At 42.3% G+C, this 288,358-nt stretch overlaps 1 protein-coding gene across 2 annotated transcripts; it reads left to right on the plus strand.

Moving 5' to 3' along the window:
• The first annotated feature begins 11,830 nt into the window (after positions 1 to 11,830).
• OLFM3 (olfactomedin 3) lies at positions 11,831 to 203,760 on the plus strand. Of its 2 annotated transcripts, none has more exons than XM_075833371.1 (6): positions 11,831 to 12,533; positions 160,960 to 161,106; positions 177,896 to 178,051; positions 180,818 to 181,037; positions 190,557 to 190,663; positions 191,932 to 203,760. In XM_075833371.1, the coding sequence occupies exons 1-6, from the start codon at positions 12,474 to 12,476 to the stop codon at positions 192,607 to 192,609; spliced, it is 1,368 nt and encodes a 455-aa protein (XP_075689486.1). In that variant the 5' UTR covers positions 11,831 to 12,473; the 3' UTR covers positions 192,610 to 203,760. The 2 variants fall into 2 exon arrangements, with proteins under 2 accessions (XP_075689486.1, XP_075689485.1); XM_075833370.1 differs by lacking the exon at positions 11,831 to 12,533 and adding an exon at positions 100,057 to 100,222.
• Positions 203,761 to 288,358: the final 84,598 nt, after the last annotated feature.

Consider the following 288,358-nt stretch of genomic DNA (forward strand, 5'->3'; position numbering starts at 1 on the left):
TTAAAATAACACTCAGCATTTAGTTCACAAATAAAATGTGCTACTTTTGAGAACAGTACTCTCACTTTTCTAAGACAAGACATAAAATAAAATCCACAACCTAGATAGATACCATAGGCAATCCTCTGTATTTCATGTGCACTGATTACATATTTCCAATTTTGGTCATTTAACCCTGGCCTATGTAACAGATTGATGCATATGTGTAATATAGAACGTAACAAACAGAGAAAGCGGAAACTTACATTTTAAAAATGTAGAAGTAGAATTCTTTCACATTGGATTCCCTCAAGCAAAAATAAAGAGTGCATTCAAACTGTATTATAATAACAGCAGTAAGCGAAAAATTACACATTTAGCGGGGAATTTGCCTATTGTTTGACTGTTGCATACGCCAGTCTTAAACGCAAACAAGCTAAAGTAAGATGCAGCAAATTTATTAAGTGGCACACACCTATTAATAAATTTGTTGCCTCTTAGGATGTCCATGCGCCGCTGAGCGAAATCTACGACAGCCAGGAGCTAACGTAGATTGTCGTTGTCATTTACACCAGTTTCTGGCATAAATTATAGTATGTACGTCAGGCTGCGGGTGACACTGCCTCATTCCGCTAAGCTCCGCCCACTTTTTAGAAAAGTATCAATAGTGACGGAAACAGCCCAAAAGGCGCAATTTTTACAATTCTTCTATGCCAGAAACTGGCGTAGAAAAGTTGCTAAATTTCCCCTAATTTTCCAAATGAACAATAATCTTAAATAATTCACAAGGAGCAACCAGCCAGCGGTCGTCTGAAGCCGCAATATTTACCAGCTGCCATTTAGCCTCAATCATGGAAACATAGAAGTATGCGCCATACACCCCACGATAATAGCGCCCTTTAATATTATGGCCACACCTCCAAAGCCACCTCAAGAAAATCTTATATCCTGAGTCTCAGTGCTGAGAGCTAGTAACGCTAATGACATTGCTGAATTGTCCCAAAAAGTAGCACTCGCAGCAGACTAACACAACACTAGGGCCACATAATACAGCAGCATGTTGTGTTCATGAGAAGTGTAGACCAAAGAGTAATGCTAGCGCCAGGGGCGTAGCTAAAGGCTCATGGGCCCGGGTGCAAGAATTCAGCTTGGGCCCCCCTACCCCTCCCCAACACCACCATCATCAGACCCCTGAACGCGCCTATGCCCAGACGCCTTGCCCAACAGCCCCCATAGTATAATGCCCCCACACAGTATAATGCTCCCATAGCTGCCCCCACACAGTATAATGCCCCATAATGTATAATGCCCCCCATAACAGCCCCATACCGTATAATGCTCCCCATATCAGCCCCCCATACAGTATAACCCCCCCCCCCCCCCACTATATCAGCTTCCCATACAGTATAATGCCCCCATATGTGCATGATATAAAAATAGCATAATTACTTACCTATCCCCGTTCCCATGTCGGGTGGAGGGTCCTTCGCCTCCTCCGGTCTGTGCTATGAGAGACTCAGCGCAGGCAGGCGCGATGATGTCGCTACATCCCGCCTGCCTGCGTCGAGCCGCTCAGGGCACAGTGAATGCTGGATCAAGGAGATGTCCGCTCCTTGCTCCAGCATTGATTGGAACCGGGACCTCGATAAGTGACTCACGAACCCCCAGGGGGACGCGACCCACAGTGTAGGGATGTCATGATACCAAAATTTGGACTTCGATACCGATACTTCGTTTACTTTGCCAACAGTAATAAAAAAATTAAAAAAAGTTATTCCGTTTTCTAATGTGAGGCGCGAGGTGTGATGAATTTTGAATGTGCCTCACATTAATAGTAATTAACCCCATCATGTTTCTCAGTCATAATGGGTTAATATGTAAGGTACATGATGGGGTTAATTACTATTAATGTGAGGCACATGGAGGTTAAATTCATCATCGCACCTCGTGCCTCACAATTAGGCCCCATGCACACGACCGTAAATAACCTCTATTTTTGCAGACCGCAATCGCGGTCCGCAAAAATGGACCCATTCACTTTCATTGAGCGTGGACACATTTCCGTAGCGCTACGGATGGGTGTCCGTGCCGTAGAAATGTTCCGAAAATTATGGAACATGTCCGTTCTTTTGCATTTTGCGGGCCGTGCTCCCATACTTTGTATGGAAGCACGGCCCGAAAATGCGGGTGGCAGTCGGCGGCCGGCCGTGCCCGCAATCGCGGGCCGTGATTGCGGGCACGGTCGTGTGAATGGGGCATAAGTGATAGAAAGCTATTTTTATTTTATTTTTTTACAGAGTACACATCATAAATGATGCAAAAAAATTGTTGTGCAGGTTATTACGGCCGCGCCTATACCGATTATGTGTATGTTTTTATGTATTGAGACTTATTTTAATGTTTAATGTTTATTGTAAAAAAGGTGTATGTGTATTTTTTTTATTTAGCATTACTTTGTTTTTACTTCATTTTTAAACTTCAATGTACTGGCCTATAGCTATATGCCAGTTCATTAGCCTGTGTATGTATAGTACACAGGCAGTTGTTAGGACATACCTCATTATGCCCTAAAAACAGGAAATATGGTAGGACAGCCCTGGGGTCCTTCAATGGACCCTGGGCTGTCTGCCCATATATGGTATGTCCCTCGATCGCGTCACAGGGAATTCCCTGTGATGCGATCCAGGGGCATCCCCCCTCCTCACTTTCCCCTGAATGCTGCAGTCAGCTGTGATCGCAGCATTCAGGGGAATAACGGCGGAGATGAGCGGTTTCTCTGATCTCCGCCGTTATAGAGCGGGGCTGCGGCTGTGTAATACAGTCATTGCCCCCGCTCCTGACAGTAAGTGCGCGCGCGGTCAGCATGAGGTGATGCTGCCGGCGCTGCACTAATGAGCGGCGGCGCAGGCACCGAACACAGAACATGGGGGTGTTTTGTAGCGCGCGCGCCATGTTCTGTCTTCAGTGCCGCAGATCATTAGTGCAGCGCTGGTCGCATCGCATCATCCTGACGGCGCGCACATATCAGGACACAGGAGCGGGGCAGTGACTGTATTACACAGCCGCAGCCCGGCTCTCATAGTCATGTGTACTATACTGTATTGTGTTGTATTGTGCAGTTTGCGGTGGAGGAGGGGGGGGCTGTGATTTAACGCCCCCCCCCTCTCCACCGCAAACAACACAATACAACACAATACATTACAAGGCATCACAACACAATACATTACAACACAATACATTACACTGCAGCTCACCTGGAGTCCTCCGCACCGACTCTTCTGCTCTGTCTGGAAGAGTGTCACATGACAACACGGTCACATGGTACACGAAGTGTACCATGTGACAGTAACCACAAAGTGCCGGCTTCACGGCACAGAAGATTTAGTTAGGAAACATGCTGTATGGCAACGGGGGCCCGTGGGCCCCCCTGGCTTAGGGGTCTGGTCGCAACTGCGACCCCTATAGCTACGCCAGTGGCTAGCGCAATAACAACATCAACACAAAGTTTTCGTTCACAGAACGCTCATTTCCGATAATTGCCTTGTCTAAACAGGGCAAAGATCAGCAGATGAACGAGCAACATCGGCTAATTGCATCATTTTAAATGCCGAAACTATTATCGTTGTCGGCAGCACCTCTCCCTTTGATGCCGACATGATGTATGGGGACGAGCGATTGGAGTAATAAGTGCTCGTCCCCATACTAGCTCCTTGGGAAAGGAGCAAACGAGCGCCGCTCAACGAGCTGTCTCTGTGATTGGCACTCGTTTACATGGCACATGATGGGCCGTGTAAAAGTACCTTAACTTCACTTACTTACAGGGACTTGCTGACAGCCAATCAGCAGCCACCGCCACTTATATGTACAGTAAGTATTACGCACAGGTGAAGTTGGGCAGGCAGCAGATGTTTTGTGTTCCAGTTCATTGTCAGGAATTCAGGACTCTCTTGCTAAATCATGGACAATCATTTAATTAAAATAGGATTGGGTAGTTGACTCCTATGTGGCAACCCTGGTAGTATATCTAGTACTAGGAGAGAAAAATACATGGTTCACGCATCCGATTCTTATAGTGATCTTTTGCAGCTAAGCAAAAATATACAAGAATTAACAGACTGTTCGTAGTTGATCAAACTGTCTAAGTCCACTTGGCCAGTAGATTGTGATGACTGGCGGGAGTTCACTTTAATTTTAGGCCGCAGTGTATCAGTGCTGCTTCATCATGTTCTCGAGTAGGTCAGGCACACACCTGCTGAATCTTAAAAGGGACTGGAGGTGGAAGCACCTGGAAGGTAGAGGTGGCATGTCACGCCACTGGAGGACCAGCAGAGGTAAGAGCGGGAGAGGACAACACCTGTGGCTATCATTACTATAGGAGGCTTCTGTGGCGGTCTCTATTATGGTGGGCATCTGTGGCTGTCACTGTTATGGGGGAGCTTCTGTTGCTAGTGCAGGCAGTCTAAGGGAGGGTATTTGGGGCTGGTACACTAAGAGCATTAGTGCTATGCTCTCAGGAACATTGAGGAGGACTATAATAAAGTAACACAGAAAATTTTTGGAGCACACCCTGCGCCGACAAAATGTTCAGCATGCACTGCTTGTTCCTCCCCTTTGCAAAAAAAAGGTATGTTGGTTGTCTATGCAAATTTGCAAAGAAAGAATTCAAGAAACATATTCAATAGAGAAAGTGCTGCCCTGCCTCTTCTGACTATTCCGTCCACCTGAGGCTTCCTCAGACTTAGGCCAGATTCACATGAGCGTGTGCGTTTTGCGCCCGCAAAAAAATGGGGCGTTTTGTGCGCGCAAAAGGTCCGAAAAAGGTCTGTGTGTCATCAGAATATGATGCGTAGCTGCGTGATTTTCGCCATCATGATGACACTCTGTTTTTATGTTTGTAAACAGAAAAGCACGTGGTGCTATTCTATTTTCATTCATAGTTTTGACTACTGTAGCGCGTCCGTGTGCTGTGCGCGGTTTTCACGCACCCATTGACTTCAATGGGTGCGTGATGCGTGAAAAATGGGCAAATATAGGACATGTCGTAAGTTTTACGCAGTGGACATACGCTGCGTGAAAATCACGGACTGTCTGAACGGCCCCATTGACTAACATAGGTCCGTGTGACGCGCGTGGCACGGACGTATTATACCTTCGTCTGAATAAGCCCTTAGTTACACGAGCATAGTTCACGTCCGTGATACGCGCGTGAAAATCACGCACGTCGCACGGACCTATGCTAGTCAATGGGGCCATTCAGACATTCCGTGTTTTTGCGTGAAACTCACAGCATGTCCTATACTTTAGCATTTTTCGCGCATCACGCACCCATTGAAGTCGATGGGTACGTGAAAACCGGAAAACGCACACGTTCGTGTGAATTTTGCCTTATTACAATATGCTGCTCATAAAGTGGGCAGCATATTATACTGATAGATGCTTTCTAAGACAAGAAAAAACACTGGATTAGGGCCTGTTCACATTAGCATCAGGCCATTCATGGGTTCCATTCGACCTTTCCGTCGGAGGGACCGATGAATGGAAAGCCAAACGGGAAACCATTTGTATTACCATTGATTTCAATGATTGTGCTTCTGTTGCAATTGGCTTCCATTTGTTTCCGTTCCATAAGTTTTCCATTGTTTTGCGGAAAAACTACGCTATTGTTTACGCTAAAGAAACGGAAACCTTACGGAATGGCAACAAACAGAAAATAATTGAAATCAATGGTAATGCAAACGGAAGCTATGGTTTTTGTTTCGCTTTCCGTTCATCGGTTCCTCTGAGGGAAAGGTCGAACGAAACCCATGAACGGAAGACCGACGCTGATGTGAACACTGCCTTACTAAGGAATATTGTTATTCAGATGTAACTTTGGGACTTATTTCTCAACAACCGTGTTACTGCATCTTATTCCTTTCTTTTACCATAATCCTGATCTCTAGCGTTACTTATAATTATTTTTGCATGGAGAGCAGGATTGTCAAATGTCAGTGGTAGCTTATTACATCAGCCCATTTTGTACGCACTATTTTCTAGCATGGAAATGCTGCCTTAGGGAAGGAGAAGTTAATGAAGTCAGAGTCCTTGCGATAAATTCTGCATTCTGATTTGGTCTTTTATTCCTTCTTAGCTTGGGATTCCACAGGACGTCTTGATCATGTTTTAGACTGAAGTTTTGTAGCAATTTTCATGTGCTTCCTAATTTCTGTGAAAGATGCATTGTAAAAAAAACATGCGTTTTACTGCAAATCGACATGCAGTTATTACAGTTGTAGCTGTCATGCCCATGGCCGCAGGCCGTCAGACTCACTCACCTCCTGACGGCCGCAGCCATGGATCTGCGAGCGCTGGCCCCAGCCTCCTCCTCAGGAGACGCTAGCGCTCACTTCTGCTTACCTCAGCCGGGTCCCGCTCTTAAAGGGCCAGCGCGCGCACCTGAGTTGAAGTCAAAATTAGCCCATGAGCACCCTGGACTATAAGAGGGGCCCAGCACCTTCCTGCCTTGCCTGAGCGTTGTTGTCCTACCTTAAGTTTGTGTAAGCAAATGGTCTCCTAGTGTTTTCCAGTTCCCAGTGTTTCCCGTTCCTTCTGCCTGTAACCTGTATCCCGTGCTATCCTGGTCAATTGCCGTGCTGAGCTGTAGTCGTGTTGTGCTGAGTGCCACGCCTGTCCTGCTACATCACGCCTGGTGCCTGCCTGCTGCCTGCGTGCTGCTTAGTCGCAGACGAACCTGTCCTGCTACTGTTTGAGCTTCCACAGGTACACTATACGAACTATAGACTGTGACCTGTGTCCTGTTGGCCAGCTGACATACTCTCAAGGTGGTACGGCCCAGTGGGTCCACGTACCCAACGTGACCGTAGCACATTAAAACTATGTGCTTCACCTGTAATAGCCAATTTCTGTGACGTCAGTCCTTTTTGACCTTAATGTGTTGATGTGCAGCATTTACATACAGAACCAAAAATGACGTTTTTCATGAGTTGCCATTCTAGAATCCCTAGAAATGTTTCTAAAATGGGGGGAAAAGTATATACAAGTTGATAAACTAAGCAACCATATTAAAATAACATATAAACCTCCAACATTAGGTATAATATAAAATCTGTCAATATATAATTACTCCTCTCTTTACTGTTATGCACCTTTTACTGCCATTTTAACTCTTTATGCAGTTACAGTTGAGTCCTCCTTGAGATGTTCCCAATGTTACTGACCCTATATTATAATTCAAAGAGGCACTAAGACCCTGTCCACACCACTTTTTTACATCCCACTGAAAAGTAGTGTTTTTTTCTATTTAATCCTCTAAGGACCAGGACAATTTTAGCCCAAAGCACAGAACAATTATTTATTTATTTTTCTTTGCATTCCGGCGCTCATGACTTTTTTATTTGACATAGTTTGACTGGTTTGAGACTTTGAGTTTTGCAGGACGAGTTGCTCTTTATGTTAGTGTCATTTTTTTGGTACATTTACATTATCGTTTCATTTATATAAATTTTTATTTTGACAAAAATGCAGTAAAATAGCAGTTCCGCTGCAGTTTTTATAATTTTTTATTTACAGCATACACCAATCAACATAAATGATGCTATAAATTTGTTATGCAGGTTGTTTCGGTTGTCACAATACCAAATATGTGTATGTTATTCTATGTTTTGGGACTCATATCTAATAAAGTTTAATTATTGTAAAAAAAATGTGCATTTATGTGTATTTTATTTACTGAATTTTTTTAATTTAACATTGCTTTTTTTAAATTGATTTTACTTTTGTTAGTCCCATAGCGGGATTTTTTAGTTTGATTTTTATTTTTTAGCTTTAATATACTGGCATATATCTATATGCCAGTACATTAACCTGTGTACTGATAGCACACATGCAGTTATTGAGGCATATCCAAATATGTCCTCACAGCAGGAAACATGGTCAGAAAGCCCTGGGGTCCTTCAATGGACCCTGAGCTATCTGTCCATAGAAGGTATGTCCCTTGATTGCGTCACAGGGATTTCCTGTGACACGATCAAAAGGGGGTCCCCCTTCTCATTTTCCTCTGAATGCCGCGATCAGCTTTGATAGTGGCATTCAAGTGGTTAACGGCGAGGATTAAAGTTTTATTTTTAAAAAACTGCAAATTTCATCAGTAATGGTTACATAGCTGCTTTTCACATTTATTTCCCATGTGCATATAAAATGGCTAAGGCTTTTTTCACATCTGCGTTGGTGTCCTTTTCTGATGTTCCGTCAGAGGTTTCTGTCAGAATGGGACCCTGAGCAGAGACAAACTGACACCGACGGAAAGCAGAGGTTTCCGTTTCCATCACCATTGATTTCGGACCCGTCGTTTTGCCAGAAGCAATAGAGAAGCAATAGCATAGTCGACTATGCTATTGCTTCCGGCAAAACGACGGGTCCGATGCACAACAGACACAAACGGAAACCATGGGCACCGGATCCGTCACCATTGAAAGCAATGGTAATAGAAACGGAAACCTCTGGTTTCCGTTGGAGTCAGTTTGTCTCTGCTTAGGGTCCCGTTCTGATGGAAACCTCCGACTAAATGTCAGAACGGGACCCCAACGCAGATGTGAACGAAGCCTAAACAAGATATTTCGGAGAAGATAAGATAATCCACTTGCAACAGAAAGGGCAAACAATAGGTTGTAAAAATTGAGTTTCTAAAACTGAAGTTCAAAAAATTATTAAAAGATACATTAAAGATTAAATGCGTCACCCTTATATGAACAACTTTATGAAATAAAAAAAAGCAAGCTTCACTCTTGATGCCTCAAGTAAAAAAATAAAAATAAAAAATAAAAATAAATATATATATACTCCTTAATGGTTTGTTCCATCCTTCCACTGTGAGGAGACGACTCAGTGCCGTGGGTCTAAAATAATGTGTAGCTGTCAAGGAACCATTATTGAGAAATTAAAATAGGCCAAAATAAGAACATTTATGCACCAAAGCGATGAAACACTCTGAACCATGTCTACAACCATCAACCATAGTGGAGGATCCATGCAAATTTGGGACTATATAATGACATCAGAAGTTGGTGATTTATTGTCATATAAAATGTAGTGTTTGAGGTTTTTATGTTATTTTCTGTAAAATATATATTTTTACCCCCTCACTATTTCCCAGGATAAGCTCAGCCTTAAAGCTTCATTGTTCTGATGCATCCAAGTTTTGTGTGAATGTGGAACATGTATTGTGAAACGGGACCAACTCACTCTTAGGTGACTGCAGTTTAACGTGAATAGTGGTACAGATCTAGATGCCAACATCCCATACACATCATCAACAGCTGTTTTGACTGGGGTAAGCTGAAAATGGCAGCATATTTCTAATGCAGTAATTGCTGCAGGAAAAATGGGGCATTGAAATAAATAGGCAACAATATAGTACATGGCTCTGCTGATTTCAATTCTGTGTGAAGTTACTGCTACTAGGTGTCTTCCTTCCTACAAACTGCTATCCACTCCCTGTTGTCAAGCAAATTTCATCCCTAGTTACAGAGTAGAGGAGATGGACTACAGGAAGTGGGGGAGTGTCTCTTCACTGCCTGTCCATATAAATTTATGGAGAGGGAAGGGGGAGCAGGAGGAGGGAGCTTAATGAGAGAAAGACACAGACACGCTGCCCCTACAAATCTATGGACTGGGGAACGGGGAGCAGCAGGAGGTGAGAGCAGGAGCAGAGTAAGAGACACAGATGCTGCTGCCCATAAAAGTCTATCAAGAGTGGAGGGGGATCTGGGAATGAAGCTGAGAAAGAGACACAGACACCCTGCCCACAGAAGTCTATAGTGAGGGAAGATAGAGGATGGACCAGAGTGAGAAAGAGAGACAGCAAAAGGGGGAAAGATGGATCCAGCGTGGATGCGTTTAAAATGGAACGTTCCATTTTAAACGCATCCACGCTGGATCCATCTTTCCCCCTTTTGCTGCTATACACCATCGTGAATCGACACGAGGATCCGTGCGGGGTTATTCTAATGAACTAGCAATACAAGGTGAGCTGGAGGCTTTCTACATTTCTTTGAGAAAGAGAGAAGCAGAGATACTCACAGAGAAGCTGCTGCAGCATCTAGGAAGTGCTTCGTCTCACTCCAGTGCTGTATTCTCAGCTACACTACTCACTGTATTCTCAGCTACACTACTCATTACTGCTGTTTAAGTACCTCCATGCTGTTGCAGCTTTTTATATATATATATATATATATATATATATATATATATATATATATATATATATAAAATATGTTGGGTTTTTATGACAGCAGTTAGGCTCCACCCACTAGCTGAGAGAAAACTGGGAATTAGAGCTCAAGCTTGCATAGGGGAAAACGGCTAAACAATGCAGCCTACAAGGCATATAATGGCCAGCAATAGAGTTATTCCCCATGTACAGGCATGTGACAGCTTATTCTGAAAAGTCACCTGAAAAGTTAGGTAAGCTTTAACCAAATTCAAACAAAGGCATGGCTGGACGCATCTGTATTAACAAAGCAAAAATTATTAGCAACCAGATTGTTAACAATAGTCCTAATATCTGTGATCAGACTATAGTTTAGATCATTTACCTAGTCAGAGTTATTGACACAGTAGTGAATGTTATATTCCAACACTTTACTACAGCAACTCTTCATGCATTTCATTTACGGCTGGATGGTTAATCATGATATGACAACAATTATGGGGTTAATAAAGACATATCACTCTGATAACTTTGGAGCTGTCAGGTGGCCATAACCTTCTCTGCTAATACAATGAATACTCAAAGATTGGAACCACCCTTGAGTAAGAGTGTTTCAGTGTTTGGACATTATGTTCAGTCAGTAATGAGTTATCCTGTTCTACTAAGGTAACAGATAATAGGACATGGCCACCATTATAACCCCCATTGTGCAGAATAACAATCATTGTTCCCCCTTTCCAACTACTTTGGAAGTGCAATTCTTTTCAAGAACCAGCCTGCTTAGGATGAACAGTGTTACAGATTCCTGCCATTAGGAGTACTACAGTGCAAAGAATTGTAGAAGGATATATAAAAGTAAATAATAATAATAAGTAGATACTATGATTGTTTACATGAATATTGTTCTTATTATTAGCAATGCTTACCTTATAGCTGCTCTCTGTATAGGGCTCTTGAAGTAGCTATTTAAATAGATATCATGAAAAGGTATTATCTTTGTTTTATATGCTTTAATAAATAAGGCACATATATGTGTTCTACATTTTTAATATATACATTATTAAAATTCAGATATTTGGTGAAGGATGACTACATATGGGCATATTTTAGGATGACCATATTTTACATCTATGAATAAAGAATAAAGGTACTACAGAATATACTAATAAACCGTTCCTGGAGCCACAATATCAGCTTTAATGGGGGAGGGTCACATTTGAATTCAGTTTGAATTCAGTTTGACACATGTAATAGATAGATAGATAGATAGATAGATAGATAGATAGATAGATAGATAGATAGATAGATAGATAGATAGATAGATAGATAGATAGATAGATAGATAGATAGATAGATAGATAGATAGATAGATAGATAGATAGATAGATAGATAGATACTATATAGATGACAATTGTATAATACATGTTCTCTTTTTCTGTGTGACATACAATCTCTTGACTAGCTGAACGCTTTCTTGCAGACATTATCACATGAGGATATAATGTAACAGGTTGTAGGTTTGTGTGATCGGTGTCTCTCCTTGGGGTGTCTTCTCACAGTCACATCTCTCATTGTTTTCAGCCTGTCCTTCCTTCCCACCTCCCTTTGACTGCACAATCACCAAAAGAAACTGTGCAGTCCCCCACCCACCGCATCTAAACCGCAACTGCTTTTGCCATTAACCCCTTTCTGCCCAGCCTGCTCATACATTTTAACTCTGGCACGACTGAACTGACCAAGCGGTGATCTGCAGTGGGTAATGTGACACCCAGGAGACCCCCTCCCTCCCAGTGAGCTCTGTTAAGTACCTTAGTGTAATATAGTGGCTGAGACAATCCCTAGCACAAGGCAAACAGCCAACGGGAGCAGCTCGTCTCTGCAGATTGTCAGTGCACTGGATCCAGTGGCGAGGTGGGCATCGAGCTGTGGACTTTAGCTCAGGGTGGGACATAAGGACAAGCAGTCCAGAGAGTGTAACATGGCTCTCGTAAGATGAAGAGGGCATAAGCTTTGTGCCATTACCTTACTCTTATTCTGGGGCACCTACTTGAAGATACACCCCAAAATCAATGTAAGCAGGGCCCCCCAGAGCTTTTGTGATGTCACATCCGTTGCCCAGGTCTGAGCACCTCTTGTAGAAGCCCTCCTCCTCCTTCTCCATCCCCTCACCCGCTTCTCGCCTTCTGCTGGGCTTCAAACTTTGGCTGCTGGATCAGCACCAGGGACAGCGCAGGATGTTCAGCAGCGATCAGTGCTGATGTGCTGGCCAGACAGGCGAGCAGCATCATGCAGACTCCTCCAAGCCTCCTCATCGTCACCCTCCTGGCTCTGCTGGAGCCTTCTCAGGTACAGTACACTAAGCTGGGTTCATGCTGGCAGGTGCCCCCAGACTGGATTGTGCATGCTATGTGACTAATGCCATCTCTGATTTTGGGAAGGTTTCCATGTTACACAGATCATCGCATGTACTGGTGTGACAGGCAGCAGGCACGGTGTGGATCTGGCTTCAGTTTGGGGCAGAGGTGTGCTACTATTAAAGGGACTGTGATCAGTCATCGTGGATCTGGTCACTGCAGAGAAAGCCAGGGAGGGAGTCAAATGTAGGAGACTAGAAGAACTTTATTTATGAGGCTTTGCATTGTAGGAAAACCAGACTGTACAACCCAAATAACTTCCCACTGAAAGCAATAGATAGCTGAGAAAAACTGCTCCTGACAGCAGCATTACCATGCTCTAATCTGTTTACTGCTCCAGGCTGGAGGCTGGCCAGACCTTGCTGAATTTCACACCAAAGCAGAATGCCAACTAATCCTTGCCCTCAGCCTCTTTAGACAAACCTCAGATATTGGTGTGCTGGTAGCTATAGCTGGCATGTTATTGGGTTCACAGGGGCAGGATGCAAACCACTGGGGGGATGCTGAAAGGTAGAAATATGCGCAGTTCTTGCTTGTGATGTGCAAGTCTAATTACATCTTAATGAAGTGTAATGGGCTTGGCATTTGGAGTCAAGGATTCTCTCCTTAACGTCTAAGTAAACGCATAGTGGTCCAGGGAATGTATCAGCGATGTGTGGCAGTTTATTTGATGGAAAATAGTTGGTAACCAAAGTGATGCAGCATTTGGGTAAACAGCTAATTCCTGCCCCTGGTGCATGTGAAATCCAATTAGACTCCAGCACCATTTTTTAGATAAATACATGAATATCCTGTCCTAGCACACATAGTCCCTAGTGTATTGTCTCACAGACAGTGTGATGTATGGATAGGGTTGTTTAATGTGGCTGTGTGTCTAAATTTCCATGATTATTGTGAATGCAAATGTCTATGTGCAACTGGATGTCCATATTTTTTTATACATTCATATTTATATTTCTGTTATGTTAGTAAATGCATTGAGCAAAAGATAATAAAATAATATATTTGAATGGCTAATGAGACAATTGTTAGCACAAAAATGTGTCCAATTCACATGTCTGTCTTATTACTTTTAGCAAAGTTGGTTTATTTGATTTGCATATCAATAATATAAGTATTCTGTGGGTAGGGGAAGTGCATTCAGAGTAGCCTTCTGTATCTGTCTGCTTGTATAGTAATATTAAATGTTTATGAAAAATTGACACTGCCAGCAGGAGTCATGGACCAGCATAGTTTGGAGTGCTGCTGCCATTCTGGTTTTCCTTAGTTCTGTGACAGGTAGAAGGATTAGAGTTAAATAGACCACTAGCAAAAGGAGTTGAGTTTGACAGACGATTTATGTGTGTAATGAACAATTAAAGGAGACAACTTTTATCTCAGGATTTTATCTAATCTCTGTTATTACATTTCCCTTCATTTTCCCATCCCTTGGTTGAACTTGATGGACATGTGTCTTTTTTCAGCAGTACTATCTATGTAACTATGTAACTATGTAACTATATTGTCACTACAGTTAACAGGATCATACACATAACTTTGACAGCACAATATTTATTATCTATGATGTTTTAAACAATAAAATATTAGCAAACAGTAGCAGGGCTGTGTTTGTCATATGGCAGAACTCATTGTGATATCAAAATATGGTATACGTGTTTTACATAGGACTGCAGGTTGTGGCTGCTGAAACAAACAATGTAGCCCCAAAGAGGTAAATTACAAAATTCAGCTGTTCCCCATCAGTCATGTACTTCCAAAATCTATTTGTAAAAGACTATGCTATGAAATGGTTACAAGGAAGAGATTATATAAATGACTTACAGCTCAGTGCCATTCTGTGACCTGTGACAATGTGGATCCCATTGTATTGGCAAATAATAGTCTATATATAAATAGCAATCAATAGAACGGACTTAGTAAGTTCTAGTCATTCCAGCCAGTCATTAAAAATGGTCTAACGTGAAAATAATTTTATTTTCATAAAATCCCCCAAAATAATATAAACTTTAAAAACCAAACACAATTTGAAATAGTTTGCTCGTGAGCATTTCCTTCATCATGTTGCCAGAGGGTTCAGAAGGAGGATGCAGTTTGCTTCGTACTACAATAATCTTTATTCATATAGTGCCAAAATATTCTGCAGCACTTGGGGAAGTAACAAACAAGTAAAATAACAAATAATCAAGACTAATGAACAAACAATGAGACAAAAGGAGAGAGGTCCCTTCCCACAAGAGCTTACAATCTAATGTAACTGCTATTTTTTTTTTTTGGGCTACACATACATATTTATCACCTTGTGATCCATGACATATGCTTCCACTATGTTCACCTTTAGATCACCTTGAACACTGATATAGGGCGCCTATAAATGTAGAAAAATGTTGGTAATGTTCTCCATGGGCAATACCCTTTGCTTTTACATAGCACTGTTTACTATAGATGTTCACAAGACGTGCCTAAAAAAACATTATGGAAAACAGAGATGTAGGTATTATTATTAATGTCCAAGTTCTGATCTGTAAGGCTGGGTTCACACGACCTATTTTCAGACGTAAACGAGGCGTAGTATGCCTCGTTTTACGTCTGAAAATAGGGCTACAATACGTCGGCAAACATCTGCCCATTCATTTGAATGGGTTTGCCGACGAACTGTGCAGACGACCTGTCATTTACGCGTCGTCGTTTGACAGCTGTCAAACGACGACGCGTAAAAATACAGCCTCGTCAAAAGAAGTGCAGGACACTTATATACATTATATGCAGGACACTTCTTTCAGACGTAATTTGAGCCGTTCTTCATTGAACTCAATGAAGAGCAGCTCAAAATTTACGGCTGTCAGAGAAGCCTCGCAAAATGCGAGGAGGAGCAATTACGACTGAAACGAGGCAGCTGTTTTCTCTTGAAAACAGTCTGTCTTTTCACACGTAAATGCCTGCTATCATGTGCACATACCCTAAAATATATTGTCCCACAGTTTCGTGGCAGTGTCAGCTCTAATTGTAGAGTTTTGTGTCTACAACTAATTTATACCAATACTTAAAGTGAATTATCATGCCCCCAATTTGTCTTCAGGCCTGAGCCATCTGTTTGTTAACCTAGTTTTGCTTTTATAGGTTAATTGTGCCCTGCATGCTTATTCTAGTCTATCAAGCCTTTACAATCGACCTCCAGTATGTACTTTAACAAAGGATATCCATTTGCATCTGCACATAAATGAAACCTTCATATTGTAAAACTACATAAAATGTATTTCTCGCATGTAGTAATGATGGTATGTATTAAAAAAGCAGACAATGGTGAAGTGGTAGGGGCTTTAGAAGATGCAATCGCACCCAGGCCCTGTGCCTTGGGTGGTCTAAAGGCCCCTTTACTACATAATAGAACAGCCATACTATAAATGGGAAGTTCACACTAACATTAGACCCCGATATTTATATAGTACAGTAAGAAGTCATGCATTTGATGTTGGAGGGGTCCAATTATGAGGTGTAACCCCAATGTGGACTCCAATGCAAAATCGCAAACAGGGCCCCCAACCTATCACATGTCATCTACAATATTGATGTTTTCTTATGTGACAGAAAAGTCTTTGGGCCCCCTCAGACACCTCCTATAGCTACGCCCAGCTAGTTACCTATTCTGCATCTGGTTCCAGAAGCTTTGAGCGATACCTTGGTGAGCAAAAAAATATATGTGAGATTCATTTCCCTAATCTTATTTGGCAATCCTGAGCTTGGATGACCAGAGTGATGATAGTAGAAATCAGCTCCGGTGTCTTGTAGGAGATGATGAGTCTGGTTGTTAATGGTATTGTCTCTCTGTTGTATTAAAGAAATATTCTCCCTACAAATGTAAAATAATGATTGCAGTAAATATAAGTCATAGAATTGTTCTCTCCTGTTGTTGTTTAACAGCCTATTTGTCCATTATTTCCATTCATTTCTGAGAAATGTGGGTGAAAATCAACATGGCCACCATAAGGGTCGCCACTCTCATGGGTGAAAACCAACATGGCCACCACAAGTGGGTGAAAACCAACATGGCCACCACAAGGGTTGCCACATTCAGACTCCTAAACGCCATACCTGCCCTATTATTCACCAAAATAGGGGAAAGGGGATCTATGACTGTATTATGTCAAATATACAACTTCAAGTCTGGGATTCCTGGATGAACACCCATTTGGTTGCCATATCACTTATAAGACAGTTTTTCCAGAAAAAGATAAAAATTTGGTAATACACAGATAAAACATGCCTGTAGGGTTAGATCCCCTCTTTTGAGATTTTCAGGGTTGGACCTATTGGAGCTTGGGGGCCCCCATGAGTTTCCAGCGTGACTGTGCCTATCTGAGCTCTTCTCATCTGCCGCACATTCTGTTTGATATAATTCTATTCATTACAGGCCAAGCATTTTTAATCCACTTATGAACACCCATTTGGTTGCCATATCACTTATAAGACAGTTTTTCCAGAAAAAGATAAAAATTTGAAATAAAAGAATATATTTTTTGGTAACAAAACGATATTTCTAATAATAAATTATTTGATATTACGATACAAAAAATATGATGCCTTTTGACTGGGTGAGGTTGGAGTTAACATGCATATTTAAAATAGATTTCTAAACAATATATGGCACCCCCCTTTGGCAGATGAATGTGTAGGAATAATTTGTAATAGTTTGTCAAGAATAATTTGTCAGTGTGTTCCCAGGTATGTAGAATTTGATGTTATCTCTGCCTTCAGCAAGATGTGTGTACAGAAACCAGCATGGTGTTCTCCCCTGGTAGAGACAGATGTACCTAGTGTCTAAATTATTATAAATTGTATGTTTTTTGCGGTTGCACTATACCCCCTGCAGAAGACAAAGCTACTAATTAGGTTTAATGGAGCCTTTATACAAGATATTTGTGTATTAGTAGCAACGACATGTGGGAATTGTACTTCTTAAGTAGTCAAATATAAGACGTTTGATGAACCATGAAATGGAGAGTAAGACCAAACCGATCTATCTATATAAATATAGAGATGTATAAAATGTAGCATTGATATAATACAGAATACAAATATTCTGTGATGAAAATACACAGATAAAACATGCCTGTAGGGTTAGATCCCCTCTTTTGAGATTTTCAGGGTTGGACCTATTGGAGCTTGGGGGCCCCCATGAGTTTCCAGCGTGACTGTGCCTATCTGAGCTCTTCTCATCTGCCGCACATTCTGTTTGATATACTTCTATTCATTACAGGCCAAGCATTTTTAATCCACTTATTCCATTATCCTGTATCATGTCTGCTGTGAATTTACAGCACTTTCTGTAAATAAGGTCTAATGTGACATTTTACCACATACCCTTCAACATTTACTAGCAAGCCCTTATATTACAAGCAAGTTCTTGTTTTGGCTGTGGAAATGAAAGACTGCAAAACTCTGCATTAAGGTTGGCAAATCATCGAGCAGATTCCCAGTTGTGCTGGTAGGGAATGTAAAATGAATGGGTATGTGACATGATTATATTGATTCAGTCCTGAATGGTTGATAGCAGGTCAGGTTACCTGCCGAGAGCCAATTACATAGTCTATTCCAATGGCTGTGTGACAAGTAGGAGATCAGTGCATTGATGTGGCCTGTGTTGGTAATGTTGATTGTTTGTTGTTTTTCGATCTCAATTCTGCAATTGCAAAATAGATTGCATTGCGGGGAATTATCAAAATTACTGAAAAGCAAAAGTAGTTCAGTAGCCTATCTCAACCAATGAGATTCAAGTTCTCAGTTTTTTTAGATGCCTTTTGGAGAATGAAAGTTTCTAAGGGCAACTGCACCACTTTTCCCCTTCACTAGTTCTGATAAATCTTTACGAATGTTTGGGCATTTCTCTAAGTGCCTGAATATGCATTATCCACATATGCCAATCAAAGATACTGTATAGTCTGCCAGGCTCCACCTGTGCCCACATCTACCCTACTGATTTTCAGAGAAAAAACTTACCTCTTATTCCCGAGTAACTAACCTCTTAATCTTGAGTAAGGAAGAACTGTTCATGTGTCCCCAATATGCGCATAGCACACAAAGGAGAAGGTGGGAATAAGGTGCTCTGGCATTGTCACCTGACTCTTGGTGATCTTATATATATATTTTCGAAAGTTTTTCATTGGTTTAAAATCAGGGGATTGCACTGACAGGCTCCGCCCCTATTGATGACGTGGCAGCCCATAATTGGCTGCAACGTACATCATTCCTCGCTGAATTGCCTAACACAGCAGCAATGCATTTGAAAGTAAAAGAAGTTCATACGTACCGTTGTCTTCATGACGCGTCCCTCTTGACATCCAGTTCGACCTCCCTGGATGACGCGACAGTCCATGTGACCGCTGCAGCCTGTGATTGGCCTGTGATTGGCTGCAGCGGTCACATGGGATGAAACGTCATCCCGGGAGGCTAGACTGGAGGAAGAAGCAGGTAAGTTAACTTTTAATACTCTCCAATTATTATGCGGGTCGTGCTCCCATATAAAATATGGGAGCACGGTCCGTAAAAAGCAAAAACAGGACATGTCCTATCTTTTGCGGAGCCTTTCTATGGCACGGACACCTTCCTGTAAATATACAGGAAGGTGTCCATGGGCAAAAAAAGTGAATGGGTCCGTAATTACGGACGAATTCTACGGTCGTTTGCATGGGACCTTACAACACATAATTGGGTATTTAAATAGTGAGCTTTTACTCTATCTATACCGTAAGTCAACCTCCCGAGCAACGCCAGGTATAAAAGCTAGTAGAGAAAATGAAAAAAAAAAAAATATTAGAGTCTGAAGCATCTGCTTGGAAACGGGTCGGCTTTTTTTTTTTTTACCAAAATTAATCTTTAAATACATCTGATTGAATTACATTTTACCGACTCCTATACATCTGCAATCAGTGGCGTAGCTAAAAGGATCACAGTGGTCGCAATTGTGACTGGGCCCCAAAGCAAGGGGGGCCCGCGGCCCCCCGCACCATAGCAATAAAAAGTTACTATAATAACTGGGGCCGCGGGCCCCTGTTACTATAGTAACTACAGTACTTACCTTCCTGTTTCCGGAGCGCAGTGGAGGTCCTGACCTCACAGCGCTGTGCGCAGCGCATGACGTCACAACACTATGCGCCATTCACAACATCCTGATCCTGGATAGAGTCAGGGCAGGACCTCCGCTGCGGCTGAAGAGGATGGTAAGTTTAATATCCCTGTCTGTGAAGCTGATTGGCGGGGTCCGACTCCCGGGACCCCGCCAATCAGCTGTTTTGAAGGGGCCGCAGCGCTCGTACGAGAGCTGCTTTCCCTTCATTCCGGTCACTTGCTCACTCTGTGAATCCGTGTCAGCGATTCACAGTGTGACCAAGTGAGGGAAATTTTTCTGTTTGTGGTATTTTATAGGTTCGGTTGTTGGACTACGTCGGATACGAGGACTACTTCGATGACAGCTTTTTTTTATTAATAAAATGGTTAATGAGGGTTGTGTGGGTTTTTGTTTATTTCAATAAAATATTTTTCTATGTCTTTGTGTTTTCTTTTTAAAACTATATTACTACCGCCTTAGTCCTCAGTAATGGCCACCGTCTGATTGACAGCGTCCATTACTAAGGCGGGGCTTAGTGTTAGCCGGTGCAGAGGCTAACACTAACCCCCATTATTACCCCGGTACCCACCACCACTAGGGGTGCTGTGAAGACCCGGGTACGATCCAGTACCTGACCATCTGTAGTGATGGTCAAGCAATGGGGCAGCCGCAGGCTGGTATTATCAGGCTGGGACAGGCCAGAAACAGCGGCCCTTCCCACCCTGGTAATGCTAGGCAGCTGCTTCTTTATTGTATCTGGCTGGTTACGAAAAATGTGGGGGACCCCACGTCATTTTTTTAAAAAATAATAATAATTGGAAAGAACGATGTGGGGTCTCCCCCCCCCAATTTTCATAGCCAGCCAGATACAACACAGCAGCAGCCTAGCATTGCCAGGGTGGGATGGGCCACTGTTTTTGGCCTTCCCACACCCTAATAATACCAGTCTGCGGCTGCCCCGGTGCCCGACCATCACCACAGATGGTCAGGTACTGGTTCATACCCGGCTCTTCCCAGTACCCCTGGTGGCAATGGGTACCGAGCTAATAATGGGGGTTAGTGTTAGCCTCTGCACCTGCTAACACTAAGCCCCGCCTTAGTAATGGAGGTTGTCAATCAGCCAGCGGCCATTACTAAGGCAGTAATAATAAAGTTTAAAAATATACAAGGACGTAGAAAAAATATTTTATTTAAATAAAAAAACACACAACCCTCATTATCCATTTTATTGAGAATATAAAAAACGCTGTCATTAAAGTAGTCCTCGAATCAGACGTAGTGCAACGATCGAACCTGTAAAATAACACAAACACACAAAAATAATTAGTAACACATAAAAAGCAAAACAATTATTATTCTTACATTTCCTGGGTCAGGCGCTGGAACCGCAATGTCAGTGAGCTGAGCCCTATATCTAATCCTATCATGTGTGATACTGTCTGCTGAGCCACTGTATCTAATCCTATCCATAGTTTATAGAGTCATAGTGCTATAGATATGCTGTCTCCTCTACACACACACATACACATATACACACACACATATACACACACAATTTTTTTGGGGGTGTATATGTATTGGGGCTATTTCCCCTGACATTTTAAGTCCTTAGTGACGCCCCCTGGCTGCTAGTGCTGCATTGTTGTGTCGCTTAGGAGACCCAGCTGAAAGCTGCGGGCCGTCGGCCATGAGAAGTTTGCAGGGGGGGGGGGCCCAATAAGAACTTTTGCATCGGGCCCATTTGCCTTTAGCTACGCCCCTGTCTGCAATGTCTTAGTATCACCTAATCTTTACTGTAGTTCTAGCATTCTATTCCTGAACAGGGAGATCAGAATGAACAGTCCTATAGACTGCAGTTATCTTTCATCTCTTTCCCCAAGAAATATTTATGATCTGGGGTTCTCACATTGGAGAGCTACTCTATCTCTTCCTAAGCCTGCTTCTGATATAAAGTGAACAAATATATTTCATTCCCTGACTAAGGCCTTGTTCACACCAGCATTATGGCTTCCATTTACATTGGACTTATGACAGGTGTGTTGGATTTATTTTCTAACGGACAAAGACGAATCCTGATAAATTTTGTGTTCCAGTATTTTTTTACAGCAACAAAAGCACTGTAGACTTCGTTATTCTTGGCATAAAATATGCTGGAAATACTGATGGAAAAGGGAAAATACAAGAGTGAACAGAGGCTAACACAAGAATTGCTCTGCAGATTCATCCCATTTTAACTACTTAACCCTGCAGAGTCACTATTCTGCGAGGCAAGGAAATAAAATCACCTTGTTCCATAATAATGCCATCAAGATGACTACGGCAGAAAGCACAGATCACCCCCAAGCAGGGGCGTAACTAGGAGAGACTGGGCCCCATAGCAAACTTTTGACTGGGGCCCCCCCTCCCCTGGGTGTCACACAACCCCCCCCCCCCTTGTAGATAGTGCCTTTTTTACAGCCCCCCCTCTAGATAACGCCATACAGCCCCCTCTGTAGATAGCGCCAAACAGCCCCCTCTGTAGATAGCGCCAAACAGCCCCCTCTGTAGATAGTGCCATACAGCCCCCTCTGTAGATAGTGCCATACAGCCCCCTCTGTAGATAGCGCCATACAGTCCGCGCTGTAGATAACGCTATACAGCCCCCTCTGTAGATATCTACAGAGGGGGCTGTATGGCGTTATCTACAGGGGGGACTGTATGGCGCTATCAACAGAGGGGGCTGTATGGCGTTATCTACAGGGGGGACTGTATGGCGCTATCTACAGAGGGGTCTGTATAGCGCTATCTACAGAGGGGTCCTGTATGGCGCTATCTACAGGGGGGACTGTATGGCGCTATCTACAGGGGGGACTGTATGGCACTATCTACAGAGGGGGACTGTATGGCGCTATCTAAAGGGGGGACTGTATGGCGCTATCTACAGGGGGGACTGTATGGCGCTATCTACAGAGGGGGCTGTATGGCGTTATCTACAGGGGGGCTGTATGGCGTTATCTACAGGGGGCTGTATGGTGTTATCTACAGGGGGGACTTTATGGCGTTATCTACAGTGGGGTCTGTATGGCGTTATCTACAGGGGGTCTGTATGGCGTTCCCTACAGGGGGGGTCTGTAGGGAAAGCCATACAGCCCCCCCCTGTAGGGAACGCCATACAGACCCCCCTTTAGGGAACGCTATACAGCCCCCCCTGTAGGGAACGCCTTACAGCCCCCCCTGTAGGGAACGCTATACAGCCCCCCCCTGTAGGGAACGCCATACAGCCCCAATCACTCAAAAAAATGCGACCTACAGTGTGAAAAGACAAAAGACATGTATCCCCTATCCACAGGATAGGGGATACATGTGTGATCGCTGGCATTGATAGGGAGAGCGGGGGACCGAAAGTCCCCCGAAGTTCTCCATCACTCACCTCTGACTTCCGGTGTCTGCGCAGCTCAAGTGTGACCGGCGCTCCATTCATTTCTACGGAGCTGCCGACACAGACCCTGGAAGTCCGAGGTTTGTGATGGAGAACTTCAGGGGACTTTCGGTCCCCCGTTCTCACTATCAATGCCAGCGATCACACACGTATCCCCTATCCTGTGGATAGGGGATACATGTCTTATGTTTAATGGCAGAGCGGGGAGATACTCCCTGCTCTGCCGTAGTGTTCCGTGGCATCGCGCTTTAGCAGCCATAGCGGCAGCTAGCGGAGCCTCCGGCCAAGGTGGGGGCCCGTGCCGGCAGGTGACACGGGCCCCCTCATGCCGCGGCCCCGTAGCAGCCGCTACGGCTGCTATAGCAGTAGTTACGCCCCTGTGTTAGGGGGAGTTCACACTGAGTTTTTTTTTCGCGAAAAACGTCAAAGTGCCTCCCATTGAAATCCATGAAATTTTTCCTGCGAGCAGTAAAAACCGCATGCGGGAAAAAGAAGCGCAATGCCCTTTCTTCGGGCGTTTCTGTCTCTGACTTCCCATTGACAACAATGGCAGGCAGAAAATGCGTTTTTTGCTGCGTTTCCCTGCCCACGGCCCGATGGCCGAAAAACGCCACAAAAAAACGCAATGAAAAACGCGGGAAGTGTTCTACCGGCAGGTCAAAATATGCCTCAAAATTCCGGAAGGAATTATGAGGCAGATTTTTCTACATAAAAACTTCTCCCTTCTGACATGAACTTTTTAACTTCATCTACCTGTCCTCTGCAGTCTGCACGTCCTCCACCCGTCCTGTGTCTGTCCTCCGCTCATCCTATGAGTTCTCCGGCAGTCCTGACTGTACTGTCCAGCCGCCCGAAGTCTTACGTCGCACCGCCCCCTGTCCTCTCCCCTGCCTGAGCGCTCCTCCTACCACCAGCATCGCCGTCCTGTCCTATTCATCTGTGCCAGATTGGCAGTGCAGTGTAGCGGCTATCACCGGGCCCGGGCCCCCGCCCCCTCCCTCCCGATTGGTAGTGCAGTGTAGCGGCTATCACCGGGCCCCCGCCCCCTCCCTCCCCTCATGCCTAGTGTTGAGATGCTACTAGGCATGAGGGGGCCCGTGCCGCCAGGCCTGGCACATAAAATGTAATGTGCCTGTCAGGGAGACACGGGCCCCCCCATGCCGCGGGCCCCGTAGCAGCTGCTACGGCTGCTACTGTGGTAGTTACGCCACTGCCCCCAAGTTCCACAATGATCTACATGCTAGAAACCCATTGTTTGTAGCTGACATTCACAGGGGTAAAAACATATTGTACTCAAGAATAAAATGCACTTACGTATTTGATCAAGCTCTGACCTTTTAATATTATTAGCAAACTAATGGCTACCACCTCATTTTATATCTGTTGTATATGTACAGTAAAGAATATGGACAAAAGTATTGGGACACCTACACATTACACCTACAGGAGCTTTTATGACATCCCAGTTTAAATTCATATGCATTAATATGGAGTACCCCGCCCCCTTTGTACCCAGAATAATTTGCACTCTTCTGGGAAGACTTTCTTTAAGATTATGGACTGTGTCTGTGGGAATTTTTTTCCATTCATCCAGAAGAGAATTTGTGAGGTCAGACACTGATGTTGGATGAGAGAGCCTGGCTCGCAATCTCCGTTCTAGTTCATCCTGAAGGTGTTTGATGGGGTTGAGGTCAGGTCTCTGTCTGTGACAGTCAAGTTCTACCACACTAAACTCACCCAACCATGTCTTTATGGACCTGGCTTTCTGCACTGGGGCATATTCACGCTGGAACAGAAAAGGGCAGAACCCCAAAATGTTCCCACAATGTTGGAAGCCTATAATGTCCAAAATGTCTTAGTATATTAAAGCATTACGATTTTCCTTCACTGGAACTAAGGGGCAAAGGCCAAACCCTGAAAAACAACCCCAGAGCATTATCCCTCCTCCACCAAACTATACAGTTGGCACAATGCAGTCAGGCTGGTAATGTTCTACTAGCATACGCCAAACCCAGACTCGTTCATCAGACTGCCAGATAGAGAAGCGTGATCCGTCACTCCACAGAACACGTTTCCACTGCTCCAGAGTCCAGTGGCGGCTTTACACCACTCCATCCAATGCTTGACATTGTGCTCGACCATGGACAGCTATGCCATAAAGCTCTGGGAACACAGTTTTTGTGCTAATGGAAACCCTGAATTAAAACTAACAATAATGGGGGCACATGGAACTACATTGTTATTAACCTATTTCCGTTTTATTTTACAATACCGTAGTCGACTACGGTATTGATTCCATCTAAAGGGAAGCTCCGACGTAAAGGGTCCAGTTCCAAAGCCCTTTGTAAACTGCTGATTATGCCAGGGGAATTAGCCATCAGCTGCCTCTAAATGGAAAGTGTAGTATTATATGTCGCCATACAAATTATTGTAATTCATGGAAGGACGGGGTCCATCAGAGGGAGAGCTTCTGCTTGTTAGAGGGTCTCTATGCTGTGGCTCATAAAGGACTTCTTAGAAGGATCCCACCTACTCTGATGTCCATATGCTCCAATAAGTCATAGGTTTTGTTTAGATGAGACAACTCCTTTATGGAAAACACTACTTCTTGCCCCTAAGGGGCATTTCAGAGACTGCAATTGCTCCCATTAGTTCGGCTTAGAAAGGGCATAAAGGCGAGTTATCCATAGAACAGGTTCCCTTTAAAACACGCCATAACATAGTGAAGTCTGATATTCCACTTGGTATCCAGTTTTGTTCTCGCTCTTTTTAAATTGCTTCTATATGTTTATTTTAATTGTTTTGCGCAACTGCATCAGAAACAACACAAATCCTCGTTCTGTACAGAGAATTGAGGTTTTTAAAGAAACCAAGATCTGGTAATAATGCAGCTTCCAAGGTACGCCATGCTGATCTTATGGATATTTATGCGTCAGCTTGTGAAGTTTTAAGTGTCTTCACTTCATATAACTGCTCATTCAGCCTGCGTTCAGAGCGCTGTCTGTCAGTATCGCAGTAATATTAGTCTCACGCCTCCTGATTACTTGTCTTCTTTGCATTCGGTAGCAGTAATAAATCCAAAATATGATCACAATAAAATCCCTGTTATTTCCTGTTCATACACAGGTCTAGAATAATGATGAGTTTTTTTCCTCTCTCTGAGGCGCAGACTTTAATAATTACCATCTACTTAAAAGTTCTGCATTGATGACTAACTTTTTATTTATATATTTTTCTGAAATTAAAATAATGGCTTTTTCGGCAAATCTGCAAGGTGATAGATATAGCCGGAGATTTATGTCTCTGGGAGCAGAGCAAGAAGCAAGGAAACAGAATGCTGTAGGAATTATACCTGATAGGTATTGATGTAGACTCTCTAGACAATGCAAAGGTTAACACACACACACACATTTCAATTGGGACGGATCTGGTGCAAATGGTTTCCGTCTGTCACTGTTGTTTAAGGGTTCCGTAATTGAAATCAATGGTCATGCAAATGGAAACCTATGGTTGCCATTTGTTGATTGCGTTCATGGATTCACCTGAAGGAAAGCTAAGACGGAACCCATGAATGGAGTACCGACGCAGATGTTAATGAAGCGCTACCAAGTAAAACCGAATCAGCCCAGTATAAGGCCCCATGCCCATGACATGTATAAGGCCCCATGACACAACCGTAGATTTCATCCATCTGTAAATACTGTCCGTAAATACGGATCCATAGTCATCCGTAAATCATCCGCATATACGGAACGGTGTCCGTAAATACAGTCCATAATTCATCCGTAATTCGTATTTACTGATGCAAAAAGAAGTAGAAAACCACAAATGATATGCAACATCTGAAAACATGGCGTCTCCCTGCAACTCCCCCGTAATTACGGAAGGCTACGAGTGCACACTTGTAGTTGTCCGTAATTGCGGAAGCGCCCATAGACTTCAAAATACGCAAAGGTGTCCGTAGCCCATAGAAATTAATAGTCTACGGGCGTGTGCATGGGGTCTTACACAAATCTGAAACCGTAATATATTATTTCATTTTTATCATTGAGTTTCTTTTTTTTTAATATACACATAAAATAATTGGTCACTGACAATTTTCTAATTTGTGTGGCCAACTGAAAGGGGGATTCTAGAAAGTAACAGCCATATCCAATCCATATCTGGGAGAGGGGACAACCCGAACCAATCACCAGTATAAAGGAGCCCCTACATTAAAATACCTAACATATCCCCGTCTATATCTGTGTGGGTATATTGAGGACTATAGTTCAGTCCCATTGAGGGGAATTTGGCTGAGCTGCAGTACCAGACAAAGTCCCATAGACCAGAGCAGTGTTGTATCTGATAATACAGGGAAAGTGTAAAGGATCTGCCAGGCACAGCTTCTGTGTCAACACCCATAGGTAATCAGTCTGCACCTGCTTCTATGTCTGTGAGACTGACTCCATCTTCCACCACTCAGGATGGCAGGCTTAGGAGTGAGAGAGCCTATCACAGCCTGGCCAGACGGAGCTAGCTCCCGCCCTCTGTCTATTTATACCTGCCTTTCCTGTTCCTCCTTGCTTGTGATTCTTCTCGTTTGGTTTCCTGGCCCTGCTGCAGCTTTCTGAACTATTTGACCCTGCTTCATATTGACCCTGGCTTACTGACTACTCTCCTGCTCTGCGTTTGGTACCTCGTGCACTCCTGGTTTGACTCGGCTTGTTCACTAATCTCCTGCTCTGCGTTTGGTACCTCGTACACTCCTGGTTTGACTTGGCTCGTTCACCACTCTTGTTGCTCACGGTGTTTCCGTGGGCAACTGCTCCATTTCCCTTAGCTTCTGTGTACCCTTGTCTGTTTGTCTGTCGTGCACTTATTGAGCATAGGGACCGTCGCCCAGTTGTACCCCATCGCCTAGAGCGGGTCGTTGCAAGGAGGCAGGGACTGAGTGGCGGCTATATTAGGGCTCACTTGTCTGTTTTCCTACCCCCATCATTACAGAAAGGGTCTCTTTCTGCTGATGATGGAGGTCCCATGGATCAGACCCCAATGCTCCCAAATGTATTGCCTATCCTATGGTTAGCTCATCAAAGTTATGTCATGTTATTTCCTGGAAAATCCCTTCAAGAAAGTTATGTGGTTTACCTGCAGTCCTATGCAAAACCACAAATAACTTAACCTAATATTGCAATCATTTTTGCCAAATGACAAATGCAGCTTTGCTACATCTACATATATGTTGAATTCATAAATAGAGATAAAATAGAAAAGTCACCGCAATGTAACTATTTCATGAATAATGTAGACATTGCATAGTAATTCTCAGTGTATACTCATGTTTTATGTTTCAGCCAGGTCACTCATTTTAATATGTGAGAAACAATGCTGCACTCTACAGGCAGGTGTCAGTGGTGAGCCATGAAATTTCCCATTCTGATTAGCTTCTGACTTTTAAGAGATCTCAGAGATTTTGGTATAAATATGCAGTTACTCACATAGCTCTGACTTTTCTGATAGATGTTTTCCGCAATGCTGTAACACTGGGTAGAAATTTATATGTATTTATCATGTATATATCTAGTTGTGTACACATTGCGGCGAGAGTCCTGCTTACAATATTGACAATTAACAATTGACAATATTCACCATTGTCAATTGTTCACTGACATAAAGATATATATTTTCATCACTAAATGTTATGGCATATTGCTAGATTTTGGCAGTAGTCTGACCTCTGGGACTGAAACTGAAAATTGAGCTGCCGCTAGTTTAGGGAAAAACTGTGTCCAGCCACAGTTTTTTTTTTGCACATTGGCGCTCAAGGTCACAGCACTGCTCCATTGCGGTAAAAAACGGTGAAGGGGCCACATTGCTAAACTAGCGCTAATGCCATTCATTGTCAGGACCCGTGCGGTTCCCGGCAGTTGGACTTCCACCTATCAGAAAATGATGGCATATCCCAGTGGGAAACCCTTTTAAACAAACCTATTAACAGTGAGAGCTACTTACATAGGATTTGTTTTCATAAGATATATCCACTTCGAAGTCCTTTATTTTTAAGTCTTGTTCATATAGTGCAGTCCTGGTGCAGTTTTTATGCAGCTTTTAGGCAAACATTTTCCCCTCTTAAGGCTATGTTCACACGGGGTATTTTGTCGAGTTTTTTGACGTGGAAACCGCGTCGCAAAACTCGGCAAAAACGGCCCGAGAACGCCTCCCATTGATTTCAATGGGAGGCGTCGGCGTCTTTTTCCCGCGAGCAGTAAAACTGCCTCGCGGGAAAAAGAAGCGACATGCCCTATCTTCGGGCGCTTCCGCCTCTGACCTCCCATTGACTTCAATGGGAGGCAGGAGAAAGCGTATTTCTCGCTGTTTTATGCCTGCGGCGCACAATGGCCGCGGGCGAAAAACGGCGCGATAATCGCCGCGAAAATCGGCGTGCAGGGAGAGGAATATCTGCCTCAAACTTCCAAACGGAATTTTGAGGCAGATATTCCTCCCCCAAAATACTCCGTGTGAACATAGCCTAATCGAAAGGCCATCTGTGTGATCCCAGTGGTAGGCATTGCAATGGATTTTAGACTAACGCTACTCAGCATTGACAATTTGGAGAAAGCGATAGTCTAAGACACTCCCCAAAGACTCTTCTCAATGTAAACTGGGGCATTGTAATAATAGTGACACTTTACTGCTGATCTGTCAAGTCTCCTTTGCTGCTGAGATTAACTGCTGCCAGAATTCATAGAGTGAGCCTGTGAGTCCTACCTCCCCAGAGGTGTAGCTAGATTCTCCTGCTCGAAGGGCAAAGATTCAGATTGGTCCCCCCCACAAATACTTTCACGACATTTCCTTCCCTCTCAACATGTTTGCTTTCTCTACCATCTTTTTTTTTAAATGTAACTTGAGCATAAAACCATTTGTACATTTTACAAGCAATATAATTACATAACTGAGTTACCATAACAATACATTAAAAGAAAATAAATAAAGAGGTCACACACAGCCCCCTGTACAGTGGCATAACTACCGCTGTAGCAGCCGTAGCGGCTGCTACGGGGCCCACAGCATGAGGGTGCCCGTGCCGCCCGCCGGCACAGCCCCACCATGGCTGGAGGCTCCGCTAGCAGCCGCTATGGCTGCTACAGCGCGACGCCACTGAAGGGGTTGTTCCTACAAAAGACATGCATCCCCTATCCACAGGATAGGAGATACATGTGGGATCGCTGGGACGCCCAGCGATAAAGAGAACAGGGGACCGAAAGTCCCCCGAAGTTCTCCATGACAAACCTCGGACTTCCGGGGTCTGTCTGCAGCTCTATAGAAATGAATTGTGCACCGGTCGCGCCTGTGCGCATGCGTGACCAGCGCTCCTTTCATTTTTATTGAACTGCGAAGACCCCGGAAGTCTGAGGTTCGTCATGGAGAACTTCGGGGGACTTTCGGTCCCTTGTTCTCTTTATCGCTGCCAGCGATCACACATGTATCCCCTATCCTGTGGATAGGGGATACATCGCTTTTGTAGGACAAACTATAGGACGTTTTTTTTGGAGGGGGGGCGGGGTTAAGGGTTGTATGGCGTTATCTACAGGGGGGGCTGTATGGCGTTATCTACAGGGGTGCAGTATTGCGTTATCTAGAGGGGGGTCTGTATGGCGTTATCTGCAGTGGGGCTGTATGGCGTTATCTACAGGGGGGGCTGTATGGCGTTATCAACAGGGGAGGCTATATGGCGTTATCTACAGGAGGCTGTATGGCAGTATCTACAGGGGGCTGTATGGCGTTATCTACAGGGGGCTGTGATGGCGCTATCTACAGGGGGGCAGTATGGTGCTATCTATAGGGGGCGCTGTGTGGCGGAATCTACAGGGAGGCACTATCTACAAGGGGGGGGTTGTGTGACACCCAGGGGAGGGGGGCCCCAGTCAAAAGTTTGCTATGGGGCCCAGTCTTTCCTAGTTACGCCCCTGCCCCCTTAGATAGCAGCACACACAGCCCCCTTGTAGATAGCGCCACACACAGCCCCCCTTGTAGATAATGCCACACACAGCCCCCAAGTAGATGATACCACACACAGCCCCCTTGTAGATATTGCACACAACCACCCTTTTAGATGGATCCACACAACCCCCTTTTAGATGGTGCCACACAGCCCCCCTGTAAATAGTGACCCCCTGTAGATAGCACCACACACAGCCCCCCCTTGAAGACAGTGCCATACACAGTCCCCCCTTGTAGATGGTGTCACACAGCCCCCCATGTAGATGGTGCCACACAGATGGTGCCACACCTGCAGATGAGGCCACCCAGCCCCCTGTAGATGATGCCACATAGCCCCCCCCCCTTATATATCGTGCCGCACAGCCCTCCCTTGTACATGGTGCCACACAGCCCCCATTGCAGATGGTGCCATACAGCCCCATCTTGCAGATGATGCCACACAGCCCAACTGTAGATGGTGCCACTCACAGCCCCCTTGTAGATATTGCACAAAACTCCCGTTTAGATGTCACACAGCCCCCCTTTTAGATGGTGCCACACAGCATCCCTGTAGATAGTGCCGAACACAGCCCCCTCTTGTAGATAGCTCCATACACAGTCCTCTCTTGTAGATAGCGCCTTACACAGCCCCCCTTGTAGATGGTGCCACATAGCCCCCCTCCTTGTAGATGGTGCCACATAGCCCCTCCCTTGTAGATGGTGCCACATAGCGCCCCTTATAGATGGTGCCACACAGCCCCCCTTATAGATAGTGTCACACATCCCCCTTGTAGTTACTGCCACACAGCCCCCCTTGTAGATGATGGCACACAGACCCCCCCCCCCCCTTGTAGATATCTCCACACGCAGCCCCCTCTTGTAGATAGCTCCCCACGCTTTCCCCTCTTGTAGATAGCACCTTACACAGCCCCCCTTGTAGATGATGCCACACAGCCAACCGCCCTTGTAGATGGTACCACACAGCCCCCCCTTGTAGATGATGCCACACAGCCCCCCTTATAGATAGTGCCACACAGCCCCCTTGTAGATGATGCCACACAGTCCCTCATGCAAATGGTGCCACACAGCCCCCCTGTAGATGGTGCCACACAGCTCCCTCTGTAGATGGTGCTACACAGCCATCCACACAGGACGGGATCGCCACAGAGCAGCCGTATCAAAACAGCTGATCGTTGCTGCAGCCGCCCGGCATACAGGGTGCCTGTCAGCAGCGATCAGCAGTTTTGATATGGCTGCTCTGTGGCACCACCCTTCTCTACATCATAGTTGCGACCTGGGCACATGCCCCACCTGCCCCCCCCCAGCTATGCCCCTGCACCTCCCCCACCCACACAGAGTGCTTGACAGCTTTACCGTATACAAACTAACCCAAGCAGGGACAGATTTACCTATAGGCACAGTAGGAGTGCGCCCCTAGGTGGACCTAGGGACAAGGGTGTCTGCCAAAAATAAAATGTATATATTAATACATTGAACAATGTGAATTCATATGTAAAATATGCATATTTACATGTTCATTAGGCACTCAAAATGCTGTAGGAATGGGAAGAGGACACCTAGGGTGGGTCAATGGGAGGGCCCTAGATGGTGCTAGAAATTTTGAGAAGAGCACCGCAATGTTCTGTTTTATTTTTTTAAGAACAGGAAAACATTTCAAAGCCATACATGACTTACAGAGGATCTGTTACCAGTTAATTAATTCCCTAACTCCTAACTAATCTAATAGGCGCTATGATGCTGATAACTACAGTGTGATTTGTTTTAAAAATGTTTAATATTTTAAAAGTTATGTTCATTTTTACAGATATTCTAATTTGGCTCTAATAGCCAAATAGGAGTTTACATTTTATTTTCTCTCTGGGTGGTGTAAAGACAACTGTATGACGCTGTCCAATCAGCGTCATACAGGTCTCCTCTTCACAGCCCAGCGTGATCTCAGCTTCAATTGCGAGATCACGCCGTGTTGTTACTTCCGGCCGCATGTCCTTCACCACAGCAACTCAGCGGTACTCTAAGAAGACGGGCCCTACATCGACTCCCCACAGCAGCAGTCTGCAGAACTTTTATTTCCGTGAAAAAAAAAGGAAACCTAGCGAACAGAGACAAGTGGAAAGCAACTGAAACAAAAACATTACCATTGACCAATGGTAATTCTAACGGAACCGTTGCTTTCCGTTTAATCTTTGGATCCTCTCTTCGTCTGACGGAAGAGAGATAAACGTAAACTAGTGGAAAAATCATAATTATATGAATGCTGTAAATGAGAGTTCCGAACCTCAGCACTGTAGGATTATCACTATATTCTGTTCTTATAAGTCAAAAAAGCGGAATATTCTCCTTAGTAATAATGGGGCTAGTATGTTTTTAGACCCAGCATCGTAGTTCCCTGAATAGTTCCACTTATAGTTTTGGACATGGAAAAATTGTTGCATAAACGACCCCCTTAATTTAACAATTAATAAAGTCTGTCAACGCGATTGATGAAACCATTCTTTGTTGGTAGGTATTTGCAAAAAGTGCACCTCTTACATGGGTGAGGGCCCATTATCCTAGTTGTTAAACACTTCTCTTATTCTCGTTTTGATCATGCTAAATAACTATGTACAAAAATGTCTATTAGGTTTTTTCCTCTTTGGAAAGTAACATCTGGGTTCACTCCTAAAACTTCTCTCAAATCTGGATCCGCTTGTTGGATTGGCCAATATTTAAGTAAGATGTGGGCATGTCTGACATATTCATGGCAGAAATCTGAGTTTCAGCAAAAGTTTCAGAAAGATCCATTTGTAACAATTAGTCCCAGTATTGCGCTTTGTTCTCCTGGGCCCTGTAGTTCCACATTGTATGGATATCCATTGTATGGATATCCAGACACTGGCTCTCAGGTATTTCCAGGTGTCCAAACAGATTACCCTTGAAAATAAGGATGGAATATAGTTCACCAATGCAAGTTGGCTTCACAGCACACAATATATTTATACTCACAAAGTATAAGGCAGATAAAAGCATATAAAAAAAATTCAACCAGCATGTGGCATGCCAAGTTTGTAGCCCGACCCAGGGTTTCGCCCTTATTTTCAATGGTAATCTGTTTGGATACCTGGAAATAGCTAAGAGCCAGCGTCTGGATATCCATGCACTCTGGAACTACTGGGCCGAGGAGAGCGAAGCGCAATACTGGGACTAATTGTCTATCGCTTACGTGCTGGGGTAGTGGTATTTGAAGAAACTGGGACTGTAGCAAAGTACTGTTTGAGCAGTGATTTTGTGTATTTACTGTATTATTTTGGGTGGTGTGGATCTCACCTGTTACCTGCTCTGGTTCAGCTTATTTTGAGAAGAATGTAGAGGAATAATTACTCTTAATGATACATTTAGCCAATTTATTTATACGACAATGGTGATACAATATTTCAAGAATACTTACCTGATTCAGTTGATTCTGCGCTAAATTATTAAATCACCAAGTATAATAACAATAAGGCAACTGTACAATTTTCCAATACATCTAGATCAAATGGTAATACAATGATACAAACATTGACAAACATTGATGCACAATGATAATCAAAGTGGTGATACAATATTTCGTTTCAGTGAGCCCTGAGTGAAAACGCATGAGTAATAGATATTAGTTACACTAAGTAGAATACAATTTCACGAGCATCTGCAGGGAGGCACGGATCTGGAAATGATCTTAAAGCACTGGAGCATGCTCGGCATTACCTTTTAAGAGATGTGACTTCTAATTGCAGGAGCACTCGTGAAATGGATAGACTTTGTGAATACAAGTACATGGGCATGCTCAGAAGGTGATTGTATTAGGTTGGCCCTTTGCATGACTTACTTGATTGGTGGACCATCTAATTAATCAATCAATCAATCAATCAATCAATCACGGATTCATAATGGATTCAATTTATATTTATTTTTATTCAATGATCCTCCGTAAAGGAGCTGGCAATATTAAAAGTTTCTTGGGAACTAATGAAATGAAAGGGGTATGATTGACTTATTGATATTCAAGGGAATTTTGAATTTTTACGCACATATTTGTTTTTTTATTGTATGTTTTTATGATTGTATGATTTATGATTTTATTGTATGTGATTTTGTAGTGTTATGTATTTTTTTTATTGAAGCATAAAGATTGATGCAATGTATGGAGTGTACATATAATGTCTTGTATGATGTCATAATAATATAACGGTATAAAAGGGCCCTAGTGACATCATAGGTCATGGATTCCAAATGGAAATTTCTATTTATAAAATGCTCATTTTAGATTCATGTTTTTGAGAATAATAAACCCTATTAGCGTTCCCAACACTGCATGTAGACGTTATTGCACTATGTCCATTTTTAGGTTTTTTGCTAAACAGTAAAGACACCTATACGGGAGGATCTGCGTGGACTTAGGCCAAATGCACACGATGCATATTATAGGCGGATTTGTCACGCATACTATCATACGGCAAATCTGCAGTGTAATAGAGTACCAGCAAAGTAAGTGAGATACCAAGTAATCTCATCTACATGTTGCATAATTTTTCCACATGTAAAGTGACCCGCAGTGCATATTTTAAAATCCGCAGCATGTCAATTTATCTGGCGTTTCCACCTGCGAATTGTATCTGACAAGTTTTTTTAAAAAAACGCACCAAAATCCACACCAATTTTTGCATCTAAATGTCCATGGTAATACAATGCTTGTTGCTACGATCGCTCGTCCCCATACTAGCACCTTCTGAAAGGGGCAAACGAGCGCCGATCAACAAGCTGTCCCATTGATTGGCGCTCGTTTACACGGTCCACGTCGGGCCAGGTAAAAGTACCCTAACTCAATTTGCCTTTTTGTGTTAAATTTACACACCAACATACTTAGAAGTAGCAGAACTGGTTGACACAATGATATCGCTATTCATTATATACTGTACTGTATTTTATTTAATATATATGTGTTGACTGACCTGTACTTAGATACATTTAAGTAGCAGTCACTTACTATATATTCATGTAAACTATCACCTAAAAGCAATGGAATATATTCAGCCTTCGTCCATTTCATTCAGATGTTAGACACGGTTAAGATATAGTGACTTGATCACTACATTATGTTGATTGTTTCAGCATGTACTATGCAGATTTTCTTGGTGAATCAGATACAGTATGGCCTTGTACATTGTACATGCAAATGAGACCTAAACTATATTCTCACTTTTGAAAACTGTTCTACAATTTATACATTATCTACAGAAAACGTTAAAGGCTATGTACACCTTTGGTGGGTTTTTTGTTTTTTTTTAATAACCAGGTCAGTCCGTGTGTTTGGTCTAACTTTTCAATTAGTCTTTATTAAATGTTTTTTACTTTTTTAGATACAGCTGCTCTGTATCCTTTATTAAATTACTAAGCAAATCTGTCCGTTTTTTTTTGTTGGAAAATATTTTATAGTGCTGATGTCTGGTATAGTATAGGACCTAAGAGTTTAACTGTCAATCATACTGCAGCTCCACCCAAATTCAGCTGCTCAGCATTGTAAACAATTTGAGTAAAACCTTGGTATACAGGTTGAAGGGTCCGTGAAAAAATAGGACATGTCATCTATGGGGGATCTGTGCCAACGCACTCCGCACGGGTAAACCTCGGACGTGAAAAACTTCAGTTTTTCACGTCAGAGGTTGGCTATGTTCGTGTGAATGTAGCCCTACAGTTTGTGTCAGTATGTTTTATATTATTCCTCTGTATGTACGATAAAATGTCTTTTGAATAATACATTTACTTCCCAGCATTTATAATCACATTTTCTAATGAATCTGTGAAATCTCTTACTTCCCTTTTAAGGATCATACAATTTTACCAATATTCTTATCACCTTCACCAAATGAGTTTAAAGTCCCCGAGACCTGATCTACAATTCATAGCTGTCTTTCCTCCACATCTATTCCTGTCACTAAACATTTGCACAAGCTGTCACATGAGTGACAGCAAACATGTGAGAGAGCATTGTGGGGAGGAGACAAACAGCTTAATTGTTTCGGGACTGTGAGAAGACATGTGCGGTGGAAGGTTTGGCTGTGTTACATCCATCACTCACATTCTCCCTATGTGGATGATAAACAGATGCTGCCTATTCCCACCTGTAGATGACTAATATTACCTCCACTTACTTATCGCATGACTTACCATAGACAATAATGACAGCTTCTCTTTCCCAAGCCAGAGAACGTGGACAACACCAGCATCCTCTCTAAAGAGATCTGTTCATTGACAAAGTGCATCATTTAGTACTGGCAGCTGAGCTAAATGTAGGAAACTCATCCATCAAAGCCTTGATAGTTGACACAGATCAAATATGGGGAGAATTGCAACAAAATGACACAGAAGTGAAAGAGTAGCGCAGTTTAATCAATCATTTTATCTTTCCTAACATCTTGCTTCTTATAACTCACCTCTATAATTCTTTGTCTAACTGTGACCCTGATGTACTATAGTTATCCATTTAGATATGCCAGCAGACCGACTTAACCCAGAGAAACTAAAGGTACAAGCATAACTTAATATAAGCCTTAGGCTGGGTTCACACGAGCATGTTACGTCCGTAATGGACAGAACGTATTTCGGCCAGAAGTCCCGGACCGAACACACTGCAGGGAGCCGGGCTCCTAGAATCATAGTTATGTACGATGCTAGGAGTCCCTGCCTCGCTGCGGGACAACTGTCCCGTACTGTAATCATGTTTTCAGTACGGGACAGTAGTTCCATGGAGAGGCAGGGACTCCTAGCGTCGTACATAACTATGATGCTAGGAGCCCGGCTACCTGCAGTGTGTTCGGTCCGGGACTTGCAGCCGAAATACGTTCCGTCCATTACGGACGTAACATGCTCGTGTGAACCCAGCCTTAGGCTGCGTGCAGAGGTTGCGGAATTTGAATACGGAAATCCGCATCAAGACTGCAGATAAGCAAGTAATTCCGCAGGTAAAATCCGCACTTAATAGGTGCAGATTTTACATTTTGATGCAGAGTTCTGAGATGGAAACGCAAGATAAATGAACATGCTGAGGTATTTAAAATTCGCACTGCAGGTAAATTTATGTGTGGAAAAACTCTGCAAGATGTAGATGGAATTACTTGGAATCTCATTTGCTTTCCTGGTACTGTATTAGGCCGGGTTCCCACGTAGCGTAAATTCTGCAGAATTCTGTGCAGAAATTCCGCAGCATTTACAACAGCAGCAAAGATGGATGGGACTTAAAAAATCTCATGCCCACTCTGCAGAAAAAAAACGGGTTGCGGGTTTTCCCCATTGAATTTAATGGAGACTCAAAACACTCAACAGAAAGCCAAGTGTTGCGACTTTTGTTCCGTAAACGCAGCGATTTCGCCGCAAAAATCGAAAAAAAAAAAGTCATACTTACCCAGATTTCCCTTCTTCTTCTTCCAGTCCGGCCGCCTGGGATGACGTTTCAGCCAATCACAGGCTGCAGCAGTCAGATGGGCTGTAGCGTCATCCAGGGAAGGCGGACTGGATAGCAAAGGAGGGACGCGTTACCATGACAACGGCCTAGGTAAGTGTGGACGTTTTTTTTTTCTTTATTTTTGTGCTGCTTACTGCAGCGGAAAATTCCGACGCAAAAAATGCACCACAATGTTGGGCGGTTTTTTGGATGGAATGTCCAAGTCGGATGCGCTGCACAGTTTTTACACTTGTGCATATCCGACCCGTGGGAACCCGGCCTAATGCTGCGGATTTGCCGCAAGAAAATCCACATGGCAGGTCCGCACGTAATATGTATCGTGAGCATGTGGTTTAAAAGTGAATGTTCTCCCTTGAGCACCATTTTGTTTGGTGTTTTAACCAAAATAGGTCCTAAATTTTACTCATTATTTTTTTAATATATACTGCTGCTGCGAACTCTTTTACTAATACAGATGTTAGAGTTAAAGACGTATTCCAGATTCAGCAAATAAATGTTATTCTTTGTATAATGAAAATGTATACATTTTTTCAATATCTATTGTGGAGTTATTCCTTGCAGTTTTCATAAAGATTTACCTCATGGGGAAAATAATCTGTCCATGGTCATGTGATGGACACACAGGTGTGAGGCCCCCATTACATCTGCCAATTATCGGGCAAACGAGCCTTCACAGAATGCTTGTTCCCGATAATTGATCTGTGTAAACTGGGCAACAATCAGCTGATGAGCAAGCGAACGTTTTAATTGCCTTAAATTTTATCATTGTCGGCAGCACATCTCCCTATGTAAATAACCTACATATCTATGTAAGCAGGGAGAGATGCTGCCGACATGATAGAAATGTATGGGGACGAGCGATCGTAGTAATGAACGCTGGTCCCCATACTAGCTCCTAGTGAAAGGGGCAAACTAGCGACGATCAACTAGCTGTCTCGTTGATCGGCACTTGTGTCGGGCCATGTAAAAGTACCCTAAGGCACGTTACTAGACAGAGCTCTGCTACCTCTACTATTACTGTTACCAGTCCTGCACCCGTACCTCAGCAGGAGAGACCGTATGATAATTTAACAAACATGATCTGATTAGGCCTCTTTCTTTTAAGGTACCGTCTTTTAAAATTTTCTCAGTTCCTTCTTTTCGGCAAAAAGCGTTTCCTGCTTCTTCTTGTCATCTGTGGTTACAATATTGTTGCCGTCAAATTGCGCTTATTGCCGCAATATTTTAAAAATCACAACGTTATCATGGCAAAAAATGTGATTTGACCGTAACATGTCATGATTTTGCAGCAGCTCTACTCTTTGACTAATAGAGGAGGGTCCCACGTTGATGACATCCATATGGGGTTGCAAGCAAAACTGCTTTTTACAACACTTTACCGTAAAAAGCAACTAATCAATAACTTACAAATACTTTAATTATCTTACGCTGGTTTTCAGGTACACAACATTTCTCCCTCCATTCCTTAAACTAGAGTTAGTATGCTGCAGTTTTCCTGTTACCAGAGTACAGTGCATTGTGGTAAATCAGATGATAAATCTCATGTCTAAAGAGGTGATAAACTGCTGACTGTTTCCATGAGCAACCATCAGAACTTTGTAAGTTTCTATGTGGATGGATAAATAAAACACTTTTATGTTTTTTTCTTAATTTTTCATTGTACTCAACACTGTATCTCAACTCATTCAAGTAAACAGGGCTGGGCTGAGCTGCAGTACTAGGCACAGCCACTTGTGCATGGAAGTTGCTGTGTTGGGTACTGCAGAAAAGGGGCCGCCAGTATATAGAATGTGGGTATTGAGAGCATGACCTATTTTATTCATATGTAGGATTAGGATTTATCAGGTATAATTTTCTCACAGTTTGCTGCATCATTTTTTCCTCATATATGAATTAGAGCTCATGCAGACGGCCATATTATGAATCTGTAATATGGCTTCCATAGAGGTGCATGTGCCCTCTCTTGTACCTTCATATGCCTCCAATTTTATATAGAGGCTTTTTTCTCTCAGATTCCGCACATATGGAAATTTTCTGACCCAGAAAATGTCTTTGATGGAGACTGTACATTGATTTTGTAAGGCTCCGTGTCAGTGTGCGTCGTAAGTCCTAAAGTTCTGCAATGACATATTTCTAAAATACTACTAATAGCTATTTATATTTCATATTCCTAATTTAATAGGATTACATTGATAACATTTCTAATTGTTTTATATGACTAAAGGGCCGACACCGGCCGACAATAGGCCAGTGCAGCAAGTGCCGATCAATGAGACATCGTTGATCGGCGCTCGTCTGCGCCTGTCACACGGAGCTATGGATGGGGACGAGCGGTCGTTACTCCGATTGCTCGTCCCCATACGTTATTAACATGTCGGCAGCGTGTCTCCCTGTTTACACAGGGAGATGTGCTGCCGACAATGATAATATTTAACTTTTTAAAAATGATACGATCAGCAGATGATCGAACGTTTGGTCGTTCATTTGCTGATCGTTCCCCTGTTTACACAGGGCAATTATTGGCAACGAGCGTTATGTGAACGCTTGTCTGCCCGATAATGTCCCAGTGAGATTCATTGTTCTGATTAATCTGAATAGATCTAGATCTGATAAATCTTATCTGAATACAAATAAATACATATTTATGTGCGATAAACACCAATGTTAAATTATGTCATTTTTTAATTCTACAATCTCAGTAATAAGTCCTCTACCGCACCATCCCTGACTTAGTATTCAGCCAGTATGTTTATCTGATTCAATTACATTCTGTTACAAAACTTAATTAGGTTTTCAGATATCATTTTGTAATTAAGTGCTGTGGGACTCTTCATAGAAGCTAGTAACATCGCATTAACCCTATGGAATAGAAGTCAGCACAGGTACTAATTTATTGTATAGATAGTGTCTGTCTGATTCAACTAACTATTTTTCTCTTTGCTGTAAAACCTAAAAACCTACTTGATCCTTAGTGTGCTTTTTTTTCAGATTCTGATTAATTACATCTTACCGTCTACTATGTCCCCACTACCTCTAGGCGAATTAATGGAAACATATAAAAGAAATGTTCCACTCAATGAGAAATTACCAGTTCTAAAAATAATAAATCTCATCTTGTTGTCAAAAAAAAAATTATCTCTCAAAGTATTCATTCCCGATTTTGTTGCATTACAACATCAAATTAAATGGACTTTTGTGGTGTTTATACGATTTGATTTACACAACATGCCTATCACTTTGAAGGTGCAAAATATATTTTTTGGACACAAACAATAATTTGACAAAAAAACTATTTAAAATGTGCATTAGTATTCACCCCTGAAAGTCAATACTTTGTGGAGCCTCCTTTACTGCAATTACAGATGTAAGTCTCTTGGGGTATGTCTCTATTAGCTTAGTGAATCTAGACACTGGGATTTTTGCCCATTTTTCCAGGGACAACTCCATCAAGTTAGATGGGTTGTGTTGGTGTACAGCAGTCTGAGGGTATGTGCACATGAGAAGTGCCTTTTACGTCTGAAAAGACAGACTGTTTTCAGGACAAAACAGCTGCCTCGTTTCAGACGTAAAAGCTCCTCGCATTATGCGAGGCGTCTGTGACGCTCGTAAATCTTGAGCTGTTCTTCATTGACTTCAATGAAGAACGGCTCAAATTACGTTGCAAAGAAGTGCCCTGCACTTCTTTGCCGAGGCAGTCAATTTACGTGTCGTCGTTTGACAGCTGTCAAACGACGACGCGTAAATTACAGGTCGTCTGCACAGTACGTCGGCAAACCCATTCAAATGAATGGGCAGATGTTTGCCAACGTACTTTAGCCCTATTTTCAGACGTAGAACGAGGCATAATATGCCTTGTTTATGTCTGAAAATAGGTCGTGTGAACCCAGCCTTACAGTGATTCCACAGATTGTAAATTGGATTGAGGTCCGGGCTTTGACTAGGCCATTCCAAGACATGTAAATGTTTCTCATAAACCACTCCAGTTTAGCTTTAGTAGTATGTTTAGGGTCATTGTGCTGCTGGAAGGTGAATCTCCGTCCTAATCTCAAATCTCTGGCAGAGTTCCCCGGAATTTACTGCCATCTATCTTTCCTTCAATCCTGATCAGTTTTCCAGTCCCTGCCAATAAAAACCATACTCACATCATGATGCTTCCACCACCTTGCTTCACTGTGGCAATAGTATTCTTTGGATGATGGGAAGTCTTAGGTTGCGGCACACATAGCGTTTCCCATAATGATCAAAAAGTTCAATTTTAGTCTCATCTGACCAGAGAACCTTCTTTCTTGTGTTTGGGGAGTCTGCCACATGCTGTTTTGCAAACTCAAAACAGGTTTTCTGATGTTTTTCTTCAAGCGATGGCTTTTTTCTGGTCACTCTTTCATAAAATCCCACTCTGTGGAGTGTATGGCTTATAGTGGTCCTATGAGAGAGATACTTCCATCTCCTCTGTGGATCTTTGGAGCTCCTTCAGTGTTATTGTTGATGTCTTTGTTGAATCTCTGATTAATGCCCTCCTTGTCCGCACTGTTAGTTTTGGTGGGCGGCTTTCTCATGTCAGGTTTGCAGTTGTGCCATATGCTTTCCATTTTATTATAATGGATTTATTGGGATCCGCCAGAATAATCAAACTTTGGGACATTTTTTTTAAAACCCAACCCTAATCGAGACTTCTGCACTACTTTGTCTCTGACCTGCTTAGAGAGCTCATTGGTCTTCATGCTGCTTGCTTAGTGATGTTGCAGACTCGGGGGCCTTTCAAAACAGGTGTATTTATAGTGACATCATGTAACAGATCATGTGACACTTTGTTTGGTGTCTCAGTGATTAGCACTGGCTTTCTATACACTGTGCCCAAAATCCACTGACAGAACTGAAAAAAACACTAAGGTGGACAGAGCCTAATACTGCAGCTTAAAGGGGTATTACCATTTTATAATGCTATGGTACAGCTTAACTAGCCCTGTAACTACTTCATGGCAGTTGAAAATGCCAATGATAAGGAAGTGATGGCAAAAGTCATATCAATAGAACATGGCATAACAACACTGATTGGTAGGGGTACAGCCACTGGGCTCACAACCGATCCTGAGTATAGCCAACACATCCATGAAAATTACAGAAAGTGCAGAGTGAATGCATAATATGTTATAAAACTTGTTTGTGGGGAAAACCCTTTTAATAACAGCCTCCAAATGCTGTTTGGGATTTGCATGATCATGGGTGCAGCACACAAAGCACTACTATTACTTTAAGAATGCTATTTGAATTACTGCAATACTAAAAATTCCCTTATGGTTGCTTTACCCCCCAATTGGGTGCTGCCAGCACTTCCTAAAATAAAATACCACATCTTCCACACCCTGTGTCGAGAGATGGGCACATTATAGATGGGTCATAATATCTATAGGGAAAACAGCATTGGTGGCCACTGGATCAATTGTTAACAGGAGATGGCAGCAGGACATAGCCTTGAGGGAGCTGCAATGTTACAAAGTAAGAACATTACATATCTTACCTCATAAATTGCCATTGTTTTCCAGGCAGTTAGCTTTGACCGAAGAACCTCTTTAAACTGTTGCGCAATGAACCTTCATTTATATCATAAATTAATTATAGTGAAAGGACATAAAAGTCATTCTCATTGTATATGTCTCACTTGCACTTTCCATTTTATAATACTGGTATCCTGGCACAGAAACCACAGGCTGGCTTTAGTGTCAGTGAATGTACAGACAGATCTTTAGGTTATATTCTCAAGAGAAACAGATGTAAAGTGACATCATTACAATTCATTTTTCTGAGAAAAAAAAAAACTTTGTAATTACCATCCAGATATATTTCCACTTACAGGGCTCATTGAAATTTTATATTTGGAGTTTGTCGGTGGAAAATTTTGCCCATTCATTCACAATAGCATTTGTGAGGTCAGACACTGATGTTGGATGAGAGGGTCTGGCTCACAATCTCCGTTCTAGTTCATCCTAAAGGTGTTTGATGGGGTTGAGTTCAGGTCTCTGTGTCGGACAGTCAAGTTTTTCCACACTAAACTCACCCAACCATGTCTTTATGGACCTTGCTTTCTGCACTGGGGCATATTCACGCTGGAACAGAAAAGGACCTTGCCAAAACTGTTCCCACAAAGTTGGAAGCCTATAATTGTCCACAATGTTTTGGTATGCTGAAAAATTAAGATTTCTCTTCACTGGAACTGAGGGAGCTAGGACAACCCCTGAAAAACAACCCCATCAAATTATCCCCTCCATAATTCTTATCCTGAATTATTCATAGATATTTAAAAATGTTTACAAGGCAAGGTCAATGCAGTAGTGAAGACAGAGATATCTAAAATGCTGAAACATGTATTTGTATATGTATAAGGCCTCATGCACACTTCCGTGTGCCGTTGAACGGCCGCTAATGACGGTTCTATGAATCACGGACTGCGCACGGATGGCTTCCGTGTGCAGTCTGTTGGTTCACGGACCAAATCAATGCAAAGGCCGAGACTGTTCCGTCAAAAACAGGCAGGAGTAGGACGTGCCCTATTTTTTATGGAATGGCCACACGGTTCCGTTAAAACAGCGAAAGTGTGCATGGCCCCATTGAAATGAATGTGTCAGGGTGCTATCAGTTAAAACAACGGATAGCACCCTGACGGAAATAACTGAAGTGGGCATGAGGCTTAAATGGATAAATTCCCAGCATACAGCTCTTCTCTAAGTTTCCAAGTGTCTACAGTAAGCTTGTACGATTCATCTGTTTCATTCAAAAGGGGGGAAGAGTATCTTCCCACCCTCCAAACTACTTACATTTTCCATTAGGAAAGCCAAATAAAAATATTCCTGGCTGTTGGTAAATTAATTTAATGGATTTGGTTAAGTGCAAGGATAAGCAGCGATTCATTTACAGTAAATATTTTACTGTTTTAGGACAGAATGAGGAGCCATGTGCAGGAATGTCTGAGAACATACACATTATAAAGTGTGGTTATCAATAATAGGAAAACACAGCGCCTTAATGGTCATGTAACTGTGGTTATTTGTCACAGGAAACCTACACACCTACACACAGGCATCTGTCTGCCTGACACGGGAGTACTCTAGAAGGCTTAGGGACCTATCATTGTAAATTGTAAATTATATAATTTGCAAACAGGAAAAGATGTAATAATAAGATTAACCTGTTCAATTCTATCATGCAAACGTTTCAGTAGGTCAATTTAGCGGCAAAATTAATTGTAACTCTACCTCTTCCCAAAAAAAATGTATACAAAATTAAATTGCTTCCGTATAGGCAGGTTGTCATATTAAACTTAAATATCCTATCTATAATGGAATCAGTGGCAGATTCTGGGGTGAACAGATATTTGTGTTCCCTGCATTTTAGCCACTTTAACACGGAAGTATTTTGCTCTGAATTTGTCTTTATTATAAGTCAAATCTAGGAGTAGACTCTACACAGAGAAAAAGTATAATTGACATATTTTCACCTTTCCTGTTTTATGGACCACTCCTGGTTTGGGTTTACAAACACTAACCAAAATACTGCCGTGGCAAATTGGTTAATGCCACTTTCATGCTGAAGTATTTCGGTCAGTATTTTGCATCAGTATTTGTAAGTCAAAACAAGCAGCAAAACCTACACAAAGAAAAAGTTAATGTGACGATTTGCACCTCTTGAGTGTTTTTGACCCACTCCTGGTTTTGGCTTCCAAATACTGATGCAAAATACTGACCAAGTACTGCCATGTGAAAGAGACCTAATACATAGTTGACAACATTTGACATTTTTTTCCAGGGACACTTAGGCATCTTTCGTGGGTGTGTCTTATGGGTGTGTGGCTTATCTGGTGAGTGGGCGTGGCTTTCCAGAACTTCTGCATATAAATACACAAACAAAAATGTCTGCACTAGTTCTGCACTAGTTTGGCTGACAACCACTATGGTGGCCGGTATGTCTCTGGTTATCTGGCTGTTTACAGGCAGGTGATGTCTCACTTTATCACTGGGGCCTAGAGCCAGGCAATATGTGCTGACCACTACTGGTAGCGTAAAAACCAGTGTAGATAATGCCACGCTCAGTGCCCCTTGTAGATATTGCCACACACTCCTTCCTGTAGATAATGCCACACTGCCCCCTGTAGATAGTGCCACAGTGCCCTCTGTAGATAATACCACAGTGCCCTCTGTAGATAGTGCCACACAGCCCCCCTATAGATAGTGCACCACAGCCCCTTGTAGCTAAAGCCACACAGCCCCCCTGTAGATAGAACCACACAGCCCCCTGTAGATTATGTCACACAGCCCCTATAGATAGAGCCACACCGCCCCCCTGTAGATGATGCCACACAGCCCCCGGTAGATGATGCCACACAGCCCTCCTGTAGATGCCATGCTTTGGCCGGGGATTCCTCTGCTGGAGGAGACCCTGAAGTCACTGTCCATAGACAGTGACATCAGGGGATCCTCCTGGATCCTACTAGCACTCTGCCTGGAACTCCAGCTCTGCTCCTGACATCACTGTCTATATATCGACAGTGATGTCAGAGGAACCCCAGAGCTGGAGTTCCAGAGCAGAGCGCTAGTATAAGCTCTGCTCCGGAAATCTGGGGAAGCCCCTGACATCATTGTCCATATATGGACAGTGATATCAGGGGCTTGCCAAGAGCCGGAGTCCCGGGCAGAGTGCTAGTAGCGCTCTTCCTAGGACTCCAGCTCTACTTCTGACATCACTGTCCATGTCAACAGGGTGGGGTGTGTGGGACGCTATCTACTGAGGGGGGTGCATTATCTACAGGGGGCTGTGTGACGGCATGAAGGTGCACTGGCGCGCTCCTCCTTCCGACTGCTCTCTCCTCTCCCCCGTGGGAGCTATAATGCCCCGCAGGTCGTAGATGACACGTGTTTGAGACGCCTAGTGCCACATACTAAACACTGTAGATAGCGCCAAACCCCCCCATCCCCTTCTAGGAAGGGAATCTCCAGTCAGAGCGTTGCAGTCGCTCTGGTCGGGGATTCCGCTGCAGGAGGTGCCCCTGATGTCACTTCCCTTATACAGTGAAGGAAATAAGTGTTTGATCCCTTGCTGATTTTGTAAGTTTGCCCACTGTCAAAGACATGAACAGTCTAGAATTTTGAGGCTAGGTTAATTTTACCGGTGAGAGATATATTATATTTTTAAAAAAACAGAAAATCACATTGTCAAAATTATATATATTTATTTGCATTTTGCACAGAGAAATAAGTATTTGATCCCTTTGGCAAACAAGACTTAATACTTGGTGGCAAAACCCTTGTTGGCAAGCACAGCAGTCAGACGTTTTTTGTAGTTGATGATGAGGTTTGCACACATGTTAGATGGAATTTTGGCCCACTCCTCTTTGCAGATCATCTGTAAATCATTACGATTTCGAGGCTGTCGCTTGGCAACTCGGATCTTCAGCTCCCTCCATAATTTTTCGAAGGGATTAAGGTCTGGAGACTGGCTAGGCCACTCCATGACCTTAATGTGCTTCTTTTTTAGCCACTCCTTTGTTGCCTTGGCTGTATGTTTCGGGTCATTGTCGTGCTGGAAGACCCAGCCACGAGCCATTTTTAATGTCCTGGTGGAGGGAAGGAGGTTGTCACTTAGGATTTGACGGTACATGGCTCCATCAATTCTCCCATTGATGTGGTGAAGTAGTCCTGTGCCCTTAGCAGAGAAACACCCCCAAAACATAATGTTTCCACCTCCATGCTTGACAGTGGAGACGGTGTTCTTTGGGTCATAGGCAGCATTTCTCTTCCTCCAAACACGGCGAGTTGAGTTAATGCCAAAGAGCTCAATTTTTGTCTCATCTGACCACAGCACCTTCTCACAATCACTCTCAGAATCATCCAGATGTTCATTTGCAAACTTCAGACGGGCCTGTACATGTGCCTTCTTGAGCAGGGGGACCTTGTGGGCACTGCAGGATTTTACGGCGTAATGTGTTACCAATGGTTTTCTTGGTGACTGTGGTCCCAGCTGCCTTGAGATCATTAACAAGTTCCCCCCCGTGTAGTTTTCGGCTGAGCTCTCACCTTCCTCAGGATCAAGGATGCCCCACAAGGTGAGATTTTGCATGGAGCCCCAGATCGATGTCGATTGACAGTCATTTTGTATGTCTTCCATTTTCTTACTATTGCACCAACAGTTGTCTCCTTCTCACCCAGCGTCTTACTTATGGATTTGTAGCCCATTCCAGCCTTGTGCAGGTCTATGATCTTGTCCCTGACATCCTTAGAAAGCTCTTTGGTCTTGCCCATGTTGTAGAGGTTAGAGTCAGACTGATTAATTGAGTCTGTGGACAGGAGTCTTTTATACAGGTGACCATTTAAGACAGCTGTCTTTAATGCAGGCACCAAGTTGATTTGGAGCATGTAACTAGTCTGGAGGAGGCTGAACTCTTAATGGTTGGTAAGGGATCAAATACTTATTTCTCAGTGCACAATGCAAATAAATATATATAATTTTGACTATGTGATTTTCTTTTTTTTTTTTTATATAATCTATCTCTCACTGGTAAAATTAACCTAGCCTCAAAATTCTAGACTGTTCATGTCTTTGACAGTGGGCAAACTTACAAAATCAGCAAGGGATCAAATACTTATTTCCTTCACTGTATGGACAGTGAAGTCAGGGGCTCCGTCTATAGGCGGAATCCCTGGCCAGGCCATCAGCAATACTTTGGCCGGGATTGCGGCACTCCAGGAGGAGCCCCTGACATCACTGTCCATATATGGACAGTGACATCATCAGTGGCTCCCTCTATGAGCAGAATCCGAGGCCAGAGCATCGGTAATGCTCTGGCCGGGGATTCCGCTGCAGGAGTTGACCTGCCCTGATTGAATGTAGCAGTTGCCGGGACAAGTCCCGGGAGAGTAATTTGCCAGGACTGTCTCTGTAAATTCGGGACAGTCCCGGCAAATTCGGGACTGTTGGCAAGTATGCTAGTAGTGACTTGATAGAGGCACCAGAGAGGTTAGAACCTATGCTATATAGGAGGCAGCCATGTAGTCAGTTACTGAGGAAAGACAGATATGCGACAGGTAAGGTGAAAAGGTAACAAAGATGCCAGAATCTGTATACTAGAGCAGACAAAAGACATTAGAAAAGTGAACAGGTACAGTGTCAGGATAGCTAAAATCTGAGGGCAGCACCTGCACTTTGTAAAGGCATCAAGCAGCAGGCAGGCTGGTGCAGTGGATTGGCAGGATTTGACATTAATTAAAATACTATATTATTGGATTAGCACAGACTATGAAAACTCTGTCATTTACCTTTATTGATGCCATTTGTTGTAAAAACTACTGGCCTCGATGTACAACAGCCATGAGGTGGAGTAATTGTGTCCACTATGTCCACGGTTCCCTCTCTGGAAATTTTAGAATTACGGTAAAAATGTAAAACCCATCAGGCAGGTACAACTTCTATTTGGCTTCTTAACCTCAAGTGAATGTTGTTTTACCTAATTTCTATCCAGAGAGCACAACTAAGGCTTCATTCACATTTCCATTAGGGGCCTCCGTCGCAGATTACCGGAGATTACCAGAGACAATAGCGCAGCAGGCTGCACTTTTGTGTCTGGTAAAATCACGGACACCCCGACGAAAAGCCGATTGAACCTATTAGGCCTGTGTTTGTCTGTGATATACGGAGCGCATGTCGGCCGCATTTTCCGGACCAAACACAGGTCAGGGAGCCAGGCTCCTAGAATCATAGTTATGTATGACACTAGGTGTCCCTGCCTCCCCGCGGGAATACTGTCTCAGTAATACATGTACCAGTAGGGGACAGTATTCCCGCAGGGAGAAAGGGACACCGAGAGTCAAACATAAATATGATGCTAGGAGCCCGGCACCGTGAACTGTGTTCGGTCTGGGAAATGCGGCCGACATGCGGTCCGTGTATCACGGACCGAACACGGCCGTGTGAATAAGGCCTTGAAGACAATGGGTTTCGTTATTCCCTTGTTCTGTTCCTGTGACTGAGCAGAACAACGGAATAGCACAACATAGGTGTGAACCCAGCCTTAGAGGCAACACGGACTATATTGTAAGTTGTGGCAAATGTATTATGTAGTGTATGTCTTTTTAATACATTTTGTGAAGTAAGTATCTTTAAATGGACATTAACTTTTCAAACAACTTATGCTAATCTAATAGTATACCTGATATGTATCAAATTTGTAGTTTACTTACTGTTAACATTTTCTTGTTTTATCCATGCAAATTTTGTGTGAAATTACTGCCACTAGGTGTCAAGCAAAATCTGTCACTGGTTGCAGAGCAGAGGAGACGGACTACAGAAAGTTGGGGTGTGTCTGCAGTGTAGCTGTGTATGAATCCAGCCAAACGCCAGGATCACACACAGTTTTCATGGCGTTTTCAGTGAAGTTTTTAGCTGTTTTTTAGCGAAAGTCAGAAGTGGATCCAAAAGGAAGAAAATGTATAAATAAAAGACTGGTTCAGCACTTTTGTGTCCTTTCCAGTGTTTGACTCAAAATACAGAGCCAAAAACAGCATCAAAACTGTGTGTGATCCTGCCCTAATAGTTGTTACCTTTCTGACAGTTCCATTATTAGACAACTTCTTTTCATGATGTTTAGTATTTACATCCTTGGAAACTTTTTCGAAATTCTCTTCTAAACGCATCCAAAAAATAATCCATCAGAAGTAAATATAAAATTGTAAAATTAATTGCCTTTTTTAAGCCTTTGCAGATTTGTTTCAAGCTTAGCTGACAGAATAATAATGGCACTTCTCAATGCACCTGGAACTTTGCATTTATTAAATTTAGTAATGCCATATATTGATGTCTGTCTAGTTATTACTAATTTCATGAATCTTGTCATTAGACATGATAGAGATACATAAATAAATATTATTGCTTAATAATGTAAAAACGCGTTGAAAGCCTTTTGGAGACAGCTTAATTGTGTTTCTGACAGAAACAACAGTAACAGTAAATCATATTTGATGTATAATTGACATTTCTACATTTATGGCTTGGTAGAATTTATACTTATTTGGAGCGGTAAAAAACTATAATATAAAAAAAAATCTAAAAAACAATCTATTTATAAGCTGTGCTGATTTTTGGCATATTCTCATTATTAACGAGTAAAATTATAATGATGTGAATAAGGACACACTATTAAAATGCTACATATTTTATTAAAAAATGGCCTTACTGTATAATAAAAGAAGATTTTTCTCTCATTGTGTCCTCAATTGCAACAAATGTAAATCCTATTAGATAAGTTTACCCCTAGGATGAAAATGGACAGAGACGTGGATGTTTTTTTCCTTAGGGCAGGAACACACAGGGAAGATACGCTGCGTATAAGTACACAGTGTATCCATCCTGACTCTGTAGTCCACGTTACCGCTGATTGGCTGCAGCAATCACATGGGATGAAACGTTATCCCAAGCGGCCAGACTGTATTGAGAACAGAGGATTGTATCGCTATGACAACGACCGGAGGTACACTACCGTTCAAAAGTTTGGTGTCACCCAGACAATTTTGTGTTTCCCATGATAACTCACACTTATATTTATCAAATTAGTTGCAAAATGACTAGAAAATATAGTCAAGGCATTGACAAGGTTAGAAATAATGATTTTTATTTGAAATAATAATTTTCTCCTTCAAACTTTGCTTTCGTCAAAGAGTGCTCCATTTCCAGCAATTACAGCATTGCAGACCTTTGGCATTATAGCTGTTAATTTGCTGAGGTAATCGGGAGAAATTTCACCCCATGCTTCCAGAAGGCCCTCCCACAAGTTGGATTGGCTTGATGGGCACTTCTTGCGTACCATACGGTCAAGCTGCTCCCACAACAGCTCTATGGGGTTGAGATCTGGTGACTGCGCTGGCCACTCCATTACTGATAGAATACCAGCTGCCTGCTTCTTCCCTAAATAGTTCTTGCATAATTTGGAGGTGTGCTTTGGGTCATTGTCCTGTTGTAGGATGAAATTGGCTCCAATCAAGCGCTGTCCCCAGGGTATGGCATGGCGTTGCAAAATGGAGTGATAGCCTTCCTTATTCAAAATCCCTTTTACCTTGTACAAATCTCCCACTTTACCAGCACCAAAGCAATCCCAGACCATCACATTACCTCCACCATGCTTGACAGATGGCGTCAGGCACTCTTCCAGCATCTTTTCAGTTGTTCTGCGTCTCACAAATGTTCTTCTGTGTGATCCAAACACCTCAAACTTTGATTCGTCTGTCCATAACACTTTTTTCCAATCTTCCTCTGTCCAATGTCTGTGTGCTTTTGCCCATATTAATCTTTTCCTTTTATTAGCCAGTCTCAGATATGGCTTTTTCTTTGCCACTCTGCCCTGAAGGCCAGCATCCCGGAGTCGCCTCTTCACTGTAGACGTTGACACTGGCGTTTTGCGGGTACTATTTAATGAAGCTGCCAGTTGAGGACCTGTGAGGCGTCTATTTCTCAAACTAGAGACTCTAATGTACTTGTCTTGTTGCTCAGTTGTGCAGCGGGGCCTCCCACTTCTCTTTCTACTCTGGTTAGAGCCTGTGTGTGCTGTCCTCTGAAGGGAGTAGTACACACCGTTGTAGGAAATCTTTAGTTTCTTGACAATTTCTCGCATGGAATAGCCTTCATTTCTAAGAACAAGAACAGACTGTTGAGTTTCACATGAAAGCTCTCTTTTTCTAGCCATTTTGAGAGTTTAATCGAACCCACAAATGTAATGCTCCAGATTCTTAACTAGCTCAAAGGAAGGTCCGTTTTATAGCTTCTCTAAACAGCAAAACTGTTTACAGCGGTGCTAACATAATTGCACAAGGGTTTTCAAGTGTTTTCTAATCATCCATTAGCCTTCTAACACAGTTAGCAAACACAATGTACCATTAGAACACTGGAGTGATGGTTGCTGGAAATGGGCCTCTATACACCTATGTAGATATTGCATTAAAAACCAGACGTTTGCAGCTAGAATAGTCATTTAGCACATTAACAATGTATAGAGTGTATTTCTGATTAATTTAATGTTAACTTCATTGAAAAAAACTGTGCTTTTCTTTAAAAAATAAGGAAATTTCTAAGTGACCCTAAACTTTTGAACGGTAGTTGTAAGTATAAACTTTTTTTCATTAATTTTAAATTAAAAAAGTTTTTTTTTTCTCATTTCCGATTTATGCGATGGAATTGTGCCACTTCCGCTGCAAAAGTCACATCACAGAGCTCTTTTTTGCAGGTTTTACCTCCCCATTGAATTCAACAGTCCACAACAAAGGAACAGGGATTCCCCAGCATAAATTGCGAAGAAAAAGCACCGCAGGTAAATTTACGGAAGGTTTCTCTGCAACTTTTCCTACTGTGTGTGGTTGAGATTTGCTCATATCTCATCTGCACTGCTTATGCTACAGATTTTTCTCAATGAAATTGTTGCGGAAAATCCACAGTGTATACTCAGTGTGCGTTCCTACCCTTATTGTAAAGTGCCTTCCCCTTGTGTGCTGCATAGAAGGACAGGGATATGACTATGGAATCTACATACACAATAATGACATAGAGTACATAGTAATTGAAGAGGCAGAAAAGAAAAAGAAAGTGTGTGTACAGTATGCTTGATTGCCGGTAGGTAGTAGATTATATTTCCCGTCTCAATTTAAAGTACTAAGAGCAGTGCTAGAGCACAAACTGATGAATTACTTAGTTTATGGGCGAAATTTGCTTTGAGCAGGTACTAGGTAGAAATCCTACAAACTATAGATATTTTATTTTTATTTTTTTAACAAAGCTGTTTTGATTTGATTTTGTTTATCAATGCTTGAAGAAAAACAAAAAGAGAGACGGCGCTCCTCTAATATAGATCACAAACTCGGACTAAGAGAGACTCAGTATTTCTTGGAAACATATGGTACGCTACCAAAAAGACAAATTACATTTTTATAGGAAGGTTTAACTTTCATTCTAAACTATAATATTTTTACACATAACGCCAACTTATACAAACAAAAAAGAGGTACAGCAATGGGGACAACGGTAGCGCCCTGCTACACAAATCTGTTTATGGGATACTTCGAGTCCCAGAACATAGAGAATAATCATATGTATACAAACAATTTATTACTACTTTAAAAAGTTTATTACTACAGATACATTAATGATCTATTCTTTATATGGGCTGGTACTTATGAAGAAGCTGACTACTTTGTAAATATTTTAAACAATAACACATGGGGAATACAATTTATCCCCAATATATCAAAGGAAAACATTATATTTTTGGATCTTGAAATTTGTCATACACTTAACAAATTCATCAGAAAAACACACTTTAAAGATGTGGACAAAAATAGCTTTTTGAATTTCAATAGTGCTCACTATAAAAGGTGGACTACCAATATCCCACATAGTCAATATAGAAGAATTAGAAAAAACTGCTCATCAACAGAACTCTATATAGATCAGTCAAAAATTTTAAAAGAGAGATTCAAAGAAAAGGGTTATCCATCAATTCTCATCAAACATGCATATCAAAAAAATCTAGCCATCCCACAAGAAATATGTCTTAAAGAAAAAGTGAAAGAAAAAGAACAGGCAAAATTTAACACAGAAACGCCACTCAGAGATTATTCTAGCAATTTTTTAACAACATACAATTGCGATCATAATGTCAACCAAAGTTCCCTAAATAAACACTGGGGTATTTTCCAAAGTGATTCAATTTTGAACAAGATTATCCCACCAAAACCAGGGATCACTTTTCGTTGTGGGAGAACAATAAAGAATATATTAGCACCCAGTAGACTAAGGGTTAAAACCACTGCCTCAACTTCTTATCCGTTTGTAAAACCATTCGGGATCTTCAGATGTGGCAAAAAAAAAAACTGCCTATGCTGTCAAAGTATCAATGCCGGAAAAAAAGAACTTATGTCCAATGTAACCAAAGAAATATTACAAATTAACTCCTTCATGAACTGCGATACTGATCATGTAATATAGATGATCGAGTGTGAATGCGGACTTCTATATATAGGGAGCACAACCCAGACACTAAGAAGTAGGCTTAATGGTCATCGGTTTATTGCCCAGAAAGGGTTTCTTAAACATAGTTTATCAAGACAGCTGTTACAATATCATCAATCTAATTTAAAAAATATTAAAATCTCTACAGTTGAACAGATAGAAGCAAAAACACATAACAAAATATCGATATTGAATAAACGCGAATCCTTTTGGATTTTTAAATTCGAATCCATGAGCCCAAATGGACTCAATGAGAATATAGACTGTTTGACAACAATAAGTAAAATTTGAATCCGCCGAAACAATAAGAATAAACATCGAATATAGATAGAGGAAAAACAATCAAAGAAAAAGAAAAAAATAGTGTTTATTGAGAATTTTACAGCAATACAGAAGTTTTATTTTAAGGAAAATAAATAAACTTTAGACTATTCAACAACCTCTAAACAGGTTGTTATGAACTAAATTTATTAATAAAAGTAAAAAGAGAAAAAAATAAGAAAAAAATTAAGAATAGACTAGTCACAATACCATTTATGTCCTCTTTTCTCCATTACGTTTCTTGATGATAAAGGGGTCCTCGGTGCCCTAGGATAAGTCAGTAAAAGAAATGACTGATTCAATCAAATAATGATAGAATTGGTTAAAACTACACCAGACTACACATGGGGAAAATAAATTAACATGAAATAGGTTCATGGAAAAAGCTGACATAAGCATCAGCATACTGCGCTTTCAAGGGTTCAGAAATATAAGTTAAAACGAACAAATACACATTTTTTTTATATATACACTACCGTTCAAAAGTTTGGGGTCACCCAGACAATTTTGTGTTTTCAATGAAAACTCACACTTATATTTATCCAATGAGTTGCAAAATGACTAGAAAATATAGTCAAGACATTGACAAGGTTAGAAATAATGATTTTTATTTGAAATAATAAATTTCTCCTTCAAACTTTGCTTTCGTCAAAGAATGCTCCATTTGCAGAAATTACAGCATTGCAGACCTTTGGCATTCTAGCTGTTAATTTTCTGAGGTAATCGGGAGAAATTTCACCACATGCTTCCAGAAGCCCCTCCCACAAGTTGGATTGGCTTGATGGGCACTTCTTGCTTACCATACGGTCAAGCTGCTCCCACAACAGCTCTATGGGGTTGAGATCTGGTGACTGCGCTGGCCACTCCATTACAGATAGAATACCAGCTGTCCACAGGGTATGGCATGGCGTTGCAAAATTGAGTGATAGCCTTCCTTATTCAAAATCCCTTTTACCTTGTACAAATCTCCCACTTTACCAGCACCAAAGCAACCCCAGACCATCACATTACCTCCACCATGCTTGACAGATGGCGTCAGGCACTCTTCCAGCATCTTTTCAGTTGTTCTGCGTCTCACAAATGTTCTTCTGTGTGATCCAAACACCTCAAACTTCGATTCGTCTGTCCATAATACTTTTTTCCAATATTCCTCTGTCCAATGTCTGTGTGCTTTTGCCCATATTAATCTTTTCCTTTTATTAGCCAGTCTCAGATATGGATTTTCTTTGCCACTCTGCCCTGAAGGCCAGCATCCTGGAGTCGTCTCTTCACTGTAGACGTTGACACTGGAGTTTTGCGGGTACTATTTAATGAAGCTGCCAGTTGAGGACCTGTGAGGCGTATATTTCTCAAACTAGAGATTCTAATGTACTTGTCTTGTTGCTCAGTTGTGCAGCGGGGCCTCCCACTTCTCTTTCTACTCTGGTTACAGCCTGTGTGTGCTGTCCTCTGAAGGGAGTAGTACACACCGTTGTAGGAAATCTTCAGTTTCTTGGCAATTTCTCGCATGGAATAGCCTTCATTTCTAAGAACAAGAATAGACTGTCGAGTTTCACATGAAAGCTCCCTTTTTCTAGCCATTTTGAGAGTTTAATCGAACCCACAAATGTAATGCTCCAGATTCTCAACTAGCTCAAAGGAAGGTCCGTTTTATAGCTCCTCTAAACAGCAAAACTGTTTACAGCGGTGCTAACATAATTGCACATGGGTTTTCAAGTGTTTTCTAATCATCCATTAGCCTTCTAACACAGTTAGCAAACACAATGTACCATTAGAACACTGGAGTGATGGTTGCTGAAAATGGGCCTCTATACACCTATGTAGATATTGCATTAAAAACCAGACGTTTGCAGCTAGAATTGTAAAGGATCTGCCAGGCACTACGTCTGGGTATACTCCCAGGATTAATCAGTCGACACCTGAGGCCAGACCTCTGAGACTGACACCTGCTCCCACCAATCAGGGTGGCAGGCTCAGGAGTCGGAGAGCCTATCGCGGCCTGGTCAGTCAGAGTTAGCTCCGCCCCCTGTCCATTTATACCTGCCGTTTTCTCTTCCTCCTTGCTTGTTATTCTTCTTGGATTCCTGGCCCCACTGCTGCCTTGCTCCAGCCTGCTTCTGCCGTGCTTCTGCCTTGCTTCAGTTCCGTTTATCCTGCGTTGCTCTGCCCCTGGCTTGCTTCTGCTCCGTGCTCCCGTTTGTATACTCCACTACTTCCTGATCCTGACTGGCTCATTCACCGCTCCGTTTCCTCGCGGCGTTCCGTGGGCTACTGTATTCCCTTGCGTGTTCCCTGTTTGTACTCCCTTGCACTTAGACAGCGTAGGGACCGCCGCCAAGTTTTACCCCGTCGCCTAGGGCGGGTCGTTGCAAGTAGGCAGGGACAGGGCGGTGGGTAGATTAGGGCTCACTTGTTCCCTTCACCTCCTTCCTGCCATTACAAGAATAGTCATTTAGCACATTAACAATGTATAGAGTGTATTTCTGATTAATTTAATGTTATCTTCATTGAAAAAAACTGTGCTTTTCTTGCAAAAATATGGAAATTTCTAAGTGACCCTAAACTTTTGAACGGTAGTGTATATATCGCTGGTGAGAACAAAAAAAATCCCTGCATTGAATGAAATAATGCTTTCAATAATAACATAATTGTCCAAAATGTCCAAAATTTATATGCCTGACGAAGACCTCAGCACGAGGTTGAAACGTGTTGCAGCAGTAATTTTTTATTGTTTTATATCATGTTGTCCAATAAAGTGTTTTAAAATATATCCGATGGGTCCGTGGTAATCACCGCACCAGCTACACAAGAGTGCCAGACACGAGGAGTATTTTTGTCCAGTTTCCCAAATTTGTTTATCAATGATATTCTGTCTTATAAAGAGCAACCTATTGAGTAATCCTATTGCTAATCCTACTAAGTCACTAGTTAAACTTAAGACTAGCCATACAATAGATTCTGCTTATGAAATCATGCTTATAATTATGAATTACATAAGTGCCCTTACTGCATCTTATGTGAGTAAACCATATCTACTAGCTTTACTCATGCTGAATCCTACAAACTCCAGCGTTTCCATCAGATTTGTATTTAGAATCATTGGACATAATAGGAATTGTTTAACTCTTTTTATACACAAGACTGTAACTATAATAAGAGGACATCCACTGCGTATGGAGAAAAGAAGGAAAAAAGGTTTCAATCTCAACATAGAAGGGGTTCTTTACTGTAACAGCAGTGAGACTATGGAACGCTCTGCCAGATAATGTTGTCATGGTTACAGTAATTCATTTAAAGTTATTATATTTCAATCCCTGATTATCCCTGAGCATCAGTTTGTGCTCTAGCGCTGCTTTTAGTACTTTAAATTGAGAAGGGAAATTCCATGGCACCCATTAAATTCAGTGAATTTCCATTGATTTCAGTGTACACCTGTTTAGCAGAGATCTATATTAGGAGTTGCTCTTGGGTATAGCTAAAAGAGGAGAGTTTACGTCATAGTATATCAGAATGCCTTTAAAAAGCATTGGAAATGGAGTCTGTTTTTAGCCATACTCCTTTAGTCGAATGTCTGGAAGTTACAGGTACAAAAACAGGAGATGTGGCATCAAAGGCTTAGCTAGGCTATCACCTGGGGCAAAGATTCAGTTTGGCACCCCCTCCCCATCTGAAACGTAACTCCTTACACTAATACTCCTCCCCCATTTTAGGAGCTGGGGTGCAGAGCTGTGGCCATAAGCACTGCTGTGCAGCAAAAAACTTTGACAGGGCCACAATGCTAAAGGCTTGATTCTGTCCCCACTTAGTAATAATGCCTCCTAGTGCCCTACACTCTTTATAATGCCCCCACTAAGTAATTATGCCTCTTTGTTTCCTAGTGTCTCCCACTCAGTATTAAGGCCTCTTAGTGCTAGTCACTCAGTAATAATTCCCACTAGTACCCCCTTTTTAGTAATAATGCTCTTTAATACCCCCACTCAGTAAAAATGCCCCATAGTGCCCCCACTCATTAATAAGGCGATTTTGTGCCACCACTCTGTAATAATGCCTCCTAGTGCCCCCACTCAGTAATAATGCCCATTAGTGCCCCACACTTAGTATTAAGGCCTCCTAATGCCCCCAGTCAGTAATAATACCTCCCAGTGCCTCCCTCAGTAATAATGCTCCCTAGTACCCCCACTAAGTAATTATGCCTCTTTGTTTCCTAGTGCCCCTCACTCAGTATTAATGCTTCCTAGTTCTCCCTACTTAGTAATAGCCTCTCAGTGCCCCAACACAGTAATAATCCCCCTTGTACATCCACCCGGTAATTATGTGCCTTAGAGCCCGCACTAAGTAATAACACCGCCTAGTGCCCCCCCCACTCAGTAATAATTCCCACTAGTGCCCCCACTCAGTAATGGTGCCTCCTAGTGCCACCAGTCAATATTAATGCCTCCTAGTGCCTTCACTCAGTAATAATGACCTAGTACCCACACTCAGTAATAATGCCTACTACTGTCGCCCACTCAGTTTTAATGTCCCCTATTGCCCCCATTTAGCACTAATACTTCCTAGTATCCCCCTCTTCAATAATGTTTCCTAGTTCCCCCACTCAGTCATAATGCTTCCTAGTGCCCCACACTTCATAATAATGTCCTCTAGTAATAATGCCCCTTGTACCCCCACTCAGTAATATCCCTCCCTAGTACTCCCACTTTATGCCTGCGCAGCAGTCACATTCCGGTGTCTCATAGATGGCAGGCCTAAAGTGGCCTGTAACCTATCAGCATTGGGGCTGGGAATACCCATTCAACTATAGCTGCGTCCCGAGGGAACACAAATATCTGAAGAATTATTAATACTGAGATGAATTATGCTGTTGCAAGCAATTCTTCAGTCACACATTCTTGTCTTAAAAACATCTTTAAATTCTGGTATTCGCAATATTGCTCTCCAGCTTTATCCCTTAACACAAGAAAATGTAATTGTTTGATTGTACTTCTTTTTACTTTAGTTATAATATGTTAAAAGTGATTCACTTGCATTTCTACCTAGTGTACATATTCAGAAAATGGTAAATATATTCATAAAGCCAACAGTATAATCCTATATCTGAATGCAAGACCCGACTTCACATAAACAAACTCAACTTTTCAATCATTTACCATTTCCATTAACATCTGTAAAACAGATTATCTCCTGGTTTGATAGGCAGAATCTTTGTAAATCTGTGATTCTCTCACTGATATATGTATTGGGAGAACTAAATAGGTCTCTGCAAGATCCTTAGAAAATGCTTTGAAGGTATTAAAGGCTCAGCATCAAAAGAATATTGCAGTCTTTCAAACAAATGAGGTTGTTTATCAAATGATATTGGAAGGAAAACAACAATTTCCTCTGAGTTGCGTAAAAAATAAAGAGTACTTATGAGTTCTGCGCACAGACATGCAAATGAGAACATTCCCATTCCAATCATATTAGCATTCTGTTATTTGCATTCATAGTGATACCTTACTCCTTCTGTTTAAAGCAGGCATACAATTAAATGAAAGAAAATACACAATTTATGGAGTATTGTTATGCATATTCCCTATACATACAGTTAGGTTAACACAAAAAGGAGTACCGTAAGAATGTATTGAGAGAAGTGGCTATTCAATGCAATTTCTTAAATTCTACCATGTTTCAAACTTTGTATTTCTCAGCAATATATTACAAAATTGTTCAGAATAATTGGCCTCAGATAAAGGAGACAAACTGAGGCAATAATGTACAATAATTTATTGGTGGCCATTGATATATAGAGTATTCTGTTCCTGATGAACAGTTGTGCATGTATTGCCAGTCCCTGATGGTGAGTAGACTCCTTTTCATTCAATGCCCTTATTTCTGGAGATCCAGTGGCCATGAGATCCCTGGTGGTCTAATAATTGCTGTCCTAGTATTTAGCTCCTCCATCGTACACCTGGCTGAGACTAGTAATGTCACTTAATTCATATAGTGGCATGACTTTACCTGTGTGACACTTAGTTGATGACCATGAAGTTATAAAGGGATTGTTTCACCACAACTCAACCTCTTTCATTTGGGAGCCACCATGGTGATCAGCTGATCACTGTGAGACCACCTCCTGATACCCAAGCAAACAGATGATTTTGTTAGGGGCAGCCGCAGTCAGCCAGATTTGTAGTATTTTCGAGTGGCTCTCTGTTCAGGCTCATAATGGGGGGGTTTGAATAGAAGCCACCCCTCTATGTTGTCAATATGACCTTATAGACATAAAATGATGGCCTTTGTTTAATATCGATAGAAAAACTGAATAATCGTTAGCCATAGTGTATGGCTGATATTGAGCCACTAAAGACCAAATAAGACAAATCCCTTTCAAGAAATAGGGAGATAGATGGCATAGACACAAAACTAGTTTTGCCCAAAAATATCCGCTGTGTAGGAGAATCAGGGATCATATTGGTAACATTGTCTGTAAAACAGAGAAACCCATCTCCAAACATATCTGGAAAGTACATGAGCGGGTACCGATGCTATCAAATGTCAGGGCATTGAAGTCGTTCATAGACCCGTAAGAGGTGGAGACTGGGATAGAAGGATACTGCAGGAAGAGGCGGAGGGGCTCTACGACCTACACTAGTGGTCTTAATGAATAGATCTCATTTGCTAGTTTTATTTGAGGGTTGTACAATCTGTTTCTGCGCCATCTGTGTCTCTATTTCTTTTTATAGGCACTGTACCTAGCAATGAAAGCTTACAGGAAAATGGAGTGCCCACATAATGCCAGGCTTTTGTTGGTTGTGGAATTTTACTGCAGTGGCTAGGTGTAGTGTTCATGAATGGAATTCATTGCGTTATTGACCAATGCAGTTTTGAGGTAGTTTTAAATACGCCAAATTTGTTTTTATTCTGTAGGATGTACTTTTTTCCTTTTTTTTTTTAAACCTTTCATACTTGCGTCTGCAAGGCCAATAAGCAGTTTTACTATGTAGCAACTTATATGAATATAATAAAGCAATTCATAGGATATGATAATGCAAGAAATAGAGGAACAATGGCAATTATTTTAATTATGATAGAGAGTTAATGTATTCTGTTCAATATAGAATTGCCGTACCAGTGTAAAGTAGGGGTTAATTTGCTACTTCTTTGTAATAATTCATTTAAATTGACAAGCTCCCAGACGTGTGCTCCGCAGTGTTGAACAGGTGGCTTGATGCTCATTTTATGGAGCCTTTCATGCATAGACAATAGACACTCAGAGCACTGGGACAGCCAGAGCAACTGACAAAGAGCCCTACAGGACTGGAGATGTGAGATTGAGCTGGCACAGCTCCAGAGCAGTATGGATCCTGCCAGGAATTGGACAGTCAGGCATAAAACTGGGATGCCATACCCTAATGACCATATTGGATGTATGTTTTTTGGGATCATTTAGAAAAAAGTTTAGATCATTAACTACTACATATAAAAGAAGCAATATTGTATATGTTATATATGCCACTATAGGAAAGACATTTTTTTTTTTGTATGCAAGAGGTTCAATTCCGTCCTGTCCCTTGATAACTACTCACGTCCTTAATCCTATATTGTTTAATTTTAATACATCATCAAAGCAAGACCCAGTCAACACGTTTTCCAGATTTATGTCTTTGTAAACTATCAAGTGTGAATGTAAAGTTCACTTCACCTTCCAACTTCACATAATTCCAATTTTGCACGGGAGCCTTATGGCATTCCTTGGTCTGCCCTTTAAGCCCTAGTCCAGCCCAGTAGGCAAGGGGGCCACTGTCACCTTAAAGAGGCTCTGTCACCAGATTTTGCAGCCCCTATCTCCTATTGCAGCAGATAGGCGCTGCAATGTAGATTACAGTAACGTTTTTATTTTTAAAAACGAGCATTTTTGGCCAAGTTATGACCATTTTTGTAGTTATGCAAATGAGGCTTGCAAAAGTCCAAGTGGGTGTGTTTAAAAGTAAAAGTCCAAGTGGGCGTGTATTAGGTGCGTACATCGGGGCGTTTTTAATACTTTTACTAGCTGGGCGCTCTGATGAGAAGTATCATCCGCTTCTCTTCAGAACGCCCAGCTTCTGGCAGTGCAGACACAGCGTGTTCTCGAGAGATCACGCTGTGACGTCACTCACAGGTCCTGCATCGTGTCAGACGAGCGAGGACACCGGCACCAGAGGCTTCAGTTGATTCTGCAGCAGCATCGGCGTTAGCAGGTAAGTCGATGTAGCTACTTACCTGCAAATGCTGATGCTGCTGCAGAATCAACTGTAGCCTCTGGTGCCGGTGTCCTCGCTCGTCTGACACGATGCAGGACCTGTGAGTGACGTCACAGCGTGATCTCTCGAGAACACGCTGTGTCTGCACTGCCAGAAGCTGGGCGTTCTGAAGAGAAGCGGATGATACTTCTCATCAGAGCGCCCAGCTAGTAAAAGTAGTAAAAACGCCCCGATGTACGCACCTAATACACGCCCACTTGGACTTTTACTTTTAAACACACCCACTTGGACTTTTGCAAGCCTCATTTGCATAACTACAAAAATGGTCATAACTTGGCCAAAAATGCTCGTTTTTTAAAAATAAAAACGTTACTGTAATCTACATTGCAGCGCCTATCTGCTGCAATAGCAGATAGGGGCTGCAAAATCTGGTGACAGAGCCTCTTTAAATCAACCCTCTTCTGTCTGCTAGATTACATGTAAATGGTTTACCATAGGTGTTTAATTAGTGCTCAGACCGGCAAGGAGTTTGTTTTGTTTATATGCTACAAGTCCTGTATGCTGGATAAACACTTTATTTATGGACTGCAATAAAAGACAAATTTGGACTTTTGGAACCCCCAGCATTCGTACGAGGGCTGCTTACCCTTCATTTCACTGTGAATCGTCGACACACATTTAGCAGCAATTCACACTTATTGCAGCCTTTTCTCCCATTCACTTTAATGAGAGAAAAGGCTGCAAACCTGTGAATCGCCGCTAAATGCGTGTCGACGATTCACAGTGAGCAAGAAGAAATGAAGGGAAGGCAGCGCTTGTATGAGCACTGCGACCCCTTCAAAACAGCTGGGGGGTCGGGGTCCCAAAAGTTGGACCCCGACCCATCAGCTATTGATGGCCTATCCTGGGGATAGGCCATACATTTTTAGGGGATGGAAAACCCCTTTAACATTCTGATTGCCAACTGCAACCCCCCACATGCACAGATCCCAACAAATCAATCCCGATATATAATATATATATATATATATATATATATATATATATATACATACAGTATGTATGTATATAGATAGATCGATAAATAGATAGATAGATAGATAGATAAAGTTTTGATGAGAAACTCAACTTTCCTGGAGTCCTCATCTCACTTATCTTAACCAGCCAGGAGAGAAATATATTCCTTCCAGTACTCTCTCAGTTACAGACCTACAACATATATATATTTTTTTTAAAAAAATTTCTACGAAAATATGTAATTAGATATTGAAAAAAAATTCTCATATCCACACTCATATTACACCACTGCATTATTATTCTGACAGAAGTTGTGAAATATTCTGGCCAGAGACATGAGATAAATGGAATCTGAAACAACCAATTTGTTCTGACTGTTATCATGTGCAGGTCATTTTCTATCATGCAAAATATCACATAGCTGAAAATCAGTAAAAAAAATATTTCCATTTTGTTGTATTTTCTTGACCTGCAGTTGGCCATAAGTTTATTGTGTGATTGGCCTATCAACAGCCAATCAGAAGCTATAAAAGTGATTTTATAGTGTGATTTTTTTCTCGCTCTTCTTTTTACCTCCAGCAACGTTGACTGTACATAAATGTAGTTGATGTTTGTACCTTTATCGGGCAAAAGTACAGTCAGATGATTGATCAGTCGCAGCATCTATTTGCTGGGTAAAATCTCATGACTTTGTCCAGCTATAAGCACCTATAGTTATACGTTTTGCATAAATCAGTAGTTAACGTGAATGTATGAAACCTTATAAAATATTTCATTAAGGGAAAGTGCTCAACTCCTAGTAGGCTGTATTTTCCTTTTTCCAGCCTCCGGACTGTCTTTAAATGTTCAGCAACCTTCTTAATCATTAAAATACCCGTCTAGCACAATGCAGTTAATAGGAGACTGGAAAATGAAGAATAAGGGGGATTCAGCTGCAGTATCTCTGCCTCAGTGTGTCTGTAAAGGTGCATGCTGTAAGGGGTGGTGGGACATTAGAGAAATCTGATTGGCTTAGAGCACAGCTCTTACGGCACACCAAGTAGAGCCCGCCCACTCAGCAAGTATGGCGAGAGAATATAAACCTTTAAGAGTCGCAAACGATGTGAGGTTGACACATGGCTGCACTACTTTAAAGGGAATCTGTCAGCAGTTTTTACCCCTGCTATATAGAGAATGGGGAGAGCAGTGTAAACATATCTGTGATGATGGTCTTGCAGGTTGCATGACTGAGAAATTTACATTTTAATGCCCTCTCCGGCGCTGCGATCGCAAGTGCCATGGAGGCGTAGAGTCCGGGCTCTCGTCATTGAATGCTCCAAAGCAGCCCCCTCCTCTGATCTGGGTGACGACTTTAGCCTCCATTTAGGACACTGTCAGAGCCGCCACCAGAGCAGAGGGGGCACTTGCTATCACAGGTGTCGGGGACATTAATACAAAGATTTATTAACCTGCGTGATCTTCATCGCAGGTATGGTTATGCTTCCCTCCCTGTCCTCTATATGGCGCTGTCAGCAATTTTGAGGGTTCAAAACTTCTGACAGATTCCCTTTGACATGAATATGGTGCATATTATATATATATCTATATATATCTATATATATAGATATATATACTTATTAGTAACCATAGTTGCACTTTAAAGCTCTGTTCACACCATGTTTAACGTGTACATTTTTTTTGTATACTGTAAAAAACAAAAATGCAAATGCACACTTTGTTAATCATACTTTGGTGTTTTTATTTATCTTTAAAGGGGTTTTCCATCCACTAAAAATTGATGGTCTATCCTCAGCCTCTATGACCCCAACTGATCAGCTGTTTTGAAGGAGCCGCAGCGCTCGTGCAAGTGTTGCTTCCCCTTCATTTCTTCATACTGTGAGTCGTTCGACACGCATTTAACGGCGATTCACAGGTATCTCAGCCTTTTCTCCCATTGAATTGAATGGGAGAAAAGTCTACAATACCTGTGAATCGCCATTAAATGCGTGTCGATGACTCACAGTGAGCAAGAAGAAATGAAGGGGAAGCAACTCTTGTACGAGCGCTGCGGAACCTTCAAAACAGCTCATTGGCGGGGGTCCCGAAAGTCAGACCCGACCCATCAGCTATTGATGGCTTATCCTGAGGATAGGCTATCAATTTTTAGTGGCTGGAAAACCCCTATAACATATGCATATCTCTCTTTACATTGATCCAAAACAGTAATGTTCAAACTGAAATATATTAATATGTATGCTATTATTTGAATATTTGCACATTAACTTCCATTGTATATTTTTTTTTTTTTAAAACGACTAAAAAATAAAGTTCACCAGATGTAAACCAGAAAAATACATGTCTACCCTATTTAAATAATAAGTTGTTACCATAGAAACCTATAAGAATGCCACAGTATACAGTACATTACTATACATCTTTTTGGAGAAAGAAGGTAAATCTAAAATGTAAACCAATAAAGTAGCGTGAACATAGCCTACAGTGTCATAATCACCTTCAAAAAGCTATTTGATAAATATGGAGCAAGTCACCTACTGTATGACAGCTTAAAGCTGCGACACATTGATAAATCTGGTTCACATTCTGTCAATATTACAATATGGGAACATCACCTTCAAATTCAACTAATGACAGTAAGGACATTTGTTATTGGAATTTTCATAGAATTTGGAATAATCTGAATATTAGATCATTGACTATTTAATAGTTGTAATTTCCTGTCTTCAAAATGTAATTTTGCTGCTGCACAATACAGAATGGCTATGCTCAATATCACCTCTAGTTTCTGTTCTCAGGAATAAATCACGCCGTACCTTTTATACCACTAAGAAGTTGTATACATTTATCACAAATTACATTAGTTCTTTTAGTTTTAGTTCTGATACTTGGCACCGGTTTACGTAATAAATATTTTCGTAACGATGAATAGTTGGCTTTGTTTGTTTTTTCTGCGATATGCAATAGAAAACGACATCCCAAATATTTCACGTGTATTCCATGGGATAAATTAAATCACCAAAATAACATTGTGCAAAAAATTATTTTATAAAGACAATTCCAGTACAACTTGCTCCAGATCGAATCACTTTTTGCAGAGGTACCTCTTGTCTCATGGGCTCACCTCCTTTAACTTGCTCACTACTCACATGACCTTGTACAGGGACATAACTTGACGCTCCACCGGCCACAATGCAAAACCTATAAGACCACTTATCATGTGCTATTTATAATACTGATGTCTTTTTTTATGTGGCAGGGAAACCTTTGGACACCTCGGGCACCAGGGCTCAGGTGGCAATGGTACCTCTATAGACAGTAATAGTGATCAGTCCCAAATGTATGTTACATCACACACTACAGGGTTTCACATTGCCTCTGGAAGTGACATCAGCACAAGAACTGTGTGTCGGGAGTTTCATGAAATGGGTTTCTATAGCCAAGCAGCTGCACACAAACAAATTGCCAAGATCACCATGCACAATGCCAAGCAGCTGCTGGAGTGGTGTAAAGCATATTACCACTGGAGTCCGGAGCAGTGGAAAAGTGTTCTCTGGAGTGATGAATCATGTTTCACTATCTGGATGTCTGTTGCTCAGCTCTGGGTTTGCTAGATGCCAGGTGAAAGCTACCTATCTTAATGCATAGTGCCTACTGTAAAATTTGGTGAAGGAGAGATGATGGTCTGGGGCTGTTTTTCAGAGATAGGACTAGGCCTCTTATTTTCAGTGAAGGGTAATGTTATTGCTACAGAATACAAAGACATTTTGGATAATTGTATTCTTTCAACATTGTGGCAACAGTTTGGGGAAGGCTCTTTCCTGTCTCAGCATTACTGTGCCCCAGGGCAAAAAAGATGAGGCAAGAAATAATTAAAGGGACAGAGGATCTATAGCTGCATCACAATGTTTATCACAATGTGGATTGGGAGTATAACACAGAAGTGAATGTAAGGCTATGTTCGCACAGAGTATTTTGACGAGTTTTTTGACGTGGAAACCGCGTCACAAAACTCGTCAAAAACGGCCCGAAAATGCCTCCCATTGATTTCAATGGGAGGCGTCGGCATCTTTTTCCCGCAAGCAGTAAAACTGCCTCGTGGGAAAAAGAAGCTACATGCCCTATCTTCGAGCGTTTCCGCCTCTGACCTCCCATTGACTTCAATGGGAGGCAGAGAAAGCGTATTTCACGGTGTTTTATGCCCGCGGCGCTCAATGGCCGCGGGCGAAAAACGCAGCGAAAAACTACGCGAAAATCGGCGTGCAGGGAGAGGAAAATCTGCCTCAAACTTCCAAACGGAATTTTGAGGCAGATATTCCTCCTGCAAAATACTCTGTGTGAACATAGCCTAGGCCTTATACCATTTGTGGACCTCCACCCTCAATATTTTTTTCCTTATCCAAATGCTTCCTCTCCTAATCCTTAACATTACGAAAAATACAAATATACAAAAGCTTTTAAAAGCAATTAATATGAAGAGGAAATTTAGTGATTTAATTGTTTTACACAAGAACAAGCACAGTTAGCACTTGCATAGTACAATGGTAAAGTACATAGTAAGAAAAGGGCAGTGGGTCATTGCATTACGTAAACTCAAAATTAGAAGCTACGGCTGCTCTGCATTACTTTGTAAGTTTTAGTAATGTTGTACATTTTCACGACTAAAAACATCATTATTATTTTTTTATAATCTTGGTAAAAGATATTGTTTAGTGCATTTCGGTGAATAGAGCAGAAACTCAGCTCACTCAGCACCAATGTTTTGTGGCTCACAGGTGCACGTATATACTCCATAGATATCCAAGAAAGAGCGGATTCGAAATATCATTAAAATGTTACAATATTCACTTTCTAAACTTGTATATTGTACATCCTGCACATTGTTTTCTACACTCAGTACATAAAATCGCATATACAGATGTAGCCGTCTTTACCTTGCATTTTAACACATTACATAAACCATGGCTAGATCCTTTATCTTGATTTTTTCAATTACTTTTCAATGGCTTTTGTTGTGTGATATCACGCTGCAGCAAGTGATCAGAATCAAGATAAAGATGGCTACATCCGTACAACGTGATCACTGTCTCAGTTAGGGTACTTCTTAATATGATGGTCTCTGCCCCCCTTTCATGTCCCAAAATACTTTTGTGGGTTTAATATAAACGCATTATTTGCATCAATAGGCCCCACATTTGTAGAAACTCTGACAATGCAACTATGTATTTTTCTGTTTCTGAGACAAAAATAAACATGGTGTCCAAACTCGGTGCCCTGCTACGAGATGACACACAACATCACTTTTGACAAATATCCCTAAGGGTTTCCATATGGTATGGGTAAGTTCTTAATCACAATATTTTTATAATCTCTGTACTGAGTTACACATATTGGTCTATAAGGGTTTTTCGTGGGTGCACGTCCAATTTCCCCTGGAAGAAACCTTATTCACATTTAACATTTCTTCCTGTGTTTGGTTATTTATAATGGTTAATGGGTGAATACACTACTGTTGACAGTACAGATTTATGTAATGGGTTACAATAATGGTCTGAGCACTGATTTTAAATGTAAAGGAGCAGGTTTAATTGGCTATATAAGTATAGGCAATAAAATCTGTGTTGTGATTATTCCTTCAGTCTTTCATTAATTTATGGATGAGGCAAATTCTCTCTAATCCACTAATATATTTTTCATAATCCTTTGAATCCCTGTATAACTGTAAATTGTAATATTTTAAGCACAGACTTAATATTCTGCTAATAAATCTATATAGAAATCCAGTTTTCTTCACTGGCATAGAGTGGGTTAATATGGGTCATTGTGCACAGAATTTCAGGCCTTGTGATAATGTTTTTTTTATTGGGAAGCTACCTCATTACGTCTAGAGTACTCAGAGCAGTGCAGTAAAACGCTCATTAAGGTCCAGTCTACAGACACATTATCCGAGGAACATCGCTCAGACAATAAACACAAATGGACCATTGCCGCTAATGCACAGCACAAATGTGGATTTGCTCTGCCTTCACTACCAAATGCAACATGGGGAGCGAGAATTGTTTAGAGAATTGTATTGTCAGACAAGTGTGTGTCATTCTGTGGAACATGTTCCAAATGATTTTGAAAAAATAATCTCTCTTAGTAGAAGGCGCTCCTGCGCTAGTGATTGGACCAAATTCCCAGTCGAGACAGAATATCACAATGAGTAGAAATGTATTTCTTTAAAAAGGACATGTGTAGTAAAACAACATATGTCACAAAGTTGGTCACAGAAGCTACGCGTTTCGACCTCGAACTAAGGTCTTCATCAAGCTTGTAGTTCGAGGTCGAAACGCGTAGCTTCTGTGACCACCTTTGTGACATATGTTGTTTCACTACACATGTCCTTTTTAAAGAAAGAAATTTCTACTCATTGTGATATTCTGTCTCGACTGGGAATTTGGTCCAATCACTAGCGCAGGAGCGCCTTCTACTAAGAGAGATTATTTATTCAAAATCATTTGGAACCTCTTCTCCACATCAACTCCCGCTGATTCTCCAGCCGCTGGTATCCACTCTGAGGGCCAGCAGACTGCCTATATATGGAGCATCAAAGCTCCATACGCTTGATGATCGAGTTGTGCCGACCACCTAGCACAACTCCAAAAGGTGAGTGTATTCCACACATACACACTAGTGCTATCACTAACCACCTTGTTTCTGCGGCATTACCCCAGAGGAGCGCTCTGTCTCTCTCTTTTTTTTTTCCCCCATATCATTGTCACATTCTGTGGAACATAAACTAGAGAGTCATTTACAGTAGAGCCACACGCACCTTTGAACAGTATGCCCTATGGCAGTTCTTCCTGTTTCCATATATCACTATGCATCTCCGCTCCTGTTCTGGGGGTGGATAGGAGCAATACAGGAGGTTTTTCTGAGACAAACATCATTGTCTTGTGCACATGATCATAGTATACACATATTCATAAATTTGTCTTAGTGTGGTCAACATTGAAAATACACTTGTAACATGCACAAACATGCCAACACCAGCCATATTTAGACTAAAAGAGTAGTTATTGAATATTTGTACTGTCACGTCTCATTTTATGTGAAGATTAAAAATTCAGATATTATGCCTCCAAATGTGCTTTGCAGTAAATCATATTTTTGATCATACTACTAATCAGAACCATGCACAACAGTCCTAACTATAATAAGAGCAGAAAGCATACATGATCTTTACACTGAGGAAGAACTTAATTTCCTTGGTAGTCTAGTCTAGTGAAGGGGAAATGTCCCTGGTTGTCTAGCACCATACAGGAGCACAGGGAGTCCATGGGGTTCCTTAGTTTGGAGCCACAGGGGATACTGTGTGCCACTACAGCATCCTGCACATGGACCTGCCATGTGCTTGAGGCCTACGATGCACATTTAGAAATGCTGGACTAAATTGCCAGATTAAAATAATTTTACTTGACTGTTGCTTCTATAACATATGTGTTACAAAGTGCATAGCTTTACAGTCCTCGCTCTATTAGATCTGTATAACTGCATAGTTGTACACCATTAGCGCATCACATTATAACCTGCATACTTTGTGACCTTCACTTGTAGGTTACTTACTGTACTTGCATTTCAATGTACTACATGTAAACTAGAGCAAGGTCCTTGATTCTTTGAGGGTAAAGACTGACGCTGGTTTATCGATTGAATCAAAATCTTCATTTTGGGACCTAAAGCCGCTAATCCCTTTCCTCATGGGGAGATTAGAATCTCTCTATTCCTTGCTGCTCTGTGGGTGACAGATTTCCATTTACAGATTCAGTTTATTGGAGTCACTTGTTTGAAGTTGAATTCTCGCTGTTTTCAAGGACAAAATGAACAAGATTACGAGGGTTTGGCTACTGAGTCAAGGAATGTTACTATTCTATTAAATATAGTTGGCCGTCTTGAAAACTCCTTTACCTACGTGAGATATATTTATCGATTTGTCTTTTTCCTTTCAAATACCAGTATTGGTCTGTCATTCCTCTATTTTGCATTTAACTTTATATTATTCATCAGTTTCGTCTATGATTACAAGATGGGTTGGCTCAGGGAAGTTCTAAGTTATATGGTAATCGAACAGAATCTATAGAAAAATAAAAATTCTATTGATATAAAAAAGCCAATGAGATTTGCTAACTGGAGTTTTGGGGCAAATTCTTTTATGAAATAGTTCTGGTTCATCAGGATTCTGGGGACATCTGGGTAGAATGTGCCCCAAGCACACATTTTGGACTTCTTAAAAAGATCTTACATTTGCTACCATCTTTGTAGGACGTTTCTCAATCTTTCCAAGATGGTTTGGTATATCTTGTAGTTGTGAGAAGTAGTACAATACTGTAACCATTGCAACATTTCTACATATATCTTCAACTCCTTGCATTGTTATACGTAGGAGTAACAGCAGAATAGAATTTCTATCACCATTCACCTACCCAAAAGGTCTCATTCACAAATAGCAGTATTTGCAGCATTTTTTTTTTTTTCAAGACGCATTTCTAGACGTAGGTTAGTGAATTTGTTGATTCTTTTTTTTATTTGAAGAAAAATAAAAAATTGGAAATGCCCTAGAAAATGTCAATAGGCCTAAGGTACTTCAAATGGGAAATTTGTCTTGCATAATCTGTATGTAAGCTCTGAGGACACATCTGAATGTCTAAGGCCATGACCAGACGTGGCGGAATTGCTCTGGAATTTCGCTGCAGACAGTCCGCTGTGGAAATCCGCAGCGTACACGTTTCTCCATTGCTTTCCACAGCTTTTTAGTGAGGTTCGTTTACACGTTGCGGAAAACTCCGCTGCGGACCATAGGCTGCGGTGCGGAATTTGTTGTCCGCAGCATACACTGGTTGTTGCGGACGTGTAGCGGACTTGTTGCGGACTCATTGCGGAATTTCTCCATTGACTTCAATGGAGAGTCAAAATTCCGCAATGAAGTCCGCAGATGTTATGTGTGTTGCGTAGCGTATTTGTTTTACGAACATGACATTTCTTCATTCTGGCTGGACCTATGTATTTCTAGGTCTACAGCCAGACTGAGGCCCCATGCACACTAACGTAAAAACGCCCGTAAGCACGGGCCGTTATTATGGCACGGGCAGGCCCATAGAAGTCAATGGGGCTCCCGTAATTATGGGTGACTACGTGTGTGCACCCGTAATTACGGGAGCGTTGCTAGGCGACGTCAGTAAATAGTCACTGTCCAGGGTGCTGAAAGAGCTAAACGATCGGCAGTAACTGTTTCAGCACCCTGGACAGTGACTTCCGATCACAATATACATCAACCTGTAAAAAAATTAGAAGTTCATACTTACCGAGAACTCCCTGCTTCTTCCTCCAGTTCGGCCTCCCGGGATGACGTTTCAGTCCAAGTGATGGTTGCAGCCAATCACAGGCTGCAGCGGTCACATGGACTGCCGCGTCATCCAGGGAGGTCGGGCTGGATGTTGAAAGAGGGGCGCATCGCCAAGACAACGGCCGGGTAAGTAAGAATTTATTTTACATTTACTAGGGAAAGGGCTGTCCCTTCTCTCTTTCCTGCACTGATAGAGAGAAGGGAAGTACTCTTCACGTGAATACGCAACGGCTAGTTCGCATCAATTTAATGCCCATTTTAGGCAGAGCCGCAACAGAATCTGCAATGCAGATTATGTGCGGCATTGATGCGGACAGTGGCGGAAGAAATACGCCACGTCTGGTCATGCCCTTAAAGTAATTTTTATGGAAAAATCAGTTTTTGTTCCAAACCATGTGGACTCTCAAGGGTGGACTTTAAGGAATTATACTGTATATGGAGTATGGGTAGCATGGAGTATTTTTTCATAAGATTACATTGATATTGGAGGAACTAATTTGTAGGCCGTAGTTATATGGTCACTTTTTTTTCTTAAGTTGGTGGTTATGGTTTCTCAGTAGTTACAATGACTTTTGTTGGAGCATGACTATAATGCAGTGGTATTGTGCCACCTGATGTAAGACTGTAAGGGCTTGTCCACACATAACGGAATTGCTGCAGAAAATTTCTGCAGCAATTCCGCAGAAAGTAGCAGTAATTCTGCTGCAGAAAAACTGCACCATTTCCTGCGTTTTTACTGCAGAAAATGGTGCAGAATTTGCTGCGTTTTGCTTAATGCTGGGAGATGGTGATGTCTCCTCTGAAAAACGCAGCAATTCGGTCCACTTTCCGCAGCAGGAATTGACATGCTGCGGTGCGAAAAATATGCGCAGCAGGTGATTTTCTGCAATGAAAGTTTACGCAGCGCGTGTATGAGATTTGTTAAATTTCACTCACTTTGCTGCTACTGTAGTCTGCTGCGTATTTTCCGTCCACAATTCCGGACGGAAAATACACAGCAATTCCACTACATGTGGACAAGCCTTAACGGAATGATATCATGCCACTCCTGATGCAGGGAAAAATTATGCAACTGGAGTTCCTGTGTAGCCCAGGTCGTATTGTCTTCCAATTACGCTAGTAAGGACAGAGCTGCTTGTAGCAGAAGAAGATTCATAATGTGGAAAACCCAATGAAATAAAAAAGGAAGCCACAGATTGAAACCTGCTTCTGGATCCATCAACAGCACAGGAAGTAATATGTGGATGCTTTCGAGTATAGACAACTTCTGTCTTTATTTTTTCTACATGAAATCCCGCTACGCAGAGTGCCAGAGACAGAATAGATATGATGCCCTTCATCTCCTGTGTTCTTTTTCCTATAATGTGTGAAATATTAAATGAATATCCTCAGCAGCATTATGTACAATTTTCAATAAATCAGTCATTTTCCTATGAAAATATTACCTTTGCTGCTTAGTTTGGCAGTTAAGAAGTTAAATTGGCTCAGCTTCACTGACACATAGTAGAGTCACTCTCTCATTGTGATGTGCTGGGAGTTAATTCGTATTCCGCACCTGCCACAGCTCCATCCAGGGGTGGCAGGGCATTGTGAATTGGCACCCAGGGCCACCGGATATTGTTAAGGCACATAATGCAGTGATAATGGATTATGCCACACTTAGGAGTGATGAACATCATGCTGAAGAAAGCTGTTTAGAAGGAGCTGAATTTCTGGCAGCTATAAAATGAATCAGCTCTTTGACCTGAAGGTCCTTCTTGCAAGTCCTTCATCAAGCAGTCAGAGCAATGTCCTACTGGCAATGCCATTATGGATGTACGCAGGACCACCTGTTACCACTCACTTTACTACACATGCTTGTCTTTCGCTATGACCAGTCACATTGCAGAATGTCGCCTCTGCCGTTTTGAGGGGATTTAGGATGTAGTCACACGCAGCAGATTTTGTTGCACAAGTTTTTTGCAAAACAGTTCCATTCATTTGAATTGAACTTGCAGAAATCCATGTACCTGCTGCAGATGAATGGAACTGATTGTCAGTTTAACAAAATTTCTGCAACAAAATCTGCCGCTTGTGACTGCAATTAAAACTATGCAGCATTTAAAAAATAAAAATACATTTAAACTACATTATGCGCTAGATTAAAGTTTTTATGATTAGTATTTCCTATTCATTTAAATGGGGAAAAGTGCATGTAAAAATCATGTATGTTTTTTCATTGGAGTAAGGCTGAGTTTACACGGGAAGGATATGCTGCGTAAAAGCACGCAGCGTATCCGCCCTGTGTGCTGCAGGGGATTCCGGACAAAAAAACGCACCAAGCTGTGGTCCAGTTTTTCGCCCGGATCTTCCACTGCGGAAAACTCCAGCACTTAGCCGGCCTGCTAGCAGGCTGGCCTCCTTGGATGATGTTTCATCCCTGGAGACTGCTGCAGCCTGTGATTGGCTGCAGCGGCGGGCACATGAGATGAAGCATCATGCAAGGAGGCTGATGTCATCCAGGCCGGCCTCCTGGGATCAGATTTCATCCCATTTGCCTGCCACTACACCCTGTGATTGGCTGCAGCAGTCACATGGGTTGAAAATTCATCTTAGTAGGCCGGCCTGGAGGAAGAAACACAGACTCCTGGGTAAGTATAAGATTTGTTTTGTTTTCTGAGTTGCGTTTTTGCGGTGGAATCGCTGCAAACCTGCCACAAAAAACACAACTGCTATTTGTTGCGCGTTTGAATTCAGTGAGGAAAACCCGCAACAAATAAGTAGCGTTTACGCAAATACAATTAACAAGCTGTGGAATAAAATTCTGCACTGCAGCTCAGTTTCAGAGCGTGTTTTGTGCTCAGTATTTACAGAGCATGTGGATGTTTTATCTCATCCACTTTGCTGCTACTGTATTTACTGGGGATTTTCCGCAACAAATTCCGTTGCAGAAAATCTGCCGTATTTACGCAAGTGTGAACTGACCCTAAGGAAAATGCAATTTCTATAGAAACTGGAAAAAATTCACAACTGTGACAAGAAAAACATGTACAAAATGGAGGTCATATGCTTTTTAGTGTAAATATGGTATATTTGCTTGCACTATTTCAAACTACACTGTCTGCGATTACGATTACGGCAATACCAAATTTATATTTTATTTTTTAAGTTTTACTACTTTTACAAGGAAGAAACGAATTGTTAAAAATACAATTTGTGTTTTGTCTCCAGATTCTGAGAGCCATAACTTTTTTATTTTTCCGTCGATTATGCGGCATGAGGGCTTATTTTTTTTGCGAAGCTGTAGTCTCCTATTGGTATCTTTTGTGCTACGTGAGACTTTTTAATCACTTTTTATGAATTTTTTTGTAGGATATGAAGTGAACAAAAAACAGCGATTGTGGCGTTTTAACTTCTTATTTTTTACGACGTTGACCGTGTGGGTTAACATTTTTTATATTGTAATACTTCGGACTTTTACGGATGCAGCGATATTTTGTTTATTTTTTTTATTTTTTACATTACTTTAGAGGAAAAATGTGATGTTTTTTTTAACTTTTAATATCTTTTTTTGACACTACTAAACGAAAGTAAAAACGTTATTAAACTTGTTAGATGGCTGGTACAATACACCGCAATACTAATGTATTGCAGTATAATGTAATTTTTACAGGCCCATGTTAAGCCCTGCCAATGAGATGAAGAAAGGCAGTACTGGGGGCGTTCATTAGGCCCCAGGACTGCCATGACAACCGTCCGCACCTCATGATCGTGTCGCAGGGGGATTGATAAGCTGTCGGAGGGGGGCGCCCCCTTGTTCTAACGTCTTAGATGCTGCGATCGTGATTGTAGCATTTAAGGGGCTAAATGTGATCGGCATTCCTGGTCATTAGTCCCGAGTATTAGCTGTAATACACAGCTGACGCCTGCAGTACACGCAGTGGGCTCCGCCCACTACATACATAACACCCCTGCATCGCAACATGCTATTACGCCGTGGAGCGGAACCAGTTTACTAATTCTGAAAAATGACCAGCTATCTCAAAATGAAGAGTTGCAAGACTAGTTAAAGGCTATGTAAGGGTAAGGCCACACGGTGCGGTCACGGTGCGTTTATCTTGCGTTTTTAACCCGTTAGTGACCGCCAATACGCCTTTTAACGGCGGCCACTAATGGGCTTTATTCTGATGCATATGCCTTTTACGGCACTGCATCAGGATAAAGTAAACAGAGCAGGGAGCGTCAAATCTCCCTGCTCTCAGCTGCCAGAGGCAGCTGAGAGCTGGGGGCGTCCCTGCTCTGCCGTGTGAGATCGATATAACTATTTAGTAAATAATTGTACTAGCCACTGAATACAAATTCTGGTTTTCTTAAACCTCTACCTCATGCCGTTCCTCTGTTATTCCTCCTAGAAAATTATGAATAAATTAATAACTGGGTGTTACCAATTGGGGGAGTATCCCCACACAGTGCTGACAGAGTGAGACTGTGTAGGGACACATTCCTTTGACAAGGGAAATGGTAACACACAGTTGTCAATTTAATCATAATTTCTAAGAGGAATAACAGATGAACGGCACAAAACAGAGTTCTAAGAAAATATGTCCCAGAATTGTTATTTCATGGGGAATACAAGTATTTAATAAAATAGGCGTGTCAGGAAAGCTGACAGGTCCCATTTAAGGTCGCTATAGCCTTCAGAAAACAGTCGTACTTAATGTTATGTCTAAGGAGGGAGACTGTATACGAAAACTGGGGTAGGAAAAATAGATAATTGGCCCCCCAAAAAATCTCATATTACCGTTCCTTTAGACATTCATATTGGCAATTTTACTCTTACCGCATATGTTGTCTATTTCAAGATATGTGTAATGTGATATAGCCACAAGTAGTAATGATGCACGGTATTCTTGTGAGAATACACAAACTATGCTTTTCTAAGAAGCCTGAAACGGTCCAGACCTTTTTTAGTATCGAATTGTTAAATTGTTCCTCTTTGTGTCATTTTTTTTGTGCAAGTGTGACAAGCAGGTGAAATGCCATTAGCTATCCTGCAAATCTTAACTCTTCAGACTGCCCCACTGAGAATTTCTCTGCTCCACACTTCATTTGTGCCATACAGTATCTATGACCTAAGGCACCACTATATTCACTGCACACAAGGGTACACCTCCTGCTCTCTTATGGGCCATGGGAAATTCTCGGCATAGAAAATGGTCCTATTTTCTTCTGGTTTCCATTTAGCAACATACTAAACTTGGATGAATGTTACCATGTACTGAAATATACAACTCTTGTTCTGAAGTGATAAATGTTGCATTATGAAATAGAACCAGCTATGCATTAAAGGAACAAACGTTCAACCCCAAAGAATCAAAATCTATATACCTTGATAATTATTTATGGTAATTTACTGTTTATTTGTTTACCCCTTGATGATCGACTATACACTTTTTTCCGTCAGTCATTATTTTACACTGCCGCCCTTTAAAAGCGCTGTAGAATTAATCATGAACAAGCATGCATTTCTGCCCTGGAGTGGGTGCGCAGCTATCTAATGACGGCTTAGTTCCCGCTGTAACAGCCAGGATCAGATGAACCTCCGATCCTGTTTAAACCTTTGATCGCCACAGTCGAAAGTCACCGTGGCATGATCAAAGAGGTCTACTTCATTTGATCGAGTCACTAGGTTCCCAGTGATTGGGCACTAGGAAACCCCGATACTATCAACCCCGGGGACCTAGAGACAGCCTGTGTCATAATGACACAGAGAATAATGTATTAGAATACAGAAGTATGCTAATACATTATAAGTTCTAAAATAAAGAAGGAAAAAATTTATAAAAATAATAGTAATTAAAAAAAAATTAAAATAATTTTAAAAAAGTGTCTGCAAAACAAATACAATACCGTGAATGATATAAAAAAGTATACAAAAAAGAAAAAAAAATTATGTTCCCATTCCCCCCAAAATTATATAAGTTACACACTAATGTACTGTATATATATACTTTAAAACAGTGCCTCCAGCATAAAACAAGGTCTCATGCAACCCCGTCAATGAAAACATTTTTAAGTTATTATTTTGTTTTTTTGGACCAATTTATTGCAATGACACAAATATGTTACAATAAAAAACACATAATACAAGTATTGTGCATATGTAGACAAGGGATCAAGGATAATGTCTAAACTGGTTAACCCCTTGAAGTCAAAGCAATTTTTAGTTTTTTGCTCCCGCCTTCTATAAGCCATCACTTTTTTATATTTCCATCAGTAGAGTGGTGAGAAGGCTTGCTTTTTGCAAGAGGAGTTGTAGTTTCTATTGGCACAATTTAAAGTACCATATAATGTACTGGGAAACTGAAAAAGTTATATGTGGGGTGGAGTAAAAACTGTGATTTCTCTATTTTCTTTAGGGTTTAGTTTTTACGTCTTTCACCATGCGGTAAAAATTATAAATTAACTTTATTCTGCTAGTCAATACGATTACGGCGATACCAAATGTAATGTTTTACTTCTTTTACAAGTAAAAACTTCTTGTTAGAACAAAATAAATTGTGTTGCCATATTCTGAAAGCCAAAACTTTTTTATTTTTTCACCGATTGAGCGGTTTGAGGACTTATTTTTTGTGGGACAAGCTGTGGTTTTTATTGGTACAATTTTTTTGGGTACTTACGACTTTTTGATCACTATTTTACTAAGTTGACAAAAAAAACAGCGATTCTGGTGTTTTATATTTATTCTTTTTACGGCATTCACCTTGCGAGTTAAATAATGGTATATTGTAATAGTTTGGACTTTTACGGACGCAGCTATACCAATTTTGTTTATTTTTTACTTTACTTTAGAAAAATGGGAAAAGGGGGTTTTCTGAACTTTTAATATATTTTTTTTCACTACTGAAAACTTTATTTAACTTTTTTTACACTTCTTATTAGTCCCCCTTGGGGACTTGAACCAGCAATCATCAACTTGTACAAACAAAGTTCTACAGAAATACGCAACAAAACCCGCGGCAAAACATAAAAACCGCACCGAAAAATGCAGCAAAAAACGCACCTTTAGGTGTATTTTTTTCCTGCAAATCTTTTAGCAGTTTCCTGCGATTTTCCTCAGCAAAATACGCAACGTGTGCATGTAGCCTTAGAGCGGCCATTTTTATATATTTTTTATTTATTTTTTTATTTAAATTTTATTGAATTACACAATATTATACTTCATATCATGATACTTTGCCAAAAAGGAAGGGAAGGAAAGGAAAAAAAAAAGTTAAAAAAAGGGGGGAGGGAGGTAAAATATAAACATGGACTGGAATACATGTAGCTAACAACATTGTTGAGCAAAGTTTCACAGAATACATCCTCAAACAAATTTACGGAAGACTTTCCAAGGGTGCCAAACTTTAAGGAAGGTTTTTCGTGTTTGAATGTTCACACAGAGTTTTTTGCAGGCAGGAATTTTGAGGCAGATTTTGACCTGCCTGCACTTTTTTGCTGCGTTTTTTGCTACGGTTTCTGCAGCGTTTTTTGGGCGCGGCCATTGAGTGCCTCGGGCAAAAAAATGCAGCGAAAAACGCTTTTTCTCCCTCCTATTGATTTCAATGGAAGGTTGGAGACGGAACCGCGGGATAAAAGAGCATGTTGCTTTTTTTTCCCGCAAGCGTTTTCGTTCTGCTTCGGGGAAAAAACGCCTCTGCCTCCCATTGAAATCAATAGGAGACAATTTCAGCTGCTTTTGGGCTCGGTTTCCGATGCGGTTTCCGCATCAAAAACAGCCCCAAATAACTCTGTGTGAACTAGTCCTTATAGTTTTTTTGGAGAAAACAAATTAATGAATGTCAAAATGTGATTGGTAGAGATTCAGCCCCAGGACCACCACATATCAGAAAAACAAAGAGACCGTAACAGACTATTGAGTGCTGCGGCCCTTTCAATGTTTATCTGGGCAAAGCGGCATGTCTGTAAGGGTAGGGCCATACGGAGCGGCCCTGACATGGTCGCAACACGTTTTACAACCGCAGCGGCACCATGTTCGGTGCGGCTATCACCTGTTAGTGGCCGCATGACAACGCTGGTAAATCGTCCCTTTATCTGCAAAATCGTGCGGCCATGAATTAATACGCCCTTTATAGCCACATGATTTTGCAAATTACAACAACTTAACCCTATTCATTCTCTATGGCAGCGCCGGAAAGAGCCAAACACTGCACTCGGCTATCTCCGGCGCTCCCATAGAGAATGAATGGAGCGGCAGTGCGCATGCGCATGTAACAGAAATACCCCTTAACGAGGTATTTGACAGCCACTCTTACATAGTGCCAGTATGGTTGTTGGCCGCGTTGCAACCGTGTCAGAGCCACTCCGTGTGGCCGTACCCTACTTGTGGTTGTTCCTGGTACGGCAGACCCATTCAAGTGTTTCTGATTGATCAAAGTCCTATGGATCAGGCCCTCACTGTTCACACATTAATGGCCTGTTCTAAAGCCTTCCACACACGAGCGTGTTTGGTCCGTGATATACGGTCCGTATGTCGGCTGCATTTCCCGGGCTGAACAAACCGCAGGGAGCCGGGCTCCTAGCATCATAGTTATCGATGACGCTAGGTGTCCCTGCCTCACTGTGGGACAACTGTCCCGTACTGTAATCATGTTTTCAGTACGGGACGGTAGTTCCGAGGAGAGGCAGTGACACCTAGCGTCATAGATAACTATGATGCTGGGAGCCCGGCTCCCAGCAGTGTGTTCGGTCCGGGAAATGTGGCCGACGTACGGACCGCATATCACATGAGGATCCTAAGGATGGGATAATTTTCCAGACATGTCTGTTTTTGTAAATACTTGTACTCCCATGATTCTGGACTCTGGAGCATCATTTTTAAGAACTCTGTGTTGTACCGTTCTTCTGGTATTCCTCCTGAAAATGTATTAACACATTTACAACTGGGTCTTACCATTGCCCTTGCCAATTGGGGATCTCTCTAGACACTATGACACTGTCAAATCATTACTGACAGAGTGTATAGCAACACACCCTATTAATAAGAGGCTTAATAACGCCAGTTTTCAATTTATTCAGACATTTCTAGGAGGAATAACTGAGGAATGCTACAATTCAGAATTTCTAAGATAAGGTGCTCTAGCAGTGTTATTTCATGGGGAGCACAAGTATTTTGTAGAACCGAAATGTCAGTAGAGCTATCCTATCTTTAGAACAGGACGTAATTCCTAAAAAAATACCATAAGGTAGGGTTCCCACAGGACGGATACCCTGCGTAAAAACCACATTATGGTGTCTTTTTTTTGGACTGAATTTCCGCTGCAGAAAGCAGCGGTATAAACGCTCATACTTACGTAAGCCGTTCTTATGGCGACGCGTCCTTCCTGTGCAGTCCGGTCCGGCCTCCTTGGATGACGCTGCAGCCCATGTGACCGCTGCAGCCTGTGATTGGCTGCAGCGGCGGTCACATGGGATGAAACGTCATCCCAGGAGGCCGGCCCTCTGATGTCACCCAGGCCGGCCTCCTGGGATGAGGTATCCTCCCATGTGACCGCCGCTCCAGCCTGTGATTGACTGCAACGTGTACAAGCGATGCAACGTCATCCCAGGAGGCCGGACTGCAGGAAGAAGGAGAGAGTTCTGTATAAGTATAATTTTTTTTCTGTAATTGCGACTTTTGCAGCATAATCGCTGCGAATATGCCGCAAAAGTCGCAACACTTGGCTTTCTGTTGCAGGTTTTGCATCCCAATTTTATTCAATGGGGGAAACCAGCAACCGAAAATCAACAAAAACGCAGCATAAATTGACATGCTGCGGAATTCAATACCGCACCGCAGGTCACTTTATTAATGTTTACTCTGCGTTTTCTTTCGAAGCGTGAGCATGAGATTTTCTAAATCTCATCCATTTGCTGCTACTGTAAGGGTATGTTCACACACACTATTTACGGACGTAATTCGGGCTTTTTTGCCCCGAATTACGTCCCAAAAATGCGTCTTGAAAGCGTTGACAAACATCTGCCCATTGAAAGCAATGGGCTGACGTTTGTCTGTTCACACAAAGCGTATATTTATGCGCCGCTGTCAAATGACAGCGCATAAATAGACGCCCGCGTCAAAGAAGTGACCTGTCACTTCTTGAGGCGTAATTGGAGCCGTTATTCATTGACTTCAATGAAAAGCAGCGCCAATTAAGTCCGTAATGGACGCGGCGTACAAGCGCCTGCACATTTCGTTACGGCTGAAATGACGGGGCTGTTTTCTCCTGAAAACATCCCCGTAAATTCAGCCGTTACGGACGCTGTCATGCGAACATACCCTAAATGCTGCGGAATTTCCGCACAGAATTTTATTGCGGAAATTCCGGAGGGTTTACGCTACGTGGGAACCCTGCCTAAAGTGTTTATCACTACAGAACATTTTTTCCAATAAAACAGGGGATGATGCAATCATATTTTGTGCAGTGTTGGAAAATATCCACATTAATTGTTTAGTTATCATTAGAAACTTTTGTTGAATAAGATAAAAGATTTGTACAAGCTGAAATTTTCTAGTTCATGGCATCATTTTTTTTCATTTGATTGAACTCACAAATGAAAGTATAGCATGAAAAGATAATTTGTGCCACTTGTAATTTGCCAGTCTATCGGTATAAAAAGTGCGAGCGCTTCCTCTTATTATTCACCCTGAGTGGGATGCGTACAGTACTGTGAAATTTATTCCTCTTGCTTCAGGCCCTCTGGCAAAAGTCAGAGCCAATAAGACTCTTGGATTTATAACTTTCTGTGTTTCTTTTGCTAAATCAATAAGCTGCTGTGTAACTTGCTGAGAATCTCATATCTTTTGCCACGAGGCGGGGGCTCTGTGGAAGGTAATTTCATGGCGATAGGCCTGCTGGGTGCAGCCAGCGGTTCTGCTTATACTTATAAAGTTGATTACTGCTCCAAATAGCTAACTAACTAGTTTACCTGATCATCATGAGTACGAGTACCTTAGGGGAATATAGAAAGTTTTAGCAACTTCTCAGGTTAATGGAAACAACAGGCACAAGTGAAATAAATCTTATAGAAGTAGCAAAGAAATAAAATAAATCAATTACTTAATTTACTGGCCGGATCTTATTTTCTAAAATGATCAGACTTCCTCTTATATTCAGGAAGCATTCTATTAAATATACTCATCCTTCTACAAAACAGAGCACTCAAACATTACCTGAGTCACGTGACTGCACAAGCCAGCCTCAGCTTTAGTTTTTTACAATCATAATACTGAGCAGGTGCCACAGGGTAGACGTAGTTCTCCCCATAACTAGCCCAGTGGGTGCGGACATTAGCTATGAGTTCACAACTTTTTTGGACTGTGAACTTCTGGATGGTTGGTATTGGTAACCCTGGATTCCACCTTGTTGTATAAATCAATTTTTCTAGTATATTAAAGGGTACCTGTGTACAGTTTTGAGGCCTCAAAACTGCTGACAGAGCAATATAGGGCAGGGGGAGGACATTTTAAACATATCTTTTTTTCACAGTCAGTCAAGTTGCATCACCGAGAAATCAGCGTTTGTTTCCCCCGGGCGTGGCGGTTACAAGTACCAATCTTTGCTCTGAGCGACGGCTGTGGTGGCCAATCTGGGGACCACTAGTTTCGGCACTTTGAGCAGAGAGGCAGGGCTTGTAGCATGCAGTGCATTATCGTTTGCCTATCAAGTCCCGCCTTAATGACACCTGCGTTCGGCGCGGCCGGGGGAATTAAACATTGATTTTTTTTTGGTCATGCAATTTATTTCCAGTACCGAGACAAAAGGTCTGTTTAAAATGTCCCCTTTCTTTGCTTTGTCAGCAGTTTTGAGGTCTCAAAACTACTGACAGGTTCCCTTTTAAGTGTATTTCTGTTGTTTTGTTAATTGAACAAGTCAATGCAACGGTCTCACACCAATACCTGAATATAAAAACTGCAAGTGTGAGATTTCCTTTAATAGTCTTGGGAGGAGTGACTTAAAGTTGATTGTTTGAAATACAGGGGTTTATTTTGATTGCCCTTGTGGACTTTTTGTTCCCCTAAGGCCTTATTCACACGAACGTGTTAAACATCCGTGTGATGGCTGTTGAAACAACAGCCGTCACATGGACCTATATAATTCAATGTGGCATTCACACGGCCGTTGTTTCATGGACCGTGTGAAGGGTCCGTGAGAAAATAGGACATGTCTTATTTTTTCATGCTTCATAGATCCCTCCATAGACTCTAGTCTATGGGGGATGTGTGATATCGCGTCCCGCAGCGCAGAGCATGATGTACCTCTGACATGAAAAACTGACATTTTTCACGTCCGAGATGCGCAACGCCCGTGTGGATCTAGACTTATTTAAAGACAATTAACAATTACCTCACAGGAGTCATTTCTCTTTTCTCTAGATTAACAATGTAAGAAAAAGGTTAAAATTGAAACATTTGTGTTTTTTCTCAATAATATCATGTCACTATAGTGGGTTATGACTGTGCTTTGTGCATGTGAGTTGAAGTTAGCGTTCCAGCACATCTCTTCCCCTCTCCAGCCGCAGCTTCAATGGGTCTTGCTTCAGACTGGCAGGGATGCCAAGTGCTGCAAGCGCGGAGAGCGCGACTTCCCTGCCAATCAAAATGAAGCTTCGACTATTTAAAGCATACCTGTGCATTCAGGTGACATTTCAGAATAAGCTGTCCTATGTGTGTACATGAGGAATAACACTACTTCTTGACATTATATGACTTGCTTTTTATTTAGCAGTTTCCCCTCTACAGTCTCTATCTCTAATTCTCAGTTTTCCCCAAGATAGTGTGTGGAACCTAACTGCTATCATTTCTTCCATATACTGTACAAATAGAGAAGAGTACATCCTGCTCCCCTATCTTTATGTATCACACATCTAGAAACAGCAGTAGTAGCATAGAGAAAGTCATACAGCAGTAATGAGCTGTGTAGCTGTGAATCCAGCACTGGGGGAGATACAACACTTACCAGGAAGCTGCTGCAGTGTCTCTGTGTCTCTTTTTCTCATTCTGCTCCATCCTCCCCCTTCCCTCTCTATACGGATTTAGCAGTAAATTCAAAGTTGGTAAACAGTTAGGAGGGAGGAGGGGAGTCGGATAAAGAGAATTAAGCATTTTTCTCTAATAAGATATATTTGAAAGTTTTTTTATATTTGCTTATACTATTAATTTATGCAAAGTTGTTGAAATGGCAGTGCTTATTTAAACTTACTGCACACTGGCCTCAGTGCCAGTTATAGGTGTATTGTCCCTAGTTTGGCTGTGTGTTCCTATTACTTTGTATTTTAACTGAGATTTGACCCAGATTGTTTGATTCGCTTTATGCCGCACTCCCTATTGGACCGCATACCCAGCTCTGCTTGAAAATTCTCACTGAATCACGGTTTTATCTGTCTAGCCTCCTGAATTATCGTCAATCCCGTTTGGTCTACTTCCCCACAGTCACACCTGTGGCATATGTGGACCCACTAGGACGCTCCGCCGTAGCGGAGTAGCAACTTGCCAAACCACAGTTAATAACAGTCTCTGGGATAAGAGTACCTGGGAAGATGGTCTGGCAGATACTTGGAGAAGCAACTAAGGGACCATTTGCTTAGACTAACATGGGAATATGACAACAACGCTCAGGCAATTAGTGGAAGGGCAGAACCCTTTATATAGTCCAGGATGCAAGGGAATAGGCTAGGGAACACTTTGTTGGAGCGGGCTGGCCCTTTAAAGGGAACCTGTCACCAGCATTTTACTGATTAAACCAGCAATACCAGGGGGTAGTGGGTGAAATATCATTTCTATTTAACCTAAAATTGTCTTCTTAGTCGGCTCTGTAGCTTTAGTATTCAGTTTTTGAGTGTTCCCACACCGTATGCAAATGATCATAAAAGAGTCATATCTTTGTTTGAAAAGAGTCAAATCTTTGTTTGAAAAGAGTCATATCTTCATTCCTCAAGTCTTTCCGAGTTTACCCCACCTCTATACTTTTGATTGACAGCTCCTCGCCTTCCCCCAGCACACAAAATCCCGCACTTGTGCATTGATGTCCTCTTCTGGGGTGAGCGTAGAACGGGACACCAAATTATTACGATAAAAGGCGCAACATGTTTACAGACCGTTATTTACAGTCGGAGGAGGAGTTTAGGAGAGGGGATAACGGCAATGAAATTTTGATAGCAGCGGCCAGTAAGGGATAAGTAAAGTTCAATAGGTGAAATGCTGGTGACGGGTTCCCATTAAGGACGGGGACGAGCGCGTGTGCACCCTAGAGGCAGGAGAGCGTTGGTGTCTTCTGGGAGGGAGATGCTGACAAGCCTTCAGTGTCCCGTGGTCGTGGCTGCCGATAATTACAGCGTGCTGGTGGTCAGTGACCGTGGACACAACACCCACATAGAGGGGAGATAAAGAGAGAGATTCAACCACAAGCCTGTGTATTTTTTTTAAAGTAAAATTGTATGTTTAAATATAATGTTATATACTTTTTTGCAATTAAAGGGATACGATGGTCAAGAGTCCTTTAGAACATTTTGTTAATTAAATTGGTATCTAGAAAATTGTCACCTCATGGATAGAAGCATTAACAAAATAAATGACCAGCAGACAGCAATGAATTAACAAGTAAGTTAATTTCAGTAATAATAAAATATTATCTCTCTTTTAACAGCACTTCAAAGCTGGAATCAGCGACACAAAAAAAAAAACCTGGAATGTCTAAAATGTAACTTTTATTAAAGTACATAAAAATTGAACACTTCTAACCTAAAACATGATGATCCAAAGAAAACGTGTTTGATTTTTATAGAACTTCTATAAAGGTTAAGATTTATACGCCCATATATTTTACTTTGCCTTGATATGGATTCTCCCTGACATCATATCAAACTATGGTATTTTCATATCTAAATGTGATTTAACATTTACCAAATACATAACCACCTACCCATATTAAGTCATATTAACCACCTACCCATATTAAGTCCTAATGTGAGCTGATCAGATCCATGGCCATCATAACTGTCTTATGAATATTATATATATACATATATATATATATATATATATATATATATATATATATATAATTCCCCTGATGTCCATATATACTTCCTGGCCTCAGTGACCACAATATAATGTATAGCTTCATCCCAAATACCCTTCTTTAGAATGTTTTTATACTGTAAAAATAAAAACAAAGTAGGTACTAGAAAATAGGTACAATAGAATGTCAATGAGTAGTCTTTGTTTACATTCAAAAAGCATGAATTGTTGGAAGCAGTACAAAGGAGCAAATGTAAGGATCTGGCCAACTTTTACAAGGGCCCAATAGAGATTGCTAGACGACTCGGTCAGAGTATCTCCAAAATAACAAGTCTTATGAAGTGCTTCCAGTATGCAGTGGATAGTACCTACAAAAAGTGGTCCAAGGAAGGTCAACTGGTGAACAGGCAACAGGGTCATGGGCGCCCATTAATGCACATGGCGAGTAAAGGCTAACCCGTCAAGTCCAATCCCGCAAAAGAACTGCTGTAGCAAAAATTGCTGAAAAAGTTCATGCTGGCTATGATTGAAAGATGTCAGAACACACAGTGCATCACCTATGCTGACCAATGGAAGAAGGTGTTTAGGTCTGATAAATCACTTTTTTATTTTTTACATCAGGTAGATGGCTGGGTGTGTGTGCCTCGCTTACATTGGGAAGAGATGACAAGCCAATTGAGGAAATGTAATTCTCTGGGCAATATTCTAGGAAACCTTTGGCACAATCCTCCAGACCAGGGGCGTAACTAGGAAAGACTGGGCCCCATAGCAAACTTTTGACTGAGGCCCCCCTCCCCTGGGTATCACACAACCCCCCCTTGTAGATACTGCCTCCCTATAGATTCCACCACACAGCGCCCCCTATAGATAGCACCATACAGCCCCCTGTAGATAACATCATACAGCCCCTCTGTAGATAACATCATACAGCACCCTTGTAGATAAAGCCATACAGCCCTCCCCCTGTAGATAACGCCATACAGCTCTCCCCATGTAGATAACACCATACAGCCCTCCCCTGTAGATAACACCATACAGCCCTCCCCCTGTAGATAACGTCATACAGCCGCCCTGTAGATAACGCCATACAGCCCTCCCCCTGTAGATAATGGCAGACAGCCCCCCTGTAGATAACACCATACAGCCGCCCCAGTAGATAACGCCATACAGCCCTCCCCTGTAGATAACGCCATACCGCCCTCCCCCTGTAGATAACGCCATATAGCCCTCCCCCTGTAGATAAAGCCAGACGGCCCCCCTGTAGATAACACCATACAGCCCCCCTGTAGATAACGCCATACAGCCCTCCCCTGTAGATTATGCCATACAGCCCTCCCCCTGTAGATAACGCCATACACCCCTCCCCCTGTAGATAACGCCATACAGCCCTCCCCCTGTAGATAACGTCATACAGCCCCAAAACCACCCCTTGAGATAACGCCATACAGCCCTAAACCCCCCCTGTAGGTAACGCCATGCAGCCCCCCCCCAAAAAAAAAAACGGCCTATAGTTTGTGCTACAAAAGACATGCATCCCCTATCCACAGGATAGGGGATACATGTGTGATCGCTAGCAGCGATAAGGAGAACGGGGGACCGAAAGTCCTCGAAGTTCTTCCATGACAAACCTCGGTCTTCCGGGGTCTGCGCAGTTCAATAAAAGTGAAAGGAGCGCTGGTCACACATGCGCACAAGCGCGACCGGTGCACAATTCATTTCTATGGAGCTGCCGACAGACCCCGGAAGTCCAAGGTCTGTCATGGAGAACTTCGAGGGACTTTCGGTCCCCTGTTCTCCTTATCGCTGGGCGTCTCAGCGATCCAACATGTATCCCCTATCCTGTGGATAGGGCATGCATGTCTTTTGTAGGAACAACCCCTTCAGTGGCATCGCTCTGTAGCAGCCATACCGGGCAGCTGCTAGCGGAGCCTCCGGCCATGGGAGGGGGAGGGGGGGCCGTGCCGGCGGGTGGCACGGGATCCTCATGCTGCGGGCCCCGTAGCAGCCGCTACGGCTGCTACAGCGGTAGTTACGCCACTGCTCCAGACTAAGTACAACACTTCTTGGCAACAGGATTCCCTAATGATAGTGGCCTCTTTCATCAGGATAATGCGACCTGCCACACTGCAAAAATTGTTCAGGAATGGTTTGAGTAACATGACAAAGAGTTCAAGGTGTTGACTTGGCCTTTAAATTACCCATATCTCAATTTGATAATGCATCTATTGTATGTGGTGGAAAAACAAGTTTAATCCATGGAGGTCGGAGATACCACAGTAGACATTAAGGGTTCTTGTGGAGTTCTGGCCCTCCAGTGGGCAAATCCGACGCTGCTTCTCTCACTCTCTAGCAATCTGATGTAGCTGCCCACTTATTTCTGTGGACGGGCGGGCAGCTAACCAGCAGTGGTAGCGCTGAAGGCATGGGCCCCTTTGGGGACTACACCCCTGCCTGCTGTTCAGTATAAAATACATTGCAACATTTCCTAAATTACTTGATGAATGTAAGTTAGAAACCGGAAACTAGGGGTAAAAGGCAGATATCATGACTGTAGGGACACTTTGAAGCTTTAGTACAGATAAGATAATGAGCTCCTCAGTGAATCACTAACTCATATTTTTGCTTGATATAATTATATTTTTGTGTAATAATGACTGTGGATAGATGTATGCTTGTGAGATTTACAGTCTTAGGTTCTTTTACACGGGCCTATGATTGGGAGAACAAGTGCACTTTCGAAACATCTTTTTTTTCCAAATCACTGGCCCATGCGATCAGCCGACAAACGAGCAAACACTATTTTGTCTGCTGATTGGATCTTAAGGCTACCTAAAAAAATGGGCATTTGTTGGCAGCACATCTCTCAGTGTGAGCAGGGGATGTACTACCGACAGGATGCAAACTGTATGGGAACAAGCGATCGTATTAACAATCGTTCATCCCCATACTCATAATCATTGCTCATATGGAGCAAAACAGTACTGAGTTACTTGACACCAATCCAGGAATGCACAGTGATTCAATGGAAAGCTGTGTCATCCTATACAGAAGCAGCTAACTCCTCATAGCTAGGCTGCCATAGCTAGGTGAAAAAGTAATGGAACGGTACATAGGTCAGACACTTTGACAATTTTATTGATTTCCTAGAGTGGGTTCAGTGAAGATGCGGACAAAAGGTATCTTACATTTCCATATATAACCCATCTGACATATATATACGGCGGAAGGCAGGGATGGAAAGTATAGTGTGGGCTCACGGGCTGAGCCCACACCATAACTTGCTTGTGTCGACTGTAGGAAACAGCGGACACCCCACTGCAATGAGCGGGATCCCGCTCGTTTAACCCCTTAGATGCCGCAGTTAATAGCGGCCACGGCATCTAAGCCTTCTCTGACATCCCATCAGCCCACCGGGGAGGAGATTGGGGGATGCCTACGGTTGTCATGGCAGCCCGGGGGCCTAAAAGGTCCTAAGATCTGCCACCTTTGTGGTCTAATTCGGGGCCGACCATTCGGCACCCCACCCCATCATATAAAATAAGCCTCATAAAAGAGTATAATGCCCCCACAGTATAATGCTCTTTATAGTGCTCCCACACAGTATAATACCCTCTTTAGTGCCGCCACACAGTATAATGTCCCCTAAGTGTCCAAACACAGTATAATGCCCTCCACACAGTATAGTATAATGCCCCTTTAGTGCCCCTCACACAGTATAAGGCCCCTTTAGTGTCCCCCATACAGTATAATGCCCCCACCTCCCCCTTGTAGATAGTGTCATACAGCCCCCACCTCCCCCTTATAGATAGTGCCATCCAGCCCCCCACCACGCCATTGTAGACAGTGCCATCCAGTCACCCACCTCCTCCTTGTAGACAGTACCATACAGCCCCCCCACCTCCCCCTTGTAGACAGTGCTATACAGCCCCCCACTTCCCGCTTGTAGACAGTGCCATACAGCCCCCCACCTCCCCCTTGTAGCCAGTGCCATACAGCCCCCCACTTCCCCGTTGTAGACAGTGCCATACAGCCATCCACCACCCCCTTGTAGACAGGGCCCCCCAAAAAATTAAGCAAAAAAATTATACTCACCTAGGCCCAGTTCCACCGATGAACGGAGCGGCTACACAACGACGACGGGATCCTTGCATAGGCCGGCGTGTTCCAGTGACGTCACCTGCACAGGGATCCTGTCCGTGCGCCTGATAGGCTGCAGGCTGAACGGCTTGTAGCCTAGTAAATGGCAGAGCAGGGAGCTACCTCTCTGCTCTGCCATAGTATTCAATAATATCTGCATCCTAAGAATATTAGGATGCTAGCGGCGCCACCGGGCATGGGGGGGACCATGCCAGCGGGCGGCATGCGCCACCTCATGCCGCGGGCCCGCTGTTACGGTGGTATTTACGCCACTGGCGAGAGCAGACAAGGAGTGCCCGGGCGGAGAGGTAGCTGCAGATTCGCCGGGCCAGAAACACAAGCAGGGGAAGAGAGCCAGCGCAGCGCCCCCTTCCATCTGCTGGAGTGATGCGCCCTGTGTGATGGCACACGTCGCACACCCCAATGGCCGGCCCTGCTCTTATTAAGCCCAGTTAAGGAGCCTGTAAAAATCACGATATACTATCATATATCATGCAAGCAATCCAACGATGGCTGGTTCAGATCCCCTAGGGGGACTAATATAAAAATCTAAATACAGTTAAATAACGATATATATGTATATACATATGTTTATTTATATATATATATATATATATATATATATATATATATACATATATATATATATATATATATATATATATATATATATATATATATATATATATATATATATATATATATATAGGGAAAAAAACAACCATTTCCCCCCCAAAAGCTATGTGAATTTTTTTTTTAACATAACTGGTATCACCACATTCATAAAAGTTCGAACTATTACAGAATAACATTATTTAAGCTGCACAGCTTCACGGTCACTTCATCTCCCACAAAGTCTCAAAAAGTCTTATTTAACCCAAAATGGAACCAATAAAAACTACAGCTTGCCCTGCAAAAAAACGAGCCGGTAATCGACGGAAAAATAAAAACGTTATGGCTCTCAGAATATGGCGACACAAAATTTAATTTTAACAATCAGTTTTTTTCTTGTAAAAGTAATAAAGCATAAAAAGTCTATATAAATTTGGTATCACTGTAAACATATTGACCTGCAGAATGAAGTTCACGTGTAAATTTTAATGCACGGTGGACGCTTTAAAAACTAAATGCAAACAAAAATGCAGGAATCATTGTTTTTTTTCCCATTCCACCCAACAATTTTTTTTTACACCTTTCCAGTAAATTATATGGTACAATAAATGGTGTCATTAAAAACTGCAACTTATCCAACAAAAAACAAGCCTTTATACGGCTATACCAATTGAAAAATAAAATAGTTTTGGCTTTTTGAAGTTGTGGAGGAAAAAGCGAAAAGGAAAATCCGACAAACGGCTGCATAGGGGAGGGTATAAAGAACACCGGTAGTACTAATCTAATGGTTAATTGCTAGTAGATTCATGTTAACTGTACCCTGAACAATGCAGGGAAGACACAAATCATGTATTTTCTGCAATCCTGAGTCCTACCTTAAAAATAAAAGTTTATGGATGATTGTAAAGTTAAAATAACTGTAAAGGATCTGCCAGACACAACTTCTGTGTCGACGCCCATAGGTAATCAGTCTGAACCTGCTTCTATGTCTGTGAGACTGACTCCATCTTCCACCACCCAGGATGGCAGGCTTAGGAGTGGGAGAGCCTATCACAGCCTGGCCAGACGGAGCTAGCTCCTGCCCTCTGTCTATTTATACCTGCCTTTCCTGTTCCTCCTTTGCTTGTGATTCTTCTCTGTTTGTTTCCTGGCCCTGCTGCAGCTTCTTGAACTACTGATCCTCTGCTTGTGATTGACCTTGGCTTTTCTGACCACTCTTCTGCTCTGCGTTTTTGTACCTCATTCATCTCCTGGTTTGACTCGGCTCGTTCACCTCGCTTGTTGCTCACGGTGTTCCCGTGGGCAACTTCCCAATTTCCCTGGCTTCTTTGTACCCTTGTCTGTTTGTCTGTCGTGCACCTATTGAGTGTAGGGACCGTCGCCCAGTTGTACCCCGTCGCCTAGGGCGGGTCGTTGCAAGTAGGCAGGGACTGAGTGGCGGGTAGATTAGGGCTCACTCGTCGGTTTCCCTACCCCGACATTACATAATCACAAGCCCATATACCTGGTCTACCCTGGTCCCTGACACTACTATGGACCCCCTTGAGACCCTGGCTCAGCAAATGCAGGGCCTCTCCTTACAGGTCCAGGCCCTGGCTCAGAGGGACTACCAGCCTGATGCTACCCTGGTAGTGCCCCTCACCTCTTGAACCCCACCTCAAGTTGCCTGACCGGTTCTCAGGGGACCGGAAGTCTTTTTTCTCCTTTCAGGAGAGTTGTAGGCTCTATTTTCGCTTAAAGCCCCACTCCTCTGGTTCTGAGAGCCAGCGGGTGGGTATAATTATGTCCCGGCTCCAGGACGGGCCCCAAGAATGGGCCTTCTTGGCTCCTGACGCCCCTGAACTTTCCTCCGTTGATCTTTTCTTTTCTGCTCTCGGGCTCATTTATGACGAGACTGACAAGACTGCCTTTGCCGAGAGTCAGCTGGTGACCTTACGTCAGGGTAAGAGACCTGTTGAGGAGTATTGCTCTGAATTTAGGAAATGGTGCGTTGCTTCTCGGTGCAATGACCCTGCCTTAAGGTGCCAGTTTAGATTGGGTCTGTCGAACGCCCTGAAAGACCTGCTAGTTAGCTAACCCTCTTCTGACTCCCTAGATCAGGTTATGGCTTTAGCGGTACGACTTGACCGACGTCTACGGGGAACGACGACTTGAACATGTTTGTGTTTTCTTCTCTGACTCCCCCATGATGCCTCCCGAGGTTCCGTTGCTTCGTTCTTCCACGGAAGACTCGGAGGTACCTATGCAACTCGGGGCCTCCGTGTCCCCCAAACAGCGTAGTGAGTTCCGCAGGAAGAATGGTCTCTGCTTCTACTGTGGGGATGACAAGCATCAAGTGATCCACTGTCCTAGGTGCTGATCTCCTCCACTGGCCTCCTGGGTCTGTCCAGGCTTTTGAGGTCCTTAAGAAGTGCTTTAACTCGGCCCCAGTGCTGGTTCAGCCCAACCAAATGGAGCCATTTATCGTGGAGGTTGACGCGTCCGAGGTGGGAGTGGGGGCTGTCTTGTCCCAGGGTACCAGGTCCCTCATCCATCTCCGCCCCTGTGCCTACTTCTCCAGGAAGTTTTTGCCCACTGAGAGTAACTATGATATTGGCAACCGCGAACTCTTAGCCATTAAATGGGCATTTGAAGAGTGGCGCCACTTCCTGGAGGGGGCTAGGCACCAGGTTACGGTCCTTACTGATCACAAGAATCTGTTTTCCTAGAATCTGCCCGGAGGCTAAACCCGAGACAAGCTCGATGGGCGTTATTTTTTACCAGATTCAACTTTTTGGTCACCTATAGGGCTGGGTCTAAAAATATTAAGGCTGATGCACTGTTGCGTAGCTTCATGGCCAGGCCTCCTTCGGAGGAAAATCCTGTTTCTGTTTTGCCTCCAGGTATAATCATTTCCTCTATTGATTCTGATTTAGTCTCTGAAATTGCGGCTGATCAAGGTTCAGCTCCCGGGAACTTTCCTGAGAACAAGCTGTTTGTTCCCCTGCAATTCCGGCTAAGGGTACTTAGGGAAAATCATGACTCCGCACTATCTGGCCATCCAGGCATCCTGGGTACAAAGCACCTCATTGCCAGAAACTATTGGTGGCCTGGGTTGCTCAAAGACGTTAAGGCCTACGTCGCCGCTTGTGAAGTTTGTGCTAGGTCCAAGACTCCCAGGTCCCGACCAGCCGGCTTACTATGTTCTTTGCCCGTTCCCCAGAGACCTTGGACCCATATCTCCATGGATTTCATCACCGATTTGCCTCCATCTCAAGGCAAGTCGGTGGTGGGGGTTGTAGTAGACCACTTCAGTAAGATGTGCCACTTTGTGCCCCTCAAGAAACTACCCAATGCTAAGACGTTAGCTACCTTGTTTGTCAAACACATCCTGCGTCTCCATGGGGTCCCTGTCAATATTATTTCTGACAGAGGGGTACAATTTGTTTCATTGTTTTGGAGAGCCTTCTGTAAAAAGTTGGAAATTGATCTGTCCTTCTCCTCTGCCTTCCATCCTGAAACTAATGGCCAAACTGAGAGGACTAATCAGTCTCTAGAACAATATTTAAGGTGTTTTATCTCGACCTGTCAATATGATTGGGTCTCATTCATTCCCCTCGCCGAATTTTCCCTTAATAACCGGGTCAGTAACTCGTCAGGGATTCTGTAATTTTGGGTTTAATCCACGGTACTCCTCCGTTTCAAATGGTAGTTCCAACAATCCCGAGGTAGATGCCGTTCATCGGGAACTGTGCACAGTCTGGGCCCAGGTTCAGAAGAACCTAGAGGAGTCCCAGAGCATACAAAAAACTCAGGCAGATAGAAGACGTTCTGCTAACCCCTGGTGGTGGGGGATCTGGTGTGGCTAACATCAAAGAATTTGCGCCTTAAAGTCCCGTCCCAGAAGTTTGCTCGCCGGTTTATAGGGCCATACAAGGTCATTGAAGTCCTTAACCCTGTCTCCTTCCGACTGGAGTTGCCCCCGTCTTTTCGAGTACACGACGTGTTTCATGCCTCCCTCCTTAAACGCTGCTCCCTGTCCTTGGCTCCCTCGAGGAAACCTCCGGTCCCTGTTCTCACCCCTGAGGGGGTAGAATTCGAGGTGGCCAAGATTGTGGACAGCAGGATGGTCCAAGCCTTCCTCCAGTACCTGGTCCATTGGAGGGGATACGGGCCTGAGGAGAGGACTTGGGTACCTGCCCGGGATGTTCACGCTGGGGTATTGCTCAGGAGGTTCCACCTTCGTTTCCCCAATAAACCAGGTCCACCTAGAAAGGGTCCGGTGGCCCCTCATAAAAGGGGGGGGTACTGTAAAGGATCTGCCAGACACAACTTCTGTGTCGACGTCCATAGGTAATCAGTCTGCACCTGCTTCTATGTCTGTGAGACTGACTCCATCTTCCACCACCCAGGATGGCAGGCTTAGGAGTGGGAGAGCCTATCACAGCCTGGCCAGACGGAGCTAGCTCCCGCCCTCTGTCTATTTATACCTGCCTTTCCTGTTCCTCCTTTGCTTGTGATTCTTCTCTGTTTGTTTCCTGGCCCTGCTGCAGCTTCTTGAACTACTGATCCTCTGCTTGTGATTGACCTTGGCTTTTCTGACCAATCTTCTGCTCTGCGTTTTTGTACCTCGCTCATCTCCTGTTTTGACTCGGCTCGTTCACCTCGCTTGTTGCTCATGGTGTTCCCGTGGGCAACTTCCCCATTTCCATGGCTTCTTTGTACCCTTGTCTGTTTGTCTGTCGTGCACCTATTGAGTGTAGGGACCGTCGCCCAGTTGTACCCCGTCGCCTAGGGCGGGTCGTTGCAAGTAGGCAGGGACTGAGTGGCGGGTAGATTAGGGCTCACTTTTCTGTTTCCCTACCCCGACATTACAATAACCCCTTCCACTAATGAATAAGTCACTTTTATACTTCCCACTTTTGACCCTAGTACAAAGTTCTAGTAATGATTTAACCTCCAGGTGCCCCTTGTGCGCAACAGTATCCGAAGCTGCCAACAGCTGCAGAGCCACATGCAGGAGGGCCGAGAGCCACGTACGGCTCATCAGCCACTGGTTGGGTGCACTCTAGTGTAATTTACCTTTATATCCATTTTAAACATTTCGGACAGGAACCAATGAGCAGATGTGACTTTAAGCTGGGGGATGAGCACATTAATTACAAAATGACGAATATCCATTTTATTGTCAATTTTTACTTTTAGACAAAATAGCCATATACAGTATAATGGAGAGCATTATAAAATTCAATTGTGGTGTTAATCTGAAACCTATTACATTAAAGTACAAAAGGAAAAACCATGGGAACTTAATTTTCACTTCTGCCCATTTTCTACTATAGACAGCTTACTAATAAAAAAATATTGGTTTCTACTCTCAATTTATTCTGCAACAAAAAAAATAAAATAATAATTATTGGACAGAATCTCTTATTTCAAACAATTTAAAATACTTCTGATCATGAAGGAGTCAAGCACCACATTTCTTAATTAGATTACAACCATAATATTTAAATTACATTTAAATTGAATGTGTTATTATTTAACATCGGGCGTAAAAATCAGAGTGCTGCGAGGATGCACCAGAAGTATTCCAGGATGAAGAAATCTTTTTGACAAATTGCAGTAGGAATGTGTGTGAGCTTCCTAGGAGAGTGCAGAATCCCAGGCAGACTCGCCTGTTGGACGCTGTTTGTGGATCTCTGCAGTTACTCCTCCCTCTTCTTTCTATCTCTGGTGCTGATCAGTCACTATGAAAACTCATTAGCCTCCCCAGGATGGACTCTCCGCTTCTAACACTTGGTGCTCTGCTCAGCACTATGGCAATGATCTCTAACTGGATGTCCCAGACCCTCCCCTCCCTGGCTGGGCTAAATACAACACGAATTCCCACCAGCAACTCCCTGGTAAGTGCTCGCACAGCATGGCTGTCCCATCCCACACCTGAAATCCTATTCCCCTGTAATATCCTTAACTGTATAATTATTAACCCTATAACTGCTTGAACAGATCTGCTTTAAATTGCCCAACAGGAGAGTGTTGGTTATCAGCAGCAACATAACATTTCAGATGCGACTTACTTTTCAATATGTATTTTGTACATCAAAAAAAAAAATTCAACTTCAGCGAAATCAGCAAAAACCCAGAGACCCAGGGAGGGGTAATAGAGAGTGCATGTTGATTAAAATTACTAAATCACTATTCCCCAATGTAAGTGGAATTTACTTTACCAAATATCATGGGGACCTTTGATTCTAGCGGTAATCCACCTGGACCATCTTCTTCAATATACCTTGTGTACTTTTTACACCCCAGTGATTTTCCTTTTTACTATTCTATTGTGCGTGTTGTGACATAGCAAAATCATAGTGTTTGACATTCTTTGCAGGGATCTGTCATCATGTACAGGGAGGGGGTTAATTCACGCATATGATTGCCAAATTAAAGATGGAGCAGCGGCTCCAATTTCTCAATGTGAGATTTTAAAGTAGCTTCATTAAGTATTTAACGATGGATATTTCAGCGGCGGATATATTTCTGCTGTTGGGAGTGCAGTAAGAATATTTTCAAATCTCTCTAGAGTCTACTGTGAAATCCACAAGATATTGTTATTTTATGTAATTGGGCATACTAGAAGTAGGTATTAGATCATTTGGTCCAGGTAACCGCCTACTACAGACCCTAAAACAGAAACATAAGTCACCATTTCTCAATTTCAACAGGACTTCTCTCCCTGTTATACTGTATTTTGACTTCCAATGCAACTTGCAGATGAAGAGTTGGAGACATTTAACTTTATGTCAGTGAAAACACCTGAGGTCGGAGGACAGGTATCCTATTAGTCTTAGTTTTCCCAAGACATCACAGCTTTGTACCTGCAGGCTTCTTTTGCTCAGACTTAATGCTTTTCTATAGTTGCGGTTCTTACTGTATTTGGATTAAAATAAATGAGATCCAACACCATCAAAAGTATAACCAACCTCAAGAAAAAAATAATAATCTAGGTGTCATTGGCTGGCAATGGAAATCTTGTACTATGAATAAAATAATTTATTGTTACTCAATCTCGATGGCTGAGCTTAGGTAAGGTCATTTTTACAAAAACAAAGTCTTCTCATGGAAATTATTTTGCTGTTCTAGCTGTAGTTCTGTATTGTAGCTCAGCAACATTTATATTGTCAAAGGACCTGCTTTTACATTGTTTGTGATTTGAGAGTAATCAGAATTGTTAAATTATATTAAATCATCACTTTTATCTGTTTCAGAAGTTTATTACTTGAAAAAGTAGGTGACTGTAGTGTAATATATGATTGTACGGATGTAGCAGGGTTAAACTTGTTATTTAATATCATATTGTGAAAACCGTTTGCAAAGAATACCACTTTCTGGTTATCATCTACTTGTAAAATGACCTTACTGGTTAATTTAATCTAGTGCAATAACTTTATTGTCACTTTTAAGACAAATTTATTAAGTTGAAGACATGTCTCATGCACACGACGGTGTGCGCCGGCCGCGTTTTGTCAGTGATCCGTTGAAAGATAGGATATGTTCAAGTCAATGGGTCCGTGCAGACTATCGGGTGCCACTCGGATGCCGTTAAAAACAGCCCGAGTGGTACATCGGTCGTGTGCAACTGGCATGTCTTTTAAAACTACATAAGTGGCCCATGATGAAAATTCTAATAGTGTTTCTCATCGTATCCATGGTCCGACTGGCCCACCAGAGGACAGAGGATATTCTAGTGTGCTTAAAGGCTATAAACACCTTTGAGGGCATATTTTTTTAAATAAATAGATTAGTTAGTGTGTTTAGTGTAACTTAGTAATTAGTCTTTATTAAAACATAATTTTATTTTTGGAGATACAGCTGTTCTGTATTCTATATATAGAACAGCTGTATCTCTAATTTTAGAGCCTGTTCACATCAGCATTGGTTTCTGATGGACCTTTCCGTCGGAGGAACCCCTCAACTGAAAGGCAAACGGAAACCATAGGTTCCGTTTGCATTACCATTGATTTCAATGGTAATGCTTCCGTTGCTTATGGTTTCCGTTTGTCACCGTTGTGTAAGGTTTCCGTTTTTTTTTACAGAATCAATAGTGCTGTCGACTGCGCTATTGATTCTGTAAAAAAAAACAGAACCCTTTCACAACAGTGACAAACGGAAAGCTCGACGGAAAGCTCCGATAGAACCCTTCCACGGAAACCAACACTGATGTGAACACAGCCTTACACTGAATCCGTCAGCCCCGTGGTTTTATATTTTTATTCTATGGTTTCTATACTGAAAATGGAACAGACATATATAATGTGAAGCAATATTTTCCATACAGTGCTGGGTTAAATGTTGGATTCATAGTAATTGCTTTGAAATACAGATGAGGAAGCACTGAGTTTGTCATTTGGCACAACTCATTGTGATATCTCAATATTTCATATGTAGCTTTGCATAGGACTGCAGTTAAATCTACTATCTTAACTAATCACGTTATCATATTTTATAATAGAGACAGTTAAATAAACTATTTAACTCTGCTACATCTGTTAATCAATATATATTTTACATATATTTTAAGTATTACATTTCATTCTTGGTTACTTAGTTACCAGGAAACTTCTGACATCTTCTCTCCGTTAGTAAGATAATGGAATTGTCAGGTCCAGGGTTAGTGTGATCTTGAAATTCTTGCTCTTTCTTTGTAAATTTGACTCTTGCATAGTTAAAACTTTTGTATTTGCTTTTATCTCATGCGGCTGCTTCCGTCTGCTTCTACAAGTCCAAATGCGCTTAGCTCTGGATGGAGAGGCGTTTGGTAAAGGAAACACTTAGAGGTTTATAGACAAGCTCTTTTCACTTGAGGCTCCAGGGAAAGTTCTTGGAAATTGCTGAAGTAAGATATAGATATTGCTATAGGAAATTCTAATTGATATAACTCATCAGTGCCATGGTGAAAACAAAGCACTAAAGAAACAGATTTTGATTTTTGATAAAAACATTGTCTTAAGGTCTGTTTATTGGCTTACTGCAGACATGATGCTGCTTTGAAATGCTTTGGAATACTTCTAAATTCACACCAAGAATTCTCTGATTTAATTACTGGTGACCGGAGATTGGAGTTGTCAAACTAATGGATTCTTGGAGGTTTAGTTGACTGAGGCGATGCACACCATAAGCGAGCATTAAGTCACTAGCCTGAGCCACACTTTTTACAGATAAAGGTTTAGCATAAATTATGTACACAGAGGATACATCCAACATACCTTTTGTACGATACATTCTATACATTTTTGGAAGGGGTCTACTACAAATATTAAAGATTCTCTGTCACCAGATTATAAATTCCCTATATTGTACATGATGTGATTAGCTCTTTAATGTAGATTACAGCAGTGTTTTTTATTTAGAAAAATGATAATTTTTTACGGAGTTATGACCTATATTAGCTTTATGCTAATGAGTTTCTCACTGGGCGTGTTTTACTTTTTTACTAAGTGGGCGTTGTGGAGAGAAGTGTATGACGCTGACCAATCAGTGACCAATCTGCGTCATATACTTCTCTCCATTCATTTACTCTGCACATAGCCATATAGATATAATCGCTATGTGCAGCCACATACACAAACACTAACATTACTGCAGTGTCCTGACTACGAATATACGTTACCTCCAGCCAGGACGTGATGTGTATTCAGAATCCTGACCACTTCTCTGTACGTCTCTGTGGTTTACAGCATAGCATGCGTAGTCTCGCGAGATTACGCTGTAAGCTGTCATTTACAGCGAGATCTCGCTGTGCTGTGCTGTAAATCACAGAGAAGTGCAGGGAAGTGGTCAGGATTCTGAATACACATCACGTCCTGGCTGGAGGTAATGTCTATTCATTGTCAGGACACTGCAGTAATGTTATAGTGTGTTTATGTGACTGCACATAGCGATATAGCTATATCGCTATCTGCAGTGTAAATGAATGGAAAGAAGTGTATGATTCTAATTGGTCACTGATTGGTCAGCATCATACACTCCTCTGTACGACGCCCACTTGGCCAAAAAGTAAAACACGGCCAGTTGTCCATTGAGAAACTCATTAGCATAAAGCTAATATAGGTCATAACTCCGTCAAAAATGATCGTTTTTCTAAATAAAAAAACACTGCTGTAATCTACATTACAGTGCCGATCACATCATGTACAATATAGGCCACTTATAATGTGGTGACAGAGCCTCTTTAACTATAGATGTTGAATAGGTATTTATCATAGAGTTAAAAAAAATCACAGAAAATGAAGAGGAACCTAATAAATTCACTCATAAAATATGCGATCTGGTGTGGACTTTCAAGACAGATTCCACACCTAAAATCTGCAACAAAGTACAGTATTGGAACACCTATACATTACACCTACAGGAGCTTTTATTACATCCCATTCTAAATCCATAGCCATTAATATGGAGTTGGTCCCCCCCCCCCTTTGCAGCTAAAACAGCTTCCACTCTTATGGGAAGGCTTTCTACAAGATTTTGGACTGTGTCTGTGGGAATTCTTGCTCATTCAACCAGAAGAACATTTGTGAGGTCAGACAGTGATGTTGGAGGAGGGCCTGGCTTGCAATCTCCATTCTAACTCATCCCAAAGTTGTTCAATGGCGTTGAGGTCAGGGCTCTGTGCGGGACAGTCAAGTTCTTCCCCACAAAACTTGCCCAACCATGCCTTTATGGACCTTGCATTGTGCACTGGGGCACAGTCATGCTGGAACAGAAAAGGTACGAAGCCCAAACTGTTCAAGGTCCGAAGCCCAAAGTTGGATGCATACAATTGTTTAAAATGTCTTGGTATGCTAAAGTATTAAGATTTCCATTCACTGGAACTAAGGGGCATAGGGCAACCCCTGAAAAACAACCCCAGAGCATTATCCCTCCACCACCAAACTTTACAGTTGGCACAATGCAGTCAGGCAGCTAACATTCTCCTGGCATACGCTAAACCCAGACTCATCCTTCAGACTGGCAGAAAGAGAAGCATGATCCATCACCCCATAAAACACGTTTCCACTGCTCCAGAGTCCAGTGGCGGCGTGCTTTACACCACTCCATCCGACGCTTGGCATTGTACTTGGTGATATAAGGCTTGTATGCAGCTGCTCTGCCATGGAAACCCATGCCATGAAGCTCCCGGGGCCCAGTTTTTGTCACAGTTTTTGATATATTAATGCCAGAGGTGGTTTGAAGCTCTGCAGTTATTGAGTCAGCAGAGCGTTGGCAACTTTCATGCACTATGCGCCTCAGCACCCGACGACCCTGCTCTGTAACTTTATGTGGTCTGCCACTTCATGGCTGTGTTGCTTTGGTTCCTAAACGCTTCCACTTTGCAGTAATATCACTCACAGTTGATCGTGGAATATCTAGGAGTGAAGAATTTTCACGCACTGACTTGTTACAGCGGTGGCATCCTATTTCAGTACCACGCTCGAATTCAGTGACCTCTTTAGAATGACCCATTGTTTTACAATTGTTTGTAAAGACAGACTGCATGACTAGGTTTTATACATCTGTGGCAGTGGGACTGAGTGAAACACATGAATTCAATGATTAAGAGGTGGGTCCGAACATTTTTGTCCATATAGTGAACCTGTGAATGGGGTTTACAGAAATGTAGTCATCATGTCATAACAAGATACGCAGTACTGCATGCTTCTACAAATACAGTAAACTATAAAATCGATTTTCATAGACTTACGTATGAGCAAAGTTTCCCTGTAATCATTTTTAAATGCTTTCAGTGATGTATTTCCTGCCTCGAGAAGGCATTCATTGAAGAAACACTTCAGACTGTACAACCAGGGGAATTATACCAGACATTGTGCATTAGTAAGTAACCACATCTGTTGACACAAGTGAACTGTCTGTGGCACAAGCACGTAAAGAATATTAGATTTCCAAACTTGATGAATAGAGTTTAGTGAATCACACATTTTTTCCGAACCATTAAGAAAGTTGTGAATTATAGTACATTTTAATTTAGATAAGAGCGTATTCTGGGAAAATAAAGGAGATAATTAGAATCTTTCATCATATAGTATCCATTTGCTTGATTTTAATAGTATCAACAAGTTCCTTAGGGACAAAAGCATTAACACCTGACATCATACTAAATACTGTATTGAGTTCATCAATGTAGTAGAGCTGACTTTGTCATCTGTTAATATAATGTGTTATTTCTGGTTTTCCATAAAAACTACATTTAAACCTACCTAGTTAGAGTACTGGGAAAAAAACCTCAAACAAAATCTCATGTGTTTTCCCTTGACATGTAATTGGTTGCCCCCCTTTTATCAGCAATAATAGTGCAACCAAGCACTTCCTATAATTTGATCATTGTTGGGAATTCTGTGTTTTTTTCTCTTTACAAGACTGATTTAAAGATACTTATTATTACAAAAAAAGCTGTAGATGTGTATTCTATGTGGAATAGCCGTAGTGAGTCTAACCTCTCCTTCTCTCTCCATCATTACTATAAATATTACTCTCCATAACTCCATAACTATGCTCAGTGAGCGAGCTCATCTTGGTGTGGAGCTGGACAGATGGGCTGTGTAATTTGACCAATTTGACCAACCATCTCCATCTTCCATATTGCTCCCTCTCCCCTCTCGCAGCATAACTCCCAACCACAGGGGTGCTATAGGTGACCAGTTGATTCTTTCCCTGGGTATAGCAGGGATCAGACCTTTACATCCGCATCATACTCATTATTGGAGATTCTCCTTCAAATGTTTCCAGTAAGGTGCGTACTTTATGGTTCATTCAATACAGGCAAGTTCTACAGATCTTAAGACAGCAAAGCATGCCTAAACCACCACAATATCACCACCGTGATTTTTATTTTTTTTTTGCTTTCCGTTAATGTTATTGTTGAATAGTAGTGATTTCTATTTTGCTTCTGCACCATACTGTAAGTCCTATTGTTCGCCAGTCTTTATTCTATTGTGGAAACATGAACGCTGACATTAGCTGCGGCAACAGAGGCTTGCAGTACTTTGTTCTCGGAGATCATTTATAAGTTTCCGTTCATTGTGAAATAGTATTGTCAATGAAACCTTGCGGTGGCTTCACTGTCATCATAAGGTTCAGTATATAGTGAGGTTTAGATTTGACATAGACGTGAAATCTAAAGTGTTTGGCCCGATTCACTAAAATTATGGACCCATTCACTTCTATCGACCACGGACACTTTCCCATATATTTGCTGGAATGTGTCCGGGCCATAGAAGTGTACCGCAAAAGATAGGTCTGTTCTTTTGCTTTTTACGGGCCGCACTCCCATACTTTTATATGTATGGGAGCACAACCCGCAAATGCGTGTGGCTGTCCACGGCCGTTGGCAGCTGGCCGTACTTATGGCCACTGCCGTGTGCATGGGGCCTTAAGCTGAGAAGGTTGCTGCTCAACATGATATAAACAGCTGTGTAATGTAATGTAATGTGGGGATTTTCTTTTCAGCATGGGTGATATGGATGTTGAAAAAATAGACAACCTCTACTTATATGAAAGCTACCATTGCAATCTGCTGACCACCATGCTGTTGACTGGACAAAGGGTCCAGGCGGCCCAAATATGTATTCAAATAGATGGGGAATCATGTAATAAAAAATGTCATCAGAATTTTCAGCAGCTCTTACTTCTGGCTAATATAAAGGAGTTAGGGCGGATTTACACGAACGTGTAATACGTCCGTGCAACGAGCGTGTTTTACACGCGTGTCGCACGGACCTATGCTAGTCTATGGGGCCGTGCAGACTGTCAGTGATTTTTGCGCAGCGTGAGTCCGCTGTGTAAAACTCATGACAGGTCCTATATTTCTGCGTTTTTCAATGGGTGCGTGAAAATCACGCGCATCACACGGAAGCACTTCCGTGGGACGCGCCTGATTCGCGCAACAGCAGTCAAAAGTATGTTTGCAAACAGAAAAGCACCACATGCTTTTTTGTTTACAAACATCCAAACAGAGTGTCATAATGATGGCGGCTGCGCGAAAATCACGCAGCCGCGCATCCTATGTGATGACTCACGGAGCTGTTAAGTGCCTTTTGCGCACGCAAAACGCCATGTATTTTGCGTGCGCAAAAACGCACACGATCGTGTAAATCCGCCCTTATGGCTAGAAGACCCCCCTCAATGGCATTACTCAAACTTTATTGATTGTGAGCAGAATGATATTTCCCCCTATATATTCACCAGAAGGCTTCTTCTGTGCTGTGGTAGTGATATACACTTCCCTTTTTCAGAGGTTTATCTAAACGTCGACGCCTCGCTGCCTGTCCTATCTAATGAATCCTCAAGGTTTTTTTGCACTGACACAATTTTGTTGTTGACTATACAGACTGGTCTTTCATTGGTGGTGTAAAGTATGAATCTTGATGAGACAATCCCTTTCTATCTTCAGAAAGTCCTGAACATCCATCATTATTGCCAGGGGAAGTTCATACTCATACTGGCCATTTAAATGAATGACCAACCATATAATACAGATAAAAACCCTTTTTCAATAGCGTAAAATTTGTCATTATACCAATTCAATACAATCTCGCACCATCCAGTAAAAAAAAGAATGCGTTAAACACACACAGTTTTTTAACATAGGTGAGGAATGGCCGACGGATGGCATTCGTCAGATGGATCTGTCATAGCTATCCAGTAAAAAAGCGTATACATTAAACGTATCCTTTTTTTTAAGTATGGGAGTTTATGAATGAAGGATGGCATCCCTCGGAGGTATCTGTCAGGGTATACCATTTATTTTTTACATGTTTTTTTATCATCTCACGCCATACATCTGGGGATATGTCAGATTTAGTGATAAGTTGAGGACACATCTGTACTTTGGGGAACCAAGTCTGCCAGAGTAAGAGCCACTGTTTGTTAGCTGCAATCCATTCTGGTTAAAAGGAGGTTCCCAAATGGGTTACCCCCTCTTTGAAGTCCTTATAGTGGTCCTGGTGAGACAACCACTTTAACTTCTAAACATACATACCATAGTTATCTTCAAATCGGGAAGTAAAATGAATAAGATAAAAAGGGTTGTTTGGGGCCACAACAGATGATCGGTGCGGGGTCCGGATGTCGGACCCCCGTCGATCATATGTAAATAACCTATCCTGTATTTTTGTTACCATTGTATTAATGTCTAACATGGGTAAAGTCAGGCCTCTCATGCATAATATAAAGTAATACGATAAGCCTTATGACATCCTCAGTCTTATATTTTTTCTGTGGGCATCTAATTATTATATCTGAAAAAGCTGTACACACATTCATTGTCATTTTTAGTAGCCTCAGTACATTTGTGTAGGTTCTGATAATCTGCACAAAATGCTTTTGGCTTCTATTATACTTTGCCTTGATTATTTCTGTATATAGAAGTATTTTTCTAAATGATCCCTAAGGCCCTTATGCACAGAACCGTTGTTTTATGTCCCTGTGCATTCAATGGATTTCACCTGGACCCATTAATTTCTAATGGCCCTATGCACACGACCGTGGTTTCCACTGAACCGTGGGCGGGTCGTGGGACAGAGCCACTAAACTAACAGCAGGTCCTATTCCTCTCCATGTTTGCGACTTGGTCTCACCCATTCAAGTCAAATCTATGGAACATATGGAACGGATGTGTAGGACACCGTGATGACACACAGACCGCAAAAAACGGACATCGGATCCCCAGCCAGTAGGTTAACTGAAAGTCCAGAAACGGAGTAGAGGTAATCAGACAAGCCACGGTCAAAACCAGTCGGGAGCGGATAATCAGGATCGGTAGGCAGAGGGAATCACAAATGCAGGAGCAGTCAGGAGCTTGATCAGAACCAGGAAACAGGAAGATTCACAAGCAAAGACGGTGGGAAGAGCCAGGTATAAATATAAGCCCACAGCAGATTGGCAGAAAGACAGAGAAGAGAGAAAGGCTCAAAGCAAAAGAAGAACCGCCAAGAAGATAGACAGGTTGTCATAGCAACCTTAAAGAGGCTCTGTCACCACATTATAAGTGACCTATCTCCTACATAATGTGATCGGTGCTGTAATGTAGATAACAACACTGTTTTTTATTTTGAGAAACTATCATTTTTGAGGAAGTTATGAGCAATTTTAGATTTAAGCTAATTACTTTCTTGATGCACAACTGGGCGTTTTTTAATTTTTGACCATGATCTATCGAAATCATGCTGTGCTGTCACATACACCCACATTAACTTTACTGAAGTGTCTTGACGGTGAATAGACATCACCTCCAGCCAAGACGCGATGTCTATTCACAGTAACGACACTTCGGTAAAGTTTGTGTGGGACTTAATCGCTGCACAGCGTGATCTCGCGTGGTCACGCTACTGCTGTCATTCATAGAGTGATCTCGCAAGATCAAGCTGTGCAGCGATTAAGTCCCACACAAACTTTACCGAAGTGTCGGGACTGTGAATACACATCGCGTCCTGGCTGGAGTAAAGTTAATGTGGGTGTATGAGACAGCACAGCATGATCTCGCTAGATTACGCTGTGCTGAGTATAAATGGAGAGAAGTGTATGATGCTGACTGGTCAGTGTCCTATACTCCTCTTCTCTCAATGCCCACTTGGTCAAAAGTTAAAAAAACGCCCAGTTGGGCATTAAGAAAGTAATTAGCATAAATCTAAAATTGTTCATAACTTCCTCAAGAATGATAGTTTTTCAAAATGAAAAACAGTGTTGTTATCTACATTACAGCGCAGATCACGTTATGTAGGAGATAGGGCACTTATAATGTGGTGACAGAGCCTTTTTATGGGAACAGGTGACTTAGTGTACTTAGCACATTTTCTATAGATTTATTGATATAGACCAAAAGTGAAGTCATGGAGGGCTTCCAAAAGACGTGCTGTGCTTTTAGGAAAGTGGCAGCTAAAAGACAGAATTGACGATCATCATGACATAGTGTAGCTTCCAGAATACAGATTATTACTTATCTGTGTTATAAACTCTGAAGGTAAAGTAAGTCATTGATGATTATAGAGCAGCTTTAATTTGCCAGCTGCCTCATAATCTAACCAGTGTCCTCCATAAAGTGTAGATCTATAAAATAAGCAGGATTCAGACAGTAGACTTCACATCTTTTGAAGTTGTATTTACTGGGTATTCTTTTATACACTTTAGAGCTGGATCAGGATTGGTGGACATCCTGTGTACAAGATTTTCTAGGAGCCTCCACCCCAGTAGCAGTGTAATATTATATGTGGATAACCTACGCTGAACATAAACATTACTGATACCAAAAGGTATTCGCGACCATCTAATGTGTGAAAGAATCGTCCCATTGTTCCCTGGTGTCTTCTGTTGGGATAAATAAGGTACCGCACGTTGGATTTATACATGCCTAGAATTTGTTCAACTAGGCGTAAAACACAGTCAGTGGTGTTTGGCAGCCGCTTATACTCCTCTTCTTTTGGCAATAATCATTTAGGCTCAGCTGCTGGATCTCTTGTAGTTGGCAGTATAGGCAGGAGAATAGAGCTCCAACCCTTTTATATTGTTGAAGGTACACTTTAAATCTTTTAAAACTTTCATGTCCTGCTGCTAGAAGTGTCTGGGAAGGACTAAAGAAAACTGAGAAGTAGAGGCTCCTAGGTGGTGAATGCCTCTGGGCAATTGCCCCTTTTACCCTCCCTATAATCTAGCCATGATGCACTTTGTTAAATATTGAAACCTACAAATCATGCTGCCGGGCAAAGCAAAAGCAATACTCTTTAGGTAGAATGCATATGATTTGTTATGTTTCTTTGATAAATAGCCTATTTCTGTTTGCTCAGTGGGTATAACTTGCAGACTGTTTTTTCTCTATGAGGGATAGGCGCAGACAGATGTCTGTGAGCAAACTTATCTAAGCAGGCAAGGAACTGATTATTTATCATCGCCTTCTTAGAGTCTAATGCAGAATACTAAGTAGATCTTGATAAATGTGTTACTCCATAGGCAGATGTTACATTACAAAAGACTGATAACCCTTATCATTTAGTGTTGTTTAAAGATTACAGTTAACAGAGAAGACTAGGTTGCCCTCACATTTCTTCACCACTAAACCTCCATGTCTATTCACATCATTCAATTTAACATGTTCCTGCACCACGATGTAATAGCACGTTGTGGCGCGGGGAGTGATGTTTGGAGTGGGTTCACCAGATGAGCCCGCTCTCTACACAGCGGGTGTCAGCTATATATTATAGCTGAAAACCAGGAATAACGGCAAGAGCAACGATTGTGCTGTTCCTGGCCATTTAACCCCTTTAATGCTGCGATCAATCACGATCGCAGTATCTAAGACGTTAGAAAGATGGGGCGCCCCCTCTGACAGCTCACCACCCCCCGTGATGCGATCAGGGGGTGCTGATCGTTGTCATGGTAGCCCAGGGGCCTAATGAAGGCCTCCAGGACTGCCTTTGTTCATCTCCTGTAAACATGACAATATACTGCAATACATTAGTACTGCAGTGTATTGTACCAGCAAAGAGCTGTGTCCATACATACTGACAGTCTCGAACCATCGCTGACAGTATCACACTGTTTAGGGACACATCCTCCTGACAAGGGGATTTGTAACACCCATTTCTTTATTAGTCTTGGAATAGACAAAGACTTTTTGTGGAATACAAGGATTTCCTATGATAGACATTACAGAAGAGGTGTTTACAGTGACTCACAGATGATGTCTTCTCAGATTCTAGTCACTCTTCTTCTTTTTCTTCTCCATCTGGTCCAGACCTCATGACGACTTCTCCCGGCCACGGCCCGCAGAATTTGCCGATCGGATGTCTTCAGCTCCTCACTTTCCAACATTTTCACACATATAAATGAAGAAAAAATTCTCATGGTACCACACACTATGCCACTAAATATAATAGCACCATTCACTGCTTACATGAATATAACACTACCATACACTGTGCCCCTGAATATAATAGTACCATATGCTGTGCCCCTGAATACAATTGTGTCAAACACTGTAAAGTAAAGCAACAGACACACACACACACACACAGTGTCCCCTGTCTAAAATGCCACTCACAATGCTTTCTGTAGACAGCAGCGTTTACCATGACTCATGCAGTGAGACACATCCCCTTGTAGATAGTGGCACACCTCTCTGTAGATAGTGGCACACACCGCTCTGTAGATAGCGCCACACACACCCGTATATATAGTGACACACAGCCCCTTGTAGATAGTGCCACACACCCCCCTGGATATAATGCCACACACCACCTGTAGATAGTGTCACAACCCCCCTGTAGATTGTGCCACCCCCATGTAGATAGTGCCTCATAACCCCCTGTAGATACTGCAAAAAACACCCCTGTAGATAGTGCCACACACCCCCTTGTAGATAGTGCTATACAGCCCCTTGTAGATAGTGCACACATCTCCCTGTATATAACGCCACACACCCCCTGTAGATAGTGCCACAGTACCCCCTGTAAATAGTGCCACATCCCTTCTGTAGATAGCACCACACACCCCTGTAGATTGCGGCACACTCACTTGACCTCGTTCCCGCGCAGTCCTCTGTTTTAGCGATGCAGACCTGGTCTGACCAAGCCTCATCCAGCAGAGCGACGCAGGTGGCGCAATTACGTCATCGCGCCGCGTGCATCACCAAACGAGGTAGGGAACCAATGGTTCTTTTGCCCCACCAGCACTCTGCAAAGGACGCAGATACAATTGAGTCCTATGTAAGGGCCTTCTGGCCCTTGTCACAGGTGGCTTTATGCCTGTACACATAGCAGTTCTTTCATGTTTTTTGCTGCGATTCGCGGAAAAAAATGTGACAGAACTGCAATGGGGTTTTATTATTTATGCGGCCATGGGCCCCACGGGAGCCTCAGGCCCAGTCCGGCCTCCCTAAATGGACCTATGGGGATCCGCTGTTGCTCTATATACATGACATATTTTTGACATGCTGAGGAGATTCAACACCCTTGTATGCTCTCTGCTTCTCGTCTTCTAATCTTTCTCCTGTGAATCTTCTTGTCTGCCTCCTCCATGACTTTCCTCTTTTATCTTGCCTGATGATTTTGTCTGTTGTTTTTATTTTTGTCACAACGTTGTCAACTTTGGCATGTTGCACATCTAAATGAAAAAATAAAAGCACTATAAATATGACATGAAATTCTTTTTTCACTTTAGTACCCATAAAACTTTTCCGTTTGTGTCTTAAACTACTGCTTGTTCAAGTTTCCTCTAGAATGTATGAGCGTGAGAGGAGAAGAAATTTGGGATCTTCTTTATTTAAATTTCAAGAAGGGCAAGAAGGGATTTACAGTACAGGGTGGGCCATTTATATGGATACACCTAAATAAAATGGGAATGGTTGGTGATATTAACTTCCTATATAACCGAAAAACACAGCATGGATCTGGACAGCCCAAGAGAAGTAAAATGCAGCCGTCAGCAAACATATAATCAAGTGTGAGCTAGATCCTGGGGCGTGTACCCACAAAGCATCCAAAGCATATATATAACCTAAAGAAAAAGATGCCGATAGACTAGAAATATGAGAAAGTAGAAAAATACTTTATTGAAGATAACACATAGGTATACAATGGTTTAAAAAGAATCCATTGAAATCAATGGAGGCAGCTCGCTTTGAGCATTTTTTGCGGAGGTATTTGCCCGCAGCGTTTGCATTCGATTTAACCAGTAAAAAAGCGTGGACAAATAAATCCGCAAAAAAAACATGAGAACAAAAATAGCGCAAAAAACAATGGCAATTCAAAATCTGCCTCTTTTTCTGCCGGACAAAAAAAACAACACTGTTTGAGCTACCCCTAAAGGTATGTGCACACGATGAGAGGCTTTTACGTCTGAAAAGACAGACTGTTTTCTGGAGAAAACAGCTGCCTCGTTTCAGACGTAAAAGCTCCTCCTCGCATTATGCGAGGTGTCTGTGACGCTCGTAAATCTTGAGCTGCTCTTCATTGACTTCAATGAAGAACGGCTCAAATTATGTTGCAAAGAAGTGTCCTGCACTTCTTTGCCGAGGCAGTCAATTTACGCGTCGTCGTTTGACAGCTGTCAAACGACGACGCATAAATGACAGGTCGTCTGCACAATACGTCGGCAAACCCATTCAAATGAATGGGCAGATGTTTGCCGACGTATTGTAGCCCTATTTTCAGACGTAAAACGAGGCATAACACACCTCGTTTACGTCTGAAAATAGGTCGTGTAAACCCAGCCTAAGGGCTAAATGTGGCATAAATACTTCAGATTTTCCGCAACGTATTTAGTTGCGCAAAATCCGCAGCATAATACAGTAGCAGAAGGGTGGAGGAGATTTCAAGAAATGTCATCCACACGCTGCGTACGTGATATGCGGAATTGCCGCACACAAGTTGACCTGCAGTGCGGTTTTTTTAAGCCTCAGCATGTCAATTGTGGTTGCAAAATCGCCTGTATTTTTTTGCGCGTTTTCCCAATTGAATTCAATAGGGATCTAAAACCCACAACACACGGTCAAGTGTTGCGAATTTTGTGGTGGAATCACAGCGATTACTCCGCAAAAATCGCAACTTAGAGAGAAAAAAAACCTCATACGTACCTCTGACGTTCTGCAGGCCGGCCTCCTGGGATGACATTTCATCACATATGACCGCTGCAGCCAATCACAGGCTGTACCGGTGGTCACATGGGATGAAACGTCATTCCAGGATGCTGGCTTGGATGACATCAGAGAGCCGGCCTCCTGGGATGAAACGTTAATGCTACAGGTTTCCACAGTGGACTTTTGGTGCGGTTTTTCGCCCGGAATTCCCTGCGGCTACCGGGGTGGATATGCTGTGTACCTTTACGCAGTATATGCCCTATGTGAACATACCCGAAATGTTAAAATATACAAATAATATTTATACAAAATAAGAGAAATAAAACAAAGTTCTGTTTCGTGAGCAGAGTTCCCACATGCAGAGGGTTTCAAGCGCTGCATAATGTAAAACTATGATAATGCGTGAGACAGGCATCTTGAGATTGTGTACAGTCCTGCAGACTCCAGTAAACAGATGCTTTACAGATGCTTCTTGTGAAAGTGATTAGAATATGTTTAAAAGAGAACATTTTGCATGGACTCCATCTTGTATGGTAGGCGTCCATTTTGGATCGTTGGAATCCATCTTTTGGCCTGAAGGAGCCATCTTGAGATTAATAAGTAAAAAGTAATATGTCAGCAGATGTCTTGAAGCAATTCTATGTTGTGTTCTTGAATTGAATGTTTTATTACTCTTGTAAGGAGCAGATCAAATAGCCTTGGCCGAATGAACAATGACATTGTTTACCATGAGGGAAGGGGATTCAGCCCTCTGTTTAAATGATTTAAACTTATCTGCAGTCTCCATTCTCTAGTGAGATAAGAAGTAGACACAATAACTTGTGTCTCTGAAATGTGTGTCCTTCCCATGGCACAAGGTTCAGGCAACCTGGGGCTTGGAGGGTGAAGAATTATTATAATGCATTGAAATATTCTCATTGGCTGAATCAGAGTCATTATCATATTGTAGATGATTGGCTGAAACCAAAGCCTACACCTTTCCTGTCATTATACTTATATACTTGTTTGGATCAATAAAGATCAAAGAAGGATTTTGAGCATACAAGCATGGTCTCTTGTGTCATCTTTTCTCTCAGATATATATATCTATCACCTATGATTTGGAAACTGGATAAATCACTGGAGGGCGGGTATCGGTTGACATACCCATTACAAATTTCAGTCTAATATATTTTGGCCCATGATTGCGTTAACACTTCTCCACAGCGATTTCCTTTATTCTTTACAAACGCTAAAGTTTCAATGTGCAGGCAGTGGGACACATGCATTGCAAGGGCTTATCCAGGGGCATAGCTGTAGGTGGGGCAGAAGTAGCAGTCCTGAGGGGGCCCAAAGGCATGTCTGCCACATAAGAAGACACTATTATTATAAATTTTACATGGTATTTGGGAGACCCTGTCTTAGATTTTCCACTGGGGCCCAGGAGCTTCAGGTTACTCCTCTGGACCTGGCTCTCATTTAGCAAGCCATCTCTACTTTTCAAAAGGGGAACATATCCACAAAATGTTGGTTTACTAATACGTATAAGATATGGTAAATTAAAGGAGGGTGTAGGCTGTTTTCTAATCAGCTCATTCCTTTCTGATGACTGTGTAGACGTAGCAGATTTGTTGTGGAATCTCTGACAGAAATAATCTGCAGCATCTGAACTGACCCTTGTGGTAAGGCCACACGGAGTGGCCCTGACACAGTCGCGACGCGGCCAACAACTGCGCTGGCTGTCAAATACCTTGATAAGGGGTATTCCGGCTACAACAAGTTACCTCCTATCCGTAGGGTAAGGGCTAACTTGCTGATTGGTAGATGTCGACAGCCCGGACCCCCACCGTATACGAGAACAGGGAGCCAGAAGTTGCCTGAACCCCAAGTTTGAACCGAGCGGCAGGTCGCTCATGCGCACTGCCACTCCATTCATTCTCTATGGGAGCGCCGGAGATAGCCAAGTGCACTGTTCGTTTTTTTTCCGGCGCTGCCATAGAGAATGAACGGTGCGGCAGTGCGCATGAGCGACCTGCCGCTCGGTTCAAACTTGGTGTTCGGGCAACTTCGGGCTCCCCGTTCTCATAAACGGTGGGGGTCCGAGCTATCGGACACCCACTGATCAGCACGTTACACCTTACCCTACGGATAGGCGGTAACTTGTAACCTGCAAAATGGTGCGGCCATAAAGGGTGTATTAATTCATGGCCACACGATTTTGCAGATAAAGGGACGTTTTACACGCATTAACGTGCGGCCACTAACAGGCTATTTGACAGCCGCTCCGAACATGGTGCCGGCGCGGTTGTTGGCCGTGTTGCGACCGTGTCAGGGCCGCTCCGTGTGGCCTTACCCTAACAAGTAATGCAGTGGAAATAATGACTCCTCTCAGCTATTCAGCTGAGAGTGGGACATGCTAATTATAATTAGTAGACACTACCTTACTGCTCAGTTGTTTAATAATAAAAAATTTTGATTACAAAAGTTTTATATCAAAATATTGTTTTCAGAAGCACTGTACCTTTATGCCTTATGTTTAGCGTGTATGGTGAGAAAGCTCCACACGTAAGCTTTAAGTGTGTCCATAGAGCTTAATTAGTCTGACCGGGGCCAAAAGAGTGTCCATTTTGCCTCCATTGTGCTGGTAAACGTCAGGATATCTTTTTATTTTAAGGATCGAGTAGCGTAGTATTCTACGCTTTTCCATCCCTCTGGATCTTGAAAACAAAGTATACCTAACAGTAAAGTTTTTTTTTAACATGAAGGCTTATGGTTGATGGATGCTACTGTATGGCATCTGTCAGAAACCTCCATTAAACTAATGAATCAGGAAATCTAGTATCTGCGGACTCAGGACGCAGATATAGTAGAACACAATATTGAAACAGGGGACCGTCAGCTCCCTGCTTCAGCATTAATTCAGAGCGGAGAAGCAGAGGGAGCGCTGTGCCCGGGGAAGCCCTTGACTTTACTGTCTATATATGGACAGTGACGTCAGTGGCTACTGATTGAGCGAAATCCCTGTTGCCGATGATCTGGCCAGGGATTCCCCTCCTAGAGGAAACCACTGAGTTCACTGTCCATATGTGGACATTGACATCAGGGTTTCCTCCTGGAGTGGAATCCCTGACTAGAGTTGGCAATGGGGATTCCGCTAAATCAGTAGCCACTGATGTCACTGTCCATATATGGACAGTGACATCAGGGCTTCCCTCTAGGAGTGGAATCCCCGGCCTATGCTCTGGCTGGGGATACCTCTCCTAGAGGGAGTCTCAATGGCGCTATCGACGGGGGGTTGAGGGGTGGTAGCGCTATCTACAGGGGGTGGCGTTATCTGCAAGGGGTTGTGGCACAACATGGACACTGTGGCACTATATAGGGGCACTATCTACAAGGACACTGTGGCACTATCTACAAGGGCACTGCCACTTTATGTGTAGACACTGGCACTAGGGGCAGCTTTGGAGGCATTATAATGTAGAAGGGCTGCTAGGGGGAATTATACTGTATGAGGCAGCTATGGGGGAATTATGCTGCATGGGGCATTAAGCTGTATGGGGCATCTATGGGGGAATTATGCTGTATGGGGGCATTATACTGTATGGGGGCATCTGTGTGGACATTATACTGTATGGAGGCACCTGTGTGGGCATTATACTGTATGAGGGCATTATACTGTATGAGGCAGCTCTCCGGTATTATGCTGCATGGGGCAGCTATGGGGCATTATGCTGTATGGGGGCATCTGTGTAGGCATTATACTGTATGGGGGATCTATATTGGCTTTATACTGTATGGGTGCATCTATGGGGGCATTACACTGTATGGTGGCAGCTAGAGGGCATTATACTGTGTGGTAGGCACTATGGGAGCATGATACTGTGTGGGCTGAGAAGAAAAAATATTTTTCCACGCTACGCTTGCCACATCAGTTGTCCCTCTTTGTGGTACTTGAAAGTTGGGAGGTATGCCTATGTGGCCTGGCCCTATGTTTGGCACTCTGTACAAGGGGGGCTGTGTGGCACTCTGTACAAGGGGGGGCTGTGTGGCACACTGTACAAGGGGGGCTGTGTGGCACACTGTACAAGGGGGGTTGTGTGGCACTCTGTACAAGGGGGGTTGTGTGGCGCTCTGTACAAGGGGGGGTTGTGTGGTGCTCTGTACAAGGGGGGCTATGTGGCGCTCTGTACAAGGGGGGCTGTGTGGCGCTTTGTACAAGGGTGGGCTGTGTGGCGCTATCTACAAGAGGGAGCTGTGTGTGTTAGGCTATCTACAGGGGGCTGTGTGTGTTGGGCTCAACAGGGGGCTCAACTGGGGCATTATTACTGTGTGGGGGCACGGTTACTGATGGGGCACTTTTATTGTGTCGAGCAATGAGGGATCATTATTACATAGCGTACACCTCTGTGACTCCCATCAGAGCAGGTTAGTCTCTAACACCATTTAGGCTACATTCACACGACAGTGGAAAAAAAATGTTCATTAAAAACTGATCAACTGTCAGTTTTTCACGGCCGTTTTGCAACAGTGTGTCTCTAAATTTTCATCCGTTTCCAGTCCGTCTGTCCGTTTTTAATGGCCGTTTGACATCCATTTTGCATCAGTTTTTCATGGCAGTTAAAAAAATCTGATGAATTTCATTGGTCAGGCTTTTTTTGTCCCAACCCCCTGAAAAGACCCAAGAGAAGGTCACATGTTCACCTAGACACTATTTACAGCCTCCCTGTATATGATGCCACACACCTCCCTGTATATGATGCCACACTCCACCCTGTATATGATGCCACACACCTCCCTGTTTTATGATGCCACACACCTCCCTGTATATGATGCCACACACCTCCCTGTATATGCCACACAGCTCCCTGTATATGATGCCACAGACCTCCCTGTATATGATGCCACACACCCCCCTGTATATGATGCCACACAGCCTCCCTGTATATGATGCCACATAACTCCCTGTATATGATGCGACACACCTCCCTATATATGATGCCACACACCTCCCTGTATATGCCACACTCCTCCCTGTATATGATTCCACACACCACCCTGTATATGATGCCGCACACCGCCCTGTAGATGATGCCACACACCTCCCTGTATATGATGCCACACACCTCCCTGTATATGATGCCAAACTCCTCCCTGTATATGATTCCACACACCACCCTGTATATGATTCCACACACCACCCTGTATATGATGCCACACACCTCCCTCTATATGATGCCATACACCTCCCTGTATATGATGCCACACAGCCTCCCTGTAGATGATGCCACACAGCCTCCCTGTAGATGATGCCACACCTCCCTGTATATGATGCCACACACCTCCCTGTATATGATGCCACACAGCCTCCCTGTAGATGATGCCACACACCTCCATGTATATGATGCCACACACCTCCCTGTATATGATACCACACAGCCTCCCTGTATATGATGCCACACAACTCCCTGTATATGATGCCACACACCTCCCTGTGTATGATGCCACACACCTCTCTTTATATGATGCCACACAGCCTCCCTGTATATGATGCCACACAGCCTCCCTATAGATGATGCCACACAGCCTCCCTGTATATGATGCCATACACCTCCCTGTATATGATGCCACACAGCCTCCCTGTAGATGATGCCACACAGCCTCCCTGTAGATGATGCCACACCTCCCTGTATATGATGCCACACACCTCCCTGTATATGATGCCACACAGCCTCCCTGTAGATGATGCCACACACCTCCATGTATATGATGCCACACACCTCCCTGTGTATGATGCCACACACCTCTCTTTATATGATGCCACACAGCCTCCCTGTATATGATGCCACACAGCCTCCCTGTATATGATGCCACACAGCCTCCCTATAGATGATGCCACACAGCCTCCCTGTATATGATGCCACACACCTCCTTCTGTGTGTGTGGTATATGATGCCAAACTGCCTCCCTGTAGATGATGCCACACAGCCTCCCTGTAGATGATGCCACACACCTCCCTGTATATGATGCCACACACCTCCCTGTATATGATGCCACACAGCCTCCCTGTAGATGATGCCACACACCTCCATGTATATGATGCCACACACCTCCCTGTATATGATACCACACAGCCTCCCTGTATATGATGCCACACAACTCCCTGTATATGATGCCACACACCTCCCTGTGTATGATGCCACACACCTCTCTTTATATGATGCCACACAGCCTCCCTGTATATGATGCCACACAGCCTCCCTATAGATGATGCCACACAACCTCCCTGTATATGATGCCACACACCTCCCTGTGTATGATGCCACACACCTCTCTTTATATGATGCCACACAGCCTCCCTGTATATGATGCCACACAGCCTCCCTGTATATGATGCCACACAGCCTCCCTATAGATGATGCCACACAGCCTCCCTGTATATGATGCCACACACCTCCTTCTGTGTGTGTGGTATATGATGCCAAACTGCCTCCCTGTAGATGATGCCACACAGCCTCCCTGTAGATGATGCCACACACCTCCCTGTATATGATGCCACACACCTCCTTGTATATGATGCCACACACCTCCCTGTATATGATGCCACACAGCCTCCCTGTAGATGATGCCACACACCTCCATGTATATGATGCTACACACCTTGTGTATGATGCCACACACCTCCCTTTATATGACGCCACACAGCCTCCATGTATATGATGCCACACTGCCTCCCTGTATATGATGCCACACAGCCTCCCTGTGTATGCCACAGCCTCCCTGTATATGCCACACAGCCTCCCTGTATATGATGCCACACAGACCCCCTGTATATGATGCCACACAGCCTCACTGTAGATGCAACACAACCCCCCTGTAGATGCCACACAGCCCCCCTGTAGATGCCACACAGCCCCCCTGTAGATGCCACACAGCTCCCTGTAGATGCCACACAGTCCACCTGTATATGATGCCACACAGCCATCCTGTATATGATGCCACACAGCCCCGATGGAATATGATGCCACACAGCCCGACATGAATGCCCTACATACTCACCGATGCAGCGCTGTCTTCTTGAGGTAAGGTCCCTCGTCTTCACGGGATCTGCGGCGACGCGATGACACATACTCACCGATGCAGAGCTTATTCACGGGCTGTTAAAAAAACTGTGTGAATACACCCATAGAACATCATTGTTCTGAAAACGGCCGTGTGACGCGGCCGCTTATCACTGTCGTGTGAGTATATCTGGCAAGAGTTGTCAATCATCGATCATCTAGTAACTCAGTAATAAAACAGAAGTAACCCTCTCCCATCACTGATCTCCCACCAGATCATGTCTAGAAAATATGTGAGCCGCCTCTCGTTGGCCTGTTGAATGTCAAAATGTTAATTAATAGTGCAGATATATAGTAGAAGTTTGTTTTCTGTCATTTAAACATGGAACATTTTGGATGCCATGGGTGTACTGTGGCTATCATTATTGGGGCACTTTTGCTACTATGGTAGCTCTGTGGCTATTATGGGGACATTGTAAATAAGGCAATGTCTTTACAAGGGAATTACTGTGGTTGTGAATGAGGCACTTTGGCTGTGAAGGTGGCACCTTGACTAACATTATGGGGGCATGGACAGAGTATGTAAGGCCATATTTTTAGAAATGCATAGGGCAGAAATAGTATATAATTTAAAAAAATATATAAAAACATATTTTAAAATACAAATAAGTAATAAATACCGTATTTTTCAGACTATAAGACGCACCTGACCATAAGATGCACCCAGGTTTTAGACAACAGAAAATATTGAAAGCCACATTTTTTTTATATTTTTGCGGGACGAGCTGTAGTTTTATTGGCATAATTTTTTGGTACATACGATTTTTTTGATCACTTTTTTTAAAATTTCATATTTTAAGCACTAAGGTGACCAAAAAACTATTTTGATGTTTTACATTTTTAAACTCACCGTGCAAGTTAAATAATGGTACATTGTAATAGAACTGACTTTTACCAACACAGCGATACCAAATTATTTTATTTTTTACATTGTGCTTGTGGAAAAATGGGAAAAGGTTTTACTTTTTAACTTTTAATATTTTATTTTTTTACACTCCTGAAAATGTATCTAACATTTTTTTTTTTTTACGCATTTTATTAGTTCCCCTAGAGGACTTGAACCAGCAGCCACTTGGCTACATGTGGAGTTACTGAAACGGCGTAAGTACGCTGTTTCCCTAACTCCCATAGTAGTGAATGACAGTTACGGAAGCAGCGTTGCATGCGAGCTACGCTGTTTCTGTAACTACTGTTCAGTTCTATGGGAGTTACGGAAACAGCGTAGCTCCGCGATTTACGCTGTTTCAGTAACTCCACATGTAATCAAGTGGCCATGAAAGCACAGAAAGCTAGAACGGGGTTTAGGGGGCCCAGAGGTGGGTTCTGTATCTATCTGACATATCCTGTGGATATGTCATAAATGTCCTTCATAGAAAAACCCCTAGCGATAAGGAGAACAGGGGACCGAAAGTCACCCAAAGCGCTACATGAGAAGCCTGGACTTCCGGGTTCTGTGTCCGTCTTATCTGTTCCGCAGCTCCATAGAGATCAATGGAGAGCCACTCGCGCATGCGCAGAAGAATTCGATTGATATTCATGAAGCTGCCGGACACAGAACGCGGAGTCACAGCTTCTCATGCAGCGCTCTTGGTAACTTTCAGTCCCCGTTCTCCTTATCGATCATACATGTATCCCCTATCCTGTGGATAGGGGACACATGTGTTTTATGGCAGAAGCCCTTTAAACTGCCAGGAACAGCGAAATTGGTGTTCCTGGCCGTTAGAGCAGCGTGTCAGAAGCTGACACCTGCAGTGTATGGAGCGGGCTCAGTGCGTGAGCCCACTCCATACATCATCCCCCTCCAGCTCCATGATGTGCCGGCACGCCATGGGTCGGGAAGGGGTTAAGTAATGAAGCGGTCATGGCGCCCGGCGATGCCGGGTCCCTTGACTGCGGTCTATAAGACACAGGGACTTTTTAGCAAGATTTATTCTTGCTAAAAACTGCGTCTTATATTCCAAAAAATATGGGTAAGTTGTTTTTAAAAAAAATCCCATTTAAGTAGTAGACAAGTGAAGAAAGAAAGGGCGACACTCACCCAGATCGACTTTTTCTTCTCTTTATTGCTCAAAAGAAAAGAACCGGTTATAAGCAGTGAGTATCTGTACCCTGTCTTTTATGTTGAGCAATAAGTAGAAAAAAAGTTGATCTGGATGAGTGCCGCTCTTTCTTTTTTCACTTGTGTATTTTGGATCGACTTATATCTCTGATCTGAGTGCCCCCTTAAATATACAGTAATCGCGGAACCTATTTTGGGTACTGAAGCAGTAATTGTTTCAAAAGAAAGACTGTTAACCCGAGCAGTGCCAACCCACACCTGTTAGGGATCTGCCAGGTACTTCATCTAGCTATACTCCTGGGATTAATCAATCCACACCTGAGGCCAGACCTGTTCGACTGACACCATCTCCCACCAACCAGGGTGGCAGGCTCAGGAGTGGGAGAGCCTATCGCGGCCTGGTCTCTCGGAGTTAGCTCCGCCCCCTGCCCTTTATTACCTGCCCTGTGCTCTCCCTCAGTGCTTGTAATTCTTTTGGATTCCTGGCCCCACTGCTGCTTGCTCCAGCCTGCTTCTGCCGTGCTTCTGCCTTGCTGCAGTTCTGCTTGACCTGCTTTGCTTGCCCTGGCTTGCTTCTGTCTCCGTGCCCGCTCGGGTGTACTCACTTCGTCCTGGTCCTGACTGTTCGTTCGCCGCCCCGTTTCCTCGTGGCGTTCCGTGGCTACTGCCCCTTCCCTTGCGTGTTCCCTGTTTGTCTTCCAGTGCACTTAGCCAGCGTAGGGACCGCCGCCCAGTTGTACCTCGTCGCCTAGGGCGGGTCGTTGCAAGTAGGCAGGGACAGGGCGGTGGGTAGATTAGGGCTCACTTTCCCTTCACCTCCTTCCTGCTATTACAACACCTCTTCTTATTGTAACCATTTAATTAATATTTAGAATTTGAACACCTATTAAATTAGAATGGATGTTGGGGGACATCCTGGTGCAATGTTAGTTATTTTGAACATTATATCAAAGATATATTTAAAAAAAATTACCTCTAAAATTGCTTTGCTAAGAGCTCAATTAAAGGTAAACGAATTAGTATGTTCAGAATATTACTAATATAAGTGGTTTATATAGTTAAATTAAATTGTAAAGATCAGATATATAACTAAGCAAAGTTGTTATTATTGGGACCACTGACACTTCACAATCTATCCTAAATTCCAGAACATTAAAGAAACCTGCTTCATCCAAAAACTGCAGAGTAATAATTGCTTTCGTAGTAATAAGACCAAAGTACCTGAACTAGATATACATTCCTTTTATTCTCAGAATTTTATATTTATTCAATCCAATTACTTCTTTAAAAAAAATCAATATGCAGATGGACTGAGAAGAACCTTTGGCTGGGCTCCAACGGAGTGTAAACGCTACAACATTTCTGCAATGGAATCCTGTGCCGAAATTCCGCAGCATTTACAGTAGCAGCAAAGTGGATGAGTTTTAGAAAATCTCATGCACACACTGCAGAAAAAAACCGCAGCGTAAACGTTAATAAATTAACCTCCGGTGCGGAATTTAATTTTGCAGCATGTCAATTTATGCTACGTTTTAGTTGATTTTCTGTTGCGGGTTTTCCCCATTGAATTCAATGGGGATGCAAATCCTGCAACAGAAAGCCATGTTTTGCGACTTTTGTGGCGTATTCGCAGAGATTACGCAACAAAAATTGCAACTACGGAAAAAGAAAAAAAACATACTCACCCAGAAGACTGTGTTTCTTCATCCAGTCCGGCCTACTGGCATGATGTTGCATCCCATGTGACCGCTGCAGCCAATCACTGGCTGCAGCGGTCACATGGGCTGCAGTGTCATCCAGGCAGGCCGGACCAGACATAACAATGGCCATGGTAACGGAATGTACTGCTGGTTCCAGGTCGGACACACTGTGTGATTTTTACGCAGTGTGTCCGACCCCTGGGAACCTGGCCTTAGGGCCTGTTCACATCAACGTTCACTTTCCGTTGCGGGGTTCACCTAACGGAAACCTCAGACGGAACCCCGGACGGAAAGCGAACACAGATGTGAACAGGCCCTTATAGACCTTTTTTTCTGTAGGGCCCCTCATATACCCCCTTGTTGGAGGGAGAGAGAAACTAAAGTTTAGACTGTTTCATTTCAATAAACAATAAGAAAATCTACATGAATTACATAAAGTGCCTAAGGACAATATGAACAGTAATGTGAGATAATAAGAATAAATCTTTTTTTCTAATGTAAAATAAGGAGAATTATCATGTTAACAGTTTGAGTCTGCAACTAGAGTACAAGAAAATATCTAGCCCCTCCCATATATACACCTCCATACTGGTATTTATGTATGTAAGTAAGTATATGTGTGTGTATACGTCTTCATGTATGAGCTATATATATAGTAGCCGTTTAACTAACGCGTGCTAAAAATGGCTAAACTGTGTCTGGTCCTAAAGGCTCAAAATAGCCTGGTCCGGAACCGGTTAATATACAGTTGCCAAACAAATAGAAACACAATTGCGAGGGGCAATTTTTCAATTGTAGTCTAGAGTTTTCCTTTAATGAGAAAACCATGTATTTTTTCGTTTTATAAACAAACAGGAATTATAAATATCTCAGCATGGAAACATATGAAGGGTTAACTTGTTTCTCAAAATTGCACTTTTTAAATATGATATTATCAACTACTCCAATTTAATTTCGAATGCTCCCTGAAGCTTATATTTTCCTTTAACGTTATTACCTTCTTTCTCGTTGAAAGCGGGAACTTGTGAAAAAAAAATGTGGCACCAGACTGAAAGATTTGTTACGACATAAGTGACAACTTCTGCAATTTGCTTCTGGCAACTGGCCATGAAAAAGAATGTTCAGGATGTAGAGAATTCTAGGAGGGATTGTAGAAATGTAACAAAGCCTCATTCTAGAAACACTGGGCATTGCTGCTATTAAGCTCCAGTTGTTCTGTGATCTTTACAAAGACAGAAAATAATATTTTCCAATGATTTAACCCGTTAGTGACTACCCAATAGTGTTTTTACGGTGGCCACTAACGGGCTTTATTCCGATGCATAGGCCTTTTTACGGCGCCGCATCGGAATAAATAAACAGAGCAGGGAGCCGTTAAATCTCCCTGCTCTCGGCTACCAGAGGGCTGGGGGCATTCCTGCTCTAACAGGTGAGATCGATATCAGTATCTATTTCACCCGTTTAACCCCTCAGATGCGGCGCTCAATAGCGAGCGCCGCAACTGAGTTGTTTTGGAGAGAGGGAGGGAGCTCCCTCTCATCCCATCGACATCCGGCGATAAGATCACCGAGTGTCTGTGTCTTCTATGGCAGCCGGGTGGCCTGAGGCATGGCCTAGAAAATACCTGTCCGTTTCACACGGACAGGCATAATACACTGCAATACAGAAGTATTGCAGTGTATTATAAATGCGATCGGACGATCGCATAGTGAAGTGAAGTCCCCTAGTGGGACTAGTAAAAAAGTAAAAACAAAGTTTAATAAAAAGTGAAAAAAAAATTGATTTATTATTAAAAAAGAAAATAAAGTAAAAAAGTTACACATATTTGGTATCGCCGCATTCCTAAAGACCCCTATTATAAAGTTATTACATTATTTAACCCACGTCGTAAAAAAAAATAAAAATCAAAATCAATGAAAAAATTGCTGTTTTCTTTGAATCCTGCCTTAAAATAAAATTTGATAAAAAGTGATAAAAAAGTTGCATCTACTCCAAAATGGTACCAATAAAAAATGCAAGTCGACCTGCGAAAAAAAAAAGCCCTCATATAACTGCATCGGCAAAAAAATGAAAAGTTAGGGCTCTTCAAATATGGAGAGACAAAAACAAATAATTTTGAAAAAAATGTGTTTTTACTGTGTAAGGCCGGATTTACACGAGCGTGTGCGTTTTCCGCGCGCAAAAAACGCAGCCTTTTGAGCGCGCAAAAGTTACTTAACAGCTCCGTGTGTCAGCCCCGTATGATGCGTGGCTGCGTGATTTTCGCGCAGCCGCCATCATTATGACACTCTGTATGTTTGTAAACAGAAAAGCACGTCCTTTTCTGTTTTCATTCATACTTTTAACTGCTGTTGCGCGAATCACGCACGTCACACGGAAGTGCTTCCGTGTGCTGCGTGTGATTTTCACGCACACATTGACTTCAATGCCCATTGACACACGCTGCGTGAAACTCACGGACAGTCTGCACGGCCTCATAGACTAACATAGGTCCGTGGGAGGCGCGTGAAAACCACGCGCGTTGCACGGACGTATATCACGTTCGTCTAAATAAGCCCTAACAGTAGTAAAACATAAAAAATCAATCTAAATTTGGTATCGTTGCAATCGCAACAACTCACTGAATAACATTATTGTTATTTATACCACACGGTAAACGGCATAAATTTAGGACGCAAAAAAGTGTGGCAAAATTGCAGGTTTTTTTTCTATTCCCCCAAAAAAGTTAATAAAAGTTAATCAATAAATTCTATATACGCCTAAATGATGCTATTAAAAATTACAACTTGTCCCGCAAAAAACAAGACCTTATACAGCTATGTCGATGCAAAAATAAAAAAGTTATAGCTCTATGAATGAGACGATAGATAAATGTAAAAAATAGCTTGGTCGTTAAAGTCTAAAATAGGCTGGTCATTAAGGTGTTAAAGTAAGACTGCACACTCACAAATGACATCCGGATTAGTGGGGAGGCAATCGGGGCACTTGCGATGCCACAAAAATAAAATAAAAACATACGGTACTCCCTGCCGGCAGGTGAGATGACGTAGCTGTCCCATGTGATCGCTGCAGCCAATCACAGGTTGCCGCGGTCACAAGGGAAAAAACTATGTCATGATGTAGCTCTCCCATCTGATCATTGCAGTCAATCACAGGCTGCAGCTGTCACATGGGACAGCTACGTCATCTCACCTGCCGGCACAGATGTATCGGGAGACCAGGGGAGGTGGTGAGTGTGATTTTTAATCTCTTCTTTCCTCTTTTTCCGGCTGTCATTTTGAAAATTTGACAGCAAAAGTTTCGGATTTTGGCGACTCCAAAACTTTTGGAAAATTCTGATCGAATTTGATTTGTGCTGAATCAGTTCGCTCATCTCTAGTGACTGTGTTACTCATTAAACACGTTCTTATATAAGCAATAAGCATTATGGTATGACTGGAAACATTAACATTTGTATCTACGACAATTAACATTGTCAGTGAATGAAAACAGTTAAAAAGTTATAGCGTTATTTTTGCAGATTTAGCAGCTGAGCGTGTCATTTAGCACAGGACAGCGCTATGTTATAATGCCTTGTTATTTATTATTATAGGACTGCAGGTAAACTTACTGGCTTATTTTAACTCAATGAGATAAAACAGTGCATACAATAGCCTTGTAAATAAATTCAGCTCTGCTACATGTAAATAGAAAGTAACAAACAGGTTATGTGTATGACCAATACTGCGATACTTACTTATTACTTATTACTTCCTACATCTCTTCTTTACTATTTTGAGTCTGAGGGTGGATTCACACGTGGACATTTTTCAATTTTCCGAATTATATATTTGAGAAAGGTTTTATACTATGATCCCCTATAACTTCATGAGGTTTCCCAGGAAATGATGGGTCCTCTTTAATAATAGTTTAAAGTATATTCTGAAGATTTCTCACATATAGTTGACCTACGGATCTATTTGAGCCAGTTCATTGTATGAAACATGATCAAATACAGTAATGATGATGTTCTTAGCTTGCCAGTGTATTCTAGCAAGTTCATAATCTGATCCTATGGGAGGTAATCATGTGTGGTTCTCCTGTCAAAATAAAGTAGGACGGAGGAAATATTCACCAGTTGTAGAAAAGGTCAAGTTCTCTAACAAAAATAACAGGAAAAAATCTCTAAAGTAGTGGAAATCTTGGACTTTATTATATACCCTGTAGTTTGTAGAAAATTCTAATTATATATAAAAGTATCTTGTTTTGTTTTTTTTATCCATTATCCTGTATTTTTTTTTTTACTGATCCTTTCCTCAGCTTAAAGTGTATCTGGAACCAACATATTCTGCCCTATTTAAGGGTCACATATTATAGTGACAGGTCTGCTGGTCTATTATATTGTGCCATTTGGCTAATAACACCAAAGAAAGTTATGAGTCCACTGTCTTTTTGCGGAGAGTCCTGCTGTGTATCTGCCTGTATGGTAAAGGGGGAAGGTGGAGGCAAGGGGAGCCCTCTCCCTGTCTTATGTTCGATTTGCTATGGGTCTTTAAAAATATTGAACATTGTGAGTTTACATGTGATGATTTCTCGACATTGTGATTAAATTGTAATTGTAGTCACATGTATAGAAGCGGGCAACTAAAGTCTAGATGGGTTGTTTAATTGTCAGATCATCGAGCAACTGTAGACAAAGCATTTGCGAATCTTCCGGATCCTAACATTTTTAGCATACCTGAAGATCTGCGATTGTGATTTTTGCCTATCAAATATGATGATATAAGTATTTATGCATTGAGATAACCATAAGCAATGATCGACATTAGTCAAATTATACAAATTATCAAAGCATGTAATGGCAACGGTAGGTGCTATTAACCAATTGGCACAATATTTTTTTTGCACTGTTTGGTCTAGTAACCCAGTTGACCTGGCATTATAATATGATGCCCACAAAAAGGGCAGCATGTTATTGTGACTGCTCCGCTCTAATAATGACTATTTACTGCTATGTATAACGTTTTTTATTTGGATACATATTGTTAGGTTATAAAAATTTCAAGCAAAGAAAGATACTTGACAAATTTTTCCCTGTCAGAGATATGAACCCAATATCTTCGGCATACTTTCTTATTTGCAAGCTAATTTTTCATGAGTCTGAAAAGCAGAGAATTGAGGGTAGACTAAAATAGTATCTGTAATTTTGTAAGAGGATCACAGCATGTTTCTCAGTGTCTGTCGGTTAGTGAGGATGCCATATAGCCGCTCCTCTCTTTGAAGCATTATAAGCCTGTCAGTAGCCTCAGGGAGACTTGTGTTCTGACATATGCAGAAAACCACAAGAAAAGACGATTCCCAGATGAATCCTCTCATAACATATGCTAAAATGAATTACAAGTTCATAGCGTTTATTACCAAAATGATTAGAGTTAGGAAGGAAATAAAACCAAGTGAGGTTTACCACTATCATTTATTCATATTGTGCCAAGACCGTACATATTTATAGCTTTCCGTGGATGTTTATGTCTGTCATTTTTTACTTTTTAGATCTTGTTTGTAAATATTCTGCTTGTTTATATTGTTGCTCCATTGTAAAAAATGATATGTACAGTGAAGGAAATAAGTATTTGATCCCTTGCTGATTTTGTAAGTTTGCCCACTGTCAAAGACATGAACAGTCTAGAATTTTTAGACTAGGTTAATTTTACCAGTGAGAGATAGATTATATTTAAAAAAAATACAGAAAATCACATAGTCAAAATTATATATATTTATTTGCATTGTGCACAGAGAAATAAGTATTTGATCCCCTACCAACCATTAAACCATTAAGTTTAGTTCAGCCTCCTCCAGACCAGTTACACGCTCCAAATCAACTTGGTGCCTGCATTAAAGACAGCTGTCTTACATGGTCACCTGTATAAAAGACTCCTGTCCACAGACTCAATTAATCAGTCTGACTCTAACCTCTACAACATGGGCAAGACCAAAGAGATTTCTAAGGATGTCAGGGACAAGATCATAGACCTGCACAAGGCTTGAATGGGCTACAAAACCATAAGTAAGATGCTGGGTGAGAAGGAAACAACTGTTGGTGCAATAGTAAGAAAATGGAAGACATACAAAATGACTGTCAATCGACATCAATCTGGGGCTCCATGCAAAATCTCACCTCGTGGGGTATCCTTGATCCTGAGGAAGGTGAGAGCTCAGCCGAAAACTACACGGGGGGAACTTGTTAATGATCTCAAGGCAGCTGGGACCACAGTCACCAAGAAAACCATTGGTAACACATTACGCCGTAATGGATTAAAATCCTGCAGTGCCCGCAAGGTCCACCTGCTCAAGAAGGCACATGTACAGGCCCGTATGAAGTTTGCAAATGAACATCTGGATGATTCTGAGAGTGATTGGGAGAAGGTGCTGTGGTCAGATGAGACTAAAATTTAGCTCTTTGGCATTAACTCAACTCGCCGTGTTTGGAGGAAGAGAAATGCTGCCTATGACCCAAAGAACACCGTCCCCACTGTCAAGCACAGAGGTGGAAACATTATGTTTTGCGGGTGTTTCTCTGCTACGGGCACAGGGCTACTTCACCGCATCAATGGGAGAATGGATGGAGCAATGTACTGTCAAATCCTGAGTGACAACCTCCTTCCCTCCACCAGGACATTAAAAATGGCTCGTGGCTGGGTCTTCCAGCACGACAATGACCCGAAACATACAGCCAAGGCAACAAAGGAGTGGCTCAAAAAGAAGCACATTAAGGTCATGGAGTGGCCTAGCCAGTCTCCAGACCTTAATCCCATCAAAAACTTATGGAGGGAGCTGAAGATCCGAGTTGCCAAGCGACAGCCTCGAAATATTAATGATTTACAGATGATCTGCAAAGAGGAGTGGGTCAAAATTCCATCTAACATGTGTGCAAACCTCATCATCAACTACAAAAAACATCTGACTGCTGTGCTTGCCAACAAGGGTTTTGCCACCAAGTATTAAGTCTTGTTTGCCAAAGGGATCAAATACTTATTTCTCTGTGCACAATGCAAATAAATATATATAATTTTGACTATGTGATTTTCTTTTTTTTTTTTTTTTATATAATCTATCTCTCACTGGTAAAATTAACCTAGCCTAAAAATTCTAGACTGTTCATGTCTTTGACAGTGGGCAAACTTACAAAATCAGCAAGGGATCAAATACTTATTTCCTTCACTGTATGTAATTATCTGTCCCCAAATAGTATATCATCATTTACTTTCAAAGAACAGAATGTAGAGTGAATGGCCTAATTCTGACATTTAGAAGAGCTTGATGTCAAGGAACAACGTTTACTACATTATCTCAGAAATTACCCAAAATAAAATGTTATTGCAGAAATAGGTGGTTGGAGAAATAGGATGACAATTGCAGGAATATGGGAAAAAGGTAAAATGGACCTTTCACTAGCAGCATACATGTTACTCTAGTGATTAGCACTTATAGAACTGTAATATTAATGTTATTGTATACATCAGCAGCAGCCATTTTGTTTCAACCCCGCACATGTTCACGTGTAATGTTGAGGATGTGGAGTGTAATGGATGCCAGGAGTGTTGTGTCTGCGTGTGCTCTGTGTATATACATTACTGTATAATACAGTACAGCATAGATATACAGGTTATCACAGAAAACACACACAGGTGCATCAATTAACCTATATTTTATGTATATATATATATATATATATATATATATATATATATATATATATATATATCATATAGTACTGTGCAAAAGATTTGGGCAGTTGTCAAACAAATGCTGCAAAGTAATTTTTAAAAACAGAAGTGTTACTGGTTTTTATCGATTACCAAATACAAAGTGAATGAAGAGAAGATAAATCTAAATCAAATCAATATTTGGTGTAACCACCCTTTGCCTTCAAAAGCTGCAACCATTCTTCCAGGTATACTTGCACATCATGATAGATATTTTAGGATTATAGTCAGGTGTATAATTAACTAAATTACACCAAACTGGTGATAATTATCATCCTTTTCATATGTAGGTTGATACACAGTCATTAACTGTAACAGAAACAGCTGTGTAGAAGGCTTAAAACTGGGGGAGCAACAGTTAAACTCTGCAAGAAAGATGAGGTTGTGGAAGATAGTTTCATGTAACAGGTCCACCATGGCAAGACTGATCACAGCAATAAGACACAAGCAGGGGTGTAACTAGGAAAGACTGGGCCCCATAGCAAACTTTTGACTGCCCCCCCTCCCCTGGGTGCCACACACAGTCCCCCCTTGTAGATAGTTCCCCCTTAGATTGTGCCATACAGCCCCCTGTAGATTCTGCCATACAACCCCCTGTAGACTGTGCCATACAGCCCCCTGTAAACAGTACTATACAGCTCCCCCTGTAGACAGTGTCACACACCACTTGTAGATAGTGCCCCCCACCTCCCCCTTGTAGATAGTGCCATACAACCCCCTGTAGATAGTGCCCCCCACCTCCCCCTTGTAGATAGTGCCATACAGCCCGTCTGTAGATAGGGCCATATAGCACCCCCTGTAGATAGCGCCATACAGCTCCCCTGTAGATAGCACCCCCCACCTTCCGCTTGTTGCTAGCGCCCCCACCTCCCTCTTGTAGATAGTGCCATACAGCCCCCCTATAGATAACGCCATACAGCCCCTTCTGTAGATAGTTCCTTACAGCCCCACTGTAGATATTGCCATACAGTCTCCCCTCCCTGTAGATAACGCCCCCAAACAAATAAAACAAAAAAATTATACTCACCTAGGCTCCGTTCCCACCACCAGCAGAGCTGCTCCAAAGCAGCAACTCCGACGGGATCCTTGCGTAGGCTGGCATGATCCAGTGATGTCATCATGCCGGCTTGCGCAGGGATCCCGTCCCTGCGCCTGATAGGCTGCACGCCAAACATGGCCTGTAACCTAGTAAATGGCAGAGCAGGGAGATACATCCTAAGGACGCAGATACTATTGAATGTGGCGTCAATACTGCTGTAGCAGCCATAGTGGCTGCTAGTGGCGCCACCGGGCATGGTGCTGATTGGCTCCAAATTTATTCTGCAGCAGGACAATTACCCCAAACATACAGCCAATGTCATTAAGAACTATCTTCCGCGTAAAGAAGAACAAGAAGCCCTGGAAGTGATGATATGGCCCCCACAGAACCCTGATCTCAACATCATCGAGTCTGTCTGGAACTACATGAAGAGACAGAAGAATTTGAGGAAGCCTTCATCTTCAGAAGATCTGTGGTTAGTTCTTCTTCAAAAAAATGTGCAAGTGTACCTAGGAGAATTGATGCTGTTTTAAAGGCAAAGGGTGGTCACACGAAATATTGATGTGATTTAGATTTCTCTTCTGTTTGGTCACTTTGTATTTTGTTAATTGATAAAAAAAAAAACTATTAACACTTCTATTTTGAAAGCATTCTTAGTTTGCTGCATTTTTCCCCAACTGCCCAAAACTTTTTTCACAGTACTGTATATAAATATATAAAAATAGAATCCAGCAGCACAGGCTTAAATGAAAGGGGGTGCAAGCCTTAGGCTGGGTTCACACGACCTATTTTCAGGCGTAAACGAGACGTATTATGCCTCGTTTTACGCCTGAAAATAGGGCTACAATACGTCGGCAAACATCTGCCCATTCATTTGAATGGGTTTGCCGACGTATTGTGCAGACGACCTGTAATTTACGCGTCGTCGTTTGACAGCTGGCAAACGACGACGCGTAAATGGACTGCCTTGGCAAAGAAGTGCAGGGCACTTCTTTGCCACGTAATTTGAGCTGTTCTTCATTGAACTCAATGAAGCACAGCTCAAGATTTACGAGGGTCTCAGACAGCTCGCAAAATGCGAGGAGGAGCATTTACGTGTGAAACGAGGCAGCTGTTAACAGTCTCTCTTTTCACACATATATGCCTCTCATCGTGTGAACATACCCTTAGGGAACTGACCACTGTCCCTTTAGACAAAAAGCAGTAAATAGGCAGTACTCACAAAGGCTTACAAAAAAGAAAAAAGAGGGTGCTTTACTGACCCTAAAAGAGCGACGTTTCGGCTCACACAACCTGAGCCTTTTTCAAGTCATATATATATATATATATATATATATATATATTTCGTTGCAAGAAAAAGTCAGGGAACCCCTTAGAATTACCTGGAATTCACATACGAGTCTTCTTATTGTGAATTCTAACAATTACTTGTATATTGTATGTACTGTGGCTCTTATGCATATTGTAATTCGCATATTGCCTCTCTGTAAAACCTCAATAAAATGTTATTTTATAGAATTACCTGGATTTCTGCATTGATTACTAATCAAATGTGTACTGATTGTTATCTAAGTCCCAATTATAGACAAACACAATCTGACTGAACTAATAACACACACAATTGTACTGTTCATGTATTTTATCGAGCACGTTGAGTACATTGAATACATACACAGTGCAAGAAGAAAAGTAAGTGAACCCTTGCATTTAATAACCTGTAGATCACCAGCAGCAATCACCTAAAACAAACATCTCCTGTAATAACATTTGCACAACGTTGAGGAAGAACTTTGGACCAGTCCTCCCTGCAAATGTGTTTCAGTTTATCAATATTTCTGGGATATCTTGCGTACACAGCCCTCTTCATGTCATGCCACAGTATCTTAATAAGATTAAGGTCGGGACTCTGACTTGGCCATTCCATAACACAAATCTTCTTTTTTAACCATTCTTTAGTTGATTTACTTGTGTGCTTTGGGTCATTGCCTTGTTACGTCATCCAACGTCTCTTCACCTTGGGGTCATGGACTGTTGCTCTTACATTTTCTTGTAAAATGTTTTTATACACCTTTGAATTAATCGTTCCCTCAATGATCACAAGGCATCCGGGCACTGAGGCAGCAAAGCAGCTCCAAAGCATAATGCCCCCCCCCCCGGGTCGTTTTAAATCATTGATGGGCCCAGTGCAAAGATGTCATGAGTGGGCCTCCGCATTCCAGCAAGAGGTGAAATAATGCCCTTATAGTGCACCACCCACAATATAATGCCCCTATAGTTCCCCCTCACAGTATAATACCCCATAGTGCAACCCACAGTTTAATGCCCCCTAGTGCCCCCCACAGTATAATACCCCCTTAGTGCTCCTACACAGCATAATGCTCTACATAATGCCCCCCGCAGACTGTATATAATGCCCCATAGTGCCTCCCAGACACAGCATATGATGCCCCAATACTGCCTCCTAAAAATAATAAATTAAATACACCTTTTCCAATACGAATGGAGAGGATTCCTCTTAAGGTCTCCTATGGTCTGTTCTGTGTGTGACTCGGTACAGATAGACACGACGAGGACATTACAGCGCACCTTTCTGTATCAAGCCACTCACGGCAGGCATCACAGAGTAAATGTTGGAGCAGGTAGCTGATGGCTCCCTGTTCCATCATTGTATTCCCAGCGCCACCCACGCCCCATCGAGAATGGCATTGACGATAGCTTCCTGCTTCACCAGCGCTCAAAAGTTCTGTGATACTCAATCATTTCATTATTATTGTAGCACAGTACTAAATTCCCACTCTACAGGTGTCAGGAGTCATCTGCTGTCAAATAATGCAATATCCAGCTGTGCTGATCCCAGACTGCAAATGGGATTGTGAGTTAAAGATGTTATGTCATAAATCATTTTCATGCAAAAGTCCAGAAAAGCTGTTAACAGCTATTCTAAAGTAATTTTTCGTGATTTTTTTTTTTTCTTCCCTGTGTCACCCTTGGTTCTGCCGCTGATCTGTGCTGTTTAAGGTGGACTTTGAGCAGAATCAGTCTCCTTCCTCTTCTGGCAGCTGACAATATACTGTAGTCCCTTCTTACCCTGCACATAGATAACATGGGATCTAAAGTACTGTAGTGAAGATATTTGCTTTGGGACATTTATAGAATGCAATCTTTTAGAAGCCATTGAAAATACAATAAAATAAAACAATAAAGACTGAGCGGGCTTATGCAGGGTTCATATCTGCTGTCAGAATGCAGAGCTTTACAGTTCTGACAAGCTGAGAAGAAGGAGTCGCCTCAGCTTTACTGCCATGTTACTGCAGAGGCTCTGCTCCTTTCCTGACAAGCAGGGCAGAAAGCTATTTCTATTGTCATAACTCTTCACTGGATCGTTTTTTTTAACAACATGTAAATGGCAAACATTGTTATTTTTTTTTATCTATACAATGAATATTATAATTAAAGGTGGAACCACAATTTTGCCCAGATATATGACAGCAGAAATTCTGTGCACAGTAATAAGGTCAACTGTCTATTACATATGTATGTTTTTCCAGCAAGAAATTATTGCATAGTTAAAGAGCAGGCAAGTATTTATATTTATACATAAATACAATTGACTATTCATGCATGTTTATATGTGGACTCCTCAAACACCCAATTTAAAAGCCTTATTAAGACTTCCACCGGAAGTCGCAATGGGGAATGCAAAGTGACAATTATTTTAGATACCACAAAAAGATGTCCATAAAGGTGGTTCATTTATCGCTTGAGTCTAGAAACTGGCAGAGACTCACAGTGCAATTAAAGTGGCAAGACATGGCATATTGCTAGGATATGACATCACTTACTGATCTTTAGGCCCTGGCTGCTGGGACCCTGAACAGCAACCAACACTCTTGGCTACCTGCTGCACAGGAAACTGCAACACAGCCCCATTAACTTGAATGAGGCTGTGTAGTGGTTCCTGTACAACGAATGGCCGGGACTGTGCTGCTGTCCAAGAGAAAAACCAAAGGACCTCAGTCTTGGAGGTAAAACCTCAACCGACTATAATGTTATGGCATATCCTAGCGATATATACCATAATATTATATAGGAATACTCTTTTACGCAATTGCCGAGCAGGTCTATTGAACACTTTTCAGGCCTTACTTACAAATGGTACAGATCATGCAGCATTGTATTTGTGCAGTAAGTTCATATCTGTTCATGAGTTCTTGCAATAAAAAAAACCACATTTTGAATTAGAGTGTGTAGAATATTTAGAGGTAATATTTTTTCTCTTCATATAGCTGTAGGACATATTCCAAGATTACCTGTTTTGTTGCCTTACAACCTGTAAAATGGATTTTTGGGGAGTTTGTACTGTACTATTTGATTTATATAACATGCCTACGACTTGAAGGTGCTAACTGTGACACAAACAATAATTAAGACAAAAGAAACATAGAACTTTAATGTGCATAAGTATTCACCCCCTGAAAGTAAATATTTTGTGGCACCTCATTTTGCTGAAATTACAGATGCAAGTCTCTAAGGGTATGTTTCTATTTGCTTAGCAAAGCTAGCCATTGGATTTTTGCCCATTCTTCCAGGAAAACTCCTCCAACTCCTTCAAGTTAGATGTGTTGTGTTTTGCACAGCAGTCTTCTACTGCCACAGATTCTCAATTGGATAGAGGTCTGGGCTTTGACTCGGTGATTTCAAGGCACTGTAGCTGCTTATTTAGGCATTAAATGTAATCGATAAGTCTAGTAGCAGTGATAAATTACCTCTAAACAGATAGATGATATGGATCACTAGCAAACCTTGCTTTTCTACTGTTATATTAATATCAAACAAATGTTGAGAATGTAAATTTTTAGATGAAGATATAGCTTTGAATATTAACCCCTTAGTGACCAGCCCATTTTAGGCCCTAATGACCAAGCTATTTTATTCGTTTTTCTATAGTCGCATTCAAAGAGCTATAACCTTTTTATTTTTTCGTCTACATAGCTGTATGAGGACTTGTTTTTTGTGGGATTAGTTGTGCTTTTTAATAGCACCATTTTTGGGTACATATAATTTTTATATTAACTTTTATTAACCTTTTTGGGGGGGATTATAAAAAAAACCTGAAATTCCGCCATTGTTCTATGCGTTTTTAAATTGACGCCGTTCACTGTGCGACGTAAATAACATGTTATCTTTATTCTATGGGTCGGTACGATTACGGCGATACCACATATGTAAAGGTTTTTTTATGTTTTACGACTTTTGCACAATAAAAACACTTTTGAACTAAAATTACTTGTTTTTGCATCGTCGCTTTCCAAGAGCTGTAATTTTTTTCTTTTTCGATCAATGTAGTGATTTTTTGGGCTTTTTTTCTGCGGGACAAGACGTAGTTTTGAATGGTACTGTTTTGGGGTGCATGGGACTTATTGATTCATTTTTATTATTACTTTTTTGGGGGACAATGGAAAAAAATTGCAATTTCGCCATGGTTTTTTGCGTTTTTTTTTTACGGTGCTCACTTTGCGGTTTAAATTACATATTAACTTTATTAATGGAGTCATTACGGTCGTGGCGATACCACATATGTGTACTTTTTTTTTTTTTTACACTTTTACTAAATAAAACCACTTTTTATGGAAAAAAATGGTTTTATTTATTTTTTTACTGTACTTTTTATTAATAATCTTTATTTCACTTTGATGACTTATTTTAGTAGACCAGAGCATTATTGCCTGTCAGTGTAAATCTGACAGGCAATCTCTTAGGACGTGCCTCCGGCGCGTCCTAACAGGCATATGTCCAGGGCAGACCTGGGGGCTTTTATCAAGCCCCCGGCTGCCATGACACCCCATCGGAGACCCGCGATTGCATTCGCGGGCCGCCGATGGGTGACAGAGGGAGCTCCCTCCCTTTGTAAACAAAGTTAAATGCCGCGGTCGCTATTGACGGCGGCATTTAACGGGTTAAACGGCCGCGATCGAAGTAAACTTCGATCGCGGGCGTTGGAGCAGGAGCTCAGCTGTCATCAGACAGCAGAGCCCCGGCTCCTGCCTGCACGGGAGACCCGTGCAGGACTTAGACTAGGCTGACGTGAAAAGGCGTCAGCCTAGCCTAAAGCCCATTAGTGACCGACGTAAAAAGGCGTATTAGTGGTCACTAAGGGGTCAACTGGTTGCTATATTCGTCCTGAGCGGTGGGTGCTCAGTACATTAGGATGAGTATTGTCGTCCTGTGCGACAGCCAGTGTATGTGTGGCATGATGAGCTGCAGCCCCTCTCTAACGGCGTAGAGAAAAGAAATGGCGGAATCCCTGTGGCCATACCTGGTATCAGAGGCGTAGCTAGGTTGTCCAGCACCCGGGGCAATGATTCAGTTTGGCGCCCCCCCCCCCAACCTCTTTCCCGACATCTCCTTTCCCCTTGCCGTGTTTGTTTTCTCTACCAATCGACGTGTCATTGCTTTTTATGTAACACATTTGTACACCTTACAAGCAATATGGTTCTATACACAACACCAGAACCAAGCTCAGTACATAAATACAACACCAGCACAAATACAGCTCAATTTAGTGCAACCCCTGCTGTATGGGTGTGTACGGCATAAAACTACCGCTCCCAGTATGGCCCGAACAATGGTAAGGATATGCTGGGAGTTGCTGTTTCACAAAAATAAATCCTATCATTATCATCTCGCTGCAGATCATACAGTGACTACAGTACTGATTAGAGGCAGAATAAACATTTACATTAAGTGACTTACCGGTGACGTCTCAGATTCTAGTTCTTTTTCTCCATCCGGTCCAGACCTCTATGATGAATTCTCCCGGTCACAGCCCATTTCTGCAGTTTGCCGCTCGCATGTCTTCAGCTTCTCACTTTACCAACATTTCTGCACCTATAAATAAATATAAAGTTATCATTATACCACACACTACACCCCTAAATATAATAGTGCCATACACTGCACCTCTAATTATAATAGCACCATACACCGTGTCCCACACACACACACACCATGCCCCCTATAGATAGTGCCTGCCATAGAGCCCCCTGTAGATAGTGCCCCCATATAGCCCACCCCTGTATATAGTGTCCCACAAATAACTCCCCCTATAGTGCTCTACAGATAGCCCACCCCTGTATATAGCCCCCTGTAGATATAGCCCAGACATGTATATAGTGCTCCACGTATAGCCCAACCCTGTATATAGCCCCCTGTAGATATAGCCCAACCCTGTATATAGTGCTCTACAGATATCCCACCCCTGTATATAGCCCCCTGTAGATATAGCCCACCCCTGTATATAGTGTTCCACATATAGCCCACCCCTGTATATAGCCCCCCTGTACATATAGTCCACCCCTGTATATAGTGCTCCACTAGATAGTCCACCCCTGTATATAGTGCTCCACAGATAGCCCACCTATGTATATAGCCCCCCTGTACATATAGTCCACCCCTGTATATAGTGCTCCACTAGATAGTCCGTCCCTTGGTTGAACTGGATGGACACGTGTCTTTTTTCAGCCGTACTAACTATGTAACTATGTATATAGTGCTCCACAGATAGCCCACCCCTGTATATACTATATAGAGGGGTGGGCTATCTGTGGAGCACTATATACAGGGGTTGACTATATGTACAAGGGGGCTATATACAGGGGTGGGCTTTCTGTGGAGCACTATAGGGGGAGATATTTGTGGGATACTATATACAGGGGTGGGCTATATCTACAGGGGGACTATATCTACAGGGGGACTATATCTACAGGGGTGGGCTATATACAGGGGTGGGCTATATACAGGGGTGAAGAAAAAGTGTCCCCCCGTAGATAAAGTCGTCCCCCCTGTAGATACAGCCGCACACTTTTATTACAATTAAAAAAAACAAACAAAAAACAATTCAAACTCACCTTATTCCTGCTCCCACGCCGTCCGGCAGCCATGGAGACCTGCTCTCTTCTGCGCAGGTCTCCTGGGGGTTGAATGCAGTGTCTATGAAAGGCGCTGATTGGCTGGGCAGGATGACTTTCCCTGTCAGTCGGTCAGCGCCTTTCATCGACGGAAGCGACACTGGTACAAAAGGTACCAGTTGCTTAATTCGTGGAAAGGTGCTGAATGGCCGGGCACGGAACTTGCCCGGTCATTCATTGCGTCTAATTATACCTGTGTCATTGCGACACAGGTACAATTATAGTGCAGGAGGAGGTGGTGCTGGCGCCCCCCTCTAAGCTCCCCCCCCCCCCTAGCTACACCCCTGCCTGGTATAGGTAGACAGCCCAGGTTCCACGGAAGGACCCCAGATCTGTCTGACCATATTTCCTGTTGTTAGGACATACTTAGGTATGCCCTAACAACTGACACTGTACAATCAATACACAGGCTAATGTACTGGCATATAGATATATTCCAGTACATTAAAGTTAAATAATTAAAATCAAAATGAAAAATCCCTCAATGGGATTTAAAAAAAAGTAATGTTAAATAAAAAAAAAATAGTAAAAAAAACCACATAAAAATAAAATTTTTTTTTACAATAAATAAACTTTTCAAAATATATGTCCCAAAACATAAAAATAATATACACATATCAGCGACTGCCAAGGACCCTGAGGAGAAGATAGAGGCAGCTTTCACTGCTTCTATCTTCTCAGATCTATTGTACACGGTGCTCAATGAGCGCTGTATATAGAATAGAGGCTGCAGCAGTGGTCCTGGTGATCATGTGACTGGTCACATGATCACTGGGATGCCATTAGTGGCAGGCTGCTGCTGGGTCTAACATGACCCAGCACAGCCCTATCAGTGACAAGAGTCACTATAAGAGGGCTGATTTCCCATGTAACTGGGGCTGTTGCAATGCACTATACAATCCCAGTGCCCAGTCTGACCAATAAAGTCGGTCTCCGGTCATTTAACCCCTTAGATCTTGCAGTCAATAGCGACCGTGGCATTATAAGGTGTTTGACAGATGCTCTCACGGGGGTCCAATGCTTTACTATGGAAGTCAGTGGCCTAACAAAGGCCCTTAGGTCTATCTTAAGCATCTGCCTATTAGGCCATGCCAGAGGCATGCTTTGAAATACTATATCAAACTATTTCTAATGTAAGTCCTCTAAGGGGACAAAAAAAAGTAGAATTATTTTCTATAAAGTTTTCTTAAGAAAAAAAAGCCCACCCTCTAAAAATTTTTAAAAGACCCACTTTTTTCATTATTACGGTTTCCAAAATAGTTCACAACATAAAAAAATACATATGTGGCATTGCCAATTGCAACAACCCATATAATAATAATAGTAATAAGAATAATAATAATAATAATATAATAATATGCGCTAGTGTGTGTGTGTGTGTGGGGGGGGGGGGGGGTGACACAATAAACAATGCCAGAATTGCTGCTTTTGAAAAAAAAAAAAAAAGATTATAAAAATGAATCAATAAATTATACCTAACCCAATATAGTGCCAGTAAAAACCTCAACTCTTCCCTCAAAAATAAGCCCTCATATAAAGGTTGATCAAAAAAATTCAAAGTTATGAATCTCGCAATGCAGCAACCTAAAAATTACTAAAACATGCAAAAACCAATACTTATTTGGTATCGAATTTAGCTAACTTGCTACCTGCTACTTATACACCTTGTTAAACAGCGTGATGAAAAAAAAACACAAAAAAGAAAATGGCGGTATTTCAGATATTTTTGCATTCCACCATTCCAAAGAAGAAATTAGAAAAGCTAAACAATAATTTATATGTACCCCAAAATGGTGCCATTGAAAAATACAATTCGTCCAGCAAAAACAAGCTACAAAAAAAAAAACATACAGCTACATCAATAGAAATATAGGCGTTATGGCTCTTGAGATGCGACAATGAAAAAACAAAAAATATTGCTTGGTCCTTAAATGGCCACTAACTTATCAAACAACTTACCCTAATCTAATAGTATACCTGATATAGATCAACTTTGTAATTTACTTACTGTTAAAATTTTGACGTTTTATCCATGCAAATTTTGGGTCAAGTTACTGCCACTAGGAGTCTCCTATCTTGTTATCTGCTGTCCACCCTTGTTGCCAAGCAAAATCCATCTCTAGTTACAGAACAAAAGAGACAAACTGGAGGAAATGGGTGTGTGTCTCTTCACAGCCTGCCCATAGAAGTATATGGAGAAGGAAGTAGCGTAGCTCAGCTGTTTCCGTAACTCCCGACCACCTAAGCCAGGAAGTGGCTGGGAGGCAGTGGGAGCCGAGTAAGCTAGAACGGGGTTTAGATGGTCCTGTTCTAGAGATAGGTGTAGGTCACAGAGGTGGGACCCGCATCTATCGGACATTTATGGCATATCCTGTTGATATGTCAAAAATGTCCAAGATGGGAAGACCCCTTTAGTATTGCACATGTTTTGGACCTTAAAGCATACCTAACTTTTCAGGTGACTTTTCAGAATAAGTTGTGATATGTGTGTAATGGAGGAATAACACTCGTTCTGGTGATTATATGACTGGTATTCTTCACTTTTTAGCAATTTTGCCCTCTGCAAGCTTTCTTTCTAATTCTCAGTTGTCCCTGAACTAGTGGGTGGAGAATAATGGCAGAAGCAGCAGCATCATGGAGGAGATTGTACAGCAGTTATCATCAGAGAGTCAAGGCTACGGTTATAAATGGAGGCCGTAATGAAAAAATGTACATGGCCTTTAAAAGCTATAATGTGCTAGTTGTATCTATTGAGCTAATATGTATAACTGTTTATACACAAATTCATTATGAAACTGCACATAGAACCTCTATGTATTTTGTTCAGTTTCGCACACTCCTATTTAGTGTACAGATTTAAATTCTGAAGACAAAAGTAGCTGGAAGGATCACAGCGAACTTGTTGAATGAAGGTTTATGGTGTTGTTTTTCTAAGGTCAGTAAAGCCTTTTAGGCACAACAACATGACTTTACCTTGTGTCAGAATTCAGCCAACTCTTTCAAAATAATATTTCATCCACTCAGATGCAATCGCTGCCTATAAATGTGAAGACTGTTAAAAACATTAAAATGTAACATCTGCAATGTATCACTACTGCCATCACAATATGCTCAAGCTACAAGTAAAACACTAAACGGCTGAATTTTGAAGCTAGACTGTGGCATAGACAGTGGCATTAACGAATGGAAAAAAATGTGTTTTCCCTTCGTTTCCCATTTTTATCTGTCATGCCCCTTTTGTCATGCACAAATCAAGGCACAAACATGAAAGCACAATTCAAAATCAGGTTCTGCAAAATATTTTTCCAGAAGCAATAGAAAAAAAACCTTAAAGTGTATATTTATCATTGATAAAAAAAATGTTTTTTTTAAAGAGGTAGGGACATTTTGTGCTCATTGACTTCTTGTATAGTGATCAGATCTCAGCTTTCTGATATAATGGTTTAAATCTCCTGCATAGACATGGAATAAAATTATTCATTCTGTTTGCCTGTAACCACCACTAGAGGGAGCTTAGGAGTTAACTCTATACAATCCATTCAGTGAGTTCAGTAATAAAACAGTATGCAAAAAACTCTCAAGCTACCATAATGGCGACTGCAGGCAAAATTTAATTTCATAACTCTTGTCTTTGAAGTGGGTTTACAGCGCTATACCACGAAAAAGTGCCATCATCGACAAATATATATTTAGAAATAAATCACCATGAAATGTTGGACCAAAAATGACTTGGTTTCAAGAGGTGGACTTTCTCTTTAAAGTATGTGTATCAACCTAAATATAATCTGTGGAAAGTTACATGATTTTGACTATCTAATTTTTTGTTAGATGGACAAAGAAGGGTGAAAGATCTTTTCACTATCTTTTATTTACACAACAAGAGCAAATAGAAAGTTTTTTTATCAGGACTGTGGGAATAAAATGTATTAATCAATGTGTAGGATGTTTAAGAAATTTACCTCACCTCGCTCCAATAATCTACTATAAAATGAGCTGCTTCCACTTCTCTGGGCTTAACATTCAAGAAAGTGGAGCTTGTTGGGATGCTTAAAGAGGCTCTGTCACCAGATTTTGCAACCCCTATATGCTATTGCAGCAAATAGGCGCTGCAATGTAGATTACAGTAACGTTTTTGTTTTTTTTTAAACGAGCATTTTTGGCCAAGTTATGTTTATTTTTGTATTTATGCAAATGAGGCTTGCAAAAGTACAACTGGGCGTGTTTAAAGTAAAAGTCCAACTGGGCGTGTATTATGTGCGTACATCGGGGCGTTTTTACTACTTTTACTAGCTCGGCGTTCTGACGAGAAGTATCATCCACTTCTCTTCAGAACGCCCAGCTTCTGGCAGTGCAGACACACAGCGTGTTCTCGAGAGATCACGCTGTGACGTCACTCACTTCCTGCCCCAGGTCCTGCATCGTGTCGGCCACATCGGCACCAGAGGCTACAGTTGATTCTGCAGCAGCATCAGCGTTTGCAGGTAAGTAGCTACATCGACTTACCTGCAAACGCCGATGCTGCTGCAGAATCAACTGTAGCCTCTGGTGCCGATGTGTCCTCGCTCGTCCGACACGATGCAGGACCTGGGGCAGGAAGTGAGTGACGTCACAGCGTGATCTCTCGAGAACACGCTGTGTGTCTGCACTGCCAGAATCTGGGCGTTCTGAAGAGAAGTGGATGATACTTCTATACACAACGCCCAGCTAGTAAAAGTAGTAAAAACGCCCCGATGTACGCACATAATACACGCCCAGTTGGACTTTTACTTTAAACACGCCCAGTTGTACTTTTGCAAGCCTCATTTGCATAAATAGAAAAATAAACATAACTTGGCCAAAAATGCTCGTTTAAAAAAAAAAAAAAACGTTACTGTAATCTACATTGCAGCGCCTATTTGCTGCAATAGCATATAGGGGTTGCAAAATCTGGTGACAGAGCCTCTTTAAGCATCCCAACCAGCTCCACTTTCTTGAATGTTAAGCCCAGAGAAGTGGAAGCAGCTCATTTTATAGTAGATTATTGGAGCGAGGTGAGGTAAATTTCTTAAACATCCTACACATTGATTAATACATTTTATTCCCACAGTCCTTATAAAAAAACTTTCTATTTGCTCTTGTTGTGTAAATAAAAGATAGTGAAAAGATCTTTCACCCTTCTTTGTCCATCTAACAAAAAATTAGATAGTCAAAATCATGTAACTTTCCACAGATTATATTTAGGTTGATACACATACTTTAAAGAGAAAGTCCACCTCTTGAAACCAAGTCATTTTTGGTCCAACATTTCATGGTGATTTATTTCTAAATATATATTTGTCGATGATGGCACTTTTTCGTGGTATAGCGCTGTAAACCCACTTCAAAGACAAGAGTTATGAAATTAAATTTTGCCTGCAGTCGCCATTATGGTAGCTTGAGACAAGCTCGATGGGCGTTATTTTTTACCAGATTCAACTTTTTGGTTACCTATAGGGCTGGGTCTAAAAATATTAAGGCTGATGCACTGTCGCGTAGCTTCATGGCCAGCCCTCCTTCGGAGGAAGATCCTGCTTGTATTTTGCCTCCAGGTATAATCATTTCCTCTATTGATTCTGATTTAGTCTCTGAAATTGCGGCTGATCAAGGTTCAGCTCCCGGGAACCTTCCTCAGAACAAGCTGTTTGTTCCCCTGCAATTCCGGCTAAGGGTACTTAGGGAAAATCATGACTCCGCACTATCTGGTCATCTAGGCATCCTGGGTACCAAGCACCTCATTGCCAGAAACTATTGGTGGCCTGGGTTGCTTAAAGACGTTAAGGCCTACGTCGCCGCTTGTAAGGTTTGTGCTAGGTCCAAGACTCCCAGGTCCCAACCAGCGGGCTTACTACATTCTTTGCCCATTCCCCAGAGACCTTGGACCCATATCTCCATGGATTTTATCACCGATTTGCCTCCATCTCAAGGCAAGTCGGTGGTGTGGGTTGTAGTAGACCGCTTCAGTAAGATGTGCCACTTTGTGCCCCTCAAAAAACTACCCAATGCTAAGACGTTAGCTACCTTGTTTGTCAAACACATCCTGCGTCTCCATGGGGTCCCTGTCAATATTGTTTCTGATAGAGGGGTACAATTTGTTTCATTGTTTTGGAGAGCCTTCTGTAAAAAGTTGGAGATTGATCTGTCCTTCTCCTCTGCCTTCCATCCTGAAACTAATGGCCAAACTGAGAGGACTAATCAGTCTCTAGAACAATATTTAAGGTGTTTTATCTCTGACTGTCAATATGATTGGGTATCATTCATTCCCCTCGCCGAATTTTCCCTTAATAACCGGGTCAGTAACTCGTCAGGGGTCTCCCCCTTTTTCTGTAATTTTGGGTTTAATCCACGGTTCTCCTCCGTTTCACCTGGTAGTTCCAACAATCCCGAGGTAGAGGTCGTTCATCGGGAACTGTGCACAGTCTGGGCCCAGGTTCAGAAGAACCTAGAGGCGTCCCAGAGCATATAAAAATCTCAGGCAGATAGAAGACATTCTGCTAACCCCTTGTTTATGGTCGGGGATCTGGTGTGGCTATCGTCTAAGAACTTGCGCCTTAAGGTCCCGTCCAAGAAGTTTGCTCCCCGGTTTATAGGGCCGTACAAGGTCATTGAAGTCCTCAATCCTGTCTCCTTCCGACTGGAGTTGCCCCCATCTTTTCGAGTACACGACGTGTTTCATGCCTCCCTCCTTAAACGCTGCTCCCCGTCCTTGGCTCCCTCGAGGAAACCTCCTGTCCCCGTTCTCACCCCTGAGGGGGTGGAATTCGAGGTGGCCAAGATTGTGGACAGCAAGATGGTCCAAGGCTCCCTCCAGTACCTGGTCCATTGGAGAGGATACGGGCCTGAGGAGAGGACTTGGGTACCTGCCCGGTATGTTCACGTTGGGGTATTGGTCAGGAGGTTCCACCTTCGTTTCCCCAATAAACCAGGTCCACCTAGAAAGGGTCCGGTGGCCCCTCATAAAAGGGGGGGTACTGTAAAGGATCTGCCAGGCACAGCTTCTGTGTCAACGCCCATAGGTAATCAGTCTGCACCTGCTTCTATGTCTGTGAGACTGACTCCATCTTCCACCACTCAGGATGGCAGGCTTAGGAGTGGGAGAGCCTATCACATCCTGGCCAGATGGAGCTAGCTCCCGCCCTCTGTCTATTTATACCTGCCTTTCCTGTTCCTCCTTGCTTGTGATTCTTCTCGTTTGGTTTCCTGGCCCTGCTGCAGCTTCTGAACTATTTGACCCTGCTTCATACTGACCCTGGCTTACTGACTACTCTCCTGCTCTGCGTTTGGTACCTCGTACACTCTTGGTTTGACTCGGCTTGTTCACTACTCTCCTGCTCTGCGTTTTGTACCTCGTACACTCCTGGTTTGACTCGGTTCGTTCACCATTCTTGTTGCTCACGGTGTTGCCGTGGGCAACTGCCCTATTTCCCTTAGCTTCTGTGTACCCTTGTCTGTTTGTCTGTCTTGCACTTACTGAGCGTAGGGACCGTCGCCCAGTTTTCCCCCAGTCGCCTAGGGCGGGTCGTTGCAAGTAGGCAGGGACTGAGTGGCGGGTAGATTAGGGCTCACTTGTCTGTTTCCCTACCCCCATCATAACAGTCTGATTTGCAATTTTTCTAATCTGTTAGCTCAATTCCACCCTTGACTATCAGCATGGAGATATATGTTTTCAATGTGAGCCGTCTTTAGTATTATCGCTGTGTACGGCTAACAACGGAAAGCTCCGTGCTGATAGTCAAGGTTGGAAGGGATCTCACAGATAAGGAAAGCAGGAGGAAAGGGAACGATTGCAAACTGGACATAAAGCTACTGTGTATTAGCTGTAACAGAGAAGGGGCTGGTTTATCTAATGAACTGAGCCAGGCAGTCAGTCCCTTCATCACATTACCAACACAATGAGAGGTGGGGAGCTCCCTGCATTCTGAGGCTGTGTTGGCACGTCATAGCTAAGGGAAGAAGCTCCACTTCCGGGACCACATCACAGGGGAGGGAAATCTGGACATCCTTGCAGGTTCGAAAGTGAAAGTATATAAGTAAGTGTCTCCATTTTACACTTCCTAACCAATCACAAACATTTTCTGTCATATTTAAGGTTCAGGAAGAGTGATGTAACATGCCACCCAGGTCCCAATCCTGCGGCTGACGCTACGCAAAGAAATCAGAGGAAAGTCATGGCATTTTGTTTTCATGGTAAACCACAGCTCTGGACAGACTGCCAAGCAGAGGGAATGTCATAAAGGGTCACGTCAGTCTGTGGCTGACATTGCCCTCTCCTTAAAGATGGGCCTCCAGACGCACAGACCTACAAGACCATGATGAGAAGTATGAAATTCCAGAATAATTTTGTAGCATGAATATTGTGAAAAGGCTCCCACGAATTCTCCTCAAACCCAAAACTTTTCCACGCAATCAGATTTTGCAGAATTTTCTCCACCTCACTTTTTGGTTAACAAGGACAAAGGGTCTGGGAGTGGAGGACTCCTTGGCAAAATCAAAACATGAAGTGATTTTAACAGTGACGTGTGAAAAACTGGATTGCTGGACAAGAAGGATGTCAGTTAAAGCTTGAAAGCTACCAGATTGATTTTTTTTGATGATATTGCAAGGTCCAATGTATTTCTGTGCCAGTTTCTTGGATACAGAGAAAAATGAAGGTAAAGTCTGGATATCTACTCCTTTTCGGCTATGTGAAATTTAGGAGAATAGTGTCTATTTTAAACTGCAGAAAATATGTGATGTTCCTGGGCCTATTTGAGGAATTGCTGGAGACCAATCATGTCATATTTAAAAAAATTTGCTTTTCTTGGACACAGATCTCTTATGGTAGGTTGATAATTACAGTGGGATGGAAACAGTAATTGTAAAAAGAATGGAGTTTGGTTGATGGATGAGTAAAACATAAAACGATAAGAAAATACTGCCAAGGGAAAAACTGGCAGACACTTGTCGGACGAAATGGAAGAAAAGCATCAGCGATATCGTTCCAGGGTTTTTGTTTTTTTCTTTCCGTCTGTTCATTGGTTTGTGGTTGAAATTTGGTGGACAAGGAAAGTTTGATTAGAGCTTGGCAAAAAACTCTGTGATCCAGGATGATCTTGTCAGAAACACAAGTAAGTTCACAATTGCCCTAATAAAGATCTGAGAAGTTTGAACAGCTGATGGGAGATCCTTCAGAGGAGTGAAAGGAGTCGCTTTAGTGAACTGGTCAACAACCACAAAAATCACAGAGTGTTCTTGAACAGCTGGCAGATTCGTGCTGAAATCCATAGAAATTGAGCTTCATGGTTTCAAAGGAACTGGTAGAGTTTGGAGAAGCCCAACCGCTCTGTTATGGGAAGACTTGTTTTGGGCATAGACTGAAAAGGACCTTATGAATGATCTATAGTCAATGACTAAAGAAGGCCACCAAAGGTTCTGTGGACTAGTTTGGTTATCTCATTAATTACCCCATGGCCAGTTATGCATTTGACCGACTATAGATCGTTTCATATTTAAAGGAACAAAGATTTGGTTTTGGAAGAAAAGAAGACTATCCTTCATTATCTTGATTGCCTATCTCCATGGTGGACTGTGAGGAAGTGAACCTTAAGAAGGGTTATTTGATCGGGAAAGGTAGCAAGGAAGTTCTTCTCCTGCAAGGTTGGAACATCAGCATGAGAGACTGTGCCAGCAGAGTGTAAATGGGATAAGGCATTAGCCTTGCCATCAAAGACGGTACATCATATGCAATGAGAATTTTGAAAACAAGAGAGCCCACTGGGCCAGCCGAGGTTTTAACCGTTTAGCAGTTCTTAGGTATTCTAAATTCTTGTGCTGCGTGTAGATTATAAAAGGGTTAACTGCTCCTTCCAACATATACCACCTTTCTTCCAATGCCAGTTCAATAGCTAATAATTTCCGATAAGAGACATCATAATTTCACTCAGCTGGAAGAAGTTTTTACTAGAAGCAGACAATAGGATGGGTAAGGCATTCTGGTCCCACTCTCTGGGAATAAATGGCTCCCAAAGCTAGTTCACAGACATTAACTTCGACAATTAATGGGAGACATGGATCTGGGTGGATGAGCACTGGAGCAGAAGTAAACCTGTGTTTGAGATCTTTAAATGCTTCTTAAGTAGGTTGGGACCGAAAAAATTAGACTTTGGAGCTGGTCATAGTGGTCAGTAGCTGAACACTAGCGGAGAAATTGGGAATAAACTTTGTTTAGAAGTTAGCGATACCACAACATTTTTAAACTTCCTTTTGACTGGATGAAATTGGCCATTGCTGCACGCTGCCTCCTTCACTGGATCCATCTACATCACCTGAGTGTAAAGAATGAAACCAAGGAACTCCACTGTGTCTTTATGAAACTCACATTTTTCAGGCTTAGCGAATAGGCCATGAATCTGTAGCCAGTTAAGAACTTTCTTCATATGTATCCGTGGTTCATCTAACATGAGTATGTGGTCTAGATAAATAATAAGGAAAATGTCGAGAGAATCTTGGAAAATCTAATTAACAAAATTCTGAAAAATATCAGGTGCATTACAGAGCTCAAAAAACATTTCCAGGTATTCTAAATGTTTATAAGCACCGCTCTGGAAGTTTAGAGAAAATCCTGGCGGATCTTAGTCTTTGAAGGTGTTTGAGAACTAGTGGAAGGGGATAGCAATGCTTGATAATTGTCACTAACCTGGCAGGGAGGCTAGGATTCAGAATTTCCAGCTTCTAGTAGCGGTTAAATGCAATGACGCGCAGATACTAACAGAATTCCCGTTTTTTTGTTTGTACTTTTCTGCGGGGAAGCTGCAGATCATGTCCCTTAAAAGAAGCGGCCTTGAACCATACAGATGTTACCACGGATGCAGTACACGATCAGGATACAGTAGCATGGTCCGGAATCGCCGAAGTCAGGGTCACAGGCACATATACAGAGGTCGGAGATACAAGCAGAAGTTGTTACACAGGAAGTCAGATAAGGTATTGTACAAGGCTGGAGCTAGGTAGAAATTACGTGATACTCTGGCACGTGTTGGTGCTCAGAGAGAGACTTATATGGGCTGTCCTATAGTTAGGCATCATGTGACATCAGGGGGAGTTTACCAGAATTGTAGGTAATGAATGCCATGTACTAGCCACTAGAGGGAGTTCCAGATTGTATTTTGCATTCCAGCCACCAGAGGGAGCACAAGGATGTATCCTCGCATTCCAGCCACAAGAGTGAGCTCCTGCCCCGTTGCTGAAACCGTCTGCCTAGGTAACCATGGACCGAGCATTGTTTTGTTCAATAATAATATTATTGAGCTCTCGATAGTCGCTACATGGTCGAAGTGAATGGTTGTTTTTTTCGGCAAAGAAAATCCTGTCTCCACAGGCGAAGTGAAAATCCAGATGAATCTTTTATCCAGATTCTCTTGTAAATATTTCCTAAAGGACTTTAATTCTGGTTCGGACAAGGGTAAAACTCAGCCAGAAGGAATCTTAGCCTTTGGGGAAAGATCAATTGGGCAATCATAGATCCAATTAGTCAGCCTTTTTTTCACAGAATACATCCAGGAATATATAGTACTCGCTTTCTGGATCAAACTGGGAGGAAATCACTGGGGAAGTAAACGTCTCATAAGGGTTTTGAACAGAGGTATAAATGGTCTCAGGAGGCAGATAGAAGAAGCGGCAATAGGAAAAGGGAAAGTAAATTGCTTTGCGGAACCAATTGATGACAGGGTTATAAGAAAATAAAATTGATACAATGAAATGAGTAGCAGGGGAGCATGGAGTGGTACTTCAGACAGAAGTAGAAGTAAGTTTACCTACACAAGGTAGCCTAGTAGAATATGTGCTCGGGAAGTGTCCGGTTGTTCACAATACAGATAGAGATGTGATTTCCGTTGCCCATGACGCTCCTCACTAGTCAAGTCAGGTTGAGTTAGACCAATCTACATTGGTTTAGGTTCAGTAGAAGTACGGACCTCAGGGGCTCTTGAGGAGGATGTTGAAGGGACAAACCATGTGGCCCGGGATTGGTTTCAAACGTTGTTGATGTGGCTCACTTAATTAGCGGTCGATCGGAACAAATGAATCAGACCTTCCAGGGACATTCATGCAAGCTAGTTCATCCTTGAGCTGGTTGCTTAGCCCCAGACTAAACTGGAACATGAGTGCAGTTTCCATAATGTAGTCTTCCACTGGCTTTGGACCCTGACATAGGGAGCTGTTGCTAGACTCGACCCCGTTCTGTGGGGTCATCATAGATCATAGCCATAGCATCCAGAGAAGCATTGAGATCCAAGAGTAAAGGACTATCCTGTTTAAGAAGTTTTTATGCCGGGAGAGAGATTCGCCGTCCAGCAAAGCAGCAATGGTGCCCAATTTAACATGGTTGCTCTGATAGAGGCTTTAGCGGAAAGGGCAAGCGGCAGCTGTAAATAAAATGTTGTAAGCACCTTCTGTCGCCTTAAAGTACCACTGGCTGGGGTTAAAGAGATGGTTTAGTGGCAGAGACCTCAGAATGCTGCAATCCCTGGACTTCTATTCATGGCTCCACATATTAGCTTTCCAATTTTTTTAAGCATAGCAGACATTGGAGCTGCCTGCTGTGTGAGTGCTTTACAACACAATATTAGGCAGGTTTTAATGTTATAGGTAAACTGTATATAATTAGATAAATTAAAAAATAAGTTCTCCTTAATATAGTAATAAAAGCTCTGGGCTGAGAGGACTTCAGCTGGGCACTCCACAGACAGCAGTGAGCAGTAAAAGTCTCATGAGATTTCAATAATCTGTCTCTTTCTTTGTGTACCTCTGTGACCAAGAGATTTACAGGATGTGCTCAAAGATGTAACACGTTTTAGGGCACTATTCTGTTCTGAATTCTGGAATTTAGGAAAGATGATGCAGGGACTTATCTATGTGTCCATGTTAATGAAGGAAAGGAACCACACAGAGCAAGAGATATATAGCAGGAGGTATACGTAGATCAATGCAACCCTTGTAACTCTGCTTCCGCAAGTCCATATCATGGGGACCAAATTATGCCACAATACAAATTTTATAGCACAGACATATACAACTTATGAACAATATGATACATTTATTAATTCATATCTATTGATCAGTTAATTTAGGGCTATTTAGGTTGTGTTACAAGTAAACATATTTCTGTACTTTTATTTTTGGTTAAGACTAAATAACAACATAGAAGTGTAGACCAATGAATGATTCATCTTAAGGATGTTTACATTAAAATAGCCATCCTGAGGGAGACGGCCAGGAATGATTGAATCCCTGAGGCCTCTTTTGGTTGACAGTTAGGCATTGGTTCCATTCATGTTGACTTCGAATATGGCTTGAGACTAAAAAAATGTGGCTTACTTTGTCATTGTGCTACTATTATACCACAAATAAACTACTTTGTTCTGTTTTATTGTTTTTTTATTTTATTTTATTTTTTCGTACTATGCAGATTATATCTTCGGCTTTTTGTCTTACACTTATTCTGTATTGTTCGGTTCGTATTTTGTAGGAGCTGCTTTAAACAGGGGCGTAGCTAGGGGGGGCAAGCGGGGCATGTGCCCCGGGCGCAGATCAGAGGGGGGCGCCAGCGCCCCCTCCTCCTGCACTATAATTGTACCTGTGTCGCAAGGACACAGGTACAATTAGAAGCAATGAATGACCAGGCACGTTCCGTGCCCGGCCATTCAGCGCCTCTCCACGAATGAAGCGACTGGTACCTTTTGTACCAGTGACGCTTCCGTCGATGAAAGGCGCTGACTGACTGGCAGGGAAAGTCATCCTGCCCAGCCAATCAGCGCCTTTCATAGACGCCGCGTTCAACCCCCTGGAGACCTGCGCAGAAGAGAGCAGGTCTCCATGGCTGCCGGACGGCGTGGGAGCGGGAATAAGGTGAGTTTGAAATTTATTTATTTTTTAATTGTAATAGACGTGTGGCTGTATCTACGGGGGGTGTCTATCTACAGGGGGACTATATCTACAGGGCTGGGCTATATACAGGGGGACTATATTTACAGGGCTGGGCTATATACAGGGGGACTATATCTGCTGGGCTATATACAGGGGGACTATATCTACAGGGGGGCTATATACAGGGGGACTATATATACAGGGGGACTATATCTGCTGGGCTATATACAGGGGGACTATATCTACAGGGAGGCTATATACAGGGGGACTATATCTGCTGGGCTATATACAGGGGGACTATATCTGCTGGGCTATATACAGGGGGACTATATCTACAGGGGGGCTATATACAGGGGGACTATATCTACAGGGGGGCTATATACAGGGGGACTATATCTACAGGGGGACTATATCTACAGGGGGGCTATATACTGGAGTGGGCTGTCTATAGAGCACCATATACAGGGGTGGGCTATATAGTATATAGCCCCCCGTAGATGTAGCCCACCCCTGTATATGGTGCTCCATAGATAGCCCACCCCAGTATATAGTCACCCTGTAGATATATTCCCCCTGTATATAGCCCCCCTATGTATAGCCCACCCCTGTAGATATAGCCCCCCTGTGTATAGCCCACCCCTGTAGATATAGCCCCCCTGTGTATAGCCCAGCCCTGTAGATATGGTCCCCCTGTAGATATGGTCCCCCTGTAGATATGGTCCCCCTGTAGATATAGCCCACCACTGTAGATATAGCCCACCCCTGTATATAGTATCCCACAAATAGCTCCCCCTATAATGCTCCACAGAAAGCCCACCCCTGTATATAGCCCCCTTGTACATATAGTCCACCCCTGTATATAGTGCTCCAGAGATAGCCCACCCTTGTATATAGTATATACAGGGGTGGGCTATCTGTGGAGCACTATATACAGGGGTGGACTATCTAGTGAAGCACTATATACAGGGTGTACTATATGTACAAGGGGGGGCTATATACAGGGGTGGGCTATCTGTGAAAAACTATATGTGGAGCACTATATACAGGGGTGGGCTATATCTACAGGGGGGCTACATACATGGTTGGGCTATCTGTAGAGCTCTATATACAGGGGTGGGCTATATCTACAGGGGGCTATATACAGGGGTGGGCTATCTGTAGAGCACTATAGGGGGAGTTATTTGTGGGACACTATATACAGGGGTGGTCTATATGGGGGCACTATCTACAGGGGCTCTATGGCAGGCACTATCTACAGGGGGCTCTATGGCAGGCACTATCTACAGGGGGCACAGTGTGTGTGTGTGTGTGTGTGTGTGTGTGTGTGTGTGTGTGTATATGTGTGGGACATGGTGTATGGTGCTATTATAATTAGAGGTGCAGTGTATGGCGCTATTATATTTAGGGGCGTAGTGTGTGGTATAATGATAACTTTATATTTATTTATAGGTGCAGAAATGTTGGAAAAGTGAGAAGCTGAAGACATGTGAGCGGCAAACTGCAGAAATGGACCGGGAGAATTCATCATAGAGGTCTGGACCAAATGGAGAAAAATAATTAGAATCTGAGACGTCACCGGTGAGTCACTTAATGTAAATGTTCACTCTGCCTCTAATCAGCACTGTAGTCACTGTATGATCTGCAGCGAGATGATGGGTGGTATGATTATGATAGGATTTATTTTTTGTGAAACGGCATCTCCCAGCATATCCTTACCATTGTTCGGGCCATGCTGGGAGCTGTAGTTTTACGCCGTACACACCTATACAACAGGGGTTGCACTAAATTGAGCTGTATTTGTTCTGGGGCTGTATATATGGACTGAGCTTGGTTCTGGTGTTGTGTATAGAACCATATTGCTTGTGAAATGTACAAATAATTTTATGCTCGCGTTACATAAAAAGAAATGACACGTCGATTGGTAGAGAAAACAAACACGGCGAGGGGTAAGGAGATGTCGGGAAAGAGGTTGGGGGGGGCGCCAAACTGAATCTTTGCCCCGGGTGCTGGAGAACCTAGCTACGCCTCTGCTTTAAAGGACCTTTTCAATTCAATAAAAAGAAGATTTGATTTAAAAAAAAATAGCCATTCTGAATAATTAGTGTCACATACAAAGCAATAAGGAAGATGTAAAACTCCAAAAGATAATGGTGCTTTAGCAGGTCTTAGGAAAGGTATGTTAGATGGCTGCTGTGGACTTCTCCACTCTACTCATCCTAGACCTAGATCGTTTTGCTTTCTCTAAAGTAGGAAAAAGCTTTCAATCTTTTCTACCTTAATGGTATTGTGTGATTAAAATTTACTGCGTCTTTCACAACATTCTTAGTCTTTTTCATGCTTAAATGTCTTATTAACTCTTGGTGCATCTTACTGAGTAACCTCATACTCCTTGTCCATAACTTGCTGAAGATACACTTGACTTCTTGTAACAGTATGTTTATGGTCATAACTTGGCCAAAAATGCTCGTTTTAAAAAAAAAAAAAACGTTACTCTTATCTACATTGCAGCGCCGATCTGCTGCACTACAAGATAGGGGTTGCAAAATCTGGTGACAGAGCCTCTTTAAACTCCTAAGTACTCAGTATGTTTTCCATAGACTTTTAATAACTGCAGCGAGCTCGCAGCTCATTATTAATCTGGTGCTGACTCTAAAAAACACAATTGATAACCAGATGCTTTAATCAGCTACTGATTTTCATTAACCTCTTGCAGAACATTTTCTTTTTTTCTCAATGTCAAGCTCATTAAAACTGTTTATGACTTATTCCTTGTATCAGTCAATTAGATGGGTCAGATATTAAAATAATGTCACAGTCTTCCTCTTTATAAGTCTATTTTGAAAAGTCATGGTGATACATTGTATTTTTTTAATTTAGAAACACAACCTTGTACCTTATGACTATATTTACATTGGATTTGAGTTACTTTAAATATTAGGGAATTGCATAACTAGCAATTCCATGATGTATCATGGTTAGAATCCCTCTATTTATAAGCAGGAACAATCCCGAAGGGTTACATGTAAGTATAAGGAGCCATGAAGGATGTGTCAGCAAAATGTAGATGCTGTTTAAGTAGCATGTATTCTGTTTATGCAATACTGACAGATGCTGTTGTGATATCCATCAGCAATACATTGAAAGTAAATCTAAATATTGCTGCCAACTCGAAACTTAACCTTAGTCCCACCATAAAAAACATGATAATAGCCTAAAAAGTAAAAATAAAAACTTTAAAACCAATGACTTGGTCCGCAAGGAATCAAAGCATTATTATATGTAGTAAATCTTTATACCTTTTTGATTAGTAGTACACTTTCAATTACACAATTAGATCTAGAGTATTTTTGCTCAGGAAACATATAAACGATATCTAACACAGGAAAACTTAAAAATTAAACATATAGTAGAGTGTTCCTTTATTTATGTAAATTTTTACTTTCTCCTTAGTGCACTAAATATCGTTATGTATTATTTAACTTTATAACTTTCTTCTATTGCAGACACAAATAAGTCCCCGAGAAGGATGGCAGGTTTACAGCTCAGCTCAAGACCCTGACGGCCGCTGCATCTGTACAGTGGTGGCTCCAGAGCAAAACCTTTGTTCCAGAGATGCCAAAAGCAAACAGCTACGGCAACTTTTAGAAAAGGTCAGTGAGTACCATACTGTTGGTTACTAGAGAACATTGTGCATTGCATTTCATAGTCATATTCGTAAAATTAAGTGCAGTACATTATTCAGTGGTGAGCAATGACGTATGAGGCAGTTTCTTGTTGTTTGTTTATATGTATATATATATATATATATATATATATATATATATATATATATATATATATTTATAAGCATTGTGAGAAACTAGACATGGACCGCACAATCCACAATATATACATTGATCTGAGGCATAATTTATAAACATGAACATGAGGTTCTTTGTTAACATTTTCATCAAACTGTATAAGCCCACTTGCCACTTCACGGCGACCTCTTTAAAGTGGGTCCCTACTCTAACGGTTGCAGCACCGCATGAGGGCCACCGACACCGCAGCACCGCTCCTGCAGAGGGAGCAACCCATGGGCCCAAAAGCACCCATGCTATCATACCGTGCCAAGCCTCCTTGGCTCTGGGCCACGTCCTCCCACAAGTGCAGCACTACAGCAAAAGACGCCACCCCACAGCACCACAACATGCGAACAGATGGAATGAGCTCAACTTACCATGTGCCCCCAGTGGCCAACTGAGGTCACAAGCAAGAGCAGAAACACTTATGAGGTCATTCCTGAATTAAAAGCTTGTTTTTTTCAAAAGCGTGGAGTGCTGGTGCCAAGTAAAAAAAAATTCATCTTGATTGCTTTGTTTCAAATCCAATGTAGTGGTGGGGAGAGGCTAAATTATGAAAATTTGTTTCACTGTCCAAATAATTTTTGGGGTTGTGGTAGAAACCCCACAAATACGTAAATATAATGTATCACTTGTTATATGTACAATACTTCCTACAGACCATATATAATTTTGATATACCAACAGAGAATATATCTTGTTGACGTTTATCCCAGGATTGAATGGGAGTCCATCATGTGACATTCACAATCATGGCACAATGTCATTGGGTTGATCCAAACTTATGCTTCAATGTACCAAGTCCTAGTAATGATATGACATCCCTGGTGCCTCTACTAGTGGAGAATCTGCAGTTGCCAACAGCTGGGGAGCAACAAATGGCTCCAAAGCCACTTGTTGGGGAACACTTTTGTAGGGATGTCATATGCAGTATAGTCCTCATAAGTTACGTGTCTCATGGTTGGAACAATATTTGTTACATTTTCCTGTTTTTTTTTTTTACTAAGCCACAAAACCAATGTTGATGTACTATAACATTGTACTATAGTAGGGTATGTTCAGCAGGCTTTCTATTGAGTTTTTATCCCAGAAGAAAGAAGTTTCCAATATTTGCTCATACACATTGCTCTGTAGATAAAAGACAATAGAATAGAGCATATTACCTGCTGACAGGAAGCATTAAAAGCATCTTTATACCAACACACTGGCCACATAGAGAACAAAGAAAATAGATACTGTACAAAGAGAAAAGAGGGAGGGGGAGATAATACAAGATAAAACAGGGATTTTTGTATGGATTACACTGGTGAATGAGCCACATTGTTGCAGGAGTATTGATGATGAGCTGCCACTGTGGAATAAGGATTGTTATAGATTTTTTTTTATTACATAGCTTATGTAAGGCATCCAATTCTACAAGACATGAATATAATGCTACCATAAAGCACTACTGCAAGGGCTGTGGAGAAAATCTATCAATATTTCAAACCATCAGGCTGGCAGGCCTCTCATATTCCATCCCTTCCGACACCACCGATATAGAAAATAGTCCAGTGTCTGTGCTTACTGCAGACAGTCTCTTTTCGCCGAAAAAAAAATTGGTGTAATGGAGCAATCGTAGGAGCATGTAACTTCTCATATGCCAGGATGGTACAGTCTGAAGTACAGGGCTGGAAAGCAGAATGTCACCTCTGAATATTTATAAAATGTGCCTGTATTTTAATCTTACACAGACACAAACACCAAGACGTTCTGTATGTCTGCTCTGCTTACACTGCTTATAGACAACACACAGCATAATATTATTCCCTTAAGGACACGGTTAACAGATGCCCTCTGAACACAGCCTATTTTAAAATGTTTGCCTCAACGTATTCCGAAAGCCATAACTTTTTAATTATTTAATTGACTTTGCTCAGGGACGTCTTGTTTTTTGTTTTTTAAGATGTTTTATGCCACGTTCACACATGGCAGAAGTTTTCTGCTGCAAATGTTGGTGCAGATTCGGGGCAATTACGCAACAAATCTGCACCAACATTTGACAGGTAATTCAGACGTTGCAGATATCACAGCGGACTTGCCACAGATTTCAGTGTTTGCATTGCAAAGGCTGAAATCCGCAGTGAAATTCCGCTTTTTCTCCACAACATAATGAGCGTGCTGCGGAGGGAAAATTCTGCACCGCAGCCTAAATTCCGCACAGTTATTTTCTACAACGTCTGAACTAAGTTTCCTAAAAATGTATAGAAACAAATGTAAAAACCGTCTGGTGCAGAATTCCACTGTGGTCTGTCCGCAGCGGAATTCAACAGCAATTCCGCCACGTCTGAACGTGGCCTTATGGTATATTTTTGCAGTACATCTAACATACCATTTACTTTGTATGGATTTTCTTTTTCAAGCAGAATGCAAACAAAAATTTTTTTTTAATGTTTTTTCTCTAACCCTTTAACGATTAAGTTAAGGGGAAGTATGGAGCGGGCTCACGGGCTAATCGTGCTCCTTACTCAGCGGGTGATGGCTGTGTAATACAGTCGACACCTCACTTTGATTCTGCCCGTTTAACACCTTAAATGCAGTGGTCAATCGCGACCGCTGCATTTAAATTGTTAGAATCAGGGGGACCAGTGACGTAACTATCGCTATAGCAGCCGTAGTGGCTGCTACGGGGCCCGCAGCATGAGGGGGCCCGTGCCACCCGCCGGCACGGCCCCCACCCTACCATGGCCAGAGGCTCCGCTAGCAGCTGCTATGGCTGCTACAGAGCGACGCCACTGAAGGGGTTGTTCCTACAAAAGACATGCATCCCCTATCCACAGGATAGGGTAATCATGTGGGATCGCTGGGACGCCCAGCAATAAGGAGAACGAGGGACCGAAAGTCCCCCGAAGTTCTCCATGACAAACCTCGGACTTCCGGGGTCTGTCTGCAGCTCCATAGAAATTACTTGTGCACCGGTCGCGCTTGTGCGCATGCGTGACCAGCGCTCCTTTCATTTTTATTGAACTGCGCTGACGCCGGAATTCTGAGGTTTGTCATGGAGAACTTCGGGGGATTTTCGGTCCCCCATTCTCCTTATCGCTGCCAGCGATCACACATGTATCCCCTGTCCTGTGGATAGGAGATACATCTCTTTTGTAGGACAAACTATAGGCCGTTTTTTTTGGGGGGTGGGGGCTATATGGCGTTATCTATAGGGGGGGTTCTGTATGGTGTTATCTACAGGGGGGGTCTGTATGGCATTATCTACAGGGGGGACTCTGTATGGCGTTATCTACAGGGGGGACTCTGTATGGCGTTATCTACAGGGGGGACTCTGTATTGCGTTATCTACAGGGGGGTCTGTATAGCGTTATCTACAGGGGGGTCTGTATGGCGTTATCTACAGGGGGTGTCTGTATGGCGTTATCTAAAGGGGGGCTGTAAGGCGTTATCTACAGGGGGGATTTGGGCTGTAAGACGTTATCTACAGGGGGCTGTATGGCGTTATCTACAGGGGGGCTGTATGGCGTTATCTAAGGGGGGCTGTGGGCTGTAAGACGTTATCTACAGGGGGCTGTATGGCGTTATCTACAGGGGGGCTGTATGGCGTTATCTACAGGGGGGCTGTATGGTGTTATCTAAAGGGGGCTGTATGGCGTTATCTACAGGGAGATTTGGGGCTGTAAGGCGTTATCTACAGGGGGCTGTGTATGGCGCTATCTACAGGGGGCTGTGTATGGTGCTATCTATAGGGGGGCGTTGTGTGGTGGAATCTATAGGGAGGCACTATCTACAAGGGGGGGTTTTGTGATACCCAGTGGAGGGGGGCCCCAGGCAAAAGTTTGCTATGAGGCCCAGTCTTTCCTAGTTACGCCCCTGAGGGGGATGCCACCTCTAACACACAATCGCCCCCCCACGACACGATCGGGGGGTTGCTGTTGGTTGTCATGGCAGCCTAGGGGCCTAATGAAGACCCCCAGGTCTGCCATCTTTGTACTCCTTTGTACTCCTCAGAATATGGCGACACAAAACACAAAAATAAATATTTTTTTTAGCAAATATTTTGATCTTTCAAAGTGGTAAAACATAAAACAAAACATATAAATTTAATATCGCCGTAATCGTATCAACCTGTAGAATAAGTAGAATATGTAGGGTTTTTTCCAGCTTCCCAGTACATTGTGCAGTGCAATAAATGGTGCAATGAAAAACTACAATATGTCCCGCACAAAAACAAGCCCTCATATGGCTATGTCGATGAAGAAATAAAAAAGTTAAGGCTTTTGGAAGGCGGGGAGGAAAAAATGAAAAAAACTCTAATTGGCAAGGTCTTTAAGGGGTTAAATTGTTCACAGAACACTACATATTAAATGTTATCCCTATTGTAAGAGTTGTTACGATGATGAGGATACAAAAAACAAATTTGTTTTTGATTTTTATGAAAAAAAAAATAATGCATTTGAATACCCTTGTTTTGTAATCCATTATACCCTGTGCAGCTGTTAGAGAAAGGTGGTCTTTAATAAGCATTAGCTCCGGTCAGTCCTGGTGGCCTATGTTAGACAAAGGTCTGTCCCTATAAAACTTTTGCAATGCTGGGGCTGATTATGTGTAGACAAAGAGCGTCCACAGCTGGGATTGGAGTTCTTTTTGATCCTGGACATACAGTGGCATCAGTCACCCATAGTCCTCCCCGCCTGTTAAAAAAAATGTATACTGTGCCGCAGTGTAAAAGGTTTGTTTACTGGATGCCTCTGTATGGACTAGAGTGATCTGTTACGCTATTCCATACATTAAAAATAACGTAAACTGCCGTATACCAGTTAGGCGAAAGCCAAAAATGCACTATTTTTGTCACTGTTGAGTGAATGAAGTACTATGGATAAGTTAAACGTATGCACTGAGAGCTTTTCCGGCGCATCCGGGAAACGGACACTGCAAGCAAGGTGTGAAATTTGCTTTACATCCATGCTCATTGACTGAATTGTGATATACAATATATTACAAACATGTCATAGCAATTTGAATAAATTACAGGAAAAGTTAAAAATCCTGAGTGCCTATACTATACTCTTTACTATGCACAAGGCAGACAGTTATGTAAATTTGATCAAAGTAATATACAATGAACTCCATCGTGTTTTTAAGGTTCATAAAATAGATAATAAATGTAAATATAAAAAGGCTGCTATGGTTTTATAGGGAATTTACTCTTTTTATCTAAACAATCCTGCTCACTGTAAAATAAATTTTCATATGAAATAAAATATATTCTCATTATTTGAAAGATCAAAGAAGAATGACTAATAAACACTCACTGTTAATTGTTTCCAAATAAGTAGCAGGAATTTTCATTGCCCCAAAGGAAGTGTAAATGGAAAAAATGCTGATCTTCAAGTCCAGAAGGAAGACATGGGTAAAAATAAATCTTCTCACCCTGCTCTTAGGAGAAGCATTTGTTTTCTCCTGTGTAAAGTGGCACCGACCATGTGTATTTTACTACAAGTCTGGCATGGTTTTAATGGTATTTGTGTGAGTTCCAGTCTCACTCAAACAATGCAGACAAAATCAGAAGCTAGAGGAGATGGCATAGCTATGTCCCACCAAACTATGCCGGTCTGTTCCACAATCAGTCAGAGCGTGTAGGGAAAATTATTGGAGAAGGACTCCTCCACTTTGAGACCACCAGAAAGTAGTGTATAGAAAAGTCAGGTTCCACTCGCACCACCAGCAGCAGGGACGCAAGTTGCGAGGCAATAACGCAGAACAGATGACATTTCTATGCCCTATCCTCTGGCTGCTGATCGTATCTGCATTATTTGAGCGAGACTAGAACCCTGCCACGTATTCCTGAATTGGTGGGCCGCTGCATATGGATATACAGTAGAGGAAATAAGTATTTGATCACTTGCTGATTTTGTAAGTTTGCCCACTGTCAAAGACATGAACAGTCTAGAATTTTTAGACTAGGTTAATTTTACCAGTGAGAGATAGATTATATATATATATATATATATATATATATATATATATATATATATATATATATATATATATAAAACAACAAAATCACATAGTCAAAATTATATATATTTATTTGCATTGTGCACAGAGAAATAAGTATTTGATCCCCTACCAACCATTAAGAGTTCAGCCTCCTCCAGACCAGTTACACGCTCCAAATCAACTTGGTGCCTGCATTAAAGACAGCTGTCTTACATGGTCACCTGTATAAAAGACTCCTGTCCACAGACTCAATTAATCAGTCTGACTCTATCCTCTACAACATGGGCAAGACCAAAGAGCTTTCTAAGGATGTCAGGGACAAGATCATAGACCTGCACAAGGCTGGAATGGGCTACAAAACCATAAGTAAGACGCTGGGTGAGGAGACAACTGTTGGTGCAATAGTAAGAAAATGGAAGACATACAAAATGACTGTCAATTGACATCGATCTGGGGCTCCATGCAAAATCTCACCTCGTGAGGTATCCTTAATCCTGAGGAAGGTGAGAGCTCAGCCGAAAACTACACGGGGGGAACTTGTTAATGATCTCAAGGCAGCTGGGACCACAGTCACCAAGAAAACCATTGGTAACACATTACGCCGTAATGGATTAAAATCCTGCAGTGCCCGCAAGATCCCCCTGCTCAAGAAGGCACGTGTACAGGCCCGTCTGAAGTTTGCAAATGAACATCTGAATGATTCTGAGAGTGATTGGGAGAAGGTGCTGTGGTCAGATGAGACTAAAATTGAACTCTTTGGCATTAACTCAACTCGCCGTTTTTGGAGGAAGAGAAATGCTGCCTATGACCCAAAGAACACCGTCCCCACTGTCAAGCATGGAGGTGGAAACATTATGTTTTGGGGGTGTTTCTCTGCTAAGGGCACAGGACTACTTCACCGCATCAATGGGAGAATGGATGGAGCCATGTACCGTCAAATCCTGAGTGACAACCTCCTTCCCTCCACCAGGACATTAAAAATGGCTCGTGGCTGGGTCTTCCAGCACGACAATGACCCAAAACATACAGCCAAGGCAACAAAGGAGTGGCTCAAAAAGAAGCACATTAAGGTCATGGAGTGGCCTAGCCAGTCTCCAGACCTTAATCCCATCGAAAACTTATGGAGGGAGCTGAAGATCCGAGTTGCCAAGCGACAGCCTCGAAAACTTAATGATTTACAGATGATCTGCAAAGAGGAGTAGGCCAAAATTCCATCTAACATGTGTGCAAACCTCATCATCAACTACTAAAAACGTCTGACTGCTGTGCTTGCCAACAAGGGTTTTGCCACCAAGTATTAAGTCTTGTTTGCCAAAGGGATCAAATACTTATTTCTCTGTGCACAATGCAAATAAATATATATAATTTTGACTATGTGATTTTCTGGTTTTTTTATATATATAATCTATCTCTCACTGGTAAAATTAACCTAGCCTAAAAATTCTAGACTGTTCATGTCTTTGACAGTGGGCAAACTTACAAAATCAGCAAGGGATCAAATACTTATTTCCTTCACTGTATAAACACTCGGACAATACTGGCATAGTCCAGCGGAATACCTCGACACCATATTCCATTACTGCTGACCAGATTATCTACATCGTAGTCTGCGTTGACTGAGTAAGATTAGAGTTTTGCCCCTTACTCATGTATCGGTGGGCTGCAACTAGTAGATAAGTATTCTTTTTTCCATCTCTTTGTTATATGGATACACAAAGGTATCAGTGCCTTGCCTGAACTGGTTAAGTGCCCATGTGCTATAAGCAAAGCCAGTACTTTTGACCATACCCTTGAGCATCACTCTCTACTGTTCAGGACAGTGCAATATTGGTGTAATGACATCTAATATACAGGGTGGGCCATTTATATGGATACACCTAAATAAAATGGGAATGGTTGGTGATATTAACTTCCTGTTTGTGGCACATTAGTATATGGGAGGGGGGAAACTTTTCAAGCTGGGTGTTGACCATGGTGGCCATTTTGAAGTCGGCCATTTTGTATCCAACTTTAGTTTTTTCAATGGGAAGAGGGTCATGTGACACATCAAACTTATCGAGAATTTCACAAGAAAAACAATGGTGTGCTTGGTTTTAACGTTACTTTATTCTTTCATGAGTTATTTACAAGTTTCTGACCACTTATAAAATGTGTTTAAAGTGCTGCCCATTGTGTTGGATTGTCAATGCAACCCTCTTCTCACAATCTTCACACACTGATAGCAACACCGCAGAAGAAATGCTAGCACAGGCTTCCAGTATCCGTAGTTTCAGTTGCTGCACATCTCGTATCTTCACAGCATAGACAATTGCCTTCAGATGACCCCAAAGATAAAAGTCTAAGGGGGTCAGATCGGGAGGCATTTCTTCTGCGGTGTTGCTATCAGTGTGTGAAGAGTGGGAGAAGAGGGTTGCATTGACAATCCAACACAATGGGCAGCACTTTGAACACATTTTATAAGTGGTCAGAAACTTGTAAATAACTCATGAAAGAATAAAGTAACGTTAAAACCAAGCACACCATTGTTTTTCTTGTGAAATTCTCGATAAGTTTGATGTGTCACATGACCCTCTTCCCATTGAAAAAACTAAAGTTGGATACAAAATGGCCGACTTCAAAATGGCCGCCATGGTCAACACCCAGCTTGAAAAGTTTCCCCCCTCCCATATACTAATGTGCCACAAACAGGAAGTTAATATCACCAACCATTCCCATTTTATTTAGGTGTATCCATATAAATGTCCCACCCTGTATAATGATACATTGTATGATTTTTGTACTTTTGACTTTCTATTGCAAAAAAAAAGATGTCTAATTTTATAAAGAAGACAAGATGTTTATATCCTCAATTAAGACAGAACAGTGGATGCGAGTCACCTCCACTACATATGGCAAAGGAATTTCATATATTTTATTCCTCTCTATATAATTTGTCTGTATCCAGCGTCAGTAACACTGCTTCCTCTTCTACCCATGGAGAGCTGCTAAATAATTTCCTGTCTACTATAAAATGCCTGTCTCATTTGCCACCTGAAAAAGAGATATTAATAGCCCCTTTACTCTGAAGTCGGGGCGGTGCTTGTTTCCATTCCCACGAGCATGAGGCAAGGTCTGTATGGCCTTCCTATCTCCTATTATAGAAAATTGTATAAACTACTAGTGCCATATTTTTGAGTCTGCAACTCATTGTTGCAAGGAGCAACCCTCCTCAAAGAAACGTTGGAGGCCCATATAACCATACTCCCTAAGGATGGTAAAAACCCTGAATTTTGCGGGCGTTACAAGCCCATTTCTTCATTAAACTCCGACCTGAAATGGTGGGCAAAGCTTCTAGCTCATAGAGTCAAATCATTGTAGTCTAAATTCAGGAACAGGTGGGATTTGCTTGCCTAACAAGGATGGCAAGCATAATGTAAGCAGGAATAAACAGTCAATTTATTATGCCAAAAACATAACTTTCCACTAGTCCTTCTCAGCGTAGATGCTTAGAAGACTTTTGATACGGTCAGCTGGGAGTGCGGGCAGTCCTGAATAAATTTGAATTTCCGTGACCCTTTATTTTGGCTATACTATCCTTGTATTCCTCCCCCACTTAAAAACTTCTTGTCAATGGGACATTTTCCATAAAAAATGGCACGAGGCAAAGCTGCCTCCTATCCCCTACCTTATTTGTTCTAGTGTTGGAAACACTTTTGCCTAAAATCAGACAAGCAGATAGCATCCAAGGTCTTTCGATCAGTAATTATGTACATAAAAACCTCCACAGTCAAAAGTACCTTCCCCTTTATGTGTGGTTAGTCAAGATGAGAAAACTTGGCCGCCTTGAAAAATTGTTAGGATTGGAAAATAAAAATAGATCACGCTCTTTAGCGACATGGCAACTGTGCGACTTCATAGCCAGGCGGTCATAGTTTTTCTCTTTGCATCTTCTCTTACCTGTGTTTGTGTGGGCTTCTTGAATAGACCTAGTTGCCAATCTAATGGAAGCGTATATTGCTGCTGAACCAGCCTATGTAAAGGGGTTTTCAGCCAGTAAAAATTGATGGCTTATCCTCAGGATAGGCCATTAATAGCTGATGGGTCGGGGGCTGACTCCCAGGACCCCCGCCGATCAGCTGTTTTGAAGGGGGTGCAGCGCTTGTACGAGTTCTGCTTCCCCTTCATTTCTACTTGCTCACTGTGAATCTTCGACACGCTTTTAGCGGAGATTCACAGGTATTGCAGCCTTCTTCTACCATAGAAGTGCACCCCCTTCAAAACAGCCGATCGGCCGGGTCCCGGGAGTTGGACCCCAACCCATCAGCTATTGATGCCCTATCCTGAGGATAGGCCATCAATTTTTACTGGCTGGAAAACCCCTTTATTGTATAATACAGTTGGCTTATAGTTTTTAGGACTGACTCCAGCTGGCTGTTACTGTTTCATTATTTTCACATTTGTTTTATGTTCCTGAATGAGCTTTACAACGTTGCACATTTTCTAATGTTTTTGCAGATGTGACATTACAGTTTTATTGTGTAATATGTGGATGAAAAATTCCTACATCATGGGCCATTTTAACCCATTACAATTCTACCCTGTTAACTATTGTAAAGAACTTATCTTGTCAATATCTAAGCTTTATTACAATATTTAATAAAAAACTGAATTTACAAAAAATAAAGTTATTCAGGAAAAAATAGGGAGATACAATGATCATAAAATAATTAACAAACTTCCTAGCAGCTCAGATGTTTCTTTGTTATCTGGCGCAGCTGTGGTACAGACAGTTGGGTGATAATAATTTGGAATTTTTCTGACCTTAGAAATTAGGGAACAGGTGAGGAAATATCACATTATTTACAGCAGATGAATAAAAACTAAACAGAGTTAATTATATTGAGTACAAATAATATTCACATACAAAACATTTCCTCTGTAAGGAGAATGAGTTCTAATCCAGCCAGTTACTATTCATGGATAAGGCAGCAAGAACACACATTGCATAAAAGCTAATGTTCTATTTTCATGTCAATCATAGGCCTATTATTAGTCATTGTATATTATGAGATATGAATGGATGTTTATGAACATTGAGAGATTATGCAAATACATTTTAAAAAGTTCTATTGGGAAGTAGTTTGGAAATTAGTAACAGCACTGCAATACATTATAAAGGGTGTTTTTAAATGACTGTCCAAATGTAATCTTCTCTGGACGCGACCAGGGGTTCAAAAATAATGACCTACCAGCCCCTATTATGGTCCTCGTGCACCTTTTAGCTAACTAGCTGGGGCCAAGCATGTAGCCATTATTCCTACACACACTGCAGTGTGGAGAGCAACAGTTTTAGCAAGAGTATACGCGTACTAGCAACTGAGAGTTGTTTACAGAGGCAGTCAATGTGAGGAACAGTCAAGGGTCCGATTCATTTTTAGGCGACTTAGGGCTCATACACATGGCTATATCATGACTCCGTAAATGGCCATATTATGGCGCAGAATTGTAAGGAACAGTAATACAGTACCCAATTACTTCTATCGGACCCTACTGTGCCTCCATATGCCTCTGATATCATATGGAGGCATTTGACGTTTTTTTGTGGCATGCTCCATCGGATACTCCATATGATGCTGCTTAGACCCTATGGCTATATGCATGAAGCCTTAAACTGGTGACAAAGTTTACCATGTGAAGATTTTTTTCATCCTTTCAAGATCTTTCAGGCCATCTGCACACGCATTCGAATAGCTGTGGAATAGATGCACATTTTCGGTGCAGAATTCCGTACAACACCATTTATGTGAATATGTAACAGTTTTCATGCTATATATGATTTTGCAGAGCATCAATAAAAGTATTGAATTTAGCTGGATACGAGTGCTGGACTACACTTCTTTGTTCTTATATGTTTGATAATAAAAAATGAAAAACAAGCTAGATTAGAAAAGTAATATAAATAGGACCCCACATTAGTTCGAACCAGTTTTTCAATCCTTTTTTTATTCCTACACATTAAAGTCAAATGGTCAAAACAGGTCATGGTTTGATTGGTGGTGAACCAGGTGAGAAGAGTGGTGTAGGGTCCCATAGAAAGTCTGAAGCTCCTACTTGACTCACCCCGGTATCCCCTGGAAAGTAGAAAAATCAGATCAAAGCTGAAGGGGCACAGAGCTCAGCTGAGCACTTCAGCATCTTCTTAGTAGCGATTAGAGCGGTACACTTCACCAACAATCAAAATAAAACTTTGTGATAACTGAGTTAGTTTACCTTTTCTTGCAATGTCAGACTTAAAGAGGCTCTGTCACCACATTATAAGTGGCCTATATTGTACATGATGTGATCGGCGCTGTAATGTAGATTACAGCAGTGTTTTTTATTTAGTAAAACAATCATTTTTGACAGTTATGACCTATATTAGCTTTATGCTAATGGTTTTCTTAATGGACAGCTGGGCGTGTTTTACTTTTTGACCAAGTGGGCGTTGTACAGAGGAGTGTATGATGCTGACCAATCAGCGTAATACACTTCTCCCCATTCATTTACACAGCACATAGCGATATAGCTATATCGCTATGTGCAGCCACATAAACACACTATAACGTTACTGCAGTGTCCTGACAATGAATATACATTACCTCCAGCCAGGACGTGATGTTTATTCGCAATCCCAACACTACAGCACAGCAAGCGTAATCTCGTTTGAATTGACAGTTTACAGTGTAATCTCGCGAGATTACGCTTGCTGTGCTGTAGTGTCGGGATTGTGTTAGCGAAGTGTCAGGATTCTGAATACACATGATGTCCTGGCTGGAGTTAACGTATATTCATTGTCAGGACACTGCAGTAACGTTGCAGTGTGTTTATGTGACTGCACATAGCGAAATAGCTCTATCGTTATCTGCTGTGTAAATGAATGGAGAGAAGTGTTTGACGCTGATTGGTCACTGATTGGTCAGCGTTATACACTCCTCTGTACAATGCCCACTTGGCCAAAAAGTAAAACACGCCCAGTTGTTCATTAAGAAACTCATTAGCATAAAGCTAATATAGGTCATAACTCTGTTCAAAATTATTGTTTTTCTAAATAAAAAACACTGCTGTAATCTACATTACAGCGCCGATCACATCATGTACAATATAGGGCACTTATAATGTGGTGACAGAGCCTCTTTAAGGACACAAGGCATAGAGGAGACCCCAGGAAGTTGGCGGGCACAATATACAATAGACAGAGAAAAAGGAATTGCCTGCAGGCAATAGAGCCCAATTTCCCAACTACCACAATATGTTATGAACAAAACTTTATTAGGCTACGTATAGCAAGACAAAACCACATAGAATTCTATTAAAATTATCACTACCTAAGACCGGACATAGAAGTAGTTTGCCTGTATAAGTGTAGGCATGAAGTAAGTATAGGTTAGAAGCGTGAACTCCTATTATTAGCAAGTTAGATTGTTAAATTGTCTAATAGATTGCCAGTAGGTCCGGTCGGCGGTAGGTATTAGAATATTGACAGCCCCCCGACATGTTTCGCTACAGAGTAGCGTCCTCAGGGGTACATGGGGCTAATGGCGGCACGCCAAGTGGAAATCCTGATATGGACACATCAGGTGACGTATGAGGAGGTGTGTCATGAAAAGCAGCCAATGACGCTGTGGAAAACAGGCCGGCCGTTCAGGGAAACCGACCAACGAATAGGAGCCCAGGTAAGATAAGCCAATTGGAAGTGAGATAGGGCGCATGCGCATCAGCTCCAAGAAGGGACTTAGTACGCATATTGTGACCCGAACTGGCGATATCCAGAAGGAGAATTCTGGCGCATGCGTTGATAGTTAATTTACAACTTAGGCTAGGAATCGAGATGCCGCCGATGCAAAGCAATGGGCAATAGAGAAAGCAAGACTCACTTTAGGCAATCTGGCAAAAAATCGGCGCAGGCGCACCAATAGAATCTCTGGACTTAGAACGAAGCCGGTTCCTATAGGATAGTATGGTAAGTATTGAAAACAGTACTGACACTTATAAAAAAAAAAACAACTGAATACTTAGTCCATCTGAAGATTTAACAGAAATAAAATCAGGATATGTGATATACTTGACAAGAAGCCGCCATGGCTATGTAGTCAATGTCATAGATGAAATATAGATAGCGTATTGGGGACCATCACATATTAGTGTGTATGGTCAATAAGGTAGTAAATAACAAGGTACAAATATATTTGGCATATGGCAGGTACAGAGTGGAGGCACAATGGCTGTTTTGGTATCCACCACAATAAAGGTAGAGAAACGAAAAGAATGGAGATGAATTAGGGACGTAGGATCAGAGAAACGCACTAAAGGTAAACCCCTCATTCAGACCTGAGGGGGACATTGTATTCAGGCGATAAATCCACCGTGCCTCCTCTTGCAGGAGTCTACGGTCGAGATTGCCGGCTCTAGGGCCCATTTTAATCTGGATGACACCCCAAAATTTAAGCAACTTAGGGTTACCCCCATGGAATTCATGGGTATGTCTTGAAAGAGTTGTATCTTCATTGTGATTAATAGTTCTAAGATGTTTGGAGACACGTCTTCTCAACTCCAGTCTTTCCCACATACAACTTAGGGCAGGGGCATTTGATGATATAAATGACCCCACTACTCTGACAGTTAAGGAATTGTTTAATTACATATATTTTGCCATCAGTAGGATTGGTAAAATTCTTAACGGTTGACATCAGAGGGCAAAAAGAGCATCTGCCACAGGGATGGAATCCCTTGACTGGTGATCTAAGCCAGGTAGATGGGGTATCAGATCGTATTGAATAATGAGTATGTACCAGAAAGTCCCGTAGGTTCCTTCCCCTGCGATAGGTAATGTTTGGATTAACAGAAATAGCGTCTTTCAGATCAGGATTGGCGGTAAGTATGGCCCAATGTTTTTGTAAAATTTGGACAACCTGGGGAGAGCATCCGTCAAAGGTGCCTATGCAACGAATGGCACTGGATGAACTGGTCTTGATAGATTTGGTTCCTTTATTGGACAATAGGTCATTTCTCTGAGATACCCTAGCATAGGCCCTGTGTAGCCATTTTTTGGGGTAACCTCGTGCTCTGAATTTATGGTAAAGACCATCGCATTCCGCTTGGAAGGATAGTTCTTTGGAGCAGTTACGTTTTGCTCTTAAATACTGGCCTATCGGTATCCCTTTCCTAAGGGCTGGGGGATGGTGACTATCGCAGTGTAAAAAGTTGTTAGTAGCGGTGGGCTTCCGAAAAATATCAGTCTGGACAACGCCACCAGGATCCAAAGAGATCTTTAGGTCAAGAAAATTGATAGCATGATCATGTATCTCATATGTGAACCTCATGCCAATAGAGTTGCTATTGAGTATAGACATGAAGTCAGTGAAGGTGTTGACATCCCCATCCCACAGGATGAGAATGTCATCAATGTATCTCCACCAAAAAGAAATGTGAGAAGTGAAAAAAAGTAAGTCATCAGAAAAACAATAGTATCCTCCCACCACCCTAAAAAAAGATTCGCATAGGTGGGTGCACAAACAGTGCCCATGGCCGTGCCCTTAATTTGATGATAATATTTTTTATCAAAAATAAAGTAATTATGTGTAAGTAAAAAACGTAAGAGTGACAACACAAAATCATTATGTCATTGAAATTGAGTGCCTTTGGTGCTCAAAAAAAATTTGACGGCAGTGAGTCCTAAATTGTGCTGAATATTAGTGTATAGTGACTCCACGTCTATACTCGCTATCATGGTAGTGGAACCCTGAGGATGCTACTCTGTAGCGAAACATGTCGGGGGGGCTGTCAATATTCTAATACCTACCGCCGACCGGACCTACTGGCAATCTATTAGACAATTTAACAATCTAACTTGCTAATAATAGGAGTTCACGCTTCTAACCTATACTTACTTCATGCCTACACTTATACAGGCAAACTACTTCTATGTCCGGTCTTAGGTAGTGATAATTTTAATAGAATTCTATGTGGTTTTGTCTTGCTATACGTAGCCTAATAAAGTTTTGTTCATAACATATTGTGGTGGTTGGGAAATTGGGCTCTATTGCCTGCAGGCAATTCCTTTTTCTTTATCTAGAGCCTCTTTAAGGTCCATTTACACGGCCAGATTTCCTGACTGGTAGCAAGTGCCGTTCAACAATAATAACATGGAGCGATGATCATAAGTATGGGGACAAACAATCGATAATACAATCATGAGTCCCCATACAGATTATTGTCAGCAGCACATCCCCTGTATACACTTGGAGATGTGCTGCCAACAAAAGATTTTGGGGCCGATTAAAAGATGCGATCAGCTGACAAACGAGTGTTTACTCGTTTGTCAGCTGATTGCTGGACATTTTTCACAAGCTGACGATTGGGAACAAGTGTTTGAAAGTGCGCTTCTTTGTCCGATCATCGGCCCATGCAAAAAGGCCTTTAGTCAATGATTTTATGCCTGTATGAAATTATATTTTCCGTGTGTTACATATTTATTGTAAATTTTGGCAATCTGTACTGTCAGCTTCAATTAGCGTAAATTGATCTGTTATAAAATAAAACTGCTTCATTTCATTACAATTCCTTTATTTGATATGATGTCCCAATTGTTCAGGTGCAGAACATGTCACAATCAATAGAAGTGTTGAACTTACGCACGCAGAGGGACTTCCAGTATGTGCAGAAGATGGAGACGCAAATGAAGGGCCTAAGGTCCAAATTTAGGCAGATTGAGGAAGATCGTAAAACACTTCTGACACGTCACTTTCAGGTAAAAGCACCAGGGGGAACAAGGGTTAACACTATCACTGCCTAGAGGTAACTCATTTGTTTTGATATGTAAGTTTTAATGTAATTAATGTTTGCAAATACTGTACAAAGTCATTCATTAAAGAGTATGAACTGATATAATTTGCGACAGCTTCATCATAAGTGAACTTGCAACTCGAGAGAAGAGCAGGGACCGTGCATGCGCGTTACTGGCTGTATAACAGAACAGCCCATGCAAGGCACGTCACTAGTGAAGTGTCGTATACCCGGAGGAAAATGTTAATAATCAAATCATAAAATAAATTAATTCATAAAATAAAATAAAATAATCAATGGCACATAACAGGTATACAATTGATAAACACAGCGGACAGAGAGTGATGTCACCAGTCATGTTCCCCACGGCAGCATCGGGAAACTGGGCCAATTTGGAAACTGTAAGTACATTACAAATGTATTCACATTCCCAAGTTAAAAGCATTAACACATACAAGTTTTAACTCGGAAAACCCCTTTAAGAAATGTTGGACTTCCACTCTAAAAGCAGCCGTTACAGTGCCCATATCGGTTGTCATCCAATTTGTTTTCCATAGTTACATTTCTCCTGCTCCCTCTTTCCTAATGCTCATCCTACTTTATGTTGTAATCAGAGTATTTCTGAAGTTCTGGTATTATTTGCTGGCATTATATTCATGAACTAGTAAACTCTGGATGATATGTACTATAGATCTTTCCCAGATAGGAAGAGTGCTGCAATGAATGATACCATGAGTGGACAAAGGAAAGTGAATTTACATGGTAATATTATTATTATCTAAAAATAATGTATGGTGGCTGCTCTCTACAGCAGGACTACCCACAATTACTCTTTGAGTGTACATTCGGTATTATCAAGTTCTCATTGGCAGTATAGTGACATGTTGTGGATAATGATAAAGTTGGCTGAGTATTTTCTGCAATTAGTAAGTTTCATTTATGAAAATCTGGTGTCTATTTAAAGAGGCTCTGTCACCAGATTTTGCAACCCCTATCTGCTATTGCAGCAGATAGGCGCTGCAATGTAGATTACAGTAACGTTTTTATTTTTAAAAAACAAGCATTTTTGGCCAAGTTATGGCCATTTTTGTATTTATGCAAATGAGACTTGCAAAAGTACAACTGGGCGTGTTGAAAAGTAAAAGTACAACTGGGCGTGTATTATGTGCGTACATCGGGGCGTTTTTACTACTTTTACTAGCTGGGCGTTCTGATGAGAAGTATCATCCTCTTCTCTTCAGAACGCCCAGCTTCTGGCAGTGCAGATCTGTGACGTCACTCACAGGTCCTGCGTCGTGTCGGCCACATCGGCACCAGAGGCTACAGTTGATTCTGCAGCAGCATCAGCGTTTTCAGGTAAGTAGCTACATCGATTTACCTGCAAACGCCGATGCTGCTGCAGAATCATCTGTAGCCTCTGGTGCCGATGTGTCCTCGCTCGTCTGACACGATGCAGGACCTGGGGAAGTGACATCATAGATCTGCACTGCCAGAAGCTGGGCGTTCTGAAGAGAAGTGGATGATACTTCTCATCAGAACGCCCAGCTAGTAAAAGAAGTAAAAACGCCCCGATGTACGCACATAATACACGCCCAGTTGTACTTTTACTTTTCAACACGCCCAGTTGTACTTTTGCAAGCCTCATTTGCATAAATACAAAAATGGTCATAACTTGGCCAAAAATGCTTGTTTTTTAAAAATAAAAACGTTACTGTAATCTACATTGCAGCGCCTATCTGCTGCAATAGCAGATAGGGGTTGCAAAATCTGGTGACAGAGCCTCTTTAAGTCTCTGTTCACACTGGCGTCATGGCTTCCATTATTATAGATGCCATGATGGATATGAAAGATTCATTTGGTAATGGATTCTTACGGACCTTGATAGGTGATAGTAGGTCCGTCATGTATTCGGGTTTTTTTGTCCAAGAAAAAATAGTGCAGCATACAGAGCCAGTGTGAACAGAACCTAAAATAAACGAAAGAAAAAACAAAACAAACTCCTGAAACTTTGTGCTGTTGCCATCATCCATAAGAAAATATTAAGGGAATTCTATCTCAACCCCACAATATCTCCACCATAGTAATCTCTACCATAGTTTAAAATACCATCCTGGATGATGTTATCCGGTGATCTAGAGCAAACTAGGAAGTCACACATTTTTTTACCACTTTGTCTTGGCTTTATATTTCACCTTTGCAAGGACAATATATAGCATTTGTATTTTACCTGATGAAGAGGCCGGTCCGGCCTTGAATCGCGTAGTAAATAAAAGAATATCTGATATTACATTTGCTTGTTTTAAATCCTCACTACTCAAGAAGGGTTTTACCAGTTTGCAGCGCCAGAGAAAATCACTTTTTTTTCAAACTTCTCAAATTACCATATAAAAAGTATAACTCATCCCACAAACTACAATGTCTCATACAGCTACATTGAAGAAAAAGTAAGAAAGATATTGTCACTGGAACACAGAGGGGAAACCTTTTTTTTTTTTTTTTTTACTGTATGAGTTACATCACTAAGGGGTTGAAATGCACTTAAGGAACCGGAGTTATGCGCCAACTATATTTACTTGAGATACAAATGTATAATCTACAATAAAAAAGTGACATTTTCAAGATGTTTTTTTCCATTTTATTGAGACTCTTAGGGGGTTAAACCTATACTTCATTTATGCACCATATAATATGAGAGTCTATCACAAAATTTTAACTTATCTCTTTCTCAAAGGATCTGAAAGAAAAGATGGATGAACTGCAGCCGCTAATTCCAGTCTTGGAGCAGTATAAGACAGATGCTCGGCTAATTACACAGTTCAAGGAAGAAATCCGGAATCTAACTGGAATTCTCACCACCATTCAGCAAGAGATTGGAGCATTTGACTATGAAGAGCTGCAACAACGGGTTCTGGGCCTGGAGACTCGTCTTAGAGAGTGCATGAAAAAACTGAGTAAGACTGGGCTTTTCTAATTTGTCGTGTATATTATTTCAGTACATACTGCTGATATTTTTATGTTCACAGAGTATTTCAATGTATTGTCTTTAGAAAAATGTTAATTATTTAATCAGTGTTTCCTTGTTCTCCATGGCAACCAATCAGAGTTCAATCTTCATTATTGAAACATCTTTGGAAAATGAAAGAGAATGAGAAACACAGCTTCTTATTTTATGAATTTTACGAGACAGTTTTGATACATGAGGCAAAATGTAGAATATTTATCAATTGTGTCGTAAGATGCATACATTTTTAAATTTGTTGAAAATAGAACAAATTGTGTCACACTTTTTATCTAAATTTCCCCTAGGGAAAATAAACCTTTACGCTACTTATCAATGAAAGTTTAAAACTTTGAATAAATTGTGAAATCCTTACTGCACATGATGTTAATTGTATTTTGCAACGTTGTTTAAGCCTGCCAAGCAATATGTTGCCTAACAGTGCTGCAACATTAAAGGGTTAGTCCAGGATTAGAAAAACATGGCTGTTTTCTTCCAGAAACAGCGCCACACCTGTCTAAAGCCCCATTCATTTCAATAGACATGAGCTGCAATACCAAACACAACACAACTCATGAACCGATGTGGTGTTGTTTCTGGTAGAAAGCAACTATGTTTTTCTACTCCTTAACAAACCCTTTAACCACCTTGACCCACCAGGACATGCCCGTACATCCTGGTGTGCGGGTTGAAGTATGGAGCAGGCTTATGCTCCATATACTGCGGGTGTCAGCTGAGTATTATAGCAGACACCTCGCACTAACGACCGAAACAGAGATTGTTCTGATCCTGGCCTTTTAACCACTTAGATGCATCGGTCAATAGGGACCACGGCATCTGAGCCATTAGAGGGAGAGGAGGAGGCCCCCACCGACAGCCCATCGCCCCCCACAATGCGATTGCAGGGTGCCGATTGTTGTCATGGCAGCTCAAGGGCCTAATGGAGGACCCCAATTCTGCCTTCTTTCTTTACCTGTTAAGCTCTGCCTCTGACAGGGCTTAACAGGGGCCTGTAAAAATTATAATACACCTCAATCCATTTGTGTTGCAGTGTATTGTACCAGTGACATGATGATCGTTGGTTCAAGTCCCCTAGAGGGACTAGTAAAAAAGTAGTTAAATAAAGTTTTTAGTAGTGTACAAAAAATTAAAAAAATCACATTTTTCCTCTAAAGCAATGTAAAAAAAGACAGAAAAACAAAATTGGTATTCCCACGTCTGTAAAAGTCAGAACTATTACAATATGACATTATTTAACGCGCACGGTGAACGCTGAAAAATAAAAAGTGAAAACGCCAGAATCGCTGTTTCTGGTTACCTTAGCGCTAAAAAAGTTTAATAAAAAGTTATCAAAAAGTCGTATGTACCATAAAATGGTACCAATAATAACTACAGCTCGTCCCGCAAAAAGTAAGCCATTGCACTGCTCAATCAATGAATAAATAAAAAAAGTTATGGCTTTCAGAATATGGCGACACAAAGCTTATTTTTTTTAACGTTTTTTCTTTGTAAAAGTAGTAAAACATATAAAAACTATGTAAATTTGGTATTTTCCTAAACGTATTGACCAGCGGAATAAAGTTAAGTTATCATTTTTTCCATACTATGAAATACGTAAAAAACAAAACTTAAACCCGCCCTTGGTCTAATCGTAAAGGCGGCCGCAAGCTGGACTAGAAGCAGTTGTCGCAAAATTGGTAACGCTTCTAGTTGCACGACCAAATAAAGCCCACTGTAAAATCTCTCTGTCCTTATCAAGCACTATCATGCATTTTCTATACTTTGTTATACAGTTGACCATATAGCGCTATTGTGCATGTACTCACATTTAGACTTTGATGTTGGGTCCTGATGCAGCCTCCTGCGCATGTCCCTCTGCTTAGGTTTTAAAAGTTCTTCTTGTAGCACTACTGCACATATACCTGTACTAAAGCGCAGAATGTGCAACTTCGGCTCGCACGCCTGAGGACATACTCCATTATATCACATCTTAAAAGGTACTATGCTAGTCCGTGGAATGGACTATTGCTTGTGCCCAGGAAAGGAAACTACATACACTACCGTTCAAAAGTTTGGGGTCACCCAGACAATTTTGTGTTTTCCATGAAAACTCAAACTTATATTTATCAAATGAGTTGCAAAATGACTAGAAAATATAGTCAAGACATTGACAAGGTTAGAAATAATGATTTTTATTTTAAATAATAATTTTCTCCTTCAAACTTTGCTTTCGTCAAAGAATGCTCCATTTGCAACAATTACAGCATTGCAGACCTTTGGCATTCTAGCTGTTAATTTGCTGAGGTAATCGGGAGAAATTTCACCCCATGCTTCCAGAAGCCCCTCCCACAAGTTGGATTGGCTTGATGGGCACTTCTTGCGTACCATACGGTCAAGCTGCTCCCACAACAGCTCTATGGGGCTTAGATCTGGTGACTGCGCTGGCCACTACATTACAGATAGAATACCAGCTGCCTGCTTCTTCCCTAAATAGTTCTTGCATAATTTGGAGGTGTGCTTTGGGTCATTGTCCTGTTGTAGGATGAAATTGGCTCCAATCAAGCGCTGTCCACAGGGTATGGCATGGCATTGCAAAATGGAGTGATAGCCTTCCTTATTCAAAATCCCTTTTACCTTGTACAAATCTCCCACTTTACCAGCACCAAAGCAACCCCAGACCATCACATTACCTCCACCATGCTTGATACAGATGGCGTCAGGCACTCTTCCAGCATCTTTTCAGTTGTTCTGCGTCTCACAAATGTTCTTCTGTGTGATCCAAACACCTCAAACTTCAATTCGTCTGTCCATAACACTTTTTTTCCAATCTTCCTCTGTCCAATGTCTGTGTGCTTTTGCCCATATTAATCTTTTCCTTTTATTAGCCAGTCTCAGATATAGCTTTTTCTTTGCCACTCTGCCCTGAAGGCCAGCATCCCGGAGTCGCCTCTTCACTGTAGATGTTGACACTGGCGTTTTGCTGGTACTATTTAATGAAGCTGCCAGTTGAGGACCTGTGAGGCGTCTATTTCTCAAACTAGAGACTCTAATGTACTTGTCTTGTTGTTCAGTTGTGCAGCGGGGCCTCCCACTTCTCTTTCTACTCTGGTTAGAGCCTGTTTGTGCTGTCCTCTGAAGGGAGTAGTACACACCGTTGTAGGAAATCTTCAGTTTCTTGGCAATTTCTCGCATGGAATAGCCTTCATTTCTAAGAACAAGAATAGACTGTCGAGTTTCACATGAAAGCTCTCTTTTTCTAGCCATTTCGAGAGTTTAATCGAACCCACAAATGTAATGCTCCAGATTTTCAACTAGCTCAAAGGAAGGTCAGTTTTATAGCTCCTCTAAACAGCAAAAGTGTTTACAGCGGTGCTAACATAATTGCACAAGGGTTTTCAAGTGTTTTCTAATCATCCATTAGCCTTCTAACACAGTTAGCAAACACAATGTACCATTAGAACACTGGAGTGATGGTTGCTGGAAATGGGCCTCTATACACCTATGTAGATATTGCATTAAAAAACAGACGTTTTTCTGCTAGAATAGCCATTTACCACATTATCAATGTATAGAGTGTATTTATGATTAATTTAATGTTATCTTCATTGAAAAAAACTGTGCTTTTCTTTCAAAAATAAGGAAATTTCTAAGTGACCCTAAACTTTTGAACGGTAGTGTATGGCCTCCTGTACTGTAATTGTCCATATGTACCATTTCTTGGTTAAAAAAAATCTTGCTATTACAGAATCTTCTGTTTTCTAAATAGATATATGCTACAAAGTATTCATCAGATTATACTGTAAAAATAAACGTGCTGTTAGTATTTTATCATCTACACTGACGGCGAGAGTTATTGGGTTTTTAAATTCACTAAACAATATTTTGGCATGTTCAAAGTAGAAAGCCTTGAGGTAAGTATTACTTTGTGAGGCTAGTGTGTTATTATGTTGAAGTATTATCTATTGTTTTACATTGCTCCACTAGGAACCCTGAAGGTGAGTATAATAATTTTAGAGTATTTTGATACAAGATAAAAATCAATAATTTGAATCTTATCCACAAGTGTCTTATTTTATTCCACTTATCTTATGTGTCTTGTCTTATAAAAGAATAAAAAAGTGGGGAATTTGGGTTCCTAAAACGTTCTTGTTGAAATACAGAAACAAATAATACTATTACACTATAACTGATTATTGTGTCTGTTAATTAAGCAACAAAAGAGAAGGGGAGGAGGAGGTCAAGAGTAATTCTTACCATGAATATTCTTTTCCGTTCCTAATAAAAATTGATTGGAATACCAATGCTACAGCAGGCTTTTAATGTCTTATCCTCTGCATACATACTACTTGTGATCAAATTTGGTCAGTCATTGGATGGTTACAGCAAGTTTAATCTTATAGAAAGTTTGAGAAGGAAAACCCTTCATTCAAACCGTGCGGGCTAAGGTGTTTATGTCTCCACAAGCTTGCTCCCTAAAAAGCTTCTGCTCTAGATTCCCTTTATAGATACCTAAATTCATTTGACATAGTCCCGAAAACATTAATGAGTCAAGTTTCCCACAATATATACGTGCCGTATGTGTTGTGAGAGTGATGCATCGTCACCAGCATTGATCAAACGAATAAGTTTAGAGTTCCTCCTTCACATTTCGTTTGTAGTCTTGCCAACATAAAGTTTTGGACAATCACATCTGGCTATATAAACACCAATACTACTGTACGGGACAGTAAAGTTCTTCCACACCAAACTCGCCCAACCATGCATTTATGGACCTTGCTTTGTGCACTGGGGCACAGTCATGCTGGAACAGAAAAGGGCCGAACCCCAAACTGTTCCCACAAAGATAGAAGCATACAGTCAGAAAATGTCTTGGTATTCTGAAGCATTAGCAATTCTCTTCACTGGAACTAAGGGGTCAGGGCCAACCCGTGAAAAACGACCCCATAACGTTAATCGCTCCTCCACCAAACTTTACAGTTGACACAATGCAGTCAGGCAGGTAACGTTCTTCTCTTATTCTCCAATCCCAGAGTCATCCATCAGATTGCTAGATATAGAAGGGTGATTCGTCACTCCACAGAACCTGTTTCCTCTGCTCCAGAGTCCATTGGTGGCATGCTTTACACCTCACTATCCCATGCTTGACATTGTGCTTGGTGATGTATGGTTTGCATGCAGCTGATCGGCCATAGAAACCCATGCCATGAAACTCCCTTGTGCAGTTTTTAATGCCAGAGGAGGTTTGGAGCTCTGCAGTTATTGAGTCAGCAAAGCGTTAGTGACTGTTATGCACTTTGTGCCTCAGCACTAGGCGACCACGCTCTGTAACTTTATGTGGTTGCTGTGGTTCCTATATGATTCCACTTTGCAATAATACCACTCACAGTCGATTGTGCAACATCTAGGAAAGAAATTTAACAAAATGACTTGTTGTAATTATCACAACCTATTACAGAACCACGCTGGAATTCAGTGAGCTTTTTAGATTGACCGATTCTTTCACAAATGTTTGTGAAGGCAGACTGTATAGAGGTGTGTCCCAATACTTTTGTACATAAAGTCTGTATGTATATATATATATATATATATATATATATACAGTATATATATATATATATATATATATATATATATATATATATATATATATATATATATATATATATGTATTATTTCTCTACACCTATCAAGGGGGATTCCATTTTTCTCTGTTGTTCATTGAAATGTATTAAAATGGAACAGGTGGCAAAATATATTTGCCACAACCTGCAAGGCTTACACATTTCTTTTACGCCATCTCATGACTGGCATACATGAATATCGTTAAGGTGGCCGCAAAATGGCATACCTGTAAATGAACAACTCTTTTGAACTATGTTGCTTTCTCTCAACACTACAAAACTGTTGAACTAGGCATACTATCATTTTGCTAAGTAGTTTTATTTGTCAATGGTACCTATGGTCCATCCATTCTCTTATGGCATTCTACAAATATTTAAAAAAGAAGCTGAAAAACAAGAATTAGGATGACAAATTTCACTCCTTTCTCAGCACCCAGATGCAAGTGGAGAATGGTTAAAGAGAACATAGATCCATCTATGATTAGAAGGACTACCGAAGCATCAAGGCAACAATACATATCAATGCTCTATAGATATAGCCAATAACTGCAGAGGCTCACTGAGTGGGTTGTGGGTTTGATAAACTCTGCTGTCGACTCACAACCATGCAGCAGTGGTTAATCCCCCTGGGAGGAATTTTATCAGCTTAGCACCCCTAGAATACAAGTATTTAAGGACATATACTTAAAATATGGGTAACAGGGTTTGTTAAGTGACCCATGTGGATTCTATTTTTTTTTTATAATTATTTTATCCAATTTAACTTTTACACCAAAGGCTATCAACACCTTTGAAATTGTTTTTTTTTTTTCTTTTGAAATATTTAAGTCTTTACCTGGAGTTAAAAAAGTTTAACTAAGTTTCAGGCTGAAATTTGTATTCTTTCATTGCTTCTCAAACCCCCTGATATGCAGTTTTCAACTTACTCCTAACTTCTGACTTTTCTCATGTGGGTGTGTCCCTCCCAGCAAAACATGCTAGTTGTGAGTTCTGTAAAGACCGGATGCTGCTGCTCTCTCTAGCTTTCATGTATCAGCACTGCTTAATTCCTGTGCTGCTTCCCCCTTCTCGAGACACTTATACAGCCTATGAGGCATCTTCTCTCTCCTGTACCAACACAGATACTGATGCTGCCTGTATAGGTGATCTCTCCCCTGCAGCTTTTACTGTGTGTGCTCTCCTCCCTATCTACACTGTGATATAGTACAACCTGTGTACTCTCTCCCCTGCATACTACTGTGTGTTCTTCCCACCCTATATGCAGCCTGTGTGATCCATCCCCCACAACCCTTGCAGAATTTGCAATGGGTTCTCACCTCTCTATCTAATACAGCTTGTTCTGCTGTGTACAGTCTCCCCCCCCCCCCCCTGCTAACATTGCTTGACTACCTTAGTTTTGGTAGTCGAAATGTTACAACTTCATAGAATACTAACTTATAAAATTAGAAGAAGATAGAAAAAAACCCGACCCGGTAGTTCTTGTCCTCACCTGACCTTTTAATCGGTTATTTAACCGACACTCCACCCTGTTACGTATTTGTATTGTTACCTGAGGAAGAAACCGGTCCGGTTTTGAAACTGTTCATTGTCAAACAGTCGTGTTATATTCAATAAATCCTTTTACCACGGACTTATTTCCGACTTTACATAAATTGGATGGTATGGTTGACTACCTCGATCAATAGCGCATGGAAGACACCCGTTTTTTTGCCCTTATTCCCTCATAACTTATAAAATTGGGACTTATAGCCATCTTTTCTACTAAGATAGGATAATAGGAGTATAGAGGAGTATAGAGTAGAGATAAAAGATAGAACGCTGCAGCTGATAACTATCTGTGTAACCTATATGACTGCCTATACAATTATAACCTCTCCTATCACTGGATCATTATAATTCAACCTACATTTTTCTACACCATATATTGTATGTGTGTGTCCACAGGGGTACATTTACTAGCTATTACAGATAGATTCTGAGCCGGCTGTATGGGTGAACGGCATTCCGTACAGCACTGGTGGTTGGCCACATGCATGTGGGGCTGTAGCGATAGGTGACCAATCCTGTCTTGAGTCGTCAAAGTAAAGCCAGAGATAGTCACCACCTCCTTCCGCCCATCCAGATAATTGAATTGTGGCTCGCCAAAGCATCCCTGGTTTCTTCCTAAAGTGAGTTAACCCATCATACACAGAAAGTGCACATATTAAATGGAATCTCAATGCAGTGTATAACTAAATACGGACATCACCGATAAATAGTTATAGGTAGGCCTCGCGGTGCAAGGTAGGAAGAGAGCAGACAGAGCAGCACCCACAGCAGCCAGGTGCTGTTTGATCTATGTGAGAAGAAGCACCACCGCCAGCTATGTACAGGATCTGCAAAGACTCGACAGCAACATAGTAGGAAATTCTTAATTTTGTATTTAGGAAGCAAATGAACAATAAAGAAAATTCAATGAAAAATTGTCCAAACCCTTTGAGTTATATTTATTTCTTCACAGCAAACTGTTTTTTTAAACCATTTTACCATACAGAGTGATTTTCTGTTTCCAACTGTCAAGTTATTGAATTCATTTTGCATTTAGCGTTACGAAACGTAAAGCGAAACATGGCTGAACAGTTCATTTAATGTCTCTGTTGAATAGTTGTGATTGGCCTCCTATGAAATTGTATTAAAACATTGGCACATACACTAAAGACACAGACGAAACAGGAATCACGCTGTAATAATACAGACATGCCTGCTTAATTTCTGTACACAGCAGGAGATTGACTGTTTAATGGTTATAGGAGAATGTTTGTAAGAGATATATATATATATTTATTTTTATTATCATTATTATTTTATTTTTATTTTTTTAAATAACCATTGTTAATACAAAAGGTAGGAAAGCACTTTATAGACGGGCGGGGGCAGGGGAACTCAGGTCTGATTAGGTCCAAACAAATAGTAATAAAAAGCTGCAAATTATTCATTAGTCTTGTGCTGCTGTGCTCAACCTGCTTGCGTGTTCACAGAGCATTGTGGGGAGTCCCTGCTATAAATGAAAGCAGCCACCAAGATAATGAGTATTATTTGACACAAATTATTCTCTATTACTGGTGCCATGTGGGGAAAGCGACAAACAATAAGCAATGCCTTGTTTGACTTGCTGCCTGTGGAGATCATTTTGAAGCAGCCACATACATAAAGCTAGAGGACTGTAAGGCCAAGTTCAGACAGGGCATCTTCAGGGCGTTTTAGCTTGATGAGGTACTTTACATGCTAGTAAATTGTAATGTATGTATTCTTATTCACACAATTCACTGATGACTGCTTTAGTTTTGTTGGTAATATCTCTATAAGTAAAGAAAACATGATGGGCCTCATTTATCTAATAGAAAAACAACCAATGAGAGCTAAGCTTTTATTTCTTAAAATGCTCTGGAAAAAAATAATTGCATTGTGATTGGTTGCAGGACATATCAAACCAATAACCTTTGTGTTAAACAGAAAGTAGAACATATAAAACATTGCTGAGAAATACGTAAAAAAATGAGCCACCTAACAAACAATCCATAAACAAATGGAAAAAATATCTCTAATTATAATGAATAAAGCATTGTCCAGATTTTATTTTCTTTTTACCTCAAATTCTGTAGTTGTTCATGAATACTTATATGCTCATTTGCCGTCATTGTCTGTAATTAGGATGAAGAACAGTAGCACAGGGACCCTAAGGACCCCAGCCTGGTCTTCTTATAGCACCTTTGCATGAAAGCAGTAAAGTTTAGGAGTTGGATTTCCTAAGAAAACTGTTTCAAGACAGTTAGATATCATGTTTTTATAACTATAATTTTTCTTTGTTCTAGCATGTGGAAAGCTCATGAAGATTACTGGACCTGTTACAGTGAAGGCATCTGGGCCACGGTTTGGAGCCTGGATGACAGATCCCGTAGCATCTGAGAAAAACAATCGCGTAAGTACTGTGATTATTAATAAACAAGAATGACAATGCATTAAAGAGTAGACAATATATATATATCTTATATATCCTAGGGTTGTATTAATGATTACATATTTTTTCTGTTCCAACACTTGTGTTACATGCAAAGTCTGGCAGCTCAAATAATAGGATCACTGAAAGCAATAGTACAGATGTAGCACAGTTTATCTTAAGGGTATGTTCACACGACAGCGTCCGTAACGGCTGAAATTACGGGGATGTTTCTGCCTGAAAACATCCCCGTAACTTCAGCCGTAACGGCATGTGCAGGCGCTTGAACGCCGCGTCCATTACGGACGTAATTGGCGCTGCTATTCATTGGAGTCAATGAATAACGGCTCCAATTACGGCCAAAGAAGTGACAGGTCACTTCTTTGACGCGGGCGTCTATTTACGCGCCGTCATTTGACAGCGGCGCGTAAATATACGCCTCGTGTGAACAGACAAGCGTCTGCCCATTGCTTTCAATGGGCAGATGTTTGTCGACGCTATTGAGGCGCTATTTTCGGACGTAATTCAGGGAAAAAAGGCCTGAATTCCGTCCGTAATTAGTGCGTGTGAACATACCCTAAAGTGTAGCTAAACATTCAACAAATTTTTCACATGTCATAGTGACATGTCAGAAGTTTTGATTGGTGGGGTCCGTTCACTGAGACCCCCACTAATCGCTAGAAAGAAGTGGCAGAACTGTTCGTGTGAGCGCTCAGCTGCTTAGTTTCTGTTTGGCTTTTTCCGGAAAGCCGATGTATCGGAGTACGAGCTCATAGGCTTTCTATTGAGTCCGTACACCGATACATTTATTTCCAGAAAAAAATCGAACAGAATCAAAGCGGCTGACCGCTCACACGAGCACTTCTGCCGCTACTTTTTAGCGATTAGTGGGGGTCTTAGTGCTCAGACCCCCACCAATCAAAACTTCTGATATGTCACTACGACATGTCAGAAGTTTGTTGTACGTTTAGTTACCCTTTGACTCTGGTAACTTGCTGCAGTGGGATATCACAAAATAAAAGTCATTGAAAAGGTCAAGTTGAAGTTTCATGCCACTTTCTATTTAGTGCGTTTAGAGTGAAGATAAGGAGTGCTACATCTGTAGATAGAAAGAACTTGGGATATTTAGATTATTTATACTATAGTAATCATGTAATATATGCTCATTCATATGTAGGAAAAACAGGAATAAATAAAAAAATATATATTGAAATATGAGGCAGTAAGTAATGTATCTGCTTTCTTGATAGGTCTGGTATATGGAAGGATTCACAACAAGCAAAATAGTTCGGGAGTACAAGTCAATGGCAGATTTTGTCACAGGAGCTGAATCTAGGACTTACACCTTACCAGTTAAATGGGCTGGCACTAGTCACCTGGTTTACAATGGTTCACTCTTTTTCAACAAGTATCAGAGCAACATCATCATTAAGTACAGCTTCAATACAGGGAAAGTTTTGGCCCAACGTAGCTTGGACAATGCCGGCTTCAACAATGTATATCCTTACACCTGGGGTGGTTATTCTGACATCGACTTGATGGCTGATGAGTTTGGGCTGTGGGCTGTTTATGCTACCAACCAGAATGCCGGAAATATTGTTATAAGCCAGCTTCGACAAGACACACTAGAAGTTGTTAAGAGCTGGAGTACAGGCTATCCGAAAAGGAGTGCTGGAGAATCATTCATGATTTGCGGCACTTTGTATGTCACCAACAACCATCTTACTGGTGCCAAGGTCTACTATTCATATTCCACCAAAGCCTCTTCGTATGAGTACATGGACATCCCCTTTCACAATCAGTACTTTCATATATCAATGCTGGATTACAATGCTCGGGACCGAGCTCTCTATGCCTGGAACAATGGACATCAGGTGCTCTTCAATGTCACGCTTTTTCACATCATTAAGACAGATGGTGATGTGTGAACTGCAACTCAATTTGCCTTCCACACAGGGTCCCTTGCTCATCTTTCAACAATCTCTTGCTAATTTACTAGATTTGCTTAATTTCTTAATATTTCCTACTGGTCTACGGTGTCTACTTTTTTCCTTTTATACCTTTTCTGTGTCAGTTATTTATTTCTTGTGTGCTTTGTGATTAAATGTCTATGGCAGTATACTGTAGTGCCAAGGAAACCTACCATATCCATGACAGTCTGAAATTCAGAGGATTCATATTTACAGAACAAGTCAATCACACTGGTATAAGGTGGACCACAAAATAAAAGAGAATGGCTTAGTAAACACAGTAATGTAGAAAAAGCATCAGTCTAATTGATACGTATAGGCAGATTATACCGGTATACTAAAAGTAGTTAAAGAAGCACCCCCACAAAAAATTTATTCTTTGGCCCATTGGAAAGGCACATTATTTAAATTGTGGTAAAGGTAATCTTCTTACCGGTGGCTGTATTTATGAGTGATCCATTCCCTTCTGCTCTTTAGCTGTGACATGTGACTCGCAATAGGACTCGCCAACTGCCATAGTGTCTCATGTGTGAACAGGAAGTCAGTTTCTCCATTCATTCCTATAAAACTATCGAGGCTGTAATAGTATTTGTAATAGTATATTTGTGGGAGTGCTCCTTTAAAAGAAAACGTAACTATGTGTAGTCTATCAAGGGTAGCGTCTTTCTCACAAGATAAGAAACAACTTAGGTCTCATATCAATTTGTGTCATTGCAGCAATAGTACCAGCCAAACAACAGTATCCATAATGAATAGAATTACTTTTATTATGTATACAGTGGTGTAAGAGTAAAATCTGAACATCTAATCTGTCTCCATTTACATCAATACTATAAGGCTCTAGAATAGAAAAAAATTAGTAATGGATATTTAATAAATAAATAAGTATATGAAGCATCTCTTCTTAATTTGAACTACAATTCTTTATTATCGATTACATATTTTATGAAATATTTATATTTGATAGAGTTTAATAGATTGCATATCAACTTTAAAAGTCTATATAATATATAGTTTTAAATATTTTAAATCTGAGATGTTGCAAGTTGGTTAAAGCCTACAACATATGATTAATAACAAAAAAACGAGTCAACCGCTTATCAGAATTTGTCTTTATCTGCCAATAAACGTATGACTCATATGATCTTTTGAATAAACACATTGTACATATGTAATGTATACTGTATATAGAGAAATAAATCAGATGGTTGATATCGTGAAGAGTCTAGGGTTTATGCACCCCAGCAGGTCACATTTTTTAAGGTGGAAGTAAGGGTATCAAAGATTGAAATGATGGTTTAACTGCAATCTTGTAGCATAATAATTATCACCATTGAGATATAAAAGGGTTAATAAGTTGAGTCGTCCCCTTACTCCTTTATCATATCACTGAATAGCTAGCTGGCAGGTCTAATTATCTGTAATTATTAAACCCTGGAGCAGCCTCTGCTAATAAGTCATAACGATGGACAATTATTTGGTCTATTAATCACACAAGACTCTATTAATGCATTGAAACTATGAGCAACTATCCAGTTTGTGATATTAATTTGATGGCTACAAAGGAGATATAATTTGCAAGACAAAGGTTTTGAAGACCTAGAAAGTCAATGTGATCCATGGAGGAATTTTCATTCTTTTTTATTGAGACTGTTGATGGAGGCCACTTGGAAATGTTTCTATTTCCTACTACTTTTTCTGTATGCTCCTTACTAAATGTGTTTCGGTGTATGCGTATATACATGTGATGCTTGTGTTTACCTCTATTTGTAATCATGCATTTTTATTTCTCTAGGTCATCTCTGCATTACACTATTGTATGTGCCCAGTCTTAAGCACTGTATGTTTTATATGTATTTTGTCTAATGTGTACCATAGTAACAAGCCCATCAGGGAACTTCTTACAGATGAGAAGTTTAGGATATCACTTTATGAAATAACCAGTACTAGACTGTTTTCCTTACTACTGTGTGCAGTGATATTTGTCGCTTGAGATGTAATCATAGTAGTACACTTATTGTACGAATCTCTATGATTGTGAGCATGGTCATCCTTGGCCATTTTTCTCCAACCTTCAGTAATGTAACATCTATGGTAGACCACTACCTGTGACTCCATACTACAGAGCCATGTGAACTCCACATGGTGCTACATAACTTACCGAGTTATGGGGTTATAGTGGGGGTAGGGGAGAATTATTCTTTAATATTGGGTCCGAAAAAAATGAATAAAAGGGCCATTACGGTCATTTTGGTCACTAAAAACAACAATTTTCATTCCAATCAGACATGTGTTCCAAAATATTAAATTAAGATGAATTTTCTGTGGCTGCTTGAATATAGATAAGATCTATTGTTTTCTAATACATGGTAAGGCCAATGGATTTTTTGGACAATGTACTGGTCTGTTACGACATGAACAAGAAATTATGCAACTATTATAAGATTTATGTTGCATATAGATATTTAAAAACTACTGACCTGTGAGAAGTTTCTTATTATCTGTATTAAGAATCATTGCTTTAATGTAAAGCTGAACTTGGGACCTTTGTGGATCATTAATGGTTGAACTGAACTATTTGCCTTACCCTGTTGTACTAAAAAAGATTTTACTACTAATGCAGAAGAATCTTCTTAGGACATAAATAAATGAATTATGAATATGTAATTTCTATACAATGTTGCAAACTTGAGAAGGCAACACTTTGCTGTTGCTTAAGATTGTGGTTAAAGAAATTGGTCATTTTACTGTGTATATATAATGTGTTCTAAACAGTGGATGAGGTATATATGTGCCCTTACTAATATACAGTGTTCAGACGTTCTGCACCATTTCATTGCATTTTGAAATGCCGCCCCCTGGTTATTCAGGTATTTTCCCTGGCCAGCCTTTCCACTCTTGTCCCAAACATGGCCACTGATGGATGTAGCCCCATCCATCAGCGTCTCCCATTGTAGCCCTAGTTTCCTAGTTTGCAAGCACAGATTAAATCTTCATATAATACTTTCATCTGCGCATGAGCACCAGAAAATTAGTTATCTAATTTAGCAAAATCCAGTCCAGTGACTGAAACTATCGGGCAGGGGGGTGATAATAGCATGAGTAGTCAAGTAATGGTCCAGGTTCAGTACATAGATAAGTGTCAATAGGTTGTAGCGTGAGGCAGAGACATGGTCTGGAAGCAATCCAAATTCGATACACAGTTAAGCGGCAACAGGTTATAGTGTAAGGCATAGACGTGGTCAGGAAACAATCCAAGTTTTGTACTCATTTGAGCAACAACAGTTTGTAGAGTAGGGCAGAGAGGAACTAGACTACAGGCAGAAATCGAAATTGTCTAGTAATCAGGAAGTGCAAGGGCTAAACATTTATGGGAGCCAAAAGGGTGAGACCAATCAGGCAGTTAAGGCAAGGAATACAGAGAGAAAAAAGTCAAGAGAAACTGGACAACAGATTAAGCAGTGGAGCATTCCATCAGCACCATTTCATTCAGTGACAAGAACTACTGCCTGGGACACAGGAGTTTCTGGGTTTAAATCCTGACAGAACTCCCTTTCTTCCACGTTATCCTAGGGGATGATTTGCTAGAATATCTCTGAATTTTCCTGTAAGCTTAGGTTCCCAAGAATTCTCCTCAGAGCCATACCCCTTCTACTGGATCAAGTACTGTAGATTTTTAAAATTCTGAAGTCCAAGAAGGAGGTAGGTCAACCACAAAACCCATAAGACTAAGCCCCAAGGTTGAAATGTAACCTGAAGAAAAAAAGTGGAGTTTTTTTTGTGGACAAACCATACATGATGAAACATATTTTTGGATATTCGTCTTAAAGCTTGGCTACAAAAAGGAACAGAAAATAAGTTCTTGAGTATTTTTAATGCCTAAATGTCCAGCCAGCTTAGAATCATGGACGTATTTAAGAACGTCAAGTTGTACTGTTTCTGGTCGCATCCCGAATCCATCTTTGAAGAAGTGATTGCTATTACTTATAGGATGATTAAGCAGTGAGTCATTTTCACATCCATCCTTAGGTAGACTCAAGAATTCTTTTGAATAAGTAGCTCCTACAATGTTAGATAAAATTGTGCTGTTACACGTCATCATGCTGGATAAGGCGTTCGCTTTACCATTGTTTGATCAAGGTTAATAAATAATCACATAACTAAATCAAAAAAATAAAAATCTCCATCTTGCTTGTCTGGAGGATAATATTTTGGCATCATGGATTAATTCAAGATTCCTATGATTAGTAAATATAGTTACAGATTTAGAAGTTCCCAACAAAATATGTCTCAGAAAATGGATTTTTTTTAACACCAGCAGTTCTTTATTTCTGATTTTATAGTTATTTTCAGATGAGGACATTTGATGAGAAGAATTAGCACAAAGGGGCAACAACATCTTGTCTCCTGACGCAGAGACATGACTACCCCTACTGCAGAATCAGATGCATCAACTTTGACAGTGAAAGGTAACTCAGGATTTGATTAAATAATTATGGGTAATGATGTAGAGAGAGTCTTTAATTTAAAAAAGCATCCTGAGCCTCAGGTGTTCAAGTAAAGCAAACATTCTTCATTGTGAGTTGAGTGATTGGTGCTATGATCTCAGAGAAGTATCAAATTAACTTTCTGTAAAAGTTGGCAAAACCCAAAAAATCTCTGAACTTCTTTGATGATCAGGCTTAATGAGAACTTGAAGCTGCATAGTCTCATGAGTAACAGGCCCTAGGGATAGGGGTGACCCATTAACTGTTTTATGTCTGCTGGTGCTGAATTTGTTAACAATGCAATTTTATTATCATGAGCAAAGACTATGTCTATGAAATTTCCACCAGCCCCAGACTCAAGCATAGCAGAACAAGAAATCTGACGGTACACTGGTACCAATCACTTGTCTTCATCCTGTGCCAGAGGAGAAATTAATTATTTTTTTAAAATCCAACAGATAAGATGTCTCCATTTTTATACGTGCTTTTACATCAGGGACAACGATTGTCCTTCGGTTATAGCTTTGAGCAGTAAACAACTTAGTGCACTAAACCCCCGCAACAATGGCAAAGATTTTCTGTATGGTATTTCTATTTTTCTGCTGAAGAAAGGGATTTTTGAATAGCATCAATTAGCATAGGTTCGGATGCACATTTGGTGGAAAATTTATTAAGACTGGCGTTTCATACGCCAGTCTTAATATATGTTCGCTGGAGAAAGATCTGACACATTTATGAAGAGGCAATAGCCTCATAATAAATGTTTTGCATTTTTCCACTGAAGGTGAGCAACAATCGTTTCGTGACAATCACGGTCGCAGCAATTGTGACTGCGACCCCATCCTTTTTACCCTATTGTACAGGAAATAAAAAATATGTATGCTAACCTCTTCGCTTCGCTTCGCTCCTCTCCACCTGATCATCTCAGGATCTCACTGTAGGCCCCAGCTCATAGAAGGTACTGACGCCGGGCAGCGTCAGGGCCTTATATACAACACAGAACTTAATGTCCTGAGTATTGTGTCACATGCAACATCCTGACGCTGCCCAGTGTCAGTACCTAGTATGAGCTGCGGCCTGCAATGTGATCCTGAAAGGACCCGGTGGGGGGAAGAAAAGCGAAGAGGTGAGGACACACATTTTTTTTAAACCTTTTTCATTATCTGATGGGGAATGGGGTGGTCTGATTAGCAGGGGCAAGCTTCAGGGCCCGGCAAGGGCCACTGCCTTGCTACATCCCACAGAGTTAAAGCCTTTCCTCCTTTTTCAAAAGTGGCGATGGCCATGTAAAATTCTTAAAAGTTGCAACTTTCACCACAAATTCCAACTTTTGGAGTTTTGTTTGCCAGTATTCTGGCGTAGAAAGGTTAATAAGTTCCTCCTTAGTATTCAGAGTTGATTGACTAAAAGAGAAAGCAGGATTACAGATGTGTCTCCCTTAACTTAACTCTAAACCTGCCATACCCCGAGATGTGTGGTGCGAGATGTCGAGCAAACATGTAAAACAAATCGTATATCTCAGACGGATACCTCCGAGGGAGGCCATCCATCAGTCATCCGTCGCTCATAGACTCCCATGTTAAAAAATCTTTTGTGTTTTACTGGATGGCTGTGACAGATGCCTCTGACGGATGCTATCCATGGGCCCTATGTCGGCCATCTGTCACCCATAGACTAGCATGTTAAAAAATGTATACGTTATCATATACATTTTCCTAATGGATGACGAAAGATTATATAGAATTTGTATCATGACAACTCGTACATTTTTATGCAATTCAGGAAAAGCTAAGGGTGGACACATCTGTATTTCCAAATGCCTGCAGTCTTTTCCTTCTTCTTTCAGTGGATCTCTGATCAATTTAAATGCACAATTAAATGAAGTCCCCCAATCCAACTGGGGTTTCCACTCTGGAAAGTTCATCCTTCACTTGCTCTGAAAGCCCTTTCTGAAATTAGCTCTTCTGGGCCTCTAGATTCCACATCACATCAGCTACCAAGCTGCAAAATTCTGCTTTGTATTCAGCAACAGAGTGTTTTCTTTGCAGCAGATAATTTAGATTTCTTCAGTAGTGGCACAACAATACTGATCAGCAAAAACCAGTGATAAATTCACCTAAATTATTCAGAGGATTACTATTCTTTTCTAGATAAGGAGAAGCCCACGTTACAGCTTCATCAGTCAGAAGATTGATTATATCAATACTTTTTCCTTTTACTGGTAAATGGAGCAAGCAGAATATGAAAATATATGCAGCATTGATCAAGGAAATCTCTGTAATAGCGACGATTACCACTTAACTTTGATGATAGTAGCATACGTAAAAATGAATCTGTGGCAAAGCCATGCACATCTAGAATTTTTTTTTCCATTTCAATAAACTGTGTTGATCTTGCATTAGATCTTGCACCTGAGAAAAAAATTCTTGATAGGTGGCGCCAAATGCTTGTAATTGGGCAATATGTTGCCTCATTTGTGTCAAAGATCTTGTTCCAGTGGACTCCATATTTGGGCTAAACTGTTCTTTCAAGGTCTGTAGCAGCTTCGGAGTTCAGTGGCTGAAACTATCTGGAAGAGGCGTGATAATAGCAAGAGTGGTAAAGTAACAGTACAGGTTCAGTACACAGATAAGTGTCAATAGGCAGCAGTGTAAGGCAGAGATGTGGTCTGGAAACAATCCAAGCTTGGTACAAAAATAAGCAGCAATAAGATGTAGCATAAGTCGGAGAAGTGGTCAGGAAACAATCCAAGTTTGGAACACAGATGAACAGCAGCAATTTGTAGAGTAGGACAGAAAGGACCTAGACTACATGCAGGAAGCTCATTAGTGCGGCAATCAGTTAGCGCAAGGGCAAGACTTTTAGGGTATGTTCCCACGGCTTATTTTCGGGCCGTAAACGGCCGAAAAATGGCAGAAAGTTCAGAAGCAGAACACTTCCAAACATTTACTCATTGATTGCAATGGGAAAACAGCGTTCTGTTCCGACTGGCCATTTTTTTACACGTCTGTTTTGAAAAACGGCCGCATAAAAAAACGGCCATGAAAAAGAAGTGTGTGTCACTTCTTCAGCCGTTTTTGGAGCCATTTTTCCATAGACTCTATAGAAAACCGCTCCAAAAACGGCCGTAAAAAAACGCAGCGAAAAACGCGAGTATGATTAAAAAGCATCTGAAAATCAGGAGCTGTTTTCCCTTGAAAACAGCTCCATATTTTCAGAAGTTTTTGAGTTTGTGTGTGCACATACCCTTATAGTAAGCCAAAAGGGTGAGACCAGTCAGGCCATCAATGCAAGGAATCCAGACAAAAAAGTCAAGTAAAACTAGACAACAGATTCAGGAGTGGCACTGTCCAGCAGCACCAGTTACTTCAGTGAGAAGAGGTGTTATCTGGGATGCAGGAGTTTCTTGGTTCAAATCCTGAAACTAGTTCAGGCACAGTGTGATGCAATGGAAGACACTGATAAATAGGGTCGCGTCAACATTTTTTTTTTCAAGATGAGAACAGAGGTGCTCGCCGGGGAGAAGACCTGGATAACCATGGGGCAGGGCTTCAAAATGCAATAAACAAGCACAGAACTTCTGAACACTATAGTAGTATATAGTAAGGTACTATATGCCCACTGTTTAGAACACATTATATATATAAAGGTGCCAACCCCTTTAACAAAACCATTTGTTATAGTTATTCTATATACATAACATGTTTATAATATAACATTAGAAATGTGCTACTGTTTATCTAAACTATTACAGTAGTATATGATTGTGGCAGGAATAGGACCATTAAACGGTTGTCCACTACAGGACAACTGATGACCCATCCACCTGATAGGTCATCAGTACATGATCTGTTGGGGTCTGACACCTGGACCACGCACCGTTAAGCCACTCTGGCTGCCTCCGAGCACCAGACGTACATGCCAGAAGCAGTTGGCTCCGGTCAATGAATAGCGGCAAGCTGCCGTACTGCAGCTCTACTCCTATTCAAGTAAATAGCAGCAGAGCTGCAGTTCGGCAGCATGGCCACTATGCTATGTACAGAGCCAACTGCTTCCGGCTCCGTACATAGCATAATGGGCCATAACATCCGGGGCCCGTAGATAGCCGGAGCGGCTTAATGGTGCGGGATCTGGGTGTCGGACCCGCACCGATGATATACTGGTCATCAGTTGTTTAGTAGTGGACAACCCCTTTAATGTAAAGTCCAGTTGGTCCAGATGGTCCAGTTTTCAATGTATGACAGATGGATCATGTCATACAAAGGAAGTTGTATTCCTCATTATACAATATATATATGATATTTATATAGGAGTCAAGAAAATTTGATATTACTCTCAATAAGGAGAGTAGACCATAATGACTTTATATTGTTCCTCAAGATCATTGTGTTCATAACAAATCTACATATTGGTGATTCCAAATAATAGTTATTTCAAAAAGAACATGACGTAAGAACAGGGAAGCACAATAGGACCATAGGAGATGAAAGCTAAACAGTACTAGCATTAAATATATTCTACCAGTGTAGGACAGCTGTAGATACAAGCCATGTATGTTCTCCATTACAGACATACTTTTAGAGCAGAGGACCACAACCTTTTATGGGAGGTGAACTAATGTCAAATATCACAGGTGACATTCTACCACCCTGAATATTAAAAGGGAGAAGCTCATAAACAATTGATATAGCTTTTACCCTAGTGTTAACTGCCTGTGACATGATTTTGACTATGAACCAAGTTCTAGTAATTCTAGTAATGACATGACCTTGACGGTACCACTAGTGCACAATAGTATCTGCAGCGGTCAACATCTACGGAGCCAAATACAGGAGGCCCAAGATCCACATGTGGATCCTATGCCAATAGTTATGGAACACTAATGTAGTGAATTCCAAAGGATATGTTCTTTCTCATTTATCAGAGTTTAAAATTGAGCTAACTCGTGACCATGCACACACTCACATCACAAAAATATAATACATTGATTTTTAAACACTAAACAAGAATCAAAATGTCTTAGAAAAAAACATGCAGAACCACAATTATTCCTGTAATGTAAAGCATATGAGAAGGCTCCATACTCTGGATTATATGACATATTCTAAAACACAATTTTACATTTCTCTGTGTAAAGGAATTCCCAATGGGGAAACTCATTATGCTTGTTATATATATCCTTTATATACTCAATTCCAAACCGTATCCATTGAGTTTATTTATCCACAATTACAGCAACAGTAAAGAAGGTATTATTACCTACTGACCCGGGCGTATGTTAAATTATTTAGTCTACACTATATTAGACTGTTCTTGCAGTTTTGGCTCTGTTACTGCATCACCCACACAATACTGTGCCGCTATTTTACTGGTTACATTGTCATTGGTCTTCATCTTGCTTCATTCTTTTCTATGCTCCCTGTAAAAGCTGAAAGTATTTTGTAAAAATTAAATATGTGTACATTTGCCTTAACCCTAATCCTGGGCCTGGTGCTTCTGTATTGTTGCACATTTTTAACTCTTGCAAGTATATTTGGGGCCTGTGTACGTCGTTACTGTAATCAACATTGTGTGATTGTGTCTTTTCACTTCGGTGGAAATCAGTAGTGCTATTTTTTTATAAAGTCAGTATATGGACAGTTCTTTGTGTTTACATGTACAATTTTACTAAATAACCATTCATCATAGTATGGATATTTCTAAATCATGGAAATCATGGGATCTATTCATTATCCCACTCTATTTCAGATTGTGAAGAAAAATAATCTTGTACTGTATCCCTAGAAATGAAAGGTTAACAGTCCAATCTGGGAAACCCTAATGTATTGAATATTACCTGAGAAACACTTTATATTAAATGCAAATCAAGCCAAACATTTTGCAGATAAGAGTGAAATCAAACATCTTTTAAAATGCTGTTTTTTTAATCAAATTATCTTCTCAAAATATTTTTTAACAAACCCGATATAGTTTAACCAAAATAAAATGAATAAATGGACTTTTTAATTGTACTTTTTGTACCCTTTAGGACTCATTCATAGTGAGCAGTGTTTTTGCAGGAAGTCACTTGTCTAATTATATGGTTGCTAGTTTTAAGAGACACGGGGGAGAGTTTAATTTTGTAATTTCCTTTCCGAATCCCATATTTATAATAGTCCACACTTACAGAGCAAGTGCAGCCATTTCAAACTGTAGTGGCCTGCTAGCTTTGTTAAATGTGCCTAAGTGGAAATTTAAGTTATTAATTTTTATAAATTAAATTTAGTGTGTAGATGGCATGTCCTTTTTTTGAATCCTAGTTAGCCTGCTAAAGGGTATGTCCACACGCAACAGATTTGTTGCAGAAATTTCAGCGACCAAAAATTAATTGCATACATTTGACTGGGGTTGTTTCTGCTGCAATTTCTGCACCAAATTTGCCCACTGCCACAGTAAAAGTAGCTATTGTTGATTAGATTCCATGTAGGGGATAAGCTAATAAATATCATGGCTCACAATTACTGGTGGATTGTGTTTTGTATAGAGAGACTTAAAGGAATTCTCCGCTGTTAATAGACATGGCTGCAGCGATGATGTGCCTGTGTACACACGTGATCACTGCAGCCAATCACGGGTCTCAGTAGGTATGTGGCACAGGATACCTGAGGCCAGTGATTACAGCGATCAAGTGGGTAAACAGGCACATCATAGTTGCAGCCATGTCAATAAACAGCAGCAGGGAGGACATGAATGGCAATGCTGGAACTCCACATTTTTTTTTTTTTTAATGCATCCCTTCTACCTTGACCAATCTTTTTAATAAGTCAGAAAACCCCTCTAAAGTAGGTGCTTTATTATAAGCTATTTAGGAGCAATGGGCCTATATATTGTTCCTGCACAGAGGCCCTCTGCTGTCTGTGTCCTTCTCTAATCAGCCTATTTCACTCAGCTCCTTTATTCAGCTGATAAGTGGGGTCCTTGGTCAATCACACATAATTTTTCCAGAAAACCCCTGTAATATTTACATTTAGTACTTAAAGGGGTTTTCCACCTTATGACAACTGATCACCTATCCACCGGATAGGTCATCAGTAGATCATTGGTGCGGTCCGACACCCGGACCCCGCACACTTAAGCCGCTCCGGTGGCCTGCGGGCACCGGATGTTATGGCACATAATGCTATGTACGGAGCCCGGAAGCAGTTGGTTCTGTACATAGCATAGCAGCCGTGCTGCAGAACTGCAGGTCTACTCGTATTCACTTGAATAGGACCAGAGCTACAGTACTGCAGCTCGGCTACTATTCCCTGGTCGGAGCCAACTGCTTCCGGCATGTATGTCCAGTGCACAGATGCACCGGACCAGCTGATCTGTGCGGGGCCCGGGTGTCGGACCCCCACAGATCATGTACTGATGACTAATCCGGTGTATTGGTCATCAGTTGTCAGAAGGTGGAAAACCCCTTTAAGAATTGAAAATGACCTAGCAAAGGTTGCAATAATAGAGGCATTTTCTAAACCAGGATCTGATAATAGCTGAACTAGAGCGGGTTCAAAAAAGGACGACCAATGTAATTAAGGGAATGGGTGGATTGCAGTACCAAGAAAGGTTATCAAACTTTGTTGTTACTCAGTTTAGAAAAAACACGGCTTAGGGTTAATCTAATTAAATGTACAAATATATGAATGGACAGTACAGAGATCTTTCTAATGATCTTTTTACACTGAGCCTTTAACCTTCATGGGTGGGCATCTTCTCCGTACAGAGAAAAGAAGGTTTCATCATTATCATATATGGGGATTCTTTACTGCCATGTGAGACTTTGGAATTCTCTGCCACAGAATGTTGTGATGGTTGATTCTTTGAACAAGTTCAAAAAGGGCATGTACGCTTTTCTTGAAAAATATAATATTACTAGTTATTGGTGCTGGATTCTGGAGATGGGACGTTGATCCAAGGATTTATTCTGATTGACATATTTGGAGTCAGGGAGAAATTTTTCCCCTAATGAGGCAATTGGCATCAACCTCATAGGGATTTTTGCCTTCCTCTGGATCAACATGGTAGGATTATAGGTTGGAATTGATGGACCTGTGTCTTTTTTTTCAACCTGATCAACTATGTAAGCATGTAACTATGTAACATACAGCGTCTTATTCAAAAAGTCTTAGGGTATTTTCACACAGAAAGCATATTTATGGCTCACTCTGGTTAGTTTACATTTAAACATTTTTTTAATATAATATCCCGGTACATATATTGAAAATAAATATAATATTTAGAATTATTCATTCTATCCAAATAAAACAAACTGTGAAAGAAGGATACATTTTTATTTTCCCAATAAATTATTAAGCTGTTTGACTTCTGAGTGATAAATATACATATTTATACAGCATTATGGGCAGGCAGATGAAGCATTGGGTCTAGTAAGGTTAAGACATTTGGGGTAAGACATTTTATATATTGATTGGCATTTCCAGTTGGTCTTTTGGCATTACTTTATCACAGTATTTATATTTTTAAGCTATTAGTACAGGCTCATTTACATGGTCCTAGACGAGGTTTTCTTTCTATTTTTTTGCCCAAAAACATGAATGGATCTCAGTAGGCAGATAAATGAGTACCTTCCCCAAAAAAAATGGATTTGCTGTCTTCTCTCTGCTGGAATCCATTCCCCAATTTTGTCCAGATAAAATATAACTATATACCAAAACAATGAGCCATAAAGCTGTGAATTCTGCTACTTAAAGGGTAACTAAACTTTTAAAAAACTTCTGACTTGTCATAGTGACATGTCAGAAATTTTGATCGGTGGGCGTCTAAGTACTGAGACCCCCATCGATCGCTAAAACGAATTGTCAGAAGCGCTCAGGTGAACGCTGAGCCGCTTCATTTCTGTTCGTCTTTTGTCGGAAAGCCGAGCAATTGGTATACGGGCTCAATAGTAAGTATGTAGGCCCGTACACCAAGTGCTCGGCTTTCCGAGAAAAGCAGATCAGAAACGAAGCAGTACAGCGTTCACCTGAGCACTTCTGACACTTTATTTTAGCAATTGGTGGGGGTCTCAGTGCTCGAACCCCCACCGATCAAAACTTCTGACATGTCACTATGACATGTCAGAAGTTTTTTGAAAAGTTTAGTTACCCTTTAAATGCAGATCCCTAATCTGACCTACATAAACTCCTAATTTAAAGGCAACACATTCTTTACTGGCAAAAGAATGAAGACCTTCATGGCTGCCTAGAAACATTTCCTGCCATCAGAGCTGACAACACCAGATCTCCACGCTGTTCAATAGACCAACTTGGTTACCTTCATAACTATGGAAATGCGGATAATCGGTTGCTGGCATACCCCCTGGACTTCTACCAACTGGACTATTCATAAGATCAGACAACAGAGGCCAGTGTCCCTCAAGACTGAAGCAGAATTTCAATGGTAAGAAATGGCTACAAAGTTCTTGTTTTTTTGTTTGTTTTTTTCAACATGAGGGTGGTTCAGGGATTGAAATATTAGCAGAATGTATTTAGTAAATAAAAAAAAAGTCTGCTTTTTTCAAGCATCAGCACGACTCTTACGAGTGGGTTATGTCTGGCATTGCAGTTCAGCCACATTCTCTTAAATGGGGCTGAGCTACAATACCAGACACAGTTCTTTTTTCAAATCTCATAAAAATACATTAACCCATTAGTGACCAGTCTATTTTGGGCCAGACAAGTAAAATTTTGGGTTACGTATAATTTATTGATTAACTTTTAATCAGTTTTTTGGGGGGGTAATGGAAATTAACCAAAATTCTGCCATTAGGTTTTGCATTTTAAATTTACAACATTTATTGTGTGGTGCAAATAACATTCTGTAATAACTTTTAAAAAAGGATTAGGTTTCGTTCACATCTGTGTCAGGGCTTCATTCCAACGTTCCGTCGGAGCTTTCCATCAGAACGGAGCCCTGACTGACAAACACGGAAACCATAGGTTTCCGTTTCCATCACAATAATACAGTCGACATCACCATAATACAGTCGACTACGCTCAAAACTACGGAATCCTTCCACAATGGAGACAAACGGAAACCATTGGCACCGGATCCGTCACCATTGAAATCTATGGTTTTCGTTTGTGTCAGTCAGGGCTCCGTTCTGACGGAAAGCTCAGACGGAACTTTGGAACGGAGCCCTGAAGCAGATGTGAACAAAGCCTTAGCTGTTGTGTCCTCATTTTCTAAGAGCCATAACTTTTTTTTTTTTTTTGCCAACATAGCTGAATGAGGGTTTTTTTATTTGGGGGCGACTCGTAGTTGTATTGGTACTATTTTTTATCGCTTTTTATTGAATTTTTTTTAAAGGCAGGATAAACAGAAAAAAGCAATCCTGACATTTTATTTAATTTTATTTTTTACGGCAATCGCTGTGCAGACTAGATAATATAACAGTTTAATATTTCAGTTCATTGCATACATCGCGATGACAATTTTGTGTACCTTTTTAATTTATTTTAAAAAAGTGGGTTTTTAATTTTTCTTACTTGGGATTTTTCATTTGTTTATTATTCATTTTATTAAACTATTTTTTACCTTTTTTGTCCCACTATGGGACTTCACTATGCGATCGTTTGAAGGGACTTTTAAAAACATTGCATTGCAGTGTATTATGCCTGTGAGTTTAAAACTGACAGGCATTCTATTAGGCCCTACTGCCCGCAATCGCGTCACGGGGTAGCCAATGGAGTGACACAGGGAGCCCCCTCCCCCTGAAATCACTTAGATGCCGTGGTCCCTTTTTACCGTGACATCTAAGGGATTAAAAAGCTAGATTCAAAAGGTAACTCCATTTCCGGCTGTTAGAGCAGGAGCCCGGCTGTGTTTAGAAAAGGCGGTGCTGTGGCAAAAGCACCCCTGATGAAGCCGTACCAATGGCGATATGCCCCACTTTTGCCCTGGCAGGACCTGGCCTTTAATTCCGCCAGTATGGTGTGGTAATCACATATTTTCCTATCTTGCACACCAGTGGCGGACACAGACTGCAAAAGGCCCCTGTGCAGATAATGTGCCAGGGCCCCCCCGCCCCCCCCCCCCCCCAATACCGACAAAGTTACCTAAACATATATATGCATATAAAAATAAACCTTACTAATAAAAATTATGAAGGAAGATTTATATTGTACATTTTATTACCAGTTTAGAACACAAGTAACACATTTTTTTCCGGGTTAAATTCTTATCTAAACTAAGTCCCTAAATGTGGGCAAAGAAAATGAAAAACCTATACTCACCTCCTCCGGCGCCTCCGTTCCCCCTCCGCAGCCCCTATCCCTTTCTGTGTTTACAAAGCTGCTGTGGTGACGCGCGGTCGATGGCACATGACCGCTGCAGCCAATCAATGCCCTCAACAGCGATTTGCTGTGGAACTACTGTCCTCAGCAGCACACCAATGAGGAGTTATTGGCAGCAGCGGTCACGTGCCATCGGCAGCGCGTCACCAGTGCAGCCTTGTACACTTGTAACACAGACCGAGACAGGAGGATGGGGGCTGCGGCGGGTGAACGGAGGCGAGGGAGGAGGTGAGTATAGTTTTTTTATTTTCTTTGCCCACATTTAGAGACTTAGGTTAAATTGAATCATTGAATATAACACAAAGCACTCATGCAACTGAGATGCAATAATTTAGATGATCTTATCATGCTTAGCTTACTGCACTGTTACCTATCAAGCAGGACTGAATCTCAAGATATCTACAGAGGGGGCTGTATGGCGTTATCTACAGGGGGGACTGTATGGCGCTATCAACAGAGGGGGCTGTATGGCGTTATCTACAGGGGGGACTGTATGGCGCTATCTACAGAGGGGTCTGTATGGCGCTATCTACAGGGGGGTCTGTATGGCGCTATCTACAGGGGGGACTGTATGGCGCTATCTACAGGGGGGACTGTATGGCGCTATCTACAGGGGGGACTGTATGGCGCTATCTACAGGGGGGACTGTATGGCGCTATCTACAGGGGGGACTGTATGGCGCTATCTACAGAGGGGGCTGTATGGCGTTATCTACAGGGGGGCTGTATGGCGTTATCTACAGGGGGCTGTATGGTGTTATCTACAGGGGGGACTTTATGGCGTTATCTACAGTGGGGTCTGTATGGCGTTATCTACAGGGGTTCTGTATGGCGTTCCCTACAGGGGGGGTCTGTAGGGAAAGTCATACAGCCCCCCCCTGTAGGGAACGCCATACAGACCCCCCTTTAGGGAACGCCATACAGACCCCCCTGTAGGGAACGCTATACAGCCCCCCCTGTAGGGAACGCTATACAGCCCCCCCTGTAGGGAACGCCTTACAGCCCCCCCCTGTAGGGAACGCTATACAGCCCCCCCCTGTAGGGAACGCCATACACCCCCAATCACTCAAAAAAATGCGACCTACAGTGTGAAAAGACAAAAGACATGTATCCCCTATCCACAGGATAGGGGATACATGTGTGATCGCTGGCATTGATAGGGAGAGCGGGGGACCGAAAGTCCCCCGAAGTTCTCCATCACTCACCTCTGACTTCCGGTGTCTGCGCAGCTCAAGTGTGACCGGCGCTCCATTCATTTCTACGGAGCTGCCGACACAGACCCCGGAAGTCCGAGGTTTGTGATGGAGAACTTCAGGGGACTTTCGGTCCCCCGTTCTCCCTATCAATGCCAGCGATCACACACGTATCCCCTATCCTGTGGATAGGGGATACATGTCTTATGTTTAATGGCAGAGCGGGGAGATACTCCCTGCTCTGCCGTAGTGTTCCGTGGCATCGCGCTGTAGCAGCCATAGCGGCAGCTAGCGGAGATTCCGGCCAAGGTGGGGGCCCGTGCCGGCAGGTGACGCGGGCCCCCTCATGCCGCGGCCCCGTAGCAGCCGCTACGGCTGCTATAGCAGTAGTTACGCCCCTGTGTTAGGGGGAGTTCACACTGAGGTTTTTTTCGCGAAAAACGTCAGAAAGTGCCTCCCATTGAAATCCATGAAATTTTTCCTGCGAGCAGTAAAAACCGCATGCGGGAAAAAGAAGCGCAATGCCCTTTCTTCGGGCGTTTCTGTCTCTGACTTCCCATTGACAACAATGGCAGGCAGAAAATGCGTTTTTTGCTGCGTTTCCCTGCCCACGGCCCGATGGCCGAAAAACGCCACAAAAAAACGCAATGAAAAACGCGGGAAGTGTTCTACCGGCAGGTCAAAATATGCCTCAAAATTCCGGAAGGAATTATGAGGCAGATTTTTCTACATAAAAACTTCTCCCTTCTGACATGAACTTTTTAACTTCATCTACCTGTCCTCTGCAGTCTGCACGTCCTCCACTCGTCCTGTGTCTGTCCTCCGCTCATCCTATGAGTTCTCCGGCAGTCCTGACTGTACTGTCCAGCCGCCCGAAGTCTTACGTCGCACCGCCCCCTGTCCTCTCCCCTGCCTGAGCGCTCCTCCTACCACCAGCATCGCCGTCCTGTCCTATTCATCTGTGCCAGATTGGCAGTGCAGTGTAGCGGCTATCACCGGGCCCGGGCACCCGCCCCCTCCCTCCCGATTGGTAGTGCAGTGTGGCGGCTATCACCGGGCCCCCGCCCCCTCCCTCCCCTCATGCCTAGTGTTGTGATGCTACTAGGCATGAGGGGGCCCGTGCCGCCAGGCCTGGTACATAAAATGTAATGTGCCTGTCAGGGCGACACGGGCCCCCCCATGCCGCGGGCCCCGTAGCAGCTGCTACGGCTGCTACTGTGGTAGTTACGCCACTGAACGGGCCCCCTTCCCACGCGGGGCCCTTGTGCAGCTGCACCGGCTGCACATGCGGTATGTCCGCCCCTGTTGCACACTGTCTTTATTTATTTGCATTGTCTTTGCTTTTTATATTTGACATAGCATTTTCATTCATTCAAATGCAGATTTTTCCTTTCTTTTAAGTGACATTTTTCCTGTTAGGGTATGTTCACACGGCCTATTTTCGGCTGTTTTTCGGGCTGTAAATGTTCCGACGGAGCGTTTTTAGCGGTGTTCTTTTATGCGTAAAAAACGGCCGCGAAAAATAAGTGCAGGACACTTCTTTGGATGTTTTTGGAGCCGTTTTCCATAGACTCTATTAAAAAAAACTCCAAAAACGGCCATAAAAACACCGCAAAAAACGCCACGCAAAACGCAGCGAAAATTGTGAGTGGCACAAAAAACTTCTGAAAATCAGGAGCTGATTTTTCTGGAAAACAGCTCCGTATTTTGAGTCGTTTTTGACTCTGCGTGTGAACATACCCTTCAAATTCTTATAGGGCAAAAGTGGGGGTCCCTTTGACATACATTCAGACCAGGGACACGTGCTCTCTTTTTTTTCTTCGATTTTAATTGTTTTTAGATGGTTTTTTTCCTTTTGAGTACTGCTGTGCTCATTGATTGAACTTTTTCATGTATATTGTAATAAAGTAACTTAAATTTTTTGTATGTGCAACTCTAATAGCATTTGTCTTTCCTCTCTTTTCGTGCAAAAGTACCCCTAATGACCGCTGTGAATAAGCATATCGGCTGTCATTAAGGGGTTAAGTGATGAAAGATCATGTGCTTGTTTTGAAACAGATGCAAGTGAGAATAATTGTCACAGCTGTGGGGTATGTGGACCCACTAGGCTGCTCCGCCGTAGCGGAGTACTAGCTGGCCAAACTACAGTAAGTGAAAGTCTATAGAACTTGAGTACCTGTATAGAAGAAAAGAAGAAATGATCCAGCGCTGAGTCGTACTTTGGATTTAAAAAGGAAGCAGTATTCCCACCTTTATTGGGGTATTGAAATAAAATTGAAGGGAGACGCAGTCCCAAGACGTGTGCGGATAGTAGGCGGTTTGCCCTGGCCTACGCGTTTCAAGCACGAGCTGTGCTCTTACTCATGGCAAAAAGAATGTGAACATTAATCCATTAGTGACCAGTCTATTTTGGGCCAGACAAGTAAAATTTTGGGTTACGTATAATTTATTGATTAACTTTTAATCAGTTTTTTTGGGGGGGTAATGGAAATAAACCAAAATTCTGCCATTAGGTTTTGCATTTTAAATTTACAACATTTATTGTGTGGTGCAAATAACATTCTGTAATAACTTTTAAAAAAGGATTAGGTTTCGTTCACATCTGTGTCAGGGCTTCATTCCAACGTTCCGTCGGAGCTTTCCATCAGAACGGAGCCCTGACTGACAAACACGGAAACCATAGGTTTCCGTTTCCATCACAATAATACAGTCGACATCACCATAATACAGTCGACTACGCTCAAAACTACGGAATCCTTGCACAATGGAGACAAACGGAAACCATTGGCACCGGATCCGTCACCATTGAAATCTATGGTTTTCGTTTGTGTCAGTCAGGGTTCCGTTCTGACGGAAAGCTCAGACGGAACTTCGGAACGGAGCCCTGACGCAGATGTGAACAAAGCCTTAGCTTTTGTGTCCTCATTTTCTAAGAGCCATAACTGGGAATACTGCTTCCTTTTTAAATCCAAAGTACGACTCAGCGCTGGATCATTTCTTCTTTTCTTCTATTTGCACACCGCAAGCCGTAGCGGGGATTCGAGCGGAGAGTCTGGAGACGCATCAAACTGGTGAGCTGGAGGTTTCCTCCCTTCTTTACTGTTACCTGTATAGAAGTTCTGATAGACACGTGGCGTAGCAGACACTTTGGCACAGCAGATGACACTTGGCATGGCAGATGACACTGGTATGGCAGATGACACATAGTACAGAGGATGAATTCAACTCCAACACTCGCTCAAGAACAAACACAATTACGGGATATGGGATACAGGATACGGGAACACTGGATAATGGTTACAACTAAGGGACCATTTGCAATAACGAACATGGGTAGACACAACAACGCTCAGGCAAGGAGGGAGAGGGCAGAGTCCTTTTTATAGTCCAGGGTGATCTGGGGATTGGGTAGGGAACAATTTACTGGTGCGTGTTGCTGGCCCTTTAAGGCTGGGGATGAGCGCGCGCACCCTAAAAGCAATAGCAGAGCAGTACAGTCACGTGAGCTGGTGTCTCCTGGGAGGGAGATGCCGGTAAGCCTTCAGTGTCCTGCGGTCGCGGCTGCCAGTGAGTACAGCGTGCCGGTGGTCAGTGACCGTGGGCACAACAATAATTAATTCTAAATAATAATTAAGATGATGAAGAGCATTGATCATCCGATATTATAAAACAACATTATTTTCAGTTAAATGTATATGGTACATATCAAGCCTAACATAAAACTACAAAATAAACTTCATGGCAGTAAACATAAATAATATGTCTACGAATCATAGAAAAATTAGAAAACAATTAGCTACAAATCTTCCCTGTTGAACATGGGAGAATCAATAACAAATAGTGACAATCCATTATGCATTGAAACAATGCGAATACTGTATTTGAGTAAGTTATGAGATTATTTTCTGTCTCCAAAGGTTGCAATAAAACTAGGTCCACTCCACTACAATTCTGATTCATCAGTGACATAAATCTCACCATAGATGACTAAAAAACACAAACATGAAATTGGTTACATTATGGATCACTTAGGATAAGCATCAGCAGGTTGCCAGGCTGCCATCACACAGTGAGGAATTATGGATGGAACCCACAGTAGTATTGCCAGTCACCCCTTTAAAGAAACAGGGAGGGCCTGACACTCAGTTTATTGGGGCAAGAAGTAATAATTTGAATAAACAAGACTAGGCAAGGGCATTGGAAATAAATGCACAGCATGCTCCATCGGGTTTTGATTCATGGATGCAAGCAAGGTGTGCACCTAATCAAAATTATACAGTTTATAACACCTAGGCCTAACAAAAAACACCTTTGTATATGCATCCAAGAAAAAAAGTTATATAATATTAAATAATTTTATATGCCTACGAAGATATGTTAACTGCTACACAGGAAGTGCCGTAATGTGCTAACATGCATTATTATGCATATCAGCATGTTTAGAGTTTGTATCCCCTGATGATCATCCAGAATATGAAAGAAATACATTTTCTTTAAATATTTGTAATTATTTATATTAGTACAATGTGTACTGTGTTATGCTGTATGTTCACAGTGGAAAAATATGTTATATTATGTCATGGCTACTTGACGTTCAGTTGAATTGTGCAAAGTTATTTATTACATGGAGACCACCCACGTGTACAAGCATAAGGAAGGGGACGTGTCTTACAGAAACATCATGTGCTGGAAGATCTCTGTCAGAGGGAGGTTTCAGCTTTCTCTGTTTATAACACAGTCAGGAATGGAAATTTATAATAAAGAAGGACAAAAAGCCCATGTGACGACTACGGAACAGTGAGCAGTGTGTATTCATTCCCATGTTGAGCTCGATTGTAGCCTAACTTTTTTCTTGGTATCATGAATCCCTACAGAATCAAATTAAAAAAAGGTGTGTAATACAGATGCATATTTTATTGTGTATTAGAGATTGTTTTCAATATGGAGAAAAACGAAAAAATAGACATAAAAAAACAAAACCATGGAAACAAGAGAGAGCTTAAACACTAAACTACTGACTCAAAACTGGCCTAGACACTGAGCTAGATGCAGACAAAGCATTTATATTCCCCATTTAGCGCTATATTTTAGTGTTTATTTTATTATGGTCGTGTGCATAAGGCCTTAGGGCAGATACAGACGAACGTTGCGTTTTTGCGCGCGCAAACAACGCGGCGTTTTGCGCGCGCAAAAACCATTTGACAGCTGCGTGTGTCATCCGTGTATGATGCGCGGCTGCGTGATTTTCGCGCAGCCGCCATCATAGAGATGAGGCTAGTCGACGGCCGTCACTGTCCAAGGTGCTGAAAGAACTAACTCTTTCAGCACCCTCGACAGTGAATGCCGAACACAATATCGAAAAACCTGTTGAAAAAAAAGAAAAAGTTCATACTTACCGAGAACTTCCCGGCCGTTGCCATGGTGATGCGTCCTTGGTGACGCGTCCTTGGTGACGCGCCTCTCGATATCGGGCCCCACCTCCCTGGATGACGCGCCAGTCCATGTGACCGCTGCAGCCTGTGCTTGGCCTGTGATTGGCTGGAGCTGTCACTTGGCCTGAATTGTCATCCCGGGAGGTCAGACTGGAGGAAGACGCCGGGAGTTATCGGTAAGTCAGAACTTCGTTTTTTTTTCTACAGGTTCATGTATATTGGGATCGGAAGTCACTGTCCATGGTGCTGAAACAGTTTAACTCTTTCAGCACCATGGACAGTGACTATCTCCTGACGTCACGTACCGATAATTTTTTTGCCGGGTTCGGCCAAAACGAGTTCGGCCGAACCCGGTGAATTTCGGTTCGCTTGTCCGGCTTCGCTCATCGCAAAGACACTCCGTTTGGATGTTCGGAAACAGAAAAGCACGTGGTGCTTTTCTGTTTACATTCATCCTTTTGACAGCTGGTGCGCTGTTTCAGTCGGTTCGCACGGAAGTGCTTCCGTTCAACCTGCGTGGTTTTCACGCACCCATTGACTTCAATGGGTGCGTGATGCGCGAAATACGCAGAGTTATTGAACCTGTCGTACTTTTTGCGCAGCAGACAAACGCTGCGCAAAAAGCACGGACTGTCTGTACTGCCCCATAGACTTGTATTGGTCCATGCGTGCCGCGTGAAAACCACGCGGCCCGCACGGACCGAATACACGCTCGTGTGAATCCCCCCTTACTCTGTAGAGAAAGGCTTTATCACAATTTAGATTTAGAAACCACAATTTAGATTTAGAAACCACAGCTTACACCCTATTAGCAAATAACATGCTTTTCTGTAACTTATTTTATACATCTAAAAATATTTGTGTGAAGGTTGGTAAAAAATTGTGATATTGTAACATACTCAACTCCTCACGTTCCAGCGCCATCTGTTAGTCCATCCAGTTGCCGCAATGAGACTTGCTACAGGGCTGTCGGGATGACGGGCAGCGCATGCACAGATTGGTCATCCGGCCAATCAGAGAACTGGGCTCCGTATTTAAAATAGTGATACACTGGCTTATTGCCAGTTATAGGTGGGAATAGGTGTAAATTTCCTTGGTAGGCTTGTGCTACCCTTCTTTTTTCAGCTATTGTATTTTGACCCCTGATTTGACCCAGCATGTTGACTCCTATTCTGCTTCGCTCTCTACTGTTCACATACCTGGCTCTGCTTAAACACCATTATCAAATTCTTAGCTCGTCTGACTACTCTGCTGAACTTCCCGCTAAGTATGCCTTTAATTTGGGTGCTGATAGTTGGTCCATAAATACATGAAAAATAAGCCTGTCGCTTGTTCTACACATGGTTTAGTAGGACATTGTCAGCAATAGGGCATTCCTGCTAAGCAGCAAACTCTTATGGCACTTGATTAATATCTACAGTCCACAGGGCCTACAGTACATGGACAGGGATAAGCAATCTTACATTAGGTGTAAGAGGAGGTAGAGTAAGAAATAAATATATATAAATATATATAAATATATATATATATATAAATATATATATATATATATATATATATATATATATATATATATATATATATATATATATATATATATATATATATATATATATATATATATATATATATATATATATGTAAAAAACAATAATATAGTACCCTTAGCCGGAATTGCAGGGGAACAAACAGCTTGTTCTCAGGAAGGTTCCTGGGAGCTGAACCTTGATCAGCCGCAATTTCGGAGACTAAGTCAGAATCAACAAAGGATATGATTATACCTGGGGGCAAAACACAAGCAGGATCTTCCTCCGAAGGAGGGTTGGCCATGAAGCTACGCGACAGTGCATCAGCTTTAATATTTTTAGACCCAGCCCTATTGGTGACCACAAAGTTTAATCTAGTAAAAAACAACGCCCTTCGAGCTTGTCTCGGGTTTCGTCTCCGGGCAGATTCTAGGAAAACCAGATTCTTGTGGTCGGTAAGGACAGTTACCTAGTGCCTAGCCCCCTCCAAGAAGTGGCGCCACTCTTCCAATGCCCATTTGATAGCCAAGAGTTTGCGGTTGCCCACGTCATAGTTACTCTCAGTGGGCGAGAACTTCCTGGAGAAGTAGGCACAGGGACGGAGATGGATGAGGGACCTGGCACCCTGGGACAAGACAGCACCCACTCCCACCTCGGAGGCGTCAAACTCCACGATGAATGGCTCCATTTGGTTAGGCTGAATCAGCACTGGGGCAGAGATAAAGCACTTCTTAAGGATCTCAAAAGCCTGGACCGCCTCCGGAGGCCAGTGGAGGAGATCAGCACCCTTGCGAATAAGATCCGTAAGAGGCTTAGTGATGACCGAGAAGTTATAAATAAAGCAATAAATCTCCTGTAATAATTAGCAAACCCCAGGAAGCACTGTAACGCCTTCAGGGAGGCAGGTTAGACCCATTCAGCCACAGCCTGAACCTTGGCAGGGTCCATGCGGAATTCATTAGGAGTGAGGATTTGACCCAAAAATGATATCTCCTGCACCCCAAACACACATTTTTCGGATTTAGCAAAGAGTTTGTTTTCCCAAAGGGCCTGGAGCACCTTCCTGACATGCTCAATGTGGGAGGACCAGTCCTTGGAAAATACAAGTATGTCATCAAGGTACACTACAAGAAATACCCCCAGGTAGTCTCTTAAAATCTCATTTATGAAATTCTGGAAGACCGCGGGAGCATTACACAACCAAAGGGCATGACGAGGTATTCGAAATGACCTTCGGGCGTGTTAAACGCAGTCTTCCACTCATCCCCTTCTCTGATTCGGATAAGGTTATAAGCCCCCCGAAGGTCAAACTTAGAGAACCATTGGGCCCCCTGAACCTGATTGAAGAGATCAGGAATCAAAGGAAGGGGATACTGGTTCCTTACAGTGACCTTATTCAAGTTTCGGTAATCGATGCACGGCCTAAGACCACCATCCTTCTTCCCTACGAAGAAGAAGCCAGCACCTAACGGAGAAGTAGAGGGGCGAATGTAACCCTTGGCCAGGCTTTGCTGGATATATTCTCTCATGGCTTCATGTTCGGGACAAGAGAGATTAAATATCCTACCTTTAGGGAGCTTAGCTCCTGGTACCATATCGATTGCGCAATCGTATTCTCTACGAAGAGGTAACACTTCGGAGGCCTTTTTAGAAAAAACATCAGCGAAGTCCTGGATAAACTCAGGTAGAGTGTTCACCTCCTCAGGGAGAGAAATAAAATTAACAGAAAAACAGGATGTCATGCATTCATTAACCCATTTGGTAAGATCCCCAGTATTCCAGTTAAACGTGGGATTATGCATCTGCAACCAGGGAAGGCCTAAAACCAAATCGGACGATAATCCCTGCATCACCACTACAGAGCACTGCTCCAAATGAATGGAGCCAACAATGAGTTCAAAAACAGGAGTATGCTGCGTAAAATAATCATTAGCAAGTGGAGTGGAGTCGATACCCACTACCGGGACAGGTTTAGGCAAATCAATCAATGGCATAGCTAGAGACATAGCAAATTCCACAGACATTATATTAGCAGAAGACCCTGAGTCCACGAAGGCACTGCCGGTGGCAGACCTACCCTCAAAAGAGACCTGAAAGGGAAGCAAAATCTTATTAGGTTTCATATTTACGGGAAATACCTGTGCGCCCAAGCGACCTCCCCGATGGTCACTTAGGCGCGGAAGTTTTCCGGCTGGAGTATTCTTATGCCTAGGACAGTCGTTCACTTGATGCTTGTCATCCCCACAGTAGAAGCAGAGACCATTCTTCCTGCGGAGTTCTCTATGTTGTTGGGGAGACACGGAGGCCCCGAGTTGCACTGGTTCATCCGAGTTTTTCGTGGAAGAACGAAGCAACAAAACCTCAGGAGCCATCATAAGGGAGCCAGAGGAGAAGGCACAAAAACTTTCAAGTCATCGTTCCCTGAGACGTCGGTACAGACGAGAGAGTCAAAAGAGGGATAACTAACTAATAGGTCTTTCAGGGCGTTCGACAGACCCAATCTAAACTGGCACCTCAAGGCAGGGTCATTCCACCGAGAAGCTACACACCACTTCCTAAAGTCAGAACAGTACTCCTCAACGGGTCTCTTACCCTGACGTAAGGTCACCAGCTGACTCTTGGCAAACGCAGTCTTGTCAGTCTCGTTATAGATGAGCCCGAGAGCAGAAAAAAAAAGGTCAACAGAGGAAAGTTCAGGGGCGTCAGGAGCCAAGGAGAAGGCCCATTCTTGGGGGCCGTCCTGGAGCCGGGACATAATTATACCCACTCGCTGGCTCTCAGAACCTGAGGAGTGGGGCCTTAGACGGAAATAGAGCCTACAACTCTCCTGAAAGGAGAAAAAAGTCTTCCGGTTCCCTGAGAACCGGTCAGGCAACTTGAGGTGGGGTTCAAGAGGTGAGGTGGAGGGCACTACCAGGGTAGCATCACGCTGGTTGCACCTCTGAGCCAGGTCTTGGACCTGTAGGGAGAGACCCTGCATTTGCTGAGCCAGGGCCTCAAGGGGGTCCTTAGTGTGTCAGAGACCAGGGTAGAAAAGGTATATTGGCCTGTGATTATATAATGGCCGGGGTAAGGAGACAGACAGGTGAGCCCTAATCTACCCGCCACTCAGTCCCTGCCTACTTGCACGGCCCATCCTAGGCGACGGCGTACAACTGGGCGACGGTCCCTATGCTCAATAAGTGCACGACAGACAAACAGACGAGGGTACACAGAAGCTAAGGAAAATGGGGCAGTTGCCCACGGCAACACCGTGAGCAACAAGAATAGTGAACGAGCCAAGTCAAACCAGGAGTGTACGAGGTACCAAACGCAGAGCTGGAGAGTAGCCAGTAAAGCCAGGGTTAAATTGAAGCAGAGGTCAATAGTACAAGCAGGAACAGCAGAGTCAGGAAACAGGACAGAATCACAAGCAAAAGAAAAGCAGGAAATGAAGGTATATATAGACCGAGGGCGGGAGCTAGCTCCGTCTGGCCAGGCTGTGATAGGTTCTCCAACTCCTCAGCCTACCAGCCTGATTGGTAGCAGATCGAGTCACTCTATCAGACCTAGGAGCAGATGCAGACTTATTAATCACGGGCGTCGACACAGAAGTGTCTGTGTCTGGTAAATCCTTTACACTCTGGTCCTTTTTTTTGGGAAATACTTTAGTGCGCTTTCTACTACCCTAATAGTTACTAATGTATATGAGAATATATGCAAATGCTGGTAATAATCATATATACAATGAAAATTTTATGAACGTTAACAAATGATTTGCCTCATCTTGTATGGTTTTACAGGAATGAAAAATATGTTTTGACTATAGAAAAGGAAGGCTGTGTGTTTTATGAAATGGATTTTCCAGTCCCATATAATTGATGGCCTATGCTCACACTGCTGGTTCTGTGACTTGTGGACACTTCAATGGGAGGTGGCTGTAATAACATAAACCAGTGCTACAAGCGTGTTGGTGATTTACAGTGTGAGCAGTAGTGAAGCGCTGCGGCCTCTTCAAAACAGCTCTTCGGTGTGGGTGATGGCAGTCGGACCCCCACCGATCAGATATTGAGGGCCTATCCTGAGTATAGGCCATCAATTTTATGCAACTGGAAAACCCCTTTAACTGCCATTCAACTGACCCTAAAACTGGTTCTAGAATTTATTTGTAAAAACAATACTGGGAAACTGCAGTTTTCTAATGTGCATCTATTATCAGAAGAATCACTCCCTCCACAAGTGATCTGATTGTACAGCTGGAAATTCATGTTGCGCACCCCTTCTCTCTGAGCATATTAGCAGACTGTATGTAGACCAATACTTTGATCAGTAGAAAGTGTCTCCTAATTTACCAATCATGCTCCAAATTCTAAAAAACGATTGCTTGCCTGTACACGATCTGGCCAAAAGTATGTGGACACCTCACCATCATACCTATATGAGTTTGTTGGACATCCCATTCCAAACCATGGGTGTTTTTACAGTAATCACCATTGATCACTCTGAGTTGTTTTTCTCGATAACAGAAGTTCTCCAGGACCACAGAAAATTACAAATAAGCCGAGCCGAGAGAGAATACACAACACCATAATGGTGTACAAGAGACTCTGAATGGTTTCAGAATCTTTCTTTATTTAAATACCAGTTAGAGTAACACACATTAACCAATCAGATGATGCCAAGTATACAATGCATATGTCCAATGTTACAAATGAGCATTTGAGCCCATTCAGCAAAAAAGACTGAAAATAAATAGTAACTATTTCATCATCAGCAGCTTGTTGACAGTTTCCAGGTAGAACCAATTTACAGGTAGGAAAATAGGTGAAACATGACATACACTAGATTTAACATTGGTTGACTATTTAGCCAATTTGCATCAAAATGTATGGTATAATGCAACAAATATTCCAGCAAAACAAAAAATGCTCCTATTAATTACATGTAACATAAAACTCGTGAAAAATTGGCCCGAGGTTCTTTCTGTTCTCTGCCTTTTAGCTGAGAATTCCTCCTTTGCTCCGATGCAGAACAATAAATGTTTCATTGGCATTAACAATTTACATGCGTTAGTGTGTGGATGAAAAGCAATCGCTTATTCATTCCTTTCTGTTCCTCTCACTCAGTTATTTATTTGTTTCGTTACACGTTCACTTCTCCGCAGTGAAAATGGCAAATATTTTTAAAAGTCAATTACACTCTTTTTATACTCCGCGCTGCGGCCGTTTAAAGAAGGAAAATAAAATAGCCGAGCAAATAAGTTCTGATAATGGAATTCAAAATGTAATTATGTGGACTCTGAGTCCGACAAGTTCTGTCAGTACTGTCAGTATGTACTGTGAATAAAATGGGTTCTTCCATAACAGAATTTGACTAAATGCAAATTTACTATAAGAGGTAAATTCTTTAGGATCAGAGCGTGCCAGTCTGGGAAAATCGATCAGAGCCTCCCAGTGAAGAAAGTCGCTTCCTAAACAGTGCTATTATGCTCCATTCATCTGACAAGTACTGTACACTACTAGTACAACGCCTATGCCATTGAGTTAAAGTGTATGCAGGGGTATGATCCGGCCGGTTCGCCCCGGTTTCCCCGAACCGGTTGTTAAAATTACAGCCGGTTTGCAGAACCGGGTGAAGCAGGAAGCCGGAACCGGTCCCTTGCCCTCAATTGTATTTGCATCCTTAGGACACGGATACAATTGACTTCACTAGCGCAGCCCTTGCGAGGCACATGACGCATCGCCGTTCGGCACTTTAGTGATGATGCAGTCGGCACTGCATCGTTCTGCTGGAGGAGGACTGGCGTTGCTGGAGGATGGAGCTGGAATGGGACAGGTAAGAAATTATTATTTTTTCCTTCTACCGTGGGCAACGTTGTATATAGTCCCCAGTAGCTACAGGGGCCTATATAGGGAACAGTAACTACAGGTGACTATATAGGAAACAGTAGCTACAGAGGACTATATAGGGAACAGTAGCTACAGGGAACTATATAGGGAGCAGTAGCTACAGGGGACTATATAGGGAACAGTTGCTACAGGGGACTATATAGGGAACAGTAGCTACAGGGGACTATATAGGGAACAGTAGCTACAGGGTACTATATAGGGAACAGTAGCTACAGGGGACTATATAGGGAACAGTTGCTACAGGGAACTATATAGGGAACAGTAACTACAGGTGACTATATAGGAAACAGTAGCTACAGAGGACTATATAGGGAACAGTAGCTACAGGGAACTATATAGGGAGCAGTAGCTACAGGGGACTATATAGGGAACAGTTGCTACAGGGGACTATATAGGGAACAGTAGCTACAGGGGACTATATAGGGAACAGTTGCTACAGGGGACTATATAGGGAACAGTAGCTACAGGGGACTATACAGGGAACAGTAGCTACAGGGGACTATATAGGGAACAGTAGCTACAGAGGACTATATAGGGAACAGTAGCTACAGGGAACTATATAGGGAACAGTAGCTACAGGGGACTATATAGGGAACAGTAACTACAGGTGACTATATAGGAAACAGTAGCTACAGAGGACTATATAGGGAACAGTAGCTACAGGGAACTATATAGGGAGCAGTAGCTACAGGGGACTATATAGGGAACAGTTGCTACAGGGGACTATATAGGGAACAGTAGCTACAGGGGACTATATAGGGAACAGTAGCTACAGGTGACTATATAGGAAACAGTAGCTACAGAGGACTATATAGGGAACAGTAGCTACAGGGAACTATATAGGGAACAGTAGCTACAGGGGACTATATAGGGAACAGTTGCTACAGGGGACTATATAGGGAACAGTAGCTACAGGGGACTATATAGGGAACAGTAGCTACAGGGTACTATATAGGGAACAGTAGCTACAGGGGACTATATAGGGAACAGTTGCTACAGGGGACTATATAGGGAACAGTAACTACAGGTGACTATATAGGAAACAGTAGCTACAGAGGACTATATAGGGAACAGTAGCTACAGGGAACTATATAGGGAGCAGTAGCTACAGGGGACTATATAGGGAACAGTTGCTACAGGGGACTATATAGGGAACAGTAGCTACAGGGGACTATACAGGGAACAGTAGCTACAGGGGACTATATAGGGAACAGTAATGACAGGGGACTATACATAGGTAACAGTAACTACAGGGGACTATATAGGGAACTAACTACAGTCGACTATATAGGGAGCACTAACTAGAGTGGACTATATAGGGAACACTTACTACAGGGGACTATATAGGGGCCCTTATCTACAGGGAACGCCTTAGGGGGCCCTATCTACAGGGAACGCCACAGAGGGCTCTATCTACAGGGAACGCCACAGGGGGCTCTACATACAGGGAACGCCACAGGGGGCCCCATCTACAGGGGGACCTATACAGGGAATGCTATAGTGAATGCCACAGGGGGCACTATCTACAGGGAACGCTACAGTGGGCCCTGTCTGCAGGGAACAGTACATGGGGCACTATCTGCAGGGAATGCTACTACCTACAGAAGGCTCTATGGGGAGCACTATCTACAGAGGGCTCTATGGGGAGAACTATCTATAGAGGGCTCTACTGGGAGCACTATCTACACAGGGCTCTATGAGGGACACTATCTACAGGGGGCACTGTGTGTGGTGCATTACTTTACAGTATTTGACACAATTTTATTCATGGGCACAGTGTTTGGTACTATTATAATCGGGTACAGTGTATGGTACTATTATATACAGGGGCACAGTGTGTAGCACTATTATATTCAGGGACACAGTGTATGATACTATTATATTATTTAGTGGCATAGAGTGTGGCACCATAAGAATTTGCTCTTCGTTTATAGGTGCAGAAATGATTGAGCAAATTTACCAATTTCCGCAGAAATAGGTCATGGCCAGAGGCATCATAGAGTTTTGGACCAGATGGAAAAGTAAAGAGAACGACTAGAATCTGAAAAGTCATCACCGGTGAGTCACTAAATGTAAATGTTTATTCTCCCTGTGACTGCTCAGTACTGTAGTCACTGTATGATCTGCAGCGAAATGATGTGTGTATCGTTCTTTTTTGTGAAACCGCAACTCCCAACAAATCCTTACCATCATATATACAGCACCAGAACAAAGCTTAGTACATACATATATACAACATCAGAGCCAAGCTCAGTACATATATACAGCATCAGAACAAAGCTCATACACATATACAACACCAGAACCAATCTCAGTACATATATACAACTCCAGAACCAAGCTCAGTAAATAAATACAACACCAGAACAAAGCTCAGTACTCAAATACAGCATCAGAACCATGCTCAGTACATATATACCCATCAGAACCAAGCTCAGTACATATATATCAGAACAACCAAGCTCAAAACATATATAATTCAATTCAAAAAGTGTCTCTCATATATTATACAGATTCATTACACACAGAGGGATCTATTTCCAGCATTTTTTTTTTTAATGCTGATGATTATGGGAACAGTTAATGAAAATCCAAAATTTTGTGTCCCAGAGAATTGGAATATTATATAAGCCTAATTTAAAAAATAATTTTTAATACCGAAATGTCATCCTATTGAAAAGTATGTGCAGTATATGCCCTCAATACTTGGTCGAGCTCCGAGTCTGCATGTATTACTGTATCAATGGCGTGGCATGGAGGCGATCAGCCTATGGCACTGCTGAGGTGTTATCAATGCGGCGTGGCATGGGGCGATCAGCCTGTGGCACTGCTGAGCTGTTATGGAAGCCCAGGTTGCTTCATCACTGACTGTGGAAACTTTACAAAGTAAATTTTGTAGTCTGTCTTGCAGTCCAGTGTGAAGTTTCCAGTCAGTCATGGTTTGGGGGCCGTGTCATCTGCTGGTGTTGGTCCACTGTGTTATATCAAGTCCAGAGTCAGTGCAGCGTCAAGCAGGACATTTTTCAGCACTTCCTGCTTCCCTCTGCTGACAAGCTTTATGGAGATGCGGATTTCATTTTCCAGCAGGACTCGGCACCTGCCCACCCTGGCAAAAGTACCAATACCTGGTGTAATAACCACAGTATCACTGCGCTTGATTGGCCAGCAAACTCACCTGACCTAAACCCCACAGAGAATCTATAAGGTATTGTCAAGAGGAAGATGAGACACCAGACCCAACAATGAAGACGAGCTGAAGGCCGCTATAAAAGCAACCTGGGCTTCCATAACACCTCAGCAGTGCCACAGGCTGCTCGCCTCCATGCCATACCAACCAAGTATTGAGGGCAGATACTGGACACACTTTTTAGTAGGACAACATTTCGGTATTAAAAATCATTTTTGTGAAATTGGGCTTATATAATATTATAATTTTCTGAGTGACTTAAATTTTGGGCTTTCATTAAGTGTTCCCATAATCATCAACATTGCAAGAAAAAAATGCTGGAAAAAGATCCCTCTGTGTGTAATGAATCTATGAATCTGTATAATATATGAGAGACACTTTTTGAATTTAATTACTGTCACGTACTCTCTGCCTGCGGCTCCCTCTGTCTCCGGGACATCGAGAGTTACATGCTCGGGTGTCGCCCGGCCTGGCAGACTGAGGCAGTCTGCAGCCAATAGCAGTTCAGGAACATCAGCCAGGATTTGATTGGCCTCAAACTCCTGAGCTCCTATTGGCTGCAGACTGCCTCAGTCTGCCAGGCCAGGTGACGCCCGAGCGAGTAACTCTCGATGTCCTGGAGACAGAGGGAGCCGCACGCAGAGAGTACGTGACAATTACTGAAATCAATTAACTTTTGATGATAATCTAATTCATTGAGAATGACTAGTATATATACTGAGCTTTGTTCTGGTGTTGTATATATGTACTGAGATTGTCCTCTGGTGCTGTATATATGCACTGAGCTTTGTTCTGGTGTTGTATTTATGTACTGGGCTTTGTTCTGGTGTTGTATATATGTACTGGGTGTCACGGACCCACTAGGCCGCTCCGCCGTAGTGGGGAGGCAGCTGACCAGGTCACAGTCTATGCGAAAGTCAATGGCAGACAGTAACGCTTGGGGACCTGAAATAGTCCGGACGGTGGCTGTGGCTTCAGCACGGATGGAGGCTGGTGCGGCAGGTGGCCCCAGACGTGGCAGGCAGTATCCGATGAAGCAGAAGACACTGGACATGGCAGAAGACACTGGACGTGGCAGAAGACACTGGACGTGGCAGAAGACACTGGACGTGGCAGAAGACACTGGACGTGGCAAATGACACTGGACGTGGCAAATGACACTGGACGTGGCAAAAGACACGACTCCAAAGCTGTTAGGCACAGGAACTGGAACAAAACGGAATACAGGAATGGGTAACAGGGCACGGGAAACAGTTGGAACGGGGAAACACTAAGCGACCATTTGCGAGACAGACTGAGATAGACTAACAACGCTCAGGCAAGGATCAGAAGGCCTGGGGCCTTCTTATAGACAAGGAAATCAGGGCAGATGATGACGATCCTTTAGTGCGCACCCTACGGGACACAGCGAGAGCGCTGGCATCTCCTAGGAAGGAGACAGGGACCAGCGCTCACGGATCCATGGCTGCGGGCGTCGGGGGGTGAGTAAACCCGACGGCCCGCGGCCATGGACGTTACACTGGGCTTTGTTCTGGTGCTGTATATATGTACTGCGCTTTGTTCTGGTGCTGTATACATGTACTGAGCTTTGTTCTGGTGCTGTATATATGTACTGTATATATGTACTGAACTTGGTTCTGGTGTCGTATTTAGGTACTAAGCTTGGTTTTGGTGTTGGATATATTTACTGAGCTTGGATTTGGTGCTGTATAGATGTACTGAGCTTTGTTCTGGTGCTGTATTTATGTACTGAGCTTTGTTCTGGTGCTGTATTTATGTACTGAGCTTGGTTTTCGTGTTGTACTTATATACTGAGCTTGGTTCTGGTGCTGTATATATGTACTGAGCTTGCTCCTGGCACTGTATCTGTGCATTAGCCGGGAGAGTTTTCGCGGCTTACTGCGCACTCCGCACTGTCCTCCACCCTTCTCATGTGCACAGCCTAACTAAATTGGCTGAGCACGCTTAGGATATTGAATGTGCCCATATAGGCCTATACGTAATGGGCGAGTTTAATATAATGTGTGGGTAGGTCTGTACGCTTATGTAATTATATACATAGTGTGGCAATCCACACTAGAGCATTCTGGACAGGGAACTTCTTTATTTAGAGTCCACTTTAATGTAGGGGGTATTTGGAATATCGTAATTGTTTTATTTTATTATTAGAATCATTTTCAATGGCGCAATATACTGCAAAACACTGTGTCTTCATACGATTATTTTCATTGACTATATCACTACATAAACTATACTGAAAAAAACGAGCATATAGCCCTCTGTATATGTAGCAAATGTATTTAACAAATAAGACAACCAATGTTACAGAAACATAAAAAGAGATGTAAAAAGACATAAAAAGACTAGTAAAAGTATGTGGTATATTGGAGCAAGACCAAAAAATGCTGGATGATATGTATTCATTACGAGTTTCGTGTTTCGCTATGAGTGCTTCCTCAAGGGGTTTGATATAAACCCCCTGAGGAAGCACTATTAGCGAAACACGCGTTGGGGTGACTGTGGTCGAGCAAGCTTTTCTCCTCTTATTTGCTGCAATGGGTAAGGCTGTTCATTGAAATATATTCTTATGAACTGGCACTTTTTCTTCTCCCCATCTATTATTGAGAATTACCTATGTGGGATTAGAATTCATTAGTACTTAGACCCATTTGGGGTCAATCTTATACTTTGTGTGAATTCATAACTTAATGTATACATATCTTCCAGCATTTTTTGGTCTCGCACCAATATACCACATACTTTTACTAGAGTCTTGTCTTTTTATGTTTCTGTAACATTGTTTGTCTTATTTGTTAAATAAATTTGCTATATTCTTATATATACATGGCTATATGCTCTGTTTTTTTTGTATAGTTCACACATTTATGGAGTTGCCTGCATGTTAATTATGGGGGATGTTTGTTTGTTTAAACATTACCTAGCCCTTAAGAAGTATGTTCTTGGAGTTTGTATATTGATTATATCACTGCATAAATAGCAATTTCCTATAATAATGTTATTATGGGACTACGTATCTCCATTACAAACTGGAGCAATCCAAAAACCTACAGAGATACAGGTATTTCTTTTGCCCTGAAGGATGCATTTGCAGATTATGAGTGCTGTTTATGGCACTCTATAATCTGCAGTGCACTTCTTTAAACAGGAAACTGTATTCTGCTGACGGGTCCTATATTTTGACATTTCACAAAACCTGCAGGTCATTATTGAATCATTCTTGCTTGTGAAGGGAATACTTGGTACGCATAATATAATCTTTCAAATCTGAAGCATGCTCATTCCTGTGCGGAAAAGCCAAATTTTCACAGCGAATTTCCCCATTTTTAATGCATAGAGAGGAATCCGCGGTGAATCTGCATTAATACACGGAAAAATCTGCATGTAACATACAGCGGATTTCGTCCACTACATCTGGCTGTTGTCTTAAGTTTTGGGAAACACTACTTTAAGGGCATCTTCACATGTGGTCAATTTCAGTTGCAGAAAATTTTTGCGGCAGAAACTGGTCCCATACTTCTGGATAGGGTAAATAAGAATCACCTGCTCATGTATTGAGTAGGTTTGTGGCATAACAATGTTCCGCAATGAATCTTCCACATGTGAACAACAGTGAATTATGGAATCGCTATGTATGCAATCCTATTCTTAAAAGTTGTAGCTTGAACAGTCGTGGCACCAGAGTTGCTATAAATTGCATTTTATAGCATCTGAGTAATTTGAGTAATTTTGGACCATCACTTGTTCCAAAACAAAATGTATCTTTTATTTTTCTGTATTGCAGGATGTGATCACAGTTGTAAGATCTCAAGTACCACCAAACAGAGGCCCACTATTTCCATCTTGTATCTGAAATGTGTTGGCAATCTTATACTTTTGGGTGAGCTGTAAAAAAAAATCTAAAATAAACCAACAACCACCTTGTATAAAAGTTTACGTATCTTAAAAGCAGCTTTTTTTTGTAGGAACTAGGAAATAAGTAATTTTTTCAGCTTTTTTTTTACAAATCTTTTTTTTGGTTTTTTTTTCCTGTATTTTTTTAAATTACTTTTTGGTCCAGTTTCAAACAAGCTGCACCAATATTTTACTGTTTGTATTATGGACTTTAGATCCAGCCCCAGTCGTTTTAACGAACTGAGCTTAGATCCCAATACGATTCTATAGTTCAATTCAGTAGAATGCACAGGTGCAATACTGTATATTTGTCTGAAACTGGTCTAATAAATATATATTTATTGCTATAGCATTTAAATATGTTTTACGTGTGTAAAATCTAAACCTCCTTTTAAATGGAGCAATTCCATGTACAAATAATGAAATTACTTTGGGTCTGACGATCTCCCTTGCCAGAGACTTCACCATGGGTATGTGACTGGCTGTACTCCTTTCTTCGTGCTGCTGTGCTCAACTACACCTACTTAGAGTGCTATGCAATTACTAGGTTCTTGACATTTAGACTGCTAGTATCTGATCTAACTGAGACTTTACTATTAAGCCTGCATTGTTATGGTTTGTAGCGAAACGTTACATGTTATTTCCCTGTATTTCTGTCTCTGTCCATACGATCGATCAGTCTGTTTTCCTTAATACAGCAGCCAATATTGTCTACATGTGTAATTTTACCCATTGCTGTACATTTTTCTCTGGCATTCGATGAACGTTTTTATTCATGCTTGGCATGACTCATCTTTTAACATTTGTGAATTTTTTCAATAAAGTTTGTAATTTTCCCCTGCTATAATATGTTGTGTTAATTGCACCCCACATTCTATAGGCTCTATATCAGTTGTTGAGGGTCAATGCACCAAGGAATACTTGGGTTTACCTTAGATCTCGCTTTTTCATTTAGTTTACAATATGTTTCTTTGTTACTCACATTAGCGAGATCGCCTCCTGTCTGTACCAATAGGTTTTTGTTAAATAATGAAATTACTACGGTATGTATGCACTTCACTATATTTAAAAATATTTGACCTTTTCATGCCATATTTGTAATTTGTATGCAGTTAATTTGAATTAATTTTGTACTACAGCGCCAATAGTAGCCAATGTAACCAATGGGCAATGCACAAGTCAGCTTGTTTTCACATTTGTATTTCATATAGGGGCTAAATGACTCAATATGCAGCGTGCTGCATCACATAGATCAGAGTAAATCACACATGATGTGCTCTTGGGTATTAAGCTGGAGTCACAGTTATGGGTCACCTCTGGCATGATATATAGTGGTGAGCTCTTCATATCTACCGCTCGTCCTTTGATAATTCTGCTTTTCCACTCATCTTAATTTACTGTCATTTGATGTCACTCAGTTCAATAGGAAAATCACACACATCATATTTGTCTCTGTCAGGAGATGAGTTTCAGTTTCTGGACTCCATATAAAAGCCTGAATTGCTTCTTGTATAAAGTGGATGATCTCATGACACATAGTGATTGAGGGCTATGATTTAAACTGACAGATCTGAGCTTAATCGTAATTTATATAAATATTAGACATAGGCTTCATGCACACGACCGTAAAAACACCCGTTATTGCGGGTCGTAATTACGATCCGCAATAACGGGCTCATAGACTTTTGTTAGCCACGGGTACCTTCTCGTTTTCTCACGAGAAGGTGCCCATGCCGTTAAAAAAATAGAACATGTTCTATTTTTCTATTTTACGGGCCGTGCTGCTATACTTTATAATGACAGCACGGCTCGCAAAAGCGGCCGGCTGCCCGCGGCCGGCCGCGCCCGCCCGTGCTCGTAATTACGAGTCGTAATTACGAGCACGGTCGTGTGCATGAAGCCTAAGTCTGTATATTAACAAATTCACATCATGTCACAATTTTTAATGTAAATGCTAAAAAAGAATCGTACTGTAGATAGATTGTGGTTTGTTGAAAATTATATGACCATCAAAGTTGATTGAACGTAATTGAAGGTCACATTCACTAGGTCGTACGGGCTACACCGCGTGTCATCTGTACAGAGCCATTGTCTTCTAGAAGCAATAGGTGGGATTTAGTAACATTTCTACACCAGTTTCTAGCGTAGAAGAGTCGCAAAAATGCTCAAATGACACAATTAGGACTTTTGGTCCTTTTTCTGTCGACCTTGCCATTTTATAACAAAAAGAGGCGTGGCTTCCCAAAAGGACGGGGTCACAGTGGCCTAAAAAATTTATTAGCATTTTGATAGAAAACAGGCATAAATAGTAGCGGAGATCTACGCCATCTCCTAGCTGCCATAGATTTCACTCGGTGGGGTGTAGCAAGATAGAGGCCCGTGCCAGGTATCTTACCTTGCCTTGAGATGATGGGGAGTGAAGGGAAATGGATCAGTGGATCTCATCAATCTTGCAATGTACTGACGCCGGGAAGCGACGCTAAGGGCTGCATCTCATATAAGGCCCTAACACTGCTTGGCATCAGGACCTTGTATGAACCGCGGCATGCTGAGGGAGCCTGAGGGGACCCAGAGGGAAGAAATAAAGAGGAGTGAAGAGGTGAGTGTAACACTCACTGAGGGCAGCATAAGGTAGTGAGAGATGCTTATTTCAGCGTTATGAGTGTTATGTCTACGTGTACTGTATCTTTTTGTAAAACTTAGAGTTTAATTGTTGCAGTGCTCGCATCATGTTGTGAGGAAAAATCTGATGTATTTATGAGCTTCTGATAACCCCGCCCTCCCATCACTGATTGACAGTTTTCCCCCTATGCACAGTAATAGGGAGAAAACTGTCAATCAGCATCTCTGTCACTACATTTTGCTGCCCACAGTGAGAGCTGTACTCAGCTATCTCCGTTCGACTGCCGCTCCATTAAACAGGAGAAACGGAACCCTCCATTCTGGAGATCTGTGGAGCTCCCAGTGGTTGGACCAGCACTGATCTACCAGTTATCACTTATCCAGTGGATAGGTGAAAACTGGTAAAAACTTTTCACAACCGGAATACCACTTTAATTATTTGGCCCACTATTTGCTAAAAACTTTCAAACAACAAATGTATGTGGGAAGATTATGCTAGGATTTTTTTATATATATATTTTCATCTAAATATACATACCCCAAAAACATACCAATAGGGAATTTAGATTGTGAGCCCCAATGGGGACAGTAAAAAAGAGGACCTCTGTACAGCGCTGCGTAATATGTTGGCGCTATATAAGTAACTGAAATAAATAAATAATAAATAAATTCTTGGAATATGTTTACAAAACACAATTTTACATGTGATTTAGTGCTAGATTCCTTGCATCACATGTTCTTTCACCCGCCCCTCACAAATCTTTATAATTCCCATACCGAGATCTGCTATTTGCTAATGCTATTAATTTAATAACAATGGAGAAGATGTACTACTCTGCCTGGGTCTAGAAAGTGTCTAAAAATGTGGCACAGTCTTGGCACAATTTGGCGCAGTCTTGCACAGTGTGGTGCAGTTTTTCTGCAAGTTTCATGTTTGCACCTCACTTGACACTTCTTAAAAGTGTTCTGAAACGTGGCAGGAAAGGTGAATGATTTGTCAGAAAGGGGTGTGGCTTAAACGTGCCAATGTTCGCCAAATGCACAAACAATTGGCACAAGATTTTTTTGCAAAATAAGCCAAAACAAAAGTGGTATAAGGAACAGAAAATAGTCTAATAGGTCATGCAAGATGCGCCAAAATTATCATGTAGCATGCAATACTGTGATAAATGTGGCACATTTTGTTCTTGAGTGGTCGACATATACTCTGTCTAACTATTAGACAAAATTATTAAATGTGGGCCAATATGTTCTATATGGAAAATCAACTTAAACTCAAGCAAAGCGAAAAAAAGGACAAGAAGATATCCAATAATCCAAAGAATTGTAGCGCAAATGCTACACGGTGCTGTCCTGGTAAATTAACTACAAACAAAAAAACAAAAAACTATCCAGGACATGTCAAGCACTCATAAGAGTATGAAATTGTTGTTTGAAAATATATAATTTATTTATTTATAGAAAAAGGAGGGAAATTAGCAAACCAATTCCCATAAGAGATTACCTATACAATAAAGATAATAAAATTTAAAAACTACCTGGCCAGGAAATACAATTGTTAGGACACAAAATAACATACAGTTATATATGAATGACTGCATACAGCTGGATGAACATGTTATCACTTAGGAAAATGTAGTCATATGTATATATAAAAAATGTATAAATTGATCAGAATTCATATACCGCCATTTAGACAAAAGAAAGATAAATATGCTGAACCTGGCTAAAATGCATAGATATTAGGCATATTATATGAACCAAGATACAACCAACAGTATGGACTTCACTGTCCATATAAGGGCAGTGACGTCAGGGGCACCTCCTGCAGCGGAATCCCCGGGCAAAGCATTGACGATGCCCTGGCATAGGATTCCGTTCATAGAGGGAGCAACTGACGACGTCACTGTCCATATATGGAGTTTTGGAATCCCCTGCCAAAGTGCCAATGGTCAGGCTGGGGATTCCCCTTCCAGAGGGAGCCACAATAGATCTATTTACAGAGAAGGGGGGTGGAGGTGGCACTATCTTCAGAGAGGTGTGTGTGTGGCACCATCTACAGGGGGATGTCTGGCATCATCTACAAAGGGGCAATCTGGCATCATCTACAGGGGGCAGTGTGGCTCTATTTACAGGAGGCTGTGTGGCTCTATCTACAGGGGGCTGTGTGGCTCTATCTACTGGGGGGCTGTGTGGCACTATCTACAGGGGGGCTGTGTGGCTCTATTTACAGCGGGGCTATGTGGCTCTATCTACAGGGGACTGTGTGGCTCTTTCTACGAGGGGGCTGTGTGGCACTATCTACAGGGGGCTGTATAACTCTATCTACAGGAGGCTATATGGCTCTATCAACAGGGGGCTGTGTGGTTCTATCTACAGGGGGCTGTGTGGCATCATCTACAGGGGCTGCGTGGCATCATCTACAGTGGGGCTGTGTGGCACTATCTACAGCGGGGCTGTGTGGCACTTTCTACAGGGGAATTTGAGGCATCATCTACAGGGGGCTGTGTGGCTCTATTTACAGGGGGCTGTGTGGCACTATCTACAGGTGGCTGTGTGGCACTATCTACAGAGGGCTCTGGTGTTATCTACAGGGGCCATGTGGCACTATCTATAGCGGGCACTGTGGCATTATCTACAGGAAGCAGTACATGGTAATAGCTACATGGAGCAACGTCTGGCAATATCTACAGGAAGCAGTGTGTGGCACTATATACTGGGGGCAGTGTGGAGCACCATCTACAAGGAGCACTGAGTGTGGGACTATCTACGCTGGTTTTTATGCTGCCAGTATTGGTCAGCACATATCGCCCAGCTCTAGTGATAAAGTGAGACATCATCTGCCTGCAAGCAACCGGATAACCAGAGAGGGATACTGGCTACCATAGTAGTTGTCAGCCAAACTAGTGCACAAATTTTTGTTCGTTTATTTGTATGTAGAAATTCTGGAAAGAAATCCAGGCCCACTAGCCACACCCACCAGATAAGCCATGCCCAATACACACACCCACCAAAGACGCCACACCCTAAGTGTCCCTGGAAACAAAATATCAAATGTTGGCAACTATGGGATATCCAGTCTTATGTAAATAAATCTTAATCAGCGCGTAATGAAAATTTGTAAAACTTTCTGATATAAGTAGTACTTCAATTCATCAATGTTTTCAAGATCTCTGCGGTTAACGAATGAAAACATTCAGGGCCGGATTAAGCTTGGTGAAGGGCCCTGGGCAAATAATCTGGTGGGGACCTGCCAGAATTTTTGTTTTTGTTAAAGGCAACAATAACCCATAAACAGGTCATTATTGTCCGGCAGTTTCACTATCAGACCTCTAAAATTAATTGAGACCCCCTTCGTCAGGCCCCAAAATTAATGCAGACCCCCTTATCCCAAAATATATTCAGACGCCAAAATGTATTTAGACCACAGGATACAGCATTGACCAGCAGGGCCGCCATCAGGGGGGTATTAGGGGTAGTGGTGTGAGGGGCCCGGCCAAACCTAATTGAAAGGGGGGCCCGGCAACTGCCTCGACATTCTTTTGGTAGGAAAAAACGGGCCCCTGCAATGGGGCCCGTTTTTTTTCACCAAAAGAATGTCGTGAGCTGCTGCTGCTGCTGCTGCTGCGGGCCCCCTCCCCTCGTCATGCCGGGCCGTCAAACCGTCCGCCCGCGCGCGCACCCGATCGCGCGCACAATGAAACTCCCGCGCGTGCGCACTCGCGAGCGCGCATCCACGAACGCCCGCACTGGAGACCGCCCGCGCGCGCACCCGCGGTCGACCGCGCGCGCACCCGCGACCGGCCGCCCGCGCACCCGCAGCCGCGGACCCACATGGACAAAACTTACCTGGCTGGAGGTGAAGGACTGGACGTCTGGACCGAAGACCTCCCCTGGAAGACATCGCCGGAAGAGGACTGGAGTGGGAGCAGCTCTTCTGACAGTGAGTAAATTATCTCAAAGTGTTGTTTATGTATGGCCCTGTTCACACAGTATTTTGCAGGCAAAAAAAAATCTGCCTCAAAATTCCTTAAAGAATTTTGAGGCAGATTTTGCCCTGCCCACACTATCTTGCCGCGTTTTTTTGCTGCGTTTTTTGCCCGCGGCGATTGAGGACAGCAGACAAAAAACGCAGCGAAAAATGCATTTTCTGCCTCCCATTGATTTCGATGGGAGGTCAGAGGCAGAACCGCGGCAAGAAAGGACGTGCTGCTTTTTCTTTTTTCCGCGACTGGCTCCCATTGATTTCAGATTAAATCAATGTGAGGCGGTTTTGGAAGTTTTTTGGTGCTGATTCTGACGCAGTGTCCGAGTCAATATCAAGGCCCAAAAACTCTGTGAACTGGGCCTTATTGTTAGGGCTTATTCAGACGAACGTGTAATACGTCCGTGCAACGCGCGTGATTTTCACGCGCCTCGCACGGACCTATGTTACTCTATGGGGCCGTGCGGACTGTCAGTGATTTTCACGCAGCGTGTGTCCGTGTGTCCGCTGCGTAAAACTCACAACATGTCCTATATTTGTGCATTGTTCGCGCATCACGCACCCATTGAAGTCAATGGGTGCGTGAAAATCCCGCCCAGCACTTCCGCAGCCGTATAAACTATGAATGAAAACAGAAAAGCATCACGTGCTACAAACATACAAACAGAGTGTCATAATGATGGCGGCTGCGCGAAAATCACGCAGCCGCGCATCATACGCTGATGACACACGGAGCTGTTATGGAACTTTTGCATGCGCAAAACGCCACGTTTTTTGCGCGTGCAAAAAGCACACGCTTGTGTAAATCCGGCCTTAGGGTAGGAACACACTAGGCATGAACACTGCAGATTTTATGCAACACATTTTATTGTGGAAAATCCGCAGCGTATTACAGTCGCAGCCGAGGGGATGAGATTTTAACAAATCTCATCCACACGCTGCAAAAATAATGGACCTGCAGTGTGGCTTTGGCTTTTTAAGCCGCAGCATGTCAATGTATTCTGTGGAATCGCTGCTCCTCTGTTGCGGAAATGCTGCGGTTCTGCCGCAAAAATCACACAAGAGAAGAAAAAAAAGGTACTTTTTTAAATTGATAAAGTTTAGACTTGCCCCGGCCGTAGTCCTGGTGACGCGATCCTCTATTCTTAGCGCAGCTCGGCCTCCTGTCATGACGTTTCATCCCATGTGACTGATGCAGCGGTCACATGGTCTACAGCGTCATCCCAGGAGGCGGGGCTACGTTCAGAAGAGAGAGATGCGTCACCAGGACTACGGCCGGGGCAAGTCTAAACTTTTTTTTTCCTGCAGGATTCCCGCAGCGGACACGCCTCACGAAACTTGCGCCGCTATTTGGTGCGGTTTTGCTGGCAGAATTCCCTGCTGCTACCGGGGCGGATAAGCTGTGTAGTTTTACTCAGCATATCCGCCTAGTGTGTCCCTTATGATGTCGCTCCTGGAGCTGCTGCCGCTCTCCACATAGGCAGTTGGTCCAGTAGAATTTGGAAATATTTTTTTTTGTGAACCGGCTTAAAAAAATACAAAACTTTTGTGTTAGGGCCTGTTCACATAACCGTTCGCTTCCGTTCCGGGGTTCCGTCTGAGGTTTCTGTCGGGTGAACCCCGCAACGGAAAGTGAAAGTGACAGCACAGCTTCCGTTTCAGTCACCATTGATCTCAATGGTGACGGAAACATCGCTAATGGTTTCCGTTCGTCACCATTCCGGCTGGTTTTCGGACGGAATTAATAGCGCAGTCGACTGCGCTAATGGTGATGGAAACGGAAGCTGTGCTATCACTTTCACTTTCCGTTGCGGGGTTCACCCGACAGAAACCTCAGACGGAACCCCGGAGCGGAAGCGAACGGTGATGTGAACAGGCCCTAACACAAAAGTTTTGTATTTTTTTAAGCTGGTTCACAAAAAAAAATAATTCCAAATTCTACTGAACCAACTGCCTATTTAGAGAGCGGCAGCAGCTCCAGGAGCGACATCATAAGGGACACACTAGGCGGATATGCTGAGTAAAACGACACAGCTTATCCCGGGAGCCGCAGGGAATTCCGCCAGCAAAACCGCACCAAATAGTGGCGCAGGTTTGGTGAGGCGTGTCCGCTGCGGGAATCCTGCAGGGAAAAAAAAGTTTAGACTTGCCCCAGCCGTAGTTTAGATGACGCATCTCTCTCTTCTGAACGTAGCCCCGCCTCCTGGGATGACGCTGTAGACCATGTGACCGCTGCAGCAGTCACATGGGATGAAACGTCATGACAGGAGGCGGGGCTACGCTAAGAATAGAGGATCGCGTCACCAGGACTACGGCCGGGGTAAGTCTAAACTTTTTTATAAATTTAAAAAAGTGCCTTTTTTTTTTTTTTCTCATTTGTGATTTTTGCGGCAGAACCGCAGCATTTCCGCAACAGAGGAGCAGCGATTCCACAGAATACATTGACACGCTGCGGCTTAAAAAGCCACACTGCAGGTCCATTTTTTTTGCAGCGTGTGGATGAGATTTGTTCATATCTGACCCCCTCGGCTGCGACTGTGATACGCTGCGGATTTTCCACAATAAAATGTGTTGCATAAAATCCGCAGCGTTCATGCCGAGTGTGTTCCTACCCTAAGGCCGGATTTACACGAGCGTGTGCTTTTTGCGCGCGCAAAAACGTGGCGTTTTGCGCATGCAAAAGGTCCATAACAGCTCCGTGTGTCAGCAGCGTATGATGCGCGGCTGCGTGATTTTCGTGCAGCCGCCATCATTATGACACTCTGTTTGTATGTTTGTAGCACGTGGTGCTTTTCTGTTTTCATTCATAGTTTATACGGCTGCGGAAGTGCTGGGCGTGATTTTCACGCACCCATTGACTTCAATGGGTGTGTGATGCGCGAACAATGCACAAATATCGGACATGTCGTGAGTTTTACGCAGCGGACACACGGACACACGCTGCGTGAAAATCACTGACAGTCTGCACGGCCCCATAGAGTAACATAGGTCCGTGCGAGGCGCGTGAAAATCACACACGTTTCACGGACGTATTACACGTTCGTCTGAATAAGCCCTAACAATAAGGCCCAGTTCACAGAGTTTTTGGGCCTTGATATTGACTCGGACACTGCGTCAGAATCAGCACCAAAAAACTTCCAAAACCGCCTCCCATTGATTTAATCTGAAATCAATGGGAGGCAGTCGCGGAAAAAAGAAAAAGCAGCACGTCCTTTCTTGCCGCGGTTCTGCCTCTGACCTCCCATCGAAATCAATGGGAGGCAGAAAATGCATTTTTCGCTGCGTTTTCTGTCTGCTGTCCTCAATCGCCGTGGGCAAAAAACGCGGCAAGATAGTGTGGGCAGGTCAAAATCTGCCTCAAAATTCGGTGCGCGGTTCCAGGCGGTCGCCGGTGCGCATGCGCGGGAGTTTGCGGGTGCGCGTGATCGGTCGCACAGGCGGCGGTGTTTGACGGCCCCCATGACGACCCCATGCTACCCAGGGCCGCCATCAGGGGGGTATTAGGGGTACTGATGTGAGAGGCCCGGCCAAACCTAATTGAAAGGGGGGCCCGCAGCTCATGACATTCTTTTGGTGAAAAAAACGGGCCCCATTGCAGGGGCCTGTTTTTTTTCTACCAAAGGCAAGTCGCGGCAGTTTGCCGGGCCCCCCTTTCAATTAGGTTTGGCCGGGCCTCTCACATCAGTACCCATAATACCCCCCCTGATGGCGGCCCTGGGTACCATGATATAGTACTGGACGGAGTACCGTTAACAGGCGGTGCCACGGTAGGGGGGCCCAGAAAATGTAGCTGTAGGGGGCCCTGAAATTCCTGATGGCGGCCCTGTTGACCAGCACACACTTCAAAGATCTGACAAGAGCACACATGCAGATGGCTCAGGGCCTGGAAGAAGTGCTGCAGCAGCTGGTGAAGACACAATGAGGAATGACAGAGAATGGATGCAGCTAGGCATCAATCACCACCTTCTCTCCCTGGCTACCCACCCTTTGAAGTCAGTGTAGCCTAATTTGCACTGTTGATGTGCACCTTATATAGTCAGCACACACACCACACACTGACACTTCACACACACACACACACACACACACACACACACGCACCACATGCACATTCTTAATTGTTTGAATCCCCCCCTACTGTGCCTAGGGGCAGCACCTTAGACATGTGATCATGATGTCACTAAAGGTTCTGTAGCCCTTCCAGTTGCGGTTTTTCTGATATTTTCTAGTCACGGTTTTGTGAAGATTGTTACTTAACCACAGCATTTTTTCTGTAAGGCTGGGTTCACGCCTACGTTGAACCATTCCGTTGTTCAGCTCCGTCAGCAGAGCAGAACAAGGGAATAACGGAACCAATGTTTCCATTGCATAACAAAACCCGACGGTGGCCGACGGAACCCTTCAGGTTGTCAGTGATTTTACCGGACACAATAGTGCATCATGCTGTGCTATTTTCTCCGGTAAACCCTGCCAGATCTGTGACAGTGCCCCTAACGGAGCCTCCGACGCAGATGTGAACAGTGCCTAAGGGTTGACAACCTTTCCAGAATTAGTCCTGCTTATAGCTAGGGGTTTGTTACAGTGTATCAGTGTAGGCAATCCTTGTGAGCTAAACACAACAGCAGCACACCCTACTCTTGTCCTGGACACCACGATGATATAGCTCTTACATATACTAACACATATTTATAACAAACTCTTAGTACTACTAGGCTGGATTGTAATCTCTGAGTGTAATCGAGCAAGCAAAGATCTTAAAAACAATGATGAACAATGATACATTTTAGTATATAAAAAAAGATTTGAACATAAACCATTTATAGAGCATTTCAATCTAAAATAATAGAAATCACCAAAAATATAAAGTAAAAGAATAAATCAAGAGCTTATATTTACTGGTGATTTCTTTGATTGTATGTGGAAATGCTCTAGCCTGGACAAGTCCTTTAATTTATTTTATGTGTGCCCATTCTAGTCCCTGTGATGGTCTTATCTATTAGGGTATGTGCACACGCTAGCTGTCATTTACAGCTGAAATGACAGACTGTTTTCAGAAGAAAACAGCTGCGTCATTTCAGCCGTAAATGCTCCTCCTCGTATGATGCGAGGCGTCTGTGACGCTCGTATATCTTGAGCTGCTCTTCATTGAGTTCAATGAAGAACGGCTCAAATTACATTGCCCTGCACTTCTTTGCCGAGGCAGTCAATTTACGCGTCGTCGTTTGACAGCTGTCAAACGACGACGCGTAAATTACAGGTTGTCTGCACAATACGTCGGCAAACCCATTCAAATGAATGGGCAGATGTTTGCCGACGTTTTGTAGCCCTATTTTCAGGCATAAAACGAGGCATAATACGCCTCGTTTACGCCTGAAAATAGGTCGTGTGAACCCAGCCTTAGAGTCATACTGCAATGCTTTTACAGCCTTAGAGTCATACTGCAATGCTTTTATTGTGATGTTATTGAACTGGCTCATGGCTGGCATAAATTGTTTATTCACATTGATTTTCGTGGGTTACTTTTTGTTTTTAAACCCTACAATATTAGCTGTGGCACTAATAGGAGAGCTGGGGAACACAAATACGAATCTTTGATGGGTAAATATATGAAAACAAGAACTTGGAAGTCTGCAAAAAATTTTTTGCCAAATGAGGTATACTATCAGAATGCTGATTCTTATTTAAGCAGTATGTAGGTGTGCCTAAGGGTAATACTTCGTACATGAGTTCTAGTGGGCACCTCACTGACTGACCTTCAGAATGAGAGACCCAGTGCTAAGAAAACAGGAACAATAATTGTATTGCATTTTTCGGCCTGCGTTTTCTTCAAAGTTGTGGCGCTATAACCGTAGCTGCGTGCAATCTATTTGCCCCTTCCTATCAGCCGTAAAATAAAAAAGAAACCTTACCCCACCTCTACTCTCCTCTGTGTCCCGTCAGGTTCTGTCTGCGTGCTGCGCAGCTCATACAAGAACTTGAGGCCGAGCAGTGTCAGGGCCTTATATGCGATGCAGAACTCAACGTCATCAGTGCTGTGTCACAGACAACGTCATGAAGCTACTCTGCATCAGTATGTTGTATAAGCCGCAATATACTGAGGGGACTCGGAGGGGAGAAGAGGAGCACTGAGGTAATCATTACATTTTTTTCTTAATTGTCTGATTGGTGGGGCAAGGGGTACTCCGATTGGGGGTTGAGGTACCTCTTCTTTGCTAAATCTACACCAGCTCCTAGATTTCTACTATAATTTATGGCGTAAATTATAATACATTCGTCGGGTCGTTATGCCCACACCCCACTTTGTGAGACCACATCCCTTTTTCACAAAAGAGACGTGGGCAGCGTAAAAAGGTCAAAAGACTTTTGTTCCGTTTTGCGACTTTTCTATGCCAGAAAACTAGCATAGAAAGGTTGATAATTTTCCCTTTACTGTTTTAGAGTATAGATAAAGTATAGAAATATAGTAAGTATCTCTGTCCAGTAGGCATCTTATTAGAAATCCTTGAGCTTGTTGTCTCTACAAGGAATTATTGTTGATTTGAAGAGAGCATTATTATCCAATTTATTACTATAGATGGGATGTAATTATGCTAAATCGAAATGGAAGGAGTTTCCATAACAAATATTTTAGATATATAGTTTGCATATGCTATAAATTTCTAATTAAACTCTAAGGGAAATTTTGTACTTGACTATTTCCGGATGTCTCAAAGACTTGACCTAGAAGACATACGCGCCTAGCCACTTTTACACCAGGAAAAGGAAGAAGACACCATCATTCTTAAGATGGGTGGGGATCCTAGAAATCAGAATCAATATATCTGTCAGTGATATAGCACCTGTCAGCTGTTCTAACGTATTTGTTTCAATAAATACTTGTTTTGCACATGAAATATAAATTCTAGAGCATTTATTTTTAGAACTCGGCATTGTGTCGTTCCTCGCTTACTCCTCCAGGAAATAAATGAATAAATTGACAACTGGGAGTTACCATTCCCCTTGCCAATTGGGTTGTGCCCCCAAACAGTCTGACACTGTCAGCACTGATTAGACAGTGGGAAGATGTTTAGGGACAAACCAGGTTCACTAGGAGAAAGATAAAACTCAATTGTTTGTTTGTTTATATATTTTCGTGAGGAATAACTGAGGAATGGCACAACGCAGAGTTCTTAGAAAAGATGCTCCAGCATTGTTATGTTATGGGAAATGCATGTAAGCGATTCGGTACTCCCCAGTGAATTATTACAAATACTCTTTTGTATTTTGGCATCCTTTCATTATTGGGTATACATAGAATATGGATTGTTTAGTCATTATTTACCTTCATATTTGTGTCCGTATTAATTATTTAATCTTCTTGTTGTGACTGTTCTGCCCAAAATAAAATTCTCGAGTATTTCAGCCTTATTTTTCACTATCGCCAAGTCACAAATACAGATATAAATACGGGTGAAAATACAGGTCAACATAAGAGACTGCATGATTTTTTTTTAGACTGTATTGTATTGTATTGTATAGGGAAAACATAGTACACAGACAGAACAAGCTGTATATTTGAAATCTGGACATAAAAACATTAGCTATAAATTCAGGGCCAAATATCCAACTAAACCATACAAATGAAAAGTCCTTTCATGAATAATGCCCTAAGGTGATGGACATAGTCAACAATCAATTTGTAATTTTGCCGGTGGAACATATGGATGTACTCCCGGTACTTCTTCCTCCAGGATTTGTCATATATTACACATAATAACATGAATAACACAACTTTACTCTTGTTGCAGGCCATTCACAGCTGTTTGTGATCAACCAATCATCTGCTCCTTCTATACAAGAAACAGGCAGCAACATAGCGGCCTCCATGGTCTACAATAAAAGACACAGGCACAGACGATCTCATAACTGGAGCTGCACTGCAGTAGTAAATGATATCATTAGAATAAAATATATCATTAAATATATAATTATATAATTATATAATAACGATATAAGTGTGCCGTCCGTGTTTTTTACGCATCAGTTGCTAAAGAGATGGTTGAGGAAAAAAAACAAAAAACAGGAACACTAATGTCACACGGAAAGCACACTGATACCACACGGAACTGAAATGCATGAAATACGCCCTGGTTTTTTTGCGGACACAAAACGGACAGGCTCATCTGAATAAGGCCTTACACGGTACATTTTTTCTATCCCCCCTCCTAAACTGCACGGAAAAAAATACAATTTCTCCCGTATAAAACAAGGCCTCATATAGCCACGTCAATAAAAAAAATAAAACTGTTATAGCTGCTGAAAGGCAGAGAGACAAAAAACATTAGCTGTCATTAAGGGCTTTTCAGGCCTGGTTATTAAGGGGTTAATAAGAATCAAGCACATGGTTATGGTTCTATAGGTTGCTGTAGGTGTGTAGTTGGGTCTGGATAAGAATCCAGTTTTGTAATGGTCTACAGATCACTATTACAGCCCTTACCCTGAACTTTTGTCCAGAGCACACAGGTCAGTACAGTTCCACTTGAAGTACTATTGGAATTACACATAGCTGTTGAGCTTGGCAGATGTATATACAGTTTGGAAATGTTCAAAATGCGTTAGCCTCAGTGTTTTACACTCACATCGTCCAGTGTAAACTTTGCTATGCTTTACATTACTGATTTTCTTTCTGCCAGAGTGGACATAAGAGGATGATAGGATTACTCTATTAAGCACTGTATTCTGCACTTTAATGGGCTGTTTTATGCCCAAGAACATGCCCTCTACATGTTCCAGTCCCTTTCTTCCTGCGCTCGTGGCACAGTGGTGACGTTAAGTGAGCCAGCAATATTCTGGGAACTGGCCTTGGCTGTATATTCTCCAACACAGAGATTCTTGCTGCCCCAAACCATAATGAATACAAAGTGCTGCATGTACTTTCTACTTACGGCTCATGAATTCAGTGCAAAGCAGTTTTCATCACAACACTCCTCGTACTGCGCCAGGTATGCAGAGACCCAGAGAAAAGACTTGCACTGAATTTTACACGTGTCATCCCCTAAACTTTCATGCAGTGATTTTGAGTGTATATTGGGTTCTTTTCTTCAAGTTCACACAATTTCACATATATTTTCAATATAACAATGATCTCATCCATCTGACTAAAATAAATATATTTTAAAGAGGCTCTGTCACCAGATTTTGCAACCCCTATCTGCTATTGCAGCAGATAGGCGCTGCAATGTAGATTACAGTAACGTTTTTATTTTTAAAAAACGAGCATTTTTGGCCAAGTTATGACCATTTTTGTAGTTATGCAAATGAGGCTTGCAAAAGTCCAAGTGGGTGTGTTTAAAAGTAAAAGTCCAAGTGGGCGTGTATTATGTGCGTACATCGGGGCGTTTTTAATACTTTTACTAGCTAGGCGCTCTGAAGAGAAGTAACATCCTCTTCTCTTCAGAACGCCCAGCTTCTGACAGTGCAGACCTGTGACGTCACTCACAGGTCCTGCATCGTGACGGCCACATCGGCACCAGAGGCTACAGTTGATTCTGCAGCAGCATCAGCGTTTGCAGGTAAGATCGACTTTCAGATTTTTTTGTAGCAACTCGCGTTTTTCGCGGCGTATTTTACAGCCGTTTTTGGAGCTGTTTTTCAATGGAGTCAATGAAAAACGCCTCCAAAAACGTCCCAAGAAGTGTCCTGCACTTCTTTTGACGAGCCGTCATTTTACACGCCGTATTTTGACAGCGACGCGTAAAATAAAGGCTCGTGGAAACAGAACATCGTAATTCCCATTGAAAGCAATGGGCAGATGTTTGTAGGCATATTAGGGGCGTTTTTTCAGGCATAATTCGAGGAGTAAAATGCTCGAATTACGTCTGAAAACACTGCGTATGAACATACCCTAAGCCGTTCCGCTCCAGGCTACCTTTGGGTCACATGATCTCCACACTGACGACCCAAATTCTACCGTGTGTCAGTCTCTCAATGCAAGTCTATGCGATTCTCGATATGAGTCTCATAGCCTTCTATTGAGAGACTGACCTCCGATGCCTACAGAAGATGCTCTAGGATTTTGTGGTCAGAATAGAGATCACGCATATATTCGAAGATTCCATTCACTGACCTGTGCATATGTACATATATAGAAAGAACAATTTCTTCTCTAGCTTATACTAGATAAAGATGTAGCTGTCTTTACCTTGACCTTTTATGCATTAAATCGACAGTGGCAAGAAATTTTAACTTGACTTTTCTAATGGCTTTTGTTGTGTGCTATTCCGCTGCAGTAAGTTATTAGAGTTAAGATAAAGATTGCTACAATACATCTGTACACTAAAATACAAATACATCTTATATCATAGGTTCTCAAAATGTGGCACATGTGACCCTGAGAGTTCAACATTACGTCTCTAGGGTGTACCCACAGTGTCCTCATACGGTGCTTCTCATAGGTGTAGTACAGTGTAGCCTTGGGCTACTTCGATGACATTTATTTGAGTAGAGGGTACAAGGCTTAGAGACATTGAGACACATTGCATTAGAACAACGGGAATGTCTCCATTTATCTTTTGACTACTCAAGACCAGAGATATTACCACTAACTCATTCACTACCCAAAACCACCCGAAATTTTTCTATTAGCCATTTAACAGCCCTAGACAACCAGAGGATGTATCTATTAACCCCGAGAAGTAGGTGAAAGATAGAAGGAACTATGAATACAGAATCGGACTATACAAAGTTAGTTTTTAGTCTATAACCATGGAGACGCTTGGGTGCTGTAAAGATAAAACGGTAGGATATTTTTAACAATTGAAACAATTTTTTTAAAAATTTTTGATGCACTGGAGAAATAAAACATGGTTTCAGAGGTGTGCATACCCTTTAAATATTAGCAGTATAAATACAAAAATCTAATGAAATGCTAAAATATAGTCCTTTCTTTTGTCTACTCATTTGTCTACCCATTTGTTTAAATTAGCCAGAATAAACAGGACCACACGTCTATGTTACAGAAGGTCATTTGTCATGTTTGCAAAGACAGTTGGCATCACTTGCAGTTCTGTGCTAATTAAAAGTAGTCAACTTTTAGCTGAGAAACTGGAAATATCTGTATAATTTGGAATGGAATTCTAAGGCAACTTCATCAGTATAGTTCAGGGTTTTGGCAGGGTATAAATGGGCTGATGTATAGTAAATTAATCAAGAAAGCCATTGTTTGTGAGGAAAAATAAGCTATCAAACAAATGTCCATAGTTAACAGAAATTTGGCTTGTATTTCTGTCAGTATATGCACCATATTAATCACGTCACTAAAGGCAAATGTATTATAGGAAACCTGAAATGAAAGATTCATTGAAATAATTTTGCCATGATTGCTTATTAGACAAAATTTTGTGTATTGTATTTACATGAATGGGAGATATATCAACTTATAATAGGCATGTTTTGTACATTCTAAAACAACCTTATCCTCTCTTATCTACCCTATAAAGAAGCAAATTTCCTTTCCCTAATGCCTCATCCAAATGGCCATTTACAGCGTCATACAAGTTCTAAAGCCTAGAAGTCTAAGGTCCAACACTGTACAGACATTTTTACTGATAAAGAGAGAAAAAAAAATCATGCCCAAGTTCCAACAGATGGAGCCACTGTAGAGAAAATCTAGTGATACAGGCCAGCCATTTGATTCTGTCTCATAGAGGGGTCTTCTATGACATTAACCTGCTTTAAAAGAGCATATAGAAAGAGGTTACATAGTTACATAGGTTGAAAAAAAGACACAGGTCCATCAAGTTCAACCTTTCTCAATAAATGACATATCATTCATTGCTTGATTAAATATAACCCTGAATGGCATTCATCAGTAAATAAGCACCTAGCCTTTTTTTAAATGCTGACATAGTATCTGCCATTACTACCTCTTGGGGTAGGGCATTCCATAGTTTTACTACTCTAACTGTAAAGAACCCTTTCATATATTGATGGCTTAAACGTCTTTCTTCCACACGCAATTTATTTTCCCTGGTCCTCTGTAGAGTCCATGGAAAGAACAGATTATGTACTAGTTCTTTGTATTGATCAAACATTTATTTATACATGTTAATAATATCACCTCTAAGGCTTCATGCACACGACCGTGCTTGTAATTACGACTCGTAATTACGAGCACGGCCGGGCACGGGCGGCCACGGGCAGCCGGCCGCTTTTACGAGCCGTGCTGCCATTATAAAGTATAGCAGCACGGCCCGTAAAATGAAAAAATATAACATATTCTATTTTTTTTAACGGCACGGGCACCTTCCCGTGAGAAAACGGGAAGGTACCCGTGTCTAACAGAAGTCTATGGGCCCGTTATTGCGGGTCGTAATTACTAAGGCGTCTTTTTTCCAAGCTGAACAAGCCCAATTTCTCCTACCTTTCATTCTAAGTGACACTTTCTATCCCATTTAATAATCTAGTCGCCCATCTTTAAACCCTCTCCAGTTCTTCCAGTGGTGTAACTATAGGGGTCACAGCGGTCGCAATTGCGACCGGGCCCCGAACCAGGGGAGCCCGTGGCCCCTCCACACCACATCAATGAACAGTTACTATAATAACTGGGGCCTATGTAATAAACTACACGGACCCCCCATTTCTATAGTAACTGACAGTACTTACCTTCCTCGTTCCAGGGCACATCAGACGCTCTCTGATGTCACAGCGCTGTGCGCAGCACATAACGTCACAACGCTATGCGCAGAACATCCCGACCCTGGATGGACTCAGCATTTCCGCTGCAGCCGAAGAGGAGGGTAAGTTTAATACCACTGTCTGCTGGAGCTGATAGGTCGGGGTCCGACTCCCAGGGCCAGGACCCCCGCCAATCAGCTGTTTTTAAGGGGGTGCAGCTCTTATACGAGCACTACTTCCCCTTCATTCCGGTCACTTTCTCACACTGTGAATCGCCTAAACGGACGTGTCACCGATTCACAGTGTGAGCAAGTAAGGGAAATTAAGGGGAAGCAGCCCTTGTACGAGCGCTGCACTACCTTCAAAACAGCTGATTAGCAGGAATGCCGGGAGTCGGACCTTGACCCATCAGCTATTGATGGCCTATCCTGAGAATAGGCCATCAATGTTTACTGACTTAATCTTATACTGTATAAGATTACTGTCTGCTGGACCCTGTATCTAAGCAAACAGTATCATACATGCACATGGTCCCTGTATCTAAGCCTACCATATGTTTTAGGCTGTGTTCACATCACCGTTGCCCTTCCGTTGAGGGGTTCCGTCTGAGGTTTCCGTCGGGTAACCACTCAATGAAAAGGCAAACTGAAACCTCAGCTTTGACTGTGCTATTGATTCCGTCAAAACAATGGAACCCTGTCACAACGGTGACAAACAGAAACCTTTAGCAACGTTTCCGTCACCATTGAGATCAATGGTGATTGAAATGGAAGCTGAGGTTATAGATTGCCTTCTCGTTGAGGAGTTACCCGAAGGAAACCTCCGACAAAACCCCTCAACGGAAGGGAAGCGGTGATGTGAACAGACTCTTACTAATGTTTTTTGTGTGTTTTTTTACAGGTTTGGTCATTGGACTACGTCAGATTCGAGGACTACTTCGAAGATGGCCTTTTTTTATGATCAATAAAATTGTTAACGTGTGTGTTGCTAGTGCTGCATCGTTGGGTCACACAGGAGACCCAGCGATGCAGCTGAAAGCTGCGGGCCGTCGGCCAAGAGAAGTTTGGGGGGGGGGAAGAAGAATCTTTGCATCAGGGCCCATGAGCCTTTAGCTACGTCTCTGAGTTCTTTTATATCCTTTTTACAATGTGGAGTTCAGAACTGAATTCCATGTTCTAGATGTGGCCTTACAAGGGATTTATAGAGAGGTAATATTACACGTCCACCTACCTCCATCTCGCTGGCTCCAGACAGATTGCTTTTATAAAAAAAAAACTTTAACTAACAAAAAGCTAGGATATGTAAGGGGTGCAGTTTTGGAGCGTTGCTAGGCGACGTCAGTGTATAGTCACTGTCGAGGGTGCTGAAAGAGTTAAACGATCGGCACTAACTCTTTCAGCACCCTGGACAGAAACTACCAATCACACTACAGATCAACCTGTAAAAAAAACAAAAACGTTAATACTTATCCAGAACTCCCTGCTTCTTCCTCCAGTCCGGCCTCCTGGGATGACGTTTCGGCCCATGTGACCACTGCAGCCAATCACAGGCCAATCACAGGCTGCAGCGGACTCATGGACTGCCGCGTCATCCAGGGAGGTCGGGCTGGATGTCGAAAGAGGGACGCTTCACCAAGACAACGGTCGGGTAAGTATGAATTTATTTTACTACGGAAAGGGCTGTCCCTTCTCTCTATCCTGCACTGATAGAGAGAAGGGGCTGCCAATTAGTGCAGTGCAATTTTGCAGAGAACACGTGCCCATAAATACGGGTGGAATACTGGTTACACCGGACCCGTATTTACAGGTACAGGTCCGTAAATACTGGTGCAATACGGGTCGAATACGTGTGACCAAGGACCCGTATTTACGCCAGTATTTACGTAAGGGAAAAAATACGTTCGTGTGCATGAGGCCTAAAAATTTGTAAATGCAAAGTATTTCTAGATATAATGATCAGCAGGAATATGCTATATGTGGGAGTTAGGACAGAATCATTATTTACTTCTGGAAAAAAATAGACTAAATAACTTCTGTTTTTGAATTGCATGTAGATGTGTTTTACAAGTATGCACAGATCTAATAGCTGCCCTTTCTACACACATATCTTGTTCTGCCATCTGCTTCATGCATATTGAGCATAGGCAAAATAATAATCCTAGTCATTCTGTGATACAATGCCCAGGGACTTGGGGAATAAAGTCTCACAACTGGCAAACTTAAATAATTTAACCACTTTGCTCTTATAGAATAAGAAGGAATAAATAGGTACCAGCAAGAAATAAAAATAAAGGAATGCTAAACCTTGTTTTCATTTTCTGTGCAATTGAACATAATCTATTGAAAGGATCTGAATGCGGACATTCAAGACAGGAAGCACAAAAAGGGGTGTAGCTGTAGAGGGTGCAGATGTAGCAGGCAAACCCAGGATTTGGGGGGCTCGGAGTCCCTTCTGACACATAAGAGGACAGCAGTATTATAAATGGCACAACGTAGCGTAGGGTCTGATAAAGAGCTTCAAGTTATATCTCTGTGCAGAAAAATGTCTTCTGAGGGAAATCAAAGCTTACACAGCCATGTCAGCATTAGAGGGAGGGAGAGAGTAGGAAGACATAGATACACAGACTAGAGCAAGGAGAGAGATAACATGCTTCACAGAGAATGCCCACTGACCTCAGAGATGCAGCTTCATTTGCTGGCATGTCTGAAAAAGCAGGTCTTGAAATTAAAGAAACACTCCCACAAAATGTTTTATTCTCTGGCCCGTTGGAGAAGCACAATTTGTAAATTGTGGTGAAGGTAATTTTCTCATCGGTGGCTGTATTTGTGAGTTATCCACTCCCTTCTGGTTCTCAGCTGTGTCATGTGACCAGCAATATGACTCTACAACGGACACAGCGTCTCATGTATGGACAGAAAGTCAGTTTCTCCATTCATTCCTATAAGACTCACATCAAGGCTGTGATCAGGGCTGGACTGGGACTTAAAAACAGCCCTGGCATTTTTAAGCACACAGGCCCACGCAGGCCATACACAGACATGGGGCGATTTATTAAAACTGGTGTAAATGTAAAGAGAAATAGCTCCAACTCCAACAAATCCACTGCTTTTCCACGAGAATAATGAACATGCTCATTATTCTAGAGTTTTTGCGGAGTGGAAAAAAATTCAAGCAGACTTATTTTCGCTGCATGTGAATGGGGTATAAAATAGTCCATTCACTTGTAATGAATGCAGAATTTTAGTGGATTTGAAAGGGATTTAGGTATGGAATCAGGGACTTAGTCCTAATTAAATCCTGATTGCGTGATCATGGCCTAATACTGAAGTATAAAGATTGCAAATGATACCATTATACACCATACTGTAAGTGAATAGTATGATTTCAATTTTATATTCAGCCATATACACACGCACACACATAGACACATGGACACATGATGGACAGATGCAACTCACAAGCTGGACACATGCTGCATTTGTGCCAATCACAGCTGGGACACATGCGCACGCACACCACTCACACCTAGGACACATACGCACGCACACCACTCACACTTGTGACTCATGTGCACGCACACTACTCACACTTGACTCATGTGCACGCACACCTAAGGACACAAGCGCACGCACCTCTAGAACACATCCCCCACTCACACCTAGGACACATGCGCAAGCACACAACTCATACCTAGGATATATCCTCCACTCACACCTAAGACATATGCCGCACGTTGTTTACCCACACCAAGGACAGATGTTGAACATGCACTACTCTCACCTGGCACAGATGCTGCACACACCACTCACATACTAGACACATACCAATCACATACTAGACATGTACCACACACTAGACACATACCGCACACACAACTTACACTAGACACATACCACACACACACCACACAAATGCTAAACACATACTTCACATAACACTTACACACTAGACCTATAACACACATACCACTCACTCTCACATTGAAAACAACACACACACAAATGCCACTAATACATTAGAAGAAGATACTAAACTCACACAAATTGCATATTTCACTCTTACAATTGACATACACTGTTAACTCTACATCAACCTGTCACACTACAAAAATCAATTCAACACTTCACTTGCATTGCTATATTTACCTGATTTATTTTGTAGACTGATGATTCTTGGGCACTGGCATGCAGGATGCTGGCAGTACATATGCATCTATACCTGAGATGCCCCCTCCACCACTAAGCCCCGTCCATGTGCCCATAAAGCCACGCCCCTTTTAAAAAGGTCCTCCCATCTGTGGCTCAAATTAACCATAACCTGATGCTCACTCTTTTAACCCTATAGCTCCTGCTATCTAGTATCTGGACCCCCTCCCCCCACAACAGGTAGCCTGCAGATACTGTGTGCATCACCCATGTCATTTACACTCACTTATGACCCCCCCCCCCCCTACCACCCTCATTGTAGAAGGCTGCTTGCAGCTTACATGAAACTGAAGCAGATAAAGAAATAAACCTGCTGGCGCTACAGCCATCAGCACCATACCTGGCAGGGGCTGGAGTCTCCTCCTCGGCAGTCAGACTGAAACTGTGCTCAGCGGGCAGTAGAAAGAGCAAGCCCATCACTGATTGGCTGATGCTCAGCCAACCAGCGTTAGGTTTCATTTGTACATGCAGACTGGGCACGCAATTCCTCTCCTTTCCCTCTGTGGCACAAGAGATGTGCGCTAATGAGCGAGGCATCAGTGCAGAAAACAAGTCTAAAGCTGATTAGCTGTGGCTCGGCCAACAACCACTATACTTCATTTTTGCAGTGCTCCTTCCCATAATTGCAGAGTACACAGCAATAAATTTTGGAAAGATGTGGGTTTTAAACACCAGTAGGCAGCAGTTATTGTAATATTGGTGCTTGTGTTTACCACTGTCCGCATCCGAGAAAGTTGGAGGAGACTAGTAGTGATGTATAACAGCTAGAGGGATGTCAATCAAACATGGGAAGGCGGGTTTGGAGGCCGGTTTATGTGACTCTTCAGGATAGCGGCACTGACCCTTTAATGAGTATTTAGCATATAGTGTGCACCGTTTTAAAAGTTGATTTTATAGATTTTTCTGCATCTGAAAACAACATACAGGGGAATGTTTGGAAATATTGTCAGGTCATGTATTACCGCATGGTGGCGGTTTAAGGGGTTAAAACTACCTGATAGGTGTCCATTAAATATACAATGAATTGAAAACAATTCCATCTGCCCCGTAATTTTGTTATTATAAAAATATTCTATATAATTATAGCTCCATAACCAAGCTCTGACATATACGGTTTCAGAACCAAGTTTAATACATATATACACCTCCAGAACCAAGCTCATACAAATATACCACACCAGCACAAATACAGCTCAATTTAGTGCAACTCCTGTCGTATAGGTTTGTACGGCGTAAAACTACACTCCCAGATTGGACCAAACAATGGTAAGGATATGCTGGGAGATGCTGTTTCACAAAAAAAATCACATTATACTAAAACCACCAGGGGCGTAGCTAAAGGCTCATGGGCCCTGGTGCAAGAATTCAGCTTCGGCCCCCTACCCCTCCCCAACACCACAAGACCCCTGCTGCGCCTATGGCCAGCCACCTTGCCCAACAGCCCCCCAGTATAATTCCCCCCATAGCCACCCCCACATTATAATGCGCCCATTAGCTGCCCCCATACAGTATAATGCTCCCGTAGCTGCCCCATACAGTATAATGCTCCCCATAGCTGTCCTCATACAGTATAATGCTCCCATAGCCTCCCCCCCACAGTATAATGCTCCATTATCTACCCCCCCCACAGTATAATGCCCCCATACAGTATAATGCCCCCAATAACAGACCCCATAAAGTATAATGCCCCTCATAAATTCCCCCATACAGGATAATGCCCCCATAGCAGCCCCATACAGTATAATGCCCCTCATAGTTGCCCCCACACAGTATAATGCCCCCCATAAAGTATAATGCCCCCATAGCAGCCCCATACAGTATAATGCCTCCATAGCTGCCACATACAGTATAATGCCCCCATACAGTATATCTCATATAGCTTCCACCATACAGTATAATGCTCCCATAGCTACCCCCCCCCCCCACAGTATAATGCTCCCATAGCTACCCCCCCACAGTATAATGCCCCCCCATAGCAGACCCCATACAGTATAATGCCCCTCATAAATTCCCCCATACAGGATAATGCCCCCATAGCAGCCCCATACAGTATAATGCCCCTCATAGCTGCCCCCACACAGTATAATGCCCCCCATAAAGTATAATGCCCCCATAGCAGCCCCATACAGTATAATATACAGTATAATGCTCCCATACAGTATAATGCCCTCCATAGCAGCCCCATACAGTATAATGCCCCTTATAGCTGCCCCCACACCGTATAATGTCCTCATTAGCTGCCCCACACAGTATAATGCCCCCATACAGTATAATGCCCCCATAGCAGCCCCATACAGTATAATGCACCCTTTATCTGCCCCCACACAGTATAAAGCCCCCATAGCTGTCTCCCTACATTGTAATGCCCCCATAACTGCCACCATATCAGCCCCCCAGACAGTATAATGCCCCAATAGCAGACCCCATATGGTATAATGTCCTTCATAGCTGCCCAACACAGTATAATGCCCCCATAGCAGCCCCATACAGTATAATGCCCCTCATAGCTGCCCCCACACAGTATAATACCCTCCTTAGCTGTCCCACACAGTATAATGCCCCCATACAGTATAATGCCCCCATAGCAGCCCCATACAGTATAATGCCCCTCATAGCTGCCACCATATTAGCCCCCCTCCTTATACAGTATAATTCCTCCATATGTGCATAATAGAAAAATAATAAAGTAACTTACCTATCCCCGTTCCCACGACGGGTGGAGGAGATCCTTCTCCTTCTTTGCCCAGTGTTGAGTGACTCGGCGCAGACAGGCGCGATGACGTCACTAAATCGCGCCTGTCTGCTCCGAGACGCTAATAGCTCACGGCATAGTGAATGCTAGGGGAAAGAGCCGTCAGCTCCTTGCTCCTAGATTAAATTCAACTGGATCTGCGTCCTGAGGACGCAAATACAGTTGGAAGCAGGACCTCGGTGAGTGGTTCGCGACCACCCGGAGGTATTCACACGACCCCCCAGGGGGAGTGCGACCCACAGTTTGTAATGTATTGTGTCGTGCAGTTTGTGTTTGCGGTGGAGAGAGGAGAGGGGGGCCTGTAATTTAAAGCCCCCATCTCCTCTCTCCACCGCAAAAACAGACAGTACAATACAACAGATAACACACATACATTACGGGCCCCTTCTGCAGCTCACCTGCAGTCTTCCATGCTCTTCCGCATCGGCTCTTCCACAGTGGCTGGAAAGCACCCTCACGTGACGTCACGGTCACATGGTACACTCAGTATACCATGTGACTATGACGTCTAAAAAAAGCATGCCCGTAATCAGGAAGTGCTGGCATCACGGCACATACAAAGTTTGTATCAGCGCGCTGCGTGGCAAAGGGGGGCCTGTGGGCCCCACAGGCTTGGGGGCCCGGTCGCAACTGTGACCGCTGCGACCCCTTTAGCTACGCCACTGAAAACCACTCATTATCTCGCTGCAGATCATATAGTGACTACAGTACTGATTAGAGGCAGAATAATCATTTATATTAAGTGACTCACCGGTGACGATCTCAGATTCTAGTTGTTCTTTTTCTCTTTTCTACTCCCTCCGGTTCAGGCCTCTATGACGACTTCTCCCGGCCATGACCCAGTTTGCCGCTCAGATGTCTTCAGCTTCTCACTATTCAAGCATTACTGCACCTATAAACGAAGATACAATTCTGATGATGCCACACACTGTACCACTAAATATAATAGTTCCGTACACTGTGTCCCTGATTATAATAGCACCATACACTGTGTCCCTGATTATACTAGCACCATACACTGTGTCCCTGATTATAATAGCACCATATAATAACACCAAGTGTCCCACATATAGTCCCCCTGTAAATTGTGCCCCACATATAGCCTCCCCTGTGGATAGTGTCCCCCCCTCTAGATAGTGCTCCACGTATAGCCCCCCTGTATATTGTGTCCCATATATAGCCCCCCTGTATATTGTGTGCCACATATAGCCCCCTGTATATGGTGTCCCACATATAGCCCCCTGTAGATAGTGACCCATATATAGCTTCCCCTGTAGATTGTGCCCCACATATAGCTCCCCCTGTATATAGTGCCCCACATATAGCTCCCCCTTAGTGTCCCACATATAGCCTCCCCTGTAGACTGTGCCCACATATAGACTTCCCTTTAGATAGTGTCCCACATATAGCTCCCCCTGAAGATAATGCCACTCACACTTTTAGGTGCTCTCTTCTGAGCAGGTCTGCTGGGGCTGAACGATGGCACTGATTGGCAGGGCAAAATGACTTGCCCCACCAATCGGCGCCTTTCAACAAAGAAAGCGGTGCGATGAAGTCATCATGCCGCTAACATCGTTGAAGTCATTCTGCCATGCCAATCAGCGTCATTGTAAGGAAAGTACAATTAGTGCAGGAGGGGGTGTTGGCGGCTGGTTTCAGTGGCGCCGCCGCCCCCTCAGAGTGGCCGAAACTGATTGTTTGGGCGGCAAGCAGGGTAACTGCCAGATAGCCAGTCCGGCCCTGGCTGTGATAGCAATGAATAGAGAAACTGACTTCCTGTCCACACATGAGACGTTGTGTCTATTGTAGAGTCATATTACTGGTCACATGACACAGCTGTGGACCAGAAGGGAGTGGATAAGAAAATTACCTTCACCACAATTCACCCACAGTAAGTAAAATAATTCTACTTTATTTTTGTGAAAAATAACATATTTACTTGACATTTTTTTTATTCAAAATAAACCAAATTAGACCAATGTCAAAAGAATATAAGATACAAAGAAATAGGATACATACAAAAAAAGAAATGTTAAAGCACTCTGCAATAATTTTTTTACACAAATCATGATTACTCCCCAGCAATATGCTAGCAGTATCTTTTTTTTTTCTATACATTTTGAACCCTTATATTATTGGCAGCTGTGTCATGTGATCTCAGTCTGACCACCAAAATAGACCATGCTCTTATGTGTAGAAAGCAGGTCAGTCTCTCCTGTGTGAGTAACTTCCTGTGAACTACAGGATTATATTATCACCTATCAAATTCCACCTGGCATCTCTGAGACATATCCCACCCAGCTACATCCTCCTTGTTCTTCTGTATGTCCCTCATGCATATAGTGCTGCTAAATAGATCATTCCTGCTCTATTTAAGGCTCTATTTAAGGAAGCAGGAGTGCAGTGATAAAAATAAGTGAGTCCATATAATGATTAGCTGTAGAGTTATAAACATCCCCTGACTCACCCTGACTGTCTATACTATCTGTGTGTGCTGTGTGCAGAAAGTCCAGTGTATTTCTATAAGATATTTCTCCTTACTGTCTTCCGTGTAAGAACTGACAGAGAGAAATATATCACAAGCAGGAGACAGAGGACACAGACTGAAGCTGCATCTCATAGGATACACTGAGACTGCAGTTAAGGAACAGAAGTTCTGTCACTGATCTATCACTTTCTGCACTTAGATAGGACTCAGAGCAAAGCAATGCCTCTGCAGAGCCAGAAGCATCATGGGAAATGTAGTCTTTATTAGGAGAACCATAACAGAGGGGAAGAATAAATCAAGATAGCAGACAACCCATAAATGGTATACACAAGGCATACCTAGGAGTCCCTACATTATTAATAATAGCCTTTGCTGCACTATGTAGGCAAAAAAAATAATAGTTGCTGGATTGCTTCTTTAATGTACGACCGTATTGAAGAGATAATATTGTACCATTTATTTTATTATTTATGTTTAATGGCCCTTTAACTCCTCTATTCAAGAAAAAAAAAATCTGCTGTCTTTTCTGTGCAGTAAAAACAACAATAATACATAGTATGCCATTTGGTCAGCAGGTTAAGCTTTTGGAGGTGCCACGATGAATAGGCCTATGATAACATCTCAGCCGAAGGCAAAGAACTTGAAATTGTCCTGTCAGAGTGAAATATGCAGACTCTTGCAGGCAGAAAGAAATAGATTTTAAAAGAAACGTGAAATAAAAATGGGAACCATGTCATAATTGTAGCAATAAGAGTTGACAAATTCCTTGAATATTCCAGCATGACTCCTAATAGGAAATGTTTGCATCTCAGGGATGAATGATAGTGGCTGAATTCTGTGCCGAGCACTAAGAGATGGTTTGTGACATGCAGATATGTTTTTTCTGTGCATCATATTGACCTTGAAATTTCAATGTCCTGATAAGAGTCTTGGATAAGGATGAGGCTGGATTTCTTCATTTGATATCAACATCCACCTGTCCTACTATGAAACCTCTGCCATTCAAGTGATGTTGATCCCTGGGAGAGGATTTGAAGACATGTTAAAAGTGGATGCAGATTATTGTTCCTGATAAGCCCTTATCAGGGCACAAGTGGCTCTCAGCCTTGTCTCGCCTAGACAGATCGGACAATGAATGCTGCCTGTAAAGTTTTCAGCAACAGAATATGTTTTATCTGCTGAAGTTTAAAATGTGATAGTAGGAAAAAAACAATTTATAAATGCTATGGATCTAATATTTAAATCCCTAAAGATAAAAAGCTTATGGCATAATATTTTTAGATTACTGAAATAACATGGCACCTGGCCATAAAAAAAACCTGTCATTATAAATCAGAGATAGTAGCAACAAAAAAATATGTTCTGTATGTCATTTCTCCAAACTTTCTTTCAAAATTTCAAATGCCAACCAAGTAATTGCTGGGGTGCAGTGGTTTTGATGCAGAACAAGAATAAAAAACAAACAATCAACAGGATAATAAAAGAAAGTATCCATGTAACATAAATGTGTTAATTATAAAATGAATGTTAACAATATATTTCTGTCATATATTCATACTATATTCAAACTGTCATAAGAGATATGGACATGGGTACTTTACCTCTGAAAATGATTCTTCAAATTCCTCAAAGGGATATTCCCATTTTCCTTAAATGATATTCCCACTTCAGACATTTATGGCATATCCACAAGATATAGCGCCAGTAGGTTTGAAGAGAATAAGGCCCTGTTCACATAGAGTTTTTTGGCGCATTTTTTGACGTGGACACCACGTATGAAGAGTCTGAAAATGCCTTCCATTGATTTCAATGGGAGGCAGAGGCATTTACAACGCTTACGGGAAAAAGAAGCGTCATGCCCTTTCTTTGAGCGTTTCTGTCTCTGACCTCCCATTGACATCAATGGCAGGCAGAGAAAGCAGTTTTCACAGCGTAAAAAAAAACGCAGCGAAAACCGACCCACGGTGTTCGATGGCTGCAGCCGAAAAACACAGCAAAAAACACGGCAAAGAGTGTAGGCAGGTCAAAATTCCTGAGGGAATTTTGAGGCAGATTTTTTTTTGCCTGCAAGAAACTCAGTGTGAACAGGGGTTGAGGAGTCCACTGAAGGCAGCTACTTCATAGGAGATTAAGTGTAGAGGCGGCTGTTTCCCTGTGGTCTATGTGAGATATGGAAATAGCCAAGCATGTTTCTTTAGGGGGTTTTACACTGGTCGATTATCGGGAAGACGAGCGCTCATAGATTATCAGCGGCCGATTATCAGCCGGTGTAAAAGATCCTTTAGTCTGTGGGTCCAGGTAGCACATCTAGAGGTTCTCCTATAGAAACCTGTCAAGGAGCATGATTCTGTAGCTCTGTGTGTGATAGGTATCCCACAGAGGCTGTTGCCAAACCAGCTGTTCCTGTTGTGTATGGCGGCCTTGGCTAGCTGAAGAGGGGGTTAGATGATCCCTGTTCTCCCAATAGGTGGGGGTTCTAGAGATAGTGTACATCTTTAATAGCAGTAACTATCATCCACAAAAATTTTTTTGAACTGAGGTCAGGACTCCCATCACCACAGAGGATATGAATCTGTCGGAATTTTTTTGACCAGTGCTTCTCAAACTGTGATTTGAGCCTCACTGTTGAGGAGACCGTCATTTGTTGATGAGGTGCAACTGATGGGGGCAATTTTTGACAAAAGCATTCATATGCTGATCCCTTCTGCAGCATAGACATTTATATAGCTGCAGAAATCTTTATTGGAGGAGGAAGTTATATGCGAGAAACATCTGAGTTTGCTCTCACTTAAACATCTGGTTGGCAGCTCCTCAATGGTGAGTGGATATGGTTATGGGTTGTCATGAGTGGACAACCCCCTTTACATCTACTTGCATTGAAGTGTAACAGCATGGAGCAACAACACTGGATTGTTCAAGGCAGACATTGGACGTGGTGGGCACTGTTTATCTGGGCACTGTATAGCTCTATGTATTTGGTCATTACATGACGCGATCTATCTGAAGCACTGTGTGGAACTGTATGGCGCTATCTATCAGAATACAGTATGAATTTAATGTAGATCTTTTATTGAATTCCAGACTCAGGCAACCCAGAAAGGTAACCATTTTTTGTCATAGACCATCAGATCATCTAGCAGAGTTTATCTTGACTCTGATAACTTGCTGCAAGGCATATCACACAACAAAAGCCATTGAAAAGCCACTGAAAATGTCCGCAGTGTACTGCTTTTAACGCATTAAGAGTCAAGTTAAAGATTTCTACATCTGTACATTCAATAATTTTAAATGGCATATTCTGTAATTATTGTTTGTGTATTGAAATTTTTAAAAAGATGCACTTGCGGCACAATACTAGACTTTTATAACTCACAGGACTGTACAGTATTAAGTATATACCATATCAAATAGAATAACCAATTCAAAGCAAACCTCAAATAACATGCATGCATTCTCAAGAGGAAGAGCCATGGTACAAAAGTAAAGTAGGTGTAAAGGCAACTTACTGGACTTCCCTTGTGTCATTTTGGAGTATAGACTAAATGTGCAGCGCTCGTAAGAACAGCAATCGCATGGTAAAGTCCTTTAGTGGGAAAAATAAAACTGTGTGTCTAAATAGCAGAACGCGGGAGTGTAAGGCTGGGTTCACACGACCTATTTTCAGACGTAAACGAGGCGTATTATGCCTCGTTTTATGTCTGAAAATAGGGCTACAATACGTCGGCAAACATCTGCCCATTCATCTGAATGGGTTTGCCGACGTACTGTGCAGACTACCTGTCATTTACGCGTCGTCGTTTTATAGCTGTCAAACGGCGACGCGTAAAATGACTGCCTCGGCAAAGAAGTGCAGGACATTTCTTTGCAACGTAATTTGAGCCGTTCTTCATTGAAGTCAATGAAGAGCAGCTCAAGATTACGGGCGTCAAAGACGCCTCGCATATTACGAGGAGGAGCTTTTACGTCTGAAACGACGCAGCTGTTTTCTCCTGAAAACAGTCTGTCTTTTCAGACGTAAAAGCCTCTCATTGTGTGCACATACCCTTAACCAGCGTCACTCTTTGATTATGTAATAAAGAAACGTCTCTAATGGTGTAAAGGATCTGCCAGGTACTACGTCTGTGTATACTCCCGGGATTAATCAGTCGACACCTGAGGCCAGACCTCTTAGACTGACACCGGCTCCCACCAACCAGGGTGGCAGGCTCAGGAGTGGGAGAGCCTATCGCGGCCTGGCCAGTCGGAGTTAGCTCCGCCCCCTGTCCATTTATACCTGCCTTGTTCTCTTCCACAGTGCTTGTTATTCTTCTTGGATTCCTGGCCCCACTGCTGCCTTGCTCCAGCCTGCTTCTGCCGTGCTTCTGCCTTGCTTCAGTTCCGCTTATCCTGCTTCGCTTTGCCCCTGGCTTGCTTCCTGCTCCGTGCTCTCGTTAGTATACTCCACTACATCCTGATCCTGACTGACTCATTCACCGCTCCATTTCCTCGCGGCGTTCCGTGGGCTACTGCCCCTTCCCTTGCGTGTTCCCTGTTTGTACTCCCTTGCACTTAGACAGCGTAGGGACCGCCGCCAAGTTGTACCCCGTCGCCTAGGGCGGGTCGTTGCAAGTAGGCAGGGACAGGGCGGTGGGTAGATTAGGGCTCACTTGTTCCCTTCACCTCCTTCCTGCCATTACATAATAACAAGCCCATACCTAGTCTACCATTTCTCCTACGCTGATGCTATCATGGACCCCCTTGAGACCCTGACCCAGCAGATGCAGGGCCTCTCCCTACAGGTCCAGGCCCTGGCTCAGAGGGTCAACCAGGGTGACGCTGCCTTAGTAGTACCCCTCAACTCACCTCTAGAACCCGACCTCAAGTTACCTGACCGGTTCTCAGGGGACCGTAAGACTTTTCTCTCCTTCCGGGAGAGTTGCAGACTTTATTTCCGCATAAAACCTCTTTCCTCAGGTTCCGAGAACCAGCGGGTGGGTATCATTATATCCCGACTCCAGGAAGGGCCCCAAGAGTGGGCCTTCTCCTTGGCTCCTGACGCCCCTGAACTTTCCTCCGTTGATCGTTTTTTCTCTGCCCTCTGACTCATTTACGACGAGACTGACAGGACTGCATTAGCCGAGAGTCAGCTGGTGACCTTACGTCAGGGTAGGAGACCTGTTGAGGAATACTGTTCTGATTTTAGAAAGTGGTGCGTAGCTTCTCGGTGGAACGACCGGGCCCTAAGGTGCCAGTTTAGGTTAGGATTATCTGACGCCCTGAAGGATCTACTGGTTAGCTACCCCTCTTCTGACTCCCCAGACCAGGTTATGGCCCTAGCGGTACGACTTGACCGACGTCTCAGGGAACGTCAGCTTGAACGTTTCAATGTGTTCCCCTCTGACTTCCCTGCGATTCCCCCCGAGGTCCCGTCTCCTCGCTCTTCCACGGAGGACTCGGAGGTACCTATGCAACTCGGGGCCTCCATGTCCCCTCGACAACGTAGAGAGTTTCGCAGGAAGAATGGTCTCTGCTTCTATTGTGGGGACGACAAGCATCTACTGAACACCTGTCCCAGGCGCAAGAATAAACAGCCGGAAAACTTCCGCGCCTAAGTGATCATCGGGGAGGTCACTTGGGCGCACAGGTATTTCCCGTTAATATGAAACGCAATAAAATTTTGCTTCCCTTTCAGGTCTCTTTTGCTGGCCGGTCTGCCACGGGCAGTGCCTTTGTGGATTCTGGCTCATCTGCTAATATCATGTCTGTGGAATTTGCTATGTCTCTAAAAATGCCTTTTATTGATTTACCTTATCCTATCCCGGTAGTGGGTATCGACTCCACTCCTCTTGCTAATGGTTATTTTACACAGCATACTCCTGTTTTTGAACTCCTTGTTGGCTCCATGCATTTGGAGCAGTGCTCTGTACTGGTGATGCAGGGATTATCGTCCGATCTGGTATTAGGTCTTCCCTGGTTGCAGCTGCATAATCCCACGTTCGATTGGAATACTGGGGATCTCACCAAATGGGGTAGTGAATGCCTGATGTCATGTCTTTCGGTTAACTCTATTTCTCCCCGGGAGGAGGTAAACACGCTTCCTGAGTTTGTTCAGGACTTCGCTGATGTGTTTTCTAAGGAGGCCTCCGAGGTGTTGCCCCCTCATAGAGATTACGATTGCGCCATCGATTTGGTGCCTGGTGCCAAGCTTCCTAAGGGTAGGATATTTAATCTTTCATGTCCTGAACGTGAAGCTATGAGGGAGTATATCCAAGAATGCCTGGCCAAGGGTTTCATTCGCCCCTCGACTTCTCCTGTAGGTGCTGGCTTCTTCTTCGTGGGGAAGAAGGATGGTGGTCTTAGGCCATGCATTGATTATCGGAACCTGAATAAGGTTACCGTAAGGAACCAGTATCCCCTTCCTTTGATTCCGGATCTTTTTAATCAGGTTCAGGGGGCCCAATGGTTTTCTAAGTTCGATCTACGGGGGGCATATAACCTTATCCGCATCAAAGAGGGGGATGAGTGGAAAACTGCGTTCAACACACCCGAAGGTCATTTCGAATACCTGGTCATGCCCTTTGGGTTGTGTAATGCCCCTGCCGTCTTCCAGAATGTTATTAATGAAATCCTGAGAGATTACCTGGGTAATTTTCTTGTAGTGTACCTTGATGACATACTGGTGTTTTCCAAGGACTGGTCCTCCCACGTGGAGCATGTCAGGAAGGTCCTCCAGGTCCTCCGGGAAAATAATCTGTTTGCGAAGACCGAAAAATGTGTGTTTGGGGTACAGGAGATACCATTTTTAGGTCAAATCCTCACTCCTCATGAATTCCGCATGGACCCTGCCAAGGTTCAGGCTGTGGCGGAATGGGTCCAACCTGCCTCCCTGAAGGCACTACAGTGTTTTTTGGGGTTCGCTAACTATTACAGGAGATTTATTGCCAACTTCTCGGTCGTCGCTAAGCCTCTTACGGACCTTACTCGCAAGGGTGCTGATGTCCTCCATTGGTCCCCTGAGGCCGTCCAGGCTTTTGAGACCCTCAAGAAGTGCTTTATCTCGGCCCCCGTGCTGGTTCAGCCCAACCAAAGGGAGCCATTTATTGTGGAGGTTGACGCATGCGAGGTGGGAGTGGGGGCCGTCTTGTCCCAGGGTACCAGCTCCCTCACCCATCTCCGCCCCTGTGCTTACTTCTCTAGGAAGTTTTCGCCCACGGAGAGTAACTATGATATTGGCAACCGCGAACTTTTAGCCATTAAATGGGCTTTTGAGGAGTGGCGTCACTTCCTGGAGGGGGCCAGACACCAGGTAATGGTCCTTACTGACCACAAGAATCTGGTTTTCCTAGAATCTGCCCGGAGGCTTAATCCTAGACAAGCTCGTTGGGCACTATTCTTTACCAGATTTAATTTCATGGTTACATATAGGGCTGGGTCCAAAAATATTAAGGCTGATGCACTGTCACGTAGTTTCATGGCCAATCCTCCTTCCGAGAAGGATCCTGCTTGTATTTTACCCCCTGGTATAATCATTTCTGCCACTGATTCTGATTTAGCTTCTGACATCGCGGCTGATCAAGGTTCAGCTCCCGGGAACCTCCCTGGGGACAAACTGTTTGTCCCCCTGCAATACCGGCTAAGGGTACTCAGGGAAAACCATGACTCCACACTATATGTCATCCTGGCATCTTGGGTACTAAACACCTCATTACCAGAAACTATTGGTGGCCTGGGTTGCCTAAAGACGTTAGGGCTTACGTCACCGCTTGTGAGGTTTGTGCTAGGTCCAAGACCCCTAGGTCCCGACCTGCGGGCTTACTACGTTCCTTGCCCATTCCCCAGAGACCTTGGACCCATATCTCCATGGATTTTATCACCGATTTGCCTCCATCTCAGGGCAAGTCGGTGGTGTGGGTGGTAGTAGACCGCTTCAGCAAGATGTGCCACTTTGTGCCCCTTAAGAAACTACCTAACGCCAAGACGTTAGCTTCTTTGTTTGTTAAACACATCCTGCGTCTCCATGGGGCCCCAGTCAATATCGTTTCTGACAGAGGGGTACAATTTGTTTCCTTATTTTGGAGAGCTTTTTGTAAAAAGTTGGAGATTGATCTGTCCTTCTCCTCCGCCTTCCATCCCGAAACTAATGGCCAAACGGAAAGGACTAACCAATCCCTGGAACAATATTTAAGGTGTTTCATCTCTGACTGTCAATTTGATTGGGTCTCTTTCCTTCCCCTTGCCGAATTTTCCCTGAATAACCGGGTCAGTAACTCGTCAGGGGTCTCCCCGTTTTTCTGTAATTTCGGGTTTAACCCAAGGTTCTCCTCCGTTTCTCCTGGTTGTTCCAATAATCCCGAGGTAGAGGAAGTTCATCGGGAACTGTGCACAGTCTGGGCCCAGGTTCAGAAGAACCTAGAGGCATCCCAGAGCGTACAAAAGATTCAGGCTGATAGTAGACGTTCTGCTAACCCCCGGTTTGTCGTCGGGGATCTGGTCTGGTTGTCGTCCAGGAACTTGTGCCTTAAGGTCCCGTCCAGGAAGTTTGCTCCCCGATTTATTGGACCTTATAAGATCATTGAAGTCCTCAACCCTGTATCCTTCCGTCTGGAGCTGCCCCCATCCTTTCGCATACATGACATCTTCCATGCCTCCCTCCTTAAACGCTGCTCCCCGTCCTGGTCCCCCTCGAGGAAACCTCCTGTTCCCGTTCTCACCCCTGAGGGGGTGGAATTCGAGGTGGCCAAGATTATGGACAGTAGGATGATCCAGGGCTCCCTCCAGTACCTGGTCCATTGGAGAGGATACGGGCCGGAGGAGAGGACTTGGGTACCTGCTCGTGATGTTCACGCTGGGGTATTGATCAGGAGGTTCCACCTTCTCTTCCCCACTAAACCGGGTCCTCTTAGTAAGGGTCCGGTGGCCCCTCATAAAAGGGGGAGTACTGTAAAGGATCTGCCAGGTACTACGTCTGTGTATACTCCCGGGATTAATCAGTCGACACCTGAGGCCAGACCTCTTAGACTGACACCGGCTCCCACCAACCAGGGTGGCAGGCTCAGGAGTGGGAGAGCCTATCGCGGCCTGGCCAGTCGGAGTTAGCTCCGCCCCCTGTCCATTTATACCTGCCTTGTTCTCTTCCACAGTGCTTGTTATTCTTCTTGGATTCCTGGCCCCACTGCTGCCTTGCTCCAGCCTGCTTCTGCCGTGCTTCTGCCTTGCTTCAGTTCCGCTTATCCTGCTTCGCTTTGCCCCTGGCTTGCTTCCTGCTCCGTGCTCTCGTTGGTATACTCCACTACATCCTGATCCTGACTGACTCATTCACCGCTCCGTTTCCTCGCGGCGTTCCGTGGGCTACTGCCCCTTCCCTTGCGTGTTCCCTGTTTGTACTCCCTTGCACTTAGACAGCGTAGGGACCGCCGCCAAGTTGTACCCCGTCGCCTAGGGCGGGTCGTTGCAAGTAGGCAGGGACAGGGCGGTGGGTAGATTAGGGCTCACTTGTTCCCTTCACCTCCTTCCTGCCATTACAAATGGTGTGCTAGGTGTCGCTGATGATGTGATTGTGAAACTTTTGTGTAAATATTAAGGACATGTTTTAAACTTCAAGTTATTGATGTAATTTAACAGGTGACAGATGTAAGAGTATATTCTCACAAACAATCAGGAAATATTAGTAATAGGAGAAGATGGTGTTCCGTTGTTCTTTGCGAGTAGCTTGCATCGGACCGCATCTGTAAGAAAAAATACAGGATAGACTCAGACATAAAACAGTATATTTTATTATAAAAAGAAAGCAATTTAAAAATCTCTGATTCTGTTCTGGATCGACTGACTGAAGAGTGTGAATCCAGTAAGCTTGTGTTGTTTAACACGGTCGCCACCTCTGCAAGGTTCCGGATTTGCTCTAAAGCTTGATATTTCAACTGGTCTATGCCGGGGTTGGCTTACTTGACAATCAATGGTCTGTATTCCACCTACTCAACTCCAAAAAGTGTCCAACAAAAAAGATCTACAATTATTATTAATGTCTAGTATGTTTAGAGAGTGGTCACAGAACTGAGGCTATTGAAGCCACTATCGGTCTACCTTAGGGTTTCTCTAACCATCTGTCTTTTATCCACAGTATCTAAATGAAAGGTATAATTGGTGATTTCAGATTCAGGTAATCATAAAACTGTTTGTCAATGATCTCTTCTCTTAACTAGCTATCTATTACTGAGCATACCTTTTCTCAGATCTTACTTTAAAGGCCGGGTTCAAGCGTAACGTAAATACTGCGGATTTTCCGCAACGGATTTCATTGCGGAAAATCTGTAGCTTATAACAGTAGCAACATACTGGATGAGATTTGAACAAATCTCATCCACATGCTGTGTAAAACACCCAACGAAAAAACGTTCATAAATTGACTGGCGGTGCGTTTTTTTAAATCTGCAGCATGTCAATTTAAATGTAAGACCCGCAACAAACAGCAGATTTTGCCATTTTTGCAGTTGAAAAGCAGCGATTCCACCACAAAAATAGCAACTGAGAAAGAAAAACGTTATACTTATCCAGATCTCCAACCTCCAGGAATGACGTTTTATCCCATTTGACTGCTGCAGCCAATCACAGGCTGCAGCAGTCACATGGGATGAAATGGCAGGCTGCAGGACGTCAGAGGGACGCATTGCCATGGCTACAGGTAAGTACAGAGATTTTTTTATTACATTCTGTTTTCCGCAGCGGACATTCCGGCTGGAAAAACTGCACCAGAATTTGGCTGGAATTCCCTGTGGGCTCCAGGGTGGATACACTGTGTACCTTTATGCAGCGTATCTGCCCTGTGTGAACATACCCAAAGGGTCAATGGAAATCCTCTCATAAACTTCCCTGTCACTCAACTGCGATAGAATCTCATTTACATAATTAAGCTGCTGGTTCATCGCTACTATTGAGCCTCCCTTGTCTGCAGGATAATTATGAAATCGTTGACATTTAATAGGGAATCTTGTGCCTGCCTGTCGATATTTGATAGGTCAGATGAGTAATGAAGATCATCTATTTCGTTTATTCTTGTTTACAAGGGAGATCAATGTTTACACTGCTCTGTCATTTTTAGGAGGGTTAAAATGAGCCCAAGTTCACTGAGGACTTCTTGTTAATTCACATATTGGACATGTTAATACAAAAAGCGTTCTTTTCCAGGCGGATCTATCTACTTTAGTTATTAGAACGCAAAAATTCTAAACTCTATTTCTTCAGTAACTGTGTACGGCATTATCTTGATTTTAGAAGAAAGTGTCAGTGGACATAACAACAGTCTTCAGGTGCTCAAGGGTGAATCCAGATACATCCTAAAGTCCCAGGTCTGGGGCTTATACCTACCTTCGTCCTGCCTGCTCGATTGTTAGGCTGGGTTCACACGACCTATTTTCAGACGTAAACGAGGCGTATTATGCCTCGTTTTACGTCTGAAAATAGGGCTACAATACGTCGGCAAACATCTGCCCATTCACGTACTGTGCAGACAACCTGTCAATTACGCGTCGTCGTTTGACAGCTGTCAAACGACGACGCGTAAAAATACAGCCTCGTCAAAAGAAGTGCAGGACACTTCTTTCAGACGTAATTTGAGCCGTTCTTCATTGAACTCAATGAAGAGCAGCTCAAAATTTATGGCTGTCAGAGAAGCCTCGCAAAATGCGAGGAGGAGCATTTACGACTGAAAACGAGGCAGCTGTTTTCTCCTGAAAACAGTCTGTCTTTTCAGACGTAAATGCCTGCTATCGTGTGCACATACCCTTACCGTAACTCACATAGGTTAGAATGGAGAGTGCAGCGCACATGAATGTCCAACTCTCCATTCGTTCCTCACCAGGATCCGGAGGGTGACCCTGAACTGGAGATAGGTGCAGAGCTTGGACCCTCATTTATAAAACATTTATGGCATATCCCATGTATATGCCATAAATGTTTCAGCTTGGAATACCTTTTTAACGCTTTACAAGCAGCTGTATCCTTCTCTTCTTGAAGAATAACACTTTAGAAACAGCTGTATCCCCCTCTTATATCTGGGCTGCATAATACACAGGGAAATTACATGGCTGATAAAATAACAATATTGGAAGACCCCTGGCTAGAGGTGAGAACATTTTTTGCATTTCCCTAATTCATCACCCATTACTTGGCATAGGGAACTTATTCACTAGGTTTGAGTTCCAATTTTGTGAGAAAATGTTGTGAGAAAAATAAGGGAATTTATTTTCTTATTATATTCTGTGATGCAGCAAATCGAGTAAATTCAAAAACAAGCAAATCGATTCGCTCACACTACTCCTGACCAGATCTGAGCACAAGACTCCACTTTGCCATTCAACTGCTGTATGGAATCAGCCCCCCTCCCCTCACAGTTGGTATCTCCCAGCGAAGAAGAGAATCTCAAAAGATTTTGACTTTACTCTGCTGAAATTAAAGTTAAAAACTGTGTCCTGTGAAACTGAAGGGAAATCCTTTGTTTTTGCTAATGATATGTAAAGGAAATAACACTTTTCTGTGTTTTTTTTAATAGGTCTACTTTAAGAACAAAGAACAAAGAACTTATGTTAATGAAATTGCTCAAGTAAATGTAATTCCTTCACGAAGATGGGAGGGAATGTATGGAGCGAGCTTACAGCCTGAGCCCGCTCTTTTAATTGCGCATGTTGGCTGTATGTTACAGCCGACACTACACTGATCACCATGTGGGGTCAAGCCAGACTTTTCTCCCTTTTAGGGCAGATTGGGTCATGCTTTATGGGGCTTTTTAACTTAGGCCCCATGCAGACGACCGTATTTTTTCCCTCCCGTAAATACTGGCCATAAATACGTTTTTAACCCATATTTAACCCGTATTTATTTAAATACGGGTCCGTTGTCATCCGTTTTCCACCTGTATTTACGGACCCGTAAAAAAAGGTGGGGCCGGAAATTATGTCACAATCATGTCCAAGCCCCTTAAAAGGGTCACATGATCGCTCAAACGCCATTTTCTCTGCTTCTCTTTATTCAAACATTGAAATCCCCTGACGTCGCCTAGCAACGGTCCCATAATTACGGGTGCACACACGTAGCCACCCGTAATTACGGGAGCCCTATAGACTTTTATGGGCCTGCCCGTGCCGTAATTACGGCCTGAAATAGGACATGTTCTATATTTTTCAACGGCCCAGGCACCTTAGGTACCCGTGGCCAATAGAAGTCTATGGGCCCGTAATTACGGGCCGTAATTACAGGTGTTTTTATGGTTGTGTGCATGGGGCCTTACTCTGGATCAATAGGGAAAACTAGGCTCTGATATTTGACCCAATTTCTCACTTCTTTTCATCCACATCCTCTTCCCTCCCCTGATTAAACTTGATGGACATATGTTTCAATCATACTAGCTAAGTAACTATATAGAATATACACTAAATACTTTTAGTGTATATCCTATATAGGATATAGACTATAGGGGAAATTTTTTCTACATAAAACACATTTTGTCATCATATCATGAAAAAGCAATAACTTGTCCTTCTCTACTAGACTGTGATATGAGTGCAACCTCATTTACAAAGACAGTGTACAGTATATGTTAAAAAGCAAAAGCCAGCAGTGGATGTGGAAAGGAAATACTGCATTTGAATGTTGAAGTGGATCAGGCAATACCCAGCTGTTCACACTTTTAGGAGAAGGAAATAGAGAAAAAGATGAAAGCGAGAACAGATTGCAGGAGATAAACACCAGGTGAGGAAAACCCGGGAGAATAAAATGAGATAAAATTACAGAGAATCGGAAGAGAGGGAAACATACCTCAAAACAAGACAGAATAGTATAACAGGTGCAGCCCACATTGAACAAGGCTGACGGTTTGTCTTGCTCATCAGTGAAGTATTGTGATTCTATTTCCTATCCCAAAAATATACAGAGATCTAGAGAGACTATTTCATGTAAACCCTTAATAGCTAGGACAAATACTACCTTTAAGAATGCTGAATATTTTCTATTTCATTCCTGGCCTTCTTGAATATTTTTTTTCTTGCTAGACGGGTAGGGCTTTACTAAAACATACAAATGTTAAACCATACCGGACAGTAGGTCTCTTGCTATATTTTATTTGCTTTGTATACACAGGAAAAGAAAAACAGTGATCAATATTTTCATTGCTCACACAGAGTTTTTTGGCGCTGATTCAGACGGGGAAACTGGATCGGAATCAGTGCTAAGAAACGCCCCAAATTGCCCCATTGATTTCAATGGGAGGCAGAGGCTTTTTTGTTCCCGAGTGGTTTTTGGCCGAACGCGGAAAAAAAAGCAGCATGCTCTTTCTTCAAGTGGTTTCCACCTCTGATCTCCTATTGAAATCTACGGGAGGCAGAACAATTGCGGCACTCGTTATTTACATCATGTTTTGCCTGCGATTTTTGCATTAAATTTTGATGCTGGTAAAAAAACGTGAAAAAAAGCGTCAAAGAACACCGGCAATCCAAAATCTGTCTGAATATTCCTGAAGGAAATTTGAGGCAGATTTTTTCTGTCTGTCAAAAAACGCCGTATGAACTACCCCTCACACTTTAATTTTTTTATTTCTAAGGCTGTATTCACAAATCACATATTTGTTGCAGATTTTGTTGCAGATATTGTTGCAGATTTCTTGAGCCAAAGCCAAAAGTGGTTTCGAAAGGAATGAGAAACATGAAGAAGGAAATTATACTACAGCACACGTATGTCGTCTGTGTGCTGTCCGTGGTTTTCACGCACCCATAGACTTCAATGGGCGACTACTTGTTCAAAAATGCACCAATAAAGGACATGCAGTGATTTTCACGCAACGTAACCACGCATCTATGAACAGCCCTATTGAAAGGAATGTGTCCGTGTGCTGTGAGATATTTCAACGCACAGCACACGGACAAGTATTACGCTCGTCTGAATAAGCCCTAACACTGGCGCATGAAACACTCGTCTTAGTACATCTGCGGCCTATGTCTTTATTTCTAGATGTTCTGAATTATATTGATGTCAAAATAGTGTGCGTCTGTATACAAAGGCTGTGTTCTTTACTGATGATGTCACTGTAGTCGGTCTCTTTATTGTTAGGCTGTGATTGATTATGATGTCACAACGTTCTATTAAAATGATGATGTCACAATAGAGAACAGGGCACATTTATTAATACTGCAGAAACTGAAGAATTTGATCCAGTGCTGTTTCGTTAAAAGGAAGTAATATTCCAACTTTATTTCAGACAAAAGTAAAATCAAACTAGGAGTAAGGGTGGTTGTCTCAGCAGTAAGCCTACGCGTTTCCGACAGATCACCTGTCCTTAGTCATGCCACAATCCTAGTGGATTTTACATTTGGCTGAAATAAAGTTGGAATATTACTTCCTTTTAACGAAACAGCGCTGGATCAAATTCTTCTGTTTCTGTTGTGTTTGCACCGTGTGCCGCCACGTGGATCCGTGCGCAGTCCAAATCTGGACATACATACCGGTGAGCTGGAAGAAGCCTCCTATATTTATTTATTAATGCTCTCTAGTAGTAGCAAACCCCTGATCGATAAGACCATGAGCAGTCACATCTGCCTCTAAACGGAAACTAGTGTACACTATAGAAGGGGGTGCAAATTGTATTCAACAGCACTGTATCCAAAGAACTTTAAATAACCTGTAAGAAGATTAAAAAAACCATTGACTCTGAAAAGGTATGTAATGACAAATAAACTATGTATATACACTAAAGCAGTGGAGCTAGGCTTTCAGTACATGTTAAATGGTTTTAACGCTAGCATATGATTAGAAATATCCATTTCTTTCTCTGTTATTTTTAATACATAGAGATAAGTCCTCATTATTTTTTGTTTCTTCTTGTATCTTCTGAATGACAACATTAAGGGATTATTGTAAGAAAAATGTCGAATACAATGTTATCCATTTTCTGAAAAGAGGATTTTCAATAACACCTTTTTCTCCCCATTACTTTTATTTCTCTTTTAGAGAGCTCCTCTGAAACTCACAAAGAGGAGTTAAATGGGGAGGACAAAATGATTTGTTTGATTTACACATCATTAAAAAGGATTTAATTTGGGGAGTGCGGGGTCAACTGACATTACCATTATACACAGTTTGTTGTAGCTCTAGATCTGCAAAGTTTTGATGGTTTCCACGTAGGGCCTTCACACAGATGTACCTTGTACAGACTATGGAGATCATTTAGATCATTCATTGAGCCCTAGTGTAAGGGCACATTCAGACGTGGCAGAATTGCTGTTGAATTCCGCTGCATAAATTTTTAGGAAACGTAGTTCAGACGTTGCGGAAAGTAACTGTGCGGAAATCAGGCTTCGGTGCAGAATTTCCCCTCCACAGCATGCTCTTTCCATTGCGGAGTAGAAGCGGAATTTCACTGCGGATTTGAGCCTTTGCAATGCAAAAACTGAATTCTGTGACAAGTCTGCTGTGATATCTGCAACGTCTGAATTACCTGTCAAATATGCAAATGTTGGTGCAGATTCGTTGCGTAATTGCCCCGAATCTGCACCAAATTCCACCACGTCTGAACATGGCCTTATACTCATAGGCAGTGTCTTGATGTATCATCTGTTGTTATTAAAAAGCTCCTAAAAGAACTTGTATATCTATAAAAAGAACACAAGTCCTATACTATCAAATTTCAAAATAAAGAGCAAATATCCATGTTAAAATACTAGCAAAATACCAGATAATATAATTCTGCTTTTACTGCAGCTGTTAATGTACAGCATTTTGCATGTTATGCCGTCAACTTTGGAATATCTAGGGGAAAAGTCCTATAATTTTCTACATTCCTGATACTTCATATTGGAAGTTAAATAGTTCCATTCTTGGAAATGCCCAATAGGGACAAGAACAAGCAGCAGTAGATCTTAAAGGAGTTGTACTAGAATCAACAATTATCACCTATCCACAGAATAGGAAATAATTGTCTGATTGCTGGGACCCCCACCAATCGCAAGAAAAGGTTCGACCACGGTGAGAAGGAAGGACAGTTGATCACGTGCGCTGTCGCTCCATGCCTATGATGCCTAGGCCCAAGAGAGGTAGGTAACTCTTCTGCTGTACACAGGGGCGTAGCTAGAGGCTCATGGGCCCCGATGCAAAAATTCTTACTGGGCCCCCCCCCCGCAAACTTCTCATGGCCGACGGTCCGCTTTCAGCTGCATCGCTGGGTCTCCTAAGTGACCCAACAATGCAGCACTAGCAGCCGGGGCGTCACTAAGGCTGGGTTCACACACACTATTTACGGACGTAATTCGGGCGTTTTAGCATTGAATTACGTCCGAAAATGCGGCTCAAAAGCGTCGGCAAACATCTGCCCATTCATTTGAATGGGTCTTACGATGTTCTGTGCCGACGGTCATTTTTTTTTACGCCGCTGTCAAAAGGCGGCGCGTAAAAAAGTGCCTGTCACTTCTTCAGACGTAAATGGAGCCGTTTTCCATGGACTCCATGGAAAACCAGCTTCAATTACTTCCGTAATGGACGCAGCAAAAGACGCCTGCACATGCCATTACGGCTGAAATTACGGTGCTGTTTTCTCCTGAAAACAGCACAGTAATTTCAGCCGTAACGGACGCTGCCGTGTGAACATACCCTCAGGGCTTAAAATGTCCGGGAAATAGCCCCAATACATATGTGTCCGCCCCAAAAAAAAGTGTGTATGTGAGACAGCATAGCATATCTATAGCACTACGACCCTATAAACTATGGATAGGATTAGATACAGTGGCTCAGAAGGCAGTATCACACATGATAGGATTAGATACACAGCTCAGCATTCAGTATCACACATGATAGGATTAGATACAGTGACCCAGCAGACAGTATCACACATGATAGGATTAGATACAGTGGCTCAGCAGACAGTACCACACATGATAGGATTAGATACAGTGGCTCAGCAGACAGTACCACACATGATAGGATTAGATACAGTGGCTCAGCAGACAGTACCACACATGATAGGATTAGATACAGTGGCTCAGCAGACAGTACCACACATGATAGGATTAGATACAGTGGCTCAGCAGACAGTATCACACATGATAGGATTAGATACAGTGGCTCAGCAGACAGTACCACACATGATAAGATTAGATACAGTGGCTCAGCAGACAGTATCACACATGATAGGATTAGATACAGTGGCTCAGCAGACAGTATCACACATGATAGGATTAGATACAGTGGCTCAGCAGACAGTATCACACATGATCGGATTAGATATAGGGCCCAGCAGACAGTATCATACATGATTGGATTAGATACACAGCTCAGCAGACTGTATCACACATGATAGGATTAGATACAGGGCCCAGCTCGCTGACATTGCGGCTCCAGCGCTGGACCCAGGATAGGTAAGAATAATAATTTTGCTTCTTTATGTGTTACTGATTATTTTTGTGTGTTTGTGTTTTTTTTACATGTTCGGTTGTTGGACTTCGGATACGAGGACTTCAATGACGGCGTTTTTTTTATTCTCAATAAAATGGTTAATGAGGGTTGTGTTTTTTTATTTCAATAAAATATTTTTTCTATGTGCTTGTATCTTCTTAAACTTTATTATCACCGCCTTAGTAATGGCCGCTGGCTGATTGACAATCTCCATCACTAAGGCGAGGCTTAATGTTAGCCGGTGCAGAGGCTACACTAACCCCCATTATTACCCCGGTACCCACCGCCACCAGGGGTACTGGGAGGAGCCGGGTACAAACCAGTACCCGACCATCTGTAGTAACGGGCAGGCACCAGGGTGGCCGCAGTCTGGTAGTATTAGGCTGGGGAAGGCCAAAAATAGTGGCCCTTCCCACCCTGGTAATGCTGCCTGCTGCTGCTGTGTTGTATCTGGCTGGTTATGAAAATTGGGAGGGACCCGACATCGTTCTTTCCAATTATTTTTTATTTTTTTTTAAATGACGTGGGGTACCCCCCATTTTCATAACCAGCCAGATACAATAAAGCAGCAGCAGGCAGCATTACCAGGATGGGAAGGGCCACTGTTTTTGGCCTTTCCCCTCCTGATAATACCAGCCTGCGGCCACCCCAGTGGCCGACCATCACTACAGATGGTCAGGTACTGGATCGTACCCGGCTCTTCCCAGCACCCCTGGTGGCGGTGGGTACCGGGGTAATAAAGGGGGTTAGTGTTAGCCTCTGCATCCGCTAACACTAAGCCCCGCCTTAGCAATGGACGCTGTCAATCAGCCGGCGGCAATTACTAAGGCGGTAGTAATATAGTTTAAAAAAAAACACAAAGACATAGAAAAAATATTTTATTGAAATAAAAAAAAAACCCACACAGCCCTCATTAACCATTTTATTAATAAAAAAAAAGCTGTCATCGAAGTAGTCCTGGAATCCGCCGTATTCCAACGACCGAACCTGTAAGAAAACACACAAAAAATGATTAGTAACACGTGTGTTAGGGTATGTGCACACACACTAATTACGTCTGTAATTGACGGACGTATTTCGGCCGCAAGTACCGGACCGAACACAGTGCAGGGAGCCGGGCTCCTAGCATCATACTTATGTACGATGCTAGGAGTCCCTGCCTCACAACTGTCCCGTACTGAAAACATGTTTACAGTACGGGACAGTTGTCCTGCAGCGAGGCAGGGACTCCTAGCGTCGTACATAACTATGATGCTAGGAGCCCGGCTCCCTGCACTGTGTTCGGTCCGGTACTTGCAGCCGAAATACCTCCGTCAATTACGGACGTAATTAGTGTCTGTGCACATACCCTAATGCTTAGATACAGGGCCCATGTGTGATACTGTCTGTGGGACCCTGTATCTAAGCCTACCACAAGGTAGGCTTAGATACAGGGTCCAGCAGACAGTAATCTTATACAGTATAAGATTACTGTGTGCTGGGGCCCTGTATCTAAACCTAGTGTGGTAGGCTTAGATACAGGGCCCAGCAGACAGGATCACGCATGGGCCATGTATCTAAGCCTACCATGTGATTGGCTTAGATACAGGGCCCAGCAGACAGGATCACACAATCTATGATCCTGTCTCATGGGCCCCCTAAGCCTGATACATCGTAGGCTTAGGGGTTGTGCAGTCCCTAAACATTGATGGCCTATCCACAGGATAGGCCATCAATAGCTGATGTGTCGCCCGGGACCCGCAAATCAGCTGTTTTGAAGGGGCCGCAGCACTCGTACGAGAGCTGCTTCCCCTTCATTTCACTACTCGCTCACACTGTGAATCGCCGACACCGATTCACAGTGTGACCGGAATGAAGTGACAGGAATGAAGGGGAGAAGCTCTCGTACGAGTGCTGCAGCCCCTTCAAAACAGCTGATTGGCGGGTCCCGGGAGTCAGACCCCGCCAGTCAGGGCTAAGCTTACCTTCCTCTTCGGCCGCGGCGGGAGTTCTGTAGTCTCGATGCTGTGCGCGGCGGCATAGCGCTGTGACGTCATGCGCTGCGCACAGCGCCTGACGTCAGGACCGCCGCTGCCATCCGGAACCAGGAAGGTAAGTAAAGTATGTTACTATAGTAACAGGGGCCCGCGGCCCGAGTTACTATAGTAACTTTTTATTGATGTGGTGCGGGGGCCCGTGGGCCCCCCTGGCTTCGGGGCCCGGTCGCAATTGCGACCGCTGCGACCCCTATAGCTACGCCAGTGGCTGTACAGGTACAATTTAACTGTAGGCACCCTTGTGTGAGGTCGCCTTGTTATGGCAGGTGGACCAACACAACTTGATCAACATGCACTAAGAAACTCAAATTTATAAGTATAGTAAATATAGCCGTAATGCAATTTAAAATAATACAAATACTAAATGTTTGCATATAACCTAGTGCGAGAAGGGTGCTACTGCATCTTAGTATTTTTCTGGTATTACATAGAGAGGCCCTGCTGTTTCTTCTTAAGGGGAGAAAAAAAAAGGTGAACAGGAAGAGACATGAAGTTACAAAGTTTACAATTAACACAAAAATGTCCTTTGTTTTTTTGTTATGCCAGATTTCTCATACAAATACAGATACTTAGCATTTCCCTTTCTCCGCAAAGATATAACTTCTGTTATAGAAAATTACACTGTACTACTGGGTAATATAACATAATCAGGGGGACTTTTTAAATGGATAACAAAAAAATTATTATACTAAAAAAAAACAGTAAATAAAATGAAATTGGAAAGAACCAAAATGTATTATTTAATTAAATATCACTCCAACATTCAGAAATGTACGCAATAACTGAGTATATATATATATATATATACACACACACACATATCAGCTTCACACTCATGTAAAGTTTTTATTTCAATCAATATATTGACCAGGTATAAAGAGACAGCTAGGTTACAAATGTTTATGATGGAGATCATAGATGCTGAGACAAATGGGCGAAGCAAAAGATCTAATGGAAGATTTCCAGTTTTGCGGTGAAGACAAAATGCCCTGACTAGACCAGGAGCAAGGGTAAGGGAAATAGAAAAGAAATAAAGGGGGTATCCGGTGGCGAGCAAACAAATAAAGTATACGGAAAAGAGAACATGCCAATACCAGACATTTAAACAACAAAGAGCAAACTAAACGTCTGAGGTTTAGCACGGATTTCTAATTATGACTCAAGGTATAAATCCATTACTTCAGAATTCCGGCAGACTAATCCCTCAGTCAGTGAAAGCTGAACCTCCCAGAGAGAAGTCAGAAAAGGTTTTTTTTGTAAGTTCTTCCCTCTTGACATTTTTACACAGGACACTAGATAAAATGTGGGTATATCACCAGCTCTCATATTGCTGCATAACTAGGTAGATTTGCCATTCGGGATTAACCCAAATTTCCAAGAAACACTTCTATTAAGAAATTACTGAAGAAAATTTCTAAAACTTGGCAAATTATAAAAATAAAAAATGCAGCAGGTTTTCTGACTAGTCTTGCACTGAAAGAGTTATCTGTCATTTTATCAATCCGAGAAGATGAGTTTTCTGCAAGTTGTGCTGTGTGCAGCGGCCATCTTATCCATCCATTGTAGCATCATTAAACCAAGCTCAAACTTCTCAAAGGTTGAAATCCTATCTTGAGAACATTTCTTTGCCGTTTGACAGCAAGGTCTTGGTGGTGATTTTCCAATCTTAAAAGTCTACAATAAAGGCATGTGACTATAATATTATCTCATGCTCAATATGATTAATTTTCTTTTCTGTTAAAAAAAATAAAACGGTGACGCTTCACTGGTTTTGTTGCATGGAAGGTGAAAGAGGTTGATTTGAATTAAATGTTGTTTAAATAGCTTTCGCTCGGCTTGGTCAAACTTTATTAAATAAAATATTCCACCTAAAATCTTATTTCATTATCTTGCAGCGTTAAATTAACTTTGCTAAAATAACACATTGGGAAATGGCGTAAAATGTCACAACTGCAAGAACATTAAATGCCCTATGTCACTATATTCTGCAGGTTTATATAGAACATTAAGATGAATAATATAGAGGGGTGATAGGAAACAAGGGAGAGGGCATTCTCAGGGATGGTTTATAGAGTAACACTCTCCTTCTAGGCACACTTTGCTTCATTCCCAATTATCAGCTATAGACCAACAGTCTACATTTTTAACTATGATGATAAGTAAATGTAGTGCATGAATATAAAATATATGGGTTATTTTAATTACAATTATTAACAGCAGTGATATTGTATGGGTAATTTTATTTTATTTTATTTTTTTAATAATTCTGTTACTAATCATCAGAACGTGCAAATGTTCAACCCCTGACCGGCTGCCGCTGCAGTAGTCCTCAGAGGACTTGTGCCATACTATTATGGAGCACTGATTATTTGAGCACTGCCACTGCGGCGATCAGATGCAGAACTATCGCTATATTACACAGTCTCTTTTCAGTTTTAAAAAAAAGCAGAGACATTTCAGAAAACTTTTTATAACCGCCATTGAAACTCTTTGGATCTATACCCAACCTTTATATGGTTAGAAAGACTAGGGTCCATTTTAGGACCCTAGGGATGTCTGTATATGGTGCCTGGTTGTAAGGGTGCACTCAGGTATGCCCCAACAGCTGCCTGTGTATCTATTAGGTACACATTTAAAAAAAGTAAAAAAAAAAATTAATTAAAAAAAGACAAAACAGTATTTTTACTACATTTAATACATTTTATTACATAGAAATACCAAATAATATACACAAATTTGGTATCGCCAAAACAATCTATTATATAACTCAATAATATTATTTAAGGTGATTGGTGAATAACAATAAAAATAAAAAAAGTAAGGGAAAAACATTTTTTTTCTCCATTTCCCTCAAAATATAAATTCATTATTGTAACAATGCTGGCTGACCACAAGGCGGCAGAACTAGGCTTCACCTATAGCAATCCCATTTCCCAGGGACTAACAGTGTATCCTGGTACTCCGTTATCCAAGGACTTACAGGTGGTCCGAAATATGGAGCACATATCACATTGCTCTCACTGGGCTTACTGGACCAAGTGGCTTGTGCATACGTGGAATTAAAAAAAACCAGTTGTTGCTGCTGAGTGTGATTCTTCGGACTGGCTGACTGCTTGCAAATAGAATATAGCAAGGTTCTTTTTTTGTCCAGGTTAGGTGAAAACTACTGACACAATTTAAAACCCTTTATTTCTGTTCTGCTGTGCTCCTTATTAAGGGGAGGGGTTAATTGTTCTCAGGCGCTTTAATTACAACTCCAGGACTCATTCTGAGCTTGCTCTCACTGGGCTGGATAGATTAAGTGGCTTGTGCATAAGCGGAGTTAAGAAGATGAGTTAGGGTTGTCCACACGTAGCGCAATTGCTGCATATTTTTAGTTCGGAATTGCGGACAGAAAATACGCAGCAGGATACAGTAGCAGCAAGGTGGATGAGATTTAACAAATCTCATCCACACACTGTGTAAAATATACTTGCAGAAATTCACCTGTGGTGCGTATTTTTCATAACGCAGCATCTCAATTTCTGCTGCGGAAAGTGGACTGAATTGCTGCTTTTTTCAGAAAAGATGTCACCATCTCCAACCATTGAGAAAAACACAGAAAATTCCGCACCATTTTCTGCAGTAAAAATTGCAGGAAACGGTGCCGTTTTTCCGCAGCAGAATTACTGCTAGTTTCTGCAGAATTGCTGCAGACATTTTCTATAACAATTCCGTTAACTGTGGACAAGCCCCTGTAAGTACTGTACTTTTTTTTCACTTCAACAACTGTGTGGCAGATGTGAGCATGTCGTTCATCTGGAAGCTCGCCTTAGAGATCTCGAGGAGCAAAATGCAACGCTTAGGCCAATTGACGATCTTGAGCAGTGCATGCTGCTCACTGGGTAAGCAGTTAGGGAGGTAGATCTGGAGGGTGCAGAAACGGATCAAGAGGACCAGACAAGTAGCTTGGTTAATGTAGTTAGGGGCAGTAGAAAGGGTTCCAAGAATAGGAAGGCAACTCCTGTTTCTGTAATTTCAAGCAAAATTGCCAAGTTGGGTGAAGATCCGAGAGTGTCAATCTCAGAAGTGGCAACCTTATTGGATACTGCTCTACCTAACATCCAGGTGAACAGCCTAGCTAGAAGTTGGGGGATGGAAATACAAGTAGGGCAAGACAATTAGTGGTTAGAGGGGATTCTATAATCAGGCGGAAGATGTAAAGAATAATTTGTCACCAAGACCGCCTCTACTTAATGGTTTGCTGTCTCCCTGTTAGCAGGATTCGGCATGTGATGAAATAGGCATGTGGTGAATAATGCTTGTGGAATGCGCCTCACAGGAAAGACAGCAGGAGTTCAGGTAGTTAAATGCATGGCTTAAAGAGGCTCTGTCACCAGATTTTGCAACCCCTATCTGCTATTGCAGCAGATCGGCGCTGCAATGTAGATTACAGTAACGTTTTTATTTTTAAAAAACGAGCATTTTTGGTCAAGTTATGACCATTTTTGTAGTTATGCAAATGAGGCTTGCAAAAGTCCAAGTGGGTGTGTTTAAAAGTAAAAGTCCAAGTGGGCGTGTATTAGGTGCGTACATCGGGGCGTTTTTAATACTTTTACTAGCTGGGCGCTCTGAAAAGAAGTATCATCCACTTCTCTTCAGAACGCCCAGCTTCTGGCAGTGCAGACACAGCGTGTTCTCGAGAGATCACGCTGTGTCGTCACTCACAGGTCCTGCATCGTGTCAGACGAGCGAGGACACCGGCACCAGAGGCTTCAGTTGATTCTGCAGCAGCATCGGCGTTTGCAGGTAAGTAGCTACATCGACTTACCTGCAAACGCTGATGCTGCTGCAGAATCAACTGTAGCCTCTGGTGCCGGTGTCCTCGCTCGTCTGACACGATGCAGGACCTGTGAGTGACGACACAGCGTGATCTCTCGAGAACACGGCTGTGTCTGCACTGCCAGAAGCTGGGCGTTCTGAAGAGAAGTGGATGATACTTCTTTTCAGAGCGCCCAGCTAGTCAAAGTATTAAAAACGCCCCGATGTACGCACCTAATACACGCCCACTTGGACTTTTACTTTTAAACACACCCACTTGGACTTTTGCAAGCCTCATTTGCATAACTACAAAAATGGTCATAACTTGGCCAAAAATGCTCGTTTTTTAAAAATAAAAACGTTACTGTAATCTACATTGCAGCGCCTATCTGCTGCAATAGCAGATAGGGGTTGCAAAATCTGGTGACAGAGCCTCTTTAAGTCTTGGTGTATGGAAAAGGCTTTGGTTCCTAGAGAACTGGGCTGACTTTATTTATTAGGGTACAAACTGTATTCTGCAGATAAATTTCACCTGAATGTAAGGGAGTCTGCTGTGCTGTGGGAGAGAATTCTAGCAGGGGTGACGGAGTATTTAAACTAGGGCTGAGGAGTTTAAGAACGAGGCTCCCATAGGAATGCATTAAAAGCCTGAGGCAGGAGTAGGAGCAGACCAGCAGGATTGGAGCGGGTAGACTTGTTCGAGGGACAGTTTGTAAATGAAGAGACATAATCCGTAACATCTCTAGGCGGTGTGGGCCACCAGTACTGACGGGCTATGAAGTCCAGAGTCTTTCGGACACCAGAGTGCCCCGCCAGTTTGGAGCTGTGTCCCCAGCAGAGAATTCTCTTCCTGTCTGCAAGCCGAACAAAAGTCTTTCCAGGAGGAATGTCTCTAATTTGTAAGGGGTTAGCGGCAATAATCCTAGAAGGATCTATAATATATTGAGGGATCTCCTCAGAGTTATTAGTCTCAAATGATCGAGACAAAGCATCAGTCTTCACATTCTTATCGGCAGGAAGGAAATGAAGCAAGAATTGAAATCGGGCGAAGAACAACGACCACCTGGCTTGGCGTGGATTTAGTCATTGTGCTGACTGTGGGTACAAGAGGTTCTTGTGATCCATATAAATGGTAATAGGGTGAACTGCGCCCTCCAGCAAGTGTCTCCACTCCTCTAATGCCAACTTGACAGCCTGCTACTCCCGATCCCCGATGTAATAATTACGTTCAGCCGGAGAGAATAGTTTCGAAAAGAAGCTACGGGCCACCATCTTGCCCTTAGAGTTCTTTTGACATAGTAGTGCTCCAGCACCAACGGAGGATACGTCCACCTCCAGAGAGAACAGCCGAGATGCATCAGGGTGATGAAGAACGGATGCTGAGGTGAAAGCATTCTTGAGGTTTAAAAATGATGATTCTGCCTCCAGAGGCCAAACCTTGGCGTTCACCCCCTTCTTAGTGAGGGCGGGGATTGGGGCCGTCAGGGATGAAAAGTTCGGGATAAATTGCCGATAGAAGTTTGCGAGCCCTAGAAATCGTTGTATGGACTGAAGCCCCTGTGGTGTGGACGTGGCCACACTAAGATGGACTTCACCTTCTCTAGATCCATCTTGAGTCCACGGTCGGACACGATGTAACCAAGGAAGGGCAGAGAGTTCCTCTCGAATACACACTTCTCGAGTTTAGCATACAGGAGATTCCCCCTTAACCAAGACAGAACTTGGCGAATATGCCTCTGATGTGTTGTCAAATCAGGGGAGTAGATCAGGATGTTGTCCAGATGGACCACCACACAGACATACAGCAGATCCCGGAAGATGTCATTCACGAACTCTTGGAAGCTGGAGTGTTACACAGTCCAAAGGGCATCACAAGATATTCGTAGTGACCGTGTTGAATGCGGTTTTCCACTCATCACCTTTGCGGATATGGATCAAGTTATATGCCCCGCGTAGATTGAGCTTCGTGAACACCTTGGCCTCACGAATTCTATTGAAATGTTCTGAAATGAGCGGCAAGGAGTACTTATTCTTGACAGTGATTTGGTTCAAACTACGGTAATCGATACATGCAGTGGCAGATTAAGTAGACCATAGGCCCTGGGCTGTTCCACAAGCTTGGGCTCCCTCTCCACCACCGCCCTGCCATGTCGTGTCTATATTAAACACAACCTTTTTGTGTGAGCATTGAAAAATGGTTGTTATGATTCCCCTTGTCAAAAGGCTGTGTCCCTACATACTGACAGTCTCCAACCATTGCTGACAGTATCACACTGTGTAGGGACACACCCTCCTGACAATGGGAATGGTAACACGCATTTGTCTATTAGTCCTGGGTACACAAAGGCTTTTTTATAGAATACAAGGATTTCCTATAATGGACATGTCAGGGGAGGGGACAGATCTATAAATTCAATAACTCACAAGTGATGTCTTCTCCGATGGGAGTCGTTCTCATTTCTTCTCCATCTAACACAGACCGCTATGGAAACTTGATGACTGCAGAGTTTCCTGATGAGAAATCTTTGCCCCTCGATTCTGCAGCCATTTTCAGAGTCTATAGAACACAAAAATTCAGAAACTAAACACACTAAATTGTTTCATACTCGAGACCAAACTCCTAAGCAAATTAAGACTCCAGGCCCATACATTAATTCAGACCAATAAATTCAGTCCCCAAGGGGCAACGAAACTGTTAAAAATCTTTTGGCATGTCATAGTGATATGTCAGAGGTTTTGATCGATGGGGGTCCGAGCATTGAGACCCCCACGATCACTAAAACAAAGCAGCAGGAGTACTCGGGTGAGCGCTGTTCCACTTAATTTCTGATCGTCTTTCCTCGGAGTGGTGTACGGACTCATAGGCTTTCTATTGAGCCCGTACACCGCTTGCTCGGCTGTCAGAGGAAAGATTATTAGAAACAAAGTGGCTCCTCACTCACCTGAGCGCTTCTGCCACTTTGTTTTAGCGATTGGTGGGATCTCAGTGCCCGGACCCCCACCGATCAGAACTTTTGACATGTCACTATGACATGCCAATTTTTTTTTAAAAAGTTTAGTTACACTTTAAGCAGTTAGACACCCTCCCCCTTGCAGTATAACAACTACTGAGGGCTCTATAGGAGAGATTATACTGCAAGGGTGGGTTCTGAGCATCTATAGTGGAAAACAATTTCACACAAAAATGTAGAAACTAAACACCCTATATTCACACTAACACCACACACTATATATTCAAAGCACACACTACATACATCCACACACTATATAGACTTACATTACACACACTATAAACTCTATACACACAGCACACACTATATAGACTGACATTATATGCACAGCACACACTGTATAAACTTACATTATACACACAGCACACACAGTATAGACTTAAACTATGTCCACTATACACACAGCACACACTTACATTATACACACAGCACACACTATATATTCAAAGCACACACTACATACACCCACACACTATATAGACTTACATTACACACACTATAAACTCTATACACACAGTACACACTATGTAGACTGACATTATATGCACAGCACACACTGTATAAACTTACATTATACACACAGCACACACAGTATAGACTTAAACTATGTCCACTATACACACAGCACACACTTACATTATACACACAGCACACACTATATAGACTTGCACTATGTCCACTATATACACACACCATATAGACTTACATTATACACACAGCACACACTATACAGACTTACATTATACACAGCACACATTGTATAGACTTAAACTATGTCCACTATACACACACAACACACACTATATACACTTACATTATACACACAGCACACACTATATAGACTGACATACACAGCACACACTATATAGACTGACATTATACACACAGCCCACACTATATAGACTGACATTATACACACAGCACACACTATATAGACTGACATTATACACAGCACACACTATATAGACTGACATTATACACAGCACACACTATATAGACTGACATTATACACACAGAACACACTATATAAACTGACATTATACACACAGCACACACTATATAGACTGACATTATACACAGCACACACTATATAGACTGACATTATACACACAGCACACACTATATAGACTGACATTATACACAGTATATAGACTGACATTATACACAGCACACACTATATAGACTGACATTATACACACAGCACACACTATATAGACTTACATTATACACACAGCACACACTATATAGACTGACATTATACACAGCACACACTATATAGACTGACATTATACACACAGCACACACTATATAGACTTACATTATACACACAGCACACACTATATAGACTTACATTATACACACAGCACACACTATATAGACTGACATTATACACAGCACACACTATATAGACTGACATTATACACACAGCACACACTATATAGACTGACATTATACACAGCACACACTATATAGACTGACATTATACACAGCACACACTATATAGACTGAAATTATACACAGCGCACACTATATAGACTGACATTATACACACATCACACACTATATAGACTGACATTATACACAGCACACACTATATAGACTTACATTATACACACAGCACACACTATATAGACTTACATTATACACACAGCACACACTATATAGACTGACATTATACACAGCACACACTATATAGACTGACATTATACACAGCACACACTATATAGACTGACATTATACACACAGCACACACTATATAGACTTACATTATACACACAGCACACACTATATAGACTGACATTATACACAG

The sequence above is a fragment of the Rhinoderma darwinii genome, chromosome 7 (genome assembly GCF_050947455.1).
Source record: "Rhinoderma darwinii isolate aRhiDar2 chromosome 7, aRhiDar2.hap1, whole genome shotgun sequence".
In the NCBI taxonomy this organism is placed as follows: domain Eukaryota; kingdom Metazoa; phylum Chordata; class Amphibia; order Anura; family Rhinodermatidae; genus Rhinoderma; species Rhinoderma darwinii.

Coding starts and splice junctions, on each gene's coding strand:
- OLFM3 (XM_075833370.1), top strand. CDS start 100,094: ATGGACTCTCCGCTTCTAACACTTGGTGCTCTGCTCAGCACTATGGCA. Junction 181,038..190,556: donor AGAGTGCATGAAAAAACTGA/GTAAGACTGGGC, acceptor TCTTTGTTCTAG/CATGTGGAAAGCTCATGAAG. Junction 190,664..191,931: donor CATCTGAGAAAAACAATCGC/GTAAGTACTGTG, acceptor CTTTCTTGATAG/GTCTGGTATATGGAAGGATT.